This window comes from Artibeus jamaicensis, unplaced genomic scaffold (genome assembly GCF_021234435.1).
Source record: "Artibeus jamaicensis isolate MK-2021 breed Jamaican fruit bat unplaced genomic scaffold, CSHL_Jam_final contig_60, whole genome shotgun sequence".
NCBI classification, from domain to species: Eukaryota; Metazoa; Chordata; class Mammalia; order Chiroptera; family Phyllostomidae; genus Artibeus; species Artibeus jamaicensis.
Window position 1 is genome coordinate 10,610,238 of NW_026521900.1, and position 285,976 is coordinate 10,896,213.

Here is a 285,976-nt window from a genome sequence, read left to right on the forward strand (position 1 = left end):
AGGTGGACCCAGTGAGATGGTGGATTGTGGAAGAGCTTGGCGCCCAAGGTGGCTTGCAGAACTAGGCGGTCCCACATTTGCATGCAGATAAACCAGATGAAACTGGGGTACAAGACAGACCACATAACCCAGGGTTCCAGCACAGGGAAATAAAGCCTCAAAACACCAAATGAAAACACCTGTAGGGGTTGAGGTGCCAGGAGAGACTCCCAGCCTCACAGGAGAGTTCGTTGGAGAGACCCACAGGGTCCTAGAACACACACAAGCCCACCAACATGGGAATCAGCACCAGAAAGGCCCAGTTTGCCTGGGGGGAGTGGCAGAAGGGACTGAGGTTCTACAGAGAGCAGAGCGAGCACCACTGTTCCCTCTCCTACTCCTTCTCCATATACAGTGTCACAACACAGCAACGTGGGTTACCCTGCCCAGGTGAACATCTAAGGCTCTGCCCCTCACTACGTAATAGCACTTGTCAAGACAAAAAAGTGGCCCAAACAAAAGAACAGATCAAAGCTCCAGAAAAAATACAACTAAGTGACGAAGAGACAGCCAACCTATCAGATGCACAGTTCAAAACACTGGTGATCAGAATGCTCACAGAATTGGTTGAATTTGGTCTCAAATTACATGAAAAAAATGAAGGTTACGCTAAGTGAAATAAAGGAAAATATACAGGGAACCAATAGTGATGGCAGGGAAACTGGGACTCAAATCAATGGAGTGGACCACAAGGAAGAAACAAACAAACAAACAGAAAAGAAAGAAGAAACAAGAATTCAAAAAAAATGAGGAGAGGCTTAGGAATCTCCAGGACATCTTTAAATGCTCCGATATCCGAATTATAGAGGTACCAGAGGGGACCAGAGGGGGGAAGAGGAAGAGCAACCAGTGGAAACCTTATTTGAATTAATAATAAAGGAGAACTTACCCATTTGGGCAAAGGAAATAGACTTCCAGGAAATCCAGGAAGCTCAGAGAGTCCCAAAGAAGGTGGACCCAAAGAGGAACACACCAAGGCACATCATAATTACATTAGCCAAGATTAAAATGAAGGAGAAAATCCTAGAAGCAGAAAGAGATAAGGGGACAGTCACCTACAAAGGAATTCCCAGCAGACTGTCAGTGGACTTCTCAAAAGAGCCCTTACAGGCAAGAAGGGGCTAGAAAGAAGTATTCCAATTCATGAAAGTCAATTACCTACATCCAAGATTACTCTATCCAGCAAAGCTTTCAATTAAAATGGAAGGTCAGATAAGTGCTTCTTAGATAAAGTCAAGTTAAAGGAGTCCATCATCACCAAGTCCCTATTATATGAAATGTTAAAAGGAATTATCTAAGAAAAAGAAGATAAAAAACATGTACAGTAAAATGACAGCAAACTCACAATTATTAACAACCGCATCTAAAACAAAAACAAACTAAACAAACAACTAGAATAGAAACAGAACCTCAGAAATGGAGATCACGTGGAGGGTTAGCAACAGGACAGTGGGAGGAGGAGAGAGGGGAAAAGGTACAGAGAATAAGTAGCATAGATGTTAAGTAGAAAATAGAAAGGGGGAGGGTAAGAATAGTATGGGAAATGTAGAAGCTAAAGAACTTATAAATATGACACATGGACATGAACTAAAGGTGGGGAATGTGGGTGGTAGAGGGTGTGCAGGGTGGAGGGGAATGAATGGGGGAAATGGGACAACTATAATAGCATAATCAGTAAAATATATTTAAAAAAAAACAAAACATTCAAACACATGGAGACTAAATTGCATGCTATAAAACAATGAATAGATTAAGAATGAGATCAAGGAAGAAATCAAAATTTTTCTGGAAAAAAATGAAAATGAACACACAACAGCCCCAAACCTATGGGACACAGTGAAAGCAGTCCTGAGAGGAAAGTTCATAGCAATACAGGCCTACCTAAAAAAAGATGAAACATTTCAAGTAAACAACCTAACCCTACATCTACAAGAACTGGAGGAACAAAAAGAAACAAAGCCCTGAGTGAGTAGAAGGAAGGAAATAATCAAGATCAGAGCAGAATTAAATGACATAGAGACTAAAAGAACAATTCAAAGCATCTGGTTCTTTGATGAGATTAACAAAATAGATGAGCCTTTCACTGGATTCATCAAGGAAAAAAAAGGGGAGAGGACCCAAATAAATGAAATCAGAAATGAAAGAGGAGAAATTACAACTGATACCAAGAAATACAAAGCATGGTAAGAAATTACTACAAACAACTACATGCCAAGAAATTTGAAAACCTGGGTGAAATGGACACATTTCTAGAAAAATATAATCTTCCAAAATTAAGTCAAGAAGAAGCAGAAAGCCTGAAAAGACTGATAACTGCTGGTGAAATTGAAGCAGTATTCAAAAAACTCCTGGCACACAAAAGCCCTGGACTGGACAGTTTCACAGGAGAATTTTACAAAACATGAAAGGATGTTCAGCATCACTAGCCATCAGAGAGATGCAAATTAAAACCACAGTGAGATACCACTTCATACCAGTCAGAATGGCCATCAGAAACAAATCAACAAACAATAAGCACCAGCAAAGTTGTGGAGAAAAGGGAACCCTAGGGAACTGTTGGTGGGATTGCAGACTGGTGCATCCCTTGAGGAAAACAGTATGGAATTTCCTCAGAAAACTAAGAATGAAACTGCCTTTTGACCTGGTGATTCCACTGCTTGGATTATATCCTAAGAACCCTGAAACACCAATCCAAAAGAACCTATGCACCCCAATGTTCATAGCAGCACAATATACAACGGCCAAGTGCTAGAAGCAACCTAAGTGCTCATTTAAGTGACTCAATCAAAAGGCTATGGTACATTTACACAATGAAATACTACACAGTAGAAAGAAAGAAGGAGCTCCTACCCTTTGTAACAACATGGATGGACCTGGAGAGCATTATGCTAAGTGAATAAGCTAGGTGGTGAAAGACAAATACCGTATGATCTCACCTATTCATGGAACCTAATCAACAAAATAAGCAAGCAAATATAACCAGAGACATTGAAATAAATGACAGTAACCAGAAGGGAGAGGTGAGGGGGATAATGGGAGAAAGAAGGGGAAGGGTTGTCAAGGAACATGTATAAAGGGACCATGGACAAAGTCAAAGGGGAGTAGGACAGAGGGTGGGAGGTGGGCTGGGTGCAGCTGGGAAACTGGTGGTGGGAAAATGGAGGCAACTGAACATGAACAATTAAAAAAACCCACAACACTGGACTTCCCCCTATTTTATTTATTTATTTTTAAATATATTTTATTGATTATGCCATTACAGTTGTTCTATTTCCCCCCTTCATTCCCCTTCACCCTGCAGACCCCTCCCCCACCATTCCCCCCCTTTAGTTTATGATCACGTGTCTCAAGTTCTTTAGATTCTATATTTCCCCTACTATTCTTACCCTCCCCCTATCTATTTTCTGCCTACCGTCTATGCCACTTATTTTCTGCACCTACTCCCCCCTTCTCCTCTTCCCACTCCCCTGTTGCTAACCCTCCATGTGATCTTCATTTCTATGGTTCTGCTCCTGATCTAGCTGTCCTCTTAGTTTGTTTTTGTTTTAGGTGTGGTTCTCAGTAACTGTGAGTTTGCTGTCCTTTCACTGTTCATCTTTTTTATCTTCTTTTTCTTAGATAAGTCCCTTTAACATTTCATATAATAAGGGCTTGGTGATGATGAACTCCTTGAATTTGACCTTATCTGAGAAGCACTTTATCTGTCCTTCCATTCTAAATGAAAGCTTTGCTGGATAGATCAGTCTCGGATGTAGGTCTATGGATTTCATGACTTGGAATACCTCTTTCCAGCCCCTTCTTGCCTGTAAGGTCTCTTTTCAGAAATCAGCTGACAGTCTTCTGGGAGCTCCTTTGTAGGTGACTGTCCCCTTATCTCTTGCTGCTTCTAGAATTCTCTCCTTCCTTTTAATCTTGGCTAATGTAATAATGATGTGCCTTGGTGTGTTCCTCCTTGGGTCCAACTTCTTTGGGACTCTCTGAGCTTCCTGGATTTCCTGGAAGTCTATTTCCTTTGCCAGAATGGGTAAGTTCTCCTTTATTATTTGTTCAAATAAGTTTTCCACTTGTGGCTCTTCCTCTTCCCCTTCTGGTATCCCTATAATTCGGATGTTGGAGTGTTTAAAGATGTCCTATAGGTTCCAAAGCCTCCTCATTTTTTTGACTTCTTCTTTCTTCATATTTTTCTGTTTGGTCATTTTTTTCTTCCTTCTGGTCCACTCCCTCGATTTGAGTCCCAGTTTCCTTCCCATCACTATTGGTTTCCTGTGCATTTCCCTCATTTCAATTAGTTTAGCCTTCATATGTTCCTTTAATTTGTAGCTAAAATCAACCAGTTCTGTGAGCATCCTGATCACCAGTGTTTTGAACTGTGCATCTGAAAGTTTAGCTATTTCTTCATTGCTTAGATTTATGGGCTCTGGGGCTCTGAGTTGTTCTTGAGCCATGTTTTGATCTGTTCATGCCTGTTATGTATGAGGAGAGGAGCCTTAGTTGTTCACCAGGGTAGGGCCACCCAGGTCGCTGGGTTGTGACACTGTATGTGGGGGCGGATTTTCATGACTTGGAATATTTCTTTCCAGCCCCTTGTGTGGGTTATATGGGCCCTCCTATTGTAATTCAGTCTTGACTGCTATTGCTCCTTCTTGCCTCTGGGGCCTGCGCAGTCTGTCTCGCTGCTCGCTTCTTCGCTGATTTATCTGCTTGCAAATGTGTGACCATGGTCAGCCAGCCGCCTTGCACCTTCACTGGGTCTGCCCGTTGCTACCCCACACCTGGGATTCACCCTTGGCTGCCTGGGCTGGGGGATCTTTTTTGCCCGACCCGCTCTGCTGCTGGCTCCACCCCTCTTACCAGTCTAGCTGAGTGGTTCATTTTTGTCAGACTCCCGTTTTGTTCAATTTTCTGTGGTTGGCTGTGTTTATTGTTGCTAAAACTTTATTGTTTTTAGATCTGGTTGTGCGAGAGGGCAAAGTGTTTCCACCTACATCTCCATCTTGGCAGAAGTCTCCTGGACTTCCCCCTATTGAATAGTCATGGGACCTTGTTAAATTCAGATGATAATAAAAAGTAAGGCTTATTCCTGGGGAAAAAAGAAGAAATACAGTTTCTAGAATCTTGTTTGAACCCAGGTTAGAGTTGTCCAAAAGTAGAAATTGCAAGAGATTTGGGGCAAAGTGAAGGAGCAAACCATTACTCTAAAAGTTTGAGATTTGATTCAGTGAAGGACAGACACAGAGGTACCCAGGAGGTTTTAATTCTTCCGCTCTTCCACTCTATATCCCTCCATTCCTTGCATCTCCCAGCCCTGCTGACCAACAGGGGCCCAGGCCTACCACCAAGTGCTTGGCTGCAGACCCACAAAGGCAAAGGCTTTTCATAGACTTCTCCATCATCTCCCCCTTCACTGTCTCACTTCAGCAGCTGGATGTGCATGGTTTCTCAGATTTTCCTGCAAGCTCTAATTTATCTATCACTACAATAAGGTTAATAAAAATATTAACACTTACATTTAGTTCTGTCATCCATTTTTATTTAATTTTATATATGGTCTTAGGAGAGGGGTTAGGCTCATTTTGTTTTGCATATGGCTGTCCATTTGTCCCAGAACCATTTGTTGAAAAAGATTATCATCCCTTCTCTATTGAACTGCCTTGCCATCACTGTCAAAAATAAGTTGGTTGGGCCATTTCTGGAAGTACTCCAGTTCTGTTTCTCTGCTTGTCTGTCTTAATGTCATTACCACTGTTGGCATTACTGTAGCTTCTCTATTATTGTAGCATTACTGATTACTGTAGATTCATAATAAGTCTTAAAGTCAGACAGTATAAGTCTTCCAATTTTACTCTTCTTTTCCACAGTTGTACTGGCTATTCCAGGTCTTTTGAATTTTCATAAAAATTTTAGAATCAGCTTACTGGTTTTTGTAAAAAGCCTTCCTGGGTTTTGATTGGGATTGAATCAAAACTATAGTTCGATTTGGAAAAAATTGGCATTTAATTGAGTTTTCAGATCCATGAGTAGGGTATATTTCTACATGTATTTAGGTCATCTTTAATTTCTCTCAAAAGTGTTTTATTTGTGAAATTTATCCTTAAATATTTCATATGTCTATACTATAATTATGTTATTTTTAAATTTCAGTTTCCAATAGTTATTTGCTAGCATACAGAAATACAATGGGCTTTGTACATTAATCTTGTATCCCATAAATCTTGCTCAGTTATTAATATGATCATATGATTGTTACCCTTCATGTTGTTTATGGTATAACATATTAATTGATTTGCAGATATTATAGCATCCTTACATACCCCAGAATAAATTCCACTTGATCATGGTGTATGATCTTTTTACTTTATTGTTGGATTCACTTTGCTAATATTTTGTTTATGATTATAGCATCTATTTTCATTAGGGATATTGGCCTTAAATTTTCTTTCATTGCAGTGCCTTTACTTGGTTTTGGAATTAGGATAATTCTGGCCTCATAAAATGATCTTGGGAGTCTTCCCTTTTCTTAAATTTTTTTGCAATAGTTTGAGAAGAATATGTGTTAGTTCCCTGAACATTTGGTAAAATTCCCTTGTGAAGCCATCCAGTCAAGGTCTTTTTTGTTGGGAAGTTTTTTTAAATTACCGCTTCAATTTCACTTGTTGTGATCTGTGTGTTCAGATTTTCTGAATCTTTCTGATTCCGTTCTGGAAGATTGTATGTTTCTAGGAATTTATCCATTACTTCTAAATTGTCCAATTTGTTGAAATATAGAGGTTTATAATATTTTCTTAGAATCCTTTGTATTTGTGTTGTCAGTTGTTACTTCTCTTTCACTTCTGATTTTATTTATTTGGGTCCTCTCTCTTTTTTTTCTTCATTCTGGTTAAAGATTCATCAATCTTGTTTATCTTTTCAAAGAACCAATTGTTGGTTTTGTTGATGTTTTGTATTGTTTTATTTAGACTCTATTTTGTTTATTTCAGTTGTGATCTTTATTACAATAATTCCCTCCTTCTACTCACTTTGGCCTTTGTTTTTTGTTCTTTTTCAAGTTTCTTTAAATGTAAAGTTAGATTGTTTATTTCATATTTTTCATGTTTCTTGAGATAGGCCTCTAATGCTATGAATTTCCCTCTTAGGACTGCTTTCACTGTGTCCCACAGATTCTAGATTGTTGCGTCCTTATTTTCATTTGCTTCAAGGTAGCTTTTTATTTCTTCCTTGTTCTCATTGTTAACCCATTCATTGTTTAGTAACGTGGTTTAGCCTCCATGTCTTTGTATGTTTCTTGTTATTTCCTTGTGATTGACTTCCAGTTTCATACTATTATGGTCAGAGATGCTTGATATGATTTCAGTCTTCTTAAATTTATTGAGACTTGTGTCCTAGCATGTGGTCTATCCTAAAACACGTTCCATGTGCACTTGAAAAGAATGTGTACTGCTGCTTTGGGGTGAAATGCTCTGAATATATCAGTCCAATCCACTTGATCTAGTGTTCATTTAAGGCCACCCTTTCCTTGTTGACTTTCTGTCTGGAAGATCTATCCACTGATGTCAGTGAGGTATTAAAATCCCTTACTATGACTGTATTATTGTCAGTCTCTCCCTTTATGTCCATCAAGATTTGCTTTACATATTTAGGTGCTCCTATGTTGGATGCATAAATGTGTACAGGGGTTATATCCTCTTGTTGGACTGCTGTCTTTACCATTACATAGCATCTTTCTTTGTCTTAATATAGCCTTTGTTTTAATGTTCATTTTGTTAGATATAAATATTGCTACCACAGCTTTTCTTCCCATTTGCATGAAATATCTTTTTCCATCCCTTTACTTTTAGTCTGTATCTTTTGTTCTAAGGTGGGTGGTCTCTTGTAGGTAGCATATAAATGGGTCTTGTTTTCTCATCCATTTACCTACCCTATGTCTTTTGATTGGAACATTTAAGTAATTTTCATTTAAAGTGATTATTGATAGGAATGTATTTTCTTCTCCTTCTTCTTCCTCTTTCTTTTCCTCCTTCTTCCTTCTTCTTCTTCTTCTTGCAGGCGCTGTAACTTTTTTTTTGTTATACTGCTTTGGTGGTAACAAACTCCTGTAGCATTTTCTTTTTTGTCTGAGAAGCTCTTTATTTTTCCTTTAGTTTTAAGTGATAGCCTTGCTGAGTAATGTAGTCTTGGTTGTAGGCCCTTGCTTTCCATCACTTTGAATATTTTATGCCTATTTATTCTTGCCTGAAATGTTTATGTCAAGCAATCAGCTGACAGTCTTATGGGAGCTCCCTCATAGGTAACTAACTGTATTTCTCTTACAGCAAAGCTTCTCTGTCTTTAACCTTTGGCATTTTAATCATGATGTGACTTGGTGTGCCTCTTTAGGTCCATCTTGTTTGGGACTCTGTACTTTCCAAACTTATGTGTCTTTTTCCTTCACCAGGTAAAGGAAGTTTTCAGTCATGATTTCTTCAAATAAGTTCTCAATCCCTTGCCTTATTTCTCCTTTTTCTGGTGCCCTTATGATGTGGATGTTCTGCTTCGTGATACCCTAATTTTTAAAAACTAATTTTTTGTTTTTGCTGCTCTAGTTGGGTGTTCTATTCTACCCTGTCTTCCAAATCACTGATTTGATCCTCTGCTTCATCCAACCTACTGTTTATTCCTTTCAGTGTTCTTTATTTCATATATTACGTGCTGCATTTTTTACTGGTTCTTTTTTATGTTTTTTGTGTCTTTTTATCATGCCATTGAGCATCATTATAACTTTTACTTTGAACTCTATATCTGATAAATTGCTTGGCTCCATTTTATTTACCTCTTTTTGTGGAGATTTCTCCTGTTCTTTCATTTGGAGTCTGTTTCTTTGTCACCCAATTTTGGCTGCCTCTTTTTGTTTCTAAGTGTTAGATCTGCTCTGACTCTGAGTCTTTGTGGGATGGTCTTGTATAGTAAGTGTCCTGTGGCATCTAATGGAGCCTCCTCCTTGATCACCTGAACTGGGTACTCCAGGAATTCCCCTTGTGTGGGTTATATAGGCCCTCCTGTTGTGATTCAGTCTTGACTGCTATTGGCCCATTCATGCATGAGGCCAACCCTCAGGCTGACTGTGAGGTTCAACCCTGACCATCACTTGCAGTCTTGCTGTGCAGATGCTAACCACATGAAAAATTCGCCCCAGCAGGTTTTGGTGCCTGCTGCAATCTCCCTTTGGATATGCCACTTGTGAGACAAACGGATTCTGCCTTGAATTTGTCTGAAGCTAGCCACTGGATGTGTAGGTTCTGGGCCTCTTCAGAGGGACTCTGTTGCAAGACAATGTAAGACATGGATTGGGACTGGCCCTGTGCAACCTGTTTGGATTTACAAGCAACCCACAGTTTGTGGCTGCCTCTGCTTGGGCTGGATGTGCATGGGAAGGACCAAGCTGCACACCAAGGCTCTCTATTACCAGCACTGGGACTGAGGACAGGGCAGCAAAAGTACCAAGGTACCCCAAGATCTGTCTCTGCCTGCCATAGCCTACTGGCTGCCTGTTAGGCTCAATCAATGAAAGAGGCTTTGTCTGTACTTCAGTTGCATGAAGTAGGTTCATAGTGAGTCACCAGGTAGGGGTGAGTGGTGCTCACCAGGTTGATACATATTCAAACTTGGTGCCACTGCTGGGTCTGAGGCCACTCAGCAAATGTCCCAAGGTATGCCAAATCTAGCTGCCACCCACTGGGTGCTTGCATACCTTTGTTGGGGTGGGGTCTCAGGGATACATCAGGGTGAGACTAGCAATGTTCATCAGGCCCAAACATACCAAGGTTTGGCTGTCTGAAAGGAAGACTCTGCTCTAAGAGGGTGTGTGAGAGAAGTATGGCCCACATTCTAAAGCCATGTAACTCTGTCCCAGGTTTTGCCAAAAGGAAATGGGTCTCAACAGGGTGGTGCTGTCAGGATGTGGGAGGATGGGGCTAGTGGATCTCTCATGAGAAGGTGGTGGTGTAGCCTGTGACCAAGGGCCACACCAGTCATTATGTCCCAGATTTTGACCCAAATTTGGCAGGCTTGAGCCAATAGGAGTTGGGTGGGTGGGGCCTCCAGAACTGGAGCTAGAGTCTGGAGGGTCAGTCTACCAGTTCTCCCATGAGGGGGAAGTGCCAGTCAGGTTCACAGGGAAGTGGTGGAATAGCCCTCGCCCCAATGCCACATAACTCAGTCACTCACGCCCACTCAATCTACCCAGACTTCTGCACCCTGGCCAAAGCCGCTAGCTCCTGAGCAGATATAATCTTCAGAGTAAGGTAAGAGGGAGTCCAGAGGGTGGGGCTATTGCTTTCCCCTAGGCTGAGGACACATGGAGGGGACTGCTCTACTCAAGAAAGATGGCATCTACAGTATGGGAAAATGACAGAGATTCAGGTGGCTGTCCCTCCAGCTCTCCCCACAGAACTACAAACCCGACTCTTATACACTGCTCTGCCCTCCTTCCACTGGAGCCCAGGGTGGGTGGCTGCAAACAAAATTTTGTGCATTGGCCCTTTAAAAGGATGTATGTGTCTCTAGCATACTCCCATCTCTCCCTGGCAGACAGAAACCCCACTGCTTTTCACAGCCAGATGTTATGTGGGCACTTATTCCAAGTTCTGGTTCTCCGGGCTGGGGAGTCCAGCTTGGGATTTAGACCCCATGCTTCTCAGGGGAAATCCCCTGCAGCTGAGATATTTCTCTGAAACCTCAGCCACCACGCATGGGTGCAAGGCCATCCCATTTCACGTCTCTGATCTTCCTACCAGTCACAATGTGGCTGCTTTTGTAAATTTTTGGTTATAAGATTTCTCTGCAGATAGTCTTCAGCTAGTTATTTGGGATGATTATTTTATAATTTAGTTGTAATTCCAGTCTGGTCCTGGGAGGAGGTGAGTGTAGCTTTCATTTACTCTGCTGCCATCTTAGATCTCAGTCAGGAATAATATCAGCAGAAAATAAAATGTTTCATTTCTAGTGCCCTTGGGCATTCTCTCAGCAGATTGCACGAAGAGCAAGGAAGTCAGCCCCACATTTTCCCCCATGCTTTCTTCTCCCTGGAAAGGCACTAAATACAGGATGGGGCAGAGTAGGTTACAGTTGGGAGTACATGAAAGTTTATTCTTGTATTAATTATTGTATTATTTTCTATATTAACTGTAAACCTACTTTTGCCCCACCCTGTATGTCACATCTTATTAACATAGCTCAATAAAAAGTGAGTCCACAGCTTATTTTCCTACAGAATAATTTAGAGACTAAACAAAGCCTGGGAGTGCACAGGCAGGGTGAGTCAGATCTGACTCACCTGTTTTGTTACATCCAAACACTGACCATCCCAAGGTTTTATATAGCGTGGGTTGTCCAATTCCACCACAGAAGCATAAGGGCCACAAATATGGTCATTCACACAATGGGACTTCTTATTCTGGAGCAGATGTGTTTTAACATAGTCTTTGGCCATGTCCATTCAGACTAGGGCTCTCAATCTGTCCCTCACCTTGGAAAATGTTATCACCCACAGTAGTGTGACCTGAGATCTAAGTTAACTTTTCTGTGAATTTATGCTTTGTATCTCTTTTTTAAAGTAAACACACAAATGAAGTAGTTTAAATCATTTTGTTAAGATATGGAAAGTCACTGGCAGGTTCTAGCACAGGATATCTTTATAGATGTCACTGTGTATATAAAGTAAGAAATGTATATCACTCTCAATTATTTTAAGTTTATATAATGTGGTCCCAGCTAACCTGAGAATCACTTTATTTGACACCCCCAGCAAAGTAATATACATTTGCTTTTGGAACTGATTGGTTATCTGTTGCTTTGACTGATTATTCTAATCACTCTATTAAAAAAATAAAACTATACATTGACCATATCTCTATTAAATGTTATGAAGTCCTATATCTAGACTCTGACTTCATTATAATAGTAATGGAAGAAACTATGCTTTTTGAAAGTTTATTGAAATGGCAGTACATTCACATAGTACAATTTTCAAAAGTTATGAAAGGATATACAGTTATCTCCCAATTTCATCCCCCCCAGCCACCCACTTCCCCTTCTCTTTGCAAGATGTACTCATGGTTTCCCAACTTCTCCTGTATTTTTCCAGAGACAGTTTATGCATACACTCTGAATTATGCACTTACCACATGTCCTTTTTATATACAAATGGCAGCACATTATAGTCACTATCCTGCACTTTGCTTTTTCCACTCAATAATGTATGTTGGCGATCATCCCACATACTACATAAATGGTGTCCGAGTTTTCTTTATATATTTTATTTTTGTCTACCTAAGAGTTTGTTGTGTTAACATACCAGAATTTCAAGAACCAGATCCCTGATACAGTCATGTACATAGTTTCCCAACCTTTTGTTTTTACAAATAGTGCATCAGTGAATACTTCTGTGTGTTCATTTTATACATGCATGAATATATGCATTCCTAGAAATGGGATTGCTGAAAACCCAAGTACATTTCTGGTTTTGATTACTGTGGAATCATTCCTCTTTGAATAACAGTCTTTCCTGGAGTTAATGTTTGCTGGAGATTCACTTGGGAAATGAAGCCAGGGCCTCATTTAAAGCAATTTACAGGTTTTCTTACAACTGGGTTTTTTTCCCCATTTGGTAGTTCTTTCATACTTGACTTCTCTGGAGTCAGTAAACAGTGGTAGGGTTCACCACAAGGAACACGCCCTTCTTTTGGCCCATCTGCCATCAATTGTTCCTCTGATTAGCAGACTAGTTTCTGCTAAATATGGTTTAAGCAATTCCTTGACAAGGCCCCTGCCTGTCACTCTTCAGACCCCAAATGGGTATAGGAAACATCCTACCTCCCAGCTAACCATGCTCTGGTTTACTGCTGTTGCAGTATATTGTGCTGTACTCAGGGTGTATCCTGAACCTCACCTAAGAGTCCTTACCAGTACTGCCTCATACCTGCAGCCCTGAGCATTCTATCTCCTCTGAGATCTCCTACATCTGCCCGTGGCAACCCTCTCATCAGGGTTTCAGCTAATTTTGTCAGTAACAGAGAGTACACTTCTGCTGCTTTTTCTCCTTACAATTTTTGGGTGAAGACTGAATTTTTTTTAAAGGCTGCCTTTATTCCCTATATTTAAACCAGAAGTCAGAACATACTTTAAAAATGTTAACTAACAAAACTTTCCTTTAGGGAACATAACAGACACTATTGATTTACTCCCTAATGTGCAATGAGCTTTGACTTCCGAGTGTGGCCTTTCCCATGGGTTTTCTTTCCTGTATGTGTTCTCTGATGTACAATAAGGTTTGATTTTTGGGTAAAGGCTTTTCCACATTCTGTACACTTGTAGGGTTTCTCTCCAGTATGAGTTCTTTGGTGTACAGTGAATGTTGATTTTTCTCTAAAGGCTTTGCCACATTCAGTGCATGCATACGGTTTCTCTCCTGTGTGGGTTCGCTGATGTATTATGAGCTGCGATTTTTGACTAAAAGCTTTCCAACATACAGGACACTCATAGGGCTTCTCTCCTGTGTGAATTCTTTGATGTATAATGAGCTTTGACTTTTCTCTGAAGGCTTTGCCACATTCATTACACTTATAGGGTTTTTCTTCTGTATGAGTTCTTTGATGTATAATGAGATATGATTTCTGGGAAAATGCTTTTTCACACTCATTGCATTCATAGGGTTTCTCTCCTGTATGACCTCTCTGGTGTAGCATGAGATAGGATTTCTGAGAGAATGCTTTCTCACATTCATTACATTCAAATGGTTTCTCTCCAGAATGAGTTCTCTGATGTACACCAAGATTTGACTTTTGGGTAAAGGTTTTCCCACATACATCACATTCATAGGGTTTCTCTCCTGTATGAGTTCTCTGATGCACAATGAGAGTTGACTTCTCATTGAAAGACTTCCCACATTCAGTACATTTATGGGGTTTCTCTCCTGTATGAGTTCTTTGATGTATAATGAGAGTTGACTTATCACTGAAAGTTTTCTTACACTCATTACATTCATGGGGTTTCTTTCCTGTATGAGTACTATGATGTATAATTAGGTCCAGCTTTTGTATGAAAGATTCCCCACATTTAGTGCATTCATAAGTTTTCTCTCCTGTGTGGGTTTTCTGGTGGACAATGAGGTTTGACTTCTGAGTGAAGGCTTTTCCACATTCATTACATTCATAAGGTTTCTCTCCTGTATGAGTCCTGTAATGTATGATGACAGTTGACTTTTCTCTGAAGGCTTTTCCACATTCTGGACATTCAAAGGGTCGTTCTCCTGTATGAGTTCTCAGGTGTATAATGAGTTGAGATTTTTGGCTGAAGGCTTTTCCACATTCAGTACATCCAAACGGTTTCTCTCCTGTATGAGTTCTCCAATGCACAATGAGATGTGACTTCTTGCTGAAAGTTTTCCTACATGCAGTACACTCAAAAGGTTTCTCTCCATTTTTAATTCTCTGATGTAGACTAAGACCCTTCTTTCTCCTGAGGGTCTTCCCACACTCTTTATATCCATAAGTTTTCACTCCAGGAGTTGTTTTCTCATACTCAGTATGGAATAATAATTTTGTACATACATTATCATGTTTCTTTACTAAAGAGCTTCTATTAAATAAGTCTAAATTGTCTACCATATTATTTCCAAATGGCTCGTGTTTATAGGGTCTTTGTATTGAAGTAGCAAGGTTTGCACTCAGATAAAGTGTGTTTCCAAATTCATTATAGTCATGTTCACCCTTGGTGGTAATTGCTTTCTTGTCAGGGAATCCAATTTGCATCAATAGACATTTATCTTCATCATCCTGGTGCTGTCTCTCAATCTGTTCATCAACTTGGCAGGCTTCTTCTAGAAAGAAGTAGAGTAAACCCATTTTTATACTTTGACATTATGCAATGGTTCTTCTTTAGAAATGCACTGCCACATGCAAGGTGATACTATTATCTCATTTTATCAGAGTTCCTGGAGAGAGAAATTTGACCATCAAATTCTGTTCTTTTACTAAACTCCCACCTAACTAGCCTTTCTGTTACCAAGAAAACTTAATCTTACCTTGACAACTAAGTCTTTATCACTATGTTTGCATCATCTCTGATTTACATCGACTCTAGTGACCTTATGACCCTTAAACTTCATGTACCATGTGAACCCTTATCTATACCTAACTTATACTATTTATACAACTACTTATACAACAATACCAAATTCACATTCTCAGTAAATGAAAGATTTAGAATAATTAACCTTACAAAAAAACAAAGAAAACCTAAAGATCTTTGCCCTGGATTCACCTTTGCATTCATAGGTCTTCAACACCACTTTCTACTCCTATCTAGACTATTTCTCCTAAAAGATAGTTCTATTATTAACTCCAAACTCTTCCTCATGTTTCATCACCCACAGAGCCTAGACCTCCATATTTTGCTATATTCATATTCTAGATAACTTTCAAGAAGTTGTCTTTTTAAAACTTACCTCCATAACTTTAATTTTTATGAACTTCTAAAGTAGCTTTTCTGTACCACCCATTCAGACAACTGAAATTGCAAAGCCTTGCCCTTCATATACCATATTTCATCAATTACAAGATGAATATTATTCCACATCTTAACATTTCTGAATTCACATGCACTTTACAATCAATGACATGTTAAAAATTCTTTCTTAGTAGTATGTCTTAAAATCCAATACTATTTTCAGAAATCAAAGGCATTTTTGTACAATAACAATGAAATATCAGAAACAGAAATCAGGGAAAAAAATCCCATTTGATATAGCAACAAGAAAAATAAAGTACCTTGGGGCCCTGGCTGGTGTAGCTCAGTGGATTGAGCGCAGGCCTGCGAACCAGACAATCGCGGTTCGATTCCCAGTCAGGGCACATGCCAGGGTTGCAGGCAGGTTCCCTGCAGGCCAGTCCCCAGCAGGGGATTCACGAAAGGCAACCATACATTGATTTTTCTCTCCCTCTCTCCTTCCCTTCCCCTCTAAAGATAAATAAATAAAATCTTTAAAAATATATAAATAAATAAATAAAGTACCTTGGAATAAACATAACCAAGGAGGTAAACGAACTGTACTCAGAAAACTACACAACACTGAAGAAAGAAATTAAGGAAGACACAAACAAATGGAAGCATGTACCATGATCACAGACTGGAAGAATTAACATCATCAAAATGTCCGTACTACCAAAGCAATTTATACATTCAGCACAATCCCTATTAAAATATCAATGACATATATCATAGATACAGAACAAACTTTTCAAAAATTTATATGGAACCACAAATGACCCCAAATAACCACAGCAAATTTGAGAAAGCAGAACAAAGTAGAAGGGATCATAATACCTGATATCAAACTGTATTACAAGTCCACTGTAATCAAAACAGTCTGGTACTGGCATAAGAACAGACACATAGACCAATGAAATAGATTAGAGAGCCCAGAATTAAACCCAACTCTTGGCCCTGGCTGGTGTAGCTCAGTGGATTGAGCACAGGCCTGTGAACCAAAGGATCGTAGTTTGATTTCCAGTCAGGGCACAGGCATGGGTTGCAGACCGGTTCCCAGCATGGGACGCACGAGAGGCAACCAAACATTGGTATTTCTCTCCCTCTCTCCTTCCCTTTCCCTCTAAAGATAAATAAATATCTTTGTTGAATAAAATCTTTTAAAAATATTTTTTAAAAATAACTCTTTTTGGTCAATTAGTATTCAACAAAGGTACAGAAGCATAAAATGGAGTAAAAACAGCCTCTTCAACAAATGGTGTTGAGAGATCTGGACAGTTATATGCAAAAAAAAAAATGAAACTCGATCTCCACCTTACACCATATGCAAAAATAAATCCAAGGTGGATAAAAGACAAATATAAGCGGTGACACCATTAAAGTCCTAGAGGAGAACATAAGCAGGGAAATCTTGGATATTCCATGCAGCAATATTTTCACCAATACATCCCCTAGAGCAAGGGACATAAAGGGAAGAATAAACAAATGGGATCTCATCAAAATAAAAAGCTTCTGAAGGGCTAAAGAAAACAGTATTAAAATGAAAAGAGAACCAACCCTATGGGAAAACATATTTGCCAATGATACCTCACACAAGGGTTTAATCTCCAAAATACATAAAGAAACTCACATGACTCCACTCCAGGAAGGCAAATAATCCAATTAAAAAATGGGCAAAGGATTTGAAGAGACACTTCTCCAAGGAGGGCATATAGAGGGCCTAGAGACATATGAAAGGACACCCAACATCACTAGCCTAGCCATCAGAGAGATGCAAATTAAAACCACAATGAAATACCACTTCACACCAGTCAGAATGGCCATCGGAGGCAAATCAACAAACAACAAATGTCGGAAAGGATGTGGAGAAAAGGGAACCCTAGGGAACTGTTGGTGGGATTGCAGACTGGTGCATCCCCTGAGGGAAACAGTATGGAATTTCCTCAGAAAACTAAAAATGGAACTGCCTTTTGACCTGGCAGTTCCACTGCTTGGATTATATCCTAAGAACCCTGAAACACGAATCCAAAAGAACCTATGCACCCCAATGTTCATAGCAGCATAATTTACAATAGCCAAGTGCTGGAAGAAACCCAAGTGCCCATCAGTAAATGAATGAATCAAAAAACAGTGGTCCATTTACACCATGGAGTACTATGCAGCAGAAAGAAAGAAGGAGCTCCTACCCCTTGCAACAACATGGATGGAACTGGAGAGTGTTATGCTAAATGAAATAATTCAGGCAACAGAAGACAAATACCATATGATCTCACCTATAAGTGGAACCTAATCAACAAAATAAACAAGCAAGTAAAATATAACCATAGACATTGAAATTAAGAACAAACTAACAATAATCAGAGGGGAGAGGGGAGGGGATAATGGGGGAAAAAGGGGGCATGGTTTCCAGGAACATTTATAAAGGACACATGGACAAAACAAAATGGGGGTAGGATCAAGGGTGGGAAGTGGGAATGGCTGGAGTGGGGGAGAATGGTGTGGGGAAAATAAAGACAATTGTACTTGAACAACAATAAAAAATGTTTAAAAAAGGGAAAAAAAGAAAAAATCCAATGGTATCTTGAAGTCAGTAAAATATAGTAAATACTTTTTGCACATATAGTACCTAATTTTATCATTTTGAAGTTTTTCTTCTCACCTTTTCCTAAAATTTTATATGAAAAATTTCAAACATACAGACAAGTTGAAAGAAGAGTCTCTATAACTAAACTCATATCACCACTTAGATTTAATAAGAATAACATGATAATACTGCACTTTAAAATGAATCATGCAGCTGTGGTTTCTCTTCCTGGGACATCCTTTCTTTGGATTGCTAACCACTAGTTCTTAACCAGTAGTGAACATTAGAATCACACAAAGAACTTTTACAAAATAAATTTGATGGGACCCAAGTCCACCAAAGATCTACTGAATCTGAACCTCCTTGGGTGGTAAGAAGCAGCAGAGCATATGTGGCTAGGCTTATAGGCTCTCTAGCCCAGTATCAAATCCTGCCCTAGCCTTTTACTTGCTCTGTGAACTTAGGCAAGTTAATTTATTTATATCTTACTTTCCCACCTTAAAAAAACCGGAATTAGCCCTGGCTGGTGTAGCTCAGTGGATTGAGCACAGGCCTGTGAACCAGAGGATCACAGTTCAATTCCCAGTCAGGGCACATGCCTGGGTTGCAGGCCAGTTCCCAGCAGGGGACACACAAGAGGCAACCATACATTGACATTTCTCTCCTTCTCTCCTTCCCTTCCCCTCTAAAGATAAATAAATAAAATCTTTAAAAAAAAAACAGGAATTATAACAGTGCCCACTCAATGTTTGTTGATATGATTAAATTATTTATAACAGAATATGCATGACCCACAGGAAGTGCTTTTAAATGTTGACTAGAACAATGGCTATACTACAACAACAACTACTACTACTACTACTACTACAACTACTACTATTACAATTATATTGTAATAGTAGAGCTACTATATTACTAGAGCCACTATATTACTATAAAAAATAAGTAATACCTCAATATACAGGGTCCAGTACAAATACCACCCTTTTATTGCAAAATCATAAGTATGTAATTCTATAACATAACAATATCATACTCAAGCACACCATATGACATTTTAGGTAAAATGTTCAAATTAAAACTATAAATTATTACACCTATATTATTACCCTACCAAACACACTCAAGCAGGTGTTACTTCTGCTGGATCCTATATTTAACATGTTCTTAAATATCAACTGAAAATAAGGTTAATAAAACTGGGCATAGTAGGCTAACATTTTCCTAAACAAGAAAAATATATAAAAATATATATTTATATAGGCTCATCTTGTAAAAAACAATGGAAGAATAAACTTCTGAATTTTAATAAACGGTAACATCTGATGGTAGTGTTAACCTATAGGGAGAAGGAAAGAAGAGAGTGGGATGAAGAGGAAAAGGAGCTAGACTTCTTTGAACATACCTGTTTTCTAGATTTGACTTTGGATCCAAGCAAATATTTATGTTAAAAAGAAAAAAAAAGCCCTGGCTGGTGTAGCTCAGTGGATTGAGCACGGGCCTATGAAGCAAGGATTGAGGTTCGATTCCCAGTCAGGGCACGTGCTTGGGTTGCAGGCCAGTTCCCAGTGGGGGACACATGAGAGGCAACCACACATTGATATTTCTCTCCCTCTCTCCTTCCCTTCCCCTCTCTCTGAAAATAAATAAAAAAATATTTTTTAAAAAAAGAAAGAAAAAACACACCCAAGATGGAGTCACTTATGGCAAACCCCACAAAGGCTTAATAACTGCAGTTTCAGCCTCTCCCAGGAGTGGAATTTTAAAACCATTCTAGAATTTCCTGATCAACACTAATGAGATAATCCTAACTGATAAAATCCCCTGCCTTCCCCTAAGGGAAGGTGATCTTATCTGAAATAATACACCTTTTTTTTTTCTTTGAAATAATACACCCTTTTAAATCTCCTTCTCTTACTCTCCTTCTGCCTATGAAAACCTATGTTGTACAACTCCTTAAGCCCCCTTCTATTTGCTAGATGGGAATGCTCCCCAATTCATGAATTTTTGTGTGTGTGTTTTTTGGGGTTTTTAAAAAGATTTTTATTTACTTATCTTTAGAGGAGAAGGGAAGGAGAGAGGGAGAGAAACATCAATGTATAGTTGCCTCTTGTGCATCTCCTGCTGGGAACTGGCCCACAACCCAGGCATGTGCCCTGACTGGAAATCAAACTGCGATCCTTTGGTTCACGGGCTTGCGCCCAATCCACTGAGCACACCAGCCAGGGCTCATGAATTGTTTTATAGTGTCAATATATCTTCCAAGTTATTCAGCTGAATTTTTGTTCTTTAATATTTGTAAATTTTATATAATCAGACAGCAAAATTGAATATAAAAGGTTTCCCTAATAATTAATATCTTCTCATCTTTACTTCCTAACAACCATACTGAAAAGTCTTGATTCTCAATGGCATTGACCTGATTACTTCAAATGATTCAACCCTTTATATACATTCAGCAGCCAATACTAACAATACTGCTGTGAAAGCCGAATATGTTAAATACCACTATGGGGGTACTTAACGGCAAAATCCAAAATGTGAGAAACTAAAGGACAAATGACTGAGTTCCTTAAAAATACAAGGGAAAAAAGACAGATGGAGGGAATCATCTGTAGATGATTAGACAAGAATCTGAGTAGCCATGAGCACACCCAAGCACCTAGATGCTTATTTTTATATACTATTCCCCACTAAATGGAATCAGAGATCCTTGGACAAGTTGCTCATTCCAGATCTGAAATGAGGACAAGACAAGGTGATTCTGGAATGTATTTTTGTGCTAGAAAGTGCTCAAGGAATAATGGAGCCACACCAGAAGACACAGGAGCCAGCCTGAAAGGACTCTTATTAGTCAAATTGAGAAAAATTTGAACATCAAAATGAATGAGAGTATAAAGTAATGGATTATAATACATTGAAAAATAGGAATCCACGAGTCTCTACTGATACTAAAATTAATTACTTAACTAATGGAGATGGGGGTAAGAGAAAAGTTTTTTACAGAAGAGTGCCAACTTACAAATGTAGAAGGAATAACAGAAAATTCATTATTTTTCAACCAACTCAGTCATAATTGATTCAGGCAAGAGTCATCATGGAATGTTAAAACCACTGATAAAAATTTTTGAAGAATAGGATATTCCCACAAAATGAGCAGTTCCACAAAATGTTAAACACACATTATCACATTGTTGAACAATTCCACTCCTATGTATGTACTCTAGAGAAATGAAAACACATTACCATAGAAACTTCTACATTATTACAATCATTAAAGTGGAAACAACCTAAATGTCCATTGGCAAATGAAAAACAAAATGTGATATATCCATACAATGGATTATCTTTCTTCTATAAATAAAGTACTGAAACATATTACAATATGGATGGATGACCCCTGAAAACATGCCACGAAGTGAAAGAAACCAGAATAGGCAAAACCATAGAGACAGAAAGTAGATTAGCAGTTGCCAGGGGATGGGGGCGGGAATGGAGAGTGACTCATTAAGAGAAAGAGGTTTCTTTTTGGGGTGATAATATTCTAAAATTAGGTAGTAGTGATGGCTGTACAACTCTGTGAATATACTAAAAATCACTGAATTTGTATGCTCCAAAAGAGTGAATCTTATGGTGTGTGAATTATCTCTCAATAAAGCTCTTTTTAAAAAGAGATAATCAAAATGTTTTAGATAGGAATATCTAAGCTGAATGGAATCAGGCAATTCAATCTGGAACTGAAGCATTAACTTTGGCCTGTGACTAATGTGTGCCTGCCTTTAGATAAGGCAGTGAGAAATAAGAATGGGAGAAATGGCAAGGCTTGGGGGCTGGGAATTGGCATATACAAGACACACATATGGGGAATGGAGCTGTGCAGAAATTTGTGGGTGAGCACCAACTAAAGAGAGAGGTCTGGTGGGTGTGGGACAGGGGCAGGGGGTCAATCTTATGTCTAGGTGTTCACGTCCCTCTCCTCAAACAACATCAAAGAGCAATAATCTTTCCCCAGGTATTCCCAAAAGCCCTTTCAGAGGTCCTCATCTTTCACTAAGCAGCTGGGACCTCATGTCCCCAAAGCCTGGGTGAATCCCACTTACCTGGACAGCTCCAAATTGGGATTTTATCTTCTGCAAGGTACAGCTCTTCTACCTCCAATTTGAGGATGAGGTCTGGTTTGGTAGCTTTCTGCCCTGCTAATGAGAAATGACAGCAACACCGCCTTGGTCTTCAGAGCCTCTAAGAAAGAGGAAGGTGGAGTTTGGGGCAGCACAAGGGACCTATCACTTGACACAATGGTTTTAAATTAAGTCAAATCATTTCACCTGGGCTTTTAGTTCACAACCACCTTGTCAGGGGAGCAAAGAGGAAAAAGGGAAATTTGATCCCTGGAGTTCACTCTTCAAACAGTTCAGAGACTTTACAAGTTTCTGAAATTGAAGAATTAAAGGACCTCTAATGGGCACAGTAATCATAAACAGCAAAATTACCTGAGGAAGTCATTCTTACCCACAGAGACCAGGTTTCTGTAGGTCTCCAGCATCACGCCCCTGTACAGGGTCCTCTGTGGAGGGTTTAGGTACTGCCACTCCTCCTGAGTGAAATCCACAGCCACATCCTCAAATGTCACGAGTCCCTGTAATTGCATATTCCTTTTACTCTAAACTGCTGAGCACTGGGTGATGGGGATGGAATTTAGGGAAATTTCTAATTGGGTTCCAAATTCATGATGATGACTTAATACAGGATACCTACTTTATATCAAGTTAGTGACCTACTTTGTGGGAAAATCACAAATCATGGCAGAAAAGCCATTCCATTAAATAATAGAACATGCAAGATAATGTGGTATTAGGACAAGGCTAGACAAATACTCCAACAGAAATAAAAAGAGAATCTAATATGTATGGACACCTGAGTGATGACAAAGTTGGCCTTAAAAGCAGTGGGAAGAAGATGATGTTTTCAAATAAATGTGGATGGGTTACTGGATATCTATATGAGGGAAAATAACATATAACCCCTAACACTCACCATACACAAAAATAAGCTACAGGTGAATTATAAATGTAATGTGAAAGGTAACACAATACAGTGTGTAGAAAACAATATAAGGAAGTGTTTTCACAGACTTGGGATAGGGAAACACTTCTAAAACAAGATATGGAAAGCACTACTCTTAAAAGACTTATAAATGGTACAAGATTTAAAGTACAACATGGAGAGCAGGATGACAGCTAGGAGTGTGGGTAGGTTGGGGGTGGAGGGATTGAGCTAAAAGGAAAAGGGACTCATGAACATGGACAACACTGGTGATTGCTGGAGAGAGAAGGGTATAAGGGGGCTAAATGGTAATGGAAAAAATACAGTAAAGATAAAAAAGCAAGCTATAGATGGAGAAATTGTCCACAACATTCACATGTGATAAATGGATCTTATCTGGAACATATAAAATAACCTCTATAAATCAGTAAGATTCATACAAACAACATAAACAATAGACAAGAGATGTGAATAGGCACTTCACTAAAAAAGAAAAACCAAATGACCTATGAACAGGAGAAAATGTACTTGACCTCATTAGCACTCAGATAACCAATGAAATGTACTCAATCCCATTAGCACTCAGGTAAGTGAAAATTTAAGCTGCAATGAGACACCACTATGCACCCACCAGAAAGATTACAATTAAACAGACTAAAATACCATAAGATTGGTTTGCTATGAGAACTTTTACATACTGTTAGCAGGAATGTAAACTGGCATATAGTTGTTTGAGGCAACAGTATGGCATTATTTACTAAAGTTAATGATTTCTATACACTATGATTCAGTGATTCTACTCAAAGGTACACACCCTAGAAAAAATGATGCACATGGCTCTAGAAAACAAGGACAGGGATGTTCACTGCAGCATTATTTCTAATACTAAATTGTGGAGAAAAAATCAAAATGTCCCTCAACAATACAATGGGTAAATTGTGACCCAGTCTTTCAGTGGAATACTGTACGGTAATGCAACTGAATGAACTACAACTGTATAGTCAACACAAATGAATCTCACAGACATACTGCTGAGTAAAAGAATCCAGACATCAAAGAGTACATATTGCATGATTCTATTTATATGTCATAAAGAGAACAGACAAGGCCAATCCATAATGTTAGAAGTCAAGAGAGTGGTTACCTTTGGGAGTGGTATTGATCGGGAAAGAGCGTGAGTGGGGATTCAGAGGTCCTGATTTTGTTCTAATCTCACCTATGGAGTGGTTATACAGTGTGTTCACTTCATGATAATTCACCAGCCTGAAAACTTATACAATGTACTTTGTGTGTAACTCAATTTATTTTATATCTTTATACTTAAAATTATTTGCAACAAAAGTGCAAAGGCAATTCAATGGAACATGGAAATTCCCACTTCAACAAGTGGTACTGCAACATTTGGATATCCACATGCCAAAAAAAAAAAGAACTTCAATCCATACCCCCAACATATATAAAAATTAATTCAAAATGGATTACAGACCTAAATGTAAAATCTAAACCTATACAATTTCTAGAAGAAAATATATTAAGAAAATCTTTTTAACCTTAGGTTGGTGAAATAATTTCTTAGATGTGACACCAAGATTCGTAAGACACTGTTAAGAGAATAAAAGCTACACAATGGAAGAAAATATTCACAAATCACATATTTGGCAAAGAAGTTATATATTCAGAATATATAAAGAACTCTCAAAGCTAGAACACAAAAGGGCAAATGAGGGATACTTCACCAAAGAAGAGACACAAATGACAAGCATGTACAAAGATACTTACCATCATTAGACATGAGTAAACTGCAAATTAAAACCACAATGGGCTACCACTACACACCTATGAGAATGGAAAAAAATAACTTGAAAATACCAAGTGCTGGTGAAGATGTGGAACAACTGGAACTCTCATATATCATAGGTAGTAATGCAAAATGGCACAGCCATTTGGGAAAACAGTTTTCTGGTTTCTCATGAAGTTAAGCATGGATTCCCATATGACCCAAGCAATCCTACTCACAGGTATATTTACTCAAGTTGAATGAAAATTTATGTAAATCCCCAAACTTGTACATGAATATTTATACTTGTAACTATACTAGAAACTATTATTTGTAATCACTCAAGTTGCAAACAGCCCCAATGTCTTTCAACCAGTGAATGAATACACAAACTGAAATCCATACAACATAATACTACTACTACTCAGCAATAAAAATGAAAGAACTAATGATACATGCAACAACATGGATGAACCTCAAATGTATTATGCTCAGTGAAAGAAGTCAGACTTAAAACTACATACTGTGATTCTATTTGAATAACATTATGGGAAAAGCAAAACTATAGAGACCAAAAAATATATCAGTGATTACTACAAAGGGGAAACACTGGGAGGTGAAAGAATTGATCTCTATCTTCACTGTGGTGGCAGTTACATACTGTATGAGTTTGTCAAAATTTGCAGAACTACAGCCCTGGCTGGTGTGGCTCAGTGGATTGGGTACCAGACTGTGAACCAAAGGGTTGCAGGTCCAATTCCCAGCCAGGGCATATGCCTGGGTTGTGGATCAGGTCACCAGTAGAGGGGCACACAAGAGGCAATCACACATTGATGTTTCTCTCTTTCTCCTTCCCTTCTCCTCTCTCCAAAAAGAATAAATAAATAAATAAAAATCTTTTTAAAATTTTTGCAGAAGTAGGCCCTGGCTGATGTAGGTCAGTGGATTGGGCACAGGCCTGCAAACCAAAGGATTGCAGTTCGATTCCCAGTCAGGGCACATGCCTGGGTTGCAGGCCAGTTCCCAGCAGGGGCCGGTTCCCAACAGGGGACCCATGAGAGGCAACCATACATTGATATTTCTCTCCCTCTCTCCTTCCCTTCCCTTCTAAAGATAAATAAATAAAATCTTTTTTAAAAATTTGGAGGACTAAATATATGCTAAAGAGGGTCTGTTTTACTATATACAAATTATACCTTAATTTTTTTAATTAAAAATGTAAAGAGCATCCAGGTAATCTAGAATAATTGCATCTATTTAACTCCAAATCTCTCCATACATCCTCCAAAAACTATGAAGATCAACACGAAGAACAAGTAAAATCACAAATAATCTATACCTTTAGTATAACTTACAATAAAAAAACTGAGACTCGTGCAAACTTCTAAATACCTATAAGTAAAAAACAAATACCAAATTACCACTGAGCTGGCTTTCAAACTATTGTCATAAGCCTTTCTGGAATGTAGAAGAATCTGAAGAGAGTTCAAGAGAACAGAAGGGGGAGCAGAGCACCTAAGCATGAGCTGAAATCATGCTTCAAAGAGGAACATTTACCATACGTATGAAAATACTGAAAAACTAGCCAAATATATCAGAGCACCAACTACAGGAAAGGTGTGAGGGACAAAAGGTGGTAGTCACAAAAAAAAATCGCCTCTGAGGGATCAGAGGGTAAAAAGGAATGAGAAAGAACCATTGGGAGACTGGGTAGTAAAGGGGAAATCTACAGGGAAATTTAGAGTCAGAGCAGACAAAGAATGAAAAAAAAAGAAAAATAATGAAAAAAAATAGAAACAAAAAGAAAATAACTTAGAGCACACACACCAGTCAGTGAATCTCCACAGTGCCAAAAGAAAGTCATCCATTAAGTAAACTGGACTTTGCCTCACTGACAAAAGAGGATGGTCTTGCCCTGAGTGGTGTGGCTGTTGGTTTGGTTGGGCATCATCCTCAAAGCCAAAGGTCACTGGTTCAATTCCCAGTGAGATGATATGCCTAGGTTGCAGGTTCAGTCCCCAGTCAGAGCATGTAGAGAGGCAACTGATTCATGTTTCTTTTTTTAATCCTATTTTACTGATTATGCTATTATAGCTTTTCCCCCTTTGCCCCCTTCCACCCAGCATCCCCCACTCCCTCAGGCAATCCCCACACAATTATGCATGTTCATAGGTCATGTGCAGGTTCTCTATTCCATTTCCTATACTGTACTTTATATCCCCGTGGCTGTTGTTCCTACCTATTTGTACTTCTTAATCCCCTCACCTCTTCACCCATTCCCCCAAACACCTCTCTTATTTGGCAACCATCAAAACACTCTCCATATCCATGACTCTGTCTTTGTTCTTCTTGTGTGCTTAGTTTGTTTTTTAGATTCAATTGTTGATAGACATGTATTTATTGTCATTTTCATGTTCATAGTTTTTATCTTCTTTTTCTTAAGTAAGTCCCTTTAATATTTCATATAAATGATGGCTTGGTGATGATGAACTCCATTAATTTTTTCTTGTCTGGGAAGCTCTTTATTTGCCCTTCAATTTTAAATGGTAGCTTTGCTAGGTAGAGCAATCTTGACTGTAGGTCCCTGCTTTTCACGACTTTGACTATTTCTTACCAATCCTTTCTAGCCTGCAAAGTTTCTTTTGAGAAATCAGCTGACAGTCTTATGGGAACTCCCCTGTAGGTAACTTTACTACTTTTCCTCTTGCTACTTTTAAGATTCTCTCTTTAATTCTTAGCATTTTGCTTTTCAAAGATTTTATTTATTTGTTTGTTTGTTTGTTTATAGAGAGGGAGAAAGAGAAGGAGAGAAACACCAATGTGTGGTTACCTCTCACAGGCCCCCTACTGGGGACCTGGCCTGCAACCCAGGCATGTGCCCTGACTGGGAATTGAACTGGCAACCCTCTGGGTTGCCGGCCGGCACTCAATCCACTGAGCCACACCAACCAGGGTTAACATTTAGCATTTTAATTATGATGTGTCTTGGAGTTGGCCTCTTTGCATCCACTTTGTTTGGGACTCTGTGCTTCTGGGATTTGCATGTCTATTTCCTTTACCAAATAGGAAGTTTTCTTTCATAATTATTTCAAATGGATTTTCAATTTCTTGCTCTTTCTCTTCTCCTTCTGGCACCCCTATGACATGAATGCTGGAACAGTCAAAGTTGTCCCAGAGGCTGCTTACACTATCCTCCTTTTTTGGGGATTCTTTTTTCTTTTTATTGTTCTGATTGGTTGTTTTTGCTTCTTTATGTTCCAAATCATTTATTTCTCAGCTTCATCCACTCTACTGTTATTTCCCTGTAAATTATTTTAATTAGTGTTTCTTTCATTTCTGACTGGATCTTTTTTATGATGACGAGGTCCTCACTAATTTCCTTGAGCATCCTTATATAACCAGTGTTTTGAACTCTTCATCTGATAGACTGCTTATTTCCATTTTGTTTAGTTCTTTTTCTGGAGTTCTCATCTATTCCTTCGTTTGGGCCATTTTTCTTGTCTCCTCATTTTGGCAGCCTCTCTGTTTCTATGTATTAGGTAGAGCTGCTATGACTCCCTGTCTTGGTAGCATGGCCTAATGTGGTAGGTGTCCTGTAGGGTCCAGTGGCACAGCCTCCCCTATCACCCAAGCTGGACACTGGAGGTGCATTCTTCATGTACATCCTCCTCTTGTATTTGAGCTTTGGTTGCTGTTGGCAGACCAATGGGAAGGATTTCCCCAGGCCAGTCATCTCCAAAGACTAGCTATGGCCACTGACCACCAACCACTGCCCTCTTTGGAGGATCAGTTGTTCACGGGCAGGGTGGAGGTGCTCCAACATGGTATGTAGCTGTCCACTGGGTGTACAGGCTCTGGGATTTCCCAGGTGGTATGGCCCAAAGTCAGCCTCTACCTGTGTTTTACCCAAGGCCACCCTGCTGGAGCCATAAAGCAATCTGAGATAGCTGCTATCTGTGCTGGGCTTAGAGGTTCCCAGGCGAACCAAGCTGTAAATCTAGGCTGGCTACTCCTAGTGCCAGGCCTGGCATCACTTAGCAAGAGGTACAGGAGCTGGAGGCTCACTGAGACTAGCTATTGCTTGCTTGAAAATATTTAGAAAGTTGTAAAGCATGAGCCAAGACCAGTCATTCATATGGAAAAGAAGCCTGGGTAGGCCCATATGTTGGGTAGGACAGAGTCTCTGAGGGTTTGCAGGGTGGGGCACAGTGTTAGCCCAGTTGATGGAGTCTCACATAAGGCACCAGGCGGCCAGCTCTGTGGGTCTGTAGAGGGAGAGCTCAGAAAAGGGACAATGGCCTCTGACTACCTTTCTGTCAGGGAGAAAGCTGTCCTCCAGCTCTTGCCTTGATGCCAGACACTTCAGTTTCTCCCTGTATGCAACCAGTGCCTTTCAAGCTGCTATCCCAGTGATGGAGCTCAGAGGGAGTATGTCTGAGTAAGGCCATGTATGGGTTAAGAGAAACTGCTTGGGACTCTAGAATTTTCTTCCACTGACTCAATCTCTGCTGATTTTTGCAGCCACAAGTTATTAGAACTTATCTTTCTAGCACTGAAACGCTGGGTGGGGGGGCCTGGTGTTAGGCTGGGACTCCTCGTTACCAAGATATCCCTCTCAAATTTTTATCCACCCCACATGGATGTGGAACTAGCCTATTCCATGTCTCTGCCCCTCCTACCCGTCTGGTTGAATGTGGTTTCTTTAATTCTGTAGTTGCCACACATTTCCATGTGTGGCAGTGGCAGCCCATGTTCCCAGTGTGGAACCCTTGTTTCTGGAGTGATCAGGGAGACCTTATTCACAAATTAGTGTCTGTCTGTCCAAACCTGTCTGGGGACTACTAGAAGGAATGATGCAAGGGCTGAGCCTCTGTTTCACCTAACTCAGAACTCAGGTCAGAAAAACAGCTGGTATTGCTCCAAAAGGTTGTAAGGCAAACTAACAACCCACAGACGCCTGGGACAAAAGATTACAGTCCAGACATACAACAGACTGTCTAAGGCCTGAGAGGAAATGCTAGGGGGAGATTGTCTGGGAAATTACATTTGCAAAAGCACCCATAAGAAGGAATGCAATCTTACCATTTATAATAGCATGGATGGACCTAGAGGTTATTCTGTTAAGTGAAATAAGTCAAAGACCAAGACAAATGCCATATGATTTCACTTATATGTGGAATCTAAAGAGCAAAATAAATGAATAAATGAATCAGAAATAGACTCACAGATACAGAGAACAGATTGATTGTTGCCAGACAGGAGGGGGTTTTGGAGAGCTGGGTGAAAAAGGTAAAGGGATTAAGAACTACAAATTGGTAGTCACAAAATAGTCCTGGGGATGTAAGGTACAGCAGAGGAAATGTAATCAATAATAACTATGTACAATGCTAGGTGGGTACTTGAAATATCAGGGGGGAACACTTTGTAAAGTATATGACTCTCTAACCACTATGCTGTACACATGAACTAATATAAAATAATATTGAATGTAAACTGTAATTGAAAAATAAAAAATTTAAAAGTACCCACGTACAGGGAAATTTAGAAAGCCCATATATATGCCCAGGTTAAGACTTGTGCTCACAAAAGACCCAAGACTCTATGTACTATAATTCTTCCCAAGCATCTCATCAATGTTATAACAAAACAACATTAAGCAAAATGATGTTATTAAAGAACCTGCTGTATTATCTCTTGAGTAATATAAAAAGGGAAACTTTTAAAATATACATCTGCCTGCTTATTTTAAAATAAAACATTTAAGCATAAATCAGAAACTAATAAGATTGATTATCTCTAAGGTGGAATAAGATGAGTAGAAAAGCCCTGGCTGGTGTGGCTCAGTGGATTGAGTGCTACTCGAGAACCAAAAGGTTGCTGGTTCAATTCCCAGTCAGAGCACATGCCTGGGGGCCAGGTCCCCAGTTGGAGGTGCACCATAAGCATTGATGTTTCTCTCCCTTTTCCTTTCTCTAAAAATAAATAAAATAAAAAAAATTTTAAGATTTTATTTATTTATCTTTAGAGGGGAAGGGAAGGAGAGAGGGAGAGAAATATCAATGTATGGTTGCCTCTCATGCGTCCCCTGCTGGGAACTGGCCAGCAACCCAGGCATGTGCCCTGACTGGGAATCAAACTGCGATACTCTGGTTTGCAGACCGTGCTCAATCCACTGAGCTACACCAGCCAGGGCTAAAATTAAAAAAAAAATTTTAATAAAATATTTTTTTTAATTAAAAAATAAAGAATGGGTAGAAAGTACAGAGGAGAGGTAACAATTATATGTATGTATTTTTTAAAATATTTTATTTATTTTTCGAGAGAGGAGAAGGGAAGGAGAAAGAGTGGGAGAGAAATATCAATGTATGGTTGCCTCTCATGCGTCCCCTGCTGGGAACTGGCCTGCAACCCAGGCATGTGCCCTGACTGGGAATCAAACAGCGATACTCTGGTTCGCAGGCCCGTGCTCAATCCACTGAGCTACGCCAGCCAGGGCTATATGTATGTATTTTTATATAATTTGATCTCTTCAAAACATGTCAACATTTTTTACACATAAAGTTAAGAAAATTAAATCCACAAAAATGAAAAGAAATAAAATCTAAAACTGAATATAAAAAGAAAAGTATGGACCTAACTGTATGCCATATAAATAACATAAACACACTGGATATGGGAAAAAGAAAATGAAAAAGAAAAATCAATCCAAATAACTTCTAAACAGAGAACTTTGATTATATATCCTTGGTATGAAAGACATACAAACAAATTATGTATTATATTCAGTAGGTCGGTTTTTCATGGGTGTTGGTGCAGGAGTTCTGATTCTACTTTCTATGTATTATAAGCCTGAGTAAATGAGTCAATATATTGATGCTAGGAGCAGGTACTTTCAGTGTTGGAAAAGAGAGATGCCAACTATAAAATTAGAGAAGAGTAGGAAGATTCCTAGGATGTTGTCTGAATTCAAGGTATGTATGTGGGTATGTATGTGTATGTGTGTGCATGTGCATGTGTATATATACACATAGATACATAGACATATAAATAGACACATAGAAACAAAAAGCTCTATTTACTGAAAGGGCCTACATGTAATGACACCCCAGTAGTGATGAGCACACCTCACACACAGATCTTGGTTTCTATATATTATTATCCACTAATAGGAACCAATGCTTCTTGGACAAATGGCTGATTCCAGGTCTGGGTCAGGGAAAGTAAAAGATGAGGGTTAGGACATCTTACTGCATCAGAGAATAAACAAGTGATACAAAAATTATAGGGATGTGTCAAAAGGACACCAAAGCCAATTTAAAAGGGCTCCCGCTGGCCAACTCAGGGATCACTGAACATCAAAATAAACAATGACAATAATGAATTATAATCCATGGAATATAATTAAAAACTCACAAAAATAAAAATTTCGTATTACTGATATAAGTAAATAAATTAAGGAGAAGAGGAAGACCCACCTTTTAACACCATCAACTTGGGCATTAGGATTCTAACATGTAGATTTTGGGGAAACAAACATTCAGACCACAGCAAAGGTCAACAAACAAAAATCAATCATATTTCTTTTTTTTTAAAGATTTTATTATTTATTTCTACGGAGAGGGGGAAGGAGGGAGAAAGAGAGACAGAGAGAAACATCAATGTGTGGTTGCCTCTTGCATATCCCCCACTGGGGACCTGGCCTGCAACCCAGGCATGTGCCCTGACTGGGAATCAAACTGGCGACCCTTTGGTTTGCAGGCCAGCACTCGAATCCACTGAGCCACATCAGGCAGGGCAAAAGCAATCATATTTCTGTATAATGGCAATAAATATTGGAAACTGAAATTTTAAAAACAAAACAATTTACAATACAGTAGAAAATGAAATGAATAAAACATGTATAGGTCTAACAAAACATGGTGTTATGAACTGAATTGTGCCCCCCAATTCATATGCTGAGGCTCGAACCCCCAATGTGAATTTATTTGATGATAGGGCCTATACGAAGGTAATTAAAGTTAAATAGGTAATAAGAGTGGGGCCCTAATCTGATACGACTGGTGTCCCTTTAAGAAGAAGAAAAGACACCAGAGCTCCTACCCTCTCTCCGCACAAGCACAGAGGAAAGACCATGTGAGGACACAGTGAGAAGGCAGCTGTCAACAAGGCAGGAAGAGAGGTGTCACCAGAACTCAACTCTGATGGCACCCTGAACCAGGAACAGCATCCAGAACAGTAAAATAAATTTCTGTAATGTTTTGTTATGGCAGCCTAAATAGTCTAATACACATGTAAAGGATCTGTATATTGAAAATTACAAAATTATCATGGGAGGTTGGATAAGGGAGTAGAAGGATTGAGCGAAAAAGAAAAAAACTCATGGACATGGACAACAGTGTGGTGATTTCAGGGAGGGAGGTGGGTGGGGTAAGTGGAGAAGTGTAGAGGGAGGGAAATGGTGATGGACAGAGACTTGACTTGGGGTGGAGAACACACAATACAGTGTACAGATGATGTGTTGTAGAACTGTGCACCTAAACCTGCATAATTTTGTTAAGCAGTGTTACCCCAACAAATTCAATAAAGGGAAAAAAGAAAATTATAAGATATTGATGAAATAAATCACAAAAGATCATAAATGGAGAGACACACTGTGTTCACTCATTGGAAGACAACATAATAAAGACATTGATTCTCCCCACTGATCTATACAGGATTAACTCAATTCCTACAAGAATCTTAGCAAGATAAATGTTAGATATGTAACAAGATTATTCTAAAATTTTTATAGAAAGACAAAGGCAAAGGAACAAGAATAGCCAAACAATTTTGGGAAAGCAGAATCAAGTTCAAGAAATCATACTACCTGATTTTAAGACTTCATACAAAGCTGCAGTTAATAAAGATGGTGTGATACTGGCAGAGGGATAGGTACATAGATCACTAAAACAGAATTTAGTCTAGAAGTAGACCCTACAAATATGGCCAATTGGTATTTGACAAAATTGTAAAAGCAATTCAGTGGAGAAAAATGGTCCTTTCAACGAATGGGCTTAGAACCAATGGAAATCCATATGCAAAACTATGAACCTCCCTCCACCTAATCCTCATGACTTAGATAAAAATTGATGCAAAATGGATCATAGGTCTAAATGTAAAGCCTAAAACTATAAAACTTATAGAAAAAATAGGAAAAACAATTTTCATGACCTGGGGTTCAGCAGACTTCTTAGACATGACACCAACAGCACAATGCATAAAGGAAATAATTTATAAATTGAACATTTTCAAAATTAAAAATTCTTACTCTGTGAACACTGTTAAGAGATTGAAAACACAACCCACACACTTGGAGAAAATATTTACAAACCACATACCTGACAAAGCACTTGTACACAGAATATATAAAGAACTCTCAAAACTGAAAAAGATGAAGGGATTGAGAAGTACTGATTGGTACTTACAAAATAGTTATGGGGATGTAATGTACAGCATAGGAATATAGTCAACAATAAGAAAATAACTATGTATGGCGCCAGTTGGTACTAGAAATATCAGGGAGAACACTTTGTAAAGTGTGTGATTGTCTAACTACTATGCTATACACCTGAAACTAATAGAAAATAATATGAGGACTTCTGCCAAGATGGAGGCATAGGTGGAAACAATGTGCCTCCTCACACAACCAAGTTTAAAGACATCAAAGTTTTAGTAACAAAAATCACAACCAAAACGCAGAAAATTGAACTATATGGAAGTCTGACAACAACGAACCATTCAGCCAGACTGATAAGAGGGGCAGAGCCAGCAGCAGAACAGGGTGGTGCAGGAAAGATCCCCTGCACCAATCCAGGTGCAGGTGGCGGTTGGTGGATCCCATGTGTGGGGTAGCAATGGGCAGACCCAGTGAGGGCGCAAAGTGGCAGGCTGACCACAATCATACATTCGTGCACAGATAAACCAGTGAAGGAGCGAACAGTGAGACAGACTGCGCAGGCCCCAGCAGCAGGAAGCAGCAGAGGGGACCGCTATTGACCCTCTTTGACCCCGCCCCCACATACAGCATCACAACCCAGCGACTGGGTCACCCCGCCCTGGTGAACACCTAAGGCTCCACCCCTCATATACAACAGGTGCAAACAGATCAAAACATGGCTCAAGAAGAACTCAAAGCCCCAGAGCCAATAACTCTAACAGACCAAGAAATAGCCAACCTATCAGATGCACAGTTCGAAACACTGGTGATCAGGATGCTCACAGAACTGGTAGATTTTTGTCACAAATTAGAGGAACAAATGAAGGCTAAACGAAGTGAAATGAAGGGAAATGCACAGGAAAGCAACAGTGATGGAAAGGAAACTAGGACTCAAATCAAGGGAGTGGACCAGAAGGAACAAAGAAACAACCAAACAAAAAAGAATGGAGAAACAAGAATTCAAAAAAATGAGGAGAAACTTAGGAACCTCCAGGACATCTTTAAACATTCCAACATTTGAATTATAGGGGTACCAGAAGGGGAAGAGGAAGAGCCATGAGTGGAAAACTTATTTGAACAAATAATAAAGGAGAACTTCACCAATCTGGCAAAGGAAATAGACTTCCAGGAAATCCAGGAAACTCAGAGTCCTAAAGAAGGTGGACCCAAGAAGGAACACACCAAGGCACATCGTAATTACATTACCCGAGATTAAAATGAAGGAGAGAATTCTAGAAGCAGCAAGAGATAAGGGGACAGTCACCTACAAAGGAGTTCCCAGCAGACTGTCAGCTGATTTCTCAAAAGAGCCCTTACAGGCAAGAAGGGGCTGGAAAGAGGTATTCCAAGTCGTGAAATCCAAAGACCTACATCCGAGACTGATCTATCCAGCAAAGCTTTCATTTAGAATGGAAGGACAGATAAAGTGCTTCTCAGATAAGGTCAAATTCAAGGAGTTCATCATCACCAAGCCCTTATTATATGAAATGTTAAAGGGACTTACCTAAGAAAAAGAAGATAAAAAAGATGAACAGTGAAAGGATAGCAAACTCACAGTTATTAAGAACCACACCTAAAACAAAGGCAAACTAAGAGGACAGCTAGATCAGGAGTGGAACCATAGAAATGAAGATCACATGAAGGGTTAGCAACAGGGGAGTGGGAGAAGGAGAAGGGGGGAGAAGGTCCAGAAAATAAGTAGCATAGACGGTAGGTAGTAAACAGATAGGGGGGAGGGCAAGAATAGTATGGGAAATACAGATTCTAAAGAACTTGAGACATGTGGACATGAACTAAAGGGGGGAATGGTGGGGGAGAGGTGTGCAGAGTGGAGTGGAATGAAGGGGGGGAATAGAACAAATGTAATGGCATAATCAATAAAATATCTTTTAAAAAAATACTATGACCCTGGCTGGTATAGCTCAGTGGATTGAGCACGGTCCTGTGAACCAAAAGATCATGGTTTGATTCCCCGTCAGGGCACGTGCCTGGGTTGCAATCCAGTTCCCAGCAGGTGCCAGTTCCCAGCAGGGGATGCACCAGAAGCAACCATACACTGATATTTCTCTCTTTCTCTCCTTCCGTTCAGTTCTAAAGATAAATAAATTTTAAAAATTTTAATAATATGAAACAAACAGTGATCAAAAAAAATTTAATGAAAAAAATGCATAGTGAGAAAATCCAATTTAAACATAGGCAGAGTGCCCTAGGTAGTGTGGCACAGTGGATAGAGCACTGGCCTGCAAACCAAAAAGTCGCTTGACTCCTGGTCAGGGCACATGCCTGGTTTGTGGGCCAGGTCCCCAGTTGGGGGTGTGCAAGAGGCAACTTGGTCATTGTATCTCTCACACATTGATGTTGTTGTCCCCCTCTTTCTCCCTCCCTTCCCGTCTCTAAAAATAAATAAATATTTTTTAAATAGGCAGAAGACTTCACTGAACAGAAACTTCACCAAAGAGGATATGCAAAAAGTAAGCAAGCATATATAAAGATATTCAACATCATCAGTCATTAGGGAAATGAAAATTAAAACCATGATAAGATACCACTTTGCTACTAGAATGACTAAAATTAAAAATACTGATAATATCAAGTACTGGCAAAAACATGAAGCAATTGGAATTTTTATAAATTGCTGGTACACCCTGGCTGGTGTGGCTCAGTGAATTGACTGCCGGCCTGCAAACCAAAAGGCTGCAGGCTAAATTCCTAGTCAGGGCACATACATGGATTGCCAGCCAGCTCCCCAGTTGGGGGTGTGTGAGAGACAAATGTTCAATGTATTGATGTTTCTCTCCCTCTCTCCCTCCCTTCCTCTCTCTCTAAAAATGAATAAATATAATCTTTTTTTATAAAGATGGCTTAAGATTAATTAATTAACTGCTGGTGAAAATGAAAAATGATTCAACCATTCTGGAAAACAATTTGGCAGATTCTTAAAAAGTTAAACATGCCCTGGCTGGTGTAGCTCAGTGGATTGAGCACGGGCCTGTGAACCAGAGTATCACGGTTCGATTCCCAGTCAGGGCACATGCCTGGGTTGCAGGCCGGTTCCCTGCAGGCCAGTTCCCAGCAGGGGGCGCACGAAAGACAACCATACATTGATGTTTCTCTCCCTCTCTCCTTCCCCCTCTAAAGATAAATAAATAAAATCTTTAAAAAAAAAAAGTTAAACATACCCTTACCATGTGACCTAGCAATCCAATATATACTATAGAGAAATTAAAACAGACAAAAACTTCATACAAAACAAAGTTCACACAAAAACTTGTTATGAATGTTTAAAGTAGCTCTACTAATAATTACCAAAAACTGGAAACAATTCAAATGTCTTTCAACAGGAGAACAGATACATAAGTTGTGGTACATCTGTAAAGTAAAAGACCACTCAGCAATAAAAAAGGGAAGTGCTACAGACACACAACAACCTGGCTGAATCTGCACAGAATTATACTAAGTGGGGAAAAAATCCAATCTCAAAAGGTCACATACTATATGGTTCAATTTATATCACTTTCTTGAAATGACAAAATTCTAGAAATGGAGAACAGATCCGTAATTGCTAGGAGCCTAGGAATGGGATGAGGGTGGAAAAATGATAGATGTGGCTATAAAAGGGCAACATAAGGGATCCTTAATTAGAGTGATAGAAATGTTTCTTGACCATATCAATGTCAGTATCCTAGTTGTGACATTGTACTATAGTTTGAGATGCTAACATTGGGAGAAACTGGGTAGAGGATACATGGGATTTCTCTGTATTATTTTTACAACTGCATGTCAATCAATTATCTTAAAAGACTATTTAATTTTTTAAAGGGTTACATACCATATGATTCCATTTATATGACATTTTTGAAAAGATAAAACCATAGTGACACCAAACAAATCTGTGGTTGCCTGAGGTTACAGATAGGATAGCATGACACATTTTTTGCCATGATGAAACTATTCTCTATAGATTAGTTACACCAATTTATATATATGTTAACATTTACTAAACTGGACAAAAACAAAATCAATTTTACCGTACACTAATTTAAAAATAAACATTTTTATTGAATTTATTGGGGTGACATTGGTTAATAAAATCATATAGGTTTCAAGTGTATGACTCTACCTACAACACATCATCTGTACACTGTACTGTGTTCACCACCCCAAGTCAAGTCTCCATCCATCACCATTTAATCCCCCTATACTCTCATCTACCTGCCTCCAGTCCCCTTCCCCTTTGGTAATCACCATGCTGTTGTCTGTGTCTACGAGGGTTTTTGTTGTTGTTGTTGTTGCTTAATCCCTGTACCTTTTTACCCAGTCCCCTAACCCCCTCCTCCCTCTGATAGCTGTCAGTCTTTTCTCTGCATCTATGAGTCTATTTCTATATTGTTTGCTGAAAAAAAATTTATAATTAAAGTAAAAGGAAAAAATGTGGTGGGCTATGGGTATCTGTAGGACTTTGTCTCTTAGACAAATGAGAATCACAATTACAACTGAGAAAATTACTTTAGGAAAACCATTTGAAAGACACACAGTTCCCTAAGATATTTCATTTCCAAATTACATTTTGATATCAGGTCTCCACCTCACTGAGTAATGCTGTAAGAAGTATCTGCAGGAAACCAGGGACTGCATTTTTCACTGGGCTGTAGTTGAAGACAATTTCACCCTCCACAGGAAGACCCAGCAAAGAAATGCCTTGAAAGGCAATTGCAGGGAAACTTTTCTTTCCTAAGGACTTGGCGTGCTCTCTCTATTATGAGCAAGGTGAGCCAGGTTACTGGTTACATTTCCTTCCCTCTGGCTGCCAGAGGCTCAAAGACAAATGTGCAACTCATCAGTACTATCTGTTATATCCTAAGCCTTCCACATGTCTACATTGGCCTTGCTGCTTTCATTTTCCCTGATCCTGATGCTTACTTACAAATAATTTCCCATTTTATGTCAGAAATTCCTATGTAGCTTATCACATCCATGGTAAAACAAGAAGGAACAGACAAGTCTTACCTGGGCTTTGGCCATTTCCTGCTCTTCTTAGGAAAAGGCAGATGTGTGAAGACTGAGCTGGAAGAGTGGAGAAATGTAGAACATAAGAGAAACCCCATCAGGCTCCCAGTGTCTAGAATTATCTGCCTATGAAGTCCCTCACACCAGCCAGATGTGCAGCTGTTGTCCAACTCTGTGGACAAACTCTGTCCAAACTCTGGGAGTTTGGACAACCATGTGGTTTTAATAACCACCTGTGTATTCTTGCCTCTTTTCCTCATGTGAACATTTAACACAAAAGGTTTTTTTCTATATACACTTATATACTGACCCAGAAATTGTATTTCTAGGTATTTTCCTTAATGAAAAAAACATAGCATAATTTCTCTATAAGTATCTTCATCTCAGCATTGACTTTAACAATGACAAATTTGAACGATCCTATATGACCCGTAATACAGGACTGATAAGGAAACACAAGAAATGAAATGCTCTGTAGCTATTAAAAATAATGTTGTATGGAACTGCATATCTCTCATGTGTGTACTTTTTATTAAGGTAACATTAATTTATTACATTATATAAGTTTGAGGTGTGCAACACTATAACTTGACAACTGTTTATACCATATTGTACTCACCTATCTGCACTTTTCTGTACATATGTCTAAATTAAGTTTTTAAAATGTTATAAGTTTATAAGCTGAATCACAGTAAACTTGTAAACTGAAAAAAGGTAGGTTATAAAATTGCAGGAACCCATTTTAAAACTGTATGTTAAATGTTTAAAAATGCATACCTCTTATAAGAAGGGACATTTAAATGTAGGGGGATAAAGTTAGTTCCTTTTGATTTTCTTTTCTTCCATTTTCTAATTAATCTAGAATTTAAATGTGTTAATTATCTGTTAACCGCCAAGAAAACAACTGTTTAAAACATTACTCCATGACATTAGCTAATCCCCCACAGAGAGAGGCCCTACCCCCTCCCCACCCCCCAAGCCCAGGCTCTGGGTGAAGCCCTTAGGCAGGTGAGTGCTCTCAGATGCCTTCTTCCTTCTCCTCACCTCACTGTGGCCGTCTTGCCAAGGAACCAGAAGGAAGCCTTCGGGTGTAGATTCACTTCAGCTGGAACACTGACACCAGGCCCCTACCTCAGGGTTTAGGCAAAGGGAGAGGGGGGCACACCTGAGGAGGGGCCTAAAGGATGCTATGAACCCTTAGCGCTGGTCACTGTGCTGGAAAATGTGTAAAAGTCAACGTTTAATAAGCCCCATTCAATCCCTACTAGTCCCATAACTTTGCCCATCACTGAGCCCAAACACCATCTTCACTGACCTCTCGGTCCCCTATCATTCAACCCACAAGCCCCTACATCAATGACTCTCACAGACCCCCCTTTACTCATACCCCCGAACTCCCCATCACTCAGTCCATCACCCCTAGCACTCGCCCCCTCAACCTCGCTTTCTCTCTCTCAACAACAGATTTTCTGGTCTCTGCAGAGGAGACCGTTGCAAGAACTAGCCCCAAGAAAATACTTCCGCTTCGGAACCAACTCCGGCACCACAACCTACAGGGTTGCAGGGTCCGCAGGTACGCACACTCAGTTCGAGCTTGGAGCCCAAGTCCGCCAATAGTCAATGTGCGGCCCCCTCCCTCCGCTCAAAGCGAGCGAGACGCTGCCACAGCGCAGGCGCAGGTGCTGAAGGAAGATGGCCGCGCCAGTGATGTCACTCCAAGGAGATGGCTACGCCCACCGCATCTCCTCCCATGGAAGGTGGCTGCATCCAGCAGGTGTTATACTTTTTCTGCGGGGATCGGCATTCCTAAAACTTCCAAGACCAATTTTCTTATGACGGGGAGGGAAAGTGCCCAATTAAGGATAGTTCTAGCATGAAGGATTTTAGTGTCTTGAATTTGGAGGGCAGCACCATTTTTGCAGGTGTAATTGAACAGTAAGATGGGATGCGAATTGCAAGGGGTGGACGTAGTAGAGGAGGTAGCTCTGGCTCCATCCAGTGGCTGGGGCTGGGAGTTGACAGTCAAGCATTTAAAGGCAAACCAGAAGCAGAAGACTAAATATACAGCGACCTAGGACACGCTTCTGAGCGGAAGGGGGTGTGTTAAATAGGGGTTGACAAATTGCTTCCTTTGGATCGTCAGGGACGACCTTCTTTCGTTGTAAATGACAATTACACAATGCAAAAGAAGCAGGCCACACAAATATCTGAAGCAAAGAGCTTTCTGGTGGAGGGCACGAATGTTAAAGGCCCTGAGGTAGGACCCAGTTTCGAGTCTTGGAGGAACAAAAAGTGTGTCATTGTACTGGGAGTGTAGGAGGTGTGCACAAGGGAGAGGTGAATGGGGACCAGATGCTGTAAGGCTTCCTCTGTCAAGAAGACAGCTCTTGTTTCATTCTGGACCTAATGGGAAGCCATAAGAGGCATCAGATTTTTAAAAGACCAGTCTGAAGCGATCTAACATTATATATTAATGTTAAAAATACACATATATTTGATTCCTGTTTTTTGCCTGTTTTGCATCACTAGAACTCCATAGGGATTTGCTTAGTACCTCCCACATGGCAGGTAGTGTTCTAAATAGTGGAAATATAGCAAGGAAGAAAACAGAAGCAAAAACAACAGACCACGAGGATGGAGACAGCCTTGTTTCAAACACACACCTACCAGCTGTGTAACCTAGGGTAGGAGTCAACTTCTCTGGGTCGTTTCCTCATCTATAAAACTGGGGTACTGACAATACCCCAGTACTTTAGGGTTGTAGTGACAAATGTGTTGATAATTGAAAGGGTTTAGAACAATGCCTAGCACATGGCAAGGGCTAATATAAATGTTGATGATGATTTAAATAAAATTAGATTATATGTGTATAAAACTTTTTTAATAAGAAGAAAAAATAAAAAGATGGTGTTGAGAATGGACTGCAGAGGGCAAGGGCAAAAACAGGAAGATCAGTGAGGAAGCTCCTGCCAACAGGCTCAGCAAGTGATAAAGAGGGCTGAGACCTATCACATTATCTTCCTCTGTGTCAGGCACTGTGTGAAGCACATGACATGACCTACCTCAGAGAGCCCCAACTTCCTGTGAACAGTCCTATGCATCCCCCACACTTCTCAGATAAAGAAACTGAGTCACAAAGAGACTAAATAATTTTCCCAAGGTCACACAGTTTCCCAAGTTCAGATCCTTAGCTGCCACCCAATAATACTCTTATTTATTCAATATCCCATAGAACTTCCAGAATTATCAGAGCTTCCTCATTCTAGAAGCATTAAAAGTAGCCAAAGAATGTTTTTTACCAGAAATACAGATGGAGCTTCCTAGCAGACAAAACAAAAAAGAGAAAGCAAGGGAATAACTCAGATCTCTTGCTTCCTGGGAACAAAATTTATAAGCCCTCTGAATGCATTAGTAAGTAGAAAACAGGAGCAAGTGGACCTTTAGGATCATCCTAATCTGGCCTCTTCCAGCCTATAAATAATATTTCCTTACCATCTTGTATGTGCACACACACACACACGGAGAAAGAAACCCTTTAGGGTTGGTGGGTGTTGGGGTGCAGTGGTTGCCAGCTCCAGAAATGTTCTTAAGCCAGTGATACAGCCCCTCAGAAACTGTCCCAGGGTTCACTATTCACATCCACAAGATATGTGAGGCCAGCTTTTCTGCTGCAGAGCCGGGACCCCTACTCTCTGTCCTGGACATCCTCTACCATCAGGCCCTGCAAGCGAGACCTCCTCATACAGTGGCCTAAGCAGCAGGTAGCTATTTAGGTGAAGTAGTGTGGAAAGCTGACAGATGGTTCCACCACCAAGTCTGCATACGTGACACTCCCACTCAAATGCCCTCAACCTCACTGGTGAGTCATTACAGATGCTCTTAACATACATTTTATCAAACCTATGAAAGTTGCCAATGGTGAGCAGTCATTTTGGACCATGAGGTAGCAGGCGAGGTTGATGGAGCAGCAGCACAGGAGACAGTTCTCTGGTGACCTTGGAGCTATCATGTTTGCACTGAACTACCTATCTCCAAGTGAGGAATCCTCTTCCAACCTCTTTTTTAAAAGATTTTATTTATTTTAAAAAGAAGAAAAGAAGGGAGGGAGAAAGAGAGGGAGAGAAGCATCAATGTGTGGTTGCCTCTCACACCTCCTCCTGGGACCCTGGCCTGCAAACCAGGCATGTGCCCTGAATGGGCATGGAAATGGCGACCCTTTGGTTTGCAGGCTAGGGCTCAATCCACTGAGCCACAACAGCCAGGGCCCCTTCCAGCCTCTTAAAGCCACTGGTATTTGCACTGGTGTCAGTATGTGCAGTCAAACCAAATCCTGACTGATACGCCAGACTTTTCTGTCTTGGTTGACGTGACAGTAAATGTGAGACATGTGGTACTGGGAGGGTGGTAAATAATGGTGAGTGAAGAACAAATTGGGAATGAATTTGGAGAGGCAGAGGACTATGGAATGGAGATGAAAGAGCAGTAGATTGGAATGAGTGTGAGTAGTGTGGGGCAGAGTGAGGAAGTAACTATGCATTAGATTGTGCCATAATCTGAAGTTATGGATGAGACAGAGTACATGATGGGAAAATGAGATATAATCTAAGTGGCAAAGAGTTAAAGTAGGAGCAGACTCTGAGTTCACTCATAGTGAATGGTGGTCATGAAAGGTGGAAATATGAATGGAGTTGATAACACATTAGAGTTGATATGAATACTAAGGATTACAGTGTTAATGAAGGGTGGTTTATGAGGCAGAGTATGAGCAAAGAGAGGTGAATTTCAGGGGAAGGTAGGAGTGAATGGAGGTAATGTGGTGCATAGAGGGAAGAATGGGGTACACAAAGGACAGAATAAGAGAGAATGGAGATAAATCCACAGTAGACTATGAATACATGAACCAGGTTGAGTTTGAGTGGAGATACTATGAGGGGGAGGAGAGCGACAAAAGGTAAATGAGAAGCAGGCTAGGATTAGATAGGAGTAATCCAGGGCAATGTTCCAGGGATGTACAGGGGTCCCAGTGTAAATCAACCCAGATGCATGTGAGTAAATGAAGGCAATGTCGGGCAGGGTGAGAAGGGACAGAAGTAAAAGGCAGAGTAAGGTGAGTAACTGGGTATTGTGAGGCAAAGGAAGAGGGAATGAAGGTCCACTCACATGGCCCAAGATAAGTAAGGTGAGGAAAATGGGGCACAATATGAGCAAAAAGTGGTGAATTTGAGGTAGAGTGTGACAAAATGGGGGTATTGTGGGGCAGAACGGGAGCAACTAGACTTGAAACAGGAGCAGAATGGGAGTGATAATGGGAAACAGGAGTTACACTGGGAGTGGATTTAAATGAATGAGATAATGAAAGGTAGAGTGCGAGTAAACGGAAGCACTGAAAACAAAATTGAGAAAGCATAGAGGCAGCCAAGCACAGAGTGAGTATACCTAGGCAACTTGAGCTAGTGTTTAGGAGTAATATGAAACAAGTCCAGGAAACAGGGGTGTATAGAGGCAGCATTAGAGAAAACAGAGGTGAAGAAATGACAGGGAGAGAATAAGGGAGAAAAATGAGGTCCAGAGTCGATGAACAAAGCTGAAGGATGGGCCACGTGAGACTGAATGGGAGTCATTTGATGCAGTGTCAAGGAAGTGGAGGTGAAAACAGGAAATGAATGTGAGTGAATGGAGGTGAAAAATGAATATGACATGGGAGAATTGGGATAATGACAAGCAGAGAGTTAGGGAATTGTAGTAATAGGGGGCCCAGTGTGAATGAATGAGTGGATGAGAGGCAGTGTAAGTGAATGGGGAATAAAAGGTAGAATGAGAACAAAGGTGAAAAAGCAGTAGAGTGTGTATACATATATAACATATAATGTAAAATGAGGCAGAGTGTGGGGTAACATGGGGAAGATTCCAATAAATTAGGATGAAACAGGGCACAATAAGTGAAAGATGTGGTGAGAATGAGTAAATGGAGGTAATGGGGGGCAGTGACTGAGGATATGGTGGTCATATTTTGCAAAGCACAAGGAATCTGAGTTAGTAGTAGGCACAGTATAGTGAATAGAGCTGACTACTCAGCAGAATGGGGGGAATGGAGGTGCAGGACAGAATGAGTAAAAATGGAAGTAACCAAAAAAAAGAAAAAGAAAAAGAAAGAAAGAAAGTGGAGGTAACCAAGTGCTAGAGAATGATTAACAGTAGAGTGACACAGTTAAGGAATGTAGAGGAATGCGAGCCAAGCATGTATCCTGTCTGTTCTTTGTGTGTCCCCAGCACCCCTCTCTCTGTATCTCTGACATCTCAGTTTCTCCCTCTTTTTGTCTCCTTCCATCTCTGTATATATGTCAGTGTCTTTCTTTTCGTGTGTGTGTGTGTGTGTGTGTGTGTGTGTGTGTGTAACAGGGCTGGCACTAAAAAAGATGGAGGTGCCCAACCCTCTGGCTTCTGTGTTCCGGAACATCTATCACTTAGATCTTTGCTCATAAAGCCCAGAGTTCCAGAATGCTCTAGTTCTGAATGCTGCCATGGTGAGTCTGGAGCAAGGAGTCTACTAGGAAGGCTTATGGGAGTCATAATGCAAGCCTGGGGCACTGTGGTGGTGACCCTCATGCTGCTGGTTGCCACTGTGGATGCCAAGATTTATGAACGCTGCAACCTGGCAATGAAGCTGGAGAAGGCAGGCCTCGATGGCTTCCAAGGCTACGGAATTGGAGACTGTGAGACCCCACTTGCCCCATGCCCTACCTACACCCCAAGCTTCCCACTCAGATACAGGCCCCCACTTGTCATTTATCACCTCCCTAGGCCAGGGCATAATCCCCTCAGTCACCCCCTGACTGACTGTGGTAAGTGATTTAACTAACTCTAATGTTATTACCATCATCACCTTCACAATCACCCTCATCTCTACCATCAACACCATCACTACCATCAATGTCATCACTGCTATTACCACCATGAATACCATAAACACTGCTATCATTGACATCTCACCAAAATCACCAACATCAGCACCACCACCAAACCAAGAACATCAACCCCACAACTGAGATGACAACCATCCCTGTCTCCACCCCACTCCTCCTAACCTCTTCTATTCCTAGAACCCATGCTCACCTGCTACTTTCCCTCTCTCTGCCCCAGGGCTATGCATAGCACATTATGAGAGTGGCTTTGACACCTCCTTCATGAACCACAATCCTGACGGCAGCAGTGACTACGGCATTTTCCAGCTGAATTCTGCCTGGTGGTGTGACAATGGTGTTACACCCACCAAGAACCTCTGTCATATGGAGTGTCGTGGTAAGGCAGCAATGGGGATACCCAGAAGCCCTGCCTGGCCCCAACACACAGAGGGCAAAGTTATCTAAGCCATAATCTCCAGTAACAAGCAGAAAACAATAGGGAAAGGAGTAGAGTTGCCTGGGCTGTTAGAGACACCACCCTTTCTCCTAACCCAGACTGCACTGAAGAGTTGTTTGGGTCAGGAGGACTCAGAGCTCCTAAACCTCACCCAGAATGGAGGCTGCAGTTTTCTGGAACTCAGGAAACAGGAAGCTTCACTTCATGTGGAATTGCAATTGCCCTGATTTAGGGTAGAGGTTGTTCATTCCCTGGGGTGAGGGAAGAAGCAGATACCTAATTGTAGAAACAAAAACAAGGCACCTCTGTGCAAAAAGGAGAGAAATTTCTAGATAAAATTGTAGTGTTGTTGAAGACAAAATTGAGTAGCAGAAGTTGTTTTAAGTTGGCCAAAATGGTGTTTGAGGTTGTCCAAGACAGATCAAAATGGAGACTGAGGTTATTTGGGTCATTCATATCATAATCAGTCAAAATGGGAGTTGAGGTTATCCAGGACCTGACAACATAGTGTTTAAAGTCACCAGGACAGACCAACCTTGCAGTTGAGTAGCTTCCCAACCAGCCAACATGGTGGTTCACGTGATGTCAGGTCAGCTACCATTGCAGTTGAGATAATTCATAACCACATAAAATGAGAGTTGGAGTCATATAGCACTGGCCAACATGGACTTTAAGGTTGTCCAGAACTGATCAATATGGTGGTTGAGGTTATTTATAACCAGCCAACATGAGAGCCAAGTTCATTCAGGATGAGTCAAAATGAGTTAAGATTGTACAGGCCCAGCCAACACGATAGTTGAGGTAACCAGCTGACAAGTATATCAAGGTTATCCAGAATCAGCTAATGTAGTTGTTGATGTTATTCAGGCCCCCCAAAAAAACCAGGACCCCTGGACCCTACCTACACTGTTACCCTGTCTCCAATGCATCAGATCATTATATCTCTCTCTTTCTCCCAGACCTTCTCAACCGCCATATTCTGGATGACATCTTGTGTGTCAAGCAGGTAGTGTCCTCACAGAATGGTATGAATGCCTGGTAAGTTCACAGGAATGGCTTGGACCCTGGGCAGCGTGGGGTAGTGGCACCACCACCCCATCAGCCTGTCCACTTCATCCTTCCTTCCTCCTTCCTTTTCCCAGGGGTTCCTGGATCCGGTATTGTTATGGCCATGATTTATCTGAGTGGCTCAAGGGGTGTAGTATGAATGCAAAACCTAACACAGAGAGAATTACTTCATAACTCATTCCCGGAAACAGATTTTATTTTCCTTCCTTTTCTTTCTTTTGTGGACTTAATAAAGGATGGTACCTGTAAGCAATGCAAGAGACCTCTGATGCCTGACCCTCTTCATTTTTCCAATGACTGGAGGTACCCCCATTCAACCAGATTCATATATTCAAAGCTCTAATCAGGGGACACCAGATCACTCAGGGTCGTAGAGGGTGTGGAAGATAGTGTACTGATTAAGAGCATAGGTTCTCTCGGGTTCAAATACCATCCCTACCACTTAATATCTCCAAACTCTGTACCTTGAAGGAGGCACTTAATATCTCCATGCCTCAGTTTCTCATCTGTAAAATGAGGATGATAATGACAGTAACTATCATGGGGTTGTGGGAGAATTATGTTTGTAAAGCACATAAAGTGAAGGGTGAAGATAATTGGCTTCCCTTAAAAGTATCACTCTCAGTTGAGGGCACTACAGGGTCTTTAATTAAAGCAGATACAGTCTCTTCAGGAAGCTCAGTGGGAAATAAAAGTTCAAAGTACTCACATTCTTCCACATCCTCCCACATATTACCATTCTAACTCTCAGCCCCCATTCCCTCTTTCACAATCAATATCCTAAGTTTAAAATGATAGACTGAGAATTTAGCCCAGGGATTAGATGAATGTACAAGGTAATAATTTCCTTTTATGAAAGGCCTGGGTTTTAGTCTGTGCCTGGAGCAGAGAATTTAGGAATCTGAACTTGTGACTCTTTGTGCTGCCAGCCCAATTGGAAGCAGCCACCCCCATGGAAAAGCAGTCCTTTATGTCCTTTGTGCTCTTTGGTTAGGTGTGGATACTTATCTACTCAAAGACTTGTTTTCAGTGTTTACTTCATCCAAGTTAAGCACAGATGGTCATTAAAGCATCTATCTGCCACTGCATGTCAAGGAATTCCCGAGGCCCCATCCTTAATGCCAACTGGATTTCCTCTGGTTTAGCCCCAACCAGTCTAGATAACCAAATCTCACATTTCCTTGAAGGTCCAAAATGGGTGCTATTACTCATTGTACCAATTTCTGAATGTGATAGTTATTCATCAAAAGCAGAAGAAATAAACTCTGGTGTCTTTAAGTAATAAGCAAATTTCCTAAAAGCTTATCAGGTATTTCTGGGAAGACTGCATAATCAAGCTCAGAAAGGGTGAAGCACACCCAAAACCCTGACCATAAAAGAGGCTGGAGAAGAAATACTGTATTATCAATTGTTGCTACTTCTGGAAATTGGATTTGATGCCCTAGTGTTTTTTTCTTTAATTTGTTCTGATTACACATCCTTTCTAATAATTTATGATATTTATAGTATATTTATAATCATTGTTCCTTTAGTGGTCATCTTTAAATCTGTAACATTGTATCCATTGGTAAACCTTTTATTTCTTGTTCATGGTACTTACTCTCCATTATGAGAGATGCCAAACAGCTATTCTTAATAATATATTTTATTAATTTTTCTATAAGAGTTTAGTATTAATACTGAAACATTTCCCTAATTATTTCCATGGGACTGTGTTTATCAAAATAAAGTGGGTTTCTTTGGATACTGTGCCAAGATTTACAGTGAGGTTTAGCTTTTAGCTAAAGGCTCTCATACATTCAAAGCCTCAAAAGATTACAGACTTGAACAATATCTCTGATGTAAGTCATTCAGTACAAACCCAGGATAACAAGTACAGAGGCCAAGTTGTTTTGCATCAAGACCTTGGTTCTTGCTACTCCTTCTGCCTGGAATGTTCTTACCCCCAGGATGGCGGACACCTCATTTTCAGGTCTAAGCTCAAAATGTCACATTCTCAGAAAGGCCCTGCCTGGCCATCTTAGCTAAAGCATGATCCCCAACCTCATCTTTTCCTTTTTCTTTGACTTTTCTATGAAGGATTTCCCATCTTCAGTTCTGTCACAAGCTTTCTCTGAGTTCTTTAACCCATCATGAAACTTAACTTCAGGCAGAAGGTTTTTCTCATATTCAGGACAGTCATAGGGTTTCTATCCTATGTGGGTTCTCTAATATACAGTGAGTTTTGACCTCTTACTGAAGGCTCTACTACACTTATCACATTTATAGGGTTTCTCTCCTATATGAGTTATTTAACATATAATAAGATATAATTTCTGGCCCTGGCTGGTGTAGCTCAGTGGATTGAGCGCGGGCCTGCGAACCAGACAATCGCGGTTCGATTCCCATTCAGGGCACATACTGGGGTTGCAGGCAGGTTCCCTGCAGGCCAGTTCCCAGCAGGGGACGCATGAAAGGCAACCATACATTGATATTTCTCTCCCTCTCTCCTTCCCTTCCCCTCTAAAGATAAATAAATAAAAATCTTTAAAAAAAGATATAATTTCTGGACAAAAGCTTTATCACATACATTTACACTCACAGGGTTTTTCCCCTGCGTGAACTCTCTGATGAATAATGAGATAGGATTTCTGGAAGAAAGCTTTATCACACTCATTGCATTTATAGCATTCATAGGATTTCTCAAAATTTTCTCCTAAGTGCGCTCTCTGATGTAACATAAGCTATGACTCCCAGAAGACTTTTCCACATACACTACATCCATCAGATTTTTCTCCTGTATGAATTATTTCATGAGCACTGAGACTTAGCATAATGGTGAAGGCTCCTCAATGTCTTAACACATATAAGGTTTCTCTCCTGTATGAGTACTCTGATGTCTACCTAGTGTTGATTTCTCTCTGAAGGATTTACCATATCTATTACATTCACATGGTTTATCTCTTGTGTGTGTTCTCTGGTGTACACTGAGGTGTGCCTTTTTTAATATTAATTTATACACAATGGAATTCTATGCAGCAGAGAGAAAGAAGGAGCTACTACCTTTTGCAACAACATGGATGGAACTGGAAAGCATTATGCTGAGTGAAATAGGCCAGGTGCTGAAAGACAAATACCATATGATCTCACCTTTAACAGGAAGCTAAACAATAAAACAAACAAGCAAGCAGGAAAAAAAAGACACTGAAATAGAGAACAACGGGACAGTAACCAGAGGGGAGAGGGAAGGGAAGTAAAGGGGAAAAAGGGGGAGGGATTTGGAGGAACAAATAGGAAGGACACAGGGACGAGAACTAAGGGGGGTGGAAATGGGAGGGAGGTGGGGAGCAAGGGGCAGGGGAGGCTGGGATGGGAGAAATAGACAAAAAAAACTGTACTTGAAAAATAACTAAATAAAATTAATTTTTAAAAATATTAATTTATTTATTTATGTTTAGAGGGGAAGGAGAGAGGGAGAGAAACATCAATGTATGGTTGCCTCTAGTGCATCCCCTGCTGGGAACTAGCCTGCAGGGAACTGGCTTGCAACCCAGGCATGTGCCCTGACTGGGAATTGAACCGCGATCCTCTGGTTCACAGACCTGCACTCAATCCACTGAGCTACACCAGCCAGGAAGAGGTATGCCTTTTGATTGAAGGTTTTCCCACTCTCAAAACATTCTCCTGTATGAGTTCTCTGATGTATAATGAGCTTTCTCTTTTCTCAGAAGGTTTTGCCACATTCATTGAGTTCATATGGGTTTTCACCTTTATGAGTTCTTTGATGTTTATGCAGTGATGATCTCTCTCTGAAAGATTTGCTACATTTGTTACATTCAAAGGGTTTTTCTCTTGTATACACTCTCTTATGTACACTGATGTATGCCTTCTTGTTGAAGGTTTTTCTGTATTCTACACGTTCATAGGGTTTTTCTCCTCCTTGCAGTAAGGAGTAAATTCTTGTGGAGAGTTTTTCTACACTCACAAATTATTAATAAGTTTCCTTTCCAGCTTGAGTTGTGTTATACCGAACAAAGAATGGGTTATAATTATGACTTGTCTCACCCACAGTATAGTGATGGGATTTCACTCTGTCCTTTTTCTCATACCTGCCATAAATTAATAATTTACCACATTCAGTACATTGATAACCTTTCTGTGCTATGAAGCTCTATTAGGACTCAGTAAGGCTAAATTATCTGTAGAACTTTTCCATATATATATATATATATATATATATATATATATATACATATATACATAAATATGTATGTGTGTGTGTATGTGTGTGTGTGTGTGTGTGTGTGTGTGTATATATATATAGTGGGTGATAAAGAAACCACCCATGTATTCTGAGGAAATGGGTTTACAAATCCATGACATTCATGACCTATCTCCTAAGTTACATTCTTCTTGTTAATGGACATAGCTTGCCTCAGGTGTCTCTTGGTTTTCCTGGTACCTCTCCAGCTGGTCATCAACTTGCCAGACTTATAGAAAGAAGAAGCCATACCCTGTAAATACACCTTTGCCATAACCAGATCTCTGGTGGGCTGACTTTTATTTTAAGTCTATATACTACTCAGAAGTACATGTCTATCTTATACCCTGAGCTTGAGAAGGGAAAAAAAAAACAAATTTCTCTAATAAAAATTGAAACAGGAAAGTAATAAATGTGTGACTTTGATTGTTTAAGAAACTATACCTTAAAATTGAGGAGAGAAGGTGAAAATAAGGTTTAGGAAGCCATGAGTAGGAAGAAAGGATTTTGAAAAGACAGTAGATCCAGGATTTGGAGGGAGGGGACTCAAATAGAATGAAAATAAACTTTCAGGAAAGCTGAAAATAACTGAGGTGACCAAGAGAATAAGCACCATGTCATTCTAAGATTACCATCAGACAGTAACTCACAAAACTAACAATTTGGAGTTAACCAAAAAAAGTTCAAATCCTTTAGGAAGATAGCCCTGAGCCTTCAAAGATATCCAGCTCTCACCGATCCACTGGGATCTTACTCTCACTGTCTCTCACCTGTTCATTTCTTATTTACCTGTACAATTCAAAATCGGGATTTCTCTCTCTATAATCCAAAGTCCCCTCTTCTCCAAGAGGCAATCACATCTGGTTTGGTAACAGGATACCCTGTAATGGAAAATGTTACAAGAGTTTAGCACATCTGTTTGGGTTTCAGGGCCTCAAAGTAATTAGGGAGGTACATTTTAATAAGCATAAATTTCACATGGGAGGTGTAAATAGAAGCATCTTGGCTTCAAGTCAAGATGGCAGCACAGTCCTGACCAATGTGGCTCGGTTGGTTTGGTGTCATCCTGTAAAGTGACCTGGTCAGGGCACATACCTAGGTTACAGGTTCAGTCCCCAGTCAAGGTGTGTATGAGAGGCAACCAATCTATGTTTTTCTCACACATTGATGTTTCTTACCCTCTCTTTCTCCCTCCCTTCCACTCTCTCTAAAAATAAATAAATAAATAAATAAATAAATAAATAAATAAATAAATTTTAAAAGATGGCATTGTGGGTAAATCCAATGCTCCCATCCTCCCACGACCATATCAGAATTACAACTGAACTACACAACAACCATCATTCAGAATCACCTAAAATCTAGCTGAACCGAAGTCCTACAACTAAAGAAATAAAGAAGAAGCCACATCAAGACTGGTAGGAGGGGCAGAGACACAGAACAAACTGGTCCCCAAACCATGTCTGATGGATAAAAATTGGGAGGGATATCTCTGCTTAAGAGATCCCCCTGAGGAGCAAGGGGTCCCAGCCTCACACCAGGCCCCCTCAACCCAGGGTTCCAGTGCCAGGAAGAGAAGTCCCTACAACTTCTGGCTGTAAAAAACAGCAGGGATTGTGGCTGAGTGAGACAGAGGGCTCCTGGAGTCCCAGGTATTCCTCTTAAAGGATCCATACATGCACTTAGTAGGACTCATTCTGAGCTCCAGCGCTGGGGCAACAGCTCAAAAGACACCAGAGACATATGGAAGATACTGAATTGTCTGGCATCAGGGTGAGAGCTGGGGGACAGCTTTCTCCCAGACAGAGGTGCTGGTAGAGGATACTGTTCCTTTTCTGAGCCCTCCTACCACACAGTCAGCAGGACAGTGCCATATCTGAGTCTCCATTAACCTGGATGACACTGTTAGCCCCACTCCGGTAATTCACTGAAACCCCCACCCACCCAAATCAAGAGCACACCCAAGCTGTTCCCAGTGGCTTTTCTATATGAATGGCTTCTGCTGAAAAGATACTCAAACTTATTAATAATTAAATAAACACAAACAAAAGAAAGAAATGAGATGTTTTCAACCATCAAACGGCAAGGATTAAAAATATAACAAAATGGCCCTGGCTAGTGTAGCTCAGTGGACTGAGTGATGGCCTATGAAGCGAAGGGTCACTGGTTTGATTCCCAGTCAGGGCACATGCCTGGGTTATGGGCCAGGTTCCCAGTAGGGGACACATGAGAGGCAACCACACATTGATGTTTCTCTCCCTCTCTTTCTTCCTCTCTTCCCCTCTCTCTAAAAATAAATAATTTTTTAAAAATATGACAAAATGATTAGAAGGAGCATTTTCATTCATTATTAGTGGGAGTGAAAACTTTTCAAAAGGCAATTGGCAAATGTCTATGGAAGTTCAAAATGTGCATGCCTTTTGAAACAGAAATTCTAGAATGCTCACTACAATGTACAAAGATATATGACAAGATTACTGCCACTATGACAGAAATTACACAGATGTCCTTGAATATGGGAATGATTGATAAATTGTGGCACAAGAGAAAATGTGCAGCTGTGTTAAAAATACCTCTATGTCCTGACAGTAAAATTATTTTCTACTGAGTTGGGACTATTCCAGCTATGCCAGTGACCAGCTGTACAACAACCACTTGCTACTTGCTTATCTACTCTGGACTCAATTTCTTCATCTGTAAGATGTAGATAATAACGATAGGGTGGGAAGTCACAAGAGTGACTTCCCTGGTCGCCAAAGCAGTACATGCCTATGGGAATTACCTATACCTTTTCTATACCTTGTACCAAATCATCCCCTTATGTCCTTCATTTGTACAATCTCTTCAAATAAAGTAATTTGGTATCAAAAAAAAAAACAAAGAAAGAAAACAGTTTGTATATCATGAGCAAACCTTAGCAAAAGGAACACTTATGTTAACTATGTTTATATATTTACATAAATGTAAAGAACAAAGGAGAGGGGGAAGTGTGTAGAAGGAAATTAATCAAAGTCATTATAAAATTGGTTACTTAGAGTGAGTAGTAATATGAGATTCTATTTTCTCTTTTTTGGTTATACATTCTTTTTTTAAATATTTTATTTATTTATTTTTCGAGAGAGGGGAAGGCAAGGAGAAAGAGTGGGAGAGAAATATCAATGTATGGTTGCCTCTCATGCATCCCCTGCTGGGAACTGGCCTGCAACCCAGGCATGTGCCCTGACTGGGAATTGAACCTCGATACTCTGGCTCGCAGGCCTGCACTCAATCCACTGAGCTATGCCAGCCAGGGGTGGTTATACATTCTTAAAAGAGGTTGATTATCACTTTTGTAGTGAAAGGAAAAATAACAAAACAATATAGACTCTTAAAGGCAAGCAGGGGAAGACTTGAATACAGTCAGGAACATTATGAATTCTGTGCCTGAAAAAAGAAAAAGGCAGACCTATGGGTTGCTCAGGCTATGCTGAAATCCCAGATGAAAAAAAATGTATTGGAAAATATCTGTAGGGCATAAGATTTACTGATTACTGATTCTTCCTGACCATCAAGATTTTATCCTCGTACTGAGCTGGAACATAAGAGACCCACTTGTGCAGACTTACTCTGGTTTCCTGAATAGTCACCTCCCTTGAGTTCTGTACCAGCAGCCCGCATTTGGATGACATGAAGACATACTTTAAGTCACACTCAAAGCAATCCTATCCCTGTATTTATCGCAAGATTACTGATAAGACTGATCCACCTGAGAAACGTCCTGAAACCTCAACATCAGGAAATCTTTGCTTCTGCAGAAGTGGTTTACTTTATAAGAGGGCATACAAATGACCAATAGACATATAGAAAAATGCTCAAGGTCACTAATCATCAGAGATAGACAAATCAAAACTACAAGGAGGTATCACTTCACACATGCCAGAATCACTACCTTCAATAAATCAACAAACAAGTGCTGGCAAGTATGTGGAGAAAAGGAGAACCCTAGTGAACTGTTGGTGAGCATACAAATTATGGAAAACAGTATGGACTTTTGTCAAAAATTTAAAATGAAACTATCTTTGACCCAGTGATCCTAATTCTGGGAATATCCCCTAAGAACCCCTAAACACCAATCAGAAAGAATATATGCACCCCCATGTTCATAACAGTGTTATGTACAATAGCCAAGATCTGAAAGTAGCCCATGTGCCCATCATTAGATGAGCGGACAAAAAAGCTGTGGTACATTTATACAATGGAATACTACACAGCTGTAAAAAAGAAAGAACTCTTATCCTTTGCAATAGCATGGATGGATCTGGAGATTATTATGCTAAAGGAAATAAGTCAGTCATATAAAGACAAATACCATATAAGATTTATATGTGGAATCTAATGAACAAAATTAACTGACAAACCAAATAGAACCAGAAGCATGGATACATGGAACAAACTGACAGAACTCAGATGGGAAGGAAGGGGGTTACTGAATAAACGAAGGTGAAGAGATTAGCCAAAGAACATATATGCACAGCCCATGGACACAGACAACAGTATGGTGAAAGTTTGGGGAGGGGGCATGGGCAGGGCTCGGGTGGAGGTGGGCAATGGCGGAGATATAGAATGTTGTCAACAGTTTTTTAAAGGATAAATAAAATGTTTTCAGTTATTGATTCTACTAGAAATAAACATATAAAAAGCTGATTTTAAAACACACAGTTTAAATTCTCTGCTTACAGGAAAGGTCGTAGGAGGTCCTAGGAAATACTCCCTCCGTATCTGAAGAAGTTGTAGACTCAAGGGAACGATTTGAGCAGGTAGCCTGCCTCCTACATTCTATATACTAAATAAACATTAGACACTTTAGAATTTTTAAACTAAAAAATAAAATAAATAACATACACACTAAAGAGTATAGGAGGACAAAGGCTGAATGGAAAGGGAACATCTGAGCATGCGTACTGACAAAACTACGGAAAGTGGAATAGACATTTGCAACGCGGATGCAACCTTTGCTTGCAAGCGGGAAAATTATTGTCTCCACCCATTTTGAAACGACATTCTAGGCTCAAGAAGCTGGACTGATAGACTCCTCTTGCCTCCATTCCCACTCTATTATCCTGACCTCCGATAGCCAAATTAAGTTCACTAACTGCTAAGGTTAGTTGATTAGCTGATCGATCGAGTGGCACGTTTTCTTCTCGGCACGAATCAAGCCTTCACAACTGCTTCACTTCTTCTGAGGTAGGTTGTCTCTGAGGGTCAGGCTTAAACACATTAAGCGGGGAGAAATATCATGTAGAAAAGTGGGGAACCACTAAAGAATGTAGAGTGGTTGGGTCTTTGCTGTACCTCCCAATAATCTGCAAGTTAAACAGCAAAATGAACAATTTAAAGTCTTTTGGGGAGATCTTTTAGGGCAGAGATAAAAACTAAAACTGTCATCTGTGAAACCCCCTAATTGCTCTCACTCAGGGAAGCCAAACCCCTTCAGCCCGAGGAATTCCAAAATTAGCCTGATGCCCCTAAATTTCCTCAAGCAGAAATAATAGCCTCAGCCTAAAGGACTCCTTTATTACATCCTCTGAAATAAAGCAACAATTGTTTTCTTTTTTTGTTTTTGTTTTTTTATAATCGTGCCGATTATGATTTACATTCAGTATTCTTTTGCTTTAGTTTCAGGTGTACAGCACAGTGGTTAGACAATCATATACTTTACAAAGTGTTCCCCCCATTATTTCCAGTACCTACTTGACACCATATAGTTAATACAATACTACTGACTATATTCCCTATGCTGTATTTTACATCTTCATGACTATTTAGTAACTATCAGTTTGTTCTTAATCCCTTCACCGTTTTCACCTTCCCCTATAGCAACCATCAGTTTGTTCTGTGTCTATGAGTCTGTTTCTATTTTCTTTGTTCATTTATACTGTTCTTTAGATTCCACAAATCAGTGAAATAATATGGTACTTGTTGACTGACTTATTTCACTGAGTATAATACCCTCTAGGTCCATCCACGCTGTCTCAAATGGCAAGATTTCCCTTTTTATGGCCAAGTAATATTCCATTGCATCTAGGTGCTGCTACATTTTTGTCTTTTAAATATTTTATTTATTTTTATTTTTATACTATTACAATTGTCCCAATTTTCCCCCTTTACTCCCTTCACAGCACCCACATTCCTACCATTAATCTCCACACCATTTCCATGTCCATGGGTCATGCATATATGTTCTTTGACTAATCCCTTCACCTTCTGTCATCTAGTCCCTGCTTTGCCCATACCCTCTTACAGCTGTCAGTCTGTTCCACTTCTCTTATGCCTCTGATTCTATTTTGCTCAGTTTATTTTGTTCACTAGATTACACTTATAAATTAGATCATATGGTATTAGATCATATGGTATTTGTCTTTCACTAACTGGCTTATTTAACTTAGCATACTATTCTCCAGTTCCATCTATGCTGTTGCAAAAGGTAAGAATTCCTTCCTTTTTACTGCTGCATAATATTCCATTGTGTAAATGTACCGCAGCTTTTTCATCCACTCATCTACTGATGGGTACCTAGGCTGCTTCCACATCTTGGCTGTTATAAATAACATTGCTTTGAACATGATGGTCCATGTATTCTTCTCAATTGGTGTTTCAGATTTCTTAGGGCATATTCCAAGAAGTGAAATTGCTAGTCAAAAGGCAGTTTCATTTTTAATTTTTTGAGAAAACTCCATAATGTTTTCCAGAGTGGTTGCACCAGCCAGCATTCCTGCCAACAGTTCACTAGGGTTCTCTTTTCTACACATCCTCACCAGCACTTGTTGTTTATTGATTTATTAAAATTTTTAAAGATTTTATTTCTTTATTTTTAGACAGAAGGTAAGGGAGGGAGAAAGAGAGGGAGAGAAACATCAGTGTGTGGTTGCCTCTCATATGCCCTGCACCAGGTAACCTGGCCCACAACCCAGGCATGTGCCCCAAGTGGGAATTGAACCAGTGACCCTTTGGTTCACAGGCCAGCGCTCAATCCACTGAGCCACACCAGCCCAGGCTGTTGCCATTTTGGCATGTGTGAGATGACAACTCATTGTGACTTTGTGTCTCTCTGATGGCTAATGATGCCAAGCATTTTTTCATATGTCTACAGGCCATCTGTATGTCCTCCTTGGAGAAATACCTATTCACATCCACTGCCCATTTTTCAATTGGATTGTTTGTTTTCCTGGTGTTGAGTTGCATAGGATCTTTATATATTTGCATATTAAACCCTTGTCCAATGTATCATTGGCAAACATGTTCTCCCATACAATGGAATCCCTTTTCATTTTGATGATGGTTTCTTTAGCTATGCAGAACCTTTTTAATTTGATATAGTCCTATTTGTTTACTTTTTCTTTTGTTTCCCTTGTCTTAGGAGATATATTGGTAAAATATTGCTACAAAAGAAATCTGAAATTTTACTGCCTATGTTTTCCTCTAGAATTTTTATGGTATTGCAATTTATATTTAAGTCTTATATCCATTTGAATTTATTCTGCTCTGTGGTATAAGAGTTTATAGTCTAGTTTCATTTTTTTTAAGATTATATTTATTTATCTTTAGAGGGGAAGGGGGGAAGGAGAGAGGGAGAGAAACATCAATGTATGGTTGCCTTTTGTGCGTCCCCTGCTGGGAACTGGCCTGCAGGGAACCGGCCTGCAACCCAGGCATGTGCCCTGACTGGGAATCGAACCGCGATCGTGTGGTTCGCAGGCCCGCACTCAATCCACTGAGCTACACCAGCCAGGGCTAGTTTCATTTTTTTACAAGTACTAGTCCAGTTCTCTCATCATGATTTATGGAAAAGAGTGGTTTACTACATTGTATGCTCTTGCCTCCTTTGTTCAGTATTAATTGACCATAAAGGTATGGCTTTATTTCTGAGCTCTCTATTCTGATCTGTTTGTTCTTATGCCAGTACCAGACCGTTTTGATTACAGTAGCCTTGTAGTCTAGTTTGATATCAGGTATTGTGACCCCTCCAACTTTGTTCCTCTTTCTCAAGATTGCTAAGGCTTTTCAGGGTCTTTTTTGGTTCCACATAAATTTGGGGAGTATTTGTTCTAGATCTGTGAAATATGCCACTGGTATTTTAAAGTATATTTTATTGACTATGCTATTACAGTTTTCCCAATTTTTTCCCTCTCCTACATCCTGCACCTCCAACCCTCCAACATTTCCCCCACTTAGTTCATGTCCACAGGTTGTACAGGTAAGTTCTTTGACTTCTGTTCCCTATACCATTCTTAACCCCCCCCAATCTATATTGTACCTACTAATTATGCTTCTTATTCCTGGTACCTTCCCTCCCCATTCTCCCCTTCCCCACTGAAACCCTCCCTGTGATCTCTATTTCTCTGCTTCTGGTCCTGTTCTTGTTGGTTGCTTAGTTTACTTTTTTTGGTTCAGTTGTTGATAGTTGTGAGTTTGTTGTCATTTTACTGTTCATAGTTTTCTTTATCAGAGCCAGATCCTAGATCATTGGTCTTTTTAATTTTTTTTAGTCTCTTACTTATTTTGGCTCTGATCTTATTTCCTTCCTTCCACTTACTCTGGGCTTTGTTTGTTGTTTTTCTAGTTTTTTTTAGGTTATAGGGTTAGTTTGTTTATTTGATATTTTTTTCTTTCTTCTTTAAGTAAGCTTATATTGCTATGAACTTCCCTCTTGGGGCTGCCTTTGCTGTGTCCCATAAGTTTTGGGTTATTGTGTGTTCATTTTCATTTATTTCCAGGTGCTTTTTATTTCTTCCTTGATCTCATTGATGGTCCATTCACTGTTTAATAACATGTTGTTCAGCCTCCATGCATTTGAATGTTTTTGAGTTTTTTACTGAGGTCAATTTCTATTTTCAGGCCCTTGTGGTCTGAGAAAATACTTGATAGGATTTCGGTTTTCTTCAATTTGTTAAGACTTATTTTGTGTCCTACCATGTAGTCTGTCTTTGAGAATGATCCATATGCATTGAGAAGAATGTATTCTGCTGTTTGGGGATGAAATGTTCTCTAAATATCAATTAAATCTTTTCAATCTCATGTGTCATTTAAGGTCGCTGTTTCCTTGTTGATGTTTTTTATGTGAAAGATCTATCTATTGGTGACAGTGCGGTGTTAAATTCCCCTACCATGAGTGTATTGCTCTCGATCTTGTCCTTAAAGTCCACCATGATTTTCTTTATGCATCTCTAAGTGCTCTGATATTGAATATATATATATATGTTTACATGCCATTACATATTTTATCCATTGGTCTATTGATAAGCACTTGAGTTAAAGCAACAAACTTCTTGGCATCAGAAACCCAAAAATATCCTCTACTTGAGAGACTCTCAATGCCTTCATTTCTACATTAAAATCCCCTACATCTCAGCCAGGTTGATGCCTAGTCCTGTAGTCTCAGAAATTACAGCTCTCTTTACAGAAATTTCCAGATAACCTAAAATTAGCCTCCAAATCCACTCATATTAGTGCTCCTTGTTTCTTTTCAATAAAGAAAAACCTCATGTCCCTCTACCTCAATATCCAAACCATATTATCTCTGAGACTTACCTCCCCTGGCCTTGTTCACACAAAACACCTTCTCAGTAACACAGCACCCTCACTTCACTGCTTCCCCAACATGGGCCTTTCAATCTTTCCTTTAGGATAAGCCAAACTTCAGGCAAAGTACTAACAACTGTAGCCAGCCAGACCCCCTCAAAGACTCAAGGCTCCTTTGGTCATGCCCATAGAAAACCTGTCCCCCCATCTATCCTTCTCCCAGAGACCTACAGCCCCTGACATAACCTGGGTTCCGCCATGGCCTTTCTCACTGACAAATGAGCCAAGGGTGGATAAAAGTAAAACCTTGTTCCTGGTAACAGTCTGAGTATGGTTTCCCCTCAGTGCTTTCTCCCCCACAGGACCTTTGGCCTTGCAACTGGAGAGACTCAGGCTGTGTCCCTTCAAGGTCAGATCATTCCCACAGCCATGAACACAAGCAGCTCCTCTGCAGAAAAACCCAAGGAGGGTAAAGTCAAATCAGAAGAGAAATGCAAGGTGAGGTGATCCAGAGGGGGAAGAGTGGTAGCCTGGGAACACCATATGGTGGCTAGATTTCTGAGGACATGAGGCCAGAAGCAGTGAGGACAGGAATGAGGGTGTCAGGGTGGTTGTCCAGAGCCTCGGGAGCTTCCCACCCTCACTCAGAACTTGCCCAGCATCCCTGGAGACAACGAGGCCTGTGACCTTGCACTACATTTGGTGACTGTCAGTCCATTCTGGAAGTTGAGAGCAGAGTTCACCACCCACATGAAGCACCCGCAGCATGCCAGAGGCAAGGCTAAGGACTGTTATGCTTGTTTTCTCAGTTAGCGGTGACATCAACCAGGAAGAATTCGTAGCTGCAGGTCACAGGTCCAACACACAGGCCCTGCAGCGGAGGAAGAGGTCAGGCCAAATTACAGATATTTTTACCTGAGACACTGCCAAGATTTTTCTTTCTTTCCTAGGCCTTCATGGATATTTGCAAATACTTCTCCAAGGAACAGTGGGCAAAGCTGGGAAACTCAGAGAAAATCACCTATGTGTACATGAAGAGAAACTATGACACCATGACTCGGCTAGGTAACAGGAAGTTCTGGGTCCAGACAGGCCTAGGAACACAAAACCGTCCTTCTTTCCCTCTGCATGCCATGGCTTTGTCTTAGGCTACAGCCAGTATCCCCTTCTTTCCTTTTCTGTGGGGAAAAACACCAGGGCAGCTCCAGAACCTTCTGCTTTGTTGTATCCTGAACAGGGCTCCAGGCCAGGAGTGGCCACGGAGATGCTCAGACCTGGGTCCCCCACACTTCACTACCACTGGCCTTCATTCAAATCCCCCCTATAACCTTTACTGTCCCTGCTGCACCCCCAGCAACCATGTTCCTCTCTGGCTGTCTCTTAAGGAACAAATGTTTTGCTTCTCGCAGGTCTCAGGGCCCACCTCCCAGATTTTATGCATCCTAACAAACAGACCACAAAATCTCCTGAGCACGATTCTGATGAAGATCAGAACCCCGAGAATCAAGGTGAGTGACAGGAAGGGCCTGGAAAGTGTCTCTTAAAGCCTGTTTTTGGGTCCAGCTGCTCAGGAAAGATTCTCGGGGGGTTCTTTCCTTGAAAGGATCACTGCTGAGTGAAGAAAGTAAGATGCAGAAGATTATGTACAATCAGAGGCCATTCATATAAAATTCTAAAACATGCAAAATAGCAGTAATGTTTTTATAGATAACAAGTTAACCATAAATGTATACAAAACTGAATGGGAATAAAATTAAACAAATTTGGGTGTCGAGAAGTGCAGAAGGACCGACAGGGATCGGTGAGGGCTGCACAGCTGGTGTCAGCTGTGACTTGTTCAGAGTGTTTTGATCTATTTTGAATAAAGGAGCTCAGAGCAATCTAAAACAGTTGTGCAATAATGTTAAGATCTGGCTGGACTCAGCTGCAGATGTACACACGTTTCTCATATTATCCTCCATATTTTTCTAGAGTTTGAAATATTTCATTTAAAGGAGCTACTGTTCCTGCTGAACACCCTCATGAACCACATGAAAATTAAGAAAATTTTGATTAAAGTGTAAATCCTCCAGAAATATCCAGAGTCAATTTTAGAATACCAAATACATAGGTTTAGATAAGCATCAAAAGAGACAAAGCAATTAAGGTATTTTGTAATGACATTCACTTATTTTCCTTAACTTTATCAAACAGAATGGTCTTCTCACCCCTAACTGAACCCAATTCTATATATTAACTTTGGGAGAGGGTTTGAGAGAGCAGTGCCACACACACTGAGCTCTATTTGTCAGTGAGTAGGCCACATGGGGTGAAAGAAGTGACAGATTCACAAAAACTCTGTGCATGGTAACAGTGTGTTTACTCACTGTAAAGAGGACATATGTGCTCACTTGCTCTTCTCCTCTGACAGCACAGTCATAAGAAGAGGGTCAGAATGCTTGTATTGTCTCCAACTCCACAAGCTCCCAAAATCAATGTCAGGGGACTGAAAATCCAGTGAAAATTTTTGACATTTGAGGAGTGTTTTTATACTGGAAACCTCCCCAATACTTGAAGCCCACTGCCAATGGGCTAAATCATCCCTGCTTCATCACATACTTAACAACTTCATTGGGATATAATAGGCATTCTATAAAATTTGCCTATTTTAAGTCTAAGTGATTTCTATTTGCCACACATCATTAAGTGGATACTATTCAAATTCCCAACCAATTGAGGTGATTCTTTGAGAAAAAAGAGTAAGAAATATCATGGAATGGGATGAGGCAAGAATGGGGTTTAGTTCACATCAGAAACCATCATGAAAAAAGTTATGAATTTATACCATCAATAAACCATTATTAGAGATGATTCAGAAGTCAAATTCAAAATAACCCCTTGACAGTGAGTGGATTCATACCATCTGCTTCAGAATTTCATGGTACTTCAGGAATCTCCATGGACTTTGGGAACTTTATCCACCAAAGAACTATGCTTGATCACCCTCATTTCAATGAATACCCTCAGGAGACTTCCAAAGTTCAACCAAGAAAATACCTGAGGGTAACTTTCAAATCTGAAGGACCACAGAGCCTTTCTCCCTGCATGTATGTGAATATGGTAAGAGTGGGAGAATACTGTGATAGCTCACACTTCTTTTGTCTTCATAGTGATGCCGGGTATTATTTTAAGTGATTCATATGAATTAATTTACATAACCCATAAGAGAACTTTTATGACAAAAGTTACTATTATATCCAAATAATTGGGTGCACATTAATAAAAATAATAGCACATAATAACTAAAATAATGAAGATGTGGTGTCACAGAGATGCTAAATAATTTCCCTGAAACCAAAGGGGCAGTGACAGTCGTCTAATCCAAAGCATTAACCCATTTCCAAGCTCATAGACATTTTCTTATGTTTATGAAGTTCAGGTTGTCTCCACAGGGGTTTATTCCCCATGTGCCATTCAAACACTCAGTCTCACAACAGGAAGTACCAGTCCCCTCTGCCTTCCTGTGTTTGTGACAGTGCCAATCTGGCAATAGCATGAAGCCAAGTGTTCTAGTCATTTAGGCCATTTTTTTCCCTTCTAACTGCCCTAGTTCCTCACAGTTGAGGTACTGGTCATATAATCTCCCCAAAAAGTAGAGAATATTCATTAAGGTACTGCATGTGAAGACACTTTATAAGTTTTAAAGCACCAGAGAAAGGGCTTTGACACCACTTACATATGACCTTCCTATGAAATGGGTGGTGCCCGTGAAAGAAACAAGAGAAGGAAATGACTTGAAGCCCACTGCCAGTAACACTAAACTCAGAGACAGCTCAGAAAGAGCCCTACCCCCTGGGAAAGGTGAGTACCTCTGGTCAGCCCAGAAAGCAGATGCCAAGTAAGGAGTGAAATTTGGAGGAACAATTTCTCTGGCTGCACTGCCGTCAAGGCTGGATCCTGAACAAGCCTGGGTCCAAGTTGGACTCGAGCTTGTTCAGCTGCAGCTGAGAGCTGAGAACAGAACTTCCAAAGTCATAGATTATATTTTCAGCAGCATAAAATCAATGTTGCTGTGGGCTGGTCATCCATATTCCCTAAGCTCTAAATTCTTATTCTATAGAATGGAAATGAAGAATCAAAATTATTTGTTTGAAGACATTGAATGAAAGCTATGACTCAAGACATGAATGGTGCTCAAGTAATTCCATCTATGATAACCTATGTCTTACTCAGAGTTGTATCCACAGCCTTCAGCTCAATGCCTGACACACAATAGGCCCTAAACAATGTATGCTGAAAAGTCTGAATGAATGTTCTGGTAACTAAAGAGCTTGGGAATCTAAACCTGACAGTGGGAGGCATTTGAAATGGCATTTGTTGTGTACTTGTGTGGGTCTAACATCTCAGTCTCTCTGAGCTACAGGATGTGGACAAGAGACCAAGTGGAATGCCCTTGGGGAGGAGGAGATATCTTATCTGACAACTTTATTAACCAACATATCTCTACCACAGGATTGGGGAAAGAGAAGACTAATGTATGGCTCCACAGGCTGAGGAAAAGAAGGAACCATGTTGCGTACGAAGAGACCAGTGACCCCGAGGAAGATGACTGTGTAACTGACCTTTCATTCCAGTCCCCACCTGTGCAAAACTCTTCTGATGAGACTGGTATGCCATCTGTCATTCCTTCCCCAAATCGTTCCTTTGCCAAAACCCTTGGAGTGCAGCATTGAGATGAAATAAGGCTTCCCACGCTCTTTCTATTCATTGTTTTGTATATCAAAGGACCTTCACCACCTCTGATGCCCTGGGCTCCTAACCCCTGCTCAGCTCCGGAACTATAGGCCACAGTGTCCTCTAGATTAAGAAATCAGACCAGGTGAGACTCTCTGTGGCAGGAGCAGAAGATTCACTTTGAATAGCAGTGGTACATGAGTGCACATCATGAGGTAGGGCAGAATAGGAGTGCTTGGGGTCCTGCCTGTCAGGATAAGGAGTTAGGTATTGATGGATCAGACAATGGGAGCTCACTGCCACTTATTTTCCTTCTCTCTCCTTGCCTCCAACTCAAGGTTGTGACAACTGTCCATGATAGAAAACAGAACATAGTGGCCCTTCGTGAACATGAGCAAAGCTGTGAACTCCTGGTCTTCAGGTGTACGAGTGAAAGAAAATGTGCACACTAGAGAAAAGTTAAGCATGTTTCTTGCTATGTGCCAAATATTGTTAGATGTTAGAGTTTCATTAATGAGTAACACATATACCTAATGCTTGTTTTTGTCTATGTATTCATGCACTTACCTCATGAAACAAGCATTGTCAGTTATCTCTGTACAAAAGATCTGTACCCTCCCCTCCCCCAACCTGACTGATAAGGCAATTCTGGGGATTGGATTCTGGGTGTTATCTTATGCATTTGTATACACACCTGCACACACATGGGGTGCAACTATAAGCATCTCCCACATGCTCTTCTCCACTAACAGAGTGTCCTGGTCATGTTCCTTTCAGTCTGTCTCCTGTTTAGTAGCTGCTCTGTGTTTCAAACCCCCATTATTTATTTTCCCAGCATCAGTCACTGCCAGTTAATAAACACAAGTTTTTCCCAGTTGTCTGCTCCTCTTGTTCTTGTGCACATCAGCCTATGCACATGTGTGGCTGGTTCACTTGTACACATACTTAGAAGTGTAATTGCTATGTCAAAGGTTTCATTCATTTAGCAAACACTTAATGGGTCTGTACTGAGCGCTGTCCCTGGTTCTGAAGAGACATCTGGGAACAAGACAGAGAAATGTCTCTGCCCACGCGAACTTGACATTCTACTGGGGGATATTTCCAGTTTTTACTAGACGGACTCTGTACACCACAATCCAGACACAGGTTTCTGCAGTTAGTTGGACACCTTGCCTTTTACTCTGTCAGATCATCACAGCCAGGAGCTGGGATAGTCCATTGTGGATTGTGTGAAAAGAGAATTGCTCTGTATTCTGCCTCAGATCTCAGGGTTGGAGATGTGGGGTCAGTTTTCCAGGATGAAGAAGCTCCAGAGCAGAAGCTTCCAGAGAGGAAGAGGCAGGGTCTCAGTGTTGGTGGGGGCAGGGAAGGACACAGATGCACAGGGTGTGTAGAAGGGCGGGTCAGCATAGAAGTTTTAGGGCCCAGTGTGGGCTCTAATAGCCACCAAAAGGAGAAAGTGTCATGATGGAGGGTGTGAAGGGTTAGCTTACTTGGTGCCAAGGTTCCCCAGAACTAGGAGTACAACCCACATGGCAAAGCAGTGAGAGCAGAGTGCTACCCAGATCTGTGAAGATGCTGCTCTACCTGTGCCTCAGCAGAAACAAATTCCCTTTTACCCTAATATAGTTCCACGTTCCTCGGATTTAATACTCTGCTAATAGACATTATGCAGTACATTATTCTCCATGCAAATACAGAATAGAATACCCAAAAGAGATCCTGAAAAATTTCACTTTTCTTTCCCATTGAGAAGATGGTTCCCACCAACTGGATGTCCAGCAAGGGAAATAGGTGCAGGTAAGGGCTAGTTGAAAACACTTTGTAGTCACAACAGGGAACATTTTTCCTTTAGGTTCTGTAGGTAGATAGAGCTTTCCTTCTCCCCTTCCTCCATGTGACAGATCCAAACTTTGACATGAAGGGCTAGTACAGTTTTGCCCAACTCCAGAAATCAGCCTGCACATGGCCCCAAGCATATCCCCAATTAGCCTTCTCCCCTCATCCAAGCCTGGGACCCCATGTAGGTGCATGTACTCTTCTGATGAGGGTCCAAAATGACTGTTTAAACCTTCTTGTCTATTTCATTTGTCTTTCAATAATTTTTTACATTGGTTCCATAGCTAATCCTACTTCCTAGCAGACAATTGGGAAATGCAGCAATGTGTGAGAAAGAACAGTACATGTGTCACAGGAGGAAACTTTTTAGCATTATTCACCAAGACTCACAATAAAGAACATATTTTTGCAGTAATTCAAAACAAATGCTTCATAAAATCATGCTGACCCTTTGTACATATGATACACTTTTATATTTTCTATTCTACTCTGTAATGTGCTAGATTATCCTATTCTAATTCATTAAAAACATGAAATTCTGCTCAGGTTCCATAAAACATTCCATTAACCTGTTCATGAGTCATAACCTGCAGCTTGGAAAGCCCTTCAGTCCCAGTGTGTGTCCACCAGGTGACCCCCTGCTCTGAGTCCTATGGAGAAAGGTCAAGAAAGCCTCATGATTTCTCTTTGGGCCACAGTTTTCTGGGAAACAGTGAGCTGGAGACATCTTGATCCCCTGGCCCAGGTCTGACCAGGGGTGGGGTGTATGGGGAGATATCCCAGATGTCTGGGAAAAACCACTCATGTGTTTCTCCTTTACTCTCATACTACTACCACACTCAGAACACTTCTGAGAGCAGATGTTTGGGTTTTTTCTCACATCAATCTCTTCTCTACAACACCAACTGAGTGTCACAATTCAGTTCAATCCTGACACCAGAGTTACCTCAGAGCCCACTGGTTAAGGGCCCAGTCCCACAAGACTGCTTCTCCCACCCCAGATGCCAATTGCAAGTCCCAGGTTGTCACCTGTACTCCTGACCAACTGGCTATAAATCCAAGTTTCCCATACCCCCTCCTCATGTTTGGTCACTTGCTAGAATAGCTTACAGAATTCGGGAAAACACTTACGTTTACTGGAGCATTATATAATAAAGAATGTGATAAAGGATAGAGATGAACAGCCAGATGAAGAGGTACATAGGATGAAGTCTAGAAAGGTCCCAAGCACAGGAGCTTCTATCCCATGGAATTGTGTCACTCTCCCAGCACATGGATGTGTTCACCAATCTGGACTCTCCCTGAGCCCTATACTATTAAGATTTCATCGAGGCTTCATCATGTAAGCATGATCCATCATTAACTCCAATTCCAGCTCCTGTTCCTTCTCCAGAGAATGGAGGGTGAAGCTGAAAGTTCTAAGTTTGTAATCATGCTTTGGTCTTTCTGATGAACAGCCCCCATCCAGGGCCATTCATCAGCCACCCAGAGTTGCCTCATCAGAACAAAAGATGCTCCTAGTGTTCTTTCCATGTAGGAAGTTACAAGGGTTTTAGGTGCTCTGTGCCGGCAACAGGAGAAGAGGCCAACATATGTATTTTCTGTTTTTTCACGTCAGGCTTCTTTCTCCTGGTGGGCAGGTATATAGGCTCAGAGCCAACTGAGTTACGCTGAAATGACAGACAACCACTATTTGTTTCTCACTCACGCTGCTTGTCCACCTCAACTGAACTAGGGCTCTTCACATTATCAACACCCTCATGCCAGGAACCAGGGACACAGAGTAGCCAAACAGGTGGAATGCAGAGAGAAAAAAAGAGTATGGCTAAGCATGAACTGGCTCATCAGATGGCAAAGTCTGACTACAAGGATGAGATTGTGCAGTCCTCTGATGAGAAGAGAGAGCTAGGTTATTTGTGAACAGTCCAATATCAGCCAAAAAGGCAATAAAAAATAAAATAAAATCAGCCACAAGGAGGTTTTAGCATCATAAAAGAGAACATGAGTTCCAGCCAAGATGGAGACATAGGTAGAAATGCTTCATTTCCTCACACAACCAAAAGAAGGATAACAACCAATTTAAAAATAATAAATAACCACAACTGCCAGAATAGCAAACTGCATGGAACTCTGACCACCAAGGAGTTAAACATTCATCCACACTGGTAGGAGGGGTGGAGAAGGGCAGCAGGAGGAACCGAAGACCCACAGCAAGGCTACGGACCTAAGGCTGACTCACGGGAAAACTAAGCACTCAAAACCTCTAGCTGTAAAATACTGTGGGGGCTATGAAGGCAGGAGAAACTCCCAGTCTCATAGGACAGTTCGTTGGAAATGGGATAAAATGGGGAGTGAGTGGCTTTGTCCCCTCTCTGACCCCTCTCCCAGAGACAGCACAGCAAAGCAGCAAAGACGGTTGCCCCATGCTGGTGAAAACGAAAGTTCCACCCCCTTACAACTTAACACATGCACCAAGACAAAGAAATATGGCCCAAGTGAAAGAATAGATCAAAACTTCAGAAAAATACCTAAGTGACGGGGACATAGCTAACCTATCTGATGCAGAGTTCAAAACACTGATAATTAGGATGCTCACAAAATTGATTGAGCTCAGTCACAAAATGAAGGAAGAAATGAAGGATGCCCAAAGTGAAATAAAGTAAAATATACAGGGAACCAACAGTGAAGGGAAGGAAACTGGGACTCAAATCAATGATTTGGAACAAAAGGAAGAAATAAACATCCAACTGGAACAGAATGAAGAAACAAGAATTTTTTTAAAAAGGAGGAGAGGCTTTGGACCCTAAGGGACAACTTTAAGCACTCCAACATCTAAATCATAGGGATGCTAGAAGGAGAAGAGGAAATGTAAGAAATTGAAAAATTATTTGAACAAATAATGAAGGAAAACTTCCCCAGTCTGGCAAAGGAAATAGACTTTCAGGAAGTCCAGGAAGCCCAGAGAGTCCCAAAGAAATTGGACCCAAGGAGGAACATACCAAGGCACATCATCGTTACCCAAGATTAAAGATAAGGACAGAATCTTAAAAGCAGCAAGAGTAGAGAGTTACTTTCAAAGGAGTGCCCATAAGAATAGCAGCTGATTTCTCTAAAGAAACCTTGCAGGGAAGAAGGAGCTGGAAAGAAGTATTCAAAGTCATGAAAAGCATGGACCTACATCCAAGATGACTCAATCCAGCAAAGCTATCATTTATCATGGAAGGACAGATAAAGTGCTTCCCAGATAAGGTTAAGTTGAAGGAGTTCATCATCACCTAGCCCTTATATGAAATGTTGAAAGGACTTATCTAAGGAAAAGAAGATCAAAACTATGAACAGTAAAATAATAACAAATTCATAACTATCAACAACTCAACCTAAAAAACAAAGACTAAGCAAACAACTAGAACGGGAACAGAATCACAGAAATGGAGATCACATGGAGGGTTATCAGTGGGGAGGAGTTGGGGATAATGGAAAGGGAAAAGGGAAAGGAAATAAGAAGCATAAATGGTAGGCATAAAATAGACTGGGAGAGGTTAAGAATAGTATAGGAAATAGAGAAGCCAAAGAACTTATATGTACAACCCATGGACATGAAATAAGGGGGAAGGGAATGCTGGAGGGTGGGGTAGTCAGAGCAGAGGGGGTATAAAAGGGAGAAAAAATTGGGACAAGTGTAATAGCATAAGCAATAAAATAAACTTAAAAAAAGAAAAACTTGGAAGCCCCCAATGCCCAATACTTGTCTCCAGAGAAGAGCACACTGTGTGACAGGACCAGATGGCCTGAGTGTCATACAAGCTCTATCAGCCTGTACACCCACCTATGAGCCCACTGTGAACCACTGGGCCTCACAGCTTCTATTTAGCTCCTGGATGGGAAGGCTCAGGGTGTTCTTACTGTCCACTGCTGTCTCATTACAACCCACAACAGAGCCAAGCTAGAACTTCTTATAAATGACCTGAGGGAATGGAGGGAGGGTAGGGAAATAAGGTTACAGGGAAGACTGTGTTCCAATGTCCCAAATTTTCTCCACTTTTTCCAGTCCTTCTCTCTCAGACTCACCAAAATGAGGGAAAACAGCATACAGGTCAGGGAAAGACCACTGGTATAATCCAGGTAGGCTTCAGGGTCAATAACACAGATATTCAAAAATCCAGGGGACCCCCCTACAGCAAATATTAAACCCCCAGTCTGGCCTTCAAGACCCTTAGCCCTACAACAAATATTAAACCCCCAGTCTGGCCTTCAAGACCCCTTGCCCCAATTATGCCACACCTTTGCATAAGCTTTTACTTCTACCTGGACCAGCCTCCCCTCCAGAGCAAACTCCTATTTATCTCTTAAAACCCACATCAGGCCCTGGCTGGTGTAGCTCAGTGGATTGTGCACAGGCCTGCAAACCAAAGCATCGCCTGTTTGATTCCCAGTCAGGGCACATACCTGAGTTGTGGGCCACATCCCCAGTATGGGGTGTGCTAGAGGCAACCACACATTGATGTTTCACTCCCTCTCTTTCTGCCTCCCTTCCCCATCTCTCTAAAATAAATAAATAAAATCTTAAAAAAAAAAACCACATCAGCCCTGGCTAGTATAGCTCACTGAACTGAGTGCCAGCCTGCAAACCAAGGTGTCACCAGTTCAATTCCTGGTCAGGGCACATGTCTGGGTTGTGGGCCAGGTCCCCAGTGGGAGGTGCCCAGGAGGCAGCCACACATTGATGTTTCTCTCCTCTTTCTCCCCCCTCCCCCATCTCTAAGGATGAATAAATAAAATCTTTTTTTAAAAAAACACATCAAACAAGCTCTCCCCTGCTGTGGAACAGCCCTTGAAAATGGGTATTCTCTCAATCTGTCTCCCCTTCTCTAACCCCGCTATCCAATGATCAAACCCAGGAAGCTTCTTACCCAAGTATCTCATGAGGGCCAGTGGCGGGATGATTAACACTCTGACGATGATGATAAGGAGGAAATTTCTTGTCAAGAATGAGATGTGGTTACAGTGATGGCACAACAAGAGTTACAGAAGTAGCCAGACAGATTATCAGACTATTAGTCAGATACTGTCAGAGGAATACATTTGAGAACATATGCACCGCTAGACAAAACTGAGATGTCAGATTCACAAATGGATATACCACCTGATGGTAAAACAACAGACTCAAATAATCCAATACAAGGTACCAAGCACAGAGTGAGCCGTGACCCTGGTGTTTGAGAGGTAGAACAACAAACAGTCTGATGATCTGGCAGGCAAGCAATAATGCAGAGTCAGACAAAGAGTCAGAAACACACATGTGTGGTTATTTAAACAGCTCAAAGTTTGTCAAACACCCGAAAGGAGCTGGGCCCATTTGGCCACATGGCCAAAGACAGAAATAGAGATCATATGAATCAGCCAGCTGGCCACAATATAGAAAGCAAGCTGAAAGAAAGAGTGAGATCTATACAGATATTGAATGGAGATGACCTGGCAAGGTATTTAATACAGAATCAGCTGAACAACTGCTTGTTTGTTCAAAAGAATTTTATTGAGTGCCTACTACATTCCAGGCATTCACACACTCTCTGTCTCATACACACAGTTACACAGGAATAAATCAACAAGGCATCATTGTTGCCTTGTTGGCTATACACATCATTGGCTATACACACAGTGGGAGCTAACTATAATTAGACACTGCTGGGCACAAAGACTGTCACCTACCTGGATGGTCTCAGAATCAAACCACAAATCCAACAAGACACACAGAATCAACCATCATATACGAATGACTAAACAGATTCAGCCAGCACATGAATCCAGAATCAAAAATGCAGTCATGTAGATGCATAATCAGAACAATAATCAAACATGCATGGTTGGAACAATACAGAGGACATGTATAATCATAGTTGAGGATCACACACACAGCCAGGGAAAATTTGCCAGAACAATGGTCACTAAATTTCTATCATCACATAGACAGAGCCTACTGACACATACAGTTGGAACAAATCACATATACATAGCTGACATGACGGTACACAGCACGTGCGCGCACACACACCACTGGAGACAGTGACCACACACTTATAGAGACAGATTCAGCCAGCATGATGGACCCAGAATCAAACAGAATCTTCCAGACGTAAACAAATGTCAAACACACATGGTTGGAATCACAGTATACAGGCACAGTTGTAGTTGGCTCTCATACAGCTGATCAGAGAACCTGCCAGTACAACAATCAAAAAGGAAAACCCATGGACAGAGTTTAGAGCTACTGGCGAGTTGTCATATGCTCAGCATCAGAGTACACTGGACATATCAGCCACCAGATGGAATCAGCCAGAATAACATTCACAGAAATCAACACACATGGTCTACTGGACTCCTACAGTCAGAGCAACAGTCACAAAGGAATCACAGTCTGACCAAAGTGGATTGCCCAACAGTCTCAAAATAGAACATCTGGGAGACACAGTTGAAGACAGCAGCCAGACCTGACAGGCGGTCAGTGGCCTGTGAACCAGAGCCAAGGGGTGTGAACCAGCCACATGGCTGGTGCAGTAAGAGGGAGGTATAAGCAATACCTTCCCCTTGTCTCCCTACCCCATTTTCCCCAGCCCAGCCAGAGAAGCCCACCTTCCCCCACCCCCTTCCCCCAAGGTGACCCCCATCTCCCAGAGTCCTCTCCCCCAACATTGTGCAGACAGACAACTATAGTCACCACTACCTTCCCCCAAAGCCCCAGCGCCTTCTGTCCCAGCTACTCCTAGGATCAGACACTTGTAGAGAGGCAGGGGACAGGAAGGAACAGGTTGTGGGTCCAGGAAGCCAGACCAGGATTGAGGTCAGGGTCAGAGGGTCTGGGGACTGGAGAGTTGGGACTTGAAGTAATTAGGTCTGATTGATGGGGGCTGGGGGTGAAGGTTAAGCAGTTAGGATTGTGCTTGGGGGTAGAATCTGTGAGGTGGGATCAGTAGCCAGGGAGAAGGTTAGAGGTGGGCTAGAGGTGGGTAGTAGGGGTCTATGGAAACAAATTATATATACATCGTCTGAGACCATGGTGGGAGTGAAGTCTGAGATCTGGGGCACTGGGAACTTGTAAGCTGGGCTCTGAGAACTGGGTCTTGGGGTTGTACAGCTAGCTTGCATGGTTGGGGGTGGCTAGAAACTAAGTGGTGGGGGTTAGAGGTGAAATGTAATGGTCTGGAGGTGGAGTGAGTCTGAACAACAGAATTTATGGCCAGAATAATGGGTGAGGGTTGGGGATTGGGAATTGAGGGTCTGGGGGCCCAGATGAGGTCTGAGGTCCAGGGCGCAGTCTGGGGTCTAGACTGCAGGAATTTAAGTGTCGGGTCTGGCGTCCCGGGTTCAGAATCCGGAGTCAGGATAGTACGTCCAGAGTCTGGGGTTTAGGTTGAAATCTAGGGTCTTAGATCAGGGGAGTGAGTCTGGGGGTCTGAGTTGAGCTCTGGGACTCACAACACCAGCAAAGGTCAGCAGGAGATAGAGTATGAAGACAGAAGAGCAATGCACATAACAGGGCTCTGAGGCAGATGTCACAATTCAAACTTTACCCCCCAGACCTCCTGCCTGCTCCCAAACACCCCTGTGTCCCCCAGGCCACCCAGGACTCACAGGAAGAAGAGGACCCCTATGTGGGCCATGGCATAGGCCGGCCCCAGGATGCCACTGTCCATGATAGCATTGCTGAGGTTGAACACTGTCTTCTGTGGGTAAGGAACAAGGTCCAGGCACTAACGGGGTGGGAAGCCAGGTAGGGAGACCAATGCTGGGGCCTAGGAAAGACTGGGGCAGGAAGGAGCCCAGGAAGGACCAGAGGAGAAACCAAGAAATTAGCAAAGAAAAGGAGTTGAAGATGGGAAGAGACTGGGAAAGAGAGAGCCAGGAAGGGGAAAACTAGGGGAAATTTTGGAGGGGAGCATCTATAAGTGGAGAGGAACAGAAGAGGGTAGAGAAAACAACTAGGGAGGGGAGTAGCTAGAGATGAGGAGCACCTGGGGAGAAGTAGTAGCCAGGAAGGGGGAAGGGTAGGGAAGGGTAGGGAAGGGTAGGGAAGGGTAGGGAAGGGTAGGGAAGGGTAGGGAAGGGTAGGGAAGGGTAGGGAAGGGTAGGGAAGGAGATGAGCTAGACAAGGTGCAGTTGGGACAGATCCTGTGCACTCACATCCACGAACTACGTTGGCTTCCTCCCAGGGGCAGGACTATGGATGAGCAGAGAGCCCTGGCGTTCCTCCCTGTAGCTGGAGAGGGCAGAGAAATTGGGGCTGATGAGAGGGTAATCCTGATCCCCTGACCTCAACCTCTTGGGCCCTGACTCACCCCACAGCACCTGCAGGTAGGGCTCCATTCATCTTTGGATCTTGCGGTTCCATTCTGTGGGCAGAGAAATGGGGCAGAGGTCAGAGATGGAGCAGGGGGCCTACAAAGTGGAAGAGCTAGATGAAGGGGTAGGGGTTCCGTAAAGACAGGTAGAGAAACACAAACAGATCGCTTCTCAGCCTTTTGGCTAAGAGCAAGTGAGAAACACAAACAGAGATGAGGTGAGGGGAACAAGAACAGAGGGATGACAGATAAGTGGAAAGAATCAAAGGTGAGTGAGAGGCTCAGAGAGGAAGAGATGGAAGAGAGAAAAGCATATCAGAAGGATAAACACAACAACAGCTACTCAGAGAGACATGAAGAGACAAATAGAACGGAGAGACAGAAATAAAGAGAGAGACGGGCCCCACAGCAGATAAGATGCCATTTGGAGCTGTGATTGACTGTTCTCCCAGACCCTAGACTCACTCTGTCTTTTTGCTGTCTCTTTCCTTCCCAGGTCTTCTAGGTCAGCACACTGCCCCCCGCCACCGCCACGGCAATTCCCTCCACCCTCACCATGTTGCCAGGCCCCACTCCTTGCTGGTACACCTGTTGGCAGCCTGCTCCACCTTTCATAATTCCCCCCACCCCCCTCCTTCCCTCCTAAGCCCCAAGTCAAGCCCAGAGCTGATGCAAACTGTCAATCAATCAACTGGGCGAGGGGTGGGGACGTGCATGGAGACCCCAGCCCTGACACTGCAAACTCTATCTGCCATAACCCTGAATATCCTCACTACAAGTCAGAGACAATTGCCCAACTGAGCCCCTTTCCAGGGACAGAAGTGACCCAGGAATGCTCCCCTTAATTCCCTTTTAGGGACCAAGGGTATTTTCTAGGTCCCCTGTCAAGTTTTAAATTCCTTTTGGCAGAAGTAGCTGTGGACACTTCCAGACTTGAGATCCTTCCTGGACTTGGGGTGTCTCAGGAATCTGGCCTGAGCCCTAATTTCCCCTCCTGAGGATAAGCTGTCTCTGAGACTTCCATCAGAAGCCTCCTCCAGGACTTGATGCATTCCCGGGGTAAGAGGGGTGTCTGTTTGATCCCTAGGCCAGCCTACAGTCTCTGTCTTCTGGGTGGAATGTTTCTGAAAAAAACTCCATCCCAGAGCTCACTTCCTTGCAAATGCGGTAGCCCAGAAACCTCTGTTCCGGGCCCCCATCATTACTAAAACTGCCTCCAGGAGACCCCCGCCCCAAGCCCTTAACTCCCTTCCTGGGACTCAGGACTCTCATGGAGCTCCATCCTCAGCTGTGAGCACCCTCTGAGCACTCCTACCCACTCCTAAATTCACTCCCTGAGTGCAAGGTACCAAAGGACTCCCCCTCCCATTCAATTCTCCACTAGTGCTAAAAAGATCTCCAGAAATCCCTCAATCCCCGCTCCCGGGACTCCCACTTGTGCCTTGGGGTCTCCAAACTCCCCACCACGACCAGCACCCCCTCCTCACCTCCTTGCTCCCCTTAGCTCCTTAAGTGGCAGAATTCAGACTAAGGTCGGGGGACCGCAGAACCGCGGGGCTCTAGCTCACTGGCCCGGGCTCTGGCCCACCCCACCCAGCGGCCAATTAGCGGCTGAGGTGCTTGCTCAGGGACTAATCAGAGCAGCCCGGGCCCCATCTGGCCCACGGGTTTGGTTTTGTTTTTTGTTTTTTCCTGAGAAGATGTTTTAATTACAATTCAGTTTCCCTCCTTCTGCTTCCGGCGTTGGGTGGGGCCTGTTCACACCCTAACTGAGCAGCTCCATTGTCCGTCTGTCTTATATAGGGGGGCGGGGAGGGGAATCCTGTCCGCTTCATCCAGGTATGTAACAGCCTGTCTTTCTGAGGCAAAGTATGCGTCTCCTGCAGGGAATCAGGTCAGATGGACTTGGGGTTCTGGCCCAAATCTACTGGGCTGCTTGAGGCCCAAGTGGACAAGAGGCCTCTGTCTGGGCCCCTCCACCCACTCCTCCATCCCCCACAGGAAACAGAATTCCCAGAAAAGCCAAGGGCTGGCTGGGATTCAAAGTTAACTTAGATGCCTCCACCCCACCTGCAGTTGGAGCAGGGCAAGAGATAGGGCATTTACTTCAACACTGCAGGAGAGAAGCTCCCTCACACTCAGGGATAACAGTTCCATCCAGGGGCTCAGAGATGGAGGCAGACACCCATCACCCACAGAGATACAAACTTTTTAAAAATGTTTAAAATTTATTTGAGCCCTGGCTGGTGTAGCTCAGTGGATTGAGCGCGGGCCTGCGAACCAGACAATCGCGGTTCAATTCCCAGTCAGGGCACATACCCGGTTGCAGGCTGGTTCCCTGCAGGCCAGTTCCCAGCAGGGGACGCATGAAAGGCAACCATACATTGATGTTTCTCTCCCTCTCTCCTTCCCTTCCCCTCTAAAGATAAATAAATAAAATCTTTAAAAAAAATTTATTTGAGAGAGAGAGAGAAAATGGAATTTTCTGTTCCACCCATCCATACGTTCGTGATTGCTTCTTTTTTTTAAAAATATTTTATTTATTTATCTTTAGAGGAGAAAGGAAGGAGAGAGGGAGAGAAACATCAATGTATGGTTGCCTTTCATGCGTCCCCTGCTGGGAACTGTCCTGCAGGGAACCGGCCTGCAACCCCGGTATGTGCCCTGACTGGGAATCGAACCGAGATTGTCTGGTTCGCAGGCCCGCGCTCAATCCACTGAGCTATACCAGCCAGGGCTTTGTGATTGCTTCTTGTATGTACCCTAACCAGGGACTGAACCCACAACCCTGGAGACAGTGCTCCAACCCACTGAGCTACCCTGCCAGGACCAGTGACACAAAATTACATGTAGACTCACAGCCACATACACAGAATACACGCTGACAGATATGAATACACATAGACTGCACACAGTGAGCCCAGGCCCACGGTAGTCACATACAGCCACATGGAGTGACTTAGTCTTACAGACATCATCACCCACAGCTTTAGACCACACCCAGAGAGCATAGAGTGGCACAAGGATAGGCTCACTTGGAGCCACTTTAGATTCATGGACATCATCACCCATGGACTCCCAGTCACACTCAAGAGAACCAAAAGGCAAATCACACACAGGCTCACGGCTTCACACAAAATACACAAACAAATCTGATTTTGAAACCAGAAGACACCAGCGTTCGGGCTGCTTGTCACTACCAAACCCGATAAGCAATGGCAGTGATTGAATTTTTATGGGCGCTTTATTCAGATGGCTGGTCCATACCCTAACAGGCCATCTTGTCTTCTCTTTCCAGACCAGACTTTTTATAATGAGGAATAAACGAGGTGCGACGAGGGCTTTGAGATTCAGGGAGGATTGGGGGAAAGAGGCTGCAACATTCCTGTCCTGGGCAGTTCGCTGTCCCCAGGGGCAGGTGGTCATCTGTCTCTCCCTGGAACACAAAGGCCCAGATGCCTCCAGTTGTCCCCAGGTGGTGATCTTTAGCAGAGCCCCAGGAGGTCAGGCATTTTCCCAGGAGCCAAGGACAGGTCTTATCTATAGGTTCTGAAACAAAAGCTTAACATATACATTACTTCCTAGGTTTATAACTTTTTACTTTAAACTAAAATTTTCCAACTCTTGAGTCCCCTATCAAGTTCGCACAGCTGACAACAGAGAAGAAAGACACATACACAGTGACACATACAGAAGAGACAGATAAACACGCTAATCACCCACAAGCATTACAAAGCAGACACATAAACATTCAAAGAACACACACACACACACAGAGCCCGGCGTAGATGAGTTGCCCAAGCAGACAGTACCAACACACAGATACCAGAAAGGAAACATGAATTGGACAGCCATAGACACAAGGCACGATTGGGTAAATTACATAGGTAGATACACGTGGAGTTCCCATATGTATGTTTGTGGCCAAGAACATGTACAGGCAGATGAGATGCATTTGGGGTATATACAAACACACACACACACACACACACACACACACACACACTCCCCTGTTTATCCTGACCTACTCCGATATCTCTCTCCTCTGATACTCCTCCTCCCCCCACAGCCATTACACATCTATGCTACAGGCAGGCCAGGGAAAGAGACACCTGTCAGCAGAGGCCTTGGCCCGGATGGCTAAGGGGGCAGGGAGCTAGGCAGCTGTCTAGATTTCAAGAAAAATCTGAAGTGCCCTGTCCAAAGAACTAGTGTACTTGGACAATGAAACACATATCCCCACCCACCACCTCTGGGTAACAGCTTTCTGCTTCGATCACTCTCTTCCCCTCCCTACCCACTCCTTCTCCCCACCCTCCAACATGGTCCAGCACAGGGCCACCAGGTATACAGCCTGTGCTCCATAAATGCCACTTATCAAGTATCATATTATCATCATTATCTTGTTTATTTGTGCCAAGTTAACTCTTCTAGGGCATGCACTAACGCTCATCCAGCTCTGCACCCCATAGCTCAGCTAAATTGCAAGGCACTGAAAATAGCAGGTGCTCAACATATGCTGGTAGGAGGAAAAATAAAAGGAAAGTGAAATCTGGTGGTAGGGGGTGGGAAACTTGCTTTGGAAGTAAGATATATTTAAGCTTGACCTAGGTACTGAGGCTGTGTCAGGGAAAATAATTATTAGCTCATAACAGTAGGGCCCTTTCTTAGGGTCACTTAAGGCTTTTGATGGTTCAAGAAAGCAGATCCTTGGGTGACAACTGGAATTCCTATTGAGTCTCTTTAAAGTCAGTTTGGGTTCTTGTCAGTTCTTCCAAGCAGACCCCTGCTTTTCATTAAAACTCAGCAGCCTTCAGGGGAGGGAGCCACAGAGCAAAGCGGTTAACAGCAACAGCTTTCCCAGTTCTGCCCCCTTCTAGCTGTGTGGCCAGGAGCAAGTTCTGAAACCTGACAGTTTTAGCTTCCCCAAGGGCCTGATAATGCCTAGGGCCATTGGCAATGTTACAGAACAAACGGGGGTGGGGGCGCGCTGAACTATATAAAAGACCACCCCTTTTTCTGGGGAGGGGGGTGTTCCTCCCCAGTACTGGGTTCATTTTGCCTGCTTCCTGAGGAAAGGTATCTCTTAATACCAGAGATCAGTGAAAAGGAAAGGAATTATTTATTTGAAAATAATACAAACTAAAGTTCTCCACAAACGCACACAATCCTCCCAGCACCCTCTGTGTGGCAAAAGGGAGCACTTCCAAAGCCTTGTGGTCCCAACCAAGACACCAAAGCCACGTGGTCCGAGAAAGAGGCGCGGAGTCCCCTAGAGAGAGCCCCCAAATAGCTGCCACGCCTCTGATTAAATCCCAGTGCCAATCTTCTTCTGCAGCCTCATTTCTTGCTCCTCTCACAATTGGCCACAGCTGCTGCATGCCAGGCAGGTGTGGCCCTGTGGTGTGGAGCCAATCATCTCCAAGCTCTTCTGGACCCCATTACCAATCCCTATTTGGGGCCCTACTGGGAATCCAACCAGCAATCTTTCAATTCTCAAGTCGGTGCTCAATCCACTGAGCCATACTGGCCAGGGCCAGACCTTTAACTTTTTTAGTGCAAGTTTTAAGCCAGCCCTGTGCATTGTTCTTGTGCATCTAATTTAACACACCTTTGAAATATCAGAAGTGATACCCTTCAAAAGGGATATTAACCCTCAAGAGAGCACATAATCTTAACTAACCTGTACCAATCCCTGCCTTGCTTTCTCCAATCTTCCATGTACATTTTCTCCTTAATATCAAATGCATAAAAGAAGCTGCAAAACTGTTATCCTCTGGAGCATTTGAGATCCTCCTCCCCAGCATGTTGTCAGTTCGACTCAAACTTATAAAATCTTCTACCGGTCTGGATGTTTCTTACATGAACCCATATTTACTCCTCCAAATAACTCTGAAATCTGTAATACTTATTATCCCCATTTCATAGATGGACAAACTGAAGTTCTGGAATGGTACAGTTCGGGCAGCAATATCACTTTGGGGAAGTGAAATTCAAAATTGCAACCTAGCGTGGAATGCACTTTAACCCACATTCCTTCCTCTCACGTTCAAGACTCCAGCGGTAATTCCACTTCGATGCACGCCTAAAATGAACGGGTGCTGTCGTTCTCATTGCATTTTGGGAAATGTAGTCTATAAGCTCAACGAACCCCTCTGTGCACGAAGGGAGGAGCGGGGAATTAGCTACACACAGCCGAAACCGAGGAACAAAAAAGCAGCAGACCAGTTTTCGCGCCTCGCAACGTTTCAACTACGCATGCGCGAGTCCAGCGGCTTTGGTCGTGCCTGTTGCATTCTGGGAAGCGCAGTTCTCCAGCCCAGCGAGGTGATACCAGGGTACTGGACTAATCCTCTTAAGTTCTTAAGTTCCGGTCGGGTCCGTATCTCGCGCCACCCTGGGTGTTCCACGAGGATAGACTTGCCACACTGCAGTAGCCCTTAGGCGTGCGCGATAAGGCATTCGGATCAGCTAAGAACAGAAACTTGAAGCCCTAAGATTTCTCACCAGTTTGCGCTCTTTACACGGCTCCGGCTGCTGGCTGACCGGCCTCCTTAATTCCGCTTCTCCCCACTCCGAAAACTAAGGTAGGCCCAGGTGCTCGGAGGATGTGGGTCCAGGCCAAAACAGTGGAGGCACGACTGCACTGTCCCGCCGGCGAGGGAAAGAGCTACGTAGTCTGGGCGGCTGACACCAGGGAGGCTGCAGACCCAACCTTTGGGTGTAGAACGGGACCACTATTGCGGGGTGGGCTGAGGGGGGAGGTTGGGAGTGGCAGGGGTCCAGATATCAGTGGAGCCGCATTGAGGGGGCTCTGAAGGCCCCAATAGAGACGATCGTTGAATTAAGATCGAGGAGGGAGCTAGGATATGGCCAGAGGACTGTTAATGGAGGAGGAGGCTGCATGGGTGGTACGGAGGTCTGGTAGGGCTTCATAGAGGAATCAATAGGGGCTAATGATCAACGTGATCGTGGGGACTAGTGGGGGGGGTGTTCATTGATAAATGAGGGGGTGGTAGAGTGGGCAACTAAAAAATAATGGAAGGCAGATGGGGATGTGATCCCTGAGGGATTGGTGGAGGTATGATTTCAATAGGTTAATGAAGAGTGGTGGGCATAGTAATGGAAAGGATAATGATGAGGTTATGGAGGGACTAGTAGAGACCACTGGGGGTCATGGTCAAGGAACTAATGGAAATAGTGATCAAAGAAGTGAGAGTGAGAGGTGGAAGACATGTAGTCAAAGGCTTTTAATGGGTGATCATGGCACGGTCATCAAGGAATTAATGGTAACAGTGAGCAAAGAAAGGATAATAGTAAGGTTTTGGGGTGTGATCATCAAGTAATTGTTGGGAGTCCAGGTGGGCAGTGAAGGGAGAATGGGAAACTGATCACTCAGAAGTAACCTGAGTGTGTGATAATGAAGGAATTTCAGGGCACTAATGGTGTGATCTATGAAGGATTAATTGGAGGGCTGAGTTCATGGGGGGGCTGATAAATCATTGTAATTGAGAGCTTAATGGGAAGCTAATAGGCCATGATCCTCTAGGCATTAATGGGTACTGATAGCATTGTAGTAATAAAGGAATTACTGGGGACCTAATCACTGCAGGAATTAATGGGGAATGGGATAGGGAGAGAGAGATTAAGGGGGTGGGGAGTACAATGAGGTAGTATTGAGATAATGAGGATGAAAGCAAGGGATTAATGGGGGAGCTAATAGGGATATATGAATCTAGGGGCAATGAGGACAGCTGGGGAAACAGTGAGAGGTTAATGGGAAGAAGATGGGCAGAGAAGGGTTGATGGAGTCACAGGGTTTAATATACAGAGTGACAGCAGTGGATTTTGACAGTCAGTAATGCGTCATCTGTGAGATAAGTGTTGGGTTGGAGGATCTGTGGGGTGAGTAATGGGCTCTTTGGGGGTTCTGGTGGGGTGAGTGGTGGAGCCTGAGAGTTCAGTGCTGGGGTTCTTCAGGCTATGTGAGTGGGGTCAGTGACTGGGCTCCAATCTTCCGATCTGCTGAGTGAGCCCTCATGTGGGTCAGGTGAGCCCAGCTTGGTTTGTGTGTTTTCAGCTGCCCTGTAGAGGTAGGTGGTGGCCCGTTCACCCAGTTACTGATACAGGGTGGCATCAGCTTACTGTTGGCAGGTCCCTGGGCAAACAGTGTGTGAGATGGGACGGACGTCGAAGGACAAGCGGGATGTCTACTACCGCCTGGCCAAGGAGAATGGCTGGCGTGCCCGTAGTGCCTTCAAGCTGCTACAGCTCAATGAGGAATTCCAGCTCTTCCAAGGTCCCTAGCCGGCTGGCAAGTCCCTAGGGGATGGGGCAGGCACAGGGAACAGACAAGTGAGCTAGGTCTGCAAAGCAATGTGTAGTGGGTGGGCTGACTTGGGGGGGTCTGTGGAGCAGGGGGCCAGGCAAGAAGATGTAGATACTCAAGAGGAGTTGGGTGCCTGGGCAACAGATAGATGTGGGTGCTCCCCTGGGGAGAGCAATGAATTTTGCAGAGTTCCCAGGTTGGAGAGGTGAGTGCAATTGACAGTACACCTTCCTGTGTGTGCTCAGGCGTGACACGGGCAGTTGACCTGTGTGCAGCCCCAGGCAGTTGGAGCCAAGTGCTGAGCCAGAAGATTGGGTGAGTGTGGAGGCCCAGATGGGGGCGCCCGGGGGGGTGGGCTGGAAGTAAAAACTGGGCTGACACGGGCCGTGTTGTCCACAGGAGCCAGGGGTCCGGCCATGTGGTGGCTGTGGACCTTCAGGCTATGGCTCCACTACCAGGTGTATTACAGATCCAGGGCGACATCACCCAGGTAAGAACATGGCTGGGAATGTCGAGGTGTTTCCTGGGCAAAGATACCCCAACCTGGGGTCTACAGACAGTGCAAGAGACAGAGAAACAGACTGAGAAAGATTCAGAGACAGAGTGACTGAGAGAACCCAAGGATGTAACACAGAGGCAGAGAGACGGAGCCAGCAGAATGTCATCCCAGAGAGATGGCAACAAATTATGGGACTGGGTCCCCACAAACAGAGTGTGGTCTTAGGCAAATCCTGAGCATCTGAGTGACCCAGGGCCTGCAGCAGGTCCATGGGCAGGTGGGGTTAGAAGGCCGCAGCATGGGGGGACCTTGGGGCCACTCATCCACCCTCTCTTCCATAGCTGTCCACTGCCAAGGAGATCATCCAGCACTTTGAGGGCTGCCCTGCGGACCTAGTGGTGTGCGACGGGGCTCCTGATGGTAAACACGGGTTGGGAGGCCAGGTGGGGGACCCTGCGCGTGTCCTTTCTGTATTTCCTGTTTTGTTGGCAGCTTCTTTCCCACTTTGACTCCCTACCTCTCCTCATCTGTCAGCTGTTCCCCACATCTGGCAACTTCTCCCTGCCTTGCTGCCTGCTCTCTGCCTCTGTCTTCTCCCTCCTCACTCTCTACCACTTCAATTTGATCTGTTTCCCACCTTCCCGCTTCTCTTATCTCCTCTTATCTCCTCTTATCTCCTCTCTATGCTCTCTGCAGCTCTCAAGTCCCTCTTACTGCCCATTCATTTTAGTCAGTCAGTCAGTCAGTCATCCATTCAACATATGTTTACTGAGCACCTATCATGTGTCAGGCACTGTCGTACACATTGGGAAAACATTTGTGAATAAAATTCCACTAAGCTTTGCCCTCATAGAGCTGGTGTTCTAGTGGGAGCAGATAGAAAAGAAGCATGATTGAGCTCTGTGGCATATCAGAAGGTGATAGCTACCATGGGGAAATCAGTGAATGGGGGGAAGAAGGAGTCCTGTTGGAATGTTAAATACAGTGGATGTGGAAGGCCTCGTGGGTGTTAGCACAAAAGACCCAAAGTGAGAGAGTAAGCCAGAGGACTGCCTGGAGGAAGAACAATCCAAGCAAAGGGACAAGCCTGTGCAAAGGCCCCGCCCGAGGTGGGAGGGTGCTTGGCATGTGCAAACACAAGTGTAGAGATCAGTGTGATAAGATCAGAGTGAGGAAGAAAGTGATAGGAGGTAAGGTCAGTGAGGTCACAGGACACAGATTCTTGAGTGGATCCTTACGGGCCACAGTGAAAAGTTGGGCTTTTTCACTGAGATGAGAACTCAGGAGAAAACTGTGAGAGGGTTATGAGCAGCCAAGGGCCATCCCTGTCTGAGTTGTGACAGGATCCTTCTGGCTGCTCTGAGCAGTGTGAGAGGCAAGGGTGGAAGCCAGGGGCCTGGGGAAGAGGAGGCCACTGCAGTAGTCCAGGTGAGTGATGACAGTGGTGATGCATAGGGTTGGTTCAGAAGGTCTTTTGAAAGTAGAGCCAAGAAGATTTGCTAATAGCTTGAATGTAGGCATAAGGAGAGAATGGAACTTGTCAAAGGTAACTAAGGTTTTTGGCCTGAACAACTGGAGGCATCAGACGAGGTGAGAAAGATGGTAGGGAGAGCACATTTGAACGGGAAGCTTAGGAGTTTGGTTTTGGACAGGTCAAGTCTGAGATGTCAAGTCGGATCTGAGTCTGGGGTTAAGAGTCTGGATTGAAGGTAGAAATGGTGATAAAGAGACTGGCAGATAAGGTTGTTTTGAGCATTAAAATGAGCTCCTAGGAATTACAAGCTCAGAATATGCATCTAGTTGACAGATAGTAATTCACATGCAGAACCTTACCAGTAAGAGAGCCTGGGAAATGTTTTTAGCCTTCTAACCTCTCTGGGACAAGAAGATAGCTAGAACTGGATGGCTCCCCTAATGCCGTTCCTCTTGCCGCAGTAACTGGCCTCCATGATGTTGATGAGTATATGCAGGCCCAGCTCCTCCTAGCCGTGAGTAACCGTGGTTGCCCCTACCTCAATTTATCACCCTTCAGCTACCTCCGCCTCAGCCTTAGCTATCTGTCCTGCCCGCAGGCTTTGAACATTGCTACACATGTTTTGAAGCCTGGGGGCTGCTTTGTAGCCAAGGTAAGCCTTGGGAAACCTGGCGGGGGACAGAGACAGGTCCCTGAGGGTCATGCTCGCTCACGCCTTTTATCTCTGCCTCCCCACCCTGCAGATCTTCCGAGGCCGGGACGTGACGCTGATCTACAGCCAGCTGCGTGTGTTCTTCTCCAGTGTGCTCTGTGCCAAGCCTAGGAGCAGCCGCAACTCCAGTATTGGTCAGTGGGGAGTAGGGTCAGGCAGGCAGTGCGAATCTCAGGGACCTGTCCAGCCCCTGGGTGGAGGTGACAGTCTGCCTTCACTCCACCTTTCGCCCACAGAGGCCTTTGCTGTCTGTCAGGGTTATGACCCTCCTGAGGGCTTTCTGCCGGACCTGACCAAACCCCTACTGGACCACTCATACGGTGAGAGCCCTGGGCCCTGTCCCTGGGGAGACTCTACGCCCTTGTGGGATTTACATCTCAGGAGGGCTCACAGCCCCACCCCCTGTTAGAGACTGTTCCTTGTGGGAATTCTGTCCCTAGAGGTTCCTCGGCCCCGCCCTCTGGTGGAAATTCACCCCCCCCTCCACTCCATATGGATACTATATCCCAGGAGGATCTTCAGCCCAGTACCCTCGTGGTAACTACACTTGGACATGATGAAATTCTGTCCCAGGGGGGTCCTGAGTTCTGCACCAAGCAGAGACACCCACCTAAGGAGATTATAACCTAGGAAGATTCAGTCACTCCCGCAGGTGAAAACCTTACCCATGTGGTAATTTTGCCCCACGAGTTTCTTTCACCTGGCTCTTAGTGGGAAAAGGTACAGTGCCTGCTCGTGCAGCGAGCAGGATTGAGATAAGGTTTGGGCTATATAGAAAGGCAGGTAGACATAAAAGTGCAGTGTGATGCCCTGGCCAGGTGGCTCAGTCAGGTGGAATGTCATCCTGTACACCAAAAGGTTATGGATTCAATCCCCAGTCAGGGCGCATACCTAGGTCACACCGGTTCAACCCCTGGTCTGGTCACATATAGAAGGCAACTGATCAACGTTTCTCTTTTTGAGAAACGTGTCTCTCTTTTTGAGACAACGTGTCTCTCTCAAAAATCAATAAACATATCCTCTGGTGAGGATTTTTTTAAAAATATTTTTTTAAAGTGTGGTGCAAAAAAAGTCAGGGGTGGGGGCAGTGTTTTAGAAGAGGTGATTTGAAGCGAGTGTAGAGTTTCCGGTGGAGGAGTATGAGAGAAGCTGGTGGGTGTGTGGGGAGGCCTTGGTCCCCATGCTTCAGCCTGCGCTATGCCTGGTCCCAGGCATCCCAGCCCTGTCCTGTCTTATTTCTCCCTGCTTGTCAGATCCAGATTTCAACCAATTAGATGGTCCCTCCCGCATCATTGTGCCATTCGTGACCTGTGGGGACCTGAGCTCCTATGATTCAGACCGCAGTTACCCACTGGACGTGAGTGCCCAGCCAACAGTAGACAGACGGCGGGGGGGGCTACCCAAGTTCCCAGGTCCTTACCATCTTCCTACCGTGTGTCCCTGCAGCTGGAGGATGGCTCAGAGTACAAATACACTCCACCCACACAGCCCCCCATCTCGCCACCATACCAGGAGGCATGCTCATTGAAGAAGAAGGGGCGGCTGGCCAAGGAGATCCGCCCCCAGGACTGCCCCATCGACACAATGGACACATTGCCCAAGCCCCTGGCTGCCCCGCAGTGCCACACCCTGCTGGCCTCTGAGGTCTGGAGACATGTGGCCCAGGACCTACAGTGCCCTTTCTCTGCGCCCACAGTGACCCCTCCCCGTACTCCTCTTTCTGCCTCCAAATCACGTGGTTTGGGGGGGGGGTCAAAATTCTCTTCCCTGCCTCCCAATAGCTATAAAAATCAATGGGTAAAACCAGGAATAATGAATGGGAATACCTTAGCCAAGTATCTGAGTCCCTTTTCTTTTTCTTGAGTAGGTGGAAGACAGCGAAATGAATTGTCCACCTTAACACATTAAGGTAAATCTGCCTTTTTATCAAAGAGTTTGAGTAAAGGACGCCTTTAAGAAAAGATTAGCAAATTTTTCCCCTTTGACATTTTCACATCAACTGATAAGATTTCAGTCAGCAAACCTTTACTGGGCATGTGACATTGTATGTCAGGAACTGCTTTAAGCATTTTACATATTACATAGTGAGGCATTCTATAAGCATTTATGAAGCCCATACAGTGCGCTGGGCATTGTTCTAGGTTTAGAGGTAGAGTGGGGAAAACAGATAAATCCCGTGGCCTTCGTAGAGCTTCTAGATTGAGAAAGAGGTAATAAACAATAACACCGAATACAGGCATTCCCCCCCAACACACACACACACGCACACGTATGTACTCACACCTAGAGCTTGCACTTCACTGTATAGTTACATATGTTATACTTAATATGTTAAGTAATGGACATGAAAACATTTTAAATAAATTTTCTGTAATTACAGAAATTCTGGGGGTGGCAGCATACACATTTTAAAGGGGTTGTCATAGAAGGCCTCATGGAGCTAATGTTTGAGCAGAGACTGCAAGGAAACAGGAAGGGAATTCATGTATTTGTGTAGGGGAGAGCATTCGCGGGAGGAGAAATAGCAAATGCAAAGGTCCTGAGGTGGAACTGGGCCTGTTGTGTGAGGGAGCAGTGGGGGGCCAGTTTACCTGTAGCACAGCGGGCCAAACCCAGCAGTGCTGGAGGGCTTCTCATCTTCAGGGCCTCATGTGTTAGAGGACATCCCTTTCTGACAGTGGCTTATAAATGAGTACTAGGATGTTCCTAGCTGGCAGTATTTGTAGTACCCCCCAGACTAGAAACAGCCCAAAGATCCATCCACTGTAGAATGGATCATTAAACTGTGGTGTATTCATGGTGGAGAATTATTGGCAATGAAAATGAACATCCTACAATTACATGAAATAATGCCCTATATTATTACTCATTAAATGGAACATATATATGTTTTGTGCATTTTTTTCTGTATTTTCTGGGAAATACAGAAAAATGGAAAGTATGGAAAAAACTTCACAAAAATATTAGGGGCTGAGTGAACAATGATTAAGTAGCAAAAAGCAGGAAAATACATTTTTGTTTAAAACTTTTTCTTTGACCTTTTGATAGCTGGTAATGTGAGACAACTCAGAAGCTGTTTGCTGTCAGGAGAGCCAGAACTTGTGCTGATGAACTTGTTTTTCAAATGTGAGCTCACTGATGGGTCCAGCACACAAGCTCCAAGTGGGAACCTGCAACGACCACCATGGACACAGCCAGGAAGGAAACGTCAAGGAATGTTTGTTTCCACTGGAGAAGGGGTTTTTGCGTGAAATCTTGCCTCTTCTCTAATTCTTTCAAGGGCTGTCCCATGTCTGGAATTTGCCCCATAGTCTGGGGTTCTTAACCTGAACAGAAATCAGGGGTATCCATGAACTTGATGGAAGAAAAGATTACATCTTTATTTTCACTAGTATCACTGAAATTTAGCTTTATTCCCAAATACAAATTCCAGCAGTAAATCATGATTGTAAAACCAGTGCCTGTGACTTTTCCACCAATACAGATCAGTTCATTTTTATGGTAGGGTTATTGCAGGCATCTGGAAATATTGTTCACATTTGTCACTACTTGAAGTCATGGAAGATCTTACAATTTGATCTAGTAATAAAAAATTTATATATTACTGCATCCCAGCGTTATTTCGTTTTACTACAGGTGGTCATATTTTTTCCAGTTTCATTAAAATGTAATATATGAGTTATATATATCATACTATATATTATATAATGTATAATATGTTATGAGTTATATATTATATAATATATAACACAGCACATTGATTTGACATGTGTGTATATTGTGAAATGATCACAATAAATTTAGTTCACATCCGTCAGATCACATAGTTATACATGTTTTCATCTGATGGGAATTTTTTTAATGGCAACTTTCAAATACACAATACAATATTATTAACTATAGTCACCATGCTATATATTACATCCCCATGACTTAGTTATAACGAAGTTTGTCCCTTTTGACTATTCACCCATTTCTCCCACCCCCACCTGTGGCAACCACCAATCTGGTCTCTGTTTCCCTGAGTTCATTTTCTTTAGATTTCACATATAAGTGAAGTCAAACCATATTCGTCTTTCTCTGACTTATCTCCCTAACCCTAACCTTCAAGTTCATCCATTTTGTCACAAATGGCAGTTCATTTTTTATGGCTGCACATCCTCGCAATCTGTTCTTAGGAGTAGGATTGGCATACGTGCAGCTTTTGCATTTCACATTGCGCCACATTTTCTGTGGCCATCTGTCGGCAGACACTTAGGTTGTTTCCATATCTTGTCTGTTTTGAATAATGCTGCAGTGAACATAGGGGTGCAGATACCTCTCTGAGATCCTGATTTCATCTCCTTTGGGTAAATACCCAGAAGTGGAACTGCTGGGTCATGTGGTAGTTATTTAACCCTTTGAGGAACCTCTGTACTGTTATCATTGATTTTCGTAGTCATCCTGTGTATTTGAGTATGTTTTTGCAAGTGCATGCTTTTTAAAATATTCTGTTAAGAGGTCCACGGGTTTAACCAAATGCCAAAGGGTTCCCCAGAACAATTTTTGATGTTAAAAGCTGTTCCCTTAAAGAAATGTCAGGAAGTGTGTCTTGACTGCAGTCTTGAATTTCTCCAGTTTGGCAAACAGGAGCTGACAAACTCGGCAACTACTCTGGCAGAACTGGTTTCAGCAGCTCCCTCCCATACCTTTAGAAACTCAACATTCTTTGTCCACGTCCCAGTCTGTATCCCTACGGTTTTGGGGGGCACGCCACAGCATATTAATCCAGGGTCCTTCCCACCCAGGTTACTGTGACTACAGGAACGCAAGGCAAAAAAAGGCTCTGTGACCATTGGAGCACCCACGCCTGATACCATGCAAATTCAGCAGTATCAACACTGCAGGCTGTGAGGCCCCAGTAGCGTGCATACTCCAGTCTCTGTTTTCATAGGAGTGTTCGCATCTAAGTTTGCACGAATATGAACACAGCCTCTGCGACCCCGCCAGTGTACTCACATTAAGCTGTGTGTCTCTAGTTGTTCCATCCCCATCTGTACGCATCTTGCATCTATATACATGCAAGTGGCTACAACAGAAACAATGTCTAACCACCCGGTGGTGTCTACACCCCCGAGGGTGTGGTCCCTGAGGGACCAGCTGGTCCAGGCCATCGCTGACCTCAGTAGTGCCCCTCTCCATCTGTGTGGCCCTTCTCGTGGATGCCCTAGTCTTGTGACTCCAGGAGTGTCCACACCTCTCGGCGTGACTTCAGAACTTTCCATGCCAGAGTCAGTTTGTCCACAGAGGTACTTATACCTCAGACCAAGTGTCCTCAGTGGAATACTTACTTTAGTCTGAGTGACTCCTGGAGTGTTTCCACTCTAATCTGTGATGACAGAAATGTTTATTCGCCAGTGTGTGTGACCCAACGCTCTCTATAACCCAGTCCGTGTCACCCCAAAAGTGTACATGGCCCAGTTAATTTGACCATATATTTGTCAATTCTTTATATTATAACAATGGGTGTCCATCCCCCAGTCTTTGTGACCTGAGGGGTCACCGCACTCCAGTCATTATCACCCCAGGGATATCTACAACATAGTCTGTGTCACTACAGGAGCTGTGATGTCTGTGTGACACCTGAAGTATTCAAAACACAATCTGGTGACCCCATAAGTGTCCACATCCCGAAGTTTATGACCATCCGGTTGTGAAAACTCCAGTCTATGTGACCCCAGGGATGCTCACTGTCAAATATGTGAGTGTGCAGTAGTACCCCCATCTCAGTCTGGGTGACTTCACCAATGGCCATATGTCAACCTTTGTCCCAGAGGAGTGTCCACCCTCTCCGTGTGACCTCAAGCATCTCCAGACCCCAATGCATGTCCTCAGGGGAACAGATCTGCAGTTGTGTAACTGCAGAATTATTCACACCCCAGTCTGTTACCGTGCGCTTTCCACCTCCCCCAGTCAGTATCCCCTAAGAATGAGCATTCCTCAGACCATGAAATGCCAGGTGTGGCCACACCCCAGTTTATGTAATCCCAGGAGGGCCCACAGCCAACCTTTGTTTCCAGAAGCGTCCACACAATAGTCTGTCTGCATAACTCCAGGATGATCAACTTTCTGTGTGATCACAAAAGGGGCCACCGCCCAGTCTGCGCTATAGCTTTGGCTGTGTAACTTCCAGGGTTTTACACCACAGGCTGTGTGATCAAAGCAGTTTCCATGCCCTGGGCTCTGTGACCACATCCCAGTCTACAACTCCAGAATTTTCTACCTGGTGTGGGACCAAGGAGTGGCCACACTAGTCTCAATGGCTCCACAGTCATTCACTATGTCATCTGTGTGGCCAAAGGAAAGTAGCCAAACTTCATTCTGTATGATGCCAGGAGTGTCCACATCCCAACAATATTTCTACACAAATGTGTCCTCCCCCATGTCCCTATGGCCCCAGATGGGTCCAGCAAGTTTTACCTTGACTGTGTACACATCCCAAAATTTGACCACAGAAACATCCACAGTCCAGCCTGTGTGACCCCAGGAGTGTCTGCCCCATGTTTGGTGACAGTTCAGAAGTGGCAACAATTTAATGTGTGTGATTGCAGGAGTTTCCCCACCGTAGTCTCAGTGGCACCACGAGTGTGTGCATCTCCAACTGTGTGACCACAGAGGTGTCCACACTCCAATCTGGGTGACCCCTGCAGGTGTCCACTGCTCAGCCTGTGATTTTCCAAGGGTGGTTTTGCCCCAGTCCAGCCACTCAAGAGTGTCCACTCCATGAGCTCAGTTGGTTAGAGCATCATCCTGATATGCCAAGGTTGAAGGTTTGATCCCCAATCAGGGCACATATAAGAATTAACCAATGAATATGTAAATAAGTGAAAAACCAATTTGCTGTTTCTCTCTGTCTCTCTGTCTCTCCTTCTCTCTTTCTCCCACTCTCTAAAGTCAATAAATAAAAAATATATTTAAAGCCCTGGCTGTTGTAGCTCAGTGGATTGAGCGCGGGCCTGCAAACCAGACAATCGCGGTTCGATACCCAGTCAGGGCACGTACCTGAGTTGCAGGCCAATTCCCAGCAGGGGACACATGAGAGGCAACCATACATTGATGTTTCTCTCCCTTTCTCCTTCCCTTCCCCTCTAAAGACAAATAAGTGAAATCTTTAAAATATATATATATATATTTATTTATTTAAAACTACAAAGAAAATTACAGGCCAATATCACTGATGAACATAGATGCTAAAATCCTCAACAAAATATTAGCAAACTGACTACAGCAATGCATCAAAAAGATCATACACCACGATCACGTGGGATTTATTCCAAGAATGCAATGATGATACAATATTTGCAAATCAATAAATGTGATTCACCACATAAACAAGATGAAGGATGAAAACCACATGATCATATCAATAGATGCAGAAAAAACTTTGGTAAAAATCCAGCACCCATTTATGATAAAAGCTCTCACCAAAGTAGGAATAGAGGGAACTTACCCAAACATAATAAAGACTATGTATGACACCCACTGCCAGCATCATACTCAGTGGGCAAAAAAGTACAAGTGTTTCCTGTAAGATCAGGAACAAGACAGGGATGTCCGCTTTCACCTCTCTTATTCAACACAGTACTGGAAGTCCTAGCCACAGCAATCAGACAAAAAGAAATAAAAGGCATCCAAACAGTAAAACTGTTTTTTTTTTTTTTACTGATGACAGAACCCCAAAGATTCCACCAAGGAATTACTAGAACTGATAAATGAATTTGGCAAAGTAGCAGGATACAAAATTAATAGTCAGAAATCAGTTGCATTTTTATATACCAATAACGAATTAACAGAAAGGAAAATTTAAAAAACAATCCCATTCACAATTGCTTCAAAAAGAATAAAATACCTTGGAATAAACCTAACCAAGGATGTAAAAGACCTGTACTCAGAAAATTATAAGACACTGAAGAAAGAAATTAATAAACTCAAAAAAGTGTCAGCACATACCGTGTTGATGGATAGGAAGAATTAACATCATTAAAATGTCCATATTCCTCAAAGCAATGTATAGATTCAATGCGATTCCTATCAGGATTCCAATGACATATTCCACAGAACTAGAACGAATATTTCAAAAATTTATATGGAACCACAAAAGGCCCCACATAGCAACAGTGATCCTGTGAAAAAAGGACAAAGTTGGAGGAATCATACTACCTAATATCAAGCTATACTACAAGGCCATAATAATCAAAACAACCTGGTACTGCCATAAAAACAGACACATAGATCAATGGAACAGAATAGAGAGCCCAGAAATAAACCCACACCATCTTGGCTCAGCAGATTAAGTTCCAGCCTGAGGACCAAAGAATTGCTGATTTGATTCCCGGTCAGGGGGTTGCAAGCCAGATACTCGGTGGGAAGCATACAAGTGGCAACCGCACATTGATGTTTCTCTCCCTCTCTTTCTCCTTCCCTTCCCCTCTCTTTAAAATAAATCAAATCTTTTAAAAAATAAACCATATCTTTATAGTCAATTAATATTTGACAGAGGAAACAAGCACCTACAATGGGCTAAAGATAGTTTATTCAATAAATGGTGGTGAAAAAATTGGACAGATAGATGCAGAAAAATGAAACTAGACCACTTTCTTTTCTCTTTAAATACTTTAAAAAATTTAATTGTTGTTCAAGTACAGTTTTCTGTCTTTTACTCCCATCCCAGCCCACCCCCACTAGACCACCTTCTTATACCACACACAAGAATAAGTTCAAAATGGATCAAAGTCTTAAAATTTAGACCCGAAACTATAAAAATTATAGAAGAAAATATACGCAGCAAAATCTCAGACATTGCTCATCAAAATTTTTTATCGGGTATAACTCCCCAGGCAAGGGAAACAAAAGAAAAAATAAACAAATGAGATTTTGTCAAACTAAAAAGTTTTTGCACAGCAAAGGAAATAATCTACAAAATAAAAAGACAACCCACAGAATGAGAGAACATATTCACCAGTAGATCTGAAAAGGGGTTAATATACAAAATTTATGAAGTACTCACAAAACACCAAAAAACCAAACGACCCAATTAAAAAATGTGCAAAGGACCTGAATAGAGAGTTCTCTAAAGAGGACATACAGATGGCCAATAGACATATGAAAAGATGCTCAACATCACTAATCATCAGAGAGATGCAAATAAAAACCACAATGAGATACCGTCTCACACCTGTCAGACTGGCTATCATCAGTAAAGCAAAAAAAATAAATAAGTGCTGGCAAAGATGTAAAGAAAGGGGAACCCATTTGCACTGTTGGTGAGAATACAGATTGGTGCAGCCACTGTGGAAAGCAGTATGGAGGCCCCAGCTGGTGTAGCTCCGTGGCTTGCATGTGGGCCTGTGAACCAGAGGGTCGCTGGTTCGATTCCCAGCCCAGGGCACATTCCTGAGTTGCAGGCCAGGTCCCCAGTGGGAGGATGTGTAAAAGGCAACCACACTTTGATGTTTCTCTCCCTCTCTTTCTCCTTCCCTTCCCCTCTCTCTAAAAAATAAGTAATCTTTTTTTTAAAAAAGAAAGCAGTGTGGAGATACCTAAAAACATTAAATATTTATCTGCCTTTTGACCCAGCAATCCCACTTTTGGGAATATATTCAAAGGAACCCAAAACACTAACTCCAAAGAGCATAAGCATCCATATGTTCACTGCAGCATTATTTACAATCCCCAGCATATGGAAGCAGCCCCAGTGTTCATCAGTAAATGAGTGGATAAAACAACTATGGGACATTTACACAATAGAATTCTACTCAGCTGTAAAAAAAAAAAAAGAAGAAAGAAAGAAAAAGAAAATTTTACTCTTTGGAGAACATTATGCTAAGTGAAATAAGCCAGTCAGAGAAAGACAAATATCATATGATTTCACTCATATGTGGAATGTAATGAACAAACTGAACTAACAAGCAAAACACAGACAGACTCATAAATGGAGAACAGATGACAGCTAAGCGAGGGGAGGTTAGGGGGTGAAGGGATTGATGAAACAAGAAAAAGGACTCGTGGACGTGGACAACAGTGCGGTGATTGCTGGGGGGCGGTAGGTATAAGGGGACTAAATGGCAATGGAAAAATATAATAAAGATTATGCATGTTAGCCCTGACCAGTGAGGCTCAGTTAGTTTGGCATCGTCTTGCAAAGTGAAAGATCCCTGGTTTGATTCCTGGTTGAGGCACATGCCTGGGTTGCAGGTTCAGTCCCCAGTTGTGGCACATGAACAATGTTTCTCATATTGATGTTTCTCTCCCTCTCTTTCTCTTCTCCCTCCCTTCCTGTCTCTCTAAAATAAAATTTGAAAAAAATAGTAACAGCCCTTGCTGGTATGGCTCAGTGGATTGAGTGCCAGCCTGTGAACCAAAGGCTCACTGGTTCAATTCCCAGTCAGGGCACATGCCTGGGTTGCAGGCCAGGTCCCCCAGTGGGGGGCATATGAGAGGCAGCCACACATTGATGTTTCTCTTCCTGTCTCCCTCCCTTCCCCTCTCTCTAAAAATAAAAATAAATAAAATCTTTTAAAAAATAAATGACAATGTTAGGCAAGAGTATCTGAGATCCCATTATTTTGCCCTGGTCAGGTAGCTCAGTTGGTTAGATCATTGTCCCAATATGCCAAGCCTGTGGCTTCAATCCCTAGTCAGGGCACATACAGGAATCAAACCAATGAATACATAAATGACTAGAACAAAAAATTGATGTTTCTGTCTCCCTCCGTTTCTCTCTCTCTAAAAATAAAATAAAGAAAATGCATTTAAAAAATGAGTTTTCATTCCCAAGTCTCTATGGCCCCAGGGGTGTCCAAACCTCAGTTTCTGTGATGGAAGCAACATCCAATCCCAAACGTCTGTGACCCCAGTGGTGTCCAAAACCATAGTCTCTGGCACAGTGTGTCTACATCCCAGTTTCTGTGGCTCCAAGACAGTATACTCTCTCAGTGTGACTACAGCAGCATGAAACTCCTGTGCCTGTGACTACTGGCAGGTTCACACTTCAGCCCAGGTGGTCCAGGGCAGGATGCCACCCACCATCCCTGTGATCAAAGAAATCTTCATACACCAGTGTCTATGACCACAGAGGTATCAACCCCCCACTCGGTGTGACCGGAGGAGTCTCCACACCAAATTATTCATGACCACAGGAGTAACCACCCCCGCCTGTGTGTTCTGAGAGGTATCTCTGCTCCAGTTGGTGTGACCCCAAAAGGGCCCACACCACAAGCAGTGTGACAATAGGGTTGTCCATAGTGGAACCTATTCTATTCCAGGACCATCTACACCACAGTCATTTGACTGTAGTGATGTCTACTCCCCTTTTCACATGTCCTCAGTCATGTTCTTATCCCTGTCCATATTACCCCAGGAGTGTGCAGACCCCACGTTTGTGACTCTGAGGGTGTCCAAAGTTGAGCCTGAAACCTAGAGGAAGTTGGAGCCAGCCCCAGCCAGAAATACATTGCTGAAGCAGCAAGGATGTGAGCAGTGAACCCACAGCTCTCTCTGTCCAGTCACCTGCCAGGGCTTCTCATTGGCCAACCCAGCTGGAATCCACTTGGGGCAGAACCTGGCTTTTGAAGTCCATACAGTCAATCTTCTGGGACACAGAGCAGGACAGGAAGGAGGGAGAGTGGATTGGAGGAACAAATAGAATATCTAACAGGTTAACTTAGTGTCTTCCAGTGTCTATTGAATAATATCAAGTATATAAGAGGTCCCAAAAGACAGGAGGACCTGTCTGTTATGTTCCTTTCTGTGTTTCTAGCAGCTAAAGCAGAGTCTGGCACACAGCAGGTTCTTTAAAAATATTTGTTGAAAGGATAAATGAAGCAAAATAATAGATATAAAAGTATAATATAAAGTAAAAGGATAAGTCACAGATTAGGAGAAAATGTATTATGTGGCAAAGAACCCATATCCAGAATCAAGAATTCCCACAACTTAACAATACTAAAACCAAGAACCAATTTTTAAAAAATATTTGAACAAACACTGTATGGAAAGGGAAATATAGATGGCAAACAAACATGTGAAAAGATGCACAACATCCTTAGTTATTACGAAAATGCAAATTAAACCATATTATCTTTATATGCTTATTAAAACTGTAACCAAGCAAACCGGAGCTCAGCCACATGGCGTGCTGATACATGACCCAACAATTAGTGTTGAAGAAAACAGGTTTTTGTTAACAGGATTCCAACCTCAGGGTGGGGATCTGAGTGTACTCCTGCTTAGAGCCCTGTTCTCTCACAAAACCCAGCACTCCCCTTGCTCCCCAAATGGCTAAAAGCCAAAACCATGCCCAGAAGTTCCCCATATGCTTATCTGTTCTTAAGCTGGCTGCACAAACAGGTCTCCGTCCCCTCTGTAAGGTGTTCTTGTGGGTTTCAGAGTCACCAACTTCTCGCAGCAGCTGTCTCCTTCAGAATCTGGAGTGTGTTGTCCTCAGCCTTCATGTAGTGGTTCAGGGAAACTTGTGCCGTGTTACACTGGATTATGGTGAAATCCAGGGAGGCACATGTCCCAAGAGAGTCAACTTCTCTGTACGTCCTTCAGAGAAGCAGAAGTCTGCATTCCCGGTCACAGTTCAGTCTGTGCTTGGTTAGGCAGTTCCCCGCGCAGCTTTGTAAGCTCTGCTGGGTGCCCGCACAGCTCCATCGGCTCTCTCCTTACTCCTTTCCTCCCGCACGGCTTCTCCTTCCTCTCTCTCAGCCTGCATAGCTTCTACTACTTCACTGCAGACTGCATAGCTGCTCCTACCTATCTCAGCTTCCCCGCTTATTTTAAATTCTCAGCCCAGAAGATCCTATGTGACTTCATATGCTGCTCCTCCTCGGATGTGTCACTTTTGCCAGTTCCCCCATATCTTTTACCTTCTTTTGGCCGCTATCTTTAGTCAGGACAAGAGTTCCCCAGGACACAGGGGCATCCACCTCCCCTGGCTATGTCACAAATCACTAACTATATGCTAAGTACACCTTTTGCCCTAGGCAGCAGCACAGCTATTAACTTGCCCTTGTTATGGAAAGTATCTTAAGTGCCCTATCATCCACTTCTCCCTCCCCCCCCATTAAGGTTTATGAGGAATACACTCTGCTGTTTTCAGGAACCCTCACACTGCTCCCCATTACAGAATGGCAAAATTTAGAAAGACTGACCATGTTAGTGAGGATGCAACTTTCCTATGGTGCTGGTGGGGACGTTAAATGGTACAGTGACTTTGAAAAAACAGTTTGGCAGTTTCTCATTAAGTGAAACACATACCACATAAGCCATAAGTTCTAGGTATTTATCCCAGAGAAGCGAAAACTCATGTTTGCATAAAGTCTTGTACACAAATATTCATGGCAGCTTTAATCATAATTGCCCCAAACTGGAAACTACTCAAATGTCCTTCCACCAGCAACTAAATAAACTGATACACCCTTACTTATTACCCAGTAATGAATAACAAACTACTGATGCATGCAACGTAAATGACTCTCAAATTCTCAATGCTAAGCGAATGGAGCCCGAATAACAAGGATGTGTACTGTATGATTACATTGTATGGTATTCTGGAGAAGGCCAAACAATGGGAACAGCACACAGATCAGTGGTTCTCAGGGGTTAGGGATGAAGGGAGGGGCTGGGTTCAAAAGTGGCCGCAAATCTCTGGCTGGTGTGGCTCAGTGGATTGAATGCCAGCCTGCAAACTGAAGGTCACCAGTTCAATTCCCAGTCTGGGCACATGCCTGGGTTGCAGGCCAGTCCCTGGTTCCTGTGACATGTGAGAGGCAACTAATCGGTGTTTCTCTTGCACATCAATGTTTCTCTCCCCCTCTTTCTCCCTCCCTTCCCCTCTCTTAAATAAATAAATAAAATCTTTTTTTAAAAGTGGCCACACAGAGACTATTTTGAAGTGAGAGAACTGTTCCGTGTCCTAGTTGTGGTGGCAGTTAACCAACTATTTCATGTGTCAAGCTTCAGAGAACTGTACACTACAAAGGGGAAATTTTACTCTGTAAAATATACCGCAGTAAACGGGAGTGTTTTTAAGTGCAATACTTTGCACACAATAAAGAATTCTCTATGAGAGGGTTGTGATCATGCCTGTTGTTACTCCTCTTCTCCATGTGGTATCCGCACAGACAAGTCTCAGGAATGCCCCTGAGGTAAAGGAGGTGCTATGAGCATCCTGAAGCCATTTAAGGTAGTGCTTTGTTTGTGGACTGTTAGGACTTGAACTGTGTTCTCTCAAAACTCATATACGTCAGTCCCCTAACCCCCAATGTCACTGCATTTGGAGATAGGCCTTTAAGGAGATAATAAAGGTTAAATGATGAGATAAAGGTATACCCTAATCCGATAGGACTGGTGGCATTATGAGAAGAGGAAGAGACGCCAGTGTGTTCTTTCCTCACACACATGCACAGAGGAAAGGCCATGTGAGGACATAGTGGGAAAGCAACCGTCTACAAGCCAGGAAGAGTCCTCACCGGAAATCAATCCTAATGGCACCTTGATCTTGGACTTCCAGCCTCCAGAACTATGAAGAAATAAATACGTGTTGTTTAAGCCACTCAGTCTATGGTATTTTGTTATGGCAGCCTGAACAGACTAACACATTGCATCTCAGTTTCAGGTCTGAATTCAGGAGTCTCTTTTTGGCCATGTGTGAAGGCAGCAGGTGTACAAGTGAAAGAAGGGAAAATCTGACACACCTTCCTTGTCTAGTTGAAAGTAGCTCTAGAGCTCAGAGAGGGGTGTGCAACCCTGGGAAACCCAAAATGAAATCCACAGCACTTCCATGGATCGGACTCTGGGACTTTGTCCACAGAACATCATGGACCATGGACCACAGTGCAGTGAGTAAAGTGAATAAGAATTGTTTGGGAAGATTTGAGAATGGGTCTGCCTCTAAAGCTCTGCCCAAACCTGGTTCATGTCAGGTCATTTTCCCATGGAATACGTATATAACTTTAGAGTCATCCATGCCTCAGTTCAGGAGAGTAGCTGTAATGGTGTCATCTCAGGCCTGGTGGAAGCCAAAAAAAGTGGCAAATGTCTGAGTCTCAGATGACAGGTGACAGATGTTAGGGGAAGCTGGGGTGAATCATGGTCCACAGCCCACATCACACAGGAAAGTTCTGCCAGATGCAGAACCTGGGAGCAATTACCAATGAGGCAGGGTTGGAGAATGAGAGTCTCAAAGGGTAATTGGGTGTACACGTCTGCATGGAGGAGTGTGCACACATGTGTGCATCCCAGCATGTGTAAAAGTGTGTGCATGATGTCCTTATGCTTGTATGTGCACATTTATGATGCATTCACTCATACAGGCATGCATATGTGGTATGCATATGTGCATTCAGGCTTTGCTGGTCTGGATGTAATGTCATTCTTATGGAGATGAACCCAGCAGGTACATAGCAGCCTATACCCTAACAAGAGTTTTGTGAAAAGTAATTGTGCATATGCATGAGAATGTGCTTATGAATGAGATTCCATGTTCAAACACTTATGGCCAGGGGGTGCAAGCCTGAGTGTTTGTGTCTGTGTGTATACATGAGTGCCCCAAGGTGTACATGTATGTTGTATGCTAGTGCACAAGAGCAAGGGGTACACATTAGCCTGGGCTTGTGTGTCTAGTGTCTGTGCCTATATATCCTGGCTGACCATGCATGTGCAAGTGTGAATGTACAGGTGCACACGTGGGGCTGGGCATGGGTATTGGTACATGTGTACTCCTGAGAGCCTGCCCCTGGGCATGTGTGTGGCATGGGTCCAGGTATTTCCAGGGGCCCAGACTTGGATATCTGTACTAATGTCTCCTGGCAGGGGTGTTCATGAATACATACATGTGTGTGCATGAATGCACAAGCATCCAGTAGCCTGGTTGCTTGTGACCACGGTGTTTGCGTACAGGCACCTCCAGGCAGCCATGAATGTGTATGTGCATGAGTGCGGGTGTGTCCACGTGCTCAGGCCTGGGCCCCTAGGTGCTGGTAAATGTGTGTGTGTATGCACAAGGGCAAATTTGTCAATGGGCCTGGGGCCTGGGTCTGGGTGTTTGTGCACATGGGTCCTGTATGAATGTACATGTATGTGTGGACAGGTGCAGTTGTACACATGGGCCTGGACCTCATTATCTATGTATACATAACTCTGGGTTCTCATGTATGTGTGTGTGCATGGTTTCGGGTGTGGCCATGGTTCTGGGTCAGGGCATATCCCCAGAGGCCCATCTATAGGTGTGCTCATGTGTTCAGATGTGCCTATCTGTGGGCCTGGATCTTGGAGTTTGTGCATATGTCTCTTTGGAAGTCCACATATGGCATCTGTGCATGCATGTGTGGCAGTGTGAAGGGGTGGGTATGCAGCTTCAATTCCACCTACACCTAGATGGAACTGTAAAGACATGCAAGGAATTCACTTCCTCTAAGAATCCAGGTTTCAACAGAGCCAGGGGAGCAGAAGTCAAGACCCCTTTGATTTTCTCAAACTTTGTTACTTGGGATAAGGCCGGAGCTTGTAAAACTCCCCTCCCTTCATTCAGCCCCATGCTCCCAACTCGAGTACTGTGCTGGACTCTGTGGCAACCCAAAGATAATGTGGCCAGACTCCAGACTCCAAGAAAGATGAGCAATGCTTATAAGCCATCATTATATGAAGGAGAAATGCCAGAAAACTGCTCAGAGCAGGGAGAAGAGCCTCAGGTAAGGCTTTGGGGGTGGAGAGGGTGGGGAGATAAGTAGAGGCAGGGAAAGGAGCCCACAGCAATAAGGTAGGGAACCTGGACATGCAGGGATGGGAGTAGGGAGAAGGAAGTGAAGGCAAAGAAAACTCAAAAGGCAAAAGCCTGGATGTGGCACAGCAGTTTGTTTGGTCAGGAAGCTGCCTGTGGTTCTTTCATCACTTGTAAGAGACTGAGTGCCCAGGCCTGGAAGGGGCCCAGCAATGAAGGAGTGTTGGTGGCATGGGGAGTCATCTCTCTATCTCGAGAGCAGGCAGCCTACACTTAAGAAGATATTTAAGGTTCCATGGACCACAGGGGCCTAGGGTAAGCCAACTACCCTTTCGAGGCCTCAGTATTCCTTGCTGCCAAATAGCTCACCTGTCTGTGGCCCAGACCCGGGGGAGCATTTATGCTAAAAGAGTAGCTCACAAGTAGTGAGCAGGCAGGTCCTTCCTCCCCAAGAATGCACTCCTCTGCCACCTCCTCCCTCTTGCTCCTCTGCCACCTCTGAGTCCTCACAACCTGCCCGCAGGAGCAAGGCTTAGAAATGGGCTGGGGGAGCCATGCCCACTGACCCATCAGCAGCAAGAAGGCCAGACCTGGTAAGGACACGACCCTGGGCTTGGAGGGGGCACATCCATCATTAGTCCCAGTCCCCCACCAACCCACTCAGGCATGGCAGGGGAGGCACAAGGAACCCAACTCTCCTCCTTGCTCTGACTGAACAAAGGATGACTGCTGCTCCTGAATTCCAAGTCTGACCCAGATATAAAACAGACTTGGGGAAAGCAGAGGGGTCTCTCCTTCCCATCTCAGTACCCCAGCCTGCCCAGCTTCACCACCCAAAAGCCCCTCAAGTGTAGTGTCAGGACCCTTCTGTGCCTTCGCCTCAACCCCAAGCCAATGACTTTCTTTTAGATGTTCCTGGGGGCCACCACTACTGACTGTGAATGTCAGGCAGCATCAGGCCACTGTGACAACTGCACAGACTGTGCCCTGACAAAGGATGCCTTGCCAAGGAGAAAAGTGGGGGCAGAAATGCAGCCCCAGCTTCTCTTGCATTTTAGGGCTGCATTCATCAAGAGGAAGGGGCCTCTTTTTCTGAAGTTCACAAAAGCACTATGTGAGCGAGCTAGTGGCATCATTCAGCATTGAGATCTTTAAAGGCAAAAAAGGGCAGGAGATGAGTCTGAAAGTGGACATCCCCTAATGGGTAGGCACGCCTTAGCCCAGGGTGCCTCTGAGCCGGAAAAGTCTCAATCATTGTCTGGTTCAGCCCTAGGCATTGTCAGGAAAGACTCTGAAAGGCTTTTTAATGGGCAAAACTAGCCCCAGGTGTCCTTTCAATGGAACGTTGGTGTCTTTCCAGCTTATCTGATTCTATAAGCAGACCACATCTTTGTCTCTGGGCCTGTACAACACAAGAGTTAACTTGCAATATTCTAGTCATCTATTGGCAAATTCATTCAGTATCATGGTAGCCTATATATATATATCTGTTCTGCAGATTCTCCTCTGAGAATTAGTAATATCTTGCCAGTTCTTTCAATGATAAAAGGCCTAAGTAAGGTCTTTGACACATATTCGTTCTATATTTGTATGTAGCGATGTTATTATTTTGGAAATTATCCTTTAACTGAGTCTACCAGCTCATAGTACAGCTGAAGTCACCGTGGGGGCAGGGAGACTTACTTCAGTGTCTCTCAGGGGCTGGGACTGGGAGACAGAGCTGAATCCAGGCCATTCTGAGCTCTGCCCTGCTCCTGCAGGCAGGGGACTGTGCTTTGCACAGGATGTGGAATGGGGAGCTGTAACACATCCCCATTCTGAGGATGTGGAATGATCCCTTTGGGGTGAGGGCCCTCCCATTGGTTCCCAGCCTTTGTTCTGTACCTTTAATTCAGATCCAAGACACAGTCACATCCCCATCCCCAGTGGTAGTTTGGGTAGGTTTATTCAGGATATATAGCTGCTGAAATATCCCCATTGCCATCCTAGACGCTAGGCTGGTGACACCTATGGGAAAGGCTTTATTCTTGGGTGGATTGTTTGAACTGCTGAGCCTCCTCAGTTTCCTTATTAATAATATGCAGACAGTTATGGTTCCTGCCTGACAGTGGTGTGGGGAAGAGTAAATGAGATAGCGGACATGAAGCTCTTTAAATAGCTTGGTATAGAGTAAGCACTCAAAAAATACAGCTGTCAGTCATTAGGTGTATTTGCTTTACAGATATTTAGTGGAAGACGTTTGGGAAAGGATACTTGGGACTGCTGGGTGCTGGCCTAGCAGGACCCAGCTGCTCTATCCTTGGCTAAGACATTCAGCAAAGCTTCCTGGATGATGAATCAGTGAGTCAGATCTCTGGCCAGTGAGGATATGCCTGGCCTACTGTCTTTGGCACTCCATGTTCCCATCCCTGGGACCCTGGGACCTGGAGGACAAAGGAGGAAGAGCATAAGAAAAGGTGAATTCTGCCTGGCTGGTGTAGCTCAGTGGATTGAGCACGGGCCTGCGAACCAGACAATCGCGGTTCGATTCCCAGTCAGGGCACATGCCTGGGTTGCAGACCAGTTCCCTGCAGGCCAGTTCCCAGCAGGGGACCTATGAAAGGCAACCATACATTGATGTTTCTCTCCCTCTCTCCTTCCGAAGATAAATAAATAAAATATTAAAAAAAAAAGAAAAGGTGAATTCTTACAGGTAACTGTGTGGTGCCATGGGGGCAGTCATTTCTAAGGGCCTTGGTTTCTCCATCTGCACAATAGGCACTTTGGAGCTAGAAATTGCTGACTTTGCAGCCACCTTTGACAGAAGAACAGATGGTCTCCAAAAGTACTAGAGCTGGAAGCTAAAGCTCTCCCAGGCCAGGCCCTGCTTCTGGAGACAAAGCACAGCAGACAAGAAGGGGAAAGTCACTCCCTTCCGTAACATAGGAAGTTACCTAGCAGGTTGAAAGGGAGAGTTGGCCAAGAGCCCAGATGCCTGAGTTTCTTGGCTAAGGAGGAAAACACTTGTGATCCAGGCTTGCCTGAAGAACTTGTAGGGGCCAAAGGACTAGACTGAAGACCTGAGGGGTCCCAGACTCCTGGCTGTGGCATCGTTCTGACCTCAGAGATCCAACCTTAAAAATGAGCAAATAACTCCACCAGGGAATGAAAAGGTGGGAAAGTAGATGTAATCTTCAGAGATCTGTGGGTTATAAGTGACAGAAGTACAATTCCAACCAACTGAAGGAAAAGAGACATAGGTAACTGAAGGGAGAGAGAGCATGGGGCATGCACCCCACATCTAAGGACCCTACTTCTCACTGGAAGTGGGCTCGGCTATTTGATTGGCAGCTTCACCTTCAGTGGGCCCTCCTCATGTAGTGGCGGGCCCTCCTCATGTAGTGGCCACCTTACCTCCACCTGACAGCTAGGAGCCCCAAGGTATAGAAATAGCTCTTTCCCTGTAGTCCCAGCTTTAGGTCATGTGGCTGGGTTTGGCTCTCCTGACTCTGTACTCAGGATGACAGATCGCTCTGGTGGACTGTGTTAGTCACAGGTCCACTCCTAGAGTTTTGGAAGAGCCGGAAGGACTTAGCCCTGTAAGAACTACATGCCCTGGGATGGGGCGTGGTATGTCGCCAAAAGAAAATGGAAGGTAGTGTTTAATAGAAGATGGAAGGGGTACTTAGATGAAAAAGGAACACCTGCCTACTACAGTAGACCACCACTGTATCCTTAAATGAAATCACTGGCAGCTTTTGTCCCTCTCTGCCCACCATTTGGAGGTCCTCAAGTTTATGCAGTAAAGTTACCTCATCTCTCTCAGCCACCAGAAATTTGATCTCCTGTGACAGATTAAAAGGTAATATAGTAAAATGTCAATGTCTCCCAGAAATGGTTAAATATCTTTGTGAAAGAAGGCAACGCCTCACTGGAAGTGGTAGAATTAATCTAATGGTGGAATTTAGGGCAGTATGACAAAAGGCCCCAGGAGGTCTCTGGGGAGACTTCCAAGTACGCAGTGCACCTAATAGCACAAAGGCTGCCCAGGAGGTAATAAAAAGCTCCTTCTCATCTTAGATGTCCATTCAAGGCTGATGGCCCTCCCAGGAATGTCAGCGCTCTAGGCTCTTCTACTCCGTTCCTCTGAGGGATCTATCTGCCCGGCTGTCAGCTTCTCACTGCAGCTCTGCTCCAAAGTCGTTGTGTAGTTGTGTATTCATCAAGCATCAGTTTGTAACATCGAGGGAGGATCTTTCTAAAGAGGGAAGTTTATTCTTCTGGACTATTACAGATTATTCTATGTAGGAGGGTCAGAGGGTCATTTGTGTAGCTTGGACAATGTTCATGTTCTGTCTGTATTCAGATGTGATTATAGAGTAGTCCTGATTTTGTCTCAATATATCCCAGTCGCAGAGTGGCCTTGTCCGAAGCTGATGGTCTATGAAATTGTTCACGTTCACCAGGAGGATACCAAAGCCTGGCTGTGAGTGCAAGGCCAGCTCCTGGATGTGGAGGCTGCTTTTCTCTTTCCCAGTGTGTTCCTAAGGAGACGGCTTTGAGCAGATTTTCTGGGAAGCCTGGGATCCCACAAAGAAACAAATACTTCACTGGTCAGGTGCCTGAGTTGTTTGGAGCGTTGTCTTACACAGCAAAAGGTTGCAGGTTTGATGCCTGGTGAAGGCATATACCTAAGTTGTGGGTTCAATTCCCAGTTGGCACATGTATGGGAGGCAACCAATCCATGATGTTTCTCTCCCTTTCTCTCTCTCTCTCTCCGTTCCTCTCTCTCTAAAATCAATAAAAACATACCCTCATGCCCTGACTGGTGTGGTTCAGTGGGTTGGGTGTTGTCCTGCAAACAGTGGTTCCTGGTTGGATTCCTGGTCAGAATGCATGCCTAAGGTTGACTAGATCCCTGGTTGGGGGAGTACAAGGGGCAGCCAATTGGTGTTTCTCTCATACATCGATGCTTTTTGCCCTCTTTCTCCCTCCATTGCTCTCGCTCTAAAAATAAATTAATTAATAAAATCTAAACAAATAAGCAAATAAACAAAAAGCCATATGCTCAGGTGAAGAAGATTTTTTAAAAAGAAACAAAAAAATGCTAACTCTCTAGAATCTCCTGTAGCCCAGACAGACAGGGTTTGAATCACAGATATCTCTCCATAGGTGCCCCCCACATGGCTTATTACTTGTGACCTCAGTTGCTACCTCTGTGAAATGGGCGGCTCTGATGGCAGCATCAGGGTGTAACCACTGGCAGAGGCTCCAACAGTGTTGGTAAAATTTAATCACTCAGCAAAAGCCAGTCTTTGTGAAGTTAAATCCCTCGATCTTAAAACCGACATGGCCTGGCTGGTGTGACTCGGTGGATTGAGCGCTGGCCTGAGAACCAAAGGGTCGCCGGTTTGGTTCCAAGTCAGGGCACATGCCTGGGTTGCGCACCAGGTCCCCGGTGAGGGGCACGTGAGAAGCAACCACACATTGATGTTTCTCTCCCTCTCTTTCTCTCTCCCTTCCCCTCTGTCTAAAATAAGTAAATTAAAACCAACATGGACTATTGAATGGTAGCAAGAAAGACTTTGGTTTCTCGTGTGAATAGCAGCTTTTCTTCTTTGTGTTTTTTATTTTACTGTTCAATTTTTCTTATATATATTTTTTATTGTTTATGCTATTACAGTTGTCCCAGTTTTTCTGTCTTTGCCTTCTACTCAGCCCCCGCACTCCCTTAGGCAATCCCCACACGATTATTCATGTTTATGGGTCATGCATACAAGTTCTTTGATTATTATCTTTCCTATACTGTACTTTACATCCCCATGCCTATTCTGTAACTACCAATTTGTACTTCTTTTTTAATATTTTATTTATATTTAGAGGAGAAGGGAAGGAGAGAAATATCAATGTATGGTTGCCTCTTGTGAGTCCCCCGCTGGAAACTGGCCTGCAACCCAGGCATGTGCCCTGACTGGGAATCGAGCTGTGATACTCTGGTTCGCAGGCCTGCGCTCAATCCACTGAGCTACACCAGCCAGGGCCCAATTTGTACTTCTTAATCCTTTCACCTCTTTCGCCCATCTGTCCAACTCCCTTCCATCTAGCAACCATCAAAACTTTCTCTGTATCTATAATTCTGTTTCTGTTCTTCTTGTTTATTTTGTTTTTTAGAATCAATTGTTGATAGATATATATTCCCATTTTATTGTTTATATTTTTTATCTTCTTCTTCTTAAAGAAGACCCTTTAACATTTCCTATTATACTGGTTTAGTGATACTCAGTAAAAGAAACAAAACACAACACAAAAAAACGACACATTGTATGATTTCATTTATATGAAATGTCCAGAATAAGCAAATCGATCTACGGAGACAGAAAGAGATTAGTGATTGCCTCAGACTGTGAGGGGTGGATGGGAAGTAACTGCTAATGAGCACAAAGTTTCTTTTTGGAATGATCAAAATGTCCTAAAATTAAACTATGGTGATTTTTACAAAAATCTGTAAAATATACTAACTACCATTGAATTGTACAACTACCACAGGTAAATTTTATGGTATGTAAATTATACCCCAATTTATCTACTTTTATAAATAAATACAGAAACTGACTTTAGCCTGTAAATTAAAAGAGGATTCTATGGGTCTCATATTGATACAAATAAACAAATGTATAAATAAATATGTGGGGAAGAAGGGAAAGCTGTTCCTTAGAGTAAAATCCCAGCTGTACATGTAAAAGAAAATCATTTGGCCACCATAATATTAGTAATTGCTTCAGGCAAGAATCACCAATGGATGCTAAACTAGTGAATGGAAGTTTGAAGAAAATGGAAGAGTTACATAGTCTCAAATTATGTCCCTACAAGATATTTATTAATTACAAAGGGAAATAGTGCCCTTGCTGGTGTGACTCTGGATTGAGTGCCAGCCTGCAAACCAAAGATTGCTGGTTCAATTCCCAGTCACAGCACATGCCTGGGTTGCAGGCCAGGTCCCTGGTAGGGGGCATGTGAGAGGCAACCACACATTGATGTTTTTCTCCCTCTCTTTCTCCCTCCCTTCCCCTCTCTCTAAAAAGAAATAAAATCTTTTTTAAAAAAGAAAACATCAAGATTAGGATAGTTAAGGGAGGACTGCAGCATTGCTCAGATTGAAGGAGACTGAAAAGACCTGATAACAGAATGCAGCTCTTGACCCAGGATTTTCTTTTCCTATAGAAAAATGTAATTTCAGGGGAAAAGGGGAAGGATTTACAGGAACTAGTATAAAGGACGCATGGACAACAACTAAGGGGGGTGGGAATGGGAGGGAGGTGGGGAGCACGGTGGGTGGGCTGGGATGGGAGTAAAAGACAGAAACCTGTACTTGAAATATAATTAAATAAAATAAATAAACGCTTACCAGCTGTAAGACCAAGATATAAAAATTAATTTTACTTGTACATACTATCAATGAACATCTGGAGATTGTAATTAAAAATACCATTAACCATAGCATTCATAAATGAGAAATGCTTAAAAATAAATTTAACAAAATATGTGCAAGATCTATATATTAAAATTATATGGATGAGAAGAGTTAAAGAAGACTCAAATAAATATCTAAATATCAAAAAAAAGAAAAATGTTATTGGCACACCCACTAAGATGGCTAGAATCAAGTCAGATAACAAGTGGAGATAACAATGTGGAGTTATTGGAACCCTCATACACTGCTGGTAGGAATATAAGAAAATGTCCTTGTTCTTAGGAAATTCATACTTAACTATTTTGTTGAAAGGGCATCATGACTGCAACTACTATCAAATAGTTTAGAGAATATATACATAGAAGTATAGATAAATAGATACAATATTATGAGACTTGACAATTTTTGCCAATCTAATAAGTGAAAAGGTGATCTTATTGTATTGATTTGCATCTTTTTAATTTTGGGAGGACCATTTACAATGCTCCAGAAACCATAATGCAAAATGACTACAAAGGCTATATTGCATTACTTGGCAGATATTTATTAAGTGCCCACTTGTCTCCTAAGCTCCAGTGATTAAAATATGAAGCACCACACCCAGTAGATGTGAAATGTATCAATTATTTTAATTTTGCATTTCCTGGATAATGAAAGAGATTGGTTTATCTTTTCATAGGTTATTCTTCCTGGCCACTTCAGGGAACTTCTGCTATTACCTATTCATGAGTTACCTATTCATGTCCACTGTCCATTTTCTGGTGTATTGTTTGTCCTTTTCTTATTGATTGGTAGATATCCTTTATACATCCTAGAATCTAGATACTAGTTCTTTATCACATACATCAAAAGACTAGATGGAAACAAGTCTGCGAAGCTCAGTGTGATGCATAGTGAGGATCTTTCGGTTTTAAACGTCATTTTGCAATTAAGGGAATATTTCTGGCATGGGCTGTGGGTCATTGTTGACTCTACTTGAGTATGTTTGAAAACAGAAAAAAATGAGAATGAAGTCTAATGCATAAAATGTATGCTGTATTCTGCTGTTAAGAAAAGGAACTACCAAAAAGAACAAAATAAATAAAAAGAGGAAAAGAAATTAGCATTCATGTATCTGGTGTATGTAATTTATTCATTGTATATATTCTTACTGGTTCAGTATTTTTCTTCTTATTGATTTTAGAGTGAGAGAGAGAAATATAGATTTACTCATTCATTGGCTGCATCTTATATGTACCCTAACCAGGGATCGAACCTGCAACGTTGGGGCATCCAGACGATGCTCTAACCAGCTAAGCTACCTGTGCAGGAAATAGTTTTCATTTGTAATACATGAATATTAATGAATGAGTTAAAACTCCATTTAACTTCACATTAATGTTTTTTTTAAAGAGGGGGGACTTTACAACTGCATTCGGGAACAACCTGGAGAGACTTTGACAGCTCAGGTCAGCATAATACCTGCAGCTGCCTTTCCTATAATAGCTCAGGAAAAAAAATAAAATAAAGAGGAGGGACTTACATATTTCTCTTCAATTATCACAGGTATTTCCAAGTAAAGAACTACTAATCCCATTCTTTTAACAGAAAGGTACACTAAAGCCCTGTGAGTGGGCAGGGCTTGCCCAGCTCCAGATACGCAGGTACTATTCTAATTAGAACCTGTTTTCCTTACCTCCTTAGGTCAAGGTAGGGTCTCAGCTTTACCTGGGCTTTCTTCTCCCTTACACTTCAGAGATAACCATGCAGTACGTGCACAACAGATGCTCCTTTGGAAAAATACGCCCTTCACCAGCCTAAGGACAGAGTAGAGTGCCCAGACACTGCACGGTAGGGGAGGCAGACAGCAAGTGTAGCATAAATCCTGTGTTGGTGCACATAGAGCCTGATACAAACTATCGTTGGGGATGCTCTAAAAGCTTCATAAATGCTGTGTCGGTCGGTGGTCCATACTAGCATTTCGGTTCACAGGGAATACTCACTAGTTGCTGGTTCACCCTTAATTCAGGGTGAAAAATTCAAGGACGGGAAATGAAGCAAACAAATCAGTTCTCAACAACCAGCAAAGACCTCACAAGGAGTCCCTAGGGGAAGCACAGATACCTAACCGGTGCTCCTCGGTTACATCGTCAATACTTACAAATGTTTCTAGCCTGTCCCTGGGGGTGGGGAGGATTGGAAATTCCTTTAGTTCCCTCAAAAGGATGGAATAGGAGAGACCTTAGCTTATTTTCCCATCTGTGATTCGGGAGTGTCGAAAGGACGTGCGCGGGTGAACAGTCAAGGTGAGCGGGCTTTCCCTCCTCCCTACCCCATCTTTCCCCTGTCAGCTTCCAAGAATTAGGAATCTGACGATTGGAAAGTTTGTTTTAGGACGATCAGAAGACCTCCAGACGCGAATGTTCAGGGGCTGCAACACTCAGATCTGGAAAGGTACGGGCGCAAATGTGGTACATATCCCGCAGCTCTGCACCCCTCAACCTCCAGCTCCCCCTTCCCTCGACCCTCCAGCTCCCTCCTCCCCCTCCAGTCCCGCCCCGCTCCTGCTCTCTCATTGGCTGAGGTGGCAAGCCGGGCCTCCCCGGGATTTAAAGGGCCCGCTCGCCGTGCTGCCCTGGGAGCCGCAGCTGGTCCTGGCCTTGCGGCCTGCTGGGGAGGCTGCCGGGAGGAGGCGGCGACGGTGGCGGCGGCAGCGGTGCGTCCCAGGCCCCTAGGACCGCAGCTTTCTTCCTGCCAGGTAGGTCGCAGGAATGCGCTCGCGGCTCCTCTGCTCCCATCCTAAGCTGGCCTCCCTTCACTTGTCTGCAGCGCGTGTTCTGGGGTCCTCTCTCCATCACCTCTCAGACGCCCCCTCTCCTCTACCCCCAACCACCACCACCACCTTCCTGAAGCCCTTGGGCCTGGGCAGGGCTTTGTTGGTTGCCAGGAGTGGCCGGGTGGGGGTGAGATGGGGCATGCTGGAGATACAGGACACCCATCATGTCCGTACAAGGAGAGATGCACATGGCCCCCAAATGTCACAGAATCTCCCTCTCTGCCCTCCACACAGAGTGACTCTACCTTGGAAACCATAGACTCCCCCATTTGATATACCGGCCTGAAACGTTCACCATTCATTCCCCATCCGATCCCGATTCCTCATAACATAGGAGAAACACAGGTCCTTCATTCACCACAGGTCATGAGCTGTGTGTGGGCACCCAGAGCACCCCCACACACACAGTCGGCGGCTCAGTCTGATGTACCTGACACTCACACCCTCCCCCAATACTTCAGTATGCTGTGTCTACATGGATTGCACAGCCCAAAACTGAAATCTGAGCGCTCAAGTCTATTCCTTGAGCATGATCTGACCCATGGACATCTCGGCTCTGTGCCCCCACTTTCACAGGTCTGTCCATCTGCCCATCCATCGTGGGGGGCTGCAATGGCCACCTTCAGCCGCCAGGAATTTTTTCAGCAGCTGCTGCAGGGCTGTCTCCTGCCTACTGCCCAGCAGGGCCTTGACCAGATCTGGCTGCTCCTTGCCATCTGCCTCGCCTGCCGCCTCTTCTGGAGGCTCGGTAAGTGGCTGCCCCACTGTGTACCACCGTGCCAATCCATATCACACCTGCCACATTCATCCCTACCAAGCCACACTTTATTCTGCCACATCTTGCCATGCTAAGCCAGATGCCAACCCGTCCAATCTACCACATCACACCAGGCCAAGCACCATTTCGGCACACCACATCCTACTACACCCAGACACCCCGTGCCCCAGGCTGCCATGTCCGACCATGCCAAACCGTGCCTTTTGGTATTCCTGTGTTCTTAGATTCTGAAAAGTTGAGGTTCTTGGACTAGGGGATCCTGAAATGTCTACATCCCAAGGTTATAAGGTTCTAGAATGCTGATGTCAAAGGGTTATGGAATCCCAAAGTACCACATTTCAGGGTCTGGGGGGGTCTGATAAGTTGAAATTCTTATATTCTAGGCTTCAAAATGCTGGCATTCTGGATTTCCAGAATCAGGGTGTGTTGAGATTTCTGTATGCTGGGATTCTGGAATGTTTCTACAATCACAGCAAGACTATATCCAACTGATAAGATTACAAGTTCCCAAGGTCCCTATAGGATGCTGAGAATTTTGGAAATCTGAAATTCAAAGGTTTTATACTTTCTTTTATCTTTTTATTTTATTTTAAAAGGTATTTTTAAAAAATAAAAGGTATTTTGTTTTACTTTTCTTAGGTTTATTGTTTTGAAATATTTCAGTTACTGAAGTTAAGTTGAAAAAAACAGTACAATGAACACCCATATATGCATTACCAGATTCTACAACTGTCAGTATCTTCCCACTAATGCCCATTCTGTCTATCATCTTTGTAAATTACTTCGCCCCAAATCTATCCGTGTGTGTGTCCCCAAAGAATAAGGACATCTTCCCCCAACAACCACCGTCTCAACCATCACCCTTGAGAAATTTAATCTGGATGCAATAATATTATGCAATATAAGTCGATACATTTCTCCCGGGGTTTCCAAATATCCTTCATAGATGTTCCTTTTCTTTAAACCCAGGCCTTGCCACCTCTCTTGCCACCCCCATACCTGCTTTGAGCCCCCCTGCAATCCCACCACATTGAAACCTTTAGGCCTTTGCCCAGGCTGTGCTCTCTGCTCAGTTTGCCCTCCCTTCCTGTCAGCCCACCCGACTTCCCTTTCTGGTTTTCTCTCCCTCTCTTGCCTGAAGGGTTACCATCCTACCTGAAGCATGCAAGCACCGTGGCAGGTGGATTCTTCAGCCTCTACCACTTCTTCCAGCTACACATGGTTTGGGTTGTGCTGCTCAGCCTCCTATGCTACCTCGTGCTGTTCCTCTGCCGACATTCTTCCCATCGCGGCGTCTTCCTCTCCGTCACCATCCTCATCTACCTGCTCATGGGGTATGGGTGTGAGCCCTCCTTCCCACACTGTTGGCAGATGAGTGGAGCAGGGCCCCTGGCTGCTCCGTGTGAAGTTGTCCAGGACAGGAAGTGGGTGAGGGGTTCCTGGAGGAGGGAATGCGGGAGACTAGTTCTTTCTAAAGGCTGTACAGAATAGGCTGGACTTTGAGCTCCCTCTGGAGGAGGGAATCCTGGAGAATTATTCTTCCATGAGGTTGTGCAGGACAGGGGAAGGCATAACCCTCTCTGAACCTTTGTCTGCCCTCTGTGGTCTCCGAGGCCATGGGAGTCATGGGCCCAAGACTGCCACCTTTTTTCCTCAGTGAGATGCACATGGTGGACACTGTGACATGGCACAAGATGCGAGGTAGGACACCCTGGTTCTCTCACCTGCCCCAGGCCCCTGCCCCATTCTACATCTCCTAACTCCCCCAACCCTGTCTTTCCTTCCCTACTTTTGTCCCTTTTCTGCCCAACCCACTGGACGTGCAGGCCTCAGATTCCCTTCACATCTGTGTCTCTCTCTACCACACCTTTCCCCCCATCTGTCTTTCCCATCCCATGTATGTGTCTGACTTTTGGAAAGGGGCATCTGCCAGTCCTGGGCCCACCTGCTCATCCGCCCATCTGACTCCGTGCCTACCTGTCCACCCTTGAACTGCTCTTTTTCTACCACCCCTCGCCTGGTGCTCCCCATCTCCCCATGCTGACCTGCTCTCTGCCCATTCACTTGACCGTGGGCACCACACATAGGGGCCCAGATGATCGTGGCCATGAAAGCGGTGTCTCTGGGCTTCGACCTGGACCGGGGCGAGGTGGGTGCGGTGCCCTCACCCGTGGAGTTCATGGGCTACCTCTACTTCGTGGGCACCATCGTCTTTGGGCCCTGGATATCCTTCCACAGCTACCTACAGGCTGTCCAAGGTCGCCCACTGGTGAGGTTCTGGGTGGACAGGTGGGCAGGGACTATGGGAGCCCCCACGGGGCAGTCTTCATGGACCCTTGATCCCCACAGAGTCGCCGATGGCTGCAGAAGGTGACTCGGAGCCTGGCACTGGCCCTGCTGTGCCTTGTGCTGTCCACCTGTGTGGGCCCTTACCTCTTCCCGTACTTCATCCCTCTTGATGGTGACCGCCTCCTTCGAAAGTGAGCACGGACTTTGAGGCCTCTGCCCTGCAATGAGGGGTTTGGGTAGGGACCTGGGGTCTCCCCAGCTCTGAGCCTGTCTCTTAATGCTTCTGTCTGTCTTCTGTTACTACAGCAAGAAACGCAAAGCCAGGTAAATGAGGGCAGGTGCTGAGGGCGAGTGGGCTAACTGGGGGGCGGGGGCACAGTCTGACCTCTCGGTTCTGTTAAGTCTGAGACCATCTGACCATTCTATCCCATGACTGGACAGAAACACAGTGTCTGTCTGTGGCTGTTGTTTGGCCAATATTGGCTCTGTGACTCTGCATATGACTGACACTCTGACATATACTGTATATGAATGTCCATCTGGTCCGCTGTTTCACCATTAGAAGCAAATTACATGACTGTAACAGAGAGTGACAACTATGTGTTGGTTGGTGATGCTGACCTGCCTGTGACTCTGGCTAGGCGTGTGTATGGGTTGTTTGTCTCTCAGCCACTGATTCCCTACGTGGGACTGGAGTTCTGGCTGTCTGGCTGTGCCATTGTCAATGATGGGGTGTTTGGCTATCACTGGGTAAGTCTGGCTTGTAACTCTGGCTGGGAACGGGTCTGCCTGTAGCATGTTATCTGCCTGCCTGTGATGGATTCTGCCTGTGGGTCTGCCTTCTCTGGCTGCATGGTGTTGTCTAGCCGAGGAGTCGTGACCCACTCTGTGCCTGTGCCTGTGTGCAGGGCTGACCACTGGCCTCCAGTATGACTATAGGATTTCATCCGGCTGTGTGATTGTATGACTCCCCTTCCTCCCCCACTCATTGGCCACTGGTTGTGTCTGATGCTGAATGAGGCTCTGGAAGTCGGAGTGACTTACCCAGTGTCACCCAGTTAAGCTGCCAGGCACTATTAATCCCAGGCCTGATTCCAGAACCGACTGTTTTTTTCAATGCGGGACTCCGCCTGTTTTTTACTGTGTCTGTTATATGACTGACAGGATGATCATCTTGAGTGTAGACTTGTGTATGTGGTCATGGCAGGGTGCTTGATGATCTCTCTGCCTCACTTTTGTGTGTCTCGTGGTCGGTGAGTCCGGTTTGAGAGCCACCACGAGGCTGGGAGTCTGATAGTGTTTGTGCCTGGCCATGTAGCTGTGTCACAGTGTGGGACTGTTATGTTAGGTCAGGCCTCTGACAGTGGCTGGGTCTGGATGTGTGACCATGTGAGGCTGCAAGACTGTCATAGGGCAGCTCACACATCTGTTTGAGCCCCATGAAACTGACAATGTATGTATGTGTGTGACTATCACACTGTACCTCTTTTTGCCACTATGTTTCTGTCTTGTCTACATATAATTCAGGCCAGCCTCCTGGGCCTCTGACTCTCTTTCCTTTCTTCTCTGCTGCCTTCCTGACCCCTGCGGGCCTTAGGGGCACCATGGTAAGGTGAGTCTACAGAGTGGGGCTGGGGATGATGACACATGGTGGGGTGTCATGTTGGCCCCTGGGCGTGATGCCTCTTCCCCCTGTTCCCTTTTCCCCAGGTGGCTACGAGCCTACGAGAGCGCTGTCTCCTTCCACTTCAGCAACTATTTCGTGGGCTTCTTGTCCGAGGCCACGGCTACATTGGCAGGAGCTGGCTTTACTGAGGAGAAGGATCACCTGGAATGGTGGGGAGGGCTGGGGGGCGTCCTCTCCCGTGGGGTGCCGCCTGGAGGAGCTGCAGGGAGGGCGTGCTCCTGTGGGAGGGAATGGCCAAGACAAAAGTGCGGCAGTCAGCTAGATTGAGATCCCAGATGAATTTGTATTTCTTTTGCTCACAGGGACCTGACGGTGTCTAAGCCACTGAACGTGGAGTTGCCTCGGTCCATGGTAGAAGTTGTCACAAGCTGGAACCTGCCCATGTCTTATTGGCTAAATAACTGTGAGTCATCAAGTCACCACTCCAAGTGTGGAAAGTCCTTACCTCAGGCTCTTTCACGCATCCATACATGTACTGAGAACCTATTGTGTGCTAGTTGCCGAAGGTACTGCAGTGAAAAAGAAAACAAACAAACAATTACCCCCAAATCCCAGCCCTTGTGGAGCTGGCATTTTTGTGGGGGAGCAGATAGAAAAAAATACACAATAGTCCAGATGGTGATAAGTGCTATGGTGGAAAAAACCAAACAAACAAACAAACAAACAAACAGGAAAGAATGATTTTGGAAGAGTGGAATTGACTTTGGCTACACTTGGGAAGACTGTGGGGGGGGGGCAGGTTAGGAGGGAAGTTCAGGAGCTAAATTTTAGACGTATGAAGTATGAGACCAGTATAAAAGACTTTTTCCTGGGGCTTCCAAAATGTTGTGTGTATATCCTCACCCTGCCTTGTGGCGCCCCCCCCCCAGGAAGGGCAGAAGGGAATCTTGGGAGACTCCTGACCCACATCCCCTCTTCCAGATGTTTTCAAGAATGCTCTCCACCTGGGGACCTTCTCAGCCGTGCTGGTCACCTATGCAGCCAGCGCCCTCCTGCACGTGAGCAGGGTGAAGTGGGATTAGGGTAGAAGATGGGCGGGGGGTGGCAGGGCCTCCTCTTCACTCACCTCATTGCTCCCTGGGTCCCCACCAGGGCTTCAGCTTCCACCTGGCTGCGGTGCTGCTGTCCCTGGCCTTTATCACTTATGTGGAGCATGGTGAGTTCAGAGCTCAGTCTGGCAGGCAGGATGGAAGATTGGTAGGGGACTGGAACCACTGTCTCCTGAGGCTAACCTCACCCCCTTATCTCCCCCCATCTATCCCAGTCCTCCGGAAGCGCCTGGCTCGGATCCTCAGTGCCTGTGTCTTGTCCAAACGGTGCCCACAAGACTGTTCACACCAGCATCGCTTGGTGAGAGTTCAGCCTGGGCAACCTCAAGCCCAACACTCCCCCTCAAAAGTGTCACTTCTGTCTCCATCTTGTACCCGTCTCAAGGTGCCCAGCTTTTTTTCCTGGTGCCCGAGCCATCCCCAGAACCTCATCTCTGTTCACTGCCACCTGTGTCTCCAACAAACATTTTTCAAGCACCTGCTGTATACACACCGGGCATTCATGTCCCCAGTGAACATTTATTGAGCACCTGCTGGTACCAGGCATGGTTTTAGATGCTGGAGATACAATGGTGAACAAAACAGACTATAAAATTTCAGTGCTCTGGGACAAACATTTTAACAGGGGAGACAGTAAATAAAAAATGTCAGTAAAGTATAATAGTTTGTTAGACTGTGATTATTGCCAAGGAGGAAATACATAAGGGAAAGGAGAAGGGAAATATTGGGGGTAAGTGGATTCGATTTTAAGCAGGCAGGTGTCTTTTGAGTACTTTAACTGAAGGAGTGAGGGGCAGAAGCATTCAAGGCAGATGGAAGAACCAGTGTAAAGGCCCTGAGAGGGAGAGGGCGTGGAATATTTGAGGAACAGCGAGGAAGCCAGTGTGGCCTGAGCCAAGTGAGCAAGGGGGAGAATGGTGGGCCTTTAGGATGTGGTGGAGATTTGCTTTTGTTTGCTTGCTTCTTTGTTTGTTTTATTCTGTTTGCAATGAGAAGTACAGACAACTTCGGATTTGCCTCCCATCTGACAACTGGTGTTTATTATCATAAACCCCTGACTCAGAGCTCCACCATTCTGCCTCCTTTGACTGAATACTTGCATTTCCGTCAACCTGGATGCCCTCAATACTAACAGTACCCTCATCCCTGAATACCTCTCGAACTCTGAACCATCTCTTCCCACCCCTGGGGTGTTGTGGATGTCCTCATTCCTGGAACCCACTGCACTTTGTGCATCTCCCTGGGCTCCCCTCTCCAGGTGGTACTGAGAGGCAGTGAGTAGGTCCAGCTGCCAATCAAATCCATCTGTCCCCCAACAGGGCCTGGGGGTACGAGCCTTAAACCTGCTCTTTGGAGCCCTGGCCATCTTCCACCTGGCCTACCTGGGCTCCCTGTTTGATGTCGATGTGGACGATACCACAGAGGAGCAGGTGAGATGGGGCCCTGGGTTGGGGGCGCCCAGGGATATGCCACCTGCTCGTGGGAACCATGAGGATAAAGCAGAACAGGGAGGGTGAGGCATGAGGACCTCGTGTGGTGTCTTCAGCTTGTGCACCCAATGCCTCCCAGTCCTTCTTTTCCATTGTCCCTCCAGTTGATTTGCACTGCTGGCTCTTTTACTTGGGTGAAGTGCACAAAATATGTTTAGTTTACGTGTAAGATTTATTTTATACCGATGGAGTGTAAAATCCAGCTTTTACTTTTTTCATTTCATCATATTTTTGTTTAGGTAGAGTTTGCGAGTTTTCTTTCTTATTTTGAAAACTATCTTTACTTAGCTTGAGTGTAAAAGCTCTGGAATCTACCTTAAAAATGTATATTAAAATGTATATACTATTTTATGCCCTGGCTTGTGTGGCTCAGTGGATTGAGTGCTGGCCCATAAACCAAAGAAGATTACCAGTTCAATTCCCGGTCAGGTCACATGCCTGGGTTGTGTGCCAGGTCCCCAGCAGGGGGCCTGCGAGAGGCAACTACATTTTGGTGTTTCTGTCCCTCTCTTTCTCTCTCCCTTCCCCTTTCTCTAAAAATAAATAAGTAAAATCTCTAAAATGTGCATACTATTTTTATTTTTATTCATGTGGAGTATGCACATTCCAGATTTTACTTCTTTTTAAATGGAAAACAGTTTTAAAAACAGTGTTTATTCATATGGCTCTTGAAGGATCCAGGTTCTGTTTCTTTTTTTTTTATTGCTGTTGTGCTCTTTTAAATATTTATTTTTAATTAAAATAAAACTTATATTATTTTTATTATTAAAACCAAACTTTTCTAAGACTTTTTTTATTTCTTAGAGGGGAAAAGAGGGAGAGAGGGAAACACCAGTCAGTATTCGAGAAACATCCTCAGTTGCCTCTCACACGCCCCCAACTGGGGACACTGCCCACACCCCAGGCATGTGCCCCAACTGGGAATTGAACCGGTGACCCCTTGGTTCTCAGGCCGACACCCAACCCACTGAGCCACACCAGCCAGGGCTCGTTAAAAACTATTTTAAATTTTTATTCTGGTTGAGTATGCAAAATCTGGGTTTTGCTTCCTTTTAAATAAAGTTTTTATCTCATTTTAATTAAAACACTTAAAAGGTAGTTAATATATATCATAAGGTTCAAAAACCCAAACAATGTTAAAGATATTCGGGGGACCCTGGCTGGTGTAGCTCAGTGAATTGAGTGTGGGCCTGTGAACCAAAGGGTCGCTGGTTCAATTCCCAGTCAGGGAAAATGCCTGGGTTGCCGACCAGGTTCCCAGTGGAGGGTGCATGAGAGGCAACCACACATTGATGGTTCTCTCCCTCTCTTTCTCTTTCCCTTCCTCTCTAAAAGTACATAAATAAAATCTTTTAAAATATTAAAATTAAAAAAAAACTTATTCATGGGCAAGTCTTCTTCCTACCCATCTACTTACCGCCCTCTTACAGGCAAACACTTTCATTCATTTTATTAAAATATCCTTTAAAAAGTTAAGCATAATAAACAAATATAAAAATATATTTTCATTCCCTTCCCCTGGTTTTTACCCTAGAGATATCTCATGAATGACACGGTGCTACATGTTGCTTTGTTACAGAAATCTTTGAAAATCTTCCACATTAGAACACAGAGTGTCCTCACTCATTACTTCTGTTGTAAGGATATGACACAGTGCAGTTTGTCTCTTATCAGTGGACATCCAGGTGATTTCCAATCCTTTCCTACTGCAAATGACAGTACAGCAGCTAATATCCTCGTGTCCATGTGGATTCACACAGATGAACACAACTGTAGAATCTACTCTTGGTGGCTGAAATAAAGAAGTTACCTTTTTGCCCTCTCACCAGCAGTGTATGAATGTGTCTATCGCCCCACCAACCAACAGATTGCCTCTCAGACTTTCTGGATGCGTTTGCCAGTTTGACAGGAGGAAGATTATGAGTGAAGCCATGTGTTTAAGAGCCATTTGGGTTTTTTCTTTGCTGAGAATGGTCTACTTACCTCCTTTGCCAATTTTTGTCCTTTTTAAAAAAATTATTTATTTTTAGAGAGAGGGGAAGGGAGGGAGAAAGAGTGGGAGAGAAACATCAATGTGTGGTTGCCTCTCATGGGCCCCCTACTGGGGTCCTGGCCCACAACCCAAGCATGTGCCCTAGACTGGGAATTGAACCAGTGAGCCTTTGATTCTCGCAGGCTGGCACTCTATCCACTGAGCCACACCAGCTAGGGTGTCTTGTCTAGTTTTTTCAATGGTTTTTAAAGAAGAAAACAAAAGGAAAAAAGTAAATCTGCTTGCCTTTTGTTTTTTAAAATATTTTATTTATTTATTTTCAGAGAGAGGGGAAGGAAAGGAGAAAGAGAGGGAGAGAAACATCAATGTGTGGTTGCCTCTCATGTGTCCCCCCCCTGGGAACTGGCCTGCAACCCAGGCATGTGCCCTAACTGGGAATCAAACCGCAATCCTTTGGTTCACAGGCCTGTGCTAAATCCACTGAGCTACACCAGCCAGGGCTGCTTGCCTTTTATATGTACCTAGTCTCTTCTCTGGGGCCTCACCTGAAGTTATCGTGGAGTCACAGAAATGGCCTTCCGCAAAGGATGGGCTTTCCTGAGGCCTTATTTGTTCTTGCTGAGTGGGACCATCACCTCTTTCTCTCCCACAGGGCTACGGCATGGCATTTACTGTCCACAAGTGGTCAGAGCTCAGCTGGGCCAGTCACTGGGTCACTTTTGGATGCTGGATCTTCTACCGTCTCATAGCCTGAGGCACATCTGTGGACCTTCCCAGCTCCCTTAAGATCCCTCTTCAGGGTGCCAGCTCTGATGGAGGATGAGGGAAGGCCCCCTCTCTAGTTCTTGACCCCTCTTCATCATAGAACCCCCCAACACATCTACACATACACTCACACACAGACACACACAATTTCCATGCCTGCTGATCCCCACCCCATCACAAAGTGGAAAGGGGGTAGTTCCTGCTGGGGCCTAGGGGTGGGGGATGCTGGGAGAAGTACCGTGGAGGAGATCCACAGACTCCCCACCTTCATACTCCCTTTTTATATACAGTTTGCTATTGTCAAATAAAAGTAGGAAATACACAAAAGACTCTTTCTTCACTGCTCAGTGGGGAGTAGAAGTGAGTAAGGAAAGGGGCACAGCCTGGATTAAGGTCTGGAAGCTAGAAACCATGAACAGGGAGAAGGTTGTGATTAGAGTAGTTCATAGTTAATTTACTATTGTTTATTATTGGATGATGAGTCTGAGGATGGCACTGCTCCATTTGAGTGGGGCCTGGACAAATTGAACAGTTGCATATGGGGGACGCCTGATACCAATAAGCTGGAAAACTGAGGGATCCCCATTCTGATTGGTTGCTCTGACTGAGATAGAATCAATGGAAAGCAAGACAGAGCTGATGTTTACTGATCCTTAGGACTGAGGGCTGTGATTGGATAGGAGGTATGGTATGAGTCTGAGTTCTAATTGTGTGATCTGGGTGCCCACTGGCTTAAGAGTTGTGGAGCTCTGATTGGTTCTTTAAAGCTGGCACGGGAGATTGAGGGTCTCTATGTCAAGTGGCCCTCAAGGAGTTTTGATTGCTTTTTTCTGACTTAAGTCGAGAGACTTGAGGATATCCGCTAAGGTCCTGAACGCTAAAGCAGAGGATAGAGGATAGAGGCGTAGTGTACAGGATGTGATCTGTCTTAGTATAGTTTTATTGCTCATTCAGGCGTTAAGATTGAAAGATTGTCTGGAAACTAATTGGTCTGCTTAGAAAATCAGGGCAAAGATGAAAGGACGCAATGCAATGCTGGTTTAACCGCAGACGATAAGGATGACTGCCCACTTTCCCAGATGACTGACTGATAAGGGATAGGGAAACTGAAGCCCAGACTAGCTGCGGGTTGCCTTCAAGCAGGAAACGCCTACCACCCTCGGCAGTTCTTGACTTCACACACCTGACAGTGGCTCAGCCAACAGCGAAAATGGCACCATGCTTGAGGGCGGGGCCAACGGCACACAGAGAGCCCCTATTGGTTGGGGGCAACAAGGGCCGCCTTTCCAGTCCCTCTATTGGCCAACTCCGTAAGACGAAAAAAACTAAAGTAGGTCTGAACTAGGGTTTTGACAGAGCCCGCAAGACAGCCCCAAGAAAACTAGGAACCTGTAGGAGAAACCGCTCTTGACAGCGCCAGTGGGTGAGTGCCCCCACGCCTGGGCTGCCACCCCATCCCTTAGCTTTCCATTGCTAAACGGCCGTCCAGAGACGCGCCTGTGCGAGACCCTTCCCTTCCACCCCACCACCCTTCCTACCACCCTCATGCACCAGCGCGATACCCCTGGCTACAGCGTGGTTGTCCGGACTACAGAAAGTCCTCCTTCTCATTGGGCAGCTGGACTAGAGGGTTCTAGTTCTGATTGGTGGCCTCTGTATTTAACTCTCCTCTTCCCTTGTCAGCGCCACGAGCGCTAGTCCTGTGCCTTCCACTTTCCTTTTTCTTGCAGGTTGAAGGTAGTGTACGCTATTGCGGGAAGCGTGTGGCTTTCCACACATTGAACCTGAGGATTGTAATTCTCATTAGTCTTCTCCCTTCTGGCCTGCTGCAGAGAGGGAATAGCTATCCGCTGAACACGGCAATACACCGACGCCTCCAATGGGAGTCAACCTGGTGTCCGTGTCTTTCTCAGCCGACACTGACCCCTGATGGCAGGGAACTGGTCCGATGACTGTGTCTACCACATCATATGGCTCCCAGAGGGCAGAAACAAGATTTCAGTCTTCCTGTGGCCTTATAGCCACGTTTTAAAACAGCATACAATTACTTTTTGTGTTTAGTCCAGTTTTACAAGTCTATTAACTAATAAATTTAGTCCATTTGCATTTATGATAATAAACAATTTGGATTTGAATTTATGATCTCACTCTGTGCTTTTTATTTGTTCAGATTTTCCTCTTACTCTTTTCTTCTTTCTACTTATCCACACACAGCCTTCAGCCAACAAAGATATGGCCACCAATGCCAGCCCCTTGCACCCATACTGGCCTCGGCACCTGAGACTGGACAACTTTGTGCCTAATGATTGCCCTACCTGGCATATACTGGCTGGCCTCTTCTCTGCCTCTGGGGTCTTAGTTGTGACCACATGGCTGTTGTCAGGACGTGCTGCTGTCATCCCACTGGGAAGCTGGAGGCGAGTGTCCCTGTGCTGGTTTGCAGTGTGTGGGTTCATTCACTTAGTGATTGAGGGCTGGTTCAGTCTCTACCACAAGGACCTTCTTGGAGACCAAGCCTTCTTGTCCCAACTCTGTAAGTCCTGAGTTCTTTCATGTGCTATGGGAGGGAATTTTCTGGGCAGGGGTTGGCTTAAATGTTTAGCTGCTTACCAACTTTTCTTCTATTAATTTGTTAAAAAATTTAACTTAACTTCATGTCACATATATTCACATAGGTCAAAAAAACAAACCATTTAAAGAGGTATATAGAGAAAATCTACCTTCTGTCCACCAAGTTTTGCTAATTATTAACCACCATTAATAACTGCTTGTTTTTTTCCAGAGTTTATTTACACATAAATTTTACACAGAAGCCTCAGTTTGCTCAATTGTAAAAGAGGGATAATACCCAAATATATGTAAGGCACTTAGAACAGTGTTTGGCAAACAGTAGATGCCATATAAGTGTTTATTATTATTACTAATAGTAGTAGTAGTTGGCAGACAATACATGCTCTATAACTTGCTGTCATCATTGTTTTTATTTTTCCCTTTTGTGTAAACAAATGATAACATGCTATATATACTTCTGAACTTCGCTTTTTACTTATTTATTTATTTAATTGTTGTTCAAGTACAGTTTTCTGTCTTTTTGAACTTTGCTTTTTTAAGCCAGGTCATTCCTCATCAGTTCGTAAAGAGCTTTCAAAGCATAGATGTTACAGAATTATTTCACTTGTCTAGTATTGGTGGGTTTTCCCCCCAGGCTTTTGCTATTATAAGCAGTACTCCTTTTTGGCCTCATGAAGAAAACTGCTATGAACACTGTTATATGTTATACAAGTTTTTGTGTGGACATCTGCTTTCATTTCTCTTGGGTAAATATGGAAGAGTGGCTGGGTTGTATGGTAGGTGTGTGTTTAACTTTATGAAAAACTGCTAAACTGTTTTCAAAAATGGCTGCACCGTTTTATATTCTCACCAGAGGGATATGAGAGTTCTACATTGTCACTGACACTTGTAATGGTCAGGTGTTTCTTAAATTGTAGTCCCTCTAGTAGATGTGAATGATAGCTCATTATATGTTTTTAACTTGCTTTTCCTTAATGACCATTTGGAAATCCTCTTAAGTGAAGAATGTACTCCAGTCTCCTGACTGTTTTATATTGTGTGATCTGCCTTTTTCTTACTGATTCTCTGCTCACTCTTTTATTAATTCATCTCTTCACCTTCCATTTTCTCTCTCTATCTCTCTCTCCCTCCCCCTTCCTCCCTCTTTCCCTCTTCCTCTCTTCCCTCTTTCTCATTGGCTACTTCATTCACTCCATCATCTATACCTGCCTCCTTTTATTCTACAGATATTTAATACCATACAATCACAGAAAGACTTACTGTTCTATGTTCAGTTTGCACACATCATCTTGTACATACATATTAACTCTAAAATCCAAACAGCTACCCCGTTTCAGATAAGGAAATGGGGGCATGGAGAGGTTATAAAGCCTGCCTTATTACATAGGCCCTTAGTTCCTTTTCCTGCCTTTATTCTCCATGTATGTCTCTTGTCTTCTTCAGGGAAAGAGTATGCCAAGGGAGACAGCCGATACATCCTGTAAGTCTTTGCCTCTATCAAGGGATATCTGAATTGGTTTGGGGTGGTGGTAAGTCAGGGGGCACTAATGGGGTGCCCTGTGGTCAGAGCACAGCGATGCCGGTGTCACACCATTCTTTCTCCCACAGGAATGACAATTTCGTGATATGCATGGAGACTATGACAGCTTTACTGTGGGGACCACTAAGCATTTGGGTGGTGGTTGCCTTTCTCCGCCAGCAGCCTCTCCGCTTTGTCCTACAGCTCGTGGTCTCTCTAGGTGAGGAGTGGGCCCACACTCGTTGCTGGAGGGATTATCAGGGATGCAAATACATGAGTGGCATCCATGTTGGTGGGATCTCTCAGTTATGCATGTCCAGGGCTGAGTGAGACTACATGACACATTCCTTGAAGTTCCAGAACAGCCATCTCCTCTCAGCCTGTCTTCTCAAGCAGGAAGTGTTCATTTCTCCTCCTCCTCCATCACAAAGTCTCCTCTGAAGTTTACATGAGGTGGTCCATGCTGGCAGGAAGCCCTTTGGTCCTCTGGGCTTAGGATTTTGAGCCTCTTTCATCTGAAATCTAGTCTTCTTATGTTCTTACATGGTTGGCTTTATTTTTAGTTCTAAAAATGTGAGTTCTCTTTAGTCCTGGAATCCTGAGCTGTCTTGAATTAAAGGATTTTGAGCTTCCTTAAATTCTGGAAATATGAACTCTCCTGGGTTCTGAAATTCTCAGGTTCTGATTTCTAGAATTCTCACTTTTCTGATCTTTGAACTTTGCAACCACATGAATTCAGAATTCTTAGCTCTCTGAATTTGGGGATCCTAAGTGCTGAGATTGTAAATGATGACTTGGAAAATTCTGTGGAATAGTTCTTCCTCCTCACGGGGTTTACCCCTTTCCCTTCCACCTCCCACAGGTCAGATCTATGGGGATTTACTCTACTTTCTGACGGAGTACCATGATGGATTCCAGCATGGGGAGCTGGGCCACCCGCTTTACTTCTGGTTCTACTTTGTTTTCATGAATGTCCTGTGGCTGGTGCTGCCCGGAATCCTCGTGTTCGATTCTGTGAAGCAGCTCACCCGTGCCCAGCGCCTGCTGGATGCCAAAGCCACAAAAACCAAGAGCAAGTAGAACTAATGAGGGATGGACTAGGCTTGAACGCTGGCTGACGACAAACAATTCACCTGCCAGAAGAGTCCAATTCTTGCTCCCACAGGCTGAAAGGACAAAATGAATTGATCTGTCAATACTCAGGCTGATGGGCAGGCACCAAAAGGGCCAGGAATCGGGAAGAAAGGAGCTGTGTGGAGCTACTGCCAGGAGCTGTTGGGACAAAAGTCCAAGAGAACCTAAGAGGTTTGCAGTGGTGGCAATTTTTAAAACCAAGAAATAAAAGTCCTTGACCCTAACACTGAAAGATCTTTAATTACTGATGCCCCATAACTGACCCCACAGATCCCTCCATCACTCACTAATTCTACAGACCACCATTCTCTCAGCCATAGATCCCCATCCTCATTACATATGGACCTTCAATCACATACACCTCACAAACCCCGATCACTAACCCCAGAGATTCCCAAGATGGTTGATTATATTCATGAGTCACACACCTGCAGTCTCTCTGAAGGAGTGATCTTCTAACCACACCCTTGGAGTTCTTGCTAGAACACACTTTCTCAGGTTTTGCAATAGAGATGGGCTGAGAATTTCCCAAATCTTCAAGTTCTTGAATTTCCTCAACCTCTTGCCTCCTGAGTAGGCACCCCACAGGCATTTTGTTAACTCCAAGGACCCACATCACTGACCCCATACACTCACCCATCACTACCCTAAAGATCCCCATCATTTACCCAAGAGACCCCACAAAGCTCATGCCCACAGACCCTCCAATAACACTTAAAACACCTATTACTCTCCCCACAACACCCTTTCTTTTGCTCCATAAACCACCCATCATTCACCTCACAGACTTTTATCACTCACACCACAAATCCCAATTACCCACTTCCATCACTCACCCCACATCCTATCACTTATTCCACAGATTCCCATCATTCACTCCACAGCTACCCCTCATCCTTCATCTCACAGTCTCTTGTCATTAACCTCAGACCTTCAGTCATAAAACAAATGGGTACTTGAGGAATTTTGAGGAGGTGATAAAGAATGAATAATAAAACTACAGATACCTGTAGGCTGGCTCCAGGTGACCTGTGCAGAGCAGGATTTCAGTCCCAATCTTGGCTGTGCTTACGCCTACAATGTAACTTTTGAGAAATGCCTCAGTATTAAGGCCAAGGCCATGAGTTACTTACTCACCTGGTATCCATCAGTTATTTCATCATTTCTTAAGGTATGCTGGCTTTCTTGCTGTTCCTCAAACATGTCAAGCATAGCTTTACCTTTCATCCATTGCACAAGTCTACTCTCTGTGCCACTCACTATCCTCTAGGCCAGTAGCCTGTTTCTTCCTGACCTTTAGTACTTTCATCCGTAACATGCTACCTCATAGGGTTTTTATGCAGATTGAGTGAATTAATATATGTAGAATATCTGGCATACAATATGCATTTGTCGAATGGAAGAATAAATAAAAGAAAGAAAAAGTTCTCCCCACAACATATAAGAAACTCCTTTTGGGTCTCCTTTTTTCCATTACCTTTCCATCCAAGGCTGTCCACATCCAAGACAGAGGCTTCTGACCATATCATACCCACATCTAAAACCTGTGCTCTCAGGATAACCTCCAAGCTCCAGGCTAATGTTTCACTCATCCCACCCTATAATTTTAATGAAAAGCAGACTCTGAAACTCCTTGTTTCCATCAAGAAAAAAATGCAGCAGTGCCATAAGTATTTTTTGACTCCACCACATGGAGCAAGAGAAATGTGCCAATAGCCCTCTTCTGGTTTTCAAAAAATTTCCCACTTATACATTCCAGAAAATAGATGTCCGCTTAATATAAATATCAGGGCAACAATGTATTTTAAAAGATACCAAAATAGAATCCTAATGTTCTTTTTTAAAAGATTTTATTTTTAGAGAGAGGAAGGGAGGGAGAAAGAGGGAGAGAAACATCAGTGTGTGGTTGCCTCTCGCCTTAGTGGGTACCTGACCTACAACCCAGGTATGTGCCCAAACCAGCAACCTTTTGGTTTGCAAGCCCGCGCTCAACCCATTGAGCCACAGCGGGCGGGGCACAATATTCTTTAAAAAGTTAATACTGCCCTGGCTGGTGTGGCTCAGTGGATTCAGTGCTGAACTGCAAACCAAAGGGTGGCCAGTTTGATTCCCAATCAGGGCACATGCCTAGATTGCCGGCCAGGTCCCCAGCAGAGGGCGCATGAGAGACAACCACACGCTGATGTTTCTCTCCCTCTTTCTCCCTCCCTTCCTCTCTCTAAAAATAAAATCCCCTCTCTACAAATAAATAAATAAAATATTTTTTAAAAATGAAGGCCAAGTTTGTCCTGGCTGTTGTGGTTCAATGGATTGAGCACTAGCCTACGAACAAAGGTCATTAGATTCCAGGTCTGGGCACACGCCTGGGTTACCGGCCAGGTCCTCAGCTGGATGCGTGTGAGAGGGGCAACCAATCCTATATATCATTGCTGTTTCTCTCCTGTTTCTCCCTCCCTTCCCCTCTTTCTGAAAGTAAATAAATAAAATCTTTAAATTTTTTTTAAATTCTGGAAAATGGATTATTTTTCCGTTCAGCGTCTTCATTACGAGAGATGGCCACAGCATTTGAAATAGATGACATCATCTGAAACTGAGGCACGAGCCAACTTGGCGCAGGCTGTAGGAGGACTTAACCTCACCTCACGGTACCTTCCTTCCCCACCCCACCCCTCGGTTCTCTCGCTCCAATAGGTCATCACTTTATAACACTAACTACGAGAATTCATAAGTAAACTACCCAAACAACCAAATCGCGACAAGGGAAGGCGGGGCCTAAGTACGCACCTGCGCACTGGCTGAAGTAAGGCAAAATGCCCGACGCTGGGGGCGGGGCTTCTGGCTACTGTACGGTATACGCACGCGCAGAGGCGACCTCCACTTGGCCAGGTGGGAGGGGCGGTGGCAGGGGTTGCTAGGGTCGCATAGCGCCCTTTGCGCCTGCGCCCGGGCGCAAGGTGGGGCTGCGGGCGCCTCACAACGAGTGGGCTCAGAGAGGCAGCTGTCACCTGTCACCCTAAAGGGGGTGGCGGGCGAGATGGCGACGGCCCCTGGGTCTTCGGAATTGGCCGGCTCCAGAGCGCCCTCACCTGGCGGGGGAGTCCAAGCAGCAGCGGCCGAGGAGGAGGAGCGAGAGGTAGTACGGGTTCGAGTCAAGGTGAGGTTGGCTGACGCTCAACCAGACCGCCCGGGGCTGTCAGGGAAGGAGAAGGTGGTGGCTGTCCTAGGCTGGAGGGCAGGACCTGAGATTTGGGTTGTTATCTTAGGGGCGAGGCTTGAGGGCCTAGTGATGGTGGCAGGGGTTGGAGTAAACTGGAGCTGGGAATGTGGGGCAGGGCTGGAAGGCGTGGAGACGAAAATGAAGGGGTAGGGGCCTATGGAGTTGGATGAGTGGAGATTATGGGTAGAGAAGAGAGGCTATAGGGATGAAGGAGGGGGCTTAATAGTTGAGGAGTGAGGCCCTGAGCAATGGGGAGGGGGTGGGTGCTGCCTAAATAGGAGGCACCGAAGTCAGTGAACATGTGTTGAGAGTGCACTTTTGTGCAAGTCTCTACCTGGACGAACTTACAGTTTGCGGGGGAGACGAACAGCTAAATAAATGAGATACTGCGGACACTGGTGAATGTCATGAGGAAATAATAAAAAAGGTTCTGAACTAGGGTGTTACTTTACCCAAGGTTGTATAGGGAAATTCCCAGAGAGGTATTGAAGAAGCAGAGACCGGAATTAGAAGGAGTCAGCATGTGCCTATGGGGGGGGGGGATGAGTGTTCTAGGTAGAGGGAATAAATAGCAAGGGCAAAAGCTGGGAGGTGTGGATGAGCTTGGCATGTGCCCTTAGGCTCCCCTATTGCTGGAGCCAAGGGAGTGAGGGTAAGAGTGGATGAAGGTGAATCACAGAGGTGAGAAAGGGGAGATTGTGAATGGCCTTTGGTGTGTACTCTGAGTGAGAAAGCCGTTAGCTCTGGCTGGTGTACCTCAGTGGACTGAGTGCCGGCATGCCAACCAAAGGGTTGCTGGTTTGATTCCCAGTCAGGACACATGCCTGGGTTGCGGGCCAGGTCCTCAGTTAGAGGGCATATGAGAGGCAACCACACATTGATGTTTCTCTCCCTCTCTTTCTCCTTCCCTTCCCCTCTCTCTAAAAATAAATAAATAAATAAAATATCTTAAAAAGAAAAAGAAAGCTGTTACACTAGTTCCAGCAAGCAGTGATGATGACTTGGACTAGGGTGTTGGCACTGGTGGTGTTAAGAAAAGGGTAGATTCTGGAGAGAAGTAAGTGGATCCCTTCAGTGTCCTAGAGGAAAATCTAAGGTAGAAGTTTGGGTGTTCAGAAAAGAGATGATACCTGAGCTGAGTGAACCATTTGAAGAAAGTGGGAAGGACCCTCAAGAGAACAGAATCAGCACAAGCAAAGGTCTAAAACCAAGGGTGTGTTCAAAAGTAACTTTCAGCAGCTTGGTAGTACCAGCATGTAAAGTGATAAAAAGCTGACAGGAGACAGGCTGGCTTAGGTCCTATAGGCCCACCTGTTGGGGACTCTTTCAGGATATTTAAACAGGGAAAATAGGGGGAGAGTTGTCAAGGAACGTGTATGAAGGGCACATGGACAATGCCAAAGGGGGTAGAATTGAGGGTGGGAGGTGGGGATGGGTGAGGCAAGGGGGAGTAGTGGGTGGGATGGGGACAACTGTACTTGATCGGCAATTTAAAAAAAAGATATTTCAACAAGGGAGTGTTGTAGCTTGATGTACTAGATTGGTTGCAGCATGGAGGACTGATATAATAAAGATCAGACTGGACATGATGATCCTGGCAACCATCGTTGAGGGGATATAGAAAAAGGACTGAGTGCCTGGACGGTTGCAGTATCTCCCTCCTCACTAGACTGCTGCTGTCTCCCTTGCCCTCCACTCTGTTCTAGACAGAGCAGCCAGAAGGATCTTGTAAATCTTAAGTCAGAGTACATCCTTCCTTTCTCAGAACCCTCCCAATGCTCCCACCTCACTCAAAGCAAAAACTTAAGTCCTCACCATCATCCAGAATGCCTGCCTTGCCTTGATATGGTCCCTGCCACTTCTCTGACCTTGCCTCCAATGCTCACTCCGCTTCAGCATGATGATATGCCTCTGATGGCCTACCTCATGTCTTCTCTCCTCAGAAATGTGAGAGTTTCTTGCCACCTGAGTTCCGCTCTTTTGCTGTTGACCCCCAGATCACCTCACTTGATGTGTTACAGCACATCCTCATCAGAGCATTTGACTTGAATGGGTGAGTAATAGGATGCTGGTAATCGACCAGTGGGCGACCTACCTCAAAAGCAATTGTTTGGATTGTTTTGTTATTATTGTTTGGTAGGTTGTTTGTTTTATTATAGTAAATAAACCCACAGTGAACAGCCATATATATGTATCTTGGAGCATTTGAGGAAATTTAGTCATGGATTAAAGGGGGTATGCTTTTTATTTTTTTCAAAGATTTTATTTATTTATTTTTAGAGATATTGGAAGAGAGGGAGAGAACATCGATTTCTGTAAGAGAAATATCTATCAGTTGCCTCTCATGTGCCCCCAACTGGGGACCTTGCCCACAACTCAGGCAAGTGCCCTGACCAGGAACCGAACCAGGAACCACCCGCATCCCATCCAGTTCACAGGCTGGAACTCAGTCCACTGAGCCACACCAGCCAGGGTAGGTCTATGCTTTTAAAAATGTCAGTTGATTGGCCCTGGCTGGTGTGGCTAAGTGGATTGAGTGCTGGCCTGTGAACCAAAGGATTGCCAGTTCGATTCCCAGTCAGGGCACATGCTTGGGTTGCTGGCCAGGTCCCCAGTAGGGGGCATGCGAGAGGCAACCACACATTGATGTTGCTCTCCCTCTCTTTCTCTTTCTGTTCTTCTCTGTCTAAAAATAAATAAAAAGTCTTTTAAAAAATTTCAATGGATGGTTCCAAAATGTTCTCCAGACAGGTTTTACCGATTTACAATATCACCAGCAGCATGTTAAATATGTTTCCCTGATACCCTCATAAACATTGGTTATTAGAAAACATTGGAGATTTTGCCAACCTGATAGATGAAAAAGCGGTGTCCCTCAGGGGCAGGTGTGATGGTTATTTTGTTGTGGTTATTTTGGAGGAATACATGCACATGGTAACAAAACTCAGAAGAGTACAAAAGTGATGGGTATTGGATGTTTCCATGGTTACAGTAGTCATCACATGACACGCCTCTTTGCATAGTTACACAAGTATATCTGAAGAACAAATTTCTAGTTGTTATTTGACCTTTTTTGCTTAAACATCTTTTGTTGTGAAAATCATACAGATTGCTTTTTTATGCAGAAACAAGACTGCTTTCTTTCCACTTCTATCTCAACTACCCTGTCACCCTCCCTAGAAGGTACCAACATTTTACCAGTTTCCAATGTGTCCTCCAGATATAAGCAGGTGTGTGTCTGTCTCTGTGTTTGTGTAACAAAGATGAACAACCTGCCCACAATCCTTAGCATAATACCTAGTATATAGTAGATAGTTGTCAGCACCATCTACCATCCCCTGATTCTTTTGAAAACTGTCCCTAAGGCCTCCGGGGCAACTGGGGCACTGAAAGCTGCCACACCTCTCATGAGCAGGAAGAAGAACTTTGGCATCAGCTACCTGGGCCGGGATCGGCTGGGGCAGGAAGCTTACCTCTCACTCCTGTCTGACTGGGATCTCAGCACAGCTTTCGCCACAGCCTCCAAACCTTACCTGCAGCTGCGTGTAGACATTCGGCCCACTGAGGACAGTGAGTACCCAGTGTCCTTCACGGAATTGCTCTGGGACCTACCTACCATGTCCCCATATGATGACTCTGCCCCTTGCAATACCCTCCTTCACACTGGGCTAGGGAGCAAGGTAGCCTAGGCCCAAGTCTTGGCTTGGCCACTTTTCTTTACCTGTAGACTTAATGGTATCTTAGGGCTATCAGGAGGATTAAACAGGGAAATTTATGTAAAATACCTGTAACTGTGCATGGCTGCATGGTGAATACTCAAAAAGTATTAGCTCTAATAACAATAATTATCATTTTATATTTACTATTGTAGCACATAATCTAGTAATATATAATTATATAATGCAATATAACAATAAAGCTATAGATTGTATGTTTCAATTATGATAATATATAAATATAACAATGCTGATTATAATGATAGTTGTATTTATTCATTCACTCATCTTGCACTCATCCATTTGTTTGTATTCTTTTTTTAATATCAGTACAATATAGTTTCTATAATTTTTTAAAAGATATTATTTATTTATCTTTAGAGGGGAAGGGAAGGAGAGAGGGAGAGAAATCAATGTATGGTTGCCTCTCGTGCATCCCCTGCTGGGAACTGGCCTGCAACCCAGGCATGTGCCCTGACTGGGAATTGAACCACAGTTGTTTGGTTCACAGGCCCGTGCTCAACCCACTGAGCTACACCAGCCAGGGCAATTTTTAAATTTTTTATTGTATTTTTATTACAATTTGTATTCTTTTTTTATCTTTTTAGATTTTATTTATTTTTAGAGGGAAATGGAGAAAGATAAGAAAAACATCAATATGTGGTTACCTCTCACGCACCCCCTATTGGGGAGCTGACCTGCAACCCAGGCATGTGCCCTGACTGGGAATCCAGCCGTCAACCCTTTGTTTCACAGGCTGGGACTCAATCCACTGAGCCACACCAGCCAGGCCTGTATTCTTGTTTTTTAAAGATTTGTTTACTTATTTTTAGAGACAGGGGAAGGGACAGTGAAAAAGAAGGAGAGAAACATCGATGCAGGAGAGAGACATCATCAGTTGCCTCTCCCCTGTCCCCAACTGGGGACCTGGTCCGCAACCCAGGCATGTGCCCTGATGGGGAATCAAACCAGTGATCTTTTGGTTAGCAAGTGGGCACTCAATCCACTAAGCCACACAAGCCAAGGCAATTTGTTTGTATTCTTACTCACTCATTCAATTGTTCCCTTGATCTCTCAGCTACTTCTTTTCTCGTATTTATTCCCCCACTCTTCCCTATGCTGGTCCCTCAGAACACACAGATTCACCCCAAAATTATGTGTATATACACAGAGAGAGTGAAATGAAGCAAATATGGCAAAATTGTCAATAGTTAAAGGAGCTAAATGAAGGATGTATGGATGTTCAATATATTCATTTTTAACTTTATTTTAGATTTGAAATTCTTTAAAATAAAAAATCATGGATTGAAAAACATGGTTCCCAGCCTCAGGGAACTCCTGTGGCCATTTGGGGTGACCAAAGCATTTTATTGACATCATAATAACATATAAATAGCTATTGTGTTGAATGCTTGGGGTCATTTTACACACATTAGTTATTCATTGGATTGTCAAAACAATCCTACAGGGTAGGACCAATTGTTGTCCCCATGTCATAGATGAGGAAACTGAGGCTCAGAAAGGAGACAGAACACATCCACGTCACACAGTAAGTGGGGGAGCAGGATTTGAACCCAGATGGTGGTTGGAATGACTCCTCAGTCTTTGCTCATAACCATTTGACTGTACAAAATTTTGCCCTTGTTAAGATTGGCAGCCTTGAGAAAAAGAGACATGAGAAAGACAGAGATAGAGAATGAAACATGAGTCAGAGAAAGATGGTGACAGAGACAGGCAGAGAGACAAGTGGAAAAAGACAAGTAGCCAGAGGTATAGGAACTTCTGCCCCTGAGCAGCCAGCCCTGCGCGCTTCGCTCATTCACTTAACTCAATCTAAGCCTTGCCTTTCTCACCTGTAAAATAGACACTATAACGCTACTTCAGTAAAGAAACCAAATTACTTGGCTAATAAATACATGAAGAAAACCTCAACTGGGTAAGAACTGAGAGGAATGCAAATAAAGCACGGAGACAGACATTTTTTAAAAGAGAACCAACTTTCTGGTTATTGATGAGTCCATTCTTTTCCTCCTGTTGTCTTATCTACCAAATTCCTTCACCTCTACGGGTTTGTTTCTAAATTCCTGATTCTCCAACCTTGATTTCTGTTAAATCCTAAACCAGTTCCATGTTGTTTTAATCACATACCTTTATGATATATTTAATGATTTCCTTTCTAAATTTTTTTCTTGATAATTCTGTGTACTTACTGTTCTTTTTCATTTAATAGAATTAGCCCTGGCTGGTGTAGCTCACTGGATTGAGTGCCAGCCTGCAAACAAAAGGGTCACCGGTTCGATTCCCAGTCAGGGCACGTGGCTGGCTGGCAGGCCAGGTCCCTAGCATGGGGTGCGTGAGAGGCAACCACACATTGATGTTTCTCTCCCTCTCTTCCTCCCTTCCCCTCTCTCTAAAAATAAATAAATAAAATCTTAAAAAATAAAATAAAATAAAAATTTCAGATAGTTAATTATGCCAGCATGATTTTTATTGTTATTCTATTACAGTTGTCCCAATTTTTCCCCTTTGCTCTCCTCTGCCCATCCCACCCCCCGACTCCCAGAGTCAATGCCCACACCATTGTCCATGTGCACGTGTCATTTATACATGTTCCTTGACTAGTTCCTTCCCCTTCTTTCCACCATTATCCCCTCCCCTGTGGTGGCTGTCAGTCTGTTTCATGATTCCATGCCTCAGGTTCTATTTTGCTCATTTGTTTATTTTGTTCATTAGATTCCTCTTATAAGTGAGATCACGTGGTATTCGTCTTTCACTGACTGGCTTATTTCACTTAGCATAATATTCTCTGTTCCATCCACACTGTCACAAAAAGTAGGAACTCCTTTCTTCCTACTGTATAGTATTCCATCGTGTACATGTACCACAGTTTTTTTGATCCACTCATTTACTGATGGGCACTTAGGCTGTATCTAGCACTTGGCTATTATAAATAGCACTGCTATGAACACAGGGGGTGCATAAGTTTTTCTGAATTGGTGTCTCAGGATTCTTAGGGTATATTCTTGGCAGTGGGATCACTGGGTCAAAAGGTAGTTCCATGTTCAATTTTGTGAGGAAATTCCATACTGTTTTCCACAGTGGCTGCACCAGTCTGCATTCCCACTAACAGTGCACTAGAGTTCTCTTTTCTCTACATCCTTGCTTGCACTTGTTTGTTGATTTATTAATGTTGGCCATTGTGACAGAAGTGAGGTGACAACTCATTGTACTTTTAATTTGCATCTCTCTAATGGCTAGTGATGTTGAGCATCTTTCATATGTCTATGGGCCATCTGCACGTCCTCCTTACAGAAGCGTCTATTCACATCCTTTGCCCAATTTTAAATTGGATTGTTTGTCTTCCTGGTGTTGAGCCATATTCTATAGTTTTCTGAGTACAGGTCTTTTACCTCCTTGGTAAAATTTATACATAGGTGCTTTATTTTGATTGTTGCTATAGTAAGTGGAATGTTTCTCCTAATTTCTATTTCTTATAATTCATTGTTGCTGTATAAAAATACCATTGATTTCTGAATATTAACTTTATATCCCACTACTTTGCCAAATTCACTTATTAGGTCAAGTAGTTGTTTGGTGGAGTCTATGGGGTTTTCTTTCTTTTTTTAATTTCTTTTTTTTTATGTTTTATTGATTATGCCATTACAATTGTCCCATTTTCCCACCTTCATTCCCCTCCCCCCATTCCCCCTTTAGTTCATGTCCAAGGTCATGCTGGTACTGATCTAGCTGTCTGCTTAGTTTGCTTTTATTTTAGGTATGGTTGTTAATAAATGTGAGTTTGCTGTCCTTTCACTATTCGTATTTTTTATCTTGTTTTTCTTAGATAAGTCCCTTTAACATTTCATATAAGGGCTTGGTGATGATGAACTCCTTGAACTTGACCTTACCTGAGAAGTACTTTATCTGTTCTTCCATTCTAAATGAAAGCTTTGCTGGATAGAGCAATCTTGGATTTAGGTCTTTGGATTTCATGACTTGGAATACTTCTTTCCAGCCCCTTCTTGCCTGTAAGGTCTCTTTTGAGAAATTTGCTGACAGTCTGATGGGAACTCCTTTGTAGGTGACTGTCCCCTTATCTCTTGCTGCTTCTAGAATTCTCTCCTTTTTTATCTTGACTAATGTAATTATGATGTGCCTTGGTGTGTTCCTCCTTGGGTCCACCTTCTTTGAGACTCTCTGAGCTTCCTGGATTTCCTGGAAGTCTATTTCCTTTTCCAGATTGGGGAAGTTCTCCTTTATTATTTGTTCAAATAAGTTTTCCACTTGTTGCTCTTTCTCTTCTCCTTCTAGTACCCCTATAATTCAAATGTTGGAGTGTTTAAAGATGTCCTGGAGGTTCCTAAGCCTCTCCTCATTTTTTTGAATTCTTGTTTCTTCGTTCTTTTCTGTTTGGTCATTTTTTTTTCTTCCTTCTGGTCCACTCCCTCGATTTGAGTCCCAGTTTCCTTCCCATCACTATTGGTTCCCTGTGCATTTTCCTTCATTTCACTTAGTGTAGCCTTCATTTTTTCACCTAATTTGTGACTAAAATCAACCAGTTCTGTGAGCATCCTGACCACCGGTGCTTTAAACTGTGCATCTGATAGGTTGATTATCTCTTGCTCGCTTAGACGTATTAGCTCTGGGGCTTTGAGCTGTTCTTCTTGAGCCATAATGTTTTGGTCTGTTCACGCCTGTTACGTATGAGGAGCGGAGCCGTAGATGTTCACTAGGGCAGGGCAACCCACTTGCTGGGTTGTGACCCTATATGTGGGGGCGGGGTCAGAGAGGGGCATTGGTGTTTTTTCTTCTCTCTCCTGGATTTCGGTCCTCTCTGCTGCTTCCCACAAGCAAATTGGGCCCTTCTGGTGCTGGTTCCTCTATGTGTGGGCTTGTGCACCCTCCAGAACCCTGTGAGTCTCTCCAACGAACTCTCCTGTGAGCCTGGGAGCCACTCCCGGAACCTCAACCCCTGCAAGTTTTTCCAACTGGTGCTTTTAGGCTTTATTTCCCAGCACTGGGGCCCTGGTTTGTGCAGTCTGTCTCACTGTTCATTTTTTCACCTGGTTTATCTGCATGTGAATGCGTGACCATAGTCAGCCAGCTGCCTTGCACCCTCACTGGGTCTGCCTGTTGCTATCCCACACGTGGGATCTGCCAACTGGTGCATGCGCGCCTGGGTTGGTCCAGCTGCTTTTTCCTGCTGGACCCGGCTCTGCCAGTCACTGACTCCGCCCCTCTTACCGGTCTGGATGAATGATTTGTTGTTGTCGGACTTCAGTACAGTTCAATTTTCTCTGTTTTGGTTGCATTCTGGTTTCTAAATCTTTGTTGTTCATAAACTTGGTTGTGCGAGGAGGTACAGTGTTTCCACCTATACCTCCATGTTGGCCAGAAGTTGGGTTTTCTATGTACACTATTATGTCATCTGTAAATAATGACAGTTTTACTTCCTCCTTCCCTATTTGGATGTTTTTTATTTCTTTTTCTTGTCTGATTGCTGTGGCTAGAACTTCCAGTACTGTGTTGAATAAGAGTGGTGGAAGTGGACATCCTTGTCTTGTTCTTGATCTCAAGGGAGAGCTTTTAGTTTTTGCCCATTGACTGTGATGCTGGCAGAAGGTTTCTCATATATGGCCTTTATTATGTTGAGGAATGCTCCCTCTAGTCCCACTTTGCTGAGTGTTTTCTTCATAAATGGGTGCTGGATTTTATCAAATGGGGTTTTTTTTGCATTTATTGATATAATCATGTGGTTTTTGTCCTTCATTTTGTTTATGTGATGTATTACATTTATTGATTTGTGAATATTGTACCAACCTTATGTCCCCGGGATGAATCCCACTTGATTATGGTGTATGATCTTCTTAATGTATTACTGCATCCAGATTACCAATATTTCGTTGAGGATTTTAGCATCTATATTCATTAGAGATACTGGCCTGTAATTTTCTTTCTTTGTTGTGTCTTTACCTGCTTTTGGAATTAGGGTAATGCTGGCCTTGTAAAAAGAGTTTGGGATTCTTTTTTCCTCTTGAGTTTTTTTTTTTTTTGGAGTAGTTTGAAAAGAATAGGAGTTAGTTCTTCTTTGAATGTTTGGTAAAATTCTTCTGTGAAGCCATCTAGTCCAGGGCTTTTGTGTGCCAGGAGGGTTTTTCTTTTCTTTTCTTTTTAGATTTTATTTATTTATTTTTAGAGAGAGGGAAAGAGAAGGAGAAAGAGAGGGAGAGGAACATCAATGTGTGGTCGCCTCTCATGCCCCATACTGGAGACCTGGCCCACAATCCAGGCATGTGCCCCGACTGGACATCGAACTGGTGACCCTTTCGTTTGCAGCCCACTCTCAATCCACCAGTCAGGGCTGCCAGGAGTTTTTAGATTACTACTTCAATTTTGCCAGTTGTTATTGGTCTATTCAGGCTTTCTGCTTCTTTTTTATTCAGTTTTGGAAGATTGTATGTTTCTAGAAATTTATACATTTCACACAGGTTGTCCAATTTCTTGGCATATAAATTGTTCATAGTAATGTCCTGCAATACTTTGTGTTTCTGTGGTATCAGTTGTTACTTCTCTTTCATTTCTGATTTAATTTATTTGGGTCCTCTCTCTCTTTTTCTTGATGAGTCTGGTTAGAGGCCTGTCAATTTTGTCTTTTCAAAGAACCATCTCCTGTATTCATTGATCTTTTGAACTGTATTTTTTTTTAGTCTCTATGTCATTTAATTTTGCTCTGATCTTGATTAGTTCCTTCTACTCACTCTGGGCTTTGTTTTTTTGTTGTTTCTACAGTTCTTGTAGATGTAGGGTTAGGTTGTTTATTTGAGATTTTTCTATGTTTTTTAGGTGGGCCCGTATTGCTATGAACTTCCCTCTCAGGGCTGCCTTCACTGTGTCCTATAGGTTTGGGGTTGTGTGTTCATTTTTATTTGTTTCTAGATGCTTTTTTATTTCTTCCTTGATTGTGTTGTTAACCCATTCATTATATAATAACATGTTATTCAGTCTCCATGTATTTGAATGATTTTGAGCTTTTTCATTGAGGTTGGTTCCTAATTTCAAGCCATTGTGATCCAAGCAGATGCTCGATATGATTTCAATTTTCTTGAATTCGTTGAGGCTTGTTTTGTGCCCTACCATGTAGTCTGTCTTTGAGAATGATCTATGTGCATTTCAAATGAATGTATATTTTGCTTCTTTAGGGTGAAATGCTCTGTAAATATCAATTAAGTCCATTTGATCTAGGGGGTCATTCGATGCCACAATATCCTTGTTGATTGTTTGGAAGATCTGTCCATTGTTGACGGTGAGGTGTTAAAATCCCCTATGATGACTATATTGCTGGTAGTCTCTTTCTTGAAGTCCTCCAAAATTTTTCTTATCTTAGGCTCTCCTGCGTTGGGTCCATATATGTTTACAAGAGTTATATCCTCTCGTTGGATAACTCCCTTAAGTATTATGTAGTGACCGTCTTCATTTCTTGTTATGGGCTTTGTTTTGAAGTCTACTTGTCTGATAAAAGTATTGCCACCCCAGCTTTTTTTTTTTTTTTCCTGTCCATTTGCTTGGAATATTTTCTTCCATCCCTTCACTTTCAGTCTGTGTTTGTCTTTTGTTCTGAGGTGAGTCTCTTGTAGGCAGCATATGTGTGGGTCATGTCTTCTCATCCATTCAGCTACCCTATGTCTTTTGATTGGAGCATTTAATCTATTTACATTTAAGGTTATTATTTATAGGTATTTATTCATTGCTGCCAGCATTGGTTTTTAAATTGATTTGAGAGAGAGAGAGAGAGAGAGAGAGAGAGAGAGAGAGAAACTTCAATTTGTTGTTCTGCTTATTTATGCCTTCATTGGTTGCTTCTTGTATGTGCCCTGACCAGAAATCGAACCTGCAACCTTGGCATATCTGGACGATGCTCACCCACTGAGCTACCTGGACAAGGCATGCCAGCATCTTTTAAAAAATATATATGTTTATTTTTAAAGAGAGAAAGGAAGGGATTTTAGAGAGAAAGGAAGGGAAAGACAGAAAGAGAAAGAGAGAAACACTGATTGGTTGCTTCCCACCATGCCCCAGCTGGTCCTTAAACCCATAAGCTAGGTATATGCTGTGACCAGGAACAGAACCCCCAATCTTTTGGTGTATAGGACAATGCTCTAACAAACTGAGCCACACTGGCAAGTGTGCAGGTATCTTTTTTCAATAACTACCTTTTCTACAGTGACTTGAAACGCTACTTTTGTGAATGTTGAGCTTCCGTGTGCACTTGCAATTAACATGTACATCTAGTCTTTCTATTGCATTCCACCAATGGCTTTCTTTGTCTATTGCTATGCTAACATCATATTTTTATTACAATACTTTTATGGTAAATGTTAATAAGGCAAGCTTTGCTATCTTCCCACTCTTCTTTTCTTGACTCTTCTTTTTCTTAACTATTCTTAAATGTGAATTCTTCCATATGAGCCTTAAAATAATTTTATCCATGTCTATGGAAAACTCCATTAGATTTATGATTAGCATTGCACAGCATTTACATATTAATTTAGGGTTTGGGAAGCTTGACAAATTTTTGATGAGGAAATGCAGTACATGTAGCATATATTATATAATACTGCAAACAGGGTCTGAGGTCACACCCCATAATGAAACACTTAGGTGTTTGTTCAGGAAAATGTGTGCATATTCACACTTAGTGGGGTTACATAAAGACTATGTTTAATCATGTGTTAGTTCAGATGAGGTTTTGCCACTAGATGAGTTTGTACTTGTAGAAATCATTTACCCATTTTATTAATGGATTCTTCCTTTTTGAAATCAATACAGATTTTCCTGTAATGTTTTTGGCCTTGAGTGATGCTTTTTCTAACATTCAAATTGCTGCTCTTGCTTTCTGTTTGTGTTCACCAGGTACAATGTCCCTTCAGGTTTCTTCAATTTTCATCCTTTCTCTGTCACCTAGTTTTAGGTATATCTCTCATAAAAACCTCATAGCTGCATTTATGCTTTTTTACACAATTGGCAGTGACATCTTCAGAGCACTTTTCCACCCCAGGGTTCCCCGCCCTCCCTAGCCCTAAAATGGAAACTTTGGCTTTGGAACACTTGTAATTCTAATTCTTCCTCTGATCCCTAACCCTTAACTTCTGGGTTTTGCTAAAACAGTAATTTTTGTTTCTTTTTAAATTCCAGGCTATCACTGTCTTTTCTTTAGAGTCGGTTAGTTATGTTTCAGGAATGCTAAAGTAACAGTTAAGATTACAAACTCCCAATCACAGTGTCTCTGTCAGCTTATGTTTAACTATATGTTACAAACTTGCGGCCTGTCACCCTTTGCCCTTCCTTTGCCTTCCCTTCCTTGAGCCCTTGTAGTCGTTTCCTTTGAGTACTTCTTTGTTCTCTTCCGATAAGGTACGTGGTGATCACGTACTCTAGTGATCAAAAATGTCTTTCTTTGGCCAGCATAGATATGTACTGTTTGAGCTGGGCATGGAGCCCTTGGATCTCAGGCCTTCTCAGTGTTCCATGGGTACTGCGAGCTACCGTCTTCTTGCTTCCGGAGTTGGGGAACAGAAATCCATCACCATTCTGACCTTCTTTCTGTTGTAAGCAGCCTCATCCTCGTCTTTGGAAGCTGGCAAGAGTTTTTCTTCCTTCTTGGAATTTGGGCACTTCACCAGCATCTGGATAGAGTCAGAGGAGGCCTGCTATATATGTGTTGTTTGTTAAATAATGCTAAGATTTGGTGAGTCATTTCTTCATCTGATGGACCTCCTTCATGCCTGTACGATTATACTGTCTCCTCCTTATCCCCCTTTCCCCCCCTGCATTTCCCAGTATTTGTATATTAGGTTTCCAGGTCTCTTGACTTTTTCACTCAAATGATGATGAAGCTTTAGCTCTTGTGCCTTGAAGGGGTTTTTCTAGGGTGTATCTTTCAAACCATTATTTTGACCCTCTCCATTTTACCTATTCAGTAGTATGACCTCCATGTTGTCTATTGTGTTTTAATGCTCTGATTAATGTTTTAGAAAGACCACTCTGGCAGCTGTCAGGAGATAGTAGAAAGGGGCAAATAGGAAGCAGGGACTAGTTAGATGGCAGATTCAGGGGAGAGACAGGGTGACAAAGTGCAAATGAGAGGGGGGATGGAATTAAAGTATGTCCTGCATGCAGAAGCCATGGGGCTTAGCAAAGGTTTGGCCCTGGGAGTTGAGGGAGTGGAAGACAGGCAAGGATGTTTCTCAAGTTTCTGGCTTAAGCAACTGAACAGATAGAGACACTGTTAACTCACATGAGGAACAGAAGAAGAGGTCATATCTGGATGAGCTCCCAGGCTCCCCTTTTGGACCCCTTAGGTTTACAGTCCACTCTGAGACATCCAAGGAGGGGCAGTGACATCCAAATGCGGCCTAGGGTTTGCTTCCCCTTTAGCTCTGAGGGACAACGTACAGTGAACTCCATGGAAATGCTGCTTAGGGATGGCACTTGCCTGCAAGTGACAACACGTTATATAAATCCAAGTCGATTTGTTTCACATAACAGAGTTTGAAAGCTGCTGGGTCTTATTGTTGCTTTGTCCACATCACATTTGAGGTGGAAGAAAGGATGCAAACAGGTTTAAAGATGAGAGAAGGGAAAGACTTCTCCTGATGTTCCAAGGGCCAAAACTGGAGAAAGTCAAGCATCGCATTGTTTCCTCTGTATAACATACACAACATACCTATTCCAAAAATATATTTTTCTAATATGTATATGGGCTTAGCTGTAGAATCTTGGCCATTTGTTAACCTTTTGTCATTGTCTGTAAAAATGACAATGATCATGGTAAACTATGTTGTCTGTGGGAGAAAAACTAGCATGAGTATAACCCCGGCTGGTGTGGCTCAGTAGATTGAGCGCCAGCCTGCAAACCAAAGGGTCGCTGGTTTGATTCCCAGTCAGGGCACATGCTTGGGTTGTGGGCCAGGTCCCCAGTGGGGGGCATTAGAGGCAACCACACATTGATGTTTCTCTCCCTCTCTTTCTCCCTTCCCTTCCCCTTTGTCTAAAAATAAATAAATAAAATCTTTTTTAAAAGACTATGAATAATTTTTAAAAACTAGCATGAATATGGATTAAGAGTGTAGAAACTCCAGCTTTCGACCTGGGCTTCAAATTTTGGTTCGTTCACTCCCTAGCTGTAGGGCTTTGGGCAACTATCTAGTCCTGATTATGCCTGTTTTCTCATAGAAAGTAGCAGTAGTAATAGTGCCTAATTTACAGGGTGGATATGAATATAAAATAAGCTAATATTTGCAAAGGGCTCAGAATACCTCCTGGCACTTAGTACTATGGCAATATTGTCTCATATTCTTATTGTATATATTAAAAGCTAAGACGTTGTCATAGTACCTGGAGCATAGTAAATATTACTTTTAGTGTCTGCCCAGCAATTTTGGGAGACGGTTACCTAATATAAAAGACAGTCTAATAGAAAAAGCAATCAATAAAATATATTTTTTTAAAAAGCATTATTTATGGCTCTGTTTTTTTCATGATTTAGATGACATGGAAAGAGAGAGTGGGAGTCACTCGTTGTCTTGTGGTAGCCTGGTGTTGGTAGGAGAGGAACCGTGCCCGCAGATCTGGAGTTCTTATCCCCATTCTCACGTTGTTTTATTCCGTGTGTCCAGGCCCACTGCTGGAAGACTGGGACATAATCAGCCCCAAGGATGTCATTGGCTCCGACGTGCTGCTGGCTGAGAAACGGTCGTCACTGACAACGGCTGCCCTGCCCTTCACTCAGTCCATCCTCTCTCAGGTGGTTTCAGGCACCCCCGGGGCCCTTCCGTGGTTGTAGGGCAGGGCCTGCCTGGCTCCCTTCATTCTGAGCCTGCTGGTCGGTACCTGCCCCTAGCCGGCCCACCTGACAAGTGGCCTCCCTCCCTCCTTCACAGGTGGGCCGCACCTTGTCTAAGGTCCAGCAGGTGCTAAGTTGGTCATATGGGGAGGATGTCAAGCCCTTCAAGCCACCCCTGAGTGATGCTGAGTTCCATACATACCTGAACCACGAGGGCCAGCTTTCCCGCCCTGAGGAGCTGCGCCTGCGGATCTATCATGGAGGTGTTGAGCCCTCCCTGCGAAAGGTGAGCTTCCTTAGCCACTCATTGGACCCATCACTCCCACAGTCATGAGTAACTCATGAGACACATGCAGTGGACCACTCAGTCATGGGATGGAGTGGTGATGGTCCAGTGCAGCAGGCTCTCCTTTACCAGGGGCTAGGAGTCAGAGGTGAAAGACAGATCTTTCTGAAGGAGGAAAAAGGTCCAGGGCAGGTGGGTAGGTGGTGACAGATATACCCTGGGGTGTGGCTGCTCATCTGTAGAACCTCAGCCTCATCCTTTTTGTCCCTGGCCAGGTGGTGTGGCGATACTTGCTGAATGTGTACCCAGACGGGCTGACAGGCCGTGAACGGATGGACTACATGAAACGCAAGAGTCGGGAGTATGAGCAGCTTAAGAGTGAGTGGGCTCAGCGAGCAAGCCCCGAGGACCTGGAATTCATCCGCAGCACTGTCCTCAAGGATGTGCTGCGTACGGACCGGGCCCACCCCTACTATGCAGGGCCTGAGGATGGCCCACACCTGCGGGCACTACACGACCTGCTCACCACCTATGCCGTTACCCACCCACAGGTGTCCTACTGCCAGGGCATGAGCGACCTTGCCTCACCCATCCTTGCTGTCATGGACCATGAAGGCCATGCCTTTGTCTGCTTTTGTGGCATCATGAAGCGCTTAGCAGCAAACTTCCATCCTGATGGCCGTGCCATGGCCACCAAGTTCGCCCACCTAAAGTTGCTGCTGCGACACGCTGACCCTGACTTCTACCAGTATCTGCAAGAAGCCGGTGCTGATGATCTCTTCTTCTGTTACCGCTGGCTGCTGCTCGAGCTCAAGCGCGAGTTTGCCTTTGATGATGCCCTCCGCATGCTTGAGGTCACCTGGAGTTCACTGCCCCCAGATCCTCCTGAACATGAGGTAGAGCTCGTTGGACCCCCCAGCCAAGGGGCAGACGCTGGCTTTGGTAGCCACAGGGGGCGGCCCGTACGACAGAGGCACATGTTAAGGCCTGCCGGTGGGGGAGGCAGTGCTTTTGAAGATGCAGTTGACCACTTGGCCATGACCAGCCAGGGGCCTGGTGGTGGGGGGCGTCTCCTAAGACAGGCCAGTCTGGATGACCTCCAGCAACTCAGGGATAACACCAGACCCAGGAGGGACCCCCTGGTTCAGCTACCCCATCCCATTTCCCTCATCAGCTCCAAGTCCCTTTCCGAGCCCTTGCTCAACTCCTCAGACCCACTGCTCTCCTCCTCGTCCCGCCCTGATTCCCCCTCCTCCTCATCTCCTCCATCCTCCCAGGAGGCCTCTCCTGCTGGTGATGCAGCTACAGGATCCCCCTTGATGCCAGAAGTGGGCTCCCCACAAGACCCTGGGAAGTCCCTGCCACCCCAACATCCATTGGGCTTGCCCCCACCCCAGGAGTTTGGCCGGGGGAACCCATTCATGCTGTTTCTCTGCCTCGCCATCCTTCTGGAGCACCGTGACCACATCATGCGCAATGGGCTGGATTACAACGAGCTGGCCATGCACTTTGACCGCCTCGTGCGAAAACACCACCTGGGGCGCGTCCTACGCAGGGCCAAGGCTCTCTTTGCTGATTACCTGCAGTCCGAAGTGTGGGACTCAGAGGAGGGAGCTGAGGCTACAGCCTCATCTTGATTAGGCTCCCTCCAGCCCGCCGTCAGCCCCACCACATCTCCATTCTTTGCCATGAGGACCTCCACATGAGACCCCACCTCCCTGCCTGCCAGCCCTAGACCTGATGGCGTGTGAGAGCCTCTCTCTGCAGGTCTGAGAGTACAGGGCTCTACTTCGGCACCATCCCATTGAGACTACAGCCTCTTTTCTGTTTTCGTTGCTTTGTTTTTAACAACTGTAATTTGCACACATGAAGGTCACTGTGGTCTATTTATTTCTCTGCCCTCTTTCTGGTTTTCGTTGTAAGTGGAGTTCTCAGGGGCTTTTCACATGATGGAGCGGAAATAGTTCACTTGGTGGGGGGCGGGTCATGCAGTGCCTTCTTCCCCAGTGGTGGGAGAGTAGATGCTGAGAATTGGTTCTAAAAGGTGAGCCCAGGGCGAGGACTGCTCGAGGAAGCCTTGAGGCTGTTTTGCGGTACAGCTGTCTGCCTATATGGATCTGGATTGTGGCTGTGAATGTGTGTTTTCAGGACAGGCACCTGAATGAGGAACGAGAAAGATCCTGGCTCAAAAAGGGCAAGATTCATCACAAAGACTGGGAAGTATGGGCTACTTCGAAACATTCGGCCAACCACCTCTGGCTTTCCACATGTCATTGGTTCCAGGATCTAGACCCTTCCTTGTGAGTCTTCTGCATTAAAGCTGGCAATCCTAGGCAGGGGTTTAAGGTTCCTATTCTTGTCACTTGCTTTAGGGCAGCTTAAGGGACCGTATGTAGCCTTGCCATGCCTAGGGCCCTAAGCCCTAAGCTAGATTTCCAGCTCACGGGTACCTCTATTAACTCTTTTACCAATACATACCTTTTATTTGCCTTCTCCATCCCACTACTGTGGACAAACAAAGCAAGCATTGATAAAGCTCAGGCCCTAGAAGAAGCTACCCACTTATTTAGAAGTTAATCACTAAAAGAAAGTCCTTTTTCCCACGTACATTCTCCGAAGGTAGATCGTGTCACAGGTCAGATGCTGTTGTCCAGGAGGATGTGGCAAATAACAGGTAGGGTAACTGGGGTCCTACAGGCGGCGGCCTTGCTGTGCTGGGTTCTGGCCAGAAATTGCTGCACAGGGCAATGTTAACAGAGATGAGGGGCATTATGGCAGTCATCTTCTTATGTCTCCCCAAGAATACCATGTAAAGCTGGAACTAACCCTTAAAAGGCTCCCATCACACCCCAATATTGGAGGGGAAGCTGACCATTCCTCAGATAAGGGCTCAGTCACCGGAAGAGCCAGACGAGACCATTCTGTGTCCGGGGTGCTCCAAGACTGTGGGTCTAACAAGTCCATACAAGGGGCACAGGTAGCCCCACATACATATACCAAGGAGCATTTAAGATATTGGGGTATCTGGCCCTCTGAGGATCTGAAGTGTTCCCCACCTTCAGGAACCAGCTGACACCCTTCTGAGTGCATTCTATGATTAATGACCTCATGTATTTGTGGGGCAATACAAGTCAATTCCGTGTATGGCAACTTGGGACCTCTGAGAACCAGAGGGGTGCTTTCTGTGAATAGGAGGCTGAGATAACCCTGAAAGGCAGAAAACTCTATTAGTCCCTGAGGATACCGAGCTGGGACATCTGGTTCCTGCCAAGATGGCAAACAGCGCAAACCACCAATTCCCTTGCCCGGAAGGAATCCTGGAGAAACCGCAGAGGGAAACGGAAGTTCCAGAAACCGGCACAGCTGTGAAGACCTGTAAGGAAATGGAAGATTGTCTTTAACTGGCCAGCATTTTGAGCGGTAGGTGGCCGGAGGTAGCAAATACAGGATAGGTTAGAGATTTAAGTTCTGGCTCTTACCTCTCCCCCATGTTGCCTTGAGAAGGCCCTCGTCTGCCCCATCACTGCAGAAATCATCCCAGCCATGAGTACAGGTGTCTGAGGGACTAGCGTCAGGGCACCAAACACCCTGCTGGTGGTGACACCTGGGGAGATGGCCTCATCCGAGGGTTTAAAGATGAAACCCCTGCCATAGGAATTGTCAGGTGGTGTGATAGCAGATGGGACCGAGACCTCTGTTTCTGCGGTACCTGGGACTGTCCGATCTCTGACTTATCTCCCCACACATCCCCCAATCCCTTGAAGTCCAGGTGATTGAGCAGAGTTGAGTCTGGCCTTCAGCTTTCCCTTAAGATGTTTTACCAGCCAGAACAGCTGCTCACATCGGGGAAATATGTGCTCAGCACCAAAATAACTACACACTGAGACAGTATAACTACCTCCAGAGAAAAATAAACTGGATGTATTATATATTACTGCATAACAAATTACCCCCCAAACTTGGTAGCTTAAAACAATAAATAAATTTTCTCAGTTTCTGAGGGTCAGAAATTTGGGGGCAGTTGAACCCAGTGGTCCAGGGTCTCTTCTGAGGTTTCAATCAAGTTGTGAGCCAAGACTGCAGTCAGCTGAAGGCCTGACTTGACGGAAGGGCCCACTTTGAACATGGCACACTTATGGGACTGTTGGGAGGAGACCTGAGCCTTTCCACGGGCCTCCTCACAGCACATGGTCCCAACAAACAGGTGAGAGACTATAATGAAGACAGAACCACAGTGTCTATTATAACTGAACCTCAGAAGTGACATTCCATCACTTCTGCTGTGATGTTTTCTTGGTCACACAGACCAACCCTAGTGCAACATTGGAGGGAACTATACAGGAGGCATGGATTGTTGGCTGCTATATTGGAGGCTGCCTTCCACACTGCATGACATACAATATCTAAAGCAGAAGTATTGAGACAGATGAATAATTTTAAACAAGTATAATAGATAATATGAGAAAGATAAAACAGAAACACAAGGCATAAAAGAGGCCCAAAGAAAATAGTAGGTATGGCCCTGGCTGGTGTAGCTCAGTGGATTGAGCGCGGGCCTGGGAACCAAGCAACCACGGTTCGATTCCCAGTCAGGGCACATGCCTGGGTTGCAGGCCAGTTCTCTCCCTCTCTCCTTCCTTCCTCCTCTAAAGATAAATAAATAAAATCTTTAAAGAAAAAAGAAAATAGTAGGTATGAGTATGATGGTAGAAAAAAAAGGAACAGAAAACCACTGTATATGGAGAATATGAAATGAGATGTCAGAAGGTTGTTTTTTTTTTTAAAGAATTTTATATTTTTTAAAGATTTTATTTATTTATTTTTAGGGAGAGGGGAAGGAGGGAGAAAGAGAGGGAAAGAAACATCAATGTGTGGTTGCCTCTTGCACACCCCTTACTGGGTACCTGGCCTGCAACCCAGGCATAAGCCCTGATCTGGGAGCTGAACCAGAGACCCTTTGGTTCACAGGCCGGTGTTCAATCCACTGAGACACACCAGCCAGGGCTGATGTTAGAAGTTTTAACAGTAATTACAAAAATAGAGCATAGAGACTCCCTCATTGGACTTTTTAAAAGGTCCAGCGGTGTACACACACATACAAAAATTTAGAAATGTTGAAAATGAAAGAATAAAGAAAGGCTACAGCAAGGGATTTGTAATCGGACCAAGAGGCCCCTGAAAATCAACAAGAAAAGAAATATTGGAATATGGGAACTGGCCTAATAGGAATATAGATATGAACAAGCAATTTCATGAAGAAACCCAAAATCAAACAAGCACATGAAAAGAACTCAAAATCATTATCCATCATTTTGAAATACAAGTTAAAAAACAATGAAATTTAGCCCTGGCTGGTGTAGCTCAGTGGACTGAGCGCAGGTCTGCAAACCAGAGGATCGTGGTTCAATTCTCAGTCAGGGCACATGCCTGGGTTGCAAGCCAGTTCCCTGCAGGCCAGTTCCCAGCAGGGGACGCACTAGAGGCAACCATACATTGATGTTTCTCTCCTCTCCTTCCCTTCCCCTCTAAAGATAAATAAATAAATATTTTTAAAAATAATAATGAAATTTGACTGTACCAGATAGACTGAAAATTCTATTGATTGATTGATTGATTGATTGATTCTTCCCAGTGCAGTGTCAGAAAGGAGACAGGAATGAAGGGGGTGTGTGAGACAAAGAGTGAAAGAAGGAAAAGAAAGGAGAGGGGGAGAGAATGAAGAGAGAGGGGCAACTGAATGAGCGGGAGGAGAGGAGCAGAGAGGATGGGCAGAGGGAGTGGGAGCTAAACTGGAAAATTTTAGAATGCTAGGTAATGCTAAGTGTTGACAGAGACAAGGGAATGTAAGCACCTTCATACATTGTTCCATCCATTGCAGATAACAATCTGGCACTGCTTACAAAAATTAAATATGTGCATCTCCTATGCCCCAGCTTATTCTTCTCTGAGTACACATCCAAAAGAAAATTTCACACTAGCCCATAAGGGAGCATTTACAAGGCACTATTTATTGAAATGTGGGTGCTGGAGGCAGCCCAGTATCTCTTGTTGGGAGCACCCAGGGATAAAATGATGCCGTGGATGTACATGTTGGAGTTTATTGCAACCATTAGAAGCAACAGATAGATTAGATGCACCCATGACAACACAGAGAAATCTTAACATAATGCTGGTTGGGGAAAAAACCCAAAATATAACTGCCATTTACTTTCATTAAAAGCATGGACAAAATGTGGATTTTATATGATATAACAAAAAAGATACACATTAAACCCAATAAATTGGTGAACTGTGGGAGGAAGAAATTATATTCGGGTGCAGGAATAAAAGAATAAAATGAGGAGATTTGCATGGAACAAAAATGATGTGCCATAAACTGTGGAATATGATCAGAGGGCAGACACTTTGAAAAGCAAACAAGTACCCCCTGTTTTTGCATGAGGCTCAGATTCTCTGAGGGCTATCCAAGACCACCAGTATGTATGTGGACAATGAAATCTGTTCACATCCATCCTGGTGCATAGGATACTGTACTCTGAAAGTTAACAAATCTAGTCTGTGTTTTGGGGGACGGGGCTGACCCTTAGAAAATTACACAAGTCCGTTCTATGGATGAGAAATGCAGCCTTTGAGGGCAACTAACCCATTCCTCCTGGATGGACAGCTCAGAAATGAAGTCTGTCAAATGCACTCACTGCAAAGGTAGCTAAGACACTCTGAAGGCTGCACAAGACCAAATTGTGGGTAGTGGACTCAGGCACACCTTGATTTGGATAAGTCTACTGTGTACTGTCAAAGTTCTTTCTGTGGATCAAGGGCTCAGTAACCCTGAGTGACAGCAAAAATTGTTTTGTGGACTGGGATTTACTTCCTTTGGAGATTGGGGCATCCAGTTTTGTGGAAGGCATCTCATGCAGTCTACTAGCGGAGAAATCAAGACTGTCTTCAGAAGGCTGTCAGATAAAGATGAGGGCTGAAGTCGGAAATGAAAAGGAATGATGCCAGGAAAAAGGGTACCATGACAGGCGGCTACATGTTAGGTACACAGAAGAAAACGTAGAGGTCCGGATCAGACACTGAGAAAATGTAGAGTCTGATGTTAAGAACTATGAAGGGTCAGGGAAAGTCGGGGGTTAAATATCGGGCCCTTGGGGCATAAACCATAGGGCCCTCAAAGGATATGAGGTTAGGGGGCTAGAAGGTGAAGGAGGTTATCAGAGGGCGATAATGTCATCAGAGACCTAGAAAAAGACGACCGAGATCCTGAAAAAGTAGTCAGAATCAATAGGAAAATGACGTCAAAGCAGTGAGGGCAAGAACAGAAAGGGATGTGTGAGAGAAAAGGTTCATGCTCATAAGGGATGAAGATGGCTGGGGCCGGAGGGATGCTTATGTCATACTGCACCGACCACACAAAGCTCGTCTTGGTTCCAGAAGCATAATGAGCACTTCGCTTCCTTTGCTCGGCGGTCCTTTCCTTCCACCCCACCCCTCGCTGGCTTCAGCCAATCGGCGCGCGTGGGGGACGTTCCGTGACGTGTATGATACGTACACTTTATTAAGCCTCTTCCCGCGCCCCAACCTCCTCAGTCGCTCTCCTCTTCAACGGTTGCTGTCTATCTGACCCTTCTACCTAATTTCCAGGTAAGCGTTGTCTGACTTAAGGAACCTCTCCTCGCCTCACTTGTGTGCGCCGCGCTGTTCCTGAGCAATGCGCGCGAGTGGGAAGAGAAGCGGCTTCAAACACCTAGGGTTGGGCTTCTCTGGGGCGGGCGGGTACCGTGCTCTGAGGTTAAACCTTGGGTTTGGTGGGAAGCTGGCACATTATCCCCAAGCACCAGGAGCACCAGGAGTGCCAGGAGGGGCTGATGGCATTGGTGGCGGGAGTGATCATGCGGTGGCCGAGACTTGCGGGGTGGGGGTGGGGGGGTGCTTTTCCCACGTGACTACCGCCATCTTGTTCTGCGGGAACTGAGTGAACGTGTGGGTGTTCTGGGCCTGCGCGGCGTCACAAAATGACTGGCGTGTTGGCAGGGGATGTGGGCATGCGCGGAGGAGGCCCTCAAATGGCTACCTCTCTGAGCCTACTCCGCGGATTTCCATCTTCTTGGTCCTGCCTTTTCGTTTTCCCCTTACTTAGTGTCTGTTTTCTGTTGTGTCCTTTCCTCTTTATCCTTTCTTCAACCTTTTTCTCCCTCCCACTGTTCTCCCACCCTTTTTCACATTCTCATAGGACTCAAATTCACTGCCATGTCCTCTGAAGAAGGGAAGCTCTTTGTTGGAGGGCTCAACTTCAACACCGATGAGCAAGCTCTGGAAGATCACTTCAGCAGCTTTGGGCCAATTTCTGAGGGTGAGACGTGGGCCAGACTCATAATGGGTGGGTACAGTTAGAGGAAGTCGGGGGGGGGGCCCCAGGCTTTGGAGAATCTGATAACTTTTCATGGAGGCTTAGTGGGAGGGGTCCATTCTCCACCTGATATTTGTCCCTTTTCTTCATATCTGTCTTCTCTCTCTCTCTTCCCCAGTGGTCGTTGTCAAGGACCGGGAGACTCAGCGATCCCGAGGTTTTGGCTTCATTACCTTCACCAATCCAGAGCATGCTTCAGATGCCATGAGAGCCATGAATGGAGAGGTGAGGCCTTCTACCTGCATTAGGGCCCTGCCCCCATCTCTGCCACTTCCACTGTTCTTTCTGTTTTTCCCTCTGTGTCTGCTAGGGGCAGCGCGGCCACCAAACCCCACGGTGCCCACTCACAGGAGCGTGACTGCCTTCTGTTCTAGGGGGTGGAGGGCAGCGGCAGACAGAGCCGGGCTGCCTGGGAGGCGACGACTGGTCCTGCATGAGGCCGAGAAGCCACCCGTGGATGGTTGACCTTGACCTGCCCTGGGCTTAGGTAGTAGAGTCTGCAGACCTGTGGGCCTGGCCCGGAGAGGACCTCGTGAGTCTTCTGGGATGGACTCTGAAGCCTCAAACCAAGAGAGGTGTCTGTCTAGCCCTTGTAGTTGGGCAGCTTAGAGGAGTGGGGAGGAGAACTCACCTGAGATCAGTCAAGATGTAAGTAGTAGCAGGGGAACACGGTGGATTCAGGTCATTTTGTGGGATTCTGTAGCTCCTGATAAGGCCATTCTGGTCCAAGGAGCTTGTTGTGAACATGGCACCCAGAATCTGGTGCCCAGCAGGAGTTTCTGGGCTCTTTTGCCCACCTGCCCTGCCCACTCTTTCCTCACCATTTCCCTGGGTGACCACCAAGCTGTCCTCTTTGTGTCTCCTCACACCTTAGTCTCTGGATGGCCGCCAGATCCGTGTAGACCACGCGGGCAAGTCCGCCCGTGGAACCAGAGGGGGTGCCTTTGGGGCCCGTGGGCGTGGTCGAAGCTACTCCAGAGGTGAGTACAATGGTAAGTTTGACCACAGGGACTGAGGGAGAGCCCACTGTTACTGATGTGTCTCTGGACAATTGCAACTTAAAATAATAATTTTGTTTGTCGTAGGTGGTGGGGACCAGGGCTATGGGAGTGGCAGGTACGACAGTCGACCTGGAGGATATGGATATGGCTATGGATATGGAAGGTCCAGAGACTATGGCGGCAGGTGGGTAACCAAGGAGTTTGGAGCATTCTGGTGGTACTGCCTTTCTCTTTAAGAACTGGGTTGCTTGGGTGTTTGTTTGTTTGTTTGTTTGTTTGTTTGTTTGTTTATATATCTGTGTTGTTACTAATGTTTGTCTTACAAATTGTAATGAAAATATAAAAGTATTAAGTATAATATTTTGAGTTATGTGTAATGCATTGACAAATTGTAAGGTACTGTAATTGCAGTATGTGATGATGTATATTGTACTGTGTTGGTTAATTGTCTATTGCAGTAAAGTTTAGTATGATTTAATCTGATGTAAATTATAAGCCATATCATTCTGATTTCTACATAATGTTCATATGCCCTGTTTTACAAGTATTAAAGTTTATAATATATAATGTGATGAAATATGTAAATATGGTTTTTACTATTATCTGGGAATATCTGATACATTCCTGCAACTGTTTTTTCCCCAGAAGCCAGGGTGGTTATGACCGCTACGCAGGAGGAAATTACAGAGACAATTATGACAACTGAGATGAGGCATGCGCACCTAATGTAGGTGAGGCTTGTAGGCTGCCACTGAACAGACCCTGTTGTGTTCCCTCACCTTTACCCTGCCTGCATGTATGTCACCTGGCCCACCTGACACCATTCCTAGGCTTCCCTTGATCTCAGGTGCCTGTCAGGGCTATTCTGCCTTCTGGGGTATAGGGGAGGGGTATCTGAAAACCTATCCCCCTGTAACCTGCTAGACATGGAGATGAGGGTGTGTACTTGTGAAGTCCTCAGTGTTCTTAACCCCAGGAGGTGAGCATGTCAACTTGTTCCTTCCTGGCATCACAATTCTTCCTCTTCTTACTGTTCTCAGATACACAAGGAATAAAACTTCTGATCCAGGATCGTCCTTCCAATGGCTGTATTTATAGAGTTTTGGAGCTACACTGAAACATCTGTTTTAGTACATAAACATATTTTTGAATTGAGCTCCCAAGGTAGCTTGGTGAAGACCTTTTAGAAAGCTCCGTGTGTTTTTAGTTTTAGTTTTTTCTCCCGTTTCAAGATAAATTCTGAGGCATTTAGTTTGTGCTTTCAGGATTGATCTGGCGAAAAAAAAAAAATAATGATGTTTGACCAGACTTTTTCCCCAGAAATCATGTGCATTTAGGGACATTTTAAAAACTCTTAGACAGTGTTTACCATGTTTAGGAAGCAATTTCCAAATGTAACTATAAGAAATCAAGAACATGATTACTTAGAGGTGGTGTTTTTTATTGAAATCACTGACCTGATATATAGATGTTTCTTAAAATACTTGTGAATGTCATATTTTTTTAATACTGGAAGAAAAAATATTCTGTTGTGTTTTCATGTAGCATTTAGGATGTCCTTCATGGAGCTGATTAAAAAGATGAAACCTGAAAAATGAATCGATATTGATAGTGCTTTATCCTTACTCAACCCAGTTTGTAATTTAAGAATAGGGAAGATCATTGGGAAGAGGGGCTTTGAGCAAAGAATTAGTTGTGAGGGGTGGGGTGGGCAGGGACTGCCAAAATTTAAAGTTTGGGACTTATTTGGGTCTATGCAAGCACACCATAGACATACTGTGGGTTCATTCTATACCACAGCAGTACTAGGGCTATAAAGTGAGTCACAACGTTTTTGCTGGTGGAAGAGGGCTTTGCCTTCCATTTGTTTAATAAAAAAAAAAAATGTGTCAAGTGCAACAGAGTAGGGTGTGCTTGAGGTGAAGTCCCCTAATAAGTGGAGCTGGGTTTCTTTATGGTCCCATTGTCTTGAACATGTCAGCATTTCCTGTTGAGGATGAAACACATTTAAGAGGCATATACAGCCATTGAGAACAGTTGGCCACACCCTCCATCACAGGGTCAGTAAGGTGGTGGCAGAGCCCTGGTCTATTTTTGTGCTTCTCATGTGAGTTCCTCAATTCTACTCCCTTTAGTCAGGATTCTGGTGGCTGCATTGGAGTCTCATAGGGTTTATAACCTTTCATCCCAAATTTCTAGTCAGTTGTGTCCATGGCTTCCACCTGGCTGATGTTGAGCTAAATACCAATGGATCAAAAGTTTCAAAACAACCTAAACTGCCTTATTTTCTCACTACTGAGACTTAACATTAATAGCCTGATTATGTTCCCTCAAAATGTGTTGGAACCCTCCCCCCATATGATGATATTAGGAAGAGAGGCCTTGTGGGGTAACTTGGATTAAATGAAGTCATGAGGTTGTGGCCCTCATAAGGTTAGAGATACCTCACTTCCCTGCTGTGCTCCACCATGTGAGGACACAAGGCATTCTGGAAGAGGGCCCTCACCAGAGCTGAACCAGCCTGGTATCTTTAACTTCCAGCCTTCGGAACTGAGAAATTTCTGTGTATAAGCCACCCAGTCTGGTAGCAGACGTCCATGTATTATGAGTACCAGTGTTGGCAGCCTCCTTCCAGGTCTACCAGCTAGTTGGGACAGGCCCCGGGAACCCTTCCTCCCATCCAGGTGGTCCTGCCTCGTCCACTAAGCAAGGCCCAGAGAAGGGCATTATGTGCTGGACCTTCAGGGAGCCGTGGCAGTGGACCACTATTACTGCCTTGTGAGGAGGGGTTTCTCTGCTTCTTGCACCCAAGGGAGTAAAAATGTCCTCACCACCAGTGTGGCCTAAGGACAGAATCCCATAGTCAACTGCAAAGTTGCTGCAACAGAATGATCCCCTAGGTGACATCAATAAAGATCATAAGTAGCCTCCTATATCTTGAATGACACCTTGATCAGTTTGTTCTACTCGCCTGGTTTAAGGTGCTTTGTAGTCCAGCCCAGGGAGGCCCAATCTCATTTATTTGCTCTAAGGAAAGGGTCCTAGAGAACAATCAGGATTTTTTGCCAGTGAAATTGCTGATACATAAAATTTCCTGACAAAAATGCCCGTTAGTTCTCTGCTTCGGTTTAACCAGGGTCTCACCAATGTGCATGTTTCCCAAGAACCCACCAAAACCAGAAACTCCCAAACACTTGCCTTGGGAACCTGTATCCCAAGGCCTGTGAAGACCAGATTCCTGGCCTGCAAATGAGTTTTTAAAATATGTTTATTGATTTTAGAGAGACATCGATCGGTTGCCTCCCATACCCACCCTGGCCGGGAATTGAACCTCCAACCTTTTGGTGTACGGGACAACGCTCCAATCGACTGGGCCCCACCGGTGAGGGCTGCAAATACTTTTCAAGCCCTGGATCATGCTTTTACCAAAAGCTATCTACAAACATCCTATAGACAACCCCTGCACTTCAAGTTCCAGAGTAAATCCCAAGCCCTGCCCCTCCCAACCCAGGCAAACTGAATCACTGTTGCCTCAGGTTCAACATGTATAAAAGGAATAGTACCCACCTGATGGTGGGGTCCAGAGTGTTAAAGGCAACATGTATAGAACAGGGCGAGTCCCTGATACCCCATACCCTTTTCCCCCATTGTAGGTGTAGGGGTGTAGAAAATTTTCAGCTAGCCTTTTAAATAAAAATGCTGTGAATACTTAAGGTATGTCAAAAAAAAAAACATTGGACAAAGATCAGTAGCCAGTGTTCTTATCACTCCTCTGCTTATCAAAACAAAATATTCCCGGTCCTGCCCTGGCTGGTGTGGCTCAGTGGATTGAGTGCCAGCTTGGGGTCACTGGTTCAATTCCAGGTCAGGGTACATGTCTGGGTTGCGGGTTAGGGGTATGCAAGGCACATTGCTATTTCTCTCACTTTCTTCCTTTCCCTTTCTAAGTAAATAAGATCTTTTTTAAAAAAAAACCACGTCAGGTCCCTGCCCAGCTGCATACCTCTTCTATCTCCCACCCCTCCCCGGGCTAACATAAGGGCCACGATCCCTTGTAATTCATTGTGCTCCAAGATCTGGAAAACCAGAAGGGTTTTTTTTTACTTGGTGACAGGCCTGGCCTGAAGCTTTTTATAATCTTTATTTTTTCCCACTTAGTGTAGAATACACATACAATATACTGAAGAAATGTTAGTGGTTATGGAAAGTCTCCCTAGAATCTGGGGGGACTTCAACATAGAGTGAATACACAAAGAAAATTAAGGTTTCTAAATTGTTAGACGTAATCTGTGGATCCCTTGACCAGTGTGGCTCAGCTGGGTGTCTTACTGCAAAGTGAAAGGTTGCCAGTTTGATTCCCTGTCAGGGCGTATGCCTGGGTTGTGGGTTCAGTGGGGCACATGTGTGAGGCAACCAACTGACATTTCCCTCCCTCTCCCTAGAAATAAAATCTTTTTTAAAAAGGATTTATTTTTTAGAGGGGAAGGGAGGGAGAAAAGGAGAGAAACATCCATGTGTGGTTGCCTCTTGCATGTCCCCTACCAGGGACTGGGCCTGCAACCTGGGCGTGTTCCCTGACTGGGAATGGAACCCGTGACAGTAGTTCACAGGCTAGCATTCAATCCACTGAGCCACACCAGGCGGGGCTAAAATCTTTTTTTAAAGTGAAAAGATCTTAAGACACTTATTTAAAAAAAAAGCCATGGCATTGTTCTGCGTAGACATTTCTAATATGCCATCAAGTCAGATTTTTAAACTCAATTTTAAACTTTCTGTAAACAAAACTCACCTCTGAAAGTTTACTCTGTCTAGTTCTTAGTTTTCCAAGCACAGAATTTGTGACCTATTTTTAACTTTATGACTGCAGTCCATGGTAATAAGTACATTTTTCTTCATTGGGGTACAGTGCACCCATTTGTGTAAGTGGAAGAAAGCTTTAATGAATGAGATGTGCAAAGTTCCCTGATGTTTCTTAGTTTATTGTACTTTAACAAAGTCAGCTAGACTGAAACCATTCATATGCTATGGAGGCTGCAGTTTGAAAAAATGCTCTGTTTATAATTGTTGAATCTAGGTGATTGGTACATGAAAGTTCATTCTATCAATACTAGTATAAGTTTGAGATGTTCCATAATAAAAAGTTAAAAAGAAAACTGTTTGAGGTGTGGTTTGTTGGACCTCCACATTGGCATTGGAGGTAGGGAGCTGTCATTTATTTTCTGAAGGCCTGCCCTGTCTCCCAAAGCCCTCTCCGTAGTTGCAGGCATTTTTATTCCAAGGGCCTCAAGACACCGTGACGTATAAATGCTATCTTCTATTTCTTTCTTTTTAAATATTTATTTATTTTTAGGGGGGGGGGAAGAGAACGAGAAAGAGGGAAGGAAATATCAATGTGTGATTGCCTTCTCTTGTGTCAAGAGAAGGCAACCTACTGGGGACCTGGCCTGCAACCCAGGCATGTGCCCTGACTAGGAATTGAACCGCAATCCTTTGGTTCACAGGCCCACACTCAATCCACTGAGCTACCCCAGCCAGGGCTATTTCTTGATATCTGATATTTTTTACATTAATATTTTCCAGACAATGGCCCTAGAACCCCCTTCCTTCTTCCCCACCCATCATGACCTTTCTGGCTTCTCCAAACAGAAGGAACATCTGTTTGCCCAGCACCAGAGGTCCTGCCTTCCCTCCTCCAAAATCCAGGGCCTCTAAAAACCTGTCTCTTGCCCTGGCTGGTGTAGCTCAGTGGATTGAGCACGGGCCTGTGAAGCAAAGGATCGCAGTTCCATTCCCAGTCAGGGCACATGCCTGGGTTGCAGGCCAGTTCCCATCAGGGGACACATGAGAGGCAACCATACATTGATATTTCTCTCCCTCTCTTCTTCCCTTCCCCTCTAAAGATAAATAAATAAAATCTTTAAAAAAAAAAAAAGACCTGTCTCTTCACCTGTAATGTGGGGTATAATACCCATTAAATGAGTCAAGACATGGGGAACATCTGGAACAGTGTCTGGTAGTTAGATGTAGCCAGTAATGTATGTGCCAGATAATAGGGACACAGCAAAGAATATGACATACTTCTTTCCCTCAAGAATCATACATGTATTGGAGGGGTCCACAGACAATAAAGTAGTAAATTGGTGCATAAGGTAACATTAGTGTCAAGCATTAAGGAAAATAAAGTGGGGGGTGGAGAGTGACGGGATGTGGTATTTTTCGCAAGGCGGTCAGGGAAGGCAACTCAGAGGAGGAGACTTGTACAATAGAGACCTGCAGATGGAGAGCGAACGAGGAGGATATCTGGTGTAGGACAATGGTTCCACCACAGTGCTCTTGTCTGCCTCGCATGTCTCCACATAAGCCAGGTAGGCGAGCTGATCTAAGGATTGGCAGAACACTCCGTGATCTTGGGAACACAGAGCACTAGAGGCTTATGAGGAAATGCTTTGAGGCCAGCTCTCATTAACCTCCCCATCTACCAAAGAAACTGTCATGAGACAGTTTCTCATTGCCCGAGGTTCTGATGAGGTCAGAGCAGAGGTGTTCTATCCCTCTCCTCCCCCCCCCACCCCCCACTTCAGGCTATAGAACCGTTTAGTCTGGAGTTAGTTGCTCTGCAGCGGGGTGCCATACCACTCCTGCTGTAGTCATCTGCCCCTTGTATTTCAGTGCTACCCGCACGAGGAACATGAGCTGGCATCTGAGACTATTCTTGCTTTTGCTGTCTATGTAAGTAGCAAACGCCCGAATGGAACAAGGACTGGTTTCTTTACTGGCCAAATCAGTCAGCCTCTCCCAAACCTGGGAAAGAATTACAAGCAGAAGGAAAAGCAAGCAAGTACAAAGGCCCTGAGGTGGGAGTGTGGTTGGTGTGTGTGAGGGAACAAGGTCGGTGCAGCGGGAGCAGAGAGAGCCAGGGGCAAAGGGCAGGAAATGAGGTCGGAGGGCTGACAGGGGCCTGGTCTGTGGGGCCTCACTGGCCATGGGGAGAACTTCGTTTTTTTCTGTAAGAAGGCTGGAGCCACACATGGGTCTGAGCAGAGGAGGGCCTTGGGCTCCCTTGGGCTGTCACAGGACCCACTGGCTGCTGTGAGGACACATGAGGGGGTGAGGGCTGAAGCAGTGAGGACACTGCAGTAGTCCAGGCGGTGGAGGCAGTGGACATGGAGAGGAGTCGGATTCTTGATAAATTCTGGAGGTGGAACTGAAAGTATCTGCTTACAGATCAAGTGAGGATGGTGGGGGGGAAGAAGGTACTTCTTATGAATCCACACTAGAGGAGCTCGCACGGAATAATTTGGCGGTTGGTGTTAGTGTAGTGATGCCCTGCGCAGGTGGCTTGGTTAGAGCATCATCCCGTACAACAAAATGGTTGTGGGTTCGATTCCTTGTCAGGACACATACCTAGGTTGCAGGTTTGATCCCCGGTCAGGGCGCAAGCAGGAGGCAAATGATTGATGTTTCTCTCTCCCTTTTCTTTCTCAAATTAAAAAAAAAAAATATATATATATATATATATATATATATATATATATATATATATAATCAGGTGAGGGTTTAAAAATAGTGTAGTAATTAAGAACAAGGATTCTGAAACCAGGTGACCTGGGTGCAGTTCAACTCCATTGCTTACTGAGGGCTCTTGGGCACATAACCGTTTGCCTTGATTTCCCCATCTGTGACATAGGATAATTGTACCAATTTCATAGGGCTGTTGTAAGGATTAAATAAGGTTTTCTATGTCTGCAAAGTGCTTAAAACAGTACCTGGCACAAAGTGCTTGGTATCAGTAATATTACTGTGGAGTGAGTTGACATGTTTACTGCATGAGTACACAGAAGAGAGTGTTCCAGACCCCAGGAACAGTTTGTGCAGTTTTCAAAGGATGTGCAATTAAGTCAGTGTGGCTGGAACATACCCTGATTGAGGAAGAACAAAGGCTGAAGTTGGAGAGGAGGCCTATGAGATCAGCTTCTCCTCAGAGCAGCTGGGGGTCATTGTGAATTTCAGGGTGGATCTACCAGTGCAGGAGGTTGGGAGAGAAACAGGAGAGAAAATTGATTTAGGACTTGATGCAGGCAGAGAAGAGAGAAAGGAACGGGCACTGTTGTCAACACTGCTGGCTGGTTAACATGTGGTTTCTGATGTCCAGGATGAGAAATTTAGTCCAGTTCTACTTCCTGCCTGGTCCAACTGCTAGTTCTAAAATGTTCTACATCTGTGACCATGGGAAGTAAACCCCTTTAGGGGTCACTTTCCTCATCTTCAAAGTGGGGCTCAATGTTGCACCTACCTCATTAGGGTGGCCGTGATAATTACCTTGATGGATGTATAAGAGCTCAGTAAATGCAGGCTGTTACCAAAAGCAGGCAGGGCTTATCCCAGAAAAGCAAGGGTGGCTTAACACCTGAAAAGCAATGAGATGTAATCCAGTGTATTAGCAGGAAAAAAAATGGGAAGAACTAGGGGCTATACCCATTTCGCTAAACCACCTGGGACTGAAGTACCAAACCCGGGGTCCAGTCTTTCATAGGCCCACAGTCTGGCCCTGAACCTCTCACTGCGTCAAAGGAATTGCAAACTGAAGAGTAGAGCAGCCCCAGTTCCAGCTCCACAAATTGACTCCCCACCCCACTGCGAATTGGTCACTGACTGGCCTCACTGGCCTTATCTGCACATTCAGCATCCAGAGCTATATGTCTCTGGCTCCTTTTTATTCTGGTTCCAGTTTAAACTTATTTCTCATCCCTCTCCCCATCCCACAGCTCAGCAACACTAAGGGAACTATTTTAATGACAGTACCAAATTCTAAATGATCTTCATTATTGTTTATCTTTTCAGTTAGATGGGCAACTCCATGAGTGGAGACCATTTGTCTGAGTTACTGCTGTTGCCCCAGTGCCTGACACCCAGTAGGGGCTTGATCACTACGTGTTGGAAGGCTCACTCCCTGTTTCAGTTTGCTGGGGGTGTTCAAGTGGTTTGTGAGGCTTTTCCTAACTGCAAGAACCTTGTTTATGACTCATGCCATGGAGAATTATCACCATTCAGATTTTGGGGACTGTGAGAACTGTAGCTTCAGAGGCTAATGTTTTCCTAGTAGGAAATGGTAAAATGTCCAAGCCCCACTTGTCTCATATAGGAAGAAACTTCAGGGATGAGATGAGTGAGTACGGACTTGGCATCTGCACTCCAGTTATACCTCAGTTCCATGTCCCCCAATTACTCTCTGGCCTTGATTCTTGTCACCCCCCCCCCCAAGCTACCCAGGCTTCCCTCAAATCATGCTCCTGTTTGTTCATAGGATGGGCCCCAACTTCAGGTTTCATTTTAGCCTGTGTTGGTAATGAAACGTGGTCCAGTGCTCGCCTTTGCATTTCTAAACTCTGGGGGCCAAATAGGCAGGAGGTGTATGAAGAAAGGAGTCCATGACAGACATGGCCCTGCCTGTTTCTGCCACTATTTGAGTCACTATTGTGATGTGGTGTTCTTTTCAAACAGCTCTGGCTTACCTGTCTTTTCTGTCCTGTTTTAGTTTGTTCATTTGGCTAGGACACTCAACAGTCATTCCGACAGTGAAACAGCCCTGATCCTACTAGAGTAAATAGGACCGCTGGTCCCCTATGGGCTTGAGCTTCTTTTCCAGAGATCATGAGATGGTAATCAAGGTCACTCACAACCTCCAGGAACTGATTCTCATGAATTGATACCACAGGCCTGAGACCTTCCTTTCCCCACCCACTGACTTGCCATTCATGCTGAGAAACTCTGCCGCTTCTGCCCTTTCTCCCCAAACTCCCAATGAACTGAAAGTTGTCTTCTATCATCAGCTCATTATTCAAAACCTACTTTTTAATCTTCACCCAAGGATATATTTGTTGATTTGAGAGAGGAAGGGGGGATGGAGGGAGAGGGGGAGAGAGAGGGACAGGGAGAGAGACATCGATTGGTTGCTCCTGTATGCACCCCAACCAAGGACTGAAACTGAAACCTAGGTATGTGCCCTAACTGGGGATCAAACCTGAGACCTTTTTTGGTGTACGGGACTACACTCTAACCAGCTGAGCCATTCAGCCAGGGCAAATCCTATTTTTAATCCAGTGAGAGTGTGTAAAAGCTTAAGAAAAACTGGAAAAAATGCAGGACACATAACAGATGAAAGAAGCAGCTGTGGTCATTCCCTTTTTTAATTTTTTAAAAAATATTTTATTTATTTATTTTCAGACAGAGGGGAAGGGAGAGAGAAAAGGAGAGGAACATCAGTGTGTGGTTGCCTCTCATGTACCCTCTACTGGGGACCTGGCCCACAACCCAGGCATGTGCCCTCACTGGGAATAGAACCAGTGACCCTTTAGTCCGCTGGCCAGTGCTCAATCCACTGAGCCACACCAGCCAGGGCAGTCGTTCTAATTCACATTAGTTCTGCACCATCTCTCCCTCTGGCAGATAAATCTATTAATGGGAAAAGTTTTTAAAACATCTAACAGTAGTCAACACTTAGTGAATATTTCCTCTGTTCCAGATGTTAGTCTAAACTTTACAAGTATTAACTCATTTAGTCCTCCCAATAACCCTATGAGGCAGTGTTTTCAGAGGAGAAGACTGAGTCACAAAAGGGTTAAGTGACACAGAGCTCCAGGTTGGCAGAGCCTATGGCAATGGCCAAGGTATACTGCTTTGTACACATTACTGTACTACCTCTCAGAATAATAGCAAACTATTCACGAAACAGGTCTTACAAACACTTCTTTTTATCCTCACCTGAGGACATGCTTACTGATTTTACAAAGAGGGGATGGGAGGGAGAAAGAGAGGGAAACATCATTGTGAGAGAGAAACATCAATTGGTTGCCCCCTGTATGGGCCCCAACTGGGGACAGACCAAACCAGGAAACTAGGCACATGCTCTGACCAGGAATCGAACCAAACCTGTGACCTTTCAGTTTACAGGACAACACTTCAACCATCTGAGCCACACCAGCCTGGGTATGAACACTTTTTATACATTAGTTAATTTATAACAACCTTGTAATTGGGTTGTTTTATCTAGTATCTTATAGCCTTATAGGAATGAGGTTTTAAAAATAGTTTTTGGAATTTTAACATATAGATATTGTAAAAACAACAACAAAAGAATCAATTCTGGTAGTGAGACAGTAAATCTCCCTGGCTTCTCTGACTTTCCTGTGACTTCTTCCTATCATGTGTCTTTGGAAGGTGAGTGGTGGGATGAAGGGCAGGAATCTATGTCCAGGAAGGGTCAAGGTGAATGAGAAAGGCACTGATCACAGCACCCTTTATGGTGAAATGAATGTAGAAAAAAAAAAACCAATGCTGGTCACAAATAAGGAACCAGTTTAATAAAAATGTCACCCTTCAACTCTCTGGGCTTCAGATTTCATTGTCTATAAAATGGGGATAGTCATAGGTCCCAAAACACTCAGTTATCAGGATTAAATAGATTAATACATATAAATCACTTTGAACAGTGTCCAGCACATTGTCCAATAAATATTAGTGGTTATGCATTTGTGCAGTGAAATAGTTTATTCCTTAGCAATCATGAAATAGAAGGGTACTTAATATCCTGGAAAGACACGAAGGGAGGTGCCAAATCCATAAAACACAGTGTGGTCTATTTTTACTAGGACACAAAAAAAGGGCAATACATTTTTGGATGTGGCTCATTTCAGGTGGCTTTAGAACATTTTTCAGATTGTAGTATTTGTGATAAAAATAGTGTAATAACAGTTTCGAGAATTGTGTCAATTGACGTTAAGATCCAATAGGAAGCTACTAAACCCTGTATTTCAACTTTGTAAACTGTATATCCTGACTACGTTAAGATGAAGAGAGAGGTGGTTTCCTGTTGAAGTCGAAATAAGGATGATTCAGATAGGCTCTTGGGATTGTTGCGCCTAATTATTTAGTGATTCACGCCCATACCAAGTTTCCTGGAAGCACCAAGCCCAACGCCACACCCATCCGGCACCGGGCGCGCGCGCGCGCGCGTACACACACACACAGACACACACACTCTCCCACTCTCCTCATAGAACCTACTCTTCTCATCCTGGGGGTGTCCGGAGGCCCATCAATTACTCGAAGAACTGGTGAACTTTGTAGGGCCCTCTGCATGTGTGATTGTTTTATTCTCTGCTTCAAATCTTCCTTGGCCAAGACCGTGCTACTAAAAAGCCTCTTATACACCACTCCTTTAAAAGGAAATGTTTCTTTTTTTGAAAGTCGTATATCTGATTTTCAGTGATTCGCATACTCGCCCCTGTCCCTATGGCCATTGGACATTATTTTTGTGTATACAGCAAGTGCCTTTAGGGGCTAAGGGGGTGAATTGAACTTAAGGGGTGGAGCCTCCGCCCGGGTGACGAAAGCTACTGTACCTTGGTGCGCCTGCGTAGTTCTCCCACGCTATGGGGAAGATTCCCATCCATTCGCTCTAAGCTTGGCAGCTCTTCCTGGCAGCAGGCAGCCATCTTGCCGGGAGCTTGGGAGAGGGAGAGGAGAGACCGAAGGAAAGGGCGACATTGGTCTCAGGGCCGCCCTGGGGGCCTCAAGAGCCGGAGGCAGCCCCGGAGGTGGTCCCTGATCCTGGGCCCTGTTCTTGGACCCGAAAAGGGAAGGCGGGGGGTGGTGGGGGCAAGATGGGTGGGGGAAGCCAAGGATTGCTAGGCTGGGGGAGGAGCGTTGCTATGGTGACTGGGGAGGGGCGAAGTCAGGTCGGAATCCCTGCTGTGAGCCTTCCGGGAGTTGCCGGAGCAGGGCTGGGGTGTTGACCATGCTAACGGCCGGGTGGGAGTTGACATTTCAGCGTGGAGGGACTCAATGTCTGTGGAAATGATCACCTGGCAGAAGGGGTGGAACTAGATCCCTTAACCTGAGACGCTGACATTCCAGGTCCTTATCCTGCAGGCGCCCGCGGGCGGATACGGCGGAAGAGGAGGCCGGGTAATGGCCGCGGTGTGGCAGCAGGTCTTAGCAGTAGACGCGAGGTGAGACGCGGGGTCAGATCCCTAGGGAGCGGAAGTTACTGTGGTGCATGCGCAATGTTGAGAAGTGAGGCTGGGCGGGGAACTTTGTGCAGCTGCGTGAGCCTGCTGGGGTTGAGCATGCGCAGTATCGAAGAGCTGGCAAGAGAGGGTCCTAAAAAGCATGCTGGGAAAATGCAGTCATACGTGGGTATGCGCAAAAAGAATGTTATTAGAACCTTTGCAGGTGGGGGAGGTGATGGAGCTCAGGCTGGTGACATCCTATTTCCCACCATTGCTAGCCGGACTTAATCTTACTACCATTATTTCCCCAGTCTGACCCCATCACCATCCCATACTGATCCCCACCATTACCCCACACTAACCATCACCATGTCAGACTGACCCCTACTATTGTGTACATTGACTCAGTCACCCCATATCAGCTTAGGCAAAGCTGCAGACTGCCTCAGTCATCCCCATACTGACCTCATCTCCATGTCTGTTCTTACTGAAGACACACTCTCATCCCATTACCAGAGGAACCCCCATCACCACTGCTGATCACTTGCCATCCTGACCCCTACATGCCACACACCTCACTCTCCTTCCCTGTCCCCTGAGCTGATTGATTCCCTCTGTCCTGTGCCTGCTGCTCGCCTGCCTCCTGCCGTCACAGGTACAACGCGTACCGCACACCAACGTTTCCACAGTTTCGGACACAGTATATCCGACGGCGCAGCCAGCTACTGCGGGAGAATGCTAAGGCTGGGCACCCCCCAGCACTGCGTCGGCAGTACCTGAGGTTACGTGGGCAGCTGTTGGGCCAGCGCTACGGGCCTCTCTCCGAGCCAGGCAGTGCTCGTGCCTATAGCAACAGCATCGTCCGCAGCAGCCGCACTACCCTTGACCGCATGGAGGTGAGCTCCCTCCACACCACCTGCCATGCATACCACCTGCCTCCATGTATATTCACTCAACAGACTTGTCAAGCATCTGCTATGTGCAACGCATTGTTCTAGACTCTTAGGATGAGCAGAGGACAAAAGGAGATAATATATGAGATAAGTCAATAAACGGACAATAAACAAGATAAACAGGGTGATAAGTATGCAATAAAAATAAATAGGTCAATAAACATAGCAAACCAAATAAACAAGTCAATAATTACCATAGCTTATAGTGAGGCATGCTAAGATACAAAAAGAAAGCAGACTGGGAGAATAAATCAGGACTGGTGTAGGGGACAAAGGGAAGCTATTTTTGATGGGTATGAAGAAGGAAATCCTCTCTGAGGAGTGAAAATTGAGCTGAGACTTGAATGAAGCAAGAGACTGAGCTGCGTGGTTTTCTGGAAGGCATTCACTCTTTCTTCAGAGAACATTTATTATCTACTGAGAGGGGCAAGAGTGGAAGAAGGGTAACTAATGCAGAGGCCACCACAACACAGGCGATGGTGGTGGCACTGGATGGGGTGAGAAGGGATCTGGTCCTGGATATAATTTGAATGCTCCAGACCTCGTAGGTTCTTGAGGGCTGTTTCCAACATGTGCCCACCCTGACCCTCTCTGTTCACAGGACTTTGAGGATGATCCTCGGGCCCTGGGGGCCCGTGGACACCGCCGTTCGGTCAGCCGCGGCTCCTACCAGCTGCAGGCACAGATGAACCGTGCCGTCTATGAGGACAGGTAGGCACCAGGGGCAGCTCGGGGCTGGGGGTTTGTAAGCAGGGGAGGAGAGGAGCCATGGGGCAACACTAGTACCTTCCTCCTCTCACCTCCTACTCCTGTTGGGGTCCAGACCCCCCGGCAGTGTGGTACCCACGTCAGCAGCAGAAGCAAGTCGAGCCATGGCTGGAGACACATCGCTGAGTGAGAACTATGCCTTTGCGGGCATGTACCATGTTTTTGACCAGCACGTGGATGAGGCAGGTGAGCCAGTAGATAGCAGGTCCCACCACCATGGATTTTCCCAAATTGTGACAACCACCCAGTGTATCCTTTTCTGGAACACAAAGTCTCTGGCCCAACTCTGAAGGAGGAATTATCCATGCAACCTTTCACAAACCTAAAAGCCCTCTACAAAGTTGTCTGCGAAATCTCAGGTATTTTGTTTACCATAAAGGGGTTCAGCATCTTAAAAAGTCCTTTTGCAGAGGGCTTCTGGGGTCACAAGTCACTTGAACAAGTTGAAAGCTTTTGCTGCAGAGAAATCCTCTTGCAAAGGACAGAGTAGGTCTTGCAAACTGCTAAGACCTTGGGAATTGTATAGTGTTGGCTGAGATGTGGAGGCCTTTTCACACTGCAGAACTCTTGCGATTCTTACAGCACCTGCTAAGATATAGGGAGCTTTTGGCAGAGGGCTCTGGGGTTCCAACTACCTTTCTCAGTGAAGGAAAGCCCTTTGTTCAGACCACTGTGCCTGGTGCAGTGGGTTCCTCCCCTCAGCTCACACATCAGGACCTTTTATAAACAAAAAGCATTTGGTGAGTGTACTGACTCCCACAAGTGGCTCCTTGGCATTGCAGTCCCAAGGGTGCGCTTCGCCAATGACGACCGGCACCGCCTGGCCTGCTGCTCCCTTGATGGTAGCATCTCACTGTGCCAGCTGGTGCCCGCTCCGCCCACTGTGCTCCGCGTGTTGCGGGGCCACACCCGCGGTGTCTCCGATTTCGCCTGGTCCCTCTCCAATGACATCCTCGTGTCCACCTCACTCGATGCTACCATGCGCATCTGGGCCTCTGAGGACGGCTGCTGCATCCGGGAGATCCCTGACCCTGATGGCGCTGAATTGCTCTGCTGCACCTTCCAGCCAGTCAACAACAACCTCACTGTGGTCAGGCTCCAGGGCGCCCACTCACCGGGGGGCGGGGATGCTGGGCCAGGAGGGCTGTTCTAGGACTTCAGTCTAGGGGGGTTGCCTCTAGTCCATCACCATAGTCCCCTGGTAGTCAGACTCAGGGAGAAACAAGTAAGAATGAGGACATGCAGTTCTCAGTTTGGGATGGCCTCACTGTGGTAGAGTACAGGGGTGACTACCTGTGGGGGGGCGGGTCATAGGTCTGCCACTCCTTTGGTCCCATCAGCTGCAGTCCTACCATTTTCCAACTGCAGGGGCTACTGGTTGGGGAGTAGGATTACTAGTTGGAAACCTTGTCTCGTCTCAGCGGAAGCTCGACTGAGGTCTGACCCCAGGATAGAGAGTCAGAGGGCGGGCAGTGGGGGAAGGAAATGAAAAGCCTGGCCTGGCCTTGAGCGGGGAATGGAGGGGAACTGGCCAAGTGGTCGTGTACTCTGGGACCCTTTTAGTTGTGGCAGCAGCAGCAGCCCCAGTGGAATCAAGGCTCCAGGAAGGACCAGCCAGGGAGTGGGTGAGCTATGATCAGGGGTCTGGGATAGCGCTGTGCTTTGCTGAGCACAGGAAGCACTGGCCGAGGGGCAACACTATGGGTGTGTGACCCCTGTAGTCCCTATAGCAGCTGTCTACTTTAGATTGCAAGGAGGGCTGGCTTGGGAAGACTATAGGCCCGAGTCACCTCTAGATTACCCATCACGACCCCACTGTAATTTAATTTCAATAGGGAAAAGCAAGTCCCATTAATAGCAATCCCATTGTGGTCAGACTCAAGGTGGGACTGGCTGGAAGCAGGATGATGGTATGCGGTTCTCACCCACAGGTGGGGAATGCCAAGCACAACGTACATGTCATGAACATCTCCACGGGAAAGAAAGTGAAAGGTGGCTCCAGCAAGCTCACAGGCCGCGTCCTCGCTCTGTCCTTTGATGCCCCTGGCCGGCTGCTCTGGGCGGGTGATGACCGAGGCAGTGTTTTCTCCTTCCTCTTTGACATGGCCACAGGTAGGCAGGCCCCAGGCCTTCATTTGAGTGCTTGCACTCCTGCCCTCCTGGTATACAGCCCTCTCCCTTACTTTTGTCTCCTGTCCCCTCCATGGTTACAGGGAAGCTGACCAAAGCCAAGCGTCTGGTGGTGCATGAGGGTAGCCCTGTGACTAGTATCTCCGCCCGCTCCTGGGTCAGCCGAGAGGCCCGGGACCCCTCACTGCTCATAAACGCTTGCCTCAACAAGCTGCTGCTCTACAGGTCAGTCTCCCCAATCCAGTCACCTGGAGGTGTAGGGCCTGCCACCTCCATCAGTGGGAGGGGAGGCCTGTGTCCTTCAACAGGTTAATTTTACTGAGTACAGAGGTCCAGTTTCCACCCCCTCCTTCTCCTCATCATCGTAATATAGTGGTGAGCTCAATAGTAGCAGTAATAGTAATAGCAGTAGCTGGAACTTAGGTGACAGTTGCTGGTGCCTGGTCCTATTCACATCTTCTCATACACATCACCTCATTTAATCCTCATAACAACCCTGTGAGGTGGGTGCTGTTATCATGACCGCTTCACAGAAGAGCAAACTGAGGTATAAAGTGGACTAGGGCTCCTTACAATAGTGACCCGTTTTCCTTTTCCTCTCTTTCTCTCTTTTTGTTTTGTTTTTTTTTTTTTTTTTTTTTTGAGGCGGAGAGTTTACTGTCCCCATTCACATGTGTCATGTTACTCAAATGCAGTTCTCAGCCTGGGCCACATGCTGGAATGACCTGAAGGGCTCCAAAATTCATGACCAGGCCCCAGTCCCGGTCGGGGGTTTCAGAAGCTCTAGGGCAGGGTGGGCACTGGTGTATTAAAAGTTCCCCAAGTGTTGTCCAGCCAGGTCTGAAAACAGCTGCCTGACAGGATGCTTGCCATTTTGCTGTTTGATTTTTCTTCTCCTCCCTTTGAAATTTTTTTATACACAGCCCTGACTGGTGTGGCTCAGTGGATTGAGCACAGGCCTGTGAACCAAACAACCGTGGTTCGATTCCCAGTCAGGGCACATGCCTGGGTTGCAGGCCAGTTCCCAGCAGGGGACGTACGAGAGGCAACAATACATTGATATTTCTCTCCCTCTCTCCTTCCCTTCTCCTCTAAAGATAAATAAATAAAATCTTTTAAAAAAGGTTAACTTCATCTGCTTTAAAAAATTTTTTATACACGCACACTGACAATTTTTCATGTAAGTGGACTCCTAAGTTTCTTGCCTCTTTCTCTGTCCTCTGCCTTCTCTCATCCTCATTCCTGCCACACTGGCCAGCCCCTGCCACAGTTAAGCATAATAACAACTTCATATGTACTGTTCCATGCTTTGCTCCCTCCCCCACAGTCCTCAGCATGCACACACCCACACATTTCTCAGGGACAGTCACTGTTTTCCAGAAGTGGGTGCCTTTTACATCCTTTTCCACCTCTCACTTTTCTCACCAGAGGATGCTATGGACGCGCTGCATGCAGGTCACCTGCAGTAGCTTCGGTTATGCCTTTGGACAGCTGCAGGGTAGCCACGGTACAGGGGTGCCAGAGTTTGCTTAGCCTTTTCTTCTCTTTGTGCGCATCTGAACACCAGAGCTCTTAGAGGCCCTTAGGAAGAGAAACTAGTGAATTGCGCTGCAGAGGCTTCCTATTTATATCAATAGGTAGAGTGTCCAAACTGTCACTAAGCCACACACCAGCCCCCGCTTTACAGGTTTCTGCTGCTGTCTCAAAACTGGATTTCATGAACCTTGGAAATAACTCAGGCACAGGCGTGGGGACACAGGCCAGCGCACCATGCATTCCCCTCTGGGCCGAGGCCGTGCCCTGACCTGCTCTCATTCTCCCCTCAGGGTGGTGGACAATGAGGGGACCCTGCAGCTGAAGAGAAGCTTCCCCATTGAGCAGAGCTCGCACCCTGTTCGCAGCATCTTCTGCCCCCTCATGTCCTTCCGCCAGGGAGCCTGTGTGGGTGAGTCCCATAGGGTCGGGGTATCTGGGTGACTGGGGAGGAGTAGGCACTGGGGCCGGTGTGGCTCGTGTATCGTGACACCTCGATGCCCTGACTTCTGGGCCTCGAGACCTGTCACATCCCAACAGCCTTCCACTTTGAACACAGAGCCCCAACCAGCCCAGAAACCTCACAGTATAAGAAACATACCTCCCAGAGAGCTGAGAGACCTCACTTTCTAGACACAAAACCAAAATGGCCAGCTAACCTCCCATCTAGATAGGGCCCCCCCCAGACCTCCCTAGGCATGCTGGGACCTCACACCTCAGACATGACTCCCTCAACACCTGAGTCACCTTAGAGACTTCACGTCACCTCATGCAACACCTCCTGATGACCTCTCCTTCTCACCTGGGCAGTGACTGGCAGTGAGGATATGTGCGTACACTTCTTTGATGTGGAGCGGGCGGCCAAGGCGGCGGTCAACAAGCTGCAGGGCCACAGCGCCCCCGTGCTGGACGTCAGCTTCAACTGTGATGAGAGCCTCCTGGCTTCCAGTGACGCCAGCGGCATGGTCATCGTCTGGAGGCGCGAGCAGAAGTAGGAGCCTCCCGGCCCTGCCATGTCCACCTTCCCACCTGGCCCATGCTCCAGCCTTGTGTTTGTAAATAAAGTTCCTGTGCTTGTGCCGATGGCTGGCTCCCAGGGCTGCTGAGGGCAGGATAGTGGAGAGGGCAGCTATAGGGCCCAAGATGGGAATGGGTTCACTTATTCACTCGTGCATGTATTGATTTATTCCTTCATTCAAGAACCATTTACTGAATATCTGCCATGTCATGGGCAACACTTTGTTTTATGGTCATGCATTGGACAGACATTACTGAGTATTTACTGTGTGCCAGGAACTGTTCTAGTCTCTGGGGGTACAGCTGTGACCTAAACTGCCAGAAATCCCTGTCCTCCTGGGGTTTGCTTTCTAATGGAAGCAAGTAGATAACAGAAATATTTAATAGGTCAGCTAAGAATGAGTGTTGTAAGGACAAATAGAGCGAGGACAGGAGGCACCGTTGCAGGAGTGGGAGGCTGAGCTCCTTTTGATGCCGTGATCAGGGAAGACATTCCTGACTGTGACATTTAAACAAAGACCTGAACGTAGTGAAAGGGAACTGTAGTGCATAGAGGAGAACAACATTCTAGGCAGAGAGAAAAGTCAGTGCAAAGGCACCGAGGCTGGAGTGTGCTAGGAGGGCAGTTGTAGAAGCTGATGTGCAAGGTGATGAGGTTGGCCAGGCCCAATCCTGGAGGGCTCTGTGGACCATGGTGAGAACTTGGGCTTTTTATCTGAGTGAGGGGTGAGTGATCATACAGTTTTGAGCAGAGGATTCCTGCTCAAACTTACCGGGGGGCAAAGGTAGAAGCAGGAGGACGTGTTAGGAGACCCTGCCATAGTTGAAGTAAGCATGATAGGGACCTGCACCAGGGTGGGGGCAGTGGAGGAGCTGAGGTGGCTTCTTCCACAAGGTTTCATCCTAGGAGTTTGCAGGGCTCTGCTGCCTCAGGGAGGCCCGGGCTCCCCCTAGCCCTGGGGCAACTGCTGCCTGGGCCTCACATCTGTCTGTGCAGTGGGCTGTTGCCCACAAGCATGGAGCTGAAAACTTGAAATATATGCCGGTGTGGGACCAACCATGGACTCAAAAGCCGAGCTAGTGGCTTCTGCCTGGGGAGTGGAGAGGATGGGGCTTCTCTCCACCACCAGGGGAACCCCAAACTACCCACACCTTCTATCACGCCCACTCAAGGCTTAAAGTCAAGACCTGGAACTGCTCAGAGGCTACCAAGTGATGTTAAATATTTGAGGGGAGCCCTGAATGAGGAGAGAAAGCTTGGAGTATAGACGGGATAGATGAAAATCCCTTGTCAATGACCTGAGTCATCACGAGATGTCAAAGTTGCCAGAAATGTCAAAAGAGCCTCTGGGTCCTGCTGCCCCCTTCCCTTCACCTCGATGGGCTGCCATGTCTAGATGCATCAGTGGGAAGTGTGGCCGCCACCTTGAGACCTCAGCATCAGTCCACAGAGTCACAGAGACTCCAACTTAGCCAAACATCGTTGAGCTGCTAAACTAACACCAGCAGTCTTATTGAGGGAGGAAAATAACCTTTTGTTTTTTCAAGCCATTGTTATTTGACCATCTTGTTATTTCATCCAAAAGCATTTCTGCCTGCTACAGCAGGTCCTTGAATAATATTTTTCAATGCCGTTTTGTTATAATGTTGATGAAATGACATAGCAACTTAACTCTTAGTTCTATCAATTAGCTTACGGTAAAATTGGTTTTATTATATGTTGTTTCACTTAAAGTATAGAACCTGTCGACAGTGTTAAGTGAGGACTTACTGTACTTCCATCTGAGAGACCTTAAGGTAAATGGTGATGAGATGGGGCCATCAGAGAGCTGGACTGTTCACAATCAAGGTCACATGTGCATGTGTGTTGGAGGGCCTCAAGACTCCCCATACTCAAGGATTTGCTAGAAGGACTCTCATACTCGGCGTACATATGGCAATGATTTCCTCCAGCAAAAAGATACAGAGATCAATCAGCAAGGGGAAAATGCCGATGGGGCGAAGTCCGGGGGAGACCATGCACAAACTTCCAGGGATCCTCTCCCAGTGGAGTTGCACTGAATACACTTAATTTCCCCAGTCCTGGGTTGTGACAACACAGGAAACTGCCAATGAGGGAAGCTCCTTGAGAGACTCAGCATACAGTGTTTCTATTGGTGGCCCGTCACCTAGGCAGCCCCTCCCAGGCACGTACACGACTTCCAGACTCCCAAAAGGGAAGCAAGAGCCCAGCATAAACCACGGTGCTTGTATGAATAGCGAGAGAATGGTGAGAACCCTTCTGAAGTCTAAGTTTCCAAATGCCCGCTAAGGGCCAACCTTGCAGCAGACCTTCCCAAGGATGGCAGTTGAGGCCTGCTCTGTTACCTCTTCTGCCCGGTATGCAACACCAAAAAGATGCTCAGTTTCAACGAAGGTCAGCGTATGGGCAAGATCATTTGGGAGAACTTCATTTACCTCCTAACACTCTTTTCTTCACACTCTTCTTGTTCTTTATTGAGTCTGGATTCAAGATGGCTGCTTATGGATGTTGTTATACATGACTTCATGGGTTTTCTCATTGTGAAATTAATTCTGAGGTGGCAGAGTTGACATCCTGTTTTAAAATCATCTTCATGATATCTTTTCTTGATTAACAACCTGCAGGGAAATAAATAATGAGCATGTAGTAAAAATAATCTTATTGGTCAAATGTGGGCTTCTGTTAATTTGTCCGTCATCACTGTGCTTCTGATTGAACATCAGATCTGGAACTCTTAAGCATTCTGCCATCAATGCCACTCTAGTCTTGCCTCAAATCCAGGCCTTCATGAACTGTTCCACATTTTTTTGTCTCACTTGGAATCTGTGTTTTGTACTTCATTAAGAGCTTCTCTGTTCTGAGCTTGAAGCTGGGCCTTAGTTAACTATTACCCCATTAGTGTACCACTGGTTAGTTCTCAAACCAGTGTCTGTCTATGACGTTCTACCACCTATAGTCTTCTGACCTGACCTTGAATTTGGGGATTCTGTTCATCGTCATGAGTGCCCTTTTGCTCCTTTCCAACCTTGAGGACCCTTAGGCCTGACCTTGAATCTGAGCCTCCATTAGTTATTTTACCATTAGTACCTTCATGATGTCAATTCTTCATTAGGGTCCACATCCAAGTCTGTTGTTATCCCAAGCGGGGGACAGCTGGACTGTGATGCAGGCCCCCAAAACGTTGGTGACCTAGTGGTCAGCTCTGAAGCAAGCACTGCCAGTCAGAGCACAGGCCTGTTGGGAGGAAATGTCCAGCTTCGTACCTCTTCCCAGCTCAGTCACCGTGTGGGACGGCACAGGCAGGGCATAATCTTGGGAAAGGTGGCTCTGCAAAGCTGGGGTCAACCCTGCGGAGCCGACAGTTGCCCAGCAAGTGCTTCCTTGACAGGGGTCTGGGTAGTGGCAGGAAAGTCATACGGAAAGGGGCTGTGAAAAGAAACAGATATGCCACTTGGCAAGTAACTGGGGACCCAGGTAAAATCCTGGTCCTTCCATTACTCAACCCATGGTCCTGAGTCAGTCACCTCACCATCATTCTGTGCCCGTTTCCTCCAAACTCAGTTGAGGGTTCAAGAGTCATTTTATTTATTCCTCTGACATATATTGACTGAGTCTGTACAGTGTGCCAGGCACTGTGTCAGGACATAATAGTGAACAAAACAGGCAAAACCTCTGCCCTCAGGAAACTGACATTCCCAGTCATCCTTAAAATCCATCCAGTGATGCCGACTCGCAGCAGAGGTCACCCCTGGCCTTGCTTGAAATGGCTGTTAGACACACAGAAAGCACCATGGCTTCCATGCATATTCAGACAGATGGCAGGGGCTGGCGTGGAAGCTGAGGAAACAATCGACTGGATTCACGTGGTAACAGGAGGGAGCCACAGCAGGTTCTTGAGCAGGAATGCAAAGAGGTAAGTGTGAAGTTTTAGGAAAGTTATTGCACCAGCAGTCAATAACCAAAGTGCAGAAAAAAGAACTTTATACTGCATATCACCCTTCTTCACACATGGTCAAATAAGAGACAATGTACAGCCGAGGTCACGCCACACTGCCGGTCTAGCTCTGTGTTCAGTGTTCATTTTTGATTGGTTTGTAGCCAAGTGATTGCCCGTCAGTGGCAGCAATGATTAGGGTTTTAGTTTATGATCTGACCACTTGGTGAGCTCTGTGAATGAATGAATGAATGAATGAATGAATGAATGAGCGAGACACAACAGGGCAACTGGTTTGTTAGTGTGCATTGCTTACAGCTCTTGCCCTGGGGATAACAGTGTAGAAAATTGAAGCTTTAAGCTCTCTGTGTCTACATGTGTGTCACTCAGTATGCTCTGTGAGTATGTAATGTTTTCCTGCCTCTGGAAGCCTTTAACAAATTATTTTGTGAAGTCTCTTAAATTAAAGGAGCTCTGTTCTGATTGGCACATACAGAGAAATAAGCACTTATACAAATATTCCTAAAATTCCAAGAAAATGAGGAAATTGGACTTCTGATACTGTAAGTGTGCTAGACTTAAAAAGATTCATCTTTCAGAAACTAACTTAGAGGCTTTTAAAGAACCCAGGTTGAGGACCCGGCCAAGTAGCTCAGTTGAGTAGGGTGTTGTCCGATATGCCAAGGTTGTGGGTTCGAACCCCAGTCAGGGCACATGCAAGAATCAACCAATGAATGCATGGTTAAGTGGAACAATAGATCTCTCTCTCTCTCTCTCTCTCTCTCTCTCTCTCTCTCTCTCTCTCTCTGTCATTTGCACAGTGACAAGAATTGAACAGACTTTGTGGGATGATTGCATTTTGAGCTGTGTACATGTCGAATTGCTATATTGTACACCTGAAAGTAATATACTATTGTATACCAGATGTACTTAGAAAAAACTTTCAATTTAAAAAGTGTTAACATTCATTTACTGCCTGTCCCCTCAATCCCTCTCCCTGCCAAGCGCCACCGCTGTCCCCTTCATCCTGCCTCCTGTTTGGAATAAATGTAGAAAAACATATCTTCTAACGGTGCCTTCTCTGGAATTTAAATGGTAATCGCTGCATTCCTAGAATTGCGAGCTTGACTGCACCCTTGCTTTCCATGCACCACCACCAGTGAGGAGGAAAGCAAGGGGCCCCTGGCAGAAAGAGAAGGGAACATAAAAAGAAAGTCTGTTCCTTATCTGGCATAGCTTGAGACTGACCTGGGGGTGCATGATTCCCCCACACTGAAGAGCCAGGAGACCATTGGAGTTGTGGAGAGCAATAGTCTTGAAAGTCCTTAGAGGAGGCAGACATGGCCCAGAGACTGCCTGATGCCCAGTGCAGAGCCTGTGGAGGGAATGGCTTGCCCTGGGTGCTGGTGGCAAAGGACACACAAAAGCACCTGCCCACCCACCCGCTCTGCCAGTGTTGAGTGCTCTAGACTTGAAGCGGCCTCACAGTGGGAATACCAAGTGAGAGCTGATATGTGGGCCTGCGCATGCAGTGCAAGCCCAAGGATCGGCAGTGGGTTGTTCAGATCCAGGGCTTTGAACATGGCCTGTAAACAACATGAATGAGGGTCACTCAAAATCAGCATGTCACCGCCACACTGATGACCCAGTCTCATGAGATCTGGTGAAAGAAAGCCACACTAGCCAGCAGAAGTCATCCATTTGCTAGGTCAGATCCCCTGGAGCTGCCACGGAGACCTAGGTCAGCCTCATTGGGATAATAAGTACCAGAGTTCATCAGGGAATCTGTCTGACTCCATACATAGGGTAAAGAAAACACATTTAAAAAACAAAAGGTGGGAAAACAAACAAACAAACAAACGAACAAAACCCCAGAAAGTGGAGATCAGGAACCACTTGGGTCCTGGTCCAGACTCAGGAAGGGCACCTTCGCTCAAAATGAACTTCTGGCCGCAGCCAGTCCCAGCCACCAGAGGGGGTTTTAGACCACTTTGAGGAAGGCAAGCCAAAGCATGGGGCCCCCTGCGGCCCAGGACCCAGAGCAAGGGGTCCTACTGCTTGCTTGTGGCTTGGTACAAGGTATACTAGGTTCCATAGGGTCTTACTTTAAGGAATTATCGAAGTCCTGGCTGGTATGGCTCAGTGGATTGAGCGCTGGCCTACAAACAGGTCAGTCCAACTCCCCGTCGGGGGCAGAAGCCTGGGCTGCTGGCCAGTGCCCAGTTGGGGGCGTGCAAGTCACATTGATGTTTCTCTCCCTCTCTTTCTCCTTCCTTTCTCTCTAAAAGTAAATTTTAAAACAAGCGATTTAAGAGCATTAGCTTGTAATATATTAGTGTCCTGCATTTAAAATATTTCTGTAAATTCTTTGGTACTCCCTCATTGAAGAGATGGTGCTTAATTCTCCTTCCCCTGAGAGTGGGCTAGACTTAGTGACTCACTTCTAACAAACAGAATTTGGGGACATGACAACCTGTAACTTAAAAGGCATCAAAGCTTCTTTCTCTCTCTTTCTCACTAAAAAAAATAATACCGTCTATAGTGTAGAGAGAATCATATAAAATAATACACATAAAGAACTAAGAATAGTGCCTGTAACATGGTAAGTGCTCAGTGAAAGTTAGAAGTTATTGTCAATAATCATTATTGAACAATGAGACCTCTTGGTACAGCTAAGACAAGGTGTTGTGGGTTGAAGTATGTTCCCTCAAAAAGACATATTCAAGTCTTAATGCCTGGCACCTGTGAATGTGACCGTATTTAGATATCAAGTGTTTGCAGATGTAATTAACATGTAAATTAAAATGATCATGGCGGGCTCTAAACCCACTGACTAATACCCTCATGAGAAGAAGCAGACACCCACAGGAAGAATGCCACGTGACGACGGGGACAGAAATTAAAGTGATGTAGCTGCTAGCTATGGACCACCAAGGATTGCTGGCAACCACCTAAAACTGGAAGAGGCAAGAAAGGACCCTCCCCTAGGACCTTCAGAGGGCACACAGCCCTGCCGACAGGACACCTTAATTCCAGACTTCCTCAAGACCACCCCCCATTTCGATGACCCGCTTTGAAGACTCCAGACTCCATGTAGTCATACTCCCAGGTACGATTTCTTACAGTGAAAGGACACGTGGCACAGTCACCAAGCGGAAAAGGCCCACAGGTGAAGTCTGCAGGGAGCCAGGAACAAGCTTGTACAACTCCTCTCTCAGAGGAGTCACACAGGCCATGCTTAACTCCTCCAGCGGTGAACTGTGGCGACACATTGGAAAAGGAAGAACCACCTGAGCCAAAGAGTCCAAGGCTTTTATCAGAGGCCAATCCCATATGCACCCTCTGGCTAGCATGTGCCAAAGTCCCAGAGTCACAGGAGGAAGGCAGGTGTTCAGCATAAAGCACAGTGTTTGTACGGTTTAGGCACAGTGTGAGCCATGCATTAGAGAGGGGCGGGAATCCCTCCGAAAATCTGACTTCCCAGATGCTCAGGCCGCCTACAAGACAGCACTGACTAGGTGGCTTAAACCACACACATTGGTTTTCTCACAGTTCTGGAGGTTAGAAACCCAACCTCAAGGTGCCGCCAGGGGCGGTTTCTGGTGAGGACTGTCTCTCTGGTTTGTAGGCGGCTGCTTGCACACTATGTACTCTCATGGCTTCCCTTTCTGGTGCAGGGCAAAGAGGGATCTCTGGGTTCTTCTCCATATTAGGACACCAGACCTGTTGGATTAGGGTCTCAGGGCCTTAGGACCCTGGACTTGTGACCTTATTTAACTTTAATTACCTCCTTAAAGGCCTCGTCTTTACTTATAGTTGCTTTAGGGGGTTAGGGCCTTAACATATAAATTTGGGATGTGGGGGAACACAATTTAGTCCATAGCAATAACCAAGGGCCAACCTAGCAGCAAGCAGGCCTTTCTAGGACAAGTCCCAGGCCTACCATGCTCTTTCCTGCACAGGCTCCGTACCAGATTCCAGAAGCCTTGAACAGGCTGCCAATTACGTTGCTCCCTGGGAGGAAGGGATTCCCATTTGATGCTTATGGTTCAGATTACAATGGCTCTCTCCTTGTTCATTGAGAAACGTCCTGCCACCTTGGCCACAGCTGATGAGACCAGAGGTTGATGTATGAGCAGAAGGCAACTCTACATGGAAAGAACCTAACAGCTCACACCAACAGAGGCACCTGTATTTGGTGGCTGTGATCGAAGCCTGTCTTTGGGAAGTGACATGAAAGGGAAGCATGTTGGACATCAATTCTATACGTGGGCTTTGGAGTAAGGCAGTTTGAAGTTCATGCTGGATTGCATTTCTGGCTCTGAAACTCTTATGGGTACAAACCATGCTGCTCTTTTAAGAATATTTGAAGAGTGCTTGAAATGAATGCTTACCCTTGGTGAAATTAATTCTCTAAGTCTTGGTTTTATCATCTGGAAAAAATTATGATGGTAACTTCAATAGATTCAATAATTTAATGTCATTTAAGTGCTTTTTCACAATGCCTGGCTCTGAGTAAGTGCTGAAAAAAGGACAACTAGCATTCTAAATAGTTAGGGAATGAAGTACTATAAACTAAGAGTCACATGAATGCAGGTGATTTCCCAATGCTGCTGCTGTAAGCCATCAGCTTTGGAAGTGACTGAATTGCAAACGAGTGGGTGGATGATGAGATAATATTTCCAATCTTAAGCACATATTCTCCTGAATCCTTGCAAAACAAATCTCCAGCATTTAACATGTTTATAGTTGTAGTAGTTGAAGTCTTGGAAGCCTAAAGAAAAGGAGTGCACAATAAATAAACACTAACTGAAAACATGTCATATGCTCAGAGCACAAAAGTGTGACATTGTTCAACATTTAGCACCGGAGATCCAGAATGACTCCATAAGCACGTACTGTGCTAAAGAGAACAGTTCGTAATAACGCTATAATGTCATACACTGAATGTACTCAACAATAGAGTGCCAAGATGCAAAATGTATAACCTTCAGGAAATGCAAGAAATAAATAGAAACACAGCAGCAGTCCACTTACTTATCACTGTCAGCCTAGGATGGACCCAGTAGATGCAGCACAAATAGTATAATAAAGCTCCAGCGAGCTTATTCTCTTATAACCGTGAATGCATCTTTTAGTCAGTAACCATGGTAAATTAATACTTATTGGCCCTAATATTAGGCCACAAAGAAAATGTCAATAAATTCCAAAAGGAAGAATGGATATACATTACATTCTCTGGTCATGATGTAATAAACTTGGATTTTAAAAACAAAATCACAAAACTCCCAATAGCCTTGAAAAAAATTTTAACATCTCTCTTAAGCGACTCTTCCATCAATGTACAGATAAACCAAAATTTGAAGAACATCTAGAGTAATGATATTGAAAAAAAATTTTGTTATGAAAACATATCAAAATGTGTGAGATTTAGCTAACCCAGATCTCAGAGCAAAATGCATAGTTTAAGGTATACAGGATAGATTTGAAAAACACTAAACAACTAAACGTACCCCAAAACAAATTCAATAGACAAATGTTAAGCTGGGGAAAATAGCTGCTACATTTGAAAGACAAAGGGTGTGATATTGTGATTTATATTTATATTTGGTCTTTCTCCACAGTTCCTGGCTCACAGCTACCAAAATCCTTGGAATTTCCCAAGTGATGGGAGTGATAAAGGTGTCTCTTATTATGTTAATGAAGTTACTTTGCAAGTCACCTAAGGATTGAGGCTGGTTGCCAGGGAAACCAACCAAGTGATTAGAGGATTACAATTTTCAGTACCACCCCCTGGCCTCTGGGAAAGGAAGAGGGGCTGGAGATGGAATTCAATCACTGAAGGCCATGATTTACGGTAATAAGCTATGCCTCTGTAATGAAGCCTCCATTAGAAAAAAAAGGATGAGGTTCAGAGAGCTTCTGTTGGTGAACACCAGGAGATTTGGGGAGTGGCGTGCTAAAAGAGAACATGGAAGCTCAGTACCCTTTGCCCAAACCTTGCCCTAAGCATCTTAGTGAAACAAAGGAAGGGCTTAGGGTAGAAGAAACAATAGGAGAGACAAAAGAAGCAACAGTGCAACAAAAGAAGGGCTTATGGTAGAAGAAGCAATAGGAGAGAGCCTTGAGACATGCTTTGCTTTGACTCTCTAGAAACACTCCAGGAAAGGAGTGAGCCATGGCGGAGCTGCTGTTAGCTCACCAAAAAGTCAGAGAAAAGGGGGTTTTGGAGGCAGCTTCAGAGATGAACCGCCCATAGCTCACCTGGTTGCAAGTCTTCCTGGGGGCCCTTAGACTTTAGGAAAGAGAAGTAAAAATGCACACCTGAGAGGGAAGAAAGACGTGGGCATGTTTCAGAGAGAGCCCACCCAGTTTATATACATTTTAATACAAGAATTCCACAGCCAGGAAGTTACTCTTAAATTCATTTTTAAAACATCTAGCTGTCTAAATATTTTTAATGGAAGGATAAACCAAAACATGCATAAACAGCTATTTTCAAGAAAATTTTAAAAAGGAAGATAAAATGATTTCTTATGACAGGATGGAAGAAGGGGAAGAGACAGGGAGAGAAGCCAGATTTCTCTGAATATGACATACTATTATTGTATTGGGAACCATTAAATATAATATAATAATCATGTTACAGAATTATATTCTATTTCAGAAGTCTTGTCATACTCCAAAGCAAAAAAGTTGTTGAATATGACTGGGATCACATCGAGCAGGTTTAAAAGGCTTCCACTTGCCAAAGATGGAGCAACTTGAACATCAAAAAGCGTAAAAAAGCATAACTTCAGGCCCTGACTGGGTTATTCAGTTAGTTAGAGACTTGTCCCAATACACCAAGGCTGTGGGTAAGAATCAACCAATGACTACATAAATAAATGGAACAACAAAGTGATGTCTCTCTCTCCCTCCCTCTTTCTTTCTAACATTGACAAATAAAACTTTTCAAAGGAAGAACTTCAATAAATTAAAATTCATCAACTAGGCATAAGAAGATGATGAGGCCAAAAGATATCCCTGGCTGCCTTTGGAGGATGCTAGTGAACCAGCATGTTACCCTGAAAACTGGAAAATACAAAGAGAAAAAGTAACTGACTAGATAAGTGATGATATTAAAGAACTATTCATGAGTTTTTGAGATATGATAATGTTGTATAGCTAACTTGTTGAGGAGTTCTTATTTACAGGAACATCTTGAAATATTTACGGACAAAATGATATGATATCTGGTTTGTTTCAGAATAGTCCAGGGGGGATGTGGGAAAGGGTGGAGGCTGTAAATGAAACAAGATTGGATGTGAATTGATAACTGTTGCAATGGAGTCATGCGTACATGGAGATTTATTGCATTATTCTCTCTCCTCTATATGTTTGAAATCTTCCATAGTAGAAATATAATTTTATGGGTGCAAAATTATATTGAGAGCGTGACCTGAGCTGACACGGCTAACCGTGATTTTTAAATCATGTTTGCTTTGGTTTGTTTTAGAAAACAAAAAGAGGGAAAAATCAGAACTGCTATAGAGAGAAAGGACATGTAAGCAATGCCTTTTTAAAAAAAGATTTTATTTATTTATCTTTAGAGGGGAAGGGAAGGAGAGAGGGAGAGAAACATCAATGTATGGTTGCCCCTCGTGTGTCCCCTGCTGGGAACTGGCCTGCAACCCAGGCATGTGCCCTGACTGGGAATCGAACCATGATCCTTTGGTTCTCAGGCCTGCGTTCTATCTGGTGAGCTACGCCAGCCAGGGCTAAGCGATGCCTTTAAAAAAAATAAGTCATTTTCTGCCTACAATTCCAAGCCAAAGATGGACTATGGACAAATGCATGGCGACTTAGAATTCTATGTCATTTTTGGGAGAACTGAAAATTACTTCTGGAGCCAGATAGCCTAGGTTCACATCTCGTTTCTGCCACTTATCCCTGTGTGATTCTGAGCAAGTGACTAAACCTCTCCGTGCATTAGTTTCTTCATCTGGAAAATGGAGATGATAGTACCTAACTCATGGGTCATTATGAGGATTAATAAATTAGTATGTGGAAAGTATTTAGAACGTTGAGTACCTTGCACATAACGAGCACTTGATAAATGCTGGCTATTGTGATTGCAGTTGTTGTTGGAGTGTATAGTGCAAGGGAGAAGTGATGAGAGATGAGGCTGGAGAAAGTAGGTAGCCTTGCAGGTTAAAGGAAGGAGTGGGTCTTCTATTTGGCAGAAATTCATTGAGAGGTTTTGAGGCACTGCTGACTGAGGACAACAACTTCGTTTCTCATAAGTGGTTGATGAATCATGAATATTTCTTTTCTTTTTTAATCCTCACCGAGGACATTCTCATTGATTTTAAGAGAGAGAAGAGAGGGAGACACATCAATGTGAGAGAGAAGCAATGATTGTTGCTCCTCTTATGTACCCTGACCAGTGACCAAACCCGAAACCTAGGCATGTGCTCTGACCGGCAATCGAACCCACAACCTTTTGGTTTATGGGATGATGCTTCAACCAACTGAGCCACACAGGTCAGAGCAACATGAATTTCTTACATGTACCATTAACTATGAAATGGCTCAGGGCAAGCAGAGAACTTCTGATTGTGTTTACCAGAACCCTATGAATAAAACCTAATTCCAAATTCTAAGTGTATATAAAATACAGCACCACAGTAATTCAAGTCTGTCTTTACTAGAAAAAGAAAAGCTGAACATGGACTGAACTGCTATTTTCTTAACAGTAAGTAGGTGCCATGGGTTTGGGAAATGACTCGTAAGTAGTGACATGACTCAGGATTGTGTAAAATGAGGACACCTAAAACTTTAAGACACATTTTAAGAAAGCTCTAGGTATACAAATTATAGAACTGAATTATGTTCCAAGTATGTGTTCAAGGCTAGCTCTGAATTAAGGGCACTGTGCATTTAAAAAGCATAATTCCAGTAATCAAATTTTGTTTTCACTTTTTATTATGGCAAATTAGAAACGTACACAAAAGTTGACAGAACAGCAAAATAATCAACATTCCTTACTCGTCACCCAGCTCCAACCCTTATGAACTTATGGCCAATCTTATTTCATCTACATCCCACTCACTAGGGACCCCTCAGCTATTTTGAAGCAAATCCCAATATATTCTTTTCATCTAGAGTATGTAAGTATATATTTCCGAAAGATAAGGACTTATTAGAAAATCTAACCTCAATACCAATTTTTCAACTAAAAATAATAATTCCTAAATGTTGTCAAATATCCATTCACCTTTCACATTACCCTGATTTTTAATATAATTAGGCACATACTGTTGGTTGTCGCCCTCTTACTGATGCCATCAGTCATTGGTGAGCATTGGATCCATTTATTCACAAGGGGATGACAAAATGGATTGTTCTGATCTCTCTTTGTTTTCAGTTCTTAGCCCTAATATATTTATAAAGGAGAACTTAACCTGGCCTGTAAAAGAAAAACAGGATAAATGCTTGATTCTTCCCTCTATTCACCAGTTTTCAATATAAAGAATTGTTTCCCAAGCATCTTTCCCAAGGCAACAAATGACCTATCTTCATTTGTATCATCCTGAACTTGTGGACTGTAAGCGTGTTTATATTTAATGTGTTTCACGCCATTGCAATTACAATCCTTGATGTCTCAATGGTCCTATCTACAGTCAGTGGGATTGTCTGCAACTTGCCTTCTGGAGCTTTTTTCTCAGGACTCCTGGATTTTCTAGCTGTAACAAAGCCTGCCTTTCTTTCTGGTATCAGGCTCATCCTGTTCACCCACATGGCCTGCCACTTCGTCAGAGGTTCCTCTTGGTGACAGTGTTGCTCCAGAAATACTAACAAACCCACATTTCCTCACCCCACCCCCATCTACATGATCTCTTTTCCCATCCTTGGACTTTGGGAAAAAATGCTCCAGAGCCAAAAGCTTCTGGAAAGGAGGCTGCCTGCTGCAGAGCTCGTGGGTTTGCCAGAAACTTGCTCACTGCAGCAGTACTTGCCTTTCTTCTGAGTCAGAAATCAATCTAAACTGCCAACTCTCATTGTACATCAATGGTAGAATTCCATTTCTACTTGACATAAGCTTTGTGAGTAGGCCCTAGTTAACTCCACATTAGATCCTGCAATTTTCCTGTGTTGTCAGGAAATTCTGGAAGCTAAAGGCCTGGAGGACGGGCATCCGCAGGCACCAAGCTGTGAGCAGCAGGGTTTCACTCACCTTCTGGGCTAAGGATGGCGTAAGTGTGGTCTTGGGATGTATCTGCAACAATGGGAACTTTTTAGAAATGCAAATGCCAAGACCCCTCACTCCAGACCCTCCGTGGTGATGGGGCTCCCAGCCTATGTTTTAACAAGCCATCCATGGGATTTTGAGAACCGGTGCCCTAGGCCAGCTGTGCTAAGTGAGAAGTAACTGTTTGGGACAAGTTCTCAGAGGACCAGTCAAAAGGTCCCCATCAGTCCATTAGCATGTCCCATATAATACTTACCTAGAGGACACACATGGTTCTTATTTCTTTGACTTTAATTTCATAAATAGTGTTTTCTTGTACCATTAGAAAAGTCATCCACACTGCTAGCAAGCTTTTCAGAAAACAAGGAGCTATGTTGTAGAAATAAATGGCAAACATAAACCCAACATCCTAGCAATAATTTCTCATTTCTTTATTTACGTTTATATATTTTTAAATCATTGTGTGTGTGCGTGTGTGTATATATGATTTTATTTATTTTTAGAGAGAGGTGAAAGGAGGGAGAAAGACAAAAACATCAATGTGTAAGAGATATATCCATCAGTTGCTCTCACAAAATTGGTTGCCCCTGGCACAAACCCAGCTGGGGACCTGGTGCCACCCAGGCACGTACCCTGACAGGAATCCAACCAGCAACCTTTAGGTTCACAGGCCAGTGTTCAATGCATTGAGCCACATCAGCCAGGGCTCCATGTTTATATTTACATAAATATATTTCCATAAAATTGTGTTCAGTTGTACATATAATTTTGGATCACACTTTTCTACTTCTGGCCCATATTATTATACAATATGAAGTTTTTCCAGTAACAATAACTTGTGAGTGCATGTTTCACCATTTTTAAATAGAAATGTAATACTTGTCTATGGCCATACCACCCTGAACACGCCCAATCTCGTCTGATCTCGGAAGCTAAGCAGGGTCGGGCCTGGTTAGCACTTGGATGGGAGAAATGTAATACTTGGTTATAGTGAAAAATTCAGGACTACAGAAACAAAATAAATATTTCAAATCTTAATGACTTTTTAGAAATATATCTAATACATATGAGCATGGATAAGAATGCCCAGTGCTCATCAGCATAATCCATATAATATTTATCACTCATTTTATTTTACTTTTTTATCACTCACCTTAGAAGGTATATTTAAGTACATATGTAAGCAAACATACACAATCACATTTTTTCCATTTATCCAATTGAAATCATATCACATAATATTTCATTGCCTCAATTTTTTATTTACCCTAATATTATAAAAATGTCACATACACTTATTCTCAAAGTGCCTACCTACTTCTTTATGTTTTTAATAGCTTTTCTTAAATAGGGTTTATTTTGATTGGAAAGTCAACACATCATTCATTTGCAAAGTTCAGAAAAATTTATGCCCTGGCTGGTGTAGCTCAGTGGATTGAGCACGTGCCTGTGAACCACACGATGGAGGTTCAATTCCCAGTCAGGGCACATGCCTGGGTTGCAAGCCAGTTCCCAGCAGGGGACTCATGAGAGGCAACCATACATTGATATTTTCTCTCCTTCTCTCCTTCCCTTCCTCTCTAAAGATAAATAAATAAAATCTTTTAAAAAATTAAAATCGATAAAATCATTTACTTTATCCCTCATATAAAATTACACATTAAAAAATTTAAATACATTTCATTTTATGCACATAAAATGAAAATAATTTATATTTAACATAAAAGTGGAATTCTTTTCTAGAGTTTTACATAGTATTTCTGCATGTACCCTGTTATGACAAGTTTTCCACAAATTGCCCCCAAAATGAAGGATTAATGATCTTTTAATCTAATCAGCATAATGATTTCATTTAATTAGTATAACATCTCATTTTAAACCACCTATATATCGATATAACTTTAAGCTTTATTTTTATTTTTTATGTTCCTTTTCTATTGTTCAAGTACAGTTTTCTCCATTTTCCCTCCACCACATTCCCCCCCACCCCCCACCCCCACCTCCTACCCTCAATCCTTCCTTTAGATATCTTTTTTTTAGAACAAAATATCAATATATATTGTGGACAAAAGAGGGGCCACAAACTAAACCTGACAAGTTCAGGGAGACCAGCATGGTGGGACTTACAAACTCAGATAACGTAAGTAACCACATAGGATGGTCTGAAATTAAAATATCCTAACTAAAGGCATATCTTGGCAGGTAGTCAAGTCCTAAAGCAGTGTTTTTCCCTAACAAAGGTCAATCTACACATTAACTGAGGCTGTCCTCTTTTTGCATCCTGGATAACATACCTTCGGAAAAACAAAGTAATCTCCTTTTCCTATCCCCTCCTCCAAAGCACTGCCGCCACAGGAGAGAGGAGACCACAAATCCCCTCATTGTTATTGTTATCATGTTAATTGTTAACTGTTAACTGTTCAGTACTCACATAAGTAAAAGAAGTATGTGCCTATTCATTTTACTTTTTCTCCAGATGTTTTCCGGCTTTGCTTTCTCCCACCTCCCAAATCTATCACTAGTGGATTTCATGTAACTTCTTCCCCTTTGATTCTGATGTATAAAGTAAGTGGTAAAACAACCATTTTCTGGAGCGTTTTCTCAATTTGTTGAAATTTTGCTTCCTGACAATTGTCATAAGTTCGGTTCAATTAAACTCCTAAAAAATCCTTACAGGTTTGGACATTTCTTATGTCGAAAATATGTACATTTGTTTCACTGCCAGGATTGGTTTGGGGGGTTTTATTCCTTTCTCCCCCCTCAATGGCTTGGAAGTTGTATTTTCTATTCCTGTTATTTTAATATTTATGTAGAATTCTTAACAAACTGAAACCTACACTTTTCCTATAAATAACTAGTTTATCAGTATCTCTGTTGTGTGTCTGCTTTTTAAAAGCTCAATGTATCACTTTACTAACAAGAACGGATTCGTTGGAATCATAGGACAACTTCATCCTATCCTTCATATTGATATTTTCAGTAATTTAATATCCAGCTTGTTATCAGAAGTGTAAATACATAATTACTGTTATCTTCTTTTTTTAAAGATTTTATTTATTTATCTTTAGAGGGGAAGGGAAGGAGAGAGGGAGAGAAACATCAATGTATGGTTGACTCTTGCATGTCCCCTGCTGGGAACTGGCCTGCAACCCAGGCACGTGCCCTGACTGGGAATCAAACCACGATGGTCTGGTTCGCACGCAGGCCCGCGCTCAATCCACTGAGCTGCACCAGCCAGGGCCTTGTTATCTTCTTTTTGATAGTCGATATTTGAGCCCTGGCTGGTATGGTTCAGTGGATTGAGTGCTGGCCTGTGAACTGGAGGGTCGCTGGGTTGATTCCCAGTCAGGGCACATGCCTGGGCTGTGGGCTGGGTCCCCAGCGTGGGGCATGCGAGAGGCAAGCAATCTGTCTCTCGCTCTTCCTCTCTTTCTCCCAGCCTTCCTGTCTCTCTAGAAATAAATAAATTAAAACTTAAAAAAAATAAAATTGCTTTTATCCCTAAATTTACAACAAACAAAAATAGTAGGGAAATAAGTTGAAAATATATGGAAATAAAAGCCAAAGGGTTAATATCCTTAATACAAAAAGAGTTTGGTTTTTATAAAAGACACACGTTTTTTTAACTGGGAATTATTATTTTTAAAAATCTTCATCGGAGGATATGTTTATTAATTTTTTTTATTTATCTTTAGAGGGGAAGGGAAGGAGAGAGGGAGAGAAACATCAATGTATGGTTGCCTTTTGTGCATCCCCTGCTGGGAACTGGCCTGCAGGGAACCAGCCTGCAACCCAGGCATGTGCCCTGACTGGGAATCGAACCACGATTGTCTGCTTCATAGGCCCGCGCTCAATCCACTGAGCTACACCAGCCAGGGCTGTTTATTAATTTTTTTAGAGAGAGAAAGAAATGTCTAAGCAAGAGGGAAACATTGATTTGTTGCTTCCAATACGTGCTTGGACCCAGGATCCAACCTGCAGCCTACATAGGTGCCCTGACAGGGAATCGAACCCCCAACCTTTTGGTGTATGGGAGGATGTCCAACCAACTGAGCCAAACGGGCAAGGGCATAAAATGGAGTTTTTAAATTTTATGGTACAGTCACATGGCTTTCACCACATATAGATATTTGTGTGAGCACCGCCACAACCAACGTACAGAACAGTTCCAACACACCTGAAAAATTCCTTCATAGTATCCCTCTTTAGATGGATACACCCTCTCCTGCTGCTACCTACTGTAAACCACTGTGCTGTTCCCATCACTAGAGTTTTGCCTTTTCCAGCATATCATGTAAATGGACCCACACAGGCTGTGACCTTTTCAGACAGGTTTCTTTCACTCAACATAAGGACTTTATGATGATAATCTGCGTATCTTAATGGCTAGTGATGTTAACCATCTTCATATGTGCTTATTTGTCATCCTTATATTCTCTTTGGTGACATGCCTCTTCAACTCTTCTCCCCATTGTAAACATCGAGCTTATTTTCTTACTGTTGAGTCCCAAGAGTTCCTTACATATTCTGGATACAAGTTCCTCACATATTCTGTCTATGTGGTTTGTAAACATTTCCTCCTAGTCTTGTAGCCGCTGAGCCAGTCACTGTCTGCCGTGGTGCTGGAACAAGCGGAGACACTGTCAGATGGGAGGGAGACTCTGCAGCTTGGCAGCCCCATGTCCCAAGTCCAACTTGACTTATTTCTAGCTGCAGCTTCCAAACCAACACCATTTTGAGGGACATTGACACAGCAGCCACATTCATTGGGGCTGCCCCAGTAGGGGTGGCTGGCTCTGGGGCTGGAATTGGGACTACGTTTGGGAGCCTCGTCATTGGTGTTGCCAGGAACCCTTCTCTAAAGCAACAGCTCTCTTCCTACGCCACTGCAGGCTTCGCCCTCTCAGAGGCCATGCGGCTCTTTTGCCTGACTGTGGCCTTTCTCATCCTCTTTGCCATGTGAAGAAAAGCTGTCTCCACGTCCCATAGCTCTTTCTCCCATGTCTCTTTTGCCTATATGTTGTCCTGTACCTCCACAGGCAACCTGGAGAAAGTGGTTGACTGTGGGTTGGACAGAGGGAAGACAAGTAAATACTTTATTAATAAGATATTCAAAAGTGTAGCTCAGTGGATTGAGCGCGGGCCTGCGAACCAGACCATCGTGGTTCGATTCCCAGTCAGGGCACATGCCAGGGTTGCAGACCAGTTCCCAGCAGGGGACGCACGAAAGGCAACCCATACATTGATGCTTCTCTTCCTCTCTCCTTCCCTTCCCCTCTAAAGATAAATAAATAAAATATTTTTAAAAAGATATTCAAAAACCCACAATCAACAAAAGAAAAAAGCAAACAAAATATTATCGGAGACATTGAAATTAAGAACAATCTAACAATAGCCAGAGGGGAGGGGGAGAGGAAGGGAAAAGTGGGGAGAAAGGTTTTCAGGAACTACTGTAAAGGACACATGGACAAAACCAAGGGGGAGGGTGGAAGCAAGGCAGGGAGGTGGGTTTGGCTGGGGGTGGGGGGAAAGGGTGGGGAGAAAGTCCAGGCAACTGTAATTGAACAACAATAAAGTAATTTAAAAAAGACTATCCATTAAATAAAGAATTTATAGAAATATTTTACATGAAAAGTAAAATGTTTACTACCTAAAATTTCGATCACCTCAGGATAACCACTGATGAAGTGTTAATACATATTCTTCCAGTATTTTTCAATGAATATTACAAAATAAAAATATTTTTCTCAGAAAAGACAAAGCATAGACTTGGAGAAAACATTTTCAAATTACATGTGATAAAGGCCTTATACCCAGAAAAGACAAAGAACTCTTAAAATTCAATAAGGAGACAAACAACTGAATTTAAATATGGCAAAAGATTTGACTAGACATTTCACCAAAGAAGATATAAGAATGGCTAATAACTACATGAAAAGATATTCGGCATCATTAATCCTTAGGAAAATGCAAGTTAAAACCACAGTAAGATACCACTACACACCATTTATAATGGCTATAATAAAAAAGACAGATAGTACCAAGGTTTACTGGAGATGTGGGGAAACGAATCCGCATCCATTGCTGGTGGGGATACAAAGCGGTGGAGCCGTTTGGAAGGGAGTCTGACAGGTTTGTTGAAACCGTGTATATGAACTGACCGTATGATATGACCCAGCAATTTCACTTCTAGGAATCAACCCAGGAGAACAAAAAACATGCCCACACAGAGACTTTTATGGAAATATTTATAGTAGCATTAGTTACAATAGTCAAATTCTAGAAACTATCTAAATGTTCATTACTGGTGAATGGATAAACAAAATGTGACGTATCCATATAAGGGATTCCTATCAGCAATAAAAAAGAACAAAATACTGAGACATTCTACAATATGAATGAACCTTAGAACCATTATACTAAGTGAAAGAAGCCAGGTACCAAGGCCCACACAGTATATAACTGCATGTATATGAAATGTTGAGAAAAGGTAAATCCATAGAGACAGAAAGGTTGGTGGTTGCCTAGGACTGGTGGGGGGGGCAGGTTTGGGGGTGGGGAGTGACTACAAGTGAGTGAGCTTGAGAGCAATTTTGGATGTGATGGAAAAATTCTGAAACTGGATTGTGATGATGGTTGCCCAATTTTATAAATTTACTAAAAATTATTGAATTGTACACTTACAGTGGGGGAGTCGTATGGAATGTAAATGACGTCTTGATCAAGGTATAAAAAAATGTGGCCAGGACTAGGAAAGATGGACAGGCTTTATCTGGCCCCAGAAACCATAGCAACATTAACCAGGGTTTGAGACCTGAAGACAAGCCCAGGTGGGGGGTTCACCCTCATGCCACACGTGAGAAACAAGGACCAGGAGACAAGGCTGCACCACCACGTTCCCGACCAAAGACTGTTGACTTCCTCAAGGACCCGTTATTAGAGTTATGAGAAGCTTTCCTAGAAATCTTCACAAAAATAGTATTTCATTTTCTTGGCATGAAATTTGATTTTTCCAGGCTTTCACCAACAGACCAAGGTTTCTGTCTAGCTCCCTCTCTCCCCCCAAATCATCACCAATAACAAGTGAGGTGTAGCCACACCGATGTCTGAAACCAAGAAGAGATCACAGGTGCTCCTGGGCCTTAACACCAGGAAAAATACCTTTGTTTGCTACGTCCCTCAAAAGATCTGAGGAAGTTTTACAAGTCCCCCCCAAACTTATTTCCTTATCCCTTCAGCAGAAGTGTCATCTTACAGAACTTGGAAAAGTGAAAGTTTCCTTACCTTTCTTCTCTCCTTCCTGTTCAATCTTTAACATCTTCACACCCATTCTTGCTTCCTTCTCTGGAGCACTAGACAATAATGTAGCTAGATTCTGAGATTATGTCTTTCATATTTTTTAAATTATATTTTATTGATTATGCTATTACAGCTGTCCTGATTTCCCCCCTTTGTGTCCTTCATATTTTTTATGTGAAGAGAGCTTTTCTTTTGTAAAATGAAAATGAGAATAGTTAGAAGTTGAGACCCCTTCGTTAGTCTGTTAGTATCCTAAATTGGCAAATTTGAAAGTTAACCAACCTGTGCCCTCTCCTACACATACCCATACATGGCTACACCGTGTGTGTGTGTGTGTGGGGGGGTGATTCATTAGTCCATAAAAATTTTGACTAGTCTCCATATTATGCATTTAAATTTTCTTACACTTTAGCCCTGGCTGGTGTGGCTCAGTAAGATTGAGTGTTGGCATGTGGACAGGAAGGTTGCTGGTTTGATTCCCAGTTAAGGCACATGCCTGGGCTGCAGGCAACCACCCACTGATGTTTCTCTCCCTCTCTTTGTCCCTCACCCCTTTCTAAAAATAAATGAAATATATATATTTTTTAAAAAGAGGTGGCTATTCTAGTGATGACTCTTTTTTTTTTAAGATTTTATTCATTTATCTTTAGAGGGGAAGGGAAGGAGAGAGGGAGAGAAATATCAATGTATGGTTGCCTCTTGTGTGTCCCCTGCTGGGAACTGGCCTGCAACCCAGGCATGTGCCCTGACTGGGAATTGAACCGTGGTTGCTTGGTTCCCAGGCCCGCGCTCAATCCACTGAGCTACACCAGCCAGGTAAATGAAATATTTTTAAAAACAAATTTCCTTACATTTTAAAAGTATATGCAATATTTATGATAAATTAATGATTTATAATAAAGTCAACAATATTGTCTCTAAAAAAAATGGCAACCTTTACAGAAAGGTGGATCTTCTAAAGAAACATATAATAAGAAGAAAAACATAATATTAGCTACAAATCAGGTCCAGTGGCAGATACTGGCAGAAGGAAGTGGCCAGAGACAATCTTAGAGGAATAAGGAGAAGAAATGTGGAGCCTGGTACCTAGCGCAACGGGGTGTCCTGGGGGCGGCAGGAACTGAGAGAACTTCTAAGTGAAAGTCCTGTATTTAATGTTACATTTTCTGCTGTATGGCCCAGGATTACCATCCTTCTCCTGTGGCCCCATAAACAAATGGAAACAGAAAAACAAAAGAATTTTGGAGTCAGTGATATGAGCTGCCAGTAAGTAAATAACACGTAATAGTAAAAAAAAAAAAATGATGATGATGATGATGAAGACAGAAAGATACAATGTAGAAAAACTTGGATTCTTGGCTAAGGGGTTTTGTTTAATTAACTGCATGGAATTTAATGGCAAGTGCCTCTGTCAAAATTCTGTTTTCCAGTGTTCCATTCTTTGCACTCTACCTTGTCTTTTGGTTTCTTTTTCTTTGTCTTTTATTTTTTTCAATTATAGTTGGCCATATGATTTCACTTATATGTGGAGTCTAAAAAACAAAATAAATGAACAAACAGCAACAGATTCATAAGTACAGAGAACTGAGTGCTGGTTGCAGGAGGGGGGCACGGGGGGAGGTGTCGGGGGACTGAGTGAAAAAGGTGAAGGGATTAAGAACTACGAATTTGTAGTTACAACATAGTCATGGAGATGAAAAGCACAGCATAGAGATATAGTCAGCAATGTTGTAATAGCTACGTGTGGTGCCAGGTGGAAACTAGACTTGTTGGGCGAAATCACTTCATAAATTATATAAACGCATTCTATGCTTTCTTAACTCTGTTTCCAAAATGTATGTATCTCTGATTGGAGTATGTTCAGGGAAATAGTTTCCTAGGCTTCTATTGGCTCACCATGATTAGCTCTTCCTCTTGCACCCCTGAACTCTTCTTTGGTGATAAATTTCTGGAGAGGAGAAGCCAGGCCTATTTCATCACCCTTACACATTGCCTGGCAGAATGCCTCGTGCAAGTAGGTAGTTCATAAATTACTACATAAAAAATAATTTCGAATCCCTTTGGAATCATTGGAGAACTGCAGCCAAGCAAAAGCCATAGACTTCGGTGGCTGATTAAAGCCTAAAGGAAGGTATGGTATTTCTCCTGTGAAGATTTCAAATCCATGTCAACTGCTTACTAAAGGAATTAATGAAAAGGATGAATCTTCAGCAAGATCCAACGTTTTCCCCTCTGACTGTAATCTAACATTGAGTTTGGTTATTCACTTTCCCACAAGGTGGCAGCAAGAATCTCTTCTTAGCCCGGAGTCTCCAGAGGGGAGAAAAGGAACAGCGGGGAGCAGGGGGGAAGGGGTGGCAGGTGGAGCAACAGGGAGCAGCAGAAAACAAGGGGAACAGTGGGGGGCAGGAGGAGCAGGGAAACAAGGGGGCAAGGGGAGGCAGGTGAAGCAGCAGGGAGCAGGGGGGGCAGGTGAATTAGCAGGAAAAGGGGCAGAAGGAGCAGCAGGGAGCAGGGGGGCAGGTAAAGCAGCAGGAAGGGGGGCAGGGGGAGCAGCGGGGGGGGGGCAGGGAGGCAGGGGAAGCAGGGGGGCTCCTCCCCACCTGTGGCCCAATTAGGAAGCCAGGGATGTAACAGAAGGCCAAGAAGACTCACAGGGCCCGGCCTGGGGTTCTCTTTGTTCCACCTCTTTTCCCATGCAGAGAATTGAAAGAGAAAAAATGCTGAATGACAAGAATTAATGGTGTCACACAAATACCATCAAAGACAATTTAAGAATTGTTCTTCTCTGTCCGAAATGAATGAAGAAAACAGAAGAGCGGTGGCTTCCTTTTTACCATTAACCACTCTGTATTTGGAAAGAACAGATGCACAGTGTTTGTTTTGTTTTGTTTTCTTTTTACTTCGTTGTCGTTCAGCTTGACTAATGCTCACAAATTTACAGTTCAGAGCTTGTTTTGAGGGAACAAATCATATAGTCTCGATTGATCATAACCATAACCTTATTTATAATCATAACCTTGTTTATAATCTCAGAATGCCATTATGCCTACAATGAATATAGACTTGTTGTTTTGAATCTTTTAAAACAGGCTTTTTTTTTTAAGAGCAGTTTGAGGTACACAGCAAAACGGACCAGAAATTATTGAGGGTTCCCACATACCCTCTACCCACACACACGCAGCCTCACCCACTGTGAGCACCTGCACCAAAGTGGTGTATTTGTTGCCTATGTTGACAGAACATTATCATCCGAAGTCCACTGTTCACATTAAGGGTCACTCTTGGTGTACACTCTATGGATTTGGGCATATACATCATGGCATGTATATATAATTTATATTCATTATTGTCTCATACAGAGAGAGTTATCTTCACTGCCCTAAAAATCCCCCGTACTCTGCCTATTCATCCCTCTCTCCTCTCGAACCGATAGCAACCACTGATGTTTTTACTGTCTGCATAGTTTTGCTTTTTGTGTAATGTCATATTGTGGGAATCATACAGTAGGTAGCCTTTTTCAGATAGGCTTCTTTCACTTAGGAATATGCATTGAAGTTTCCTCCTTATATTTTCATAGTTTGATGGCCATTTCCTCTTAGTGCTGAACAGTGTTCCATTGACTCGATGTATCATGGTTTATGAGTTCACTTACTGAAGGACATCTTGGTTGCTTCCAAGTTTTGGTGATTATGAACAAAGCTGCTGTAAACATCCATTTGCACGAAGACAAAAGTTTCCAGCTCCTTTGGGTAAATACCAAGTAGCGTGATTACTGGATCATGTGGTAAGAGTATGTTTAGTTTTCTAAGAAACAGCCAAACTGCCTTCCAGAGTGGCTGTACCATATTCTATTCCCACCCACAATAAGTGACTTTTGCTGCTGCACATCCTTGCCAGCATTTGTTGCTGCCAGTGTTCTGGATTCTGACCATTCCAATAGGTGTGTGGTGCCATCTCATTGTCGCTTTAATTTGCATTTCCATGACGACATGTGATGTGGGGCATCTTTTTATATGCCTAAGTTGCTGCCTATGTATCTTCTTCGGTGAAATGTCTTTTCAGGTCCTTGGTCCGTTTTTAAATTGGGTTGTTAAAAGTTTATTATTATATATTTTAAACTGAGATGCAATTGACGCATATTTATCAGTTTTAGGTGTACAACATAATAATTTGATATATGTATATGCTGCAGAATGATCACCACCATAGTTTAGTTAACGTGTTTTCTTATTGTTGAGTTTTAAAGAATTCTTTGCAATTTGGGATAACAGCCCTTTATCAAATGTCTCTTGCAAATATTTTCTCCCAGTCTGTGGCTAGTCTTCCCATTTTGTAATCATCTTTTTTTTTTAAAGAAGGAAATTGGCCACTTCTAAACCTTTCTTTGCAAGCAAAACAAAATTCCTGCAGAGCTAGTGTGTGGTGCTAAAGGGGAGGAGGGGGCAGAATCAGTCAGCTTGGGCTTCAATACTTATTAGCTATGCAATTTACTTAAAGTCTTGGTACTGCACTTTCATCATCTTGAAAATGGGGATTATAATAGTGCTTACATCACAGGGTTGCTGGGAAGAGTAAGTCAACATAAGAAATATAAGAGATTTAAAGCAGGTCTTGAAACATTTACTATAAAATTGTTTAATAATAATTTCAATATTTAAATTACTTGCTTAGAACAGAAGCTGTAGTTTATAGAGTTTCAGAGACTTGAATGAAAAGCGACGGTAGGGGGAGATCTCTAAGTTGAAGCGCATGCCAGTTGAGATTGTTTTCCACTGAGCGGCACCACTTCAAGTTTGGATGCTGCATCAAAGCTACTTTGGTTTTTGCAAACTAATTTCCATCCATTTTGCACAGAATGCTAACTTGCTGTGGGAAAAGTGACAGTGAAGTAAACTAAACTGAGACATCTAGAGGTTTCTGCACAAATCACTTTTCTGTGATGAAGTTATATATTAATCACCTTTTTAAAATTTTTGTATTTTTTCTGTGTTTTATGGTTTTCATGCTTTATAGTTTGAAATTTCAGGATCTTGTTAATTCTGGACAGACTTCCCCTCCCAAGGCTGGCTAATTCCTAGAGAGAGCAAACAACTTGACCTTGAGCGCCAACTTTAATATGCAGACCAACAAATCCCAAATCCAGACCCTCAACCCCCTACTTTATCGGACTTGCATGCATTTTAGAACAACTACGGACAGTAAATATGTACCAACCCATCCTATATCTATAAATCCTAAGAATTTTGTAACTGATTCGAAGGCAATTTTCTCCTTTTCCTTTATGTTTCGGGTTGTGAGTTGCCATGTTGAAGCAATGAGTCAAAATCGCTTTTATTTTCCCTAATTAAAAGCATAATACTATCTATTCCTACTAGCAAAGAAACAAAAGATATATTAGAGAAGGAAAGGTAAAGTCAAAATAGGGTAGTACATTTCCTTTCAGGGTCACGAATGGAACTTAATTAAGCTCCATATATTTTCCAAATCCCGAGACACAGAAACCTCTTATCTAAGTTCTAAGTTTACTCCCTCTAAACATTTCTGTGGTTTCTGTGGTTCACCCACCTGCCCTCGTGCTGGCAAACTGCTGATGACTGCAGCAACGATATCTGAAATCATTAGACCAGAAAATTTAGAATTAGGGTCTGAGGACATATTGCTGTACACGTTGATATGGAAGCAGTGTATTATCTATCGCACGCATATATACCTTTCTCCATTTTTGGTCTGATCTGAACTGAGCACTCTGGAGGGAGCACAGAACTATGAGTCACTCGCTATTCTTATCCTTAAACTGCTTCTGGCCTTCTTGGGAGCTCAGCCCTGTACTATCCAGAGAACTGGCCAAGCGGGGATGGGAGCTGGGAGTCTGGGGGAGAGGGAATGTGTGACTGAGTAGGGCAGCTTCCATGCAGGACCCAGGGTTGAGAAGAGGAAAGCAGTGAGAAGAGGGCAAAAGCCGCGCAAAATGCCCTGGAACTATTGGCAAATAATAAGCCACTTGTAATAATATCCACTTGTATAGTGTCATTCACAGGTATAATGTGTTTATCCCATTCATCAGCATCTGATTCTAAAGGTATCAGGTTCAGTTCTCCAGTTCATAATTTATATTCATGTTGTTTTTCTCAAATGTATTTGAATTGGGACAAACCAAATGTTATTTGCTTCATCTTCCATGACATCGGTTTATTTTCCCTCCCTCAGCAGCTCTCCCTCCACCCCACTGTTTTCTCCAACCCAGGGCACACAGCATTACCCTCAATTGTTTTCTGAATTGTCTCCCTAATTAGCGGTGAACCCACCAGGTGGGACTCATTCATTTCTGTCTCTGTACCTCACCCCAGGGGACTCAGCCCTGGGTCAGCCCAAAGTAAGGAGGCACTCTGTGTCTGATGGGAAACTATGGGGGGGTTGTGGAAACCTTTGGAGTGCATCAGTCACGCATTCATTTATTCAGTCATTCAACTGCTATTTTTCTTTGTTTAACTTTTTTTTATTATTGAGATACCATTGGTTAATAACATCACGTAAGTTTTAGGTGTACAACATTGTAATGCAATATCTGTATACACTATAGCGTGCTCACCACCAGAAGTCTAGTTTCCATTCCTTACCATACTTTTGACCCCCTTTACATTTTTCCCCTCCCCAACTCTCTTCCTCTCTGGTGACCATCAATCTGATTTTTTATCTATTAGTTTGTTTTTGTTGGCTTTTTGGTTCATTCATTTCTTTCTATTTTTGTTTTATATTCCACATATAAGTGAAATCATCAGATTCTTGCCCTTTTTCATCGGACTTATTTCACTGAACATAATACCCTCAAGGTCCATCCACATTGTTGCAAATGGCAGTATTTCATCCTTTTTAAAGGCTAAATATATTACATTGTACATATGCACCACATCTTCTTTATCCATTCATCTATGGATGGTTGCTTCTATATCTTGGCTACTGTAAATAATGCTACAAAGAACATAGGAGTGCACATATCTTTTCAGATTAGTGTTTTTGTATTCTTTGGATAAATAAATACCCAGAAGTCAATTGCTGGATCATATGGTTGTTTTATTTTTAATTTTCTGAGGAATCTCCGTACTGTTTTCCATAGTGGTTGCACCAATTTACATTCCTACCAAGAGTGTATGTGTTCCTTTTTTTCTCCACATCTCTCCAAAACTTATTTTTTGTCTTTTTGATAATAGGCATTCTGACAGGTATGAAGTCATATCTCATTATGGTTTGATTTGCATTTCATTGATGATTAGCGATGCCAAACATCTTCTCATGCATCCCAACAGCTATACAGTTGCTATACATCTGAAATTGGGAAATGAGGTCAGCGATTTAGCAATTAACAGAGGAGGGAAACATGAGCGTAGTAAATGTGATGCGGTGCGTTCTAGGGGCCATGGGGAGCATCCATGAGAGGCAAAGAACCTGAACTTAGGGTGTCAGAGTATATATCCTAGGGAAAGTGAGGTCTCAGGTAAGATCCAAAGCATGAATAGAAGTTTGATAGATGAATGAGATGAGGGGATGGGTGAGCTGGGGACCAGAGTTTTATATTTTTTGTATGCTCACTTGAGGACATTTTTTCATTGCTTTTACAGAGACAAGAAGGGAGAGAGAGAAACATAGATGCAAGAAAGAAGTATCGATTGGTTGCCTCCCACAATCACCCAGACCATGGACCAAACCGGAAAGCTAGGTATGTGCCCTGACCTAGAATAGAACCCGCGATCTTTGGGGAAGACACTCTAACCAACTGAGTCACATTGGCCGGGGTGGGACCAGACGTTAGAGACACAGTTCATTTTCAGCTTTATTTGTGCTGGCTGTGTGGCCATGATCAAACAAGTCACCTAAATTATTTGAATTTCAGTTTCCTCAGTAGTAAAATGGGGACAAAAGTAGCTACCTCATGTATTTGTTCTGAGGGTTAAAGGAGAGGGTATATATAAAGCATCTGGCAGAATGCTGGCATATAGTAGATGTTACATAGACATCTGATGGAGTAGAGATACCTCAGTCATTCACTGGGTCAATCTCCCTGTGCTAAAGCAGGGATAGTGCTCTTATTTGCAGGCAAATGTCCAGTTTTTCAATCCAGTCGCTTTGGCTTTGCAAACTGAGTAGATTAGGCTAAGAGTGGACTAGGAAGGCACCAAGAGTGCAGCTATTAGTCCGGGCTGGTGAGGCTTGTAGACTGAGTGCTGGCCTGTGAAACTGGGGTTCTATTCCCAGTCTGGGCACATGCCCAGTAGGGGGTGCACGAGAGGCAAACATACATTGATACTTCTCTTTTTCTGTCCCTTCCTCTCTATCTAAAAATAAATAAATTAAATCTTGAGAAAAAATTATATACCATCACTTGCCCATAGTACAACTTGCAGTGATGCTTCTTTGGTGAAGGCTCATAACTGCATAGAAATCTTTTTGGTTTTTTTTTGTGTTTTTTTTTTTAATATTTTATTTATTTACTTTTAGAGAGAAGGGAAGGGAAGGAGAAAGAGTGGGAGAGAAACATCAATGTGTGGTTACCTCTCGTGAGTCCCCTGCTGGGAACTGGCCTGCAACCCAGGCATGTGCCCTGACTGGGAATCGAACCGCGATACTCTGGTTCTCAGGCCCGCGCTCAATCCACTGAGCTACGCCAGCCAGGGCTTTTTGTTTTTTTTTTTAGCCCTGGTTGGGTAGCTCACTTGATCAGAGTGTCATCCAGATACCCCAAGGTTGGGAGTTCCATCTCTGGTCAGGGCACAAACAAGAAGGAACCAGTGAACGCATAAATAAGTGGAACAACAAATCAATGTCTCTCCCTCTCTCTCAGAAAGAAATCTTGTTTTTAAAAAATTTCCAGTAGTTATTACCACAATTTTAAAGACAGCAAAGGCTATTGATTCTGAATCTGGGGAAGAGAATTAAAGTGGACAAGTGTCCAGTGTCACAGTGGGGCTCCTAGCCTGGAGTGTCTTCTCTGTCTACTTGTGCGAGTTCCCTGGCTTACCAACAAGGACTGGTCCTTTAGCTGCCAAAATAAAGTTTGCCCTGTAGGGATACTGTCAGGTTCGCTCAGCCCCAGGGGGAGAATGCCGTGTCAGCTCGGTTTCTGCTGCAAAGCAAATGACTGCAAAACTTAGTGGCGTTTAACTGCGATGATATACAGTGGGCCCTTCGATAATGTTTTGTTCAATGTTGTTTCCTTATAATCCTCAATGAGGAAAAAATCGATTCCTTGCAGGGCCACGGTGTGGAGTTCACATGTTCTCCCCAGGTCTGGGTGGGTTTCCTCCTGGGACTCTGGTGTATTCCCACATCCCGAAGATATGTATGCGTGAGGTGAGCTGGCATGTGTACAGTGTCTCAGTCTGAGTGGGTGTGGGTGTGGGTGGGTGCGTGAGTTCGTCCTGTGAGGGGAAGATGTCCTATAGAACACTGGGTCCCTCTTTGCATCCTGAGTTGTAAGAATAGAGTCCTGCTATCCGAGACCCTGAACTGAAATAAGTAGTTTGGAAAAGAATATTCCTTGTTTCTATGATTCCTTTTTGTTAAATCCTCACCCGAAGGTATGTTTATAGATTTTACAGAGAGGGGAGGGGACAGAAATATTGATGTGAGAGAAAAACATCGATGGGTCACCTCCAGTATGTGCCTCAGCCAGGGATTGAACCCACAATGTAGATACGCGCCCTTACCAGGATGGAGCCCACAACCTTCTGGTGTATGGGACAACACTCCAACCAAATGAGCTACCAGGCCAGGGCCTCGTTTTTATTACTTTGTTCTTAAATGTATATATACCTCACATTTATGTCAATGTTTAATACTAGAAGTGTTTGGGGCCTTTATGTAGAAGTTTGGTGACTTTTTTGTGTGCAACCAGAAATGTGCTGCAGGAACTTTACACTTATTTGTATCAATTAGCCTATGGTAAAACTGATTTCGTTATAGGTTGTTTTTCTTTTCTTTAAACCTTACCGGAGGAGAGAGGGGGGAGAGAGAAAAAAAGAGAAACATCGATGTGTGAGAGACATCAATTGGCCGCCTCTGCTGTGTGCCTCCATGGGGGGCCGGGATAGAATCTGAAGCCTCGGTATGTGTCCTGATGGGGTGGGGGGATGAGAGGGCTGAGGACTGGGGACGGAATCCACAACTTTTTTGGTGTAGGGCAGGGGAGCAGGGGAAGCTCGCCTGAGCCCCCCTTCCTGACTTCTCCCCCTCCTCCATTCCTCCAGAGCAGTTGAGGAAGCAAAGCTCAGCTGAGGTCTGCCACCCCTCCCCACCGTCTTCCACAGAACCGGTCTCTGGTGCCAAAAAGATTGGGGACTGATGGTGTAGGGGGCAAGGTACAACTGAACCATCTGGTCAGTGCTATAGGTTGTTTTTCTTGAAATCACTGTTTCCAAGCACCTCTCGAGGATGTTAAGTGAGGACTTAACTCTATTTGCTTACAATCCTGTAAGTAGGCAATTTGAGCTGGGAGCAGCTGGTGGTTCCTCTCTTGGGTTTCCCTCTGCTCACTGGTGTGGCTGCAGTGAACTGGAGAGTCAGCTGGGCTGGAAGGTCCAGTGGCCTTGTTCACATGTCTGGCAACTGGTGCCGTTTGTCAGCAGGGATGTTCTGGTTCTCTGGCACATCACCTAGCATCTTGCAGTAGGCCAGACCAGCTCCTCACGTGGAGTGGAGAGCTCAGGGCAGTGCTCTACTAGGGCCATAGAAGAAGGATCTAAACCTCATGTAACAACACTTCCTTTGCATTCTATTGGTCAAAGCAAGTCACAAGGCCAGCACAGGTTCAAGGGGTGAGGAAATAGACTCCCCCACTGGATAGGGGAACTGCACAGCATCTCTGGTGTCTCTTCCTCTTCTTATAAGGACATTAGTCCTATCTGGTTAGGACCCCACCCTAATGACCTCATTTAACCTTAACTACCTCCTTAAAGGCCTCATCCCTAAATACAGTCACATAAGGGGTTAGGGAACCAACACATGACTTTTGGAGTGACATATTTCGGTCCATATCATCATCTTTGCAAACAACCTACCCAAATGCATTTAGTTATAAACCAGTTATAAGATGTTTTGCTCCATTTACTTGTTTCCATTTCAAGTACATGGTTTATTTCTTCTGGGAAAATAAATCTTTGGGATGAGGTTCAGAAGCTAAGTAGCCTGGCATCTATTTTTACTGGTTGTAAAATTCAAACCACTAGGGTATTCACAGATATCACCAGCAGATATTCAGAGTTTTGTGGTGGGAGCAAAGATTCTGTTTGGTGCTTGACCTCATTCATTGCCAAATACCTGGCAGTGCTATAGTTCTTTTTATTTCAAATTTTACATGAGTTCATCTATCTTTTCTAACACTAATTAGTCAGAAAAAAAATCTCTGAAAACATGAATATTTCCTTTTTTTTTTTTTAAAACCCTTGCCTTTGCCCTGGCTGGTGTAGCTCAGTGGATTGAGCACAGGCCTGCAAACCAAAGTATTGCTGGTTCAATTCCCAGTCAGGGCACATGCCTGGGTTGGGGGCCAGGTCCCCAGTGTGGGGCACACAAGAGGCAACCACACATTAACGTTTCTCTCCCTCTCTTTCTCCTTCTTTTCTCCTCTCTCTAAAAAGAAAATAAATCTTAAACAAAATAATAATAATAATAAACAAAATAAAATCCCTGCCTTCGGGAATGCTCCAGGGCTGTGCAGCCAAGTCCTGCTCCCACTCTTCCTGCATGGCACAGCCCCCACACCCGGGCATCCAAATATTTTTAAATATTGACAAAATATCTTTCACTCATTCATAAAAAAGTTAAAAAGTAAAAAGTCTTTTACACATTTTTATTTACTTACTTTCAGAGAGGGGGGGAGGGAGGGAGAAAGAGAAACACAGAAATATTGATGTTGTGAGAGATACATCGATCAGTTGCCTCTCACACGCCCCCCACCAGGTATCTGGCCCACAACCCAGGCATGTGCCCCGACCGGGAATCAAACCAGGGAACCTCTGGTTTGAAGGCTGGCACTCAATCCACTGAGCCACACCAGCCAGGCTAAATAACATGTTTGATAAATATAACTATTTTATATATAATGTACAAATGGCAAACTTTAAAACAGGTAACTGGACATATCAGGTATTATGTATAGTAAATAACACACGCAGGTACCCTGAACCATCTGACCAGGACTAATGCTCCTTAACCATCACTATGTACACTGAAAACTGGGGAAAGTGGAAAGTGTTTGCTCTCTCAAACACACTTTGTCAAAGGCCTCACCATTAGGGCTTTTAACTGCTGTGAACTTTGGAATCAGGAGTAAAGTCAATAATTTTAGTACATTGAATCCAAAGGCCACAAGATGCTTACTTTGAGATTTATAGTATTAGGAAAGCCAGACACCCCACTGAGGCAGGACTTAATTTTATTACTACAGTTTATGAGAGTTTTCCTAAAACCCAAATGCAAAGTAAACTAGAGAGTAAAGGAACACGGGAACCACCCAGTGCAGGTACGAAAACCTTATTGGGTTTGTTAAAGAATTTATTATTGGATCACACCCCACGCCCTTGTGTGTGATCTCACTGTCTCCCAGTAGCAGTAAGCACTCTTCTACAGGCGATATTTATTTATTTATAGAGAGATGGGAAAGAAGGGAGAAAAAGGGAGAGAAACATCCACGTGTGAGAGAAACAATGGTTGCCATTGGTTGCCTCTCCCATGCCCCCAGCTGGGGACCGGGCCCAAAACCCAGGTACCTGGCCTGACCAGGAATCAAATCAGCAACCTTTTGGTCTGTAGGCCTGGCGCTCAATCCACTGAGCCACACCAGCCAGAGATACACGCGATATTTGAACCCAGCACCCCACATCCCCAGAGTCCATGCTTCAATCACCCATCACACAGGTCTGGCACTCAATGTGCATGCCTAGAACCCGTGATCAATAGGAGCCCCGCGCAAGGAAGTAGGGGAGGGGATACATCGTTCTCAGAAGCCAGGTAGCTTCAAAGAGAGGCTAGAATATGGCTGTCGACCAATCAGAGCCCACGATGGTCCTGGTCCTGCTCTCCCCACCTTTGAGCCAGTTGCCAGCTCTGGTGCTTGAGAGCAATTGTGGGGGCAGTGGTGGTGAGTGGTTAAGGTGGCGGATGGGAGAGAGGCTGGGCGAAGCGACCAGAGATTGAGGCTCACCGAGGCAGCTGGGAGTCGGGAGGTTGGGATACAGGTCGCAGGACAATCGGGATTGCAACATTCCCCTCTCCATTAGGGCATGAGGCAGCCCTGGTGTTCCTTGCCCCAAAACAAAATGGTCATGTAATCTGGGCGCCCCACCCCCAGTGGCGCGACCCCAGGCAGACTGTTCCATTTTGCATCCTTCCTCACACCCGCTGTGGTCCATTCCAGGCTGCAACGTTTACACACTTCTTGGACCACCTAGTTGAGGGTGTGGACCACCGGTGGGACCTACAGACTGGGAAGTGGACACCCCTTGACTCATATACACAGGGATCTTGGACAGTCATGGGGTCATACACATTAGGGAGTAGATACCCCTAGGGGTCACACACTTGGGTGTGGACACCTGGTGTCACAGGCTGGGGAATGGACACTTGGGGGCACATAGATTGGGGTTCAGGGATGTAGAGAACACCCATGTAGGGAGAGTTGGTTGTGACCTAGAGGATGTGGACAGTGTAGGGAGTAGGAGGGGACTTCTGGCTCCATGGCTAATAGCCACTAACCTAGAAGGGAAGGAGAGGGCTGGCTGGCACAGTGATTTCCTGTGCAGGTTCGGGGAGTAAGAGCAGGAATCACGATGGGTAAGACCTCTGAGGTTAGCAGGGAATGTTCCAGGACAATGTGAGAGCCCTGGAAGAGTCTGGACAGGCCAGCCCATAGAATAGGTCCCTGGGAATGGGCTTTGCATCAGGGGGAAGTAGAGAAAGGGCAGTGGTGGTCATGTGTTCTGATCACTGACCATCTGCCAATGGTGGTGGGACCTGAAAGTCTGATGGAGGAGTATGAGGACAGGATAGGGGGACATGGAAAATGCTAGGCTGAAGGGATGGTAGTTCATTTATCCAACTCAGCTATTTCATAAAAAACAACAATAATACATAGCATATTAAGTTCTGTACTAATCACTACACGTGAACTATCTAATTTATTCTCAACAACCTTAACTGCTATTACGACCTTCACTTTAAGATTTTTATTTATTTACTTCTTTTTAGAGAGAGGGGAAGGGATGGAGAAAGGGAGAGAAACAGTGATGTGTGAGAGATATATCAATTGCCCCCAACTGGGAACCTGGCGGGCAACCCAGGCATGTGCCCTGACTGGGAATCAGACAGGCGACCCTTTGGTTCACAGGCCAGCACTCAATCCACTGAGCCACACCAGCCAGGGATATTACTACCTTCGCTTTAGGGATAAGAGAACGGAGGCACTGAGAGGTCACCAGACTTTAAGGTAAGTGCCAGATTCAGGCTGTAGGGCTCCAGAATCTATGATTCTAACATTTGAGCTATTATTATTTCCACAGGTGTCTCTGTTTTTCTGTGCATACCCTGTCCGCACTCCATCCCACCAGGACTAGAAATCAGCACCTCCCCTGAGGGCCCCCGAAGCACCCATTGGCTCTAGCACCAGTGAACAGTGTAAACATCTCTGTGGGAGGAGTCGGCCCCTGCACACTCTGAGTTTTTTCTTTCTCCTTTCCCCAGGCATGGCATTGAAGAGATGACAGGGGAAGCCCTGTGAGAAGAGGACAATAAATCACAGCAGAGAAATCCAGACCGTACAATGATTATTTAACAAATACTAGCTGGGCTCCTGCATGGAGGGTCCTTTGCTAGGATGGTGGGGATACAGCAATGAACAAGACAGACGAGGGTCCTGTACCTCCCTACCCTGGGGGTATATTTCGGGAATGCCTAGTAGGCAGACTTTGGTTGTCAGAGTGATGGTGGTGCCTTGGCATTGAGTGAGCAGGAGCCTGAGATGCTGGGGGACAGCTGCACACCACCAAGACTTGTAAAGCACACGCACATCGTTCTAGGATGGTACAATGAAAGGAGGCCTCCCAACATGGTTCTTATTAAAAGGGAGCATTGCGTTGGAGGGTTGCGAACTGCTGTTTCCTCAGGTTGAGCCTGTTCCCAGGAAGCACCCCTCAGGCAGGGTACAGAGCACCATGAGGGGCAGAAAGGTAAGGGGAGGAGAAGCGTGGTGTGGCAATGGAAATGCTGCCATGTCGGCCTCAGTTTGGTCTCAGCAGACAGCAGTGGGACCCTACCTGTGCCCATGTCTCCTTCGTGGACTCAGTCATGTGGTGATGACCACAATATGGAAGACACCGCCATGTCTTTCTCATGAACTGTGTCTTTTTACCTACTCATGGCTTCAGGTGTGGCAGTCGATCTTGTAGGCAATATCCTTTCAAAATAAAGCAAAATAAGCCTTGGCTGGTATAGCTCAGTGGATTGAGCATGGGCTTGTGAACCAAAGGGTCGCTGGTTCCATTCCCAGTCAGGGCACATGCCTGGGTTATGGGCCAGGTCCCTAGCATGGGGCCTGTGAGAGGCAACCACACATTGATGTTTCTCTCCTCTTTCTCCCTCCCTCCCTTCTCTCTAAAAATAAATAAATAAAATATTTTAAAAAATAAAGCAAAATAAGCACAAGATATAAACAAGAAGTGACTCTCCACCTGGTGACTCCTGGGAGTTCGGTTGGAGGAGGTGGTAAGAGAAGAGGTGAGTGTAAATTACTGGGCATATCCTAATTCTTAGGGTTCCTGGGCACTCACAGGGTTACTAAGAATTAAGTTAGAACTTCTCCCAGCTGTGTTGGACTGACTTGTATTCTACCCACACTCCTGCAGAGGACAACTGGAAAGGCTGGATTAACGTTTTGTTCTTTTTAAATCTATTTGAAGGCCCAGGAGAGCAAAGTACCTTTGAGGCCATCACCTCCTCAAATACTGTCATTCAGTGCAGAAAAGCAAGAGTGGATGGGGCACATAAAGATAAAATAAACCAGCTCCAAATGAATCATGTAGGTCAACACTACTTCAATAATCTGAATAATATGAAAAATGGTATTAAGATGATTAATAAATCACTATATTCCAAAATGCGGAAACTCATTCTGTTAAGGACTCAAAGAAAAAAATCTACTTTAGGTTTTTTTTTTTTTATTATTTAGACAAAATATACATTTTAAACCTGTCTGCTGCTTGGAAGTAAGAACAGGAAATACACTTTTAAATGTTAATTTAAAAAAGAACCAGCAGATGTAGTAGAGATTTAAGGCCCCCTGATGTAGACTTAAAGGGGACAGATGTAGAGGCAGAGAAAGGAGTGGGAAAGTGCAGAACAAAAGAGGCAGAGAAGGAGCAGAATTTTATCTCAGCCCCGGGTGGCACGGAACAGTTTAGGAATTCACATAATTAGCTTCAGCTCCACAAGTTCTGTGATCACAGGCGAGTTAGCTAGACTCTGGGCCTCAGCTTCCATATCAGTAAAATGGAGGTGACAGTTGTGTTTATCTCCTGGCCTTGTCTGTGACTACGAAATGAGCTAATAAAGTAAAGCACTTAGAAAATACTCAGAAAACGTTAAATCAATTAGACATGAACCCCTCATTCATTCCTTCATTTACTGAGTGCCTGGTTTGTGCCAGATACTGGATATGTGCTTTGCAGAGAGGGAGAGCTCAATGGGCAGTGTTAAAATGGGTGAATGCAATGGCTTTTTTAAGGAAAAGCAGTGGCTTGCCCCAGTGGACAGGCTGGAAGGCAGCCTAAGCCTGGAGGTAGGAAATTGCCTGGTGAGTTGGGTCACCATGAGCCGAGTTGTGAGGGTGGAGGAGAAGTGGGATAGAGGTTGGAACTGCCACACCGGAAGGGGCTTTGAGCCCAGGCTTAGGGAGAGAATCTTTGAACCTACCAGCATGGGGAGCCAACCAGCTTTCCAGGCAGCACCGTGGGTCTCACCTTGAGATGTGTTATTTCCCTTCAGGTACCCAGGAATTTGTCACATTTCAGACATGCTCGGCTCCCCCAAACTGTTCTGTGTGTGCCTGAGAGCTTTGTGCTCCCAAATGCGAGACTGAGACCCTGGGAAGAGCAAGGACTGAGCTAGCATTCACTTGGGGACACAGTTCAGCATTATCTGGTGAAGTTAGAGATATGCAAACCTTACAACTTCCTGACTCCCCTCCTGAGAGTGTGCATGCCTGTGTGGGCCAGTTAATGTGGACAGGAGTGAACACAGCAGTATGGCTCCCAACAGCAGCAGCCAGAAACAGCTGTTAGCAGGAGAATATGAATAAACAAGTTGCACAGTCACACTATATAGCTGTAAAAATGAACTACCAATTGCAGGCAAATACAAGTCTCAGTAACAGGCAAAGAGAAGGGTGTGGAGCATAGTGATGAAAAGTGTGCCCTCTGCACCTAGCCAGCCTGGCGTGCAATCTGGGCTCTCCCACTTGCGAGCTGGGAGCTCATGGGAAGGTCACTCAACCACTCTGTGCCTCAGTTCCTTCATTTCCCTCTGTCAAATGGACATGGTAACTTCGTGTGTCCCACAGGCTGTTATGAGGGATTTAAGTGAGTCAGTATTTACAAAGGGGTCAGAACAGTGCCTGGCACACATACGCCGTGCTACATGAATGTTAGATAAAAATAAAATGTTGAGTGGGAGAAAAGCAAGTCTCTGAAGATAACATACTTTAAAAGTTCAAAAGCAATGAGAATGAAACAAGATGTTGTTTAGGCATTCCTTTCTTGAAAAAAAAGGTGATGATAAGCAGAAAGTAATTTGGCAGCTGTGGGAAGGCAAGAGTAAGGGATAGGGCAGTGAGCCAGGTTGTTGGGTTCTCAGGAGAAGGGTGGGATCCCAGGCACTCACCACTCACTGTGTCCTTAAAGGAAAAGTTTTAGGACAGTAATCCTTGGGCGCTACGGGCTTTCGACCTCAGGCCCTGGCCAACTGGATACTTTGAGGAGGAAGGAGGCCTCTCAGCCCCATGACTGTTCCCAGTCATGGCAGAACGCCCTACAGAAGTGCTGTAGTGGCCTAGCTCTTGCTGCCAAACAGAGGGAGCAGGATCTCAGCCAGTCGGAGGGAGATGGGTCCCAGAGAGTAAGAAAGAAGGAACAGTACATGAATTGGTCCAAAAGATGGGTCTAACCAGTCAGATGGAGGAGGGTCCCAGTCTGAGGGCAGAGGGTCCAAGCCTGTCCTAGGGAGGAGGAGCCCAGGCCCACCGAGGGGCCTCTGGAGGACTTGTTTCTCTTGTGGTTTTTTGCACTTCCTGTTCCCCTGCTCACTGCGGAAGTTCCTCTTCTTACCCTGCACCCAGAGACTAGCTGAAGAGGACAAGGGCAGGAGGCACCATGAGTGGGGGCCCTGCGGGAGGCAGACCTGGGGGCCGCGGAGCACTAGCAGTTCAGCAGAACATACCTTCCACCCTCCTCCAGGACCAGGAGAACCAGCGACTCTTCGACATGCTGGGAAGAAAATGCTGGGTGAGCTGGGGACCTCCTGCCCCTCCCTGTCTTTCTCCCTTTCCTCCTTTTCCTCTCCTCTACCTCTTCCTCCTTTTTCGAATCCTCCCCCTCTCCTTCTTTCCTCCCCTTCCTCTCTCCTCATCTTCCCCAGTCTCCTCCTCTTTTCCCTCTCCATCATCTCCTCTCCTAGAATCCACTTACCCCCATCCACCAATCCCAGGAAGATCTTCATGTCTATCTATCCACTGTCTCCCTGGTTGCGGCTCTTACTTTGGGGTCAGAACAGCCATGGGCAAGGAAGGACCAAGTCTATCTCCCAGACCCTCTGGTTGCCTCAACCAGACTCCACTGAGCCCTGCTCTTCCCTCCCAGACACTGGCCACCGCAGTTGTTCAGCTGTACCTGGCGGTGCCCCCTGGAGCTGAGCGCTGGACCAAGGAGCATTGTGGGGCTGTGTGCTTCGTGAAGGATAACCCCCAGAAATCCTACTTCATCCGCCTTTATAGCCCTCAGGTGATCCCTGCCCCCTACTGCACATGCAAACCCATTTTCAACCTGCAAACCTAGGTCTGTGTCCATAGCCCTGAACCCTCAGGCAGGTCAATGAACCACTGGGCCCCAGAACCAAAGACTTCATTCAGACATCAAACTCTGGTTTGCCCTTCTCGGTCTGCAATGGCTGACCCTGGAGTCTCCATGTAAATGTCTGTACCCTCCACATATTAGGATACCACCTCAGTCTAATGTGTCCCACGAACTAAAAAATGAGTAACTATATTTTCACCGGAGACTCAAATCTACTCTAAATTCAACATTTTGGGCCCCAAAAATTCCCCATCAAAACTCCTGAACTACAGATGTTTACTTAGCTCTGAAATCATAAATCTGTTCCCGAAATCCCAAACCTAAATATGCCATTGAGACTGGAGCTCCAAATCTACCCTTTTAACTCCATAGCATGGATTCCAGAATGCCTGTCTGTTGGGGGTTTGTAAGCCCCCAACCTGAACTCTGCAGGCACATACCCCACATTCACCCTTCTAAGCCCATAAAGGTGAACCAGCATAACCACATCAGGATCCCAGAGCCATGAAGTACTAACTGAACTCCTAAGCCATAACTCTGTTCCACAAACCTCAGATTACACCTATGTTGGCTGAAGCCCCCTCCCCCCAAACTTCCAAGTCTGTATATCCAAACCTCAAATCTCAACCCCAACTCCCAACACTGGAGCCCTGCCTGCCCAAATGAAGGGGGAATGTGGGATGGAGTATAGGATGGCCTCAGTTTCTCAGGACTGAAGTCCAAAACCCTCAAATTCAAGCCCCCAAATCCCACATCTATGGCCACAAACCCCAAATCCAAATTCCTTACTGTGGTGTCCGACTCCCATACTGTAACAAATCTCTCCGCATCTGACCCCTAGACACCCGACTCTTGGATGCTAAATTGGAAATATCCAAATCAGATCCTGGGGTCCCAAATGTGGACACCATGCTCCCTACCCAGATAACAGAGACTTGCCACCCAGGGCATGTCTCAGTGCCATTGTGTTCCCCACCTCTCCAGGCAGGCCGGCTGCTCTGGGAGCAGGAGCTGTACTCACAACTGGTTTACTCCACTCCTACCCCCTTCTTCCACACCTTTGCTGGAGATGTAAGTGACCACCCAACCCCTGGACCTCAGTTGGGGTGTGGGGGAAGATGGAAAATGTATGGGGGGCTTGGAAGGCTGCTGACCCTGAGGTGTGCACAGGACTGCCAAGTGGGGCTGAACTTTGCAAACGAGGGCGAGGCCAAGGCCTTCCAGACCCTGGTGCAGGAGAAGATACAAAAAAGGAATCAGAGGCAAAGTGGAGGTGAGTGCAAGAGTGAGGTGCTGTAAAAGCCCCTCTCATGGTTCTGGTTCCTAGTCTACCTGTCTCTCCACAGACAGACGCCATCTACCCCCACCACCAGCACCAGCCAATGAAGGTGAGTCCTTTAGTGTAAGTAGGAGTAATAAGGGGCTAGCCCAGGAACTTGTGACAGGATTGTCAGAGCTCTCTACCCATTCCATTTTCCCAGAGAGAAGAGGAGGGCTCCCACCCCTGCCCCCGCCCCCAAGTGGAGACCAAGGGGGTGAGTGCTAATTCTTCTTTGGACAGGAAGGTGGGGAGTATGTGGGTGGATGAGTAATTTGGTGGGTGCATAGACAAGTGGGTGAATGAATGGGTGGATAGTTGGATGGATGTATGGGTGGATGTAATGGTGGTGGATAGATGGTTCAGTGAGGGAATGAATTGATGGGAGGATCAAAATAGGGATAGATATATAGATGCATAGGCGAATTGGTATGTGGATAAGTGGATGAATGGATAGAGGGATGATTGAGTAAATTAAAGAATGAGTGAATGATTGAATGAACTAAATAGTTAAACAAATGAAAAAAAGTGACATAAAATTTCAATCAGCCCTGGCTGGTGTGGCTCAGTAGATTGAGCACTGGTCTCAGATCGAAAGGTTGTCGGTTTGATTCCTGGTCAGGGCACGCATTGCCTATGTTTTGGGCCAGGTCTCCAATTGGCGGCATGCAAGAAGCAACCGGTTTTTTACACATTGCTGTTTCTCTCCCCTTCTTTCCCTTCTTTCCCCCATGCTCTAAAAATTAATAAGTAAAATCTTTAAAAATTTTTCAATCAGCAAAGAAAGCAATGATTGAATGAATGAATCAGTGAACAAATAATTTAACACATTAGTTAGTTAATGAGCTAGTGAATAAATGAGTCACTACTTAAGTGATAAGCATGAGTGAATGAACAAATGAATGAGTGAATAAAATATATGAATGGTTTGTGGGAACTGCCCATCTACTTCTCCATAACCCCTCCCTGGATCACTCACCTACTACCTCTGTGACCATCAAACACACCCACAGATTTCCTTAGCAGTCTTCCTGTCTCTTGCCCCTATGCTTTGGTTGGTAGGTAAATGGGTCAATGGTTTAGTCACCCTATTTTCCCCACAGGCCCAGCAGCTGGCCCACCATCCCTGGGGCTAGTAACAGTGGACATCCAGAACCCAGATATCACAAGTTCAAGATACCGTGGGCTCCCCGCACCTGGGCCTAGCCCAGCTGATAAGAAACGCTCTGGGAAGAAAAAGATCAGAAAAGCTGATATTGGTGCACCTTGTGGATTCAAGTGAGAACCTTTCTCCAGCAGGCCCACAGACCCCTGGGAGGGAAGCAGATGAACAGGTGGACAGGGGGAGAGCTAAGTGGATGGAAGGATGGGCAGATGGATGGGTGGACACGAGTGGACGGGTGGGTGGGTACAAGGCCAAAACTAGGGAGAGGCAAGTGAGGCATGAAGGCTGCAAAATTTACAGAGACAGTCAGTTTCAGGGTCATGCAAGTGCAATTCATGACTCTGAGAGTGAGTGCCTCCTTAAATTTTGAACCCTAGGCATCTTACTTGTCTCACTCTGGTCCTAACCTGGGTGGGCTGATAGATGGATAGATGGGTGGGTAGATGAATAGATGGATGAATGAAATGAATAAATGAATGGGTGGGTTGGAGAATAAATGGATAAGTGGTTGGATGGATAGATGGATAGGTAAATGGGAAGTGGGTAGATAGAAGGATGGGTGAGTGAATGAGTGAGTGTGTGGACAGATGGATATATAGGCTGATTGGTTCACAGACAAGAACCAATCTGGATGGTTGCGGATGGATAGGTGGCCAGATATGTGGATGAATGAACTGTTCAATGGATAAACGGACAGAAGTATGTGGTTGAATGGGGACAAATGAGTGGATGGATGGAAACATGGGCACATGGGTAGATGGATAGGTGGGTGGACAAGTGTGTGAGAGGACAGATTGGTGGACAAATGGGTAAACAGATGTGTGTGGGCAAATAAGTGGAGAGACAAATATATGACAAATCAGTGGTCTTCAGGTGAATGTGTTTGGCTAGGTGGACAAATGAATGGATGGATAGACAGTGGGAAAAGGGATGAAATGGACAGATGGGAACCACAAACTATGGACCCCTTCTAATTCATAACTACTGCTCTCATTCATTCACTCATCCATTCACTTATGGCTCCTTTAATTAATTCTGGCCCTTCAGAGTCCCACTTGGCTGGAAAGGGCAGGAGGGCTTACTAGGAAGGGAGGGAAGGAAAGGCAGTGGGGCTTTACTGGGGTCTCCTCATCTTCCCTAGACATGTCAGCCATGTAGGATGGGACCCCCAGAATGGATTTGACGTGAGTAACTCCAAAGTTCCCTGGACCCCATTTGACTTTCACCTACCCTTCCACAGTCCAGCAATCAGACCTACTCCCAGACCCCACCCTTCCCACACTCCTTCAGATCCCTCTCTGGGGTCGATGCAGTGATAACACATACCCCTTCCCTCCCCACCTTATTCACCCACCCTGCCCCTGACTTTTTCCTCCTGGGCAGGTGAACAACCTAGACCCAGATCTGCGGAGCCTGTTTTCTAGAGCGGGAATCAGTGAGGCCCAGCTCACTGATGCTGAGACCTCCAAACTTATCTATGACTTCATTGAGGATCAGGGCGGGCTGGAAGCTGTGAGGAATCAGATGAGGCGCCAGGGTGAGTCCCTCCTTCTAGACACCTGCTTCTTCTCCAACCCTGGTAGCTGACTTCCAAAAGATACACCAGTTGCTCAGTCCTTATGGAAACCTCTCTACTGCTTGAATCGGGAGTTGGTCAGTTGGGTACCTATTTTACAAATGAGAGAAACAGGCTTGGAAGAAAAGTATAATAATAGCTGTGTTATTTCCCCTCCTCAGAACCGCTTCCACCGCCCCCACCGCCATCTCGAGGAGGGAACCAGCCTCCCCGGCCCCCTTCTGTGGGGAGTAACAAGGGTCGTTCTGGTCCACTGCCCCCTGTACCTTTCGGAGGTGCACCACCCCCACCAACTCCCCGGGGACCCCCACTTCCAGGACGAGGGGGCCCTCCACCACCACCCCCTCCAGCCACAGGACGTTCTGGGCCACCACCCCCTCCACCCCCTGGAGTTGGGGGTTCACCCCTGCCACCACCACCACCACCGCCGCCGCCGCCGCCGCCACCACCACCACCCAGCTCTGGGGATGGACCAGTTCCTCCCCCAGGCCCTCCTTCTCTGGGGCCTTTGGGGGGCCTGGCCCCTGCTGGAGGTCGGGGGGCTCTTTTGGATCAAATCCGACAGGGAATTCAGCTGAACAAGGTGAGGCCAGCAGGATGAAGGACTGGGGGTCTGGGACTCTGGGGTGTACTGTGCAAGTCAGAATGTTATTATGGTGCTGGGGCTGAGACTGATGGGGGTCCCAGGCTTTTGGGGTTCAGGGATAGGGTTGGGAGGTTAACGCAGAGAGGTGGGCTTGGAGCCTTGAAGGGGACTGGAAAGGGTGGGGAGTAGTGCTCTCATAGACTCTGAGCCCTCCGTGCTGTACCCTGCTTGCTGCAGACCCCTGGGGCCTCAGAGAGTTCAGCACTGCAGCCACCACCTCAGAGCTCCGAGGGGCTGGTGGGTGCCCTGATGCATGTAATGCAGAAGAGAAGCAGAGTCATTCATTCCTCAGGTGAGAGTCTGCCCTTCCTTGCCACCTGAGAACTGCCCTCTCTGAAGCCCATCCTGCCAGGACGGTGGCCCTGTCTCCCAGAGCTAGTATTGGCCCCCAAACAACCCCAACAGCCTCCATCAGTAGTAACATTAGCCCCATCTGTTGATGGTAGTGATAACAGGAATCTTGTATCAGTCTCCTTTTTGACAATGTTAACATTGTCATTATGTAGCAATACTATAATTAACTCTGTCTTCGACAATAATGTTAACATTAATGACAAGCTATGTCCACACTATTAACATTAATCCTGTTTGTTCAGTAGTGTTAACATTAGCTCACTATGTGATGATAATATTAAAAAGAATCCCATCTTTGACAGGAATATTAACCCTAACTCCATACATCAACAGATTAACACTAACTCATTAAGATAATATTGGAACTAATTCCATCTTTTTACAATAATGTTAACAGGAATCCCCTAGTGTGTCAACAATATTGTCAATTATGTGAGGATAATATGAAACTCAACCTGCTATGTGACAATAATATAATTAACTCCAACTTTGATAATACTATTAACATGAACCCCAGAGCGCGTTCACAAGATTAACACAAATCCATTATATGACAACATTGTAATGAGCCTCATATCTTTTGACACTGATATGATCATCCACACCATTATGTGTCAACAATATTGATGTTAACCCACTATGAAACAATAATATTGTAATTTACTCCACTATTGGTAATAATATTTCAATTCACCCCAGCCCTGGCCAGGTAGCTCTGTTGGTTAGCGCGTTGTCCCCATATGCCCAAGGTTGTGGGTTCCATCCCTGGTCAGGGCACACACATACAAGAATCAACCAATGAATGCATAAATAAGGGGAACAACAAATAGATGGTTTTCTCTCTCTTTCTCGTTCTGTCTTCTTCTCTCTCTAAAAATTAATAAATAAAAGTAAAATAAACAAATAGCCCTGGCTGGTGTGGCTCAGAGGATTGAGCAGTGGCTTGCAAACCACAGGGTCACCAGTTCAATTCCCAGTCAGGGCACCTGCCTGGGTTGCGGGCCGGGTTCCCTGGTTGGAGTTGTGCGAGAGGCAGGCTACCCATGTGTCTTTCTCACAGTGGTGTTTCTCTCTCTTCCTCCCTCCCTTCCTCTCTCTCTAAAAAGTAAATACATAAAAATTTAAACAAACAAATAAATAAATTCACGTGACAAACCTGTTCATGTTCATCTTTTGTGTAACAATAATATCCCAACTAAGCACACATTCTTGACAGTAATATTAACTCCAACTCCAACTAGAACCCAGACCCCAACTATAATCTCTATCTTGTCCCAAACAGGAACCCTGTTTCTCCCTCCTTTGAGGGGGCCCCATCTTTATCTAATGCATAGGCCCCAGATCTGATTTCCTAGCAGGAAACCTCAGCCCCCCGGGACCCTGAGACCCAACTTCTCAGACCCTGGGAAACCTCCTCTCCAGGGCTTATGAACCCTCCCGCTTACCTGAGTTCCACTCTTTCTATCCCTCTCTAGACGAAGGGGAGGACCAGGCTGGAGATGACGATGAGGATGATGAATGGGACGATTAAGTGGCCACCATCCCCACCTGTTCTGCACCTGATCCACAGGCAGCTGCTGCTTGCTGCCTTCCTTTCTCGGCTTCCAGGCCCCCAAGGCTCATTTCTTCCCCACCAACCCCTCCAGTGCTGTTATCTCTGACTGGCCCCCAGTTGCCTTAGCAATGGCGCTTTTTATACAAAATTTCTCAGTTCTCAGTCAAGGATTTTAAAACAAAAATAAAATAACCATCTTTTTGTTTCTCTAAATTTCAGTTAATTTATATTTCAAATGTGGGTATTTGGGGTCCTTTTCTCCCAAAGTCCCTTTTATTCATCTGTCTCCTTTCATTTACTGAGCTTTATACATATACATTCATTTATTCACTTGTTTGCTCAGTCATTCACCCTGTATTTCTTTGTTTCCTTGTGCCGTTTTTTTCTTTTTTCTTTTGTTAACTTTAATTGTTGTTCAAGTACAGTTTTCTGTCTTTTACTCCCATCCCAGCCCACCCGCCAGTGCTCCCCACCTCCCTCCCATTTCCACTCCCCTAGTTTTTTGTCCACGTGTCCTTCATACTTGTTCCTGCAAACCCTTCCCCCTTTCCCCTGAAATTCCCTCCCCTCTCCCCTCTGGTCCCTGTCAGCCTGTTCTCTATATGTGTCGCTTTCTTGGTTTTAGCAAACATGTATTGCCAGGCACTACTTTAGAGTCTGGGGATAAAGCAGTAGAAAAAAATCAACAAAAATTCTTGCCTTAGTGGGGCTGACATTCTAAAGAGGAGACAGACAAGAAAGAATCAAATAGAAACAAAAGATAGTTATATATCATAAATGCTACCTGCTAAGGGGAAATGACATTCAGATAAAGTGTTTAGGGAAAGCCACTTGGAGGGAAAGTGACAGTTATGCTGAACCTAAAGAGAGACAAGTCACCTGGCTGGTGTAGCTCAGTGGATTGAGCGCGGGCCTGCGAACCAGACAATCGCGGTTCGATTCCAAGTCAGGGCACATTCCTGGGTTGCAGGCCGGTTCCCTGCAGGCCAATTCCCAGCAGGGGATGCATGAAAGGCAACCATACATTGATGTTTCTCTCGCTCTCTCCTTCCCTTCCACTCTAAAGATAAATAAATAAAATTTAAAAAAAGAGAGACAAGTCAACCAGGTGAATATTTGGGGGAGGGGCATTCCAGGCAGCGGGAACAGCTAGTGCAAAGGCCCTGAAGTGGGGAAAAGCTTGGCGTGAGGCTGGGTGTGGTGAATGAATGGGAGAGTCATTTATTCATTCACTTATTTATTTAAAAAAAAACTGTTCAATCCACACAATACTAGTCAAGAGAGTTCTCGATGGTCAGATTTCCCAACTCTCCATGCACACAATTCACATAGGATCCTAATGGGCAGAACCCCCTCTCAGTATTAAAATTGGGTTCTGCCCAATTCCCAGTGTAAACTAAGTCTCGGCCAATGGCAATGGAAGAGGCAAAGACTAATCAAAATAGATCTGCTCTAGAACCTGGACGAGACACCACACCTCTGAGTCTTAGTTTCCTTATCTCTACAGTGAGAGTGACAATATGTAACAGATTGCCACCGGGATCCTACTGGGTCACCCCTCCTTCTCCTCCAAGACTTGCTCTCCAGAAAAAAAGAGCAACTCGAAACTGTCCCTGGTATTTAAAGCATTTCCTATGAAGTAATTAGAAATTGTTGTACATTAAAGCCTAGAATCAAGGTGTCTGCGCCTTTGTATTTCTGAAATCTGGTGGATTAAAGGTCTCAGAGAGCCTACCTTTAGAGAAGGAGGAGGGGAGAAAGACCAAGGTGAGAGAGATTCCAGAGAGGGCAGGCTTCTTTCATCTGCAAGAGCAGTAGAAGGAATTTGGAACCATTGGGGTGCAGGTTGGGGGGTTAGTGGAAGAAGGCAGTGGGGGCAGCTAGGGTAGTGAGGTTGCAGGTATGGGGAATGGGAGCTGGCTTTGCCCCTTAAGGGGTATAGCTGGAGGAGCTGGAGAAGGAGGGAGTCTCAGGTTCCGTTGAATTCTTTTACTATTCTTCACTCCCCACTCCACTTCTCACCCCACTCAGGCCAGGCCCTCAGAACAAGCGCTGACTCGGAAGGTCTTGTCATACTACTTACCCCCTCCCAACTCACCCCCTCAACCCCCATGAAGCCCTAGAAATCCAGTGTTCTGGGACCCCTTGGACAGGCTTTGTTTTAGAAAAGACCTTACATCACACTACCTCTGAATACCCCCAGTAACCCTGGCTAAGGGCAGGTACAGGCCTGGAGTAAAAGAATTGACTATGGACAAGTTGCTTAACTTCTCTGAGCCTCAGTTTGTTCAGTCTTTTTAAAAAATATTTTATTAATTTATTTTTAGAAAGGGGGAAGGGAAGGAGAAAGAAAGGAAGAGAAACGTCAATGTGTGGTTGCCTCTCACACGCGTCCCACTGGGGGCCTGATCTGGCCTGCAACCCAGGCACCTGCCCTGACCGGGAATCAAATCAGTGACCCCTTGGTTTGCAGGCAAGTGCTCAATCCACTGAGCCATACCAGCCAGAGCAGTTTTCTCCGTCTTTAAAATGAGGATGAAAATGCTTATGTCATACATAGACTGTAGCCAGAATTAAAGTAAATGCAGATCTAAGTAAGTGCCTGGCTCCTTGTAGGCATCTGTGAACATTCCTGCTGCTGATGTTATTATTGGCTGTCACCGATCCTGAGTCGCCATTAATTACAAAATACATGATTATTTTATGTATCACTAAGAAAGACAAAAATAGTACTGCCAATTGAATTATATGACCCAGCAGTGCTTTTAAGAGATGAAGCCTGATTTCAGAGATGTTAAAAAATTGAATGCTTCTGGTGCCCTGCCTGGCTATGCTGTTCTTTAACCTGTGTTCTGGTTCCACCTGTATATTTGCTGGTGAAAAGTCACTCCACCAATCACCCGTGGTCTGTGTACTCTCTGTATGTGTGCTACACTCCAATATGAGGTTTACATTAAAACAGGTGAAACTTGTGCAGCTTGGAGCAGATAAAACCCTGTTTTGGTTCTAGCACTAGACTAGGCAAGGTACACACTAGGCACTAAAGTAATGCTGAATGAACAGACAAATGGCTCGGAGTAGGACAGAGTAATAAGAGGGAGGTCTCCTGAAAAGGTGCTAGTGCTTTTGAAAGATTCATTACCATGTGAGCGGGAGAGCCCACTCCAAGGTCGCTCATCTCAGGTTTTGCAGATAAAGAATCTGCCTCAATCCACACAATTTAGTTTATGGAGGAGTTGTGATTTGAACTCAGGTCACCAGACTACCAGAAATGTAGGCCTTTACCAACTCTCCTATATTGTTTGGGGAGGGCCAAGGGATACTCCCCTCAAAACCCCACATCACTCCTCCAGGTTCAAACAGAAAGAGGTCATGCTTTGATACATCCAATAAGGGATTAATATCTAAAATTTATAAAGAACACATACAACTCAATACCAATAAACCCAACAATCCAATTTAAAAATAGGTGGAGGACCTGAATAGACATGTCTCCAAAGAGTACATATGAATAGCCAATAGACGTAAGATGTTCAACATCACTAATCATGAGAGAAATGCAAAGTAAAACCACAATATCATCCCATACCTGTCAGAATGGCTATTATCCATAAGCCAACAAACAATAGGTGTTAGCCAGGATGTAGAGAAAAGGGAACCCTGGTGCACTGTTTAGTGGGAATGCAGATTGGTGTAGCCACTATGAAAAACAGTATGGAGGGTCCTCAAAAAATGGCTATTGTAAATTGTGCTGCTATGAACATTGTGGTGCATAGGTTCTTTGATATTGATGTTTTGGGATTCTTGGGATATAATCCTAGCAGTGGAATTGCTGGGTCAAAAGGCAGGTCGATTTTTATTTTTCTGAGAAAATTCCATACTGTTTAAAGCATTATGCTGAGTGAAATAGGCCAGGCATTGAAAAAGACAAATACCATATGATCTCACCTTTAACAGGAAGCTAAACAACAAAACAAACAAGCAAACAGAATAAAAACAAAGACGCTGAAATAGAGAACAAGCGGGCACCGACCAGAGGGGAGAGGGAAGGGAATTTAAGGGGAAAAATGAGGAGGGATTTTGAGGAACAAGTATGAAAGACACAGGGATGAGGACTGGGGGGTGGAAATGAGAGGGAGGTGGGGAGACGGGGCAGGGGGGGCTGGGATCGGAGAAATAGACAAAAAACTGTACTTGAAAAATAACTAAATAAAATTTTTTTAAAAAAGGAAAAAGAAATGGAACTGCCTACTACTCAGCGATTCCACTTCTGATATGTACCAGAGGAACCCAAAACACTAATTCAAAAGAATAAATGCACCTTGATGTCCATTTGCAGCATTATTTACAATAGCCCAGCTATGGAAGCAACCCACGTGCCAATTAATAAACAAGTGGATAAAGAAGTGGTGGTACATATATACAATGAAATATTACTCAGCCACAAAAAGATTAAACCTTACCATTTGTGACAGCATGGATGGACCTAGAGGGTATTATGCTAAGTGAAATAAGTCAATCAGAGAAAGACAAATACTATATGATTTCACTTATATTTGTAATCTAAAGAACAAAATAAGTGAACAAACAAAATTGAAACAGACTCATAGATGCAGAGACCAGACTGAAGATTGCCAGAGGGGAAGGGGCTTGAGGAACAGGATGAAAAAGTGAAGGAATTGATAAGTATAAATAGGTAGTTACAAAATAGTCATGGGGATGTAAAGTACAGCATAGAGACTGTGGTCAATAATATTGTAATAACTATGTGTGGTGCCAAGTGGACACAGGAAATATCGGGGGAAGCACTTTGTGAGGTGTATGATTGTCTGACCACTGTGCTGTACACCTGAAACTAATACAAAATAATATCGAATGTAAACTGTAATAAAAACCTAGATATTTTTATGTGTATAAATAGAATATTTACTTTGGACATGTATATATAGAAAAAACTGGAAAGGAATGGGGAAACATTGTGTTTAGGGAGTTTTTTCCTTTTAAAATTCCTTTAACAATATATTAAAATATTAATTTTTTAAAAGGTCATGCTTTAAACCACTCTTGTGGGTTGGACAGATCTCTTGGACACCTGGGAATGGGAGGGTCCTGCCTGCCCCAGGAGACTGGGGACATGTGAGGACTAACATTGGACTCTGTTCTAGAAGGAATAAGGGAGAGAAGGGGAATCCATGGTGGGACTTATGCTGCTGACTGTTCCACTCACGGCAAGGAGGGGCTGTCAGTTCTCCAAACAGCTCACAGCTGGACTGACAAGCAGACAGACTAACCATGTGGTTAACTGTATAACTGTTTGGTTGACTACTTAACTCATGGACTGACAAGGAGAGGGGCAGTTTCAGGAACTGACAGTGAGTTTTCCCGATGCTGTGTGGTACTGAATACCTCACAATTACAGCCTGCCTGGGACTAACTGGGGCTGGTAGTCTGACAGTGTAGAAGACCAGAAGCTTCCTGAGGGATTGACATGCTGGCTAATTCCTGACCCAAGGTTGGCAGGATGCTGTGTATGGATGATGATTGCTAGGAATCGCACCTAGCCCAAGGGAGTGTCTGGATGCTACTGCTGCCTAATGATATGTAAAGGAGTGTTACCCTGAGGGGATTTCAGGCTAACCAATGGACAGATCTATGGCTCTCTGATAGGCACCCTGATAGACAGCTGTCTGCCTTGACCAAATCACAGCATGCTTGACAGACCATGTGCTCAGTTGGATGCTGAGTACGGCTACCTGGCTGACTGACAATATGAGGGGCAGACAGAATGAGCCACAAGCCAACTGACCAACTGAAAGTGCATCGTAGCTGCCTGACTCTATAGCTGTACTATGTTAGAGTCACAGCTGCCCTGATGATTTAGAGCACAGGTGGCAAACACAAGGCCTGTGGGCCGAATCTGGCCCTCCACCTTGTATTATCCATCCTGGCACCTTGTTTCTACCTGGCAGCAGTGCCGAGCTCTCGCTTAACTGTTAAGGAGTAGTTACATTTATAACAGTCCTAAAATTACATTCGGCCCCTTTGAAGGCAACTGCAAGGCTGATATGGCTCCCAGTGAAAATGAGTCTGACACACCTGGTTTAGAGGGTACTGTCCAATAGTGGGGGGTATGCCTCCCTGAGAAAGGACAGACTGCTGGCCACTGACAGGTGGTGCAGAGGCTTAATGCTACCTTTAGTTGCTGTGACTATTTGCTCTGAGGGAATAAACTATCTGATCATGGTGGGAGCCGTTGACAAGTGATGGTGGATAGTGTGACTGCCTGACAGGGCTACAGGAGATGTTGACAATTCCAGCCAGGCCTGACCTAATTGCAACCTGCCTGAGGGCATGGGTGGTGACTGGGGCTTCCTGAGCAGGCATGATATGACTTCCCCAGGGGGGATTCAGAGCAGGTGCCAGGGCAAGGGTAGCAGGAGAAATCCCTACTGGTGTGACTGCTAATGAGGAAAGGATCCTCACAGACAGTGACAGGCTGACTTGACTAGTAGTGTGGCTGTTAGTAAGCACTGCATGTCCGTTTCTAGGGACTTGCCTCTGGCGGGGAGGGCCATGAATGGCTGCTGCTGGTGACTGATGGTGTGAATCGCGGGTGGGGTCTGACCATGCAGTTGTGATGACTGACCCTTTGTGTGATTTGAGTCCGGATGGATTTTGAGACTGAGCAGCAGTCTGGTCCTGGTCTATCATAGGAGGAGTGTCGTGGCCTGCTTGGGGTTAAAATGTGGTGACGGGATGCCTGACGGTGGTAACTGGGGGGTCTGAGAGAACGAAGGATTTCCGCCCCCCAACCCCCTGCCTGGGTCTGGCTGGCTGGCTGACAACGGGATTGGCTAATGGCGTGACAGACACAACGGCGTACCGGCAGGGCACGCAGCAACCTCGGCAGCAGCTTCCGAAGCCACCGCCCAGACACACGCTAGTGTAGCAGCTGGCGAGCACCCGCCTTCGGACAGAGCGGAGTGGCGGGAGGGGTTCAGTCTCAGCTCGCTGGTTGGTCCGCGAGGGCGCCGCTCAAGGTGCGGTGCGGCCAATAGGCTACGCGTTCTCGGCCACGCCCGCGCGAGCTCTCTTCTCGCGAGGCCAGTTAGGCCCGAATGTCGTTAGCCGTGGGGAAAGATGGCGGAAAATTTAAAAGGTGAAGTAGTGGTGGCAGCAGCGCCGGCCTGCTGGCCGGGCTGCGTGGGCTAGAGGGGTAACGTCGCGGGCTCAGGACCCAGGCATCTGAAGCCACGGAGCTGGAAGCCGGAAGCCCAGCACCGAAAAGCTGGGGCTCGGGGAGCGCGGGCCTGGCTCGCGAGGCTGGGCGGGGCTGAGAGGAGGGGGCGCGTGCTTCGGAAGGCGGCGGGCGCGGGGCGAAGTAGGGACTCAGGAGGGGGGCGCGCGCCTTTAAAAGCGACCTGAAGGCGGGCGCGCGCGCACACGGGGGTGGCTGGTCCTCGAGGCCGCGCCCGCGCGCGGGAAAATCAGTCGCCGGTGACCGTTACCGTCTTGTTGTCCACGCGAGATGCCGGAAGGAGAGAGAAGGGAAGGGGACGGACCTCATTTTCAGAGTAGGGTTATAGAGGAATCTTGAGAGAAGGGTATCTCTTCTCAACGTGATGAGGGAAGAGCCTACAGTAGAGAGGACTCCCTTAGGAAGAGGGGCAGGGGCTTCCCGAATGGGAGAGGTAGACTCCCCAAGTATGCAAGGTAAAAGGAGGTGACTTGGTCAGTATGTTAAGGGGTGGGCCCCATTGGGTAAAGAAAGCTGATGGAAGGATGGGTTCCACAAGTGTGGGGGGACCTTGAAGGGACAGGAGATTCCACCTGTGGTCAGTGCAGCACTAGCAGCTGGAGATGTGAGTTGGCAACACTTTAGTGGGGTTTCAAATGCAAGTTCAGGGGTTTGAAAGGGAGAGACGTCATAGGGAGAGGAAGGCGTGGGCACAGGCCCAGTCTCCACTAGGCCTGGCTAGGTGGAAGAGGGGTTAATGCACATGAACAATGTTGAAATAATGTTGTAAAGCTCTTGTACATTTTTTAGCTACATAATGAATGCTAATTTTTTTTTTTTAGCTTTCCCCCTTATTTACAGATGAGGAAATAAAGGCCCAGCAAAATTAAATAACTTGCCCAAGGCCACACAGCTAGGGAGTGACAGGTTCAGAATTTGTATCCAGGGTGTCTAACTTAGAATCTGTGTAGTTAAACTATATCTACACAGTCATCCAGCGCATTTCTTCATGAGTTTAAATGTTTGATTTTTTTTTAATGAGAGTTGGAAAATATTAATAGGATGAGGACTGACTGACCACGTTTGGAATAAGTGTTCTTTAAAATGATCTGATAAAATGGCTTCTAAAGCATGTTAAGAATGTCTTGAATCTTTGATTTAGAAGGCTTTTTTAAAAATCTGTGTCTTGAAAAATGTTGGTAGCCCCAGATACATACATTCCAGATATATTTAGGGGGGTCATTGTCACTGACCTATTACTGTTTGGCCTGTTCCTGAATTTCTTTTGGGCAAGCTTTGCCCTTCACAGAAGTGTGGATGAGGCAGAAAAAGTCAAAATGCAATGTGAAAAAATACACCTTCTGGGGTTAAGGCACCCAGACTAATCATTCAAGGAGTCTTCCTGTGATCTAATACTACTTCACAATCTCATATTCATAATGCTGAAATCTAAAAGACCTGAAAACTTAAGTTTGGCATTATTCAGTGGCAAAACTAGACTATAAATTGGGACTATCCTGTGCCGCTATCTTTCATCTTTATTTCTCCTATTTAATGTGAAAATTCAGACTTTTGCTGCAGAACTATTGAAAGCTACTGACCACACTGGGGGTGTTAGGTAATGTATGGGATATACCCAGAACTACACTTCTAAAAATACAAAAAAAAGTAATAATTCCAAAATACTTCTTCCCTCCGGGATTTCAGATTCAGACCAGTCTTTCCAGTTTGTTTGGTGCCCTGGAGGTTTTAACACCCTACCTATGTATGCCCTGGCATGCAAAGCACCCTACTGAGATGGGATGTTGTTCTCTTCCTTTTTGCAAAGTGGAAGGAGGATTAGGTCCTGAACACCAGGCTGGTTTTGCACGCAGTTTTAGAAATGGTATAGAGGGAATTGGGAGCTCTGGGAATATATTCCTTTAGGACAATCCATACAGCAGATCCCTCTTTGAGGTCTGCTGCTCCAAGGGGTAGCCTTGGATGGTGGTGAGCATTGGGGTTGAAGGAACTGGCACATTTTTATGGTAGAAAGGTCTTAGCATTGGGAAGAGCTGTGGATTAAATTTCACTAAGGCAGTCCTTTGCAAGTCCCAGGAAAGACTTGGGGTGCCCTTTGACCCTAGGCCTTGCCAAGATACCCAGTAATGTTCTTTGTGGACCCCTTGTTCTAGGCTGCAGTGTGTGTTGCAAATCTTCTTGGAATCAACTACAGGACCTGTGCCGCTTGGCCAAGCTCTCATGCCCCGCCCTCGGTATCTCCAAGAGGAACCTCTATGACTTTGAAGTGGAGTACCTGTGTGATTACAAGAAGATCCGCGTGAGTCTGGGGTGATCATGACAGGGCAGGGGTGTCTCGAGCTGGCTTCCTACCTCTTTGCCCTCCACTGTTTGCATTTGATTCCAAAGGGAATTTTCTCCTGATCTTAAAAAAAAAGAGAGATAGTAGGCCTTCTTTTCATCTCTGTCTTACTGATAGGGAAACCAAATGGTTTTCTGAGGGAGGCAGGAGTTAGGATGACTACCCAAATAATTCTCTCCTTCCACCTTCCTAAGAATACAAATCAGCTGTAGTGATCCAGGTGCTGAGCCCTAGGAGTGGGGTGAGGATAGCTAATGGTTATTGAGCACTTTCCTTGTGCAAGGCATTTCCCCTCAGAGACTTACTGAATCACCCCAACAACACTGAAATGGGAACTGTTATCATGGCCAGAGGAGATAATGGCAGCATAGTTAAGAGAACAGACTGGAGGCAGCATACCTGGGTTTAAATCCTGGTCATGTAACCCCCAAGATATTTATGCAAATTCTCTGTACTTTATTTTTTTCATCTGTAAAATGGGGATACTTAGTAGTATCTATCTCATGTAGAGATATGAGGATTAAAGTAGTTAATACTTGTAAGCTGCTTAGAACAGCACATGCTACATAATGAATGCTAAATTTTTTTTTTTTAGCTTTTCCCCTTATTTACAGATGAGGAAATAAAGGGCCAGCAAAGGCCACACAGCTAGGGAGTGACAGGTTCGGAATTTGTATCCAGGGTGTCTAACTTAGAATCTGTGTAGTTAAACTGTATGCTGTAGTCTCCTCTCAGCAAGAAAAGGCCCCTCTAGCTGCTGTGTGGAGAACTATTGGATCAGGGATCAAGGGTGGAAACAAGAGGACCAGTGAAGAGGCTACTGTTGCACTCCAGGAGTGCTGACTGTTGGAAGTGGTTGGGTTCTGGATGTTGTCTGAAGGTGGGACTGACAGGATTTGCTGAGGGCAGATGTGAGGAGTTTTAGAGAAGGGAGTCAAGGATGAGTCCAAGAGTTGGGGCCTGAACACCTAGCAGGAGGGAGCTGATGATGGGGAAGACAGAAAAGAGAGTAGGTTTAGGAGATTAAATTAATAGTTGTAATTTAGACAGATAGTATAAATAAAGCAGGATTTAAACCTAGTGATCCTGTCACCATGGGCTTTAGAGCCCATGCTTTTTAACCAATGCACGGAATCATTCCAGAAAGCGTGGGGGGAGTGGTTTGGGTATTATCCATTAGTTTGGGGATGGAAGTCCCATGAGGGTTGGCCCAAGGGTCTCACCACTTATGGTGGCCCCTGTCCCTCTTCTCCCTCCAACAGGAACAGGAGTATTACCTAGTAAAATGGCGTGGATACCCAGAGTCAGAGAGCACCTGGGAGCCACGGCAGAATCTCAAGTGTATACGCATTCTCAAGCAGTTCCACAAGGACTTAGAACAAGAGTTGCTCCGGCGGCACCACCGGTCAAAGCCACCCCGGCATCTGGACCCAAGCTTGGCCAGCTACCTGGTGCAGAAGGCCAAGCAGAGGCGGGCACTCCAACTTTGGGAGCAGGAGCTCAATGCCAAGCGCAACCATCTGGGACGCATCACTGTGGAGAATGAGGTGGATCTGGATGGTCCCCCTCGGGCCTTTGTATACATCAATGAGTACCGTGTTGGTGAGGGCATCACCCTTAACCAAGTGGCCGTGGGCTGTGAGTGCCAGGACTGCCTGTGGGCACCCACTGGAGGCTGCTGCCCTGGGGCATCACTGCACAAGTTTGCCTACAATGACCAGGGCCAGGTGCGGCTGCGAGCTGGGCAGCCCATCTATGAGTGCAACTCCCGTTGCCGCTGTGGCTATGACTGCCCCAACCGTGTGGTACAGAAGGGCATCCGCTATAACCTCTGTATCTTCCGCACGGATGATGGACGTGGCTGGGGCGTCCGCACACTGGAGAAGATCCGCAAGAACAGCTTCGTCATGGAGTACGTGGGAGAGGTAGGGAGACAGGACCATGCGTGTGTGCGGCTCTTCCCACTTTGTGTTCCCACTGTGTGCGCTCAGCTCTTGTCACGGTGTGCCTGCAACTTCCCTGCTTTTCCTGTGGTAAAGGTGGTGGGGGGTGTTTACCCAAGTTCTAGGAATATCCTGGCAGGGGAGAGTATTCTAAGCTGGGAGTTAAAAGCACATTGAAACACTTCCTGACTGGGTTGATTTCATAAGGGTACCTATCGAAGAGGAGAATGGGAACTGAAATACAGGCAGTGTTCCTTTTTTTTTTTTCAGTGTATGTGCTACTGAAGGGAGCATAGGCAGGCAGTTTTTCTTTTAATGGGTCTTGTGGTCTGCACAGTGTTGCGTCACCTGAAAAGGCACTTCTCTTCTCATTTTACAAGGGTCCAGCTTATTGCTAAGCAGCATCTTCCCAGAAAGATCACCTTTTACTAATCTGCACAAAAGGAACACAGCCTGGAGTAGGACATAGACCTGCCTTGTGGAGGTTGGCTGCTTCCTCTTCTAGACTTGCAGGACACTGGAAAGACCAGCAATCTGCAAGTCTTAGTGTCTTTGCATGTTGGAAGTCTGTTTGCTTCTGTAACAGTCTAGCGTGGGTGTCTGGGTAGTAAATATCCTGCTACACAGCAGCCTGGCTACTTAGGCTCTTTCCTTCTTATGTCTTTGCCATGCCTGAGTGCCTTGCCTGATAAGTGGGCCAAGAATGGGGGAGATGGGAAGGTTTCTAACAGGCCAGGCCTAGACACAGTGCATATCATTTCTGTCCATATGCACTGGCTGGAACCAAGTCACTGGCCTTACCTCCATGCAGGGGAGGCTGAGAAGTGGGATTAGCCATGTGCACAGGTGGAAAACAAGGGATTTGGGTGACTAACTGGCAAGTGGCTGCAACTTCAAGTGTCACGTTCAAAGGTGGGAGGCAGTGGGTATTTGGGGAGGGGCAGTTCTTTGTTATGTATGATCATCTGATGCATTGAGGCACATTTTACATCTCCGGACCATTTAAATCCATGACTGGACCCTGTCATGATGACAACCCCAAATTCCTCCATATTTCCACAGGTTTCTTAGGGGTTGCTGTGGTTGGGAAGTGACAGAAATTGGCATAAGGGATCTACCCTGGAGGATGTCCACACTGTAGTAATGACACTAATGAGGAGGAGAGGCTCCTACTTTAACTAACTCTAAAGTAGAGAGGGTCACAGCCCTGGGGGTTTGAGATGATCTGGAGGCACAGCAGTCTACACTGCAGAAAACCCTGACAATCTGGATGAGGAGATGTCCACACCCCAGATAATCCAGGTGGTCTGGTGGAGGAAATGTCCACATACAAAAGAACCTGACAGTCTGGAAGAAGGAGGAGGTGGCCATACCCCAGAGAGATCCTGACAATGTGCAGGAAGAGGTATCCATATCCCAGAGTGACCTAGAGGGTGAAAGCAAGATATCCACACTGCAGAGGACCCTGGTGGTCTGCCTTAGAGTGTCCACTCCCACACTGCCCTGACAGTCAGGAAAAAGAAGTGTCCTCACCCCAGAGGGATCATGACAGTCTAAAGGAGATCAGGTTTACAGTCTGGAGGACGTGTCTACACCCTCAGTGTACTGACACCCTGGAGGAAGTGTCTAGACCTCAGATAGATGCTAACAGTGGGGAGGAGATCTTAACACCTCAGAGGATGTCACCGTTCTGGAGGAGGATATGTGCACACTCCAGAGCGTCTGATGGTCTGGAATGTCCTGACTGCACAGGAGCCCGGCAGTCCTAGGGGAAGTCCAACACAGGTTGTATCTCTAGCCTCACTCTACTGTCCTGACAATCTGGAGGAAAGGCTGTCTACAACACAGAGGATCCTGGGGCAAAGAGAAGGAAGACTACACAGCCTTTAGGTACCCCAAAGTCTCCTGGGCCGGGGTACTTTTCTGGCTGGTCCTCCTTTGTGACCTTACTTTTCTATGCTGTTAAAACATTGGGGTTTTCAGGGACTCTGGTCCTACTCTGCACACATTCACTCTGAACTATATCTTAGCCTTCTTCCTGCTACATTCAGCAACTTGCAGGTTCCCCTCCAATACCCTCAAACCTGTGGGACGTCCTGATGGCAACAGAGGCCAGACTAATCTTCCACCTCCCTATGAGTAGGCAGCATGGAAAAATGGGCAGGAGGGTGGACCCTGGAGCCTGGCTGCCTGAGGTTGAATCCCAGCTCTACCACTCAGCAGCAGTCACTTCACCTCCTTGTGTTTTAGTTTCCTAATCTGTAGAATGGGAATGATACGTGCACCTACCTCATACATGTGTTATGAGAACTAAATAAGTCATCATGTGTGAAGCACTCAAACACTGTTCTGTCTCATATACAGTAAGTCTATTCATTGTAAGCCATTACATGCCAAGATTCAAAAAAACCAGAAGTTTTTTGTGATCCATTTGGCTATAAAACCTAATTGGGCTTGATTGGGCCTATGTAGTCTTTTTATCCTACTTGGTATGAATATTCACAAATTTCATTGTAGAAATATTAATTTACTTGACTGGGTGGTACTGTCTCAAACACTACCTATTGTTATATAATTGAGGGCACACACCCCATACAATCTGGACAAGACTTTCACTGTCCTACCTCTACACCAACAGTCCTTTAACAGGAGCTGCCCTTGTCTTGCTTTTGCACCTTTCCACCTTCTGTCAGAACATCTCCTCCACCCTCACCCAACAGAGAACGATAGCCTGTTTCATCCATTCTAAAACACATTTCATGTTTTAATAGCTCTGAAGTGACGATGAGTCTCAATTAGTTTAATTAAAAGGGTGTATCATTTAATAAGCAGCAATTTTTTCTTTCTTGGGAAAGGGCACATAAAATAAAGGGAGCATCTTAAATTTTGACAAGATCCAGGACTCATAACCCCTCTTAACATTGCTTGGTTCCTAACTAAAACAAAAACAAACACCTTTCATATCCCTCATCTTGTTGAATCTTTACAGCAGCTCCTGTCTGGCTGGGATTATTGTCATTGTCCTTCCCATTCTGTAGGTGAGAAAACTGAGGCCTAGAGCAGTATAGTAAAGTGCTCAGAGTCATCAAGCTAGTCAAGTGGGTAAAAGGAAAGGCCAAAGTGTCTAAAATTGGTGCCCCGCCAAAATGTAATGGAGTTTTTTGTTTTCTGGGGGTTTTTTTTGTTTGTTTTTTTCAGCTGAGCAAACAGGCGCAGGGAGAGAATATTCTGGAACCTTTATCAGGGAGGGATCAGAGCAGCAACCATACTTTGAGTGTTCTGGTTCTTGTTCATGTCAACAAGCTGCCAGCTTATAGTCCATCCATCTTACCCAGTCATTCTAGAGAGTTGCTAGGGAGCAGAGGACATGGACTGATTTGTTCCTGAGTTCTCAGGGTGGCCCAGCCCTTACAGAGTGCCACTGAAAAGAAGATAGCAGGAACGGTTTGTGCCCTGGAGGGCTTGCAGTGTGACTCATTCCCGATGAGACTGGGGAGCAGGTAGGGGCAGAACTGGCAGGAAGATGAGATTGGGGCCCAGGTAGGGGCAGAACTGGCACGACGATGAGACCGGGGCGGTTGTGGGGCATTCCCTCTGGTTGGGGAGGGGCTGAAAGGAAAAAGCCAGCTCAGATACCATCCAGTGAGCTCTGAGCCCACCAGACATTGCCCTTTAATCCCAGGGGTTCAGAGAGGTTGTGGTGGGAGATTCAGGAAGGCTGAATAGAGAAGTGACATCTGGAGCTGATGCCACAAGACTGCACATTCTCCAGAGGGAGACTGGCCTTGGTGTCCTCCTCCTCAGAATGCTTCTGTGCCTCCTGTTGTATCCCTCAGGACAGAGCCCCCACTCTTCAACCTGGTGTCAAAGCCCTTCACAATCTGCAGCTTGCTTTAGATGGTGTCTCTCTTTCTCATTGCCCCTTAAACTCTAAGCACTGTGGATGTCTGAGTCCATCTGTCTGTCACAAAACTGACCCATGAAGGGTAGTACTGGGCCTGGTCCCTGTGACTCCCCCCTAAACTGATCCCTGAGGTCCAGGACCAAGCTTGGTTCCTGTGTTGTCTTTCCCAGCCAATTGTGACCCCTGAGAACAGGGACCCAGCCTGGTCCTTGTGTCTTCTCCAGTAGCTACTGACTTCTGAGTGCTAGGACCAGGCACAGGGTAAGCCTCATAAAAATCCACTGAATGAATGAGTGAATAAATAAACAAAAACTTGGGGTATAGAGGAGCCAGGTTCCTGAAGGAATAGTTGAAGTATGGGGCAGTGAGCATGTGACCTGAGGGATAAATCTTGGTCTTCTGAAGGTGTTGCTCAGCTTTTGACAGGGAGCAGAGGTTAGATGATGGTATAAGAGGCAAGGAGGCAACAGGACACTAGTGTGGCCATCCTGACTGAAGAAAACAGTGGTGAAGGCTAGAACGAGAGATCTGAAAGTAGAAACAGCATGGTTACTAGCTGGCATGAGGTTGAGCAAGGAAGGAGGCTGGGGTGGATCCAGTGTCAGGAGGGGGCTGGTGATGGGCAGTGGGTCTCCAACAAAAGGAGAGAAGAGGAGGAAGGGAGAGTGTCTGAGTTTTCTACAGGACCACTTCTGGACAGAGGTTAGATTTCTGGGCTAGAAAGAAAAAAAGGTAATTTCTTAAGAATTTGCTATATGTTGTACACCATGTGGAGAATCAGATAAGCCTGGTCTGGAGGAATTCTGGGCTGAAGTGTGGGCAGTCTTGGGTACTGGCGGACTCTCACTGAGAGACTGGCATGGTCAGGATTACCAGAAGGCTGTGGTTGGCCCCAAGGGGAAGAGGGAACTTGAAGGATGGAGAGGAGAGATCGGGTTGGGCAGGGTTGGGGTGGAGAATCCATCTACAGCATTTGGGAAGCAAGGACAGGTCAGGGCTAGGATGGTAGAGCAGCTTCAAGTTTACTAGGCCAGCAGGGGACCCAGCCAGGAAGAGAAGCCTCGGGGCTGAGGGAGGGGTTCCTTCTCTAGTTCTAGTCTCCTTTCATCTTCTGTGTTTTTGGCATCAGCCTCTTGTTTGCATCTGAGAATCTCAGGGATCTGGGTCTTATTTCTGGACCTGGGTCTTTCATATTTAGCTTCTGTCAGTGTTTCTCACTTTCTGCCTCTGGCTCTCCTGAGTCTCCTATTCAGTCTCCCTTTCTGCACCAGCCCAGGGCTCTGCTCAGTCTCTGTGTCCTTTTCATTACTGTGTACATGGTTCTGCACTGGTTCTCTTGTGCTAGGTCCTGCAATGCCTCAGGCCCTCTTGCCCTGGATAAATCAGCCTCTCCTTGTCTCCCCTGTTCTACTATCCCCTCTCTCTTGAGCCCTGGGTCTTTTTCTTTCTTGCCCTTGATTTGGGTCTATGTCTCACTATGCTCTCTCATGATGGAGGTATATCTGTGTCTTTCTGTCTGTCTGTCTGTCTGACTACTGTCTTATTACTGGACCTTGTGGCCAGCCTCTGCCTACCATTGAGAGACTTCCTAGACCATCCAGAGGCCTGAAGAGGGATGGGTGGTGGGCAGCTGAGACCCAGCCCCCTAAGAAGGGCTGACAGACCCTGTGCTTCACTGCCTCCTGTGTGTACATGCCTGCCAGCCACATGGGTGGGGGTACCTTCCTGTTCACTTGTTCTCCTCCTGGGGGGTGAGGCACTGTGCTTGCTTTCCTGAGCCTTCTTGGCCAATTCCCCCTCCCCCATGACCCTCTCCCCAGATCATTACCTCAGAGGAGGCGGAGCGGCGGGGCCAGATTTACGACCGCCAGGGTGCCACATACCTCTTCGACCTGGACTACGTGGAGGATGTGTACACCGTGGATGCCGCCTATTACGGCAACATCTCCCACTTTGTCAACCACAGTGTGGGTATCCTGCAGGCGGGTGGGGGTAGGGAGGAGCAGGCTGGGCCCCTCCTTACCCTCCTGCTATTCTTTTTCTCCCAGTGTGATCCCAACCTCCAGGTGTACAACGTCTTCATAGACAACCTTGATGAGCGGCTACCCCGCATTGCTTTCTTTGCCACAAGAACCATCTGGGCAGGCGAGGAGCTCACTTTTGATTACAACATGCAAGGTGGGGGTGTCAAGGGACTGGGGGCAGGGGCACACAGTGACATGGGACACAAGGACCTCTCCCCAAGGAGGATTTTTTGTTTTGTTTTGTTTTTTATTTTTTAAGATTAAAAAATTTTTTTATTTATAGAGGGGAAGGTGGGGAGAAAGAGAGGGAGAAAAACATCAATGTGTGGTTGCGTCTCGCGTGTCCCCTACCAGGGACCTGGCCCACAACCCAGCCATGTGTCCTGACTGGGAATTGAACCAGGGACCCTTTGATTCACAGGCTGGCACTCAATCCACTGAGCCGCATCAGCTAGGGCCCCAAGGAGCTTTAAGATGCTCTTTCTGACTCCATTCTCCCATCTGGACTTATGGACCCCTGCCTACTTTTGGGGGGGGTCTCCTCATTCCTAACCCTTGGACCAACTTCTCCCAGTACTCCTGGGGGAGGAGGACGTTTGGCTCAAGAGTTATAATTATACTTCTCCTGATTCCAATCTTGTCTGAAATATCCGCAGTCCCCCAACCCTACTCACTCCTAACTTTTTTTAGCTTTCCTCTGTCCAAGCTGCTGGATACCCTGTGGCACAGGTGCACAAGGCCTGTGGGCCAAATGCAGCCCTCCACCTTGTTTTATCAGCCTGGCACCTTGTTTTTACCCAGTGGCAGCACCGAGCTCCTTGGCCCTAGTTAAGTAGTTACATTTATACAGCCTGAAGTTACATTTGGTACTTTGAAGGCAACTGCAAGGCTGATGTGGCCCCTGGTGAAAATGAGTTTGACACCCTTGCCCTATGGCCTCCAACCAGTCCCCTACTTGACAATCTAGCCACCTCTGAGACACTCAAGAGGGTTTCTTTGGCAGGAGAGTTCAGATACCCCTCTGATGTCTAGGTGAGCTTTCATTCCCAGACCTCTGCCTAATGTTACCCTCCTGGTTCTTGCAGACAACCCTCTGCTCCCCGCAACCCCCAGTCCCTTGCCATCTTCCTAACACTTCAGCACCTTCCAGTGCTAAGCCCTGGCCCTAGTCCCAAACTACCAATTCCATGACCCCCTCCTGACCCACATCCCAGACCTGCTCCCATCCCCCAAGATCCCTGGGTCTCACGGTAAAGGGGCAGTGGGACACTTCACCTAGGCCTTCTAACAAGTCCCCTCCCCCTCCCACCCTCCCTGGCTGTGTGACTCCACAGTGGACCCCGTGGACATGGAGAGCACCCGCATGGACTCCAACTTTGGCCTGGCCGTGCTCCCTGGCTCCCCCAAGAAGCGGGTCCGTATTGAATGCAAGTGTGGGACTGAATCCTGCCGCAAATACCTCTTCTAGCCCTTCGAAGTCTGAGACCAGACTGACTGTGGGGCCTAAAGCCACTCATCCCATCCACCCGCTACCCACTTGCCCTCCAGTTGAGGAATGACTGCCAGGGCCTCCTCCTGTCTGCCTCTACCTGCCCTATGCTCAGGGTTGCGGTGAGGACTGATTTCCAGAAATCCCCTCTCCCAGTCCCATTTCCATCCATGGGTTGCACTTACAACCCCTTGCCCACCTTGAGAAGAAATTGATTAAAATCAGGAGTTTCTGAAATTAGGATTCATGGCCTGTCAATGGAGGTCCAAGGGGTAAGCCCCAGCTGCAGAATAAAAAGGAGATTATGTACCTGCTTCTGCCTGGAGCTTGAGGGGTCTGTTGCAGGCCCTCTCCTTACTGCTCCAAGAGTGTGGAAGCCGCCCCAGGGCAGGCTGACACAAGAGCTCAGACTTCCCAGCCCACTTGGTGAAAGAAATGGGGTTTGCAGGGCTAGGGACTGGATTCTGCTTATGCTCATATGTAGGCCGTGTGTCCAAGAAGTAGATGCCTTCATACTCCTGGAAGGAGAGTGGATGCCCATGGCCCACTGGCCAGTAAGAGCAAGGCAGTCCTGACTCTCCAAGCCCTTAAGGTGGGCTGGGATTGAGCTCTGCCCATGAGGTGCACAGAAGGCACCTGGGAGCCCTGTTGGCGAATGATGACTGCTGGGACTAAGAGTTGGAACCAAGACCTAGGTAGGCTGTAGATAGCACTTAGGACAAAAATGTGCATTGATGGGGTGGTGATGAGGTGCCAGGCACTGAGCCAAGCACCTGGCTCACATAGATTGTCTCAGGGAAGCCTTGAAAACTGTGGAGGTGGATCCTAGGAAAGGGCCCATATGGCAAGAGGCCAAGTACAGTCTCAAAAGTTACCTGCCCACAGATGTACAGAAGACGAAGGCTCTGATGGCTGCCTCACTCCTTGCTTCCCCTGTGAGGTTTTCTCCAGGAAGCCTTCCCTGACTACCTGTGCCCAGAGTGCCCCTCTGTGAGACTGTGCCCTGCCACCAGATCTGTGTGGCTGTCTGTGTGTCCGTGCTCCTTGACCCTAGACTGACTTTCAGGCATGGACTGAATCTGCTTTTTCTGTTGTATATTCCTTGGCCCCACCCAGCCTGGGGTGGGCATCAATAAAGTGAGTTGTTGACTGAACAAACCAAGGTGTGGGATTGAAGACCTCATGTAGGTGGGGACTTCGGATATGAGAGTCTGGGAGCTGGGGTACCCAGGGGCATGTTCCTTAAACCTCAGCCATTTGACTAGCATACCTCCCATAGCACCATCCACTTGCACCATCATCTACCTAACATCTTGATCTACAAATAAGCTTGCTTTATACTTAAATTTTAAAATGCACTGAAAATGCAAACTAAATCCATTGATGTCTAAATGGGCAAACCATTATCACTTGCCACAAACAAAAATGACTCAAGAAATAAATATAATAGAAATACAAAAACATGATACAATTGTAGCTGGACCCTCCCAGCTCTTAGATGCTTTCAACCCAGAGCCTGCCTACTCGACTCAAAGAAAAGTCTGCTTTTATTGTATTTACATTTTCTGCAAATATTTATTGAGCACCTAATATGGACCAGGGTATATGAAGTGGAGAACAAGGAGATAATATTTCCAATATAAGTTTTCATCATCCCTCAACCTAAACCTGAACTTGTGCCTTTTGTTTTTGCTCAGAGACCTCACACTAACAGATTCCCAAAGATCTCAAAGACTTGACACACAGGTAACAGAATCCTAAACAGCTTAGAGACTTCCCCACAGAGCACCTAGGACACAGGCCTCCAAATAGCTCATAGGCCATATACCCTGGGTATTGACCCCAGACCTCAGAGACCACAATTGGGATACACATCTCTATACAGCTTCGAGATCTTGTACCTGGACACAGGCCCTGACTAACACAGGCTGCACTGAAACACAAAGAGGTCTGAAGCCTAAATGCTGTCTCCTACACTGGGATCTGGACTCAAAGCACATGGAACTTTCTGGGATAGAAATGAACAAACATCTCAAAGACCTCACAACCTGGGATACTGCTACTTGAGTTATTCAGTCTTCATACCCTGGTCATCAATTCCCAGACTGCTTGGAACCCTCACATCCTGGAACAGACCCCCAAACAGCTGAGATATCACACCCCAGGTATAGCCCAAACACCTGAGTCCTCACACCCAACCACAGATCCCTAAATGATTCCAAAACCTTACACCTTGGACGCCTTACACCTTGGTCCCCAGATCGCTCAGAGACATCCTGAAAAACAGAACACTAAACATCCTAGAGATCTCACCCCCTAGAATGTGGTGCCACAAACAACTCAGAGCCTCAAGTCTTAGATACAGACCCCAAAGAGCTTAGAGATCTTGTGGCCCAGAAATACCCTGTTCAGAGCATTCCAACCCTGGGGACCATCTATGTGCAACAGCTCAGAGACCTCACACCTTCTGACTACAGACCCCCAACAATGTTCAGAGACTTGAGAACCAAGGTTACAGACCCACCAATTCCTCAGAAAACTTAACTGGGAGAGAGATGGTCAGACAGTTCAGAGACCCCTTTACCCTGAGCTCATACTGTACCCAAGAGCTCCCAAATTCCACACTCGGGAATGCAAGCCCTAAACCAGCTCAGAGACTTCATGTTCTTGACACAGATTCCTGTTCAGAGATGTCATGTACTGGACACAGGCTTCCTAAAAATAACTCAGAGCCTCCATATACTGAGGCAGATCCCCAAACAGCTCAGGCCTTAGTTCATGGAAGAGCTTAAAGACCTGAAAATCGACATGAACCCTCCACATAGTCTATGTAGTTTAGAGACTATACCCAATTTACAGATCCCAAATGTTTCTGAGATCACACAAACTGGACACAGACCCCAAACAGCTTATAAACCTCACAGCCTGGGCTCAAGTCCCCAAATAGCTCAGAATCTTCACACTCTAAGCATAGACCTCCTAATGTTTTAGAAATACCACACCCTGGACTCAGACCTCAGAACCATTCATGGAACTCACTCTTTGTGCTCATATCCAGAAAGATTTCAGACACATGACACTCATGGACACATATCACCAAACAGCCTAGAAACTTCTCATTCTGTGCAGTCTGCCACTGACAGCATAGAGACCTCACAACTGGGACAAAGACCACAACAGCTTAGGGACCTCACTTGTGGACATAGGCTCTTGGACCATTCAGAGAACTTCTAACCTGGGGGACAGACACATAAACAGCTCAGAGACAGCACATCTAGCTACATATGACCACATGGCTTAAGTACTTCACATTATGGGACAGAAACCCTCAGAGGGTTCATTAACCTCACAGTCTGGAAGTCAGACCCATAGGTTTTCCAGACCCCATACATTAGATATACAATGCTAAAATGCTCTGAGTTAACAAAACTTACACCCTAGGACATGGCTTAGAGACATACTTGCCCCTAAACACCTGAGAGACATCATAAATTGGTAACAACTCCAAACTATTCAGAGACCTCAAATGCTGGAAACAGACTCCTCAGTAAATCAGGGGCCTCATACCCTGGAGCGCAGACTCCCTCAGTAGAACTGCCTGCCCTTGGAAACACACCCCAACAGTTAGGAACCTCACCAGCAAGGGATATGTAGATCAGAGATCTCACGTTCTGGGATACACACCTCAGAGGTCTGAAACAATAGAATGACATCAAACTCGGGAAACAGATTCTGAAACTGCTCTGAAAAATCCAAGGACCAAAGTCAGAACATTATAGAGAACTCATTCCCTAGGACACGGGCTCAAATCCGTTCACAGGGGTGACACCCTGAGCACACTCAAACACATCAGAGTCCTCATCTGAGGGCTGTGGGCCCTCACACCTGAAAGGAGAGACTTGTAAGTAGTTCAGAGACATCATATTCTGCATAGAGACCACCATAGCATTGAGAGATTTTACACACCAAACAAAGACCCCCAAACAGCTCAGAAAACTAACTGGGGCATATGTTCATGTATACACACACCTTTTGGAAGCCTGGAACAAATACCTAAGGAGTCAGATATATCATACCCTGGGACTGAGACCTCCCAAGGGGAACAGACTTTCATACATGAAAATATACTCCAAAAAGGTCAGGGAACTCTCAAACCAAAAGAGCTCAGGGACCGTGTATTCTAGGACAATCACCCAAACATCTTAGTGAACTCACCCTTGGAATGTAGTCCAGAAAAAGCTTAGAACCGTTGAATCCAGGATTCAGAAATTCTTCTGAGACTTAGAGTATAGATCCCAAAATATAATTCAGAGAATTAATTGCTGGATACAGAACATCAAATAATTCAGAGACCTCAAATCATGGGACATACACACCCAAACGGATCAGGGACCTCACATCCTGGACATACACTGACAAACAGCAGGGATCTCACACCCTGAGACACACACACACACACACACACACACACACACACACAGCTCAGAGAATTAAAATTCCAGGAAATACATGCCCCAAAAGAACAGACCTCACATCCTGTGACATACACACAAAAATATCAACCACACATACTAAGATATACCCCCACAAATATTTCTGAGAAATAGCATCCAGGGACATATACCCACAAACAGATCATAGACCTCAATCCCTGTGACATATGCACATAAAAAAATCAGACCCCTCACATGCCAGAACATATACCCATGAACACATCAGAGTACTCATACCCTGGGAAATAAACTAAATGGATCAGGGACCTCACACACTGAGACCTACACCCACAAAGAGACCAGAGATTCAAATTGTGAGATATAAACCTAAAACACCTCAGAGATCTCACATGTTGGGACAAAGAAAGGTCAAAACCTAGCAATTTGGGACACACAGCCACAGACAGATCAGAGACCACACACTGTTGACAAACATGCAAGAACAGACCATCACAACCTGAGACTACAACCACAAGGGATCAGACATCTCACATCCTGATGTACACTCACAAACAAATCTGATACCTCGGGACACAGACACTCAAATTCATAAGAAACTTCACACCCTTGGATGTACACCCACAGATGGCAGAGCTTACAAGTTGGAAAGACACATAGAATTAGATGAAAGCCCGCTCTCATCCTGGGACATTAACCCAAAAAGAAGTCAGAGAACTCAGGTCTTAGTACATACAGCCGGGATCACAACAGAGACCACCTGCAAAACCTCAGAGCACACACCATGGCGTCCGTATTCGCAAAGGGATCCAGACCTTCAACATACACCAAAATAGACCAGAGAGATGCACACTCTAGGAAATACACTTCAGAATCCTGGGAGATACATCCATAAAGAGATTAGAGCTCTGGTTGGTGTGGTTCAGTGGACTGAGCGCAGGCCTGTGAACCAAAAGGTCTCCTGTTTGATTCCCAGTCAGTGTACATGCCTGGGTTGTGTGTGGGCTGGGTTGGGGGAATGTAAGAGGCAACCAGTCCATGTTTCTCTCACACATCGATGTTTCTCTCCCTCTCTTTCTATCTCTTTGAAAATAAAGAAAATAAAATAAAAGTTTAAAAAAAGAGATTAGAGACCTCAAACCCTGGGATATACCCACACAAGCAGATCAGAAACCACATACCCTGGGACATATACCCCAAAACAGTTGGAGATGTCCTATCCAGGTACAAACAGCAAGAAACAAATCAGATACCTCACAAGCTTGAAAATACACATTAGGAGATTAGAGATATCAATCCTGGGACATATAGTGACAAAATGTTTACATGCTGGGAAATATGCACAGAAACAATTCAGAAAACTCACATCCTTGGACACATACCCTCAAAGAGATCACAGGCATAAATTCTGCAAGACATACCCACAAACCATTCACAAACATTGCATCCTGGAACATTCAATGACAAACAAATCAGAGGCTTCTTATCTGAAGACTGCTTACCCACAAAAAGAGTAAAGATAACAGATCCTGAGATAAACACCCGGAAACATGTCAGATAAAATCCTGGGAAGATGGCCATAAACAGATCAGACACTCACTGACAAAATACACACAGAGTGGAGACACATTCTGGAACAAACATCCACAAACAGCTCAGAAAAATCATACATGTTGGAAAACACACCCACAAAACCCTCAGACACTTCACATCCTTAGACATACACCAAGCGATCTGACACCTCAAAAGCCTACAAATCACACGTGGAAACATACTGGCCTTCACACATACAGGAATACACTCATAAACAGATCAGAGGGCTCACGTCCTGAGGTGTACACGGGCAAAAAGATTAGTGACTTTGCAGCCAGGATATACACCCACACATAGGTCAGAGACCTCACATCCTGGATCATACAAAATGAACAGATAAAAGACTTCAAATCCCTCACCAAACATCCACAATTAAGTGAGATACTCTACGTGCTGAACATTACACCCAGAAAACACACCAGATGGCAGGCATGACATCTTGCGGCATAGTCCATAAAGAGATTAGAGGATTCAGCATTTTAGCTTCAAATCTCTCTTTCTCTGATTTCTGCTTCTGCCATCACATCACTTTTTGTGACTCTACTTTCATCACTGCATGTCCCTCCCCATCTCAACATATAGAGTCACTTAGTCTTTTCCAATCTTGCAGTTTCTGCCTTTCTCCTATAATGACCCTTGTGATTAGAGTGGACTCTCATAGATAATCCAGAATAACTGCCAATCTCAGGATGCTGACCTACTACATATCTGCAAAGTCCTCTTTTCCAGGTAAGACAACATATTAACAAGTTCCAAGAATGGGGTAAGGACATATTTGGTGATCCATTATGTGCAAACAGAATGTACATGCACTAAAAAAAAAAAAATCCCATCCTGGGATATACACCCATGAAGGCTCAAAGACTTCATATCTGAAGTCACACACTTCCAAAGAGATCAGAGACCTTCCACACTGGGACATATGTTACAAATGATGAGGGAGCCACACATTCTGGGACATTTACCAAAGAATGCTTAGAGTCTTCACACTCTGGGAATTAAACCACAAAGACATAAGAGAACTTACTTTCTGGAACATACACCCACTAACGGCCAGGGACCCACATTCAAAGACCTCCAAACAGGCTAGAATGCTGACTCTGGAACATACACAAAGAACAGGAAAAAGCCCTCATTCTCTGACATACATACACAAACAGATCAGGGATCTCACAAATGGCATTAATAACCAACTAGAGAACAGACCTCATATCATTTACAAATGCACCCAAGGAGATGACCCACTCATATATGTGACATACACACAGTCAGATAAAATAACTGATCTGATAAATACAACCCAAACCACACCAGATACCTCCAATCCTGCAGCATGAACCAACAAAGGGGTTACAACCTTCGCATGCCGTAAATACAGCTGATAAATACAGACACCTGAAATCTTGGAGTGTGCAGACTCAAGGAGATCAGACAGCTCAGATCCTGGGATACACACCCACGAACAGAGATCCTCCTAGAAACAACATGCACAGAAATATACCCAGAAACATATCAGAGAGCTGTCAGTGTGAAACACACACCCACAATCAGATCAGAGGCCTCATCTCCTAAAACATACAACCAGAATGAGCTCAGAAATCTCACATCAGATAAGAATTTCATTTCATGGCATACATTCCAGGAAACAAATAAAAATGCTTGCAAATATTCACGCAAGATATCAGACATCTGACAACCTGGAACATACTCCCACAGAGAGCTCAGACTTCACACTCTGCGCTATACAGTCACAAAAGGTCAGAGGCCTCACACCCTAGGACATGCACCAAGGAAGAGAGATCAGAGCACTCACCTCCTGGGAAGATGCTTTCCAACAACTCAGAGACCTCACACCCTTGTTCATTCACCAGTGAAAAAATCAGACTCTTCACACTATTAGACAAGTACCCACAAGCTGATGAGGAAATTCCTACATGGGACATACACCCTGCTTCACATCCTGCTTCCTTCACCAGCAAACACACCAGAGGGAAACGTATCAGCAAACATGTCTCATGAACACCACGAGACAGACACAAAGAAACAGGACAGGAAATCTTACATCCTGGGATATAAATCCAGAAATGGATCAGGGGTTCCAAGCGAAGGAAAATATACCCACAAAGAGCTCTGAATCCTTACACCATGAACATATACACGTCAGCAGTTCATAGAACTCACATCCTGGAATGTGAATACAAAAATAGTATAGAGACTTCCTCTCCTGGCACTTATGCCCTCAAACAGCTGGGCCCATAAGTTCTGGGATGCACACGATCAAAGAGATCAGAGACCTCACACCCTGGTTCATACACCTGCACACAGATCCAGGCCCCCACCATCAGACACACACTCACAAACAAATGTGGAGTTCACATCCTGGGATGTGCACCAACAGCCATATAGTGACATTGCAACCTGAGACATTACAGTATTTTCTTTTTTAAAAAAGACTTTATTTATTTATTTTTAGACAGAGGGAAAGAGAGGGAGAGAAACATCAATGTGTGATTACTTCTCACATGCCCCCCACTGAGGAGGACCTGGCCTACAACCCAGGCGTTTGCAACTGATCTGGGAACCGATCTGGGAACAAACTGGGAACTGAACTGCCGACACTTTGGTTCACAGGCCGGCGATCTATCCACTGACCCACACCAGCCAGGGCCATCTCCCCTCCCTTCTTCCCTTCCCTCCCCTCTCCCCTTCCCTCCCCTCTCCTCTTCCCTCCCCTCTCCTCTTCCTCCACTCCCCACCTCCCTCTCCCTTCTAGAGTTCCTAGGGGAGAATCCAGTTCCTATAGGACACCTGCATTCCTGAGCTCATGGGCCCTTCCTCCATCTTCAAAGTTAGCAGTGTTTCACCTTCAAATCTTTCTCTCTTTACCCATCTTGTCTCTTCAACATCTGCTTATGTCACATCACATCACCTTTTCTGACTCTGCTTCTGTCACTATGTTATGTTCTCTGACTGTTACCTTCATGCCTCCCTCATATAAGGACACTTGTGATGACAGTGGGCCTACCTAGATAATCTAGGACAATTTCCTCATCCCAGGATGCTTTACTTAATTGCATATGCAAAGTCTCTTTTTCCATGTAATTTAACATAGTCATAGGTTCCAGGTATTAGGAAGTAAACATCTTTGGGGTGCTATTATTCAGCCACCAGAGACATACATGGACAAATAGCTCCCAGACTTCACATTCTGAGTCATCTACTTTCAAAAAGATGAACATTTTCCGCCCACTAACATAAATCCTAAAAGAACAGAGACACAAATGCTCAGAGTCCTTAATCACTTGCAATTAAACTCACGAACACATAAGAGAACGCATCATCTGCAAAACACACACACACAAATTGCAGAGCGAAACACATTCTTAGACATAAACCCACAAACATGTCATACCTCACAAACCTGGAGGGGGATGGGGGGGAATAGAACAAATGTAATGGCATAATCAATAAAAAAGTTAAAAAAAAACTTGGAGATGTAACAGCAAATTGAATGGACCTTACACCCTTGATAAACCCACACAAAGAGATTAGACACTCACATACAGATCAGAGACTTCACCTGAGAAATACAACCCAAAAGAGATCACAGGTCTCAAATCTTGCAACATGAAACTACGAATAGGTTAGAGACTTTACATGCAGGAAATACACCCAGAATAAGTATGAAGACCTGACATCTTAAAACACATCCACAAACAGATCACAGACCTCACAACCTGATACCTTCAAACAAATCAGAGACCTCAAATTCAGCACTATGCATCCACAATCAAGTCAGAGACCTCATATGCTAGGAAAAACAGCCAGAAACTTTATCAGAGGCCTGAGATCTTGCAATAGACACTCATGGCTTATATTCTGGAATATACTCCCAAACAGGTCAGAGGTTTCAAACCAAGGGAAATGACCCACTAATAGCTCAATTACTGCACAGCCTGGGCATATACACCTTCAGATCAGGTAAGTATATATAAACATAGATGCAGATACAGATTTAGATGTAGATATAGATATAAAGGCATAGATACATATATGTCAACCAACAAATCAGAAATCTCACATGCTTGGAAATATTCCCCCCAAACCTGAGAGATCTGACAGCCTGGAATATGCACACCACAACAGGTCACAGAGTTCACATTCTGGGATGTACATCCACCAAGAGTCAGAGGCCAAATGTTTCCTGAGGCATGCTGAAAGCAAACAGATGAGAGAAGTCAGATCCTGGAAGAATACAGGTCAGAGACTTCACACTCTGGTTCACTGAGCAGCGAACACAGCAGACATTTCACAGGTACCAGACACTACCTACAAACAGATCAGGGAGTCACATCCTGAGATATATACCAACAAAGAGATTACAGATTTCACGACCTAGACATGTAGCCACCAGCAGATCAGAGACTTCAAACACCACAGATCGTTCAGAGCCTTCACACCATGTGACATACAGCATCAAACAAATCTGGGAGCTGAAATCCTGAGGTATGTACCCACGAACAGATTAAAGACCACACAACTCACAAAAGACCTGTACCATGTATTCACAAACAGATCAGAAACCTCAAATCTTGGAAAATAACCCTCCTGGCAGATGAAAGAACTCACAACCTGGGATGTACAACCATAAAATGTGAGAAACAACATTCTGGGACATAAACACGCAAGTGATCAGAGACCTTAAATTGTGGTAATTAAACACACAATGAGATCAGAGACCTTACATCCTGGTATATGTACCCAAAACAGGTTAGAAATGTCATCTTCTGGACACCCAAAAGGATCAGAGACCTCACATCCTGGGACATACACCCACATACAGCTCACACAACCTGGGACAAATACTGGCAAACAGATAGGGTCCCTTATACCCTAGGACATATATGCACAACCAGATGAGAACACACACCCTTGACAAGTACATACAAACAGATCAGAGACTTCCATTCTGTGATGTACAACCTCACAGCCTGAGATATACACACAGAATAGACCAGAGCACTCAAACCCTTCAATACACACCACCACCAACTGCGTGACCTCACCTACCAGGGAACACTCTCAAACAAGCAAGGTCCTCTCAAATTGGGACATACTGCTCAAATGAGAGAAGAGATCTCATATTCTAGCAATATACCTGCAAATAAACAAGAGGCCTTGTACCATAAGATGTACAATCTCCCACAGGTGAGAGACCTTGCATGTTTGGAAACTCACATTGTAGAACATGTACCCTTGAAAAGATCTGAAACACCATATCATAGGACATAAGCACTTATAATGGATCAGTGATGTCAAACTCCAGGAATTAAATCTATAAACTAATCATACCCAGATTTTTTAAGTACACCCATGTCAGAGACTTCACATTTTGGGACATACACTGACAAAAAGGTCCTAAACCTCATATCCTGGTAAATAAACCCCCAAACAGATCAGAGACCTTACACCATTGGGACACAAACCCAAAAAGACTGGTGGACCTCACAGACTGAGATATATACCCACAAACAAGTAAGAGACCTCACACCCAGGTTCATACAACTACAAACTTATTAGAGAACTTACTTTCTTGGCATACACCCATGAAAGCCACCTCACACACTGATGATTATAGTGACAAGCAGATCATAGATGTCAAATCCTGGGCCTATCTACACAAACAGATCAGTCACCTCACACTTTGGGACATAGGCCCATAAGCCTATCATGGATCTCCCATTCTGGTGAATACACTCACAGACAGATCAGAGGCCTTTCAAGTGGGACATACAAACACAAAGATGTCAGGGACCTCACACCCTGGGACACAAATGCAGAAACAACCCTAAAATTCTAGGACATACAGCCACAAACACAATGCAGACATCACACCTGGGAATTATAACCACAAAGAGATGAAAGATCTCAAACTCTTGCTACAGCTATGAAAATATTAGACACCTTACATACAGAGAATTCTTACACTAGGAAGGACACCTAGAAACACACCAGAGACCTCACACCCTGGGAAATTATACCCACAAATAGACCTTGAAATACAGCAATGAAGACAGACAGACTCATATACTAGTACACAGCAACAAATGGATCAGAAACCTCACATCCTGGGAAATAAATATACTACCCAACAGATCAGAGACCTACTTTCTAGGTCATATTGCCACAAACGAACTTGAGAACTCATATTATACAAACTCCTCTTCCCCCCAAAAAAACAGATCAGAGACCTCATTGCCTGAGACATACCAACGCAAAATTGTTAGAGAGCTCATACCCTTGATATACACCCATGAAGAGAAACCTCACATCCTGGGACATAAACCTACAAAGAGTTCAGGGAACTTAAATCCCAGGAACTTCATTTTCAAGATCTCATACCCAGAGACACACATTCACAAACACAACAGAGATCTCATACCCTGGGACCTATACCCTCAGACAGAGTAGTCCTCATATCCTGTAATACACAACCAAGAAACAGATCAGAGTACTCACACCCCCAGGAAACACAACCCAAAAAACCTCACAAGCATAATAACCATGAAAAAATATATCCACAAATAACTCAGAGACTTTGTACCTTGGATATCTATCCACAAGCAAGTCAGAGAATTCACATATTGGCACTCACACCCACAAAGAGATCAGAGCTCTAACATCCAGGGACATAAAACCAAAAACAGATCAGAGCCCTTATACCCTGGGACATATATCTACAAACAGCAGAAACCTCACACCCTGGACACACATACTCAAATAGATCAGAGAATTTGTATCCTGTTAGCACATTCCCATGATCAAATCAGAAATCTCTCATCCTGGGAAACAAACACTCAAACAGATCAGAGACTTCATAATCTTTGACACACAAAGAGCTTAGATCCCTCACAACTGGCACATACACCCATGAACAAAGACCTCTATATACTGCAACACACAGCCACAGGCACATCGAGGACCTCACACATTTGGGACATATAACCACAAAAAGCCCAGGAAACGTATACCCTGGAATACACACCTATAAGCAGTTCAGAGAGCTGATACCCTAGGCCACAGATTCTCCCATCCTCAAAATCATTACAGCAATATCTGCACATAGACTCTCAAACACTGCAGAGACTTCACATCTGGGGTCTCAGTGGCCCAAACTGCTGACACCTGACACCCTGAATGCAGATTGTAGTCACCTCTGTGAGGTCTCTTCCTGGGACTTAAACATTCATGCACCTCAAAGAACAAACTAAACTTGTACAGTGCCCTCCCAAGAGTTCATGGCTATGAAACCTGAGACAAAGACTCCCAAACACCTCAATGCCCTCCCTCCCAGAACATGGATTGCCAGAGAGCTCCAAGACTCCCAAGCCTGGCCCCAAGGACAAAGTCTCTTAGAATTAAAAAAGCCTGGAATTAAGAATCCCAAACAGCTATCATCACATTCTGGACATGAACAAAAAACAGCCCAGAATCCCCACACTTTGGGACATAGACTCCCAAACAGTTCAAATGTCTAAAAACCTGGAGATCAAAAAAAGTGAAACACAGAGTACCCAAAATAACCCAATGTGGAAACAAGTCAAAAAACTCAAACATCTTGAACCCTGGATAGAGGCTCTCAAGGATGCTGGGAACACCACAGATTACCCTAAAATGTAGCAGCTTAAAATAACACTAAACATTATTTTTTAATAATATATCTTATTTTTTAAATATATTTTATTGAGTATGCCATTACAGTTGTTCTATTCCCCCCTTCATTCCCCTCCACCCTGCACGCCCTCTCCCCCACCATTCCCCCCCTTTAGTTCATGACCATGTGTCTCAAGTTCTTTAGATTCTATATTTCCCCTACTATTCTTACCCTACCCCTATCTATTTTCTACCTACCATCTATGTGACTTATTTTCTGTAACTTCTCCCCCTTTCTCCTTCTCCCACTCCCCTGTTGCTAACCCTCCATGTGATCTTCATTTCTATGGTTCACTCCTGATCTAGCTGTCCTCTTAATTTGCTTTTGTTTTAGATGTGGTTGTTGATAACTGTGAGTTTGCTGTCCTTTCACTGTTCATCTTTTTTATTTTCTTTTCTGTAGGTAAGTCCCTTTAACATTTCATATAATAAGGGCTTGGTGATGATGAACTCCTTGAATTTGATCTTATCTGAGAAGCACTTTATCTGCCCTTCCATTCTAAATGAAAGCTTTGCTGGATAGAGCAATCTTGGATGTAGGTCTTTGGATTTCATGACTTGGAATACTTCTTTCCAGCCCCTTCTTGCCTGTAGGGTCTCTTTTGAGAAATCCGCTGACAGTCTGATGGGAACTCCTTTGTAGGCAACTGTTCCCTTATCCCTTGCTGCTTCTAGAATTCTCTCCTTTATTTTAATCTTGGGTAATGTAATTATGATGTGCCTTGGTGTGTTCCTCCTTGGGTCCACCTTCTTCGGGACTCTCTGAGCTTCCTGGACTTCCTGGAAGTCTATTTCTTTTGCCAGATTGGGGGAAGTTCTCCTTTATTATTTGTTCAAATACCTTTTCCACTTGTTGCTCTTCCTCTTCCCCTTCTGGTACCCCTTTAATTCGGATGTTGGAACGTTTAAAGATGTCCTGAAGGTTCCTAAGCCTCTCCTCATTTTTTTGAATTCTTGTTTCTTCATTCTTTTCTGTTTGATTGTTTCTTTCTTCCTTCTGGTCCACTCCATTGATTTAAGTCCCAGTTTTATTCCCGTCACTATTGGTTGCCTGTGCATTTCCCTTCATTTCACTTAGTGTAGCCTTCATTTGTTCATCTAATTTGTGACCAAAATCAACCAGTTCTGTGAACATCCTGATCACCAGTGTTTTGAACTGTGCATCTGATAGGTTGGCTATGTCTTGGTCGCTTAGAAGTATTGGCTCTGGGGCTTTGAGCTGTTTTTCTCCTTGAGCCATAATGTTTTGGTCTGTTTGCACCTATTACATATGAGGGGCGGAGCCTTAGGTGTTCACCAGGGCAGGGCAACCCAGTTGCTGGGTTGTGACCCTATATGTGGGGGCAGGGTCAGAGAGGGAGCAATGACGCTTGTTCCTCTCTCTCTCTCTCTCTCTCTCTCTCTCTCTCTCTCTCTCTCTCTCGGATTTCAGTCCCCTCTGCTGCTTCCCCCAAGCAAATTGGGCCCTTCTGGTGCTGGTTCCCAGGTGGGTGGGCTTTTGTACATTGTAGGACCCTGTGGGTCCCTCCAACGAACTCTCCTGTGAGGCTGGGAGCCTCTCCAGGCACCTCAACCCCCGCAAGTTTTTTCTATTGGTACTTTTAGGCTTTATTTCCCTTTGCTGGGGTCCTGGGTTGCGCGGTCTGTCTCACTGCCCTTTTTTTTTGCCTGGTTTATCTGCACGCAAATGTGTGTCCGTGGTCAGCCAACCGCCTTGCACATCTCACTGGGTTTGCTCATTTCCTCCCTGCACCCAGGTCTGCTAACCACCGCCTCTTCCTGCTGCGACCCTTCTCTGCCAGCCACTGACTGCGCCCCTCTTACTGGTCTGAATGAATGGTTCATTGTTGTCGGACTTCGGTACAGTTAAATTTTCTGTCTGTTCTGGTTGTGTTTTTGTTTCTAAATCTTTGTTGTCCTTAAATCTAGTTGTGCAAGGAGGTACAGTATTTCCACCTATGCCTCCATCTTGGCCAGAAGTAAACATTCATTATTTCACACAGTTTTGGAGAATTAGGAATTCAGGAGCAGCTTAGCTGCTTGGTTCTAGCTTTGGGTCTTTCAGGCTGCAGTCATCTGAAGACTTGACTGGGGCTTGAAGCTCTGCTTTCAAGGTAGATCACTCACATGGTTGGCAAGTTAGTGCTGGCTTTTGGCTGGGATGCCTCAGTTCCATGGTTCGTGGATCTATCTCTTCATAGGGCTGCTTGAATGTCTTTATGACATGGTGGCTGGATTCCAATAGAGTGAATGATCCAAGAAAGAGCAAGGCTGGAGCCAAATTCCTTTTAAATTTCCCTCTAAGTAAGCACTACTTTGCTGTATCTCACAAATTTGGTGAGATTTATTTGCATTTTCATTTAGTTCAAATTATTTTTAATTTCTCTTAGGTCTTCCTTGAATCACTGAGGCCCTGAATCCTTCCCCAAAGCCTCTCTCTAGAGCTCAGACTCTGACTCTTGTGTAAATGTACAAACCTGACTCTCTTATAACCAGATTTACAGTTTTCACAAGAGGAACAATGTTTTTTCCCACTGTGCATCCTTGCCTTATGATGAACAGTTTGGTATGTATGTTCTTGAGAGAACAGCTGAAGTAAAATTGTGGGTTTACTAGAGATGGAGACACAATTCTGGAGTGTTTACTCTTTCTTGAACCCAACATACATTTATATTAAATGATATGCCCACATTACTTCTGAGTTCCAAGTGAGACAGAAATTTGGCCTCTGGTCAGAGATGGCATTTACCTGGATCATGTCTCCTCCCCCCAGCCCTGAATTCTGCTTTCAGAGGAATGTGTGATTAGGAGAAAGGGTTGAAATTAGGGGCATAGAGGTGTGTGGGTTGTACATTGCCCTACTGGGAGTTCCAGGCTCTGAAATAGGATCTACCAGGCTCTAAAGTCCATGTGCATTAGGTGTGAACTGGTGGTACTGGGTGTGAACGAGGCCTGAGGAGAGATGGCCTCCCAATGTTCGTCTAAGCAATATCCATCCCAAGAGACAGGGTAACCACTCCAGGGCTGGTGTCAGAAGACACAAGTGCCTCCCTACAAGTGCCTTTCATGAATAGTGTGTCAAGGGAGGCTGTGACTTCCAGAAAAAAGGGCATAACAGAAGTTCTGAAGGAAGTTGCTACCTATACTTCAGGGTCTAGACAACAAACCCAGGGTTGCTGTGACTCCTGTGGAGGAGTTCACAATCAATCATGTGACTCCCACTTCTCATTACCTTTCTGAGATAACATATGGCCAGGGCAGGGGCAGGGTGCCTCAAACACCTCATGCCTGGATTTGGGTACATGATGAGGTCACTCCTTCCTGATATAGCACCCCAAAGAGCTGAGCTCTCAAACACTGGGGCAGAGACCCTGACACAGACCCAAACAACTCTCAGAGAACACAAACCTCAGACAGACTCTCAAACTACTCAAACACTTTATGCCCTAGCCCTCAGAGAACATCTGGGAATATCTAAGGACAGTTTTGGTTGCCACAGCTGGGACCGGGAGGGGCTACTGGCATCTAGTGGGTAGAGATCAAGGGTGCTGCGTGTCACTGACCTTTAGCCAAAGACTTCCCAACAACATACCTACAGTTAAACAAGCTGGGTTTATTACTCATTGCAGTGAGGGAGAGTACTCACCATGAGGAACCATAGGATGTCCTAGTAAGAGGGTGTTTGAGAGAAGAAATTATAGGCTCTGGGTTTCAGCTGAGTGGTCTGGATGAAGATCTAAGGAAGTGGGGAGGCTCACTCTAGATTGGATGATGTCAGAAAGTGTGGGCAATTTTATGATTGGGTGTCTCAATTAATCTTATCTATAGGGAGGGCAGACTGGAGTGAGGATAAAGCTGTGATTGGTAAAGAAGCAGCAGTTGCTCATTTTAACCCAGAGAAGGGTAGGTTTGCTTTCCTGTGGGTGGCATGTGACCTTGTTTTTGTCTGCACTTAGACAACATTGTAAAGTAGTTTTGCTCTGTCTCATTTAATCATGGTTTCTGAGTAACCTTGTCTGGGGTTTAGTATTCTGTGAGACAGTTTATGTCTAACAGGAGAATAACATGGCCTAGCTGTGAGTGCCAGGGCAGCTTCGGGATATTGGCGGATGCCCCCCCTCTTTCTCTTTCCCTCCTTTTCTTTCTTTCTCATTCTAAATATGTTATAGGTTAGATCATGCCCCCCAACATGTATATGCTGAAGTCATAACCCCTCAGAATGTCACCTTATTTGGAAATAGGGTCATTGCAGATACAAGATGAGATCATACTGGAGTAGGGTGGCCTCCTAATCCAACATGACTGGTGTCTTTATTTTTAAAAGGGGGGGACTTGGACACACACACACACACACACACACACACGGAGAATGCCAAGTGAAGATAAAGGCAGATATTGGGGTGATACAGCAGAAGCCGAGACACCTCAGACTGCCAGTAAACCAGAACTAGGAGAGAGGCCTGGAACAGATTCTCCTTCTTAGCCCTCAGAAGGAACCAACCTTGCCAACACCTTGATCTCGGACTTCTAGCTCCAGAATGATGAGAAAATAAATTTCTATTGTTTCAGCTACCTAGTCTGTGGTACACAGACCTAGCAAATGAACACAACAAGCACCAGTGCTCTCCATAACAAAAAAACTTTGAAGTTTGTGGTCCAAAATGTCAGTAGTGCTAAGGCTGAGAAACTCTGCCCTAGGCACAGAACCCACTTACTGACCTGAGTATCTTTGACAGAGATCAATAAGCCTAACTGAGAGTGCACACAGCTATGGACATAGGCGCCCCCCCCAAACTGGTCAGAGGCCTCACACTCTGAACAAGGAAGTCTAAACAGCTCAGAGAAGATATGCCCTAAAGAGACATTCTAACAGGTCAAAGACATTCTCTGGGCTGGAGAGTACCAAGAAGGAAGATCGAGCATCCAGAAGCATTCACCAAATGCTCAGAGACATCACGACATGGGTCAAAGAACGCACAGGAGCTCTGGGTCCACAGAACTCAGACATTTCACATCTTGGACACAGACACCAAACAGGTGAACAACAGCTCAGGACACTAGTATTGTTCATTTCCTGGTTTTAAAATTATACTATGGGAATTGTAAGTTCTTTATCTTAGGGCACAGGTGGCAAACACAAGGCCTGGGGGCTGAATCTAGCCCTCCACCTTGTTTTATCTGGCCCGGCACTTTTGTTTCTACCAGGTGGCAGCACCTAGCTCCTTGCCCCTAGTTAAGGAGTAGTTACATTTGTACAGTCCTAAAATTACATTCTGCCCTTTGAAGGGAACCTCGAGGCTGATGTGGCCCCCAGTGAAAATGAGTCTGACACCCCTGCCTTAGGGGAAGTGAAGCGAAGGGCATACAAGAACCCTCAGTGTAATTTTTTCCATTTTTTCTTTTTCTTTTTTTTTAAATACTTTATTTTTAGAGAGAAGGGAAGGAGAAAGAGTAGGTGAGAAACATCAATGTGTGATTGCCTCCCATGTGTCCCCCACCAGGGACCTGGCCTGCAACTCAGGCATGCGCCCTGACCGGGAATCAAATCGGCGACCCTTCGCCTCACAGGCCCACACTCAATCCACTGAGCCACACCAGCCAGGGCCCAATTTTTCTTAAGTCTAAAATGATTTTAAAATATTTTTTTAAAGGAAAAAAGATCAAAGGACATAAATGGGTATTTATAAAACTTATATATCCTATACATTTTGCCAACAAGTTCAGAAAACAATGTAAAGCCCCTTTAGTAGTCAGAGAAATGCTAACAAAACAAAACTGAACTTCAACTTCAAGAATAAAAAAGCCGATAGGACTTCCGCCAAGATGGAGGCATAGGTGGAAGAACTGCACCTTCTCGCACAACCAAGTTTAAAAATAACAAAGTTTTAGCAACAAAAACACAGCCAAACCACAGAAAACTGAACTACACGAAAGTCTGACAATAACGAACCCTTCAGGTAAACCCGTAAGAGGGGCAGAGCCAGCAGCAGAGTGGGGTCGGGTAGGAAATATCCACTAGACCAACCCGGGTGCGTGACCCAGGTACGCCAGCAGCTGTGGGCGGATCCCAGGTGTGGAGAAGCAGGTGGACCCACTGAGAGCTGATCTCGGTCACATATTCTCTCACAGATAAACCGGTGAAGGAGCTAGCAGTGAGATGGACCACACAGGCCTCAGTGGCAGGAAGTGGCAGAGTGAACTGCCATTGTCCCTCCCTGACCCTGCCCCCACACTCAGCGTCACAAACCAGCGACCTGGGTGTCCCTGCCCTGGTGAACAACTAAGGCTCCGTTCCTGATACATAACAGGCACGAACTGATCAAAACATGGCTCAAGAACAACTCAGAGCCTCAGAGCCTCAGAGCCCATAAATCTAAGTGATGAAGAAATAGCCAAACTTTCAGATGCACAGTTCAAAACGCTGGTGATCAGGATGCTCACAGAACTGGTTGATTTTAGTCACAAATTAGAGGAACATATGAAGGCTAAATTAATTGAAATGAAGGGAAATACACAGGAAACCAATAGTAATGGAAAGGAAATTGGGACTCAAATCAAAGAAGTAGACCAGAAAGAATAAAAAAATGACCAAACAGAAAAGGATGAAGAAACAAGAATTCAAAAAAATGAGGAGAGGCTTAGGAACCTTCAGGACATCTTTAAACGTTCCAACATCCGAATTAAAGGGGTACCAGAAGGGGAAGAGGAAGAGCAACAAGTGGAAAAGGTATTTGAACAAATAATAAAGGAGAACTTCCCCCAATCTGGCAAAAGAAATAGACTTCCAGGAAGTCCAGGAAGCTCAGAGAGTCCCAAAGAAGGTGGATCCAAGGAGGAACACACCAAGGCACATCATAATTACATTACCCAAGATTAAAATAAAGCAGAGAATTCTAGAAGCAGCAAGGGATAAGGGAACAGTTGCCTACAAAGGAGTTCCCATCAGACTGTCAGCGGATTTCTCAAAAGAGACCCTACAGGCAAGAAGGGGCTGGAAAGAAGTATTCCAAGTCATGAAATCCAAAGACCTACATCCAAGATTGCTCTATCCAGCAAAGCTTTCATTTAGAATGGAAGGGCAGATAAAGTGCTTCTCAGATAAGATCAAATTCAAGGAGTTCATCATCACCAAGCCCTTATTATAGGAAATGTTAAAGGGACTTACCTACAGAAAAGAAAATAAAAAAGATGAACAGTGAAAGGACAGCAAACTCACAGTTATTAAGAACCACACCTAAAACAAAAGCAAACTAAGAGGACAGCTAGATCAGGAGCAGAACCATAGAAATGAAGATCACATGGAGGGTTAGCAACAGGGGAGTGGGAGAAGGAGAAAGGGGGAGAAGTTACAGAAAATAAGTCACATAGATGGTAGGTAGAAAATAGATAGGGGTAGGGTAAGAATAGTAGGGGAAATATAGAATCTAAAGAACTTGAGACACATGGTCATAAACTAAAGGTGGGGAATGGTGGGGGAGGGCGTGCAGGGTGGAGGGGAATGAAGGGGGAAATAGAACTGTAATGGCATAGTTAATGAAATATATTTTTAAGATATAAATAAATAAATAAATAAAATATGTAATAAAAATAAATTAAAAAAAGAAGAAAAAAGCCCCTTTACATCCCAGGACAAGGATTCCCAAATAGTTTAGAGACTTCATACCCTGGGACAGAGAACCAGAAACATCTGGAAGACCTAAATCTCTGTGACACAGACCCCCGAAACAGCTGAGAGACTTCACAGTCTGTCATACCCTGAACTGAGATTCCTAAACAAGCCTGAGACTTCACATTGTGATCGCTACTCCAAACTGCATGGAGCATGTAATAATTACCTTGGGAGTTGTCTGACTTGAGAACCACTTTCCTCCCACCAACCTACACTTAACCAAACACCTCCCCTGCCTGATCCTTAAAATCCCATCATTAAAAAGCTTACTACTTTGAGTATAGTCTTCCACCCACCAAGCCCCTGCAAAATTCTCCAAGAGAATTTTGGATCAAATTCTCCTTTCATTGTCACCCACCCTTCCATCCCAAAGCTAGAAAGCATGCATCTTTCTTTAGTCATTATGGCCCACTCCCTTACCCTACTCCTCCACATACACACCTCCACACACCTTATTCTGGACTGGTCCAGAGGCAGCAGGACACCTCCAAGGGGAAGGTGGGTATGGCTTGGAGGAGGATCAAGAGATCATCTTGAACCTTCCCGGCCACACTCAGACGTACAGGCTGCCAGAAATATAGATGTCATGAACTCTGGAGAAGAATTTTTCACAGAGCTCTCGTGAATAGTCAGAGGATCTAGATATTAATATAATAGGATGCAATAAGCATTGCTTTAAAAAGAGGAAGAACAGGTAGAAGAGAATAGAAAAGCCACATTCTGTGCCAGCCAATAATGCCAATTTCTTTTACAGGTGCCCCAACTGAAGTTCCTATATAGGATTCGAACCTATTGCCTCCTGCAGCCAAAGCCAAACCTCTGCAACCCCAAACTCTGGCCCAGGAGCTATAGCGCCTGCGCTGAGCCAGCAGCCAATGTCCACACATAGCCAAAGGAGCCAACCCGCTGCCCCACGCCGCCCCCCCCCCCAAGTGATTCAGAAACCTTTGCTACTCTTCGTTATCTTACAGCGACCAACCAGAGATCAGAGAAGGATTTAATCCCGCCCTACTAATACCGGAGCCAATCACCACTTCGCGACCTTACACACCCCACCACCACCTCCGCAGTTGATTCTCACTTGTAGAGCCAACTGGGCGGGACCAGGCATGGAGTTGGCGGTTTCCAGATAGGTGAAGGCTTTTGAGCAAGGGTGGGGTGTGATGGCAGTGCTATTCTCTTCATCTGGGGTGGAGGCTGATCCACGCACATGTCCCCACACCTAAACTGGTTTCTTCTGAAATACACGACCCCCCTACCCCTGTGGTGCCTCCCAAAACAGACTGTTCCATCTCCCGAGTGACGCTGGGGTATGTCTTGAAGCTGCACTGTCTTATCATTAACTCTTCATTCCCATCCCTCACATTCTCTATGTGTGTGCGGCCTGGGAAGGGGTGTTTCATGCGGTGTCCCAGGAATCATTCAGTCTTTGGCTCTCACCCCAGCACAAATGAATAGACTCATGCCTTCCTTCCCCACCCATGTTTCATCCCTGTCTCCCCTCCACATATCCCCAGTGGACCATCCCAGCCCCATACCCTGATGATCCTTGAGGGCCAGGGGAGGGTGTTCAACCTCTTGCTGCAGAGCCCTGGACCATGAACAGGCCATTCATTCCCCTGATGGAAATGTGAATTGGTGTGGCAGCATCTATCAAAATAAAAAGTTTGCATCCCTCCCCACTAGAATGTCAGTACCACCAGGGTGTATGTGGGTTCCTAGTTTTCCTGTGTTTCCACAGCACCTAAAAGCTGCCCTTTACACAATAGGTGCTCAGAGGGTTTGTTGAATAAATGACTCCTTTGACCTGGCAATTCCACTTCTAAATGTGTGTTCTAAGGAAATACACATGCACAGGTCTGTGTGCACAAGCATGGGAGAAGCAAATGCCTGGGAAGAAAAGTGTAAATGAAAAAAGGTAATTCATGTTATACCATAGAGTACTGGCCAACAGTAAAACAGAATGAGACCTCATCACAGGAAACATACCCCCAGATGGCTCAGGAATGTCACATCATTGGACACAGAGCACAAAGAGCTTGGAGACCTCACACTGTGGGCACAGACCACAAAACAGCTTAGAGACCTCACACTCTGTGCAAAGGTTGGCAAAAAGCTCAGAGAACTCACATAGTGAGACATAGATAATCTGTTATTTCACAGATTTCATCCTCTGGTCACGGCCTCCAACAAATCTCTCAGAGCCCTCACACCCTGAAACACCAAAACACCTCAGGGACCTTCCACACTAAGACACAAACCTCAAACAGCTCACATATGTCATACCATGGAAACAGGCCCCAAAACAGCTCAGACACCTCACCACCCGAGATATACATAAAAAATCCAGGCAAAGCCCTGACTGGTGTGGCTCAGTTTGCTTCATCCTGCAAACTGAGAGGTTGCTGGTTTGATTCCTGATTAGAGCACACACCTGGGTTGCAGGCCAGGTCCCCAGCTGGGGGCATGTGGGGGCAACCAATTGCTGTTTCTCTTGCACACTGGATGTTTCCCTCCCTCTCTTTCTCCTACTCTTCCCCTCTCTCTGAAAGTAAAAGAAGAAAATCTTTAAAAAAATACTGGCCCTGGCCAGTGTAGCTCAGTGGATTGAGCACAGGCTGTGAATCAAAGAGTCAACAGTTCGATTCCCAGTCAGGGCACATGCCTGTCTTGTGGGCCAGGTCCCCAGTGGGGGTCACGTGAGAGGCAACCACACATTGATGTTTGTCTCTCTCTTTCTCCCTCCCTTACCCTCTCTCTAAAAATCAATAAATAAAATCTTTTTAAAAAATTCTGGGCAAAGACTTCACACTTTTGACATAAAGCACAAAACAATCCGGAGGCCCAAACATAAACAGAATGAAGATGACATACATGTACCTATTGGAGGGACTGTTTAAAAGATTTGCTGTTCCCCTGGCTACTCTGGCTGGTGTGGCTCAGTGGATTGAGCACTGGCCTATGAACTAAAAGATCTTTGGTTCGATTCCCAGTCAATTCCTTGTTGGGGGTGTGTGAGAGGCACATAGATATTTCTCTTACACACTCTCTCTCCCCCTTCCAGTCTCTCTAAAAATAAATAAATAAAATCTTTAAAAATAATAAAAGACTTGCTTTTAATGGAGGGGTGGGGAGAAATTCTCAAAGACAAGGTGAGAGTACCAGCCCTGCGACTTTGTACTCAAAACAGCTCAGAGAGCTGTGACACAAACTTTGGTGACTCCACCCCCACCCCCTTGGGACCCTAAACAGCTCAGAAACGTGACACCCTACACATAAGTACCCAAACAACTCAAGAACCTCACACCCTATGACAAGACACCCAAACAAAATTAGTGCAGCAATCTCGGGTTCTAGAAACAGCTCTAAACAGCTTAAGACTTTATACTCAGAAACAGACATTCAAACCCTCAGAGAGCTTCGAAAACAGTTCAGAGTCAGACACCCCAAAACCTGGGACACAGTGTTCACAGACCTGGAAACATTTCACAGATCTTACAGCTTGGCACACAGATTAAATAAATAGATCAAAGATTTCAGACCCTATAAACAAATCTCAAATAGCCCATGAGACTTCATACTCAAAAACACAGACACTCAAAAACACGGACGCCCCACACATTGGAAAAGAGACACTGATACAGCTTAGTGACCTCAGTGCCTGGAAAGGCCCCTATACATCAGACACATTACTCTCGACCTGAGACCACCAAAAAGATAAGAAAACTCATGCCTGTAAACAAACCTCAAATTACTCAAAAACTTTGCACTGTGGAAGTCAGGATCCACGTGAACCTGGACAACTTGCACACCAAAACTGATGGTCCCAAACCACTCACAGGTCTCCAAATACAAGACACCCAACACCTGATGGGCTTTATACACTACACACAAACCTTCAAAACATTTCAAACACTCCAGGATACGGACCTGCCATGAGAATAGAGATGTCATATTTTATGACACATCCCCATAAATAGTTGTGGAAACTGACCCCAAATAAGGTAGGGACATCCCAATCAAGAAAGTAATCCCTAATAGGACAAAAAAACACACCTTGGGACTGATATTTCTGAAAGGAAAAGAGATTTTACACCCAAAGGATTCCAAAATATCACCTCTTTTAGCTTGGAATTCCAAGAGCTGAGATACCACACACCCTGGGGACTCATACCATAACACAGACCCCAAACAGCTCAGAGACCTCATTAGGTAAGGACAGAACCCCAAAACACCTTAAAGATTTCACTCCATGGCATATACACTTATAAAAATACCTTGGAGAGCTTATATTCTGGAAATACACTCAGAAATAAATAGAAGACCCCATTCTTATAACTGAGACCCATACAAATGTCAGAGACCTCACACCTGAAAACACCTGCCACATGGCGTAATGCTCACATGTGACAGGCTTTAGAAACACAACAGCTATGAGGTCTCACACCCTTGACAAAAACTCTCACAAAATTCATAAACCTTAAATCTTGCACCCACATCCTAAAAGAGCTGAAAACTCACATGCTAGGAAAAAGCCATCCCAACAGCTCAGAAAACTTACACTGAGACCAAAAGAAGTACATACATCTCAGCAATCTCACTGTGTTGTACCAAGACTCCAAGACCATGATGACCTCAACACTCTTGGACACAGACAATAAAACAATTCCAAGGCCTGGCACGTTGGATGCAGACAATGACCCAAAAATGCTGCAGAGACCTCACTCCCTGAGATGTCATCCCAAAGAGCTCAGCAATCTTACACTCTAGGCACAGCGCAAAACAATTCTAAGGCCTTAAGCTTTGCACAGGAAACACTGCTTCCACCTCCTCCACCCGCCTAGCCTGACAGACCCCGTGAGGACAGAGCAACTCAAAAGCACAGAGATCTCACATCCTGTCACACAGACTCTTAATACCTTACAGACCTTCAGACCTGGACACGTGCCCCAGACAGCTCCAAAACTCTCACCCCAGGACCCACACCCCAAAGTGGCTCAAACAATTCACCCTGGGGCTCAGACAACAAATACCTCTATGATCTCATCTGTGGAGATTCAGCCAACCAAAACAGCTCAGGGGATATGGCACTATGGACACAAAACCCAAATGTGAACAGACAGTGATCTCTCACACAGCTGGCTAAATAGTTCAGAGGCCCACTTGGAAATAGAGCAAGGGTCAGAGACATCACACCCTTGACTCTGACTGTCAACAGGAGCAGAGACCACACCTGGAAACATATCCCAAGTGGCTCAGAATTTCCATCATGTGACACAGAATAAAAAACAACACAAAGAAGTCACACCCTGGACAGAGATCCTCAAACCTCAGAAAGCTCACATCCTGGGACCCACCCCCCAAAACAGCTCAGAGAACTCACATCCTTGGGCACAGGCCATAAAACAATTCAGAGAGCTCATGTCATGAACATAGATGCCCATGAGTTCATAGACCTCATTATCGGGACCCAGATACCCGCCCCCAAACACTCCACAAGTATAACACTATGGAGTACAGACCCCAAAAAGACTCCTTGAAGCTTGGACAGTCACCAATTACCCAGAGTTCAGACACCTCACACCTTGGCCACAGACCACAAAACAATTCAGAATTTGCCCTGACCGGTGTGGCTCAGTTGATTGGGCATAAACTGAGGGGTCGCTGGTTCAATTCTTGTTCAGGGCATGTGCATGGGTTGTGGGCCAGGTTCTTGGTTGGGGGCATGTGAGAGGTAACTTGTCAATGTTTCCCTCCATTCTCCTCTCTCTAAAAAATACCTCAGAGAGTGAGAGACCATGTATTCTTTTTTTTATTGATTTTTATTGATTTTAGAGAGAGGGAGAGAGAGAGAGAGGGAGACAGAGAGAGAAACATCAATTTGTTGTTCCACCTATGTATGCATTTATTAGTGTTTCTTGTATGTGCCCTAACCAGGGATCGAACCTGCAACCTTGGTATATCAGTTGATGCTCTAACCAACTGAGCTATCTGGCTGGGGCAAGACCATATATTCTGGGGAATGATCTTCAAATAGTCTAAGGTATCCTACCCAGAACCACATACCCGGAACCATAATACTCAACTATAGTCTGAAGAGTATGTGTTGGGGAGAATTTCTGGGGATTTTTTTTCCTTTTTCTTTCCTGGCCTTACCCCAGTGGTAGTGGTAGTTGGGAACTATATGGCAGCAGTGTAGGCAGCTAAATATCCAAGAGAAATGGCATCATTCTGGCCAAAGGACTAGGAAAATAGGCCCCTGAAGCCTAGAGGATGTGGAGGGAATCCCCTACTTCTGTGCATAAACTCACACAAGTCTCGTGCTTATTCCTGAGCTGCATGTGCATGAGCAGGCTCAAAACCGGATAGCAAAGTCTTGAAAGTAGCCCTGGCTGGTGTGGCTCAGTGGATTGAGTGCCGGATTACGAACCAAAATGATGCTGGTTTGATTTCCAGTGAGGGCACATGTCTGGGTTGCAGGCCAGGTCCCCAGTGGAGGACAAATGAAGGGCAACCACGCATTGATGTTTCTCTCCCTCTCTTTTGCCCTCCCTTCCTCTCTCTCTAAAAAGAAATAAATAATCTAAAAAATGTAAGTGACATAAGAACTAATGTCCACAGAAGGTACGACAAAACTTGTGATTTGAACCTAAATAAGTTGATTGCCTGGTAAAACAAATCAATATTTTCAGAAACTTAACAAGACCTAGAATCTAAACAATACAATATTCAAAATGTCTGAAATAGAACCTAAAGTTAATGTGCATACAAAGAATCAGGAAAATGCACCCAACCAATTCTCAAGAGAAAAGGTAACAGATACCAACACAAAAGGACTCAGATATTAGAATTCTCAGACAAAGACTTAGACAGACTGTAAAAAAAAAAAAAAAAGCTATGCCAATCATCTTCCATGAAGCAAAGATAAATACACTTAAAATTAATGGTGAGACAGAAATTCTCAGCAAAGAAATACAGAGGTGGGCAAAAGTAGATTTAATTGGCCTTGGCTGGATAGCTCAGTTGGTTAGGGCATCGTCTCAATACTCCAAGGTTGTGAGTTTGATTTATGGTCAGGGCACATACAAGAAGCAACCAATGAATGCATCAATAAGTGGATCCACAAATCAATTTCTCTCTCTCTCATTCTCCCAAATCAATAAAAAAAAAATGTGGGTTTAGCCCTGGCCAGTGGGGCTCAGTTGGTTGGCTATTTTCCTACAAAGCAAAAGGTCACTTGTTCGATTCCTGGTCAGGGTACATACTTAGGTTACATGTTCCGTCTCTGGTTGAGGTGTGGAGGATAGGCAACCCATTGACATTTCGCTCTCTTGCTTTCTCCCTCCTTTTCTCCTCTCTTAAAAAAATGTTGGTTTAGTTCTGAGTACATGAAACACAGAATTTGTTCTTATATTATTATTTATTAAGTATTATATTACTTATTATTATTAACCTGTTTTTACCCACTGTTGAATATTAAAAAATTATAGTGTTTTAAATACTCTATAGAGCATATAAAAACTATAAACTATAAAAAAAAAGAACTGAAAATTTTAGAATAAAAAATAACATTTAAAATCTAAAAATTATCTGAATGGACTCAACAGCAGAATGGATATGACAGAGGAAAGAATCACTGAATTTGAGGACAAATTAATAGAAATGATCAAATTTTAAGAACAAAGAAAAAATACTGAAAAATGTGAGTAGAACTTCCAGGATCTATGGGACAATATCAAAAGGTCTAATATTCATGTCACTGGAGTATCAGAAAGAAAGAATGATATTTGTGTGGGGAAAAAATTGAAGAAATAATGTCCCAAACCTTCCCAAACTTGGGTGAAAGACATAAATTAACAGACTGAATAAGTGCCGTGATCCCCAGTCAGCATAATCTCAAAGAAAACCATGCCAAGAAATAATCAAATTGCTGAAAACAAAAGATGAAGAAAAATACCTTGAAAGCAGTTAGAGAAAAGCAACAAAGAGTGTATAGGGGAACAGTGGTACAAATTCCACAAATTTCTCATCAGAAATATAGTGGCCAAAAGACAGTGGAATAATATTCTTAGAGCGTTGAAAGTAACAAATTGTCAATCCAGAATTCCAATCAGGGAAAAGGACCTTCAGAAATGAAGGCAAAATAAAGACATTCTCAGTTAAAGGAAAAGTGAGAGAATTTGTCAACAACAGACCTGCTGTTAAAGAAATGATAAAGAGCCCTGAGTGGGTGGCTCAGCTGGTTTGGTATCATCCAGCAAAGAGAAAGGTCCCAGGTTAGATTCCTGGTCAGGGTACATGCCTAGGTTGCAGGTTTGGTCCCTAGTCAGGGCATGTACAAGGTACGAGAGGCAACTGATCAATATGTCTCTCTCACATCGATGTTTCTCTCCCTCTCTTTTTCCCCTCCCTTTCCCTCTCTCTAAAAATAAAGGAAGAAAGAAAAAAAATTTAAAAAAAGAAAGAAGTGATAAAGAAAAATAATAACAAGGGAAACTTGGAACTTCAGGAATAACAAATATAACAGCAGAAACAGTAAATACCTGAGAAAATATAAAATACTATATCTCAAGTTTTATAAAATATGAATGACTGTTCTAGGCACAAATATTATCATTGTCTACATTTTACTAGAAGTGGTAAAATATGAACTCTAAAAGACTATGAAAGGTCAGGTATATGTATTATAATCCCTAGAGCAACCACTAAAAGTTGCAAAGAGATATAGCCAAAAATCCAATAGATAAATTGAAATGGATTACTAAAAAATATTCAAGCAACCCCAAAGAATACTTCTACCCAGCTTACAGTATCAGTGAGCCTGAGACTGTCAACCTACAATTTTCTGGTAATGGGAGTAAACAAACCCCTCTCACTTGAAGGCACATAAATGGGGCTTCCTGTTACTTGCAGGGAGAAGAATGCCTGAGAAAGACCATTTTCACATAATCTCTTAGCTACCCTTTGAGATGACCAGGCTAGATTCTAGCATGGATGGGGAAATTGAGCTAAAGGGACTGTGTGTTTTAAATGTCTTCCTCAAGTCTTTGCAAACTCCAGATCTGGTGGAAAGGCAGGAATTTTCTTTGGAGTAAAAACATACTCTCTACACATGCACTGTCCCAGCACATGGTGTGGACCTGTACTTGCAGGAACATCAGATGGCCCTGAAGGTGGCCATGGTTCGGGCAACCCTGACTACTGCCCCACTGATTCTTCTAGGGCTTTGTCCTGGGAGAAGTTCTGGGGCCAGCGGTGAGAGAGAATGGTGAGTCTTGGTTACTCAACAGAACGGGCCTCCATTCTGAAGAGGAAAAGAAATCCATTGTTGTAGACATTTACTGAAATCGAAACTATCTTTAATCCACCTATGGAAAGGAGTGGCTAAATTCTCCCAACTCTAGGTATATCTTGAAACCCATTATTGAAGTCTAGCTGAACTGCTAAGTACCAAGGCCTTTTTCATCTCTGTGTTTCTCAAGAACAAAGTCCCATGTCCTGCCCCCCGGAGGTGGAGGCGGTGTCCAGCTTGGAGGTGCAAATGCCATTCTAGCCTGGGTGGAGCTCTGCCTAATGTAAAAGAAGGACGAGGGATTGTAACAGGCTTGGCAAGAAATATTCAAAGTCATGAAAAGCAGGGACCTACAGTCGAGATTGCTTTACCCAGCAAAGCTATCCTTTAGAATTGAAGGGCAGATAAAGAGCTTCCCAAACAAGAAAAAACTAAAGAAATTCATCATCACCAAGCCATTATTATATAAAATGTTAAAGGGACTTATTTAAGAAAAAAAAATCAAATGTATGAACAATAAAATGGCAATAAATACATATCTATCAACAACTGAATCTAAAAAACAAATTAAGCAAAGAAGAACAGAGAAAGAATCATAGATACAGAGAACATTTTGAAGGTTGCCAGATGGGAGGAGGCTGTGGGGAAATGGGTGAAGAGGTGAGGAGATTAAGAAGTACAAATTGGTCGTTACAGAACAGCCATGGGGATGTAAAGTACAGTGCAGGAAATGGAGTAGCCGAAGAACTTATACGTCTGACCCATGGACATGAACAATGGTGGGAGGATTGCCTGACAGGGTGGGGAGGTGCTGGGTGGAAAGGGGTAAAGGGGAAAAAAATGAGACAACTCTAATAGCATAATCAATAAAATATAATTTAAAAAATAAAATAAAATTGAAAATGTTTTTGCAGAGTGGGAAGGAAAAAGGTGATCCTTCTTTCACAAAAAAAGAAACTCAGATCAACTCTGAAGAGACGTGAGAAGCCCAAAGTCACAGGCCCTGCAGACTTGCCAAGCAATGGATTAGAGGTGATTCACTTCCTCCAGCAATCCAAATAGCCATGCAAAGAGGCCATCTGTGGTCCTTACATGGCATGGCCCACATTCTAGAGCCTGTCTGCCATGTGCATGGCTTAGATGTGTTAAAAGAAAAACTGAATGAAGCACATTAAAATTTTCTGGAGTTTATTTGAACAAACATCAATTCGAATTGGGCAGCATCAGAATTTGGTAGGGAACACTCCAAGGCAGAAGCTAGGGTAAGGCAGAAGCAAAACAAGGTGATCATTTGATTGTCTAGAGCTTAAGGCTACCTTATTTGGGAAAACCTAGTTGGATATTTGTGATTGTTTTTTCTTTCATTTTGATTTCTCAGATACAAGTTCATTGACTCTGGCTTAGGTTTCAGTTTTCTTATGCAGGTTAGCAAGGCATCAGAGCTACCTCAGTCTACTGGCCTCCTTGTCTAACTACATTAACAGGTGGTATTTGAACTTTCCCTTCTTCATCGGTGATCTCTAAGTACATGCCTCTAGCATCATTCTCTCCCCAATCTGTGTGACACCATGAGTGTGTATGCCCCCGTGTCTGAAACCAGAAATATGTGTGACCCTATGAATGTCCACTAGCCAGCTGGGTGACTCAGGAGTATCCACTCCCTAGTGTGTATAAGCTCAGATTATGTCCACATGCAAACTGGTTTGACCCCAGGACTGCCCACACCCCAGGTTCTTTGACTACAGCAGTGCTGGCATGCTAGTCAACCTGACACTAGAAGTGTCTACACTCCACTCTGTGTTACCCCAAGAGTGTAAAATCTCCAGTGTGTGTGATTCCAAGGGTGCCCATTCCCCAGAGTGTGTGACTTCTGAAATGCTCAGAACCTCATCTGAGTAACCCAAGACTGTCTATACCCCAGTTTGTGTTACCTCATGTTGTACTCACACCCCTGTCTATGTGGCCTCAGGAGTGCTCACACTCCAGTTGGTGTGACTCCAAGATTATCCACACATCTGTTTCTGTGATGTCAAGGGTGTCCATACCCCAGTCCATGTGACCCTAGGAGTGTCCACACAACAATTGCACAAGAAGACCCCAGAGCTCACACCCCAAAAGAATTCAGAAATATTGCACCCTGAGGCACAGAACACTGAATAGTTTAGAGATCTTGGTTTGGAAACAGACCCATAAAAAGTCAGTGGTCATATTCTAACTCAGCTCCTAACTTCGCAGCCTGGACATAGACTTTCAAACAGATCAGAGAACTCACACTCTGCAGACACACCCATAAAAAGATCATAGACCTTGTCCTGGCTGGTGTGGCTCAGTGGATTGAGCACCGGCCTGCAAACCAAAGGGCTGCTGGTTGATCCCTAGTTTGTAACCCATGCTGGGTTACAGACCAGGTCCCCAGCAAGGGGCATGGAAGGGGCAGCCATACATTGATGTTTCTCTCCCTTTCTCCCTCCCTTCCCTAACTGTCTAAAAATAAAATAAATTAAAAATCTTAAAAAAGATCGTAGGCCTCATACCCTAGAATAAAGCCCCCCAATACTTCGAGGTGGGTGATTTTTCTTCAATCACAAAGAAATCCCTTACACATATATACCTGTTATTCACAAACTGAATGTTTGCACCTCCCCAAATCTGTATGTTGAAACCCTAATTCCCAATGAGATGGTTTTAGAATGTAGGGCCTTTGGGAGGTAATAAGGGTTAGATGAAGTCATGAGAGTGAGGTCTTCATGGTAGGAATAGCCCTGATAGGAAAAGACTAGAAAGCTTGCTTTCTCTCTGCCATGTGAGGACACAGGGGGAAGGTGGCCATCTACAAGCCAGGTAGAGAGTCATCTCCAGAACCTGACCATATTGACACCCTGATCTTGGTCTTCTGGCCTCCAAACTTATGAGAAAATAAATTTTGTTTTTTAAGCTACCCAGCCCATAATATTTTGTTATGTTGGCCTGAGCTGTCTAAGACACACCTTAAGCCTTTACTTTCAAGGTCCTGAATTTTACGTCAGAGTCCTTGTACTTGCACCGCCTACTTGCCTGCCTCGGTCACCACTAGCAGTCCTCAGCCTGTGGCCCTCCCATTCCTGCCCCTTGATCTCCAGGTGCTGAGCCAGAGACTTGTCTAGAGGTCCCAGGACAAGAACATTTAGCCTGCCATTCTGTGCTTTCTGCTCTCCAGGCTGCCAGGGCAGGATTTCAGAGAAGCAGGGGAATGGGGTAGTCCCTGGGGGTCTGGGGCACAGGTATTAGCACCAAGGCTGGGGACCTCCCAGCTCAGGCCTGGTAACCTGCTCCGCATCTATGCAGGCTATCCTCACATGCTGACATCCACTTTCCTCTCTTTCTTCCCCTTTCAAAGACAAGCAGATGGCAGCAGAGGGACATGGAAAGGCCCTGCTCTAACACAGGGTCAGCCATCAACATGTCTGCAGGAGTGGGTCTGGCTGAGGGCCAGCTTCTCTAATCCCTCAGGGTGGCTCTGGGGAGCTAGTTCAACCAAGGACATTAGGATGGGGCAGTGTAGGGAAAGGCCAGGAAACAGCACTAACCTTGAGGTTTGCCAGAAGAATTCCAGGGGCCGCTGGCACCTTGGAGAGGACTTTGTAGAAAGAATCCCTTCCCTGTGAAGGAGTCAGGAGGGAGGGTGTCATGGTCTGGGCACTGTGTTATCTATATAGGGTTATTGTGAGGAATTAAATGGACTCTATTTTCCATAGTGCTTAGAACAAGGCATATTGTAAGCCTTATGTGATTACTATGTCTTGATTATCTTTTTTATAAACCTTGCTTTGACAACCCTCAATAATCCAGCCCTTACCTTTCCCTCTGGCTCATGTCTCACTCACCCTTGGATTCTAAGCCACAGTAGCCTTCTTCCTGTTCCTTCAGAGAGCCAGCCCTGCTCATTCTTGAATTTGCGAGGATGGAGCTCCCCATGTACAAAACAGGATCTTGGGAGTGAATCTGAGCTAGCAGGGTATTGAAAAATGGGAAGAGTAGGTTGAGTTCATTTCCCAAGGATTATCAAAACTGTACATGTGGTTAAGCAGTGCTTAAGGAAAACCTACAGCTCTAAATGCATATCAGAAAACTTGGTTCTTTGAACAGATTAATAAAATATTAGTAATTCCTGTTTTCTCTCAAGTGATTAAGGAAAAAAATATTAATTACCAATATCAAGAATGAAAAGGGAGTGTTATTACAGATCTACAGATGTTAGAATGTTAATAAGATTTTTAAACATGACTTTCTTTTTTAACTTAAAAAATTGATTTAATTACTTTTTAGAGAGGGGGGAAGGGGGGAGAAAGAGGGGAAGACAAACATTGATGTGTAAGAGAAACATCTATGGGTTGCATCTCGCATGCCCCCAACTGGGGACCTGGCCCACAACCCAGGAATCAAATCTGCAACCTTTCAGTTCACAGGCCAGTGCTCAACCCATTGAGTCACACCAGCCAGGGAATATGACTTTATTTTCAATGGATCCTAACTGTCAGTCATTTTCTCATTCTACTGCTTCTGTGCCCCTGTGGATCCCCTGTATCCATGAGAACAGCAGAAGTCAGCAACTTTGCTAATGCCTCCTCCACTCATGAAAATGGATCACATGATTTTTTTTTTTTTAGCTGGGGCTCAGTGAAATCAATTGTTTAAAATGCAGTAACTTGAATGGAATTGAACATTGCAGAATGGAACAGAATAAAATAGCATAGGGTGGAGTGGAGTGGAATGGAATGGAATGGAATGGAATGGAAAGGAAAGGAAAGGAAGGGAAGAGAATAGAAGTCAGATTTTGTGCCAGACACTGGGCCTAATTTTAGTAGTAGATACGTACTAAATGAATATTTGTTCAACATCTGCTACTTGTTTGAGATACAAATAGGGAACAAAACAGAGAGAAATCTCTACCCTTATGAAGCTTATAGTCTACTCAAGGAGACAGATATTAGCTTTGCAAAAGGCCTTGAGACAAAAGATACAAGGATGGCCCTTATGAGGAAAAGGCAAAAAGGACAATGTGGCTTGGAATTCAAGAACAGAGGATGAGGCTGTAGAAACTGGGGGTCATGGTAGGCAGTCTGAATTTTAACAAGATGACCACGACAACATCATCATCATCATCATCATCATCATCATCATCAGCTCATATGGCACTTGCTACCTGTCAAGCACTGTTCTAAGCCCTTAAACATACAACTCTTTTTAAAAATGTTTACAACAGCCCTGGCTGGTGTAGCTCAGTGGATTGAGCATGGGCTTGCAAAACCAAAAGACTGTGGTTCAATCTTCCCAGTCAGGGCACATGCCTGGGTTGCAGGCCAGTTCCCAGCAGGGGATGCACGAGAGGCAACCATACATTGATATTTTTCTCCCTCTCTCCTTCCCTTCCTTTCTAAAGATAAGTAAAAAAAATTAAAATATATATAAAAATGTTTACAACAGCTCTATAAGATAAATGTAAAACCATGCCCATTTTACAGAAGGGGAAACTAAGGCACAGAGAGATTAATTAAATGTCAACGTGGCTCCAGAGTCTATTCTTTTAAGCACTATACTCTTATCTATAGTGCCCGACCACAGGCACCTTACAATCCTGTAGGAGGTGTAATGTAAATATACACATTGCTAAAGAATGCAAATCAAGAGAAAGACCTGGTGGGAAATGTGCAGAGGGCACAAAGTTGGGGTAAGGAGTTATGCCCTCCCACTGGGTGTCACAGTAGCTTTCTAAACACACGTGCCCAGAGACATTTATTCCACCTAAGATGCTCCCTTACTATTTTGTCCTCTGTGATCATAGCTGCAGAGTGGGAAAAGAGGGGACTGGGTTAAATTGGTCAGTGGAGGGATTGTACTCATAGTGCTGGGTCTCCTCTGTGTCTTGTCATTTCTTGCAAAAGAGATGAGTTCCAGCTTGGGGAAACAAGAGAGGGCTTGGTCTTGGTTTCCACTCCCCTTGTCTTTACCTCTCTCCCTCTGGAAGGAAAAAAAGAAAAAAGAGAGCAGTGGAGAGCGGTCATGGCAGATACATTGGCTCTTATGAATCTACACATGGGCAATAAGACTCTACCAAAGTCTCTTCGCAGGCCCTCACCAGTTTGGGTCAGTTAGGTTGGGACTGTCCCACAAAGTGAAAGGTAACTGGTTTGATTCCCAGTAAGGGTACATGCCTGGGTTGCAGGTTTGTTCCCAGTTAGGGGTGCATACGAGAGACAATCAATCTATGTTTCTCTCAGACATTAATGTTTCTCTTACACTCTTTATCTCTCCCTTCCCCTTACTCTAAAAAAAATTAATAAATAAAATACTTTTTAAAAAAGTTTCTTTCCAAGACTTTCTCCTTGGAATAGGAGTGAGGAGGAAGTATACTCATTGGGGAGGTAAGGAGAAAGAAACAGAAACTTGGATGTGACTGGTAGCAATATGATCTCTTCTGAATACTTTTTTTTAGTTATGGAGGCACAACAGTCAAACCCCTTCTCCATGTCTTATTCAGAGACTTGACCACCTCGTGATGACAGTAAAGAGTATCAAAGACACCACCATGTTTTATGCCAAGATTCTGGGCATGGAGATCATAACATTCAAGGTAATTACTTATGAAAATGCCAAAGTTTAGGTGGAGTAAAATTTGATTATAATACTTAAAAAAAATAACTTTAGCCCTGGCTGGTGTGGCTCAGCAGATTGAGTGCTAACCTGCAAATGAAAGGGTTGCCGCCAGTTCAATTCCCAGTCAGGTCACATGCCTGGGTTTCAGGCCAGGCCCCTGTGGGGGAGGGGGATGCACACAAGAGGCAACCACATGTTGATGTTTCTCTCCTTCTCTTTCTCCCTCCCTTTCTTTCTGTCTAAAAATAAATAAATAACATCTTAAAAAGATAACTAAAAAACCCCACAACAAATCTGTGAGAATTTAAAGGATCAGTAAAGGAGATTCCAAGCTCTGAATAGTGGAACTTCCAGAGAGAATGGAGAAATAGAGGGGAGGAAAGTAGCACAGAAATGATTCAAGAGAACTTTCCAGTCTTTTAATGGAAAGGGTTAACTGAATATCCAGTACATTGACAATTAGATATGTCCTTACAAAATTATAGAATATCAAAGTGAAAATAAAGATCCTAAGAACTTTCAGAGAGGTGAAAAAATACGTCAACTGCAAAAGAAAAAGAAATATGCAGACATCAGATTTCCCAATATTCACATCAGGTTGAACTTTCTCAGTTCAACCTAGAATTCTATGTCCAACCAAATTATTAATCAAGGTGAGGATAAAATAAAACATTCTTATATGTTAAAAGGCTCAGAAATTTTGGACACTTGCTTTGAAAATTGAGATTTATACAACATCAAAATGAGTAATTAAGCCAGAAATAAGGAAGGCATCAAAGTCAGGACACAGTGAATCCCAAGGGGAAGATCCCAGAAAGTACCTAGAGGATAATCAGCTCAATTTGGAACAGGAGAAAGAAAGGTCTGAAGAAGGAGAGATCTCAGTAAGAAAGGAGGTTTACAGAGATTGAATACTATCCTTGAGAATTTGAAACAACTTCAAAAGTGGGAAATGCAGCCCTGGCTGGTGTGGCTCAGTGGATTGAGCACCAGCCTACGAACCAAAGGGTCACTGGTTCAGTTCCCAGTCAGGGCACATGCCTGGGTTGCAGGCCAGGTTTCCCAGTGTGGGGTGCATGAGAGGCTACCACACATTGACAATTCTCTTTCCCTCTCTTTTTCCATCCCTTCCCCTCTGTCCAAAGAGAAATAAGTAAAGTCTTTAAAAAAAACTTTTTTAAAAGGTGGGAAATGCAGAGAAAGCAAAATATATATATATCTTAAATTGAACATGCCCATAAAATGACAAACAGGATAAAAATGTGAAACCTAACATGGAATGCTATGCATTAAAATAAAATTATGCACCCTGGCTGGTGTATTTCAGTGGATTGAGTGCCAGCCTGCAAACCAAAGGGTCATCAGTTCAATTCCCAGTCAGGGCATATGCCTGGGTTGTGGGCTGGGTCCCCAGTAGGGGACATGTGAGAGGCAACCACACATTGACGTTTCTCTCCCTCTCTTTCTGTCCCCTCCTCTCTCTAAAAAATAAATAACTAAAATCTTTAAAAAATAGACTTATGCAACATCAGACTAGATGTATACACAGCAAGATGGACAGGTCTTAAAAAGACCATGCTGAGTGAAAAGTGGAGAAACAGAAATAGGTCAACCACATGGTACCACTTAGAATATATGTACAAAAAATAATAATACACTTTCTACAATAAATTATGATATCCAAATATCAAACACATTACAATGGTTGACTAGGGTTGGGACAGGAGTGGAGAATGGAGATAAGAAGCATAAATGTATAAAAAAAACTAGAGATACTTCTGGCCAAGATGGAGACTAAGTAGATACAGTTTGCCTCCTTTCATAATCAAAAGAAGAACAACAAATTTAAAAACAAAAAGCCACCAGAAATGAAAGAAAATCAAACTGTATAGAAGTCTGACAACCAAGGAGTTAAAGAAGAAACATTCACCCTTACCAGTAGAGGGGTCAGAGATGGGTAGCGGGGCGGAGAGGACTTGTGGCAAGGCAGCTGCTGGAAGACTGGGTGAGGCGACGGCAGCTGGTAGAGCAGGCGGTCCCACATTTATATGCAGATGAACTGGGAGGAACAACTGGGGAGTGAGACAGACCATGTGAACCGGGGTTCCAGTGTGGGAAAATAAAGCCTCAAAACCTCTGACTGAAAAAACCTGTGGGGGCTGAGGCGGAAGAGGAAGAAACTCCCTGCCTCACAAGAGAGTTCATTGGAGAGACCCACAGGGTCCTCAAATGTACACAAACCCAGGCACCTGGAAATCACCACCAGAAGAACCTAATTTGCTTGTGGGTAAAAGAGGAAGTGACTGAAAGCCACAGAGAGCCGAGCAATTGCCATTGCTCCCTCTTGGACCCCCCACCCCACCCACATACAGCATCACAACGCAGTGAAGTTTGCTCCACCCTGGTGAACATCTAAGGCTCCGCCCCTTACTATGCAACAGGCCTGCGGAGACAAAAAAAAAAATGATCCAAATGAAAGAACAGCTCAAAGCTGCAGAATAAATACAATGGAGGAAGAGATAGCCAACCTATCAAATGCAGAGTTCAAAACAGTGGTAATCAGGATGCTCACAGAATTGGTTGAGTATGGTCACAAAATAGAGAAAAAAGTGAAGGCTATGCAAAGCGAAATAAAGAAAAATGCACAGGGAACGAACTAACAGTGACGGAGGAAACCAGAACTCAAATCAACGATTTGGAGCAGAAGGAAGAAATAAACTTTCAACCAGAACAGAATGAAGAAACAAGAATTCAGAAAAATGAGGAGAGGCTTAGGAACCTCCAGGACAACTTTAAATATTTCAACATCTGAATCATAGGCATGCCAGAAGGAGAAGAGGAAGAGCAAGAAATTGAAAACCTACTTGAAAAAATAATGAAGGAGAACTTCCCTAATCTGGCAAACGAAACAGACTTCCAGGAAGTCCAGGAAGCTCAGAGAGTCCTAAAGTTGGATTCAAGGAAGCACACACCAAGGCACATCATAATTACATTACCCAAGGTTAAAGAGAAGGAATCTTAAAAGCAGCAAGAGAAAAGGAGAGTTACCTACAAAGGAGTTCCCATAAGACTAGCAGCTGATTTCTCAAAAGAAATCTTGTAGGCAAGAAGGGGCTGGAAAGAAATATTCCAAGTCATGAAAGGCAAGGGCCTACATCCCAGAATACTCAATCCAGCAAAGCTATCATTCAGAGTGGAAGGGCGGATAAAGTGATTCCCAGATAAGGTCAAGTTAAAGGAGTTCATCAGCACCCAGCCCTTATTATCTGAAAGGTTAAAGGGACTTATCTAAGAAAAAGAAGATAGCTCTGGTTGGTGTAGCTCAGTGGATTGAGCATGGGTTGTAAACCAAAGGGTCGCCAGTTCGATTCCCAATCAGGGCACATGGCTGGGTTTTGGACCAGGTCCCCAGTATGGGGTGTGGGAGAGGCAACTGTACATTGATATTTCTCTTTCTCTTTCCCTCTCTCTAAAAATGAATAAATAAAATCTTCTAAAAATTAAAAAAGAGATATAAGATAAAAATGTGAACAGTAAAATGAGAACAAACTCACAACTATTAACAAATGAAACAAAGAAAAGAAAAACAACAAAAACAAAAACTAGGCAAACAACTAGAACAGGAACAGAATCAGAGAAATGGACATCACATGGAGGGATTTCAGTGGGGAGGGGAAAGGGAGGAATAGGGGGGAAAAGGTACAAGGAAGAAGAAGCATAATTGGTAGGCATTAAATAGATGGGAAAAGGTCAAAAATGGTATAGGAAACAGAACTCAAAGAACTTATATGTACAATCCATGGACATGAATTAAGGAGGGATGCTGTAGGGTTGGGGTGCAGGCTGGAAAATTGGGAAAACGAATAAATAGCATAATAAATAGCAAAACAAATAAACTAATAGCATAATAAATAAATTCTCACTTATAGCAGGGAGAGGATAGAGATGGCTAAAGTTGCTAAATTAAGAAATAGTGGCAAATCATTTAGGGACTGCGTCTGGAGGCACATAGGAGAAAACCCAACCAACAGTCAGCAAAGATAGAGTTTTCTTTTTCTCTTATTCAACAACCACTGGAGAGGCATGCAGTCTGAGGCTGGGAAAAAGGAGGAAGTGAATGGGACAAAAGTGTTAGCTCAGTGAGGTAGGGAGATTCCCAGAGCCCCACCCACAATGTCTGCTGACATCATTTAGAATGTGTTTATAAGTACAAAGGGAGCCCTGGCTGGTATGGCTCAGTGGATCGGGTGCTGCCCTGCTAACCACAGGATTGCAGGTTTGATTCCCGGTCACGGCACGTACCTGGGTTTTGGGCCAGGTCCCCAGTAGGAATCATGTGAGAGGCAACCACACACTGACGTTTCTCTCGCTTTCTTTCTCCCTCCCGTCCCCTCTATATAAAAATAAAGAAATAAATTCTTTTTAAAAATAATTTATATATATTTTTAGATTTTATTTATTTATCTTTAGAGGGGAAGGGAAGGAGAGAGGGAGAGAAATATCAATGTATAGTTGCCTCTCATGGGTCCCCTGCTGAGAACTGGCCTGCAACCCAAGCATGTGCCCTGACTGGGAATCGGACTGCAGTTGTTTGGTTAGCAGGCCCACGCTAAATCCACTGAGCTACACCAGCCTGGGTAAAAAATAAATTCTTAAAAAAGGAGAAATGGAGACTTCCGCCAAGATGGAGGCGTA

The 285,976-nt window shown here is 44.2% G+C and overlaps 12 protein-coding genes, 1 long non-coding RNA gene and 2 pseudogenes across 60 annotated transcripts in view; 13 read left to right on the forward strand and 2 right to left on the reverse strand.

Moving 5' to 3' along the window:
• Window positions 1–11,997: 11,997 nt before the first annotated feature.
• Window positions 11,998–116,615, reverse strand: LOC119060028 (zinc finger protein 182). Of its 16 annotated transcripts, XM_053670588.1 has the most exons (10): window positions 116,532–116,615; window positions 76,555–76,608; window positions 76,400–76,475; window positions 52,901–52,992; window positions 40,489–40,659; window positions 40,222–40,302; window positions 39,445–39,501; window positions 22,652–22,778; window positions 22,243–22,338; window positions 11,998–14,890 (listed from the first exon to the last, which is right to left on the reverse strand). In XM_053670588.1, the coding sequence occupies exons 7-10, from the start codon at window positions 39,457–39,459 to the stop codon at window positions 13,257–13,259; spliced, it is 1,872 nt and encodes a 623-aa protein (XP_053526563.1). In that variant the 5' UTR covers window positions 39,460–39,501; window positions 40,222–40,302; window positions 40,489–40,659; window positions 52,901–52,992; window positions 76,400–76,475; window positions 76,555–76,608; window positions 116,532–116,615; the 3' UTR covers window positions 11,998–13,256. The 16 variants fall into 16 exon arrangements, with proteins under 16 accessions (XP_053526563.1, XP_037015852.1, XP_037015825.1 ...); XM_037159957.2 differs by lacking the exons at window positions 52,901–52,992; window positions 76,400–76,475; window positions 76,555–76,608; window positions 116,532–116,615 and adding exons at window positions 24,965–25,021; window positions 40,999–41,107; XM_037159930.2 differs by lacking the exons at window positions 52,901–52,992; window positions 76,400–76,475; window positions 76,555–76,608; window positions 116,532–116,615 and adding an exon at window positions 41,026–41,107.
• Window positions 45,992–48,045, forward strand: LOC119059392 (sperm acrosome-associated protein 5-like). Its single transcript, XM_037159005.2, has 4 exons — window positions 45,992–46,157; window positions 46,585–46,743; window positions 47,763–47,841; window positions 47,946–48,045. The coding sequence occupies exons 1-4, from the start codon at window positions 46,004–46,006 to the stop codon at window positions 48,043–48,045; spliced, it is 492 nt and encodes a 163-aa protein (XP_037014900.2). The 5' UTR covers window positions 45,992–46,003.
• On the forward strand, window positions 62,000–77,062 carry LOC128628217 (protein SSX1-like). Its single transcript, XM_053670584.1, has 6 exons — window positions 62,000–62,167; window positions 62,620–62,734; window positions 63,079–63,177; window positions 66,161–66,316; window positions 75,797–75,948; window positions 77,054–77,062. Exons 1-6 carry the CDS (start codon window positions 62,000–62,002, stop codon window positions 77,060–77,062), a joined length of 699 nt encoding a protein of 232 aa, XP_053526559.1.
• Window positions 82,868–91,180, forward strand: FTSJ1 (FtsJ RNA 2'-O-methyltransferase 1). Of its 5 annotated transcripts, none has more exons than XM_037159870.2 (13): window positions 82,869–83,144; window positions 84,698–84,856; window positions 85,132–85,201; window positions 85,286–85,376; window positions 85,727–85,805; window positions 87,321–87,373; window positions 87,458–87,511; window positions 87,603–87,705; window positions 87,808–87,891; window positions 88,825–88,928; window positions 89,018–89,215; window positions 89,439–89,480; window positions 90,620–91,180. In XM_037159870.2, exons 2-12 carry the CDS (start codon window positions 84,736–84,738, stop codon window positions 89,469–89,471), a joined length of 990 nt encoding a protein of 329 aa, XP_037015765.1. In that variant the 5' UTR covers window positions 82,869–83,144; window positions 84,698–84,735; the 3' UTR covers window positions 89,472–89,480; window positions 90,620–91,180. The 5 variants fall into 5 exon arrangements, with proteins under 5 accessions (XP_037015760.1, XP_053526568.1, XP_037015765.1 ...); XM_037159874.2 differs by having other exon boundaries at window positions 88,831–88,928; XM_037159865.2 differs by having other exon boundaries at window positions 82,868–83,144; window positions 87,321–87,511.
• LOC119060434 (uncharacterized) lies at window positions 113,161–113,267 on the forward strand (annotated as a pseudogene).
• PORCN (porcupine O-acyltransferase) lies at window positions 114,402–124,954 on the forward strand. Of its 11 annotated transcripts, none has more exons than XM_037159822.2 (15): window positions 114,402–114,520; window positions 115,175–115,346; window positions 116,518–116,710; window positions 117,034–117,077; window positions 117,464–117,645; window positions 117,726–117,856; window positions 117,972–117,989; window positions 119,263–119,277; window positions 119,376–119,501; window positions 119,655–119,755; window positions 120,274–120,350; window positions 120,445–120,508; window positions 120,617–120,702; window positions 121,721–121,831; window positions 124,537–124,954. In XM_037159822.2, exons 2-15 carry the CDS (start codon window positions 115,211–115,213, stop codon window positions 124,636–124,638), a joined length of 1,386 nt encoding a protein of 461 aa, XP_037015717.1. In that variant the 5' UTR covers window positions 114,402–114,520; window positions 115,175–115,210; the 3' UTR covers window positions 124,639–124,954. The 11 variants fall into 11 exon arrangements, with proteins under 11 accessions (XP_037015717.1, XP_037015675.1, XP_037015727.1 ...); XM_037159780.2 differs by lacking the exon at window positions 124,537–124,954 and adding an exon at window positions 123,471–123,745; XM_037159856.2 differs by lacking the exons at window positions 114,402–114,520; window positions 124,537–124,954 and adding exons at window positions 115,760–115,932; window positions 123,471–123,745 and having other exon boundaries at window positions 115,262–115,346.
• A 1,026-nt stretch (window positions 124,955–125,980) lies between these two features.
• EBP (EBP cholestenol delta-isomerase) lies at window positions 125,981–130,097 on the forward strand. Its single transcript, XM_037159767.2, has 5 exons — window positions 125,981–126,072; window positions 126,864–127,182; window positions 128,664–128,700; window positions 128,829–128,959; window positions 129,602–130,097. Exons 2-5 carry the CDS (start codon window positions 126,882–126,884, stop codon window positions 129,817–129,819), a joined length of 687 nt encoding a protein of 228 aa, XP_037015662.1. The 5' UTR covers window positions 125,981–126,072; window positions 126,864–126,881; the 3' UTR covers window positions 129,820–130,097.
• A 2,672-nt stretch (window positions 130,098–132,769) lies between these two features.
• TBC1D25 (TBC1 domain family member 25) lies at window positions 132,770–150,801 on the forward strand. 3 transcript variants are annotated; one of them, XM_037159747.2, is made up of 7 exons: window positions 132,848–133,027; window positions 135,034–135,143; window positions 136,506–136,660; window positions 148,482–148,609; window positions 148,746–148,934; window positions 149,210–149,830; window positions 150,212–150,801. In XM_037159747.2, exons 1-7 carry the CDS (start codon window positions 132,908–132,910, stop codon window positions 150,569–150,571), a joined length of 1,683 nt encoding a protein of 560 aa, XP_037015642.2. In that variant the 5' UTR covers window positions 132,848–132,907; the 3' UTR covers window positions 150,572–150,801. The 3 variants fall into 3 exon arrangements, with proteins under 3 accessions (XP_037015653.2, XP_037015642.2, XP_037015641.1); XM_037159758.2 differs by having other exon boundaries at window positions 132,770–133,027; window positions 149,210–150,801; XM_037159746.2 differs by lacking the exon at window positions 132,848–133,027 and adding an exon at window positions 136,216–136,320 and having other exon boundaries at window positions 135,083–135,143; window positions 149,210–150,801.
• Window positions 150,802–156,469: 5,668 nt separating this feature from the next.
• Window positions 156,470–163,498, forward strand: RBM3 (RNA binding motif protein 3). Of its 8 annotated transcripts, none has more exons than XM_037159690.2 (7): window positions 156,470–156,578; window positions 157,168–157,287; window positions 157,463–157,569; window positions 158,219–158,336; window positions 158,430–158,529; window positions 158,991–159,076; window positions 161,627–163,498. In XM_037159690.2, the coding sequence occupies exons 2-6, from the start codon at window positions 157,185–157,187 to the stop codon at window positions 159,049–159,051; spliced, it is 489 nt and encodes a 162-aa protein (XP_037015585.1). In that variant the 5' UTR covers window positions 156,470–156,578; window positions 157,168–157,184; the 3' UTR covers window positions 159,052–159,076; window positions 161,627–163,498. The 8 variants fall into 8 exon arrangements, with proteins under 8 accessions (XP_037015585.1, XP_037015594.1, XP_037015570.1 ...); XM_037159699.2 differs by having other exon boundaries at window positions 158,991–159,072; XM_037159675.2 differs by lacking the exon at window positions 161,627–163,498 and adding an exon at window positions 159,386–159,944.
• Window positions 159,856–171,300, reverse strand: LOC119059876 (uncharacterized). Of its 10 annotated transcripts, none has more exons than XR_008392545.1 (6): window positions 171,209–171,300; window positions 170,747–170,850; window positions 166,665–166,752; window positions 166,264–166,362; window positions 165,750–165,821; window positions 159,856–159,932 (listed from the first exon to the last, which is right to left on the reverse strand). It is a non-coding gene; the product is annotated as an uncharacterized LOC119059876 (long non-coding RNA). The 10 variants fall into 10 exon arrangements; XR_005084476.2 differs by lacking the exon at window positions 159,856–159,932 and adding an exon at window positions 160,028–160,332; XR_008392544.1 differs by lacking the exon at window positions 159,856–159,932 and adding an exon at window positions 164,286–164,615.
• WDR13 (WD repeat domain 13) lies at window positions 171,282–177,822 on the forward strand. The gene is made up of 9 exons (XM_037159654.2): window positions 171,282–171,355; window positions 172,011–172,251; window positions 172,910–173,019; window positions 173,132–173,262; window positions 173,859–174,166; window positions 175,008–175,188; window positions 175,290–175,431; window positions 177,033–177,151; window positions 177,550–177,822. The coding sequence occupies exons 1-9, from the start codon at window positions 171,315–171,317 to the stop codon at window positions 177,732–177,734; spliced, it is 1,458 nt and encodes a 485-aa protein (XP_037015549.1). The 5' UTR covers window positions 171,282–171,314; the 3' UTR covers window positions 177,735–177,822.
• Window positions 177,823–192,851: 15,029 nt separating this feature from the next.
• Window positions 192,852–196,909, forward strand: LOC119059382 (ATP synthase F(0) complex subunit C2, mitochondrial-like; annotated as a pseudogene).
• Window positions 196,910–217,613: 20,704 nt separating this feature from the next.
• WAS (WASP actin nucleation promoting factor) lies at window positions 217,614–225,184 on the forward strand. Its single transcript, XM_037159649.2, has 12 exons — window positions 217,614–217,790; window positions 218,145–218,285; window positions 219,342–219,428; window positions 219,528–219,630; window positions 219,704–219,745; window positions 219,839–219,892; window positions 220,779–220,953; window positions 221,982–222,024; window positions 222,224–222,377; window positions 222,578–222,999; window positions 223,240–223,354; window positions 224,892–225,184. The coding sequence occupies exons 1-12, from the start codon at window positions 217,659–217,661 to the stop codon at window positions 224,945–224,947; spliced, it is 1,524 nt and encodes a 507-aa protein (XP_037015544.2). The 5' UTR covers window positions 217,614–217,658; the 3' UTR covers window positions 224,948–225,184.
• Window positions 225,185–232,043: 6,859 nt separating this feature from the next.
• On the forward strand, window positions 232,044–245,092 carry SUV39H1 (SUV39H1 histone lysine methyltransferase). The gene is made up of 6 exons (XM_037159640.2): window positions 232,044–232,130; window positions 234,383–234,528; window positions 235,833–236,495; window positions 242,238–242,384; window positions 242,466–242,595; window positions 243,776–245,092. Exons 1-6 carry the CDS (start codon window positions 232,112–232,114, stop codon window positions 243,907–243,909), a joined length of 1,239 nt encoding a protein of 412 aa, XP_037015535.1. The 5' UTR covers window positions 232,044–232,111; the 3' UTR covers window positions 243,910–245,092.
• Window positions 245,093–280,835: 35,743 nt separating this feature from the next.
• GLOD5 (glyoxalase domain containing 5) overlaps window positions 280,836–285,976 on the forward strand; it is a 9,766-nt gene continuing 4,625 nt past the window's right edge. Inside the window, 2 exon segments of the mRNA XM_053670585.1 lie at window positions 280,836–280,850; window positions 281,121–281,258. Coding sequence (XP_053526560.1) covers window positions 280,836–280,850; window positions 281,121–281,258 — 153 coding nt within the window.

Excerpts from the sequence above, each read along its gene's own strand:
- LOC119060028 (XM_053670588.1), bottom strand. Across the intron at positions 22,339-22,651 it reads CAGAAACCTGGTCTCTGTGG|CAGGGCAGAAAGCTACCAAA; the intron begins GTAAGAATGACT and ends ATTTCTCATTAG. Across the intron at positions 14,891-22,242 it reads CCCAATTTGGAGCTGTCCAG|AAGAAGCCTGCCAAGTTGAT; the intron begins GTAAGTGGGATT and ends ACTTCTTTCTAG.
- LOC119059392 (XM_037159005.2), top strand. The coding sequence starts at position 46,004 with ATGGGAGTCATAATGCAAGCCTGGGGCACTGTGGTGGTGACCCTCATG. Across the intron at positions 46,158-46,584 it reads AGGCTACGGAATTGGAGACT|GGCTATGCATAGCACATTAT; the intron begins GTGAGACCCCAC and ends TCTCTGCCCCAG. Across the intron at positions 47,842-47,945 it reads CAGAATGGTATGAATGCCTG|GGGTTCCTGGATCCGGTATT; the intron begins GTAAGTTCACAG and ends TCCTTTTCCCAG.
- LOC128628217 (XM_053670584.1), top strand. The coding sequence starts at position 62,000 with ATGGTTTCCCCTCAGTGCTTTCTCCCCCACAGGACCTTTGGCCTTGCA. Across the intron at positions 62,168-62,619 it reads AATCAGAAGAGAAATGCAAG|GCCTTCATGGATATTTGCAA; the intron begins GTGAGGTGATCC and ends TTTCTTTCCTAG. Across the intron at positions 63,178-66,160 it reads TCAGAACCCCGAGAATCAAG|GATTGGGGAAAGAGAAGACT; the intron begins GTGAGTGACAGG and ends TCTCTACCACAG.
- FTSJ1 (XM_037159865.2), top strand. The coding sequence starts at position 84,736 with ATGGGACGGACGTCGAAGGACAAGCGGGATGTCTACTACCGCCTGGCC. Across the intron at positions 88,929-89,017 it reads ACCGCAGTTACCCACTGGAC|CTGGAGGATGGCTCAGAGTA; the intron begins GTGAGTGCCCAG and ends GTGTCCCTGCAG. Across the intron at positions 89,216-89,438 it reads ACACCCTGCTGGCCTCTGAG|GTGGAAGACAGCGAAATGAA; the intron begins GTCTGGAGACAT and ends TTTCTTGAGTAG.
- PORCN (XM_037159780.2), top strand. The coding sequence starts at position 115,211 with ATGGCCACCTTCAGCCGCCAGGAATTTTTTCAGCAGCTGCTGCAGGGC. Across the intron at positions 115,347-116,517 it reads CCGCCTCTTCTGGAGGCTCG|GGTTACCATCCTACCTGAAG; the intron begins GTAAGTGGCTGC and ends TCTTGCCTGAAG. Across the intron at positions 119,502-119,654 it reads GAGAAGGATCACCTGGAATG|GGACCTGACGGTGTCTAAGC; the intron begins GTGGGGAGGGCT and ends TTTTGCTCACAG.
- EBP (XM_037159767.2), top strand. The coding sequence starts at position 126,882 with ATGGCCACCAATGCCAGCCCCTTGCACCCATACTGGCCTCGGCACCTG. Across the intron at positions 127,183-128,663 it reads AGCCTTCTTGTCCCAACTCT|GGAAAGAGTATGCCAAGGGA; the intron begins GTAAGTCCTGAG and ends TGTCTTCTTCAG. Across the intron at positions 128,960-129,601 it reads ACAGCTCGTGGTCTCTCTAG|GTCAGATCTATGGGGATTTA; the intron begins GTGAGGAGTGGG and ends CACCTCCCACAG.
- TBC1D25 (XM_037159758.2), top strand. The coding sequence starts at position 132,908 with ATGGCGACGGCCCCTGGGTCTTCGGAATTGGCCGGCTCCAGAGCGCCC. Across the intron at positions 148,610-148,745 it reads CTCAGTCCATCCTCTCTCAG|GTGGGCCGCACCTTGTCTAA; the intron begins GTGGTTTCAGGC and ends CCTCCTTCACAG. Across the intron at positions 148,935-149,209 it reads TTGAGCCCTCCCTGCGAAAG|GTGGTGTGGCGATACTTGCT; the intron begins GTGAGCTTCCTT and ends GTCCCTGGCCAG.
- RBM3 (XM_037159690.2), top strand. The coding sequence starts at position 157,185 with ATGTCCTCTGAAGAAGGGAAGCTCTTTGTTGGAGGGCTCAACTTCAAC. Across the intron at positions 157,570-158,218 it reads TGAGAGCCATGAATGGAGAG|TCTCTGGATGGCCGCCAGAT; the intron begins GTGAGGCCTTCT and ends CTCACACCTTAG. Across the intron at positions 158,530-158,990 it reads TCCAGAGACTATGGCGGCAG|AAGCCAGGGTGGTTATGACC; the intron begins GTGGGTAACCAA and ends TTTTTTCCCCAG.
- WDR13 (XM_037159654.2), top strand. The coding sequence starts at position 171,315 with ATGGCCGCGGTGTGGCAGCAGGTCTTAGCAGTAGACGCGAG. Across the intron at positions 171,356-172,010 it reads GTCTTAGCAGTAGACGCGAG|GTACAACGCGTACCGCACAC; the intron begins GTGAGACGCGGG and ends CTGCCGTCACAG. Across the intron at positions 172,252-172,909 it reads CTACCCTTGACCGCATGGAG|GACTTTGAGGATGATCCTCG; the intron begins GTGAGCTCCCTC and ends CTCTGTTCACAG.
- WAS (XM_037159649.2), top strand. The coding sequence starts at position 217,659 with ATGAGTGGGGGCCCTGCGGGAGGCAGACCTGGGGGCCGCGGAGCACTA. Across the intron at positions 220,954-221,981 it reads GGTGCACCTTGTGGATTCAA|ACATGTCAGCCATGTAGGAT; the intron begins GTGAGAACCTTT and ends CATCTTCCCTAG. Across the intron at positions 223,355-224,891 it reads CAGAGTCATTCATTCCTCAG|ACGAAGGGGAGGACCAGGCT; the intron begins GTGAGAGTCTGC and ends ATCCCTCTCTAG.
- SUV39H1 (XM_037159640.2), top strand. Across the intron at positions 242,385-242,465 it reads CCCACTTTGTCAACCACAGT|TGTGATCCCAACCTCCAGGT; the intron begins GTGGGTATCCTG and ends TTTTTCTCCCAG. Across the intron at positions 242,596-243,775 it reads TTTTGATTACAACATGCAAG|TGGACCCCGTGGACATGGAG; the intron begins GTGGGGGTGTCA and ends GTGACTCCACAG.